The sequence below is a fragment of the Sycon ciliatum genome, chromosome 5 (assembly GCF_964019385.1).
Source record: "Sycon ciliatum chromosome 5, ocSycCili1.1, whole genome shotgun sequence".
Taxonomy (NCBI): Eukaryota; Metazoa; Porifera; class Calcarea; order Leucosolenida; family Sycettidae; genus Sycon; species Sycon ciliatum.
This window is the reverse complement of record NC_088647.1, coordinates 12989137-13230421: the sequence shown is the minus strand read 5'-3', so window position 1 is coordinate 13230421 and position 241285 is coordinate 12989137. Positions and strand designations below refer to the sequence as shown.

At 47.7% G+C, this 241285-nt stretch overlaps 12 protein-coding genes, 4 long non-coding RNA genes and 1 other non-coding gene across 22 annotated transcripts in view; 12 read left to right on the top strand and 5 right to left on the bottom strand.

The window, feature by feature from the left end:
* LOC135817674 (E3 ubiquitin-protein ligase rpm-1-like) overlaps window positions 1-1601 on the top strand; it is a 16874-nt gene extending 15273 nt beyond the window's left edge. The window contains exon 6 of the mRNA XM_065330899.1: window positions 532-1601. Within this exon, the coding sequence (XP_065186971.1) occupies window positions 532-798 (267 nt within the window). The 3' untranslated portion in view covers window positions 799-1601. The remainder of the gene's footprint in view (window positions 1-531) is intronic.
* Window positions 1602-19331: 17730 nt separating this feature from the next.
* LOC135817678 (E3 ubiquitin-protein ligase MYCBP2-like) lies at window positions 19332-26896 on the top strand. Of its 2 annotated transcripts, XM_065330908.1 has the most exons (8): window positions 19332-19640; window positions 21390-21552; window positions 21953-22080; window positions 22523-22861; window positions 23186-23293; window positions 23748-23960; window positions 24475-24579; window positions 25925-26896. In XM_065330908.1, the coding sequence occupies exons 2-8, from the start codon at window positions 21429-21431 to the stop codon at window positions 26201-26203; spliced, it is 1296 nt and encodes a 431-aa protein (XP_065186980.1). In that variant the 5' UTR covers window positions 19332-19640; window positions 21390-21428; the 3' UTR covers window positions 26204-26896. The 2 variants fall into 2 exon arrangements, with proteins under 2 accessions (XP_065186980.1, XP_065186981.1); XM_065330909.1 differs by lacking the exon at window positions 21390-21552.
* A 1005-nt stretch (window positions 26897-27901) lies between these two features.
* LOC135817679 (uncharacterized) lies at window positions 27902-36195 on the top strand. The gene is made up of 4 exons (XR_010553573.1): window positions 27902-28406; window positions 29936-30101; window positions 34265-34392; window positions 34925-36195. It is a non-coding gene; the product is annotated as an uncharacterized LOC135817679 (long non-coding RNA).
* Window positions 36196-39565: 3370 nt separating this feature from the next.
* Window positions 39566-43212, bottom strand: LOC135817672 (uncharacterized). The gene is made up of 2 exons (XR_010553572.1): window positions 41970-43212; window positions 39566-41209 (listed from the first exon to the last, which is right to left on the bottom strand). It is a non-coding gene; the product is annotated as an uncharacterized LOC135817672 (long non-coding RNA).
* A 4942-nt stretch (window positions 43213-48154) lies between these two features.
* On the top strand, window positions 48155-138766 carry LOC135817676 (uncharacterized). Of its 4 annotated transcripts, XM_065330903.1 has the most exons (17): window positions 48155-50423; window positions 51344-51472; window positions 54269-54369; window positions 54939-55190; window positions 62060-62167; window positions 62996-63229; window positions 63911-64156; window positions 72529-72636; window positions 78143-78358; window positions 78882-79127; window positions 132021-132128; window positions 132540-132722; window positions 133424-133669; window positions 134057-134164; window positions 135323-135535; window positions 136700-136804; window positions 138167-138759. In XM_065330903.1, exons 2-17 carry the CDS (start codon window positions 51433-51435, stop codon window positions 138461-138463), a joined length of 2811 nt encoding a protein of 936 aa, XP_065186975.1. In that variant the 5' UTR covers window positions 48155-50423; window positions 51344-51432; the 3' UTR covers window positions 138464-138759. The 4 variants fall into 4 exon arrangements, with proteins under 4 accessions (XP_065186975.1, XP_065186976.1, XP_065186978.1 ...); XM_065330904.1 differs by lacking the exons at window positions 132021-132128; window positions 132540-132722; window positions 133424-133669; ... (2 more) ...; window positions 136700-136804; window positions 138167-138759 and adding exons at window positions 79797-79904; window positions 80361-80573; window positions 81835-81939; window positions 84303-85820 and having other exon boundaries at window positions 48163-50423; XM_065330906.1 differs by lacking the exons at window positions 48155-50423; window positions 51344-51472; window positions 54269-54369; ... (5 more) ...; window positions 78143-78358; window positions 78882-79127 and adding exons at window positions 112036-112431; window positions 117279-117408; window positions 118349-118443; ... (2 more) ...; window positions 122300-122533; window positions 123386-123631 and having other exon boundaries at window positions 138167-138766.
* On the bottom strand, window positions 75588-77524 carry LOC135816617 (uncharacterized). Its single transcript, XR_010553415.1, has 2 exons — window positions 76858-77524; window positions 75588-76316 (listed from the first exon to the last, which is right to left on the bottom strand). It is a non-coding gene; the product is annotated as an uncharacterized LOC135816617 (long non-coding RNA).
* A 7731-nt stretch (window positions 138767-146497) lies between the features above and the next one.
* LOC135817677 (E3 ubiquitin-protein ligase MYCBP2-like) lies at window positions 146498-158510 on the top strand. Its single transcript, XM_065330907.1, has 8 exons — window positions 146498-146754; window positions 147852-148357; window positions 150161-150255; window positions 150689-150889; window positions 151219-151326; window positions 152257-152469; window positions 156422-156535; window positions 157569-158510. Exons 2-8 carry the CDS (start codon window positions 147868-147870, stop codon window positions 157845-157847), a joined length of 1500 nt encoding a protein of 499 aa, XP_065186979.1. The 5' UTR covers window positions 146498-146754; window positions 147852-147867; the 3' UTR covers window positions 157848-158510.
* Window positions 158511-161965: 3455 nt separating this feature from the next.
* On the top strand, window positions 161966-169248 carry LOC135817671 (uncharacterized). Its single transcript, XR_010553571.1, has 4 exons — window positions 161966-162133; window positions 164882-165224; window positions 166819-166885; window positions 168925-169248. It is a non-coding gene; the product is annotated as an uncharacterized LOC135817671 (long non-coding RNA).
* A 300-nt stretch (window positions 169249-169548) lies between these two features.
* LOC135817670 (transmembrane protein 231-like) lies at window positions 169549-194137 on the bottom strand. 2 transcript variants are annotated; one of them, XM_065330897.1, is made up of 7 exons: window positions 193781-194137; window positions 187728-187891; window positions 180127-180255; window positions 178241-178384; window positions 172044-172125; window positions 171166-171496; window positions 169549-170623 (listed from the first exon to the last, which is right to left on the bottom strand). In XM_065330897.1, the coding sequence occupies exons 1-7, from the start codon at window positions 193917-193919 to the stop codon at window positions 170479-170481; spliced, it is 1134 nt and encodes a 377-aa protein (XP_065186969.1). In that variant the 5' UTR covers window positions 193920-194137; the 3' UTR covers window positions 169549-170478. The 2 variants fall into 2 exon arrangements, with proteins under 2 accessions (XP_065186969.1, XP_065186970.1); XM_065330898.1 differs by having other exon boundaries at window positions 171166-171271; window positions 193781-194135.
* On the top strand, window positions 177231-178234 carry LOC135816475 (ataxin-8-like). Its single transcript, XM_065329673.1, has 2 exons — window positions 177231-177254; window positions 177601-178234. The coding sequence occupies exons 1-2, from the start codon at window positions 177231-177233 to the stop codon at window positions 178033-178035; spliced, it is 459 nt and encodes a 152-aa protein (XP_065185745.1). The 3' UTR covers window positions 178036-178234.
* A 338-nt stretch (window positions 194138-194475) lies between the features above and the next one.
* Window positions 194476-200887, top strand: LOC135817669 (ras-related protein Rab-22A-like). Its single transcript, XM_065330896.1, has 7 exons — window positions 194476-194772; window positions 194897-194976; window positions 196453-196534; window positions 197681-197752; window positions 198635-198745; window positions 199386-199491; window positions 199933-200887. Exons 1-7 carry the CDS (start codon window positions 194737-194739, stop codon window positions 200031-200033), a joined length of 588 nt encoding a protein of 195 aa, XP_065186968.1. The 5' UTR covers window positions 194476-194736; the 3' UTR covers window positions 200034-200887.
* A 560-nt stretch (window positions 200888-201447) lies between these two features.
* On the top strand, window positions 201448-204847 carry LOC135817668 (phosphatidylinositol 4,5-bisphosphate 3-kinase catalytic subunit beta isoform-like). Its single transcript, XM_065330895.1, has one exon. It carries the CDS (start codon window positions 201551-201553, stop codon window positions 204653-204655), a length of 3105 nt encoding a protein of 1034 aa, XP_065186967.1. The 5' UTR covers window positions 201448-201550; the 3' UTR covers window positions 204656-204847.
* A 2703-nt stretch (window positions 204848-207550) lies between these two features.
* On the top strand, window positions 207551-210700 carry LOC135817667 (neuferricin-like). The gene is made up of 2 exons (XM_065330894.1): window positions 207551-208578; window positions 210161-210700. The coding sequence occupies exons 1-2, from the start codon at window positions 207668-207670 to the stop codon at window positions 210366-210368; spliced, it is 1119 nt and encodes a 372-aa protein (XP_065186966.1). The 5' UTR covers window positions 207551-207667; the 3' UTR covers window positions 210369-210700.
* A 483-nt stretch (window positions 210701-211183) lies between these two features.
* LOC135817666 (dynein regulatory complex protein 10-like) lies at window positions 211184-215530 on the bottom strand. The gene is made up of 4 exons (XM_065330893.1): window positions 214420-215530; window positions 212784-213011; window positions 211912-211983; window positions 211184-211690 (listed from the first exon to the last, which is right to left on the bottom strand). Exons 1-4 carry the CDS (start codon window positions 215170-215172, stop codon window positions 211370-211372), a joined length of 1374 nt encoding a protein of 457 aa, XP_065186965.1. The 5' UTR covers window positions 215173-215530; the 3' UTR covers window positions 211184-211369.
* Window positions 215531-221534: 6004 nt separating this feature from the next.
* Window positions 221535-223289, top strand: LOC135816801 (uncharacterized). The gene has a single exon (XM_065329901.1). It carries the CDS (start codon window positions 221535-221537, stop codon window positions 223287-223289), a length of 1755 nt encoding a protein of 584 aa, XP_065185973.1.
* A 608-nt stretch (window positions 223290-223897) lies between these two features.
* Window positions 223898-240251, bottom strand: LOC135817665 (uncharacterized). Its single transcript, XM_065330891.1, has 8 exons — window positions 239051-240251; window positions 237658-237749; window positions 236366-236444; window positions 235636-235707; window positions 229338-229527; window positions 226611-226942; window positions 226076-226150; window positions 223898-224959 (listed from the first exon to the last, which is right to left on the bottom strand). The coding sequence occupies exons 1-8, from the start codon at window positions 239873-239875 to the stop codon at window positions 224540-224542; spliced, it is 2085 nt and encodes a 694-aa protein (XP_065186963.1). The 5' UTR covers window positions 239876-240251; the 3' UTR covers window positions 223898-224539.
* Window positions 228148-228220, top strand: Trnar-ccu (transfer RNA arginine (anticodon CCU)). The gene has a single exon. It is a non-coding gene; the product is annotated as a tRNA-Arg (tRNA).
* Window positions 240252-241285: the final 1034 nt, after the last annotated feature.

Below are 241285 nucleotides of genomic sequence, written 5' to 3'. Positions count from 1 at the left end.
AAATTCCTATTCGCTGCGTCCATACTTCCCTCGAGCCAGGCCACGAGTTCCCAATTAACTGTGGGTCACAGGACGACTGGAAAAAATCCCTCCGCTTCCAAGCAGGACTTTTGAGCCTGCCGGTACCCTCTGGACTCTCAACCATGATCTTTCATCATCCCACTATCCCTCAGCGGCCTACCACAGTCCTCGATCATTATTTTTTTTGCCATTTGTTGAATCGTACTGCACCCTGGGACGCTAGTCATAAAGTGATGAAAGCTACCCCCCCCCCCCCCCCTCTCCTCATACACACATAATAATGATGGTCTCTCCGGAAAGACACATAGCAAACACCCGTACATTATGGTAGGCTGATGTAGCTCTGTGGCCTCTCAATAACAGTGACACATTCCGGCGCCTAGAATCATAAGCAATGTCTGTAGAGTATGCCGCACTATAATGGAACTGTTGATGTTGTTCCTGCAGTGACGTGTTCCATTCAGAGCTGCTGCTATCTATTTCATGTTGTCTGCTGGTTGTGTTCTTCAGGAATGTTCTCAACATGGAACAGAGTACATTGGGTACAAATGTCGCTACTGCTGCTCATTGGCCACATACTATTGCTTCGGCACAACGCACTTTTGCGCACAGTGTCATAGCGATTTTTCACGGATTGAAAGAATGAAATCACTCCCTTCTTGTCCCGTCGGACCAACTGCTAAGAAACTGGAAGGCAGTGTGTGTCCCCTTGGAATGGAGCATGCACCCACAGGCGAAGAGTTTCTGATCAGTTGTGGAGCGTGTCTGGGTGCTTAGGTGTGTTGTAGTATGTTATTTTGTGTACGTCGTGTGTACGTGTGATGTTGGTGCATGCGCGTGTTGCTGTGGCGTGAAAAGCAGTCTTCGTCTTGTAATAAACAGTCTTTCGAAATGTAGTTTGATCGTCATCCCATTTGTATAAGTGTGGAGCGGATGACACGGGGCTGAGAGCAGGTGGAGAAAAGTATAGTTACAACAGTTGCACCATGCCAAACTCCTGATTAGTTTAGCGTTCTGGATCAGTAGCCATTCTATTAGTTGTTCTAGAGTTACCATGAGCTCCTGGCATGACGTGTCTGCTCCACACCTTCTTTGTTTGCAATTGTGGCACTCAAAGATATATTTTCATCAGTTTTTAAGTTACTCATGTCAGTGATGACCTTTCGGAAGCTCCTATGATTCTGCCTCCCCCCCCCCCCCCCCCCCTCTCTCTCACGCCTGTTCCTCCCCACTTTCTCTTGCAACTGGACAAACCTGCTTGGCAGTACATGCACGCAGTACTCAAAACTGTATTGCAATCACAGGTAACGGCTGAGCACTAACCAATCCGTTCCCATTTTGTTTATCATTTGAATAGCTTCCCATGATTCCTTTTTGGTGTGTGCTGACTCCTCCATATTAACTTTTACCTGTACATGTGTGATGTGTGATGACCCTGAACCATGTGAACACTCATAACCATTTACATGTAACAGTTATGTACCACAATGCTGAAACCATGACTATGCATAATAATAATTAGATCAGTAGCATAGGTACACGTGGTGTACGTTTCTAGAAGATCGAGCCACATGTTTATACGCGGTAATGTTCTACTACTCGTCATCACCATCAGTATCAGCAAGAGTCCATAACCTCGTTATGGACTCTTGCTATCAGTCATATCCTGCTGCCAGACTGGTGTACGCAGGAGCATGTGACCGCTTGTTCAAGCATGTTCGATTGGGAATAAGGGCCGAACGCTGCATCGCAGCCTTTTCGGACCAAAACCAGTCGACTCAGCGTCCAAAAGACTACAACATATGGGCCAATCGCGGTCATCCATGCTTTTATAAGAACGAAATGGCGCTTTTAGTGACATTTTGCATACAAATCCCCATCTAGTAGGGCACAGCCACCCAGTTTCGGTGGAAGTGCGCGAGTTCGATTGGGATTAAAGTAGGAAGGGAGCGTCTCAGCGAAAGTTGGAGTGGAGAGCAATCAATGGAGAAGCGATCATGTCTTATAGTGCTAAGAAGTGGTGGAGCTCATGAGAGATAAGGTGGCAACTTCAGATGCGGATCGACGATATGCATAATTTCCTGGAAGTTTGACAATGTGCAGACTTTCTTCCATTTTTGTCCCAAACCAAGAGCATTATATCCCTTGCTGAAGCATTATAATCAGAATTATAAGGCAGTATTTGGAGCATTATGGTTAGCTTTATACGAACATTTTGGAGCATTATCCGCTGGACCCTAACCAGAGCCAATGACATTTAGGGAGCGGAGCTGGACAGCATCCAGCATGGCCAGGTGTGAGGTAGCTGATCCCATCCACGCAAGGGGGGCAAATTCCAGCATTGGCCGGACGAATCCTTTGTAGACAGTCACCCTGCCCGCGTGACTGAGGAGGGGTGCTGCCTTCCGCAGGAGGCCCAGCCGCTGCTTCGCACGTGATGCAACTTGCCGAAGGTGGAGTCTGTAGCTCAGTTTAGAATCAAACGTCACTCCGAGCACCTTCACAGATTCATCTGGTGGGGGAGAGGAGTTCCGCCGAATGACAGCTGGGGAGTCGCTGTATCCTTCCGCTGGTGCGATAGAGTGACTGTTTGCGATTTCGATGGCTCAAACGCAATTTTCCATCTCTTGCCCCAGGCGTGAAGCTCATCTAGGCTGCGTTGTAGTGAGGCATTCGAGGCTTGGTCGAGGAGGGAGTACAAAGTCGTATCATCAGCAAAAGTGTTCAGGTTTGTGCCATGCGACAAGCAGCTTAAAATGTCGTTTACGTACACGAGGAACAATGACTTATGTAGGTCCAAGGTTACTACCTTGTGTGACGCCAGACTGGACGGGGTGCACCGATGAACTCTGGCCATGAACAACAACTTTAATGGTGCGACATTGCAGGTAGTGGGTAAGCATTGCAGGTAGTGGGTAAGCATTGCAGGTAGTGGGTAAGCATTGCAGGTAGTGGGTAAGCATTGCAGGTAGTGGGTAAGCCATGACATTGCAGGTAGTGGGTAAGCCATGACATTGCAGGTAGTGGGTAAGCCATGACATTGCAGGTAGTGGGTAAGCCATGACATTGCAAGTAGTGGGTAAGCCATGACATTGCAGGTAGTGGGTAAGCCATGACATTGCAGGTAGTGGGTAAGCCATGACATTGCAGGTAGTGGGTAAGCATTGCAGGTAGTGAACACCCTATCCCCAGCTGGCGGGCCTTGTAAAGCACGCCAGCATTAGACACCTTGTCAAAAGCCCCCGCTATGTCCACGGCAACTGCTTGCATAGCTCCACCTTGTGCCATGGCATTGGCCCACTCATACTGTAGGACAGTCAGGAGGTCTGCAGCTCCGTTGCCACGACGAAAACCGTACTGACGAGTATTCAGCAGACGGTGGCTTTCCAAGAAGAAGCTGGGAGTTGACTATCCTCTCCATTACGTTTCGACAGGATGCTGAGGAGAGACACAGGTCGATAATTCGAAACAATTGACTTGGACTGTTGGAAGACTTCTTGTGAATGGGGGACACATGGGCTAGTTTCCAGGAAGCTGGCTGGACCCCTGCTCTGAAGCAGCAAGAGAACAAGCGAGCACAGGCTCTGCCAGCTCCCTGTGGCATTCCTTGAGGGCTCTCGCTGATATGCAATCGGGGCCAGTGGCCTTGTGCGGATTTAGCGCCGCTAGTTGACGACGGACATTGACTGGACGAAAGTGGATGGCTGTGATCTGAGGTGCCGAGGCATCAATTTCCATAGCAGGGAGCTGATCAGAGGCAGATAAATCGTTGGAGCCGAGGCTGCACTTCATGGCAAAGTATTGGGCAAAGCACTCGGCTTTCTCCCTCGCAGTGGTGTGCTCGTGTCCAGATCTGTCGACCAGAACAGGTATATCGCTTTGGCGGGTAACAACAGCAGCCCGCTTAATAGCTGTCCACCATTGCTTGTCTTGCAAGGAGCCAGATGACAGCTTTCTAGAAGCTCGCTCTTTGCATTGCTGTTGGGCATGTTGCAGAACATGCACATAATGTGTAACGGATGCTAGGAAGGTTTCTTTCTGTTGCAAGCTATCGGGGTCTTGCCTCCAGACTCTCCAGGCTTGTTTCTTTATTATTATTATTATTAGACACAATCTCATAGCATGTGATAAGCATAGCTAATGCAGGGACAGAATCCCCTGAGACAAGGGCGTTGAGCCAGCCACGGCAATAGTAAGCTAGGAAAACAAAGCAAATATGAATTAAAGCAGATTCTCTGCTCCAAATTTGTTTGCACGAGCATCAGCATGCACACCCAGCTCTATCACACACAGCAGCCATTTGAACATGCGGTGAATGCAGACCTGCTGCACAAGACGCACAAAGCATAGCCGGGTTTAGTACCCTATCCATGATAGGAGCAGGAGACTCGGTAGAGGTCGCCGAATACTTTGGCTAGTCACGATGTGCGCTGTCCCCGTCTACACGGTGGCAGTTCGCGTCTCAACGGGCAGATCACTATCCCTCACCAGCAGCCACAGCAGCATCAACAACATGGCACCTGGTGCCCGGCACTTCGGATCCAGGATCCCAGCAGCTTAGCGTAGCACCCGGTGCTACCTGCAGATATAACATACAGCACACAAAGACACGCAGCACTTCCGCAGTAAATGTTCTTATATAAACTTTTGATGGTTGTATTGTATTGTATTCACAATTTATGAAATCAGACGCACAATATGACATCGGTCTAGAACTAGCCACACTGAATTATTATATCAATCAGAGTATGAACTATACAACATAGCTATGTCAAATATTGCTGCACTCCTCGACGTGTTCGTATCCTTCTTACATTGGCCGCCGATTTTGCTGGCCAGCGGCCGTCGGCTGCTGCGTGCACACTCTGACGAAATGCCCTGGCTGCCCACATCTGTGGCACACCGGAGGGGGCCGAAAGTTACCTGGCATATGCTGAATGGGACCTGGATGTGGACGAGGTGGGATCCCCATCCCCTGCCCTGCCTGAACATTAGCATCGACCGAACCTAGGCTACGCACACCTCCGGCCGCTTTCTTTTTCACCCCTTCTGCTTGGATTGCGGCCTGCAGCCGCTTCTGCTTTTTGGAGCCTGTCACCAGGTCCATGAGCAGGTTGCCTCCTTGGAATGCAGTCGCCACCTGGTGGCCATGGTTTTCAGCGACAACAAGCCACTCCTGCCTCTCTCTAAGTACACGCTCACCTTTTTTCGCTGCTCTTCTCCTTTTTCTCTTCGACTTCGACTTCATTGAGGCAATGATGTCCAGCAATTCCTCGTTCAATGCAAACTGTTTTGCATAGCTGGTCGTTTTCCAGTTCAGCTCCGTGGGTGCTCCGGACTTCCCTTTTTTGCCTCGGCGAGCGGGATCTTGATCTCGACTCTGAGGAGGACGAGGACGAGGACGACGATGATCTTGCATCAGGGGAATTTCCCCCTCGTCTTCTTTTCAGCGACCTGCCTCGTTCTGCCAACCTTTCCATGCCTCTTTCCAGCATTCGGATCTTCATGCCCAAGAGCTCTTGCTCGCTCTCGAACTCCGTGGCTGCCTTGGACGCAGCAGCACCAGCCTGTTGAGGAGCTGCAGTTGGGGGTGCCGAGGGCTGGTGTTCCACTGCCGTTTCGTACTCGGACGACGACGACGTGGTTCCGACCCTATCGGAGTCGGGAAACTCAAATACGGCTGAGGCACGAGCGCCTCCTCTCTTGCCTCTACCTCTACCACGACCAGAGTTCACAGTTTTTGCCTTCCGACCACTCATGTTGGCAACAGAAAAGAACAGCACCAGGCCGATCTACACGACGGAGAAAAAATTTTGGGCAGCTGCACACTTGGCAAGAAGAAAAACAATGACCTGCAGAATCACAGCAACAGCACTTTCAACCACAGCACACTGCCCTCGTACCCGTTCCGCACGCACGTGCAAAAAATATTAAAGGGGAAGTTAAGGCAAAAATCAAAATTTCACCAGTTGTAGTCTTCGGGGTGCTGAGTCGAATGGTCTTGGTCCGAGAAAGCTGAGACGCTCCCTTCCTACTTGAATCCCAATCGAACTCGCGCACTTCCACTGAAACTGGGTGACTGCGCCCTACTAGATGGGGATTTGTATGCAAAATGTCACTAAAAGCGCCATTTCGTTCTTATAAAAGCACGGATGACCGCGATTGGCCCATATGTTGTAGTCTTTTGGACGCTGAGTCGACTGGTTTTGGTCCGAAAAGGCTGCGATGCAGCGTTCCTCCTTTATTCCCAATCGAACATGGTTGAAGAAGCGGTCACGTGCTCCTGGGTGCCAAAATCACCTGGTCACCACGCCAGCAGGCGACAACTTTCACACCAAGGTTCAACTCGAGTGACAGGACTGCACCCAAAAAAGGTCAAAACAGGCTGTAAGTTGTACCCTGCAGGCACGGTGACCAGCTGACTGGTGTACGCAGGAGCACGTGACCGCTTGTTCAACCATGTTCGATTGGGAATTAGGGGCGGACGCTGCATCGCAGCCTTTTCGGACCAAAACCAGTCGACTCAGCGTCCAAAAGACTACAACATATGGGCCAATCGCGGTCATCCGTGCTTTTATAAGAACGAAATGGCGCTTTTAGTGACATTTTGCATACAAATCCCCATCTCGTAGGGCGCAGTCACCCAGTTTCGGTGGAAGTGCGCGAGTTCGATTGGGATTCAAGTAGGAAGGGAGCGTCTCAGCTTTCTCGGACCAAGACCATTTGACTCAGCACCCCGAAGACTACAACTAGTGAAATTTTAATTTTTGCCTTAACTTCCCCTTTAACAGAGAACTAGATTTCTCGTTTCTTTCGCTTCGCTCAGCCAACGAGAAATAAACATAAATGAATGGAAAATTGCAAAGAAAAACGATTAACGGAAGTGAGCACTATCAAAATTCGTGCATCACCCAGGTATTCGAGAATGTTCTTCGATGATAATTATTGCGTCTAGTTCAGTTGTGATAGTAGATCTTTAAACTGACCAATAGAAGAACAAGTTTTCAGACCGTATGGTAATGATAACCAATGAGAGTAGCCGGAAAACAAAGGGGACTTTAGATACTGGGCTGACTTAACAAGAGGCAGGATGAGCGCGTTACGGGTTGAGCGTGTCGAAAACCAATTGTACTTCATCATGTGTGAAGGGGTTTTATAAAGAAATTTTTTATGAACCAGTGTACAGAGATGGTGCTTATGACGAACGGAGAGAGGAGAAGTGTGTGCAAGTCGATAAAGGGTTTAGGTGCACCGCTTGTTAGCAGGCAGGTGTCCACCAAACCGGGTCAGTGGCCATTTACTTTAATGGTCTTGGAGGGAATAAACTGAGACATGGCATCACGCACAATTCCTGTGAGGGTTTCACAAGCAGCGTCCGGGTCATTTGATAGGACAGTCGGCCAGTTAATGCGGCTAAGATGTGCGCGCATCCTTCCCCTGTCTGCTCTAGCATACTGCCAGACGGTTCTTAGGGCCGGTTGCTCCTTGCGGGGACGTACGGTCTTGAACTCCGTTAGGATAGTGACATGGTCTGAGCGTCCAAGCGGCGGACCAGTGGTGACAGATGCTGCACCTGGGAGGTCGGATATCTAAGTCCAGTGTGTTGTTCTTGCGGGTTGGTTCGGAGACATGTTGGGTGAGGTAGGGCGAGGCGCACAAGTCCTCTAAGGCTTCCCCAGCAACAGTGGTCTTGGTGCTGCCCAGCCAAGCGGTGTTGTGGACATTGAAGTCACCCGTGATCAGAACGTAGTCACCGAGGTGCCGGACAGCGAGCAAGGTCTCCTCAAGATACTCAATAAGACTGATATCTGACTTACTGGAGCTCCCAGACCGGTAGAGGGCGCAGAATACAATTTTATGATGATCACACGTTTCAATAAGAAGCCAGATGACTTCAAAGTCATGACATGGCACGGTGTCAAGGTGACGAAAGCACAGGCCTGCTTTTAAGTTTTAGCCATACAGCAACACCGCCTCCATGTGCAGTGCGGTCCTTGCGTACTGCAGGGCAGTATCCGGGTATTATTGTTTCAGCTGGAGACATCTTCTCGGCAGTGAGGTTTGTCTCAGTTACTATGGCAATGTCTACAGTCTGGTGACGGAGGGCATGTTGTACTTGTACTAGTTAGTTGTAGCTCACCGAACTAATTATTACTTGGACTGGACTGGAGACCGAATGCATTGGTCAGAAAGATCGATAGACTTGACATATTTGTTTGTGGCTTAGTTGCTTGTAATCGATCGTCTTGTCTTTCCGTCTGCCTGTTTCCATTGCATGTTTACTTTCCTTGCAGCAACGCGTCGCTCGCTCCTGCTGACCTTTGCTCGCGCTCTGTTTGCTGCTGCTGCCTGCTCGATGCTTCTCTTCGCAGCTGCTGGCTATAGTATAGACTTCAGCTGGTATAATTAGCCCGCTGATTCGAGTAGAGTCTGGCAGTTGAGTAGAGTTTTAGAGTAGAGTTTTAGAGTAGAGTTTTAGAGAGAGAATCTGAGAGTGTATTTTAGAGAGTTCAGTACCGCTACTTTTCCTTTGCCATTCTACTTTTACTATACCGGACCTTTGTGCTCAGTCACCCTGATTTCTCTGTGCGTTGGGTCTGAGGTACATCTGAGTGGAATGACCAAGAGGCGCACATATACTTTGTGCCAACGGGCTTGGGATAACTCACACGTAGGGACGATCACTACTACTAGTACAATCATACACAAATAGGAGATCCCCCAGATAGGCGTTAGCCTTTGGGTAATCCTGAAATAAAGATTATTATTATTATTAACCCTTTACTGTCCGATTAAAATGTATACAAGCCCACGCAACCACAAAATCTGAAACTAAAATTAGACGTAACTTTGGTTTGAATTTGACGATTTCCACGATCTTGGGCATCCTGGAAAGGTCTTGACGAGACGAACGCAATGAGCCCACACTCGGCCCCACAGGATGCACTGGTCCAGCGCTGCAAGCCAGGGAACGCGCAAAAGCGCTGACCTCACGCTCGAGATCGATCTCAATCCACCATGTCACCCCTGTTGCTCGTATCGAGCTCAAATATTTTCGTAGAGACTCCCGGGATCCCGGGAACCTACTTTCGAATTTGAATCGGTGTAGCCTTGCCAACAGGTGACGTAAACAGGGAAAATCCCAGCCGTCGACATGCGCGTCGCGCTCTGAACGCACATTTCCCGGGACCAGAATTACGAGTGCGATAACTCAGCAACCGCTCTTCATATCGCTTCGGGAATTGTTCGAGGCGACAGCTGAGCCTTTTCTCTTCGATCTACATATTTCGATCTCTCCAAAAGACCTAGATTTGAGCAAGTTACGATAATTTCAAAATGCCTACCCCATCGATCCCATTGGATCGATGCTTGTATGTACGGACAGTAAAGGGTTAAGAAAGGTTTGCTCCCCACACCGGAGCTCGCGCTATTCCGCCGACTTTACTTGACACTTGACTGACTCACGACTGCCATCCAGAGCACACGAGAAGTCCATCGAACCTTCAACTCGGCAAACCTGCAAGAAAGCACCACTCCCTGCTCAATACACAGTGTTTCGGGGAATTCACCCCTCATCAGTTGAGCTTGAGTAGGCTGAGGAAGATTGTGCCTGAAGAGCACCACTTATATAGTGCTCTCCAGGCACAAACATCACCAGGGATACAAACTTACAGAGACGCTCCGCTTCCAGCGCGACAAACACCTCGTGAACACCAGATAGCAGCGTGAGTCAGTGTCGCTCCTGGACGGTGAGACAGACGTCGAGGACCCTCCGTCATTCGCAACGCTGTCACCTCCAAACCAACTAGTCGCAAGCCCGCGCTGGGCACAACAGTACGAAATAGTGGTTGCGACTTCGGCGATGATTTGTAAGAAAGGTTTGCTCCCCACACCGGAGCTCGCGCTATTCCGCCGACTTTACTTGACACTTGACTGACTCACGACTGCCATCCAGAGGACACGAGAAGTCCATCGAACCTTCAACTCGGCAAACCTGCAAGAAAGCACCACTCCCTGCTCAATACACAGTGTTTCGGGGAATTCACCCCTCATCAGTTGAGCTTGAGTAGGCTGAGGAAGATTGTGCCTGAAGAGCACCACTTATATAGTGCTCTCCAGGCACAAACATCACCAGGGATACAAACTAATAATTACATACAGAGACGCTCCGCTTCCAGCGCGACAAACACCTCGTGAACACCAGATAGCAGCGTGAGTCAGTGTCGCTCCTGGACGGTGAGACAGACGTCGAGGACCCTCCGTCATTCGCAACGCTGTCACCTCCAAACCAACTAGTCGCAAGCCCGCGCTGGGCACAACAGTACGAAATAGTGGTTGCGACTTCGGCGATGATTTGTAAGAAAGGTTTGCTCCCCACACCGGAGCTCGCGCTATTCCGTCGACTTGTCGCGCTGGAAGCGGAGCGTCTCTGTAAGTTTGTATCCCTGGTGATATTTGTGCCTGGAGAGCACTATATAAGTGGTGCTCTTCAGGCACAATCTTCCTCAGCCTACTCAAGCTCAACTGATGAGGGGTGAATTCCCCGAAACACTGTGTATTGAGCAGGGAGTGGTGCTTTCTTGCAGGTTTGCCGAGTTGAAGGTTCGATGGACTTCTCGTGTGCTCTGGATGGCAGTCGTGAGTCAGTCAAGTGTCAAGTAAAGTCGGCGGAATAGCGCGAGCTCCGGTGTGGGGAGCAAACCTTTCTTACAAATCATCGCCGAAGTCGCAACCACTATTTCGTACTGTTGTGCCCAGCGCGGGCTTGCGACTAGTTGGTTTGGAGGTGACAGCGTTGCGAATGACGGAGGGTCCTCGACGTCTGTCTCACCGTCCAGGAGCGACACTGACTCACGCTGCTATCTGGTGTTCACGAGGTGTTTGTCGCGCTGGAAGCGGAGCGTCTCTGTAAGTTTGTATCCCTGGTGATGTTTGTGCCTGGAGAGCACTATATAAGTGGTGCTCTTCAGGCACAATCTTCCTCAGCCTACTCAAGCTCAACTGATGAGGGGTGAATTCCCCGAAACACTGTGTATTGAGCAGGGAGTGGTGCTTTCTTGCAGGTTTGCCGAGTTGAAGGTTCGATGGACTTCTCGTGTGCTCTGGATGGCAGTCGTGAGTCAGTCAAGTGTCAAGTAAAGTCGGCGGAATAGCGCGAGCTCCGGTGTGGGGAGCAAACCTTTCTTACAAATCATCGCCGAAGTCGCAACCACTATTTCGTATTATTATTATTATTATTATTATTAATAACCTACGTGGAGATAATAATTTTATTATAGCTATGAATAGGATGAAGGCCGCAGACATCACGCAACTACGTTACTTGTTTGACATGTATTACTGTGTATTTTATAACAAAAATATTATTGAAAACCCAGAATCGATTTTCTCGTTCCTATCATCAGTGGGAAAAAACGGAACTAAGGATACAACCAAAGAAACTGAAGTTAAGTACTGTAAATAGAAAGGTGTTAGAAATAACATCAAGATACAAATCAAGATCAAGATACAAGTGCAATAAAACCACTAGAGGAAACGCAAGAAAGGTAACAAGATTACATAACCAAAGGCGAGAAGGCACTGAACGAAGTGTCAACCTACGAATACAACTTCAGTGCAACAATGTGCTCTTTCTGCTTACACAAAACAGGCTTATGAATACGTATACAAACTGCCTCTAGGACTTTCAACTGTTGGACATAACGCGCACGACACAGTACAGAAAAATGAGAGTCATCATACACACCAAGACAGTCAGGACGAGATAACAAGTGTAGATACACAGCTGACTTCTTACGATCAACACATTCATCCGCCTCATCTCGCTCCTTCCCACCCGACTCCTCCTCGTCCATCTCCTCGTCCTCTTCCTCGTTCCGCTCGTCATCCTCACGATCATCATCACCACCATCATCTGCCTCGTCCTCTGTCTCCTCACCAACCGTTTCGTCATCCAATTCCTCTTCCATCCTCTGATCATCCGTCCCATCCTCCGTTTCAGTACAGACCACTTGTCTCCCGTTTGCTAGCTGCTCGTCCCGTGAGCGGAGTTGTTCCTCCAGATCCGCTTCACTCACTGACTCATGATACTGCTCGACCCTCCTCCTGTTGGTACTGTCCACAACGCGCGGTCCCTGGCCGTTTCTGGCATAGATCTCTGTGCAGTAGTTTGCTGTTGCCCTCCGAGGTCTCTGGATTAATGTGGGCGGCGTGGCAATTCGTGTGAGAGTTGGTGATGCCAGCGCGAGTGTAGGTGGGTCCACCCCAGCCCCCGCCACAAGAAGAGCCGGTGGCGGTTCTGGTGGTGGCAAGGGCGACGGTGGTGCTGCTGGAGTTGGCACCTTGGGCAGCCTAGCTCTCCCACACGGCACCGCATTCTGTGTTGGCTCAGTCCGTACCACTGGCACAGGGGGTGGGTTCTTGAGCGGTCGGCCACGCTTCGGCCGCTTGGATTTAGCTGCATCCGGTAGAATATGCAGCGGTACATGCTGTTTGATACGTGCGGTCAGGTGTTGAAGGGTCCTACCAACGTACCGGCTACCACAATTCCGGCACTCAAATTGGTAAACCAAATGGCTCAAAAGATGGGATGGTAGGACGTCCTTCCTCACCATGAACGCACGTATCGTCGTGAATACAGGAATGAAATGTGCTGCGAAGTATGTTTTCATTACTAGCGTCTTGACTGCGCGGCACATGGTCAGCGATGTGTTTCCTTTCCAAGGCAAACAAAGATAAATTGGGCATCGAGCAGGACCAACACTCACTTCTTTCGATTTGTCTGCTGTTTTCATTAGTTTATTGAGTACATCTTCAGGGTATCCATTCTTTAGAAACACAGACTTTAAGTATTGTAACTCCTCGCTGAGTTTACTTGGCGAGCAAATGCGCCGTGCCCTGTCAACTAGGTTCCGCACCAAATTCACTTTGTACTGGTAGGAGCAGTACGAATCATACACAATATACTGCCCGGTGAACGTGGGCTTTCTGTATACGGAGGTAATGATATCATCATTCAATTTCTCAACCAATACGTCAAGAAACGAGAGTTTATTGTCGTGCTCATGCTCGCATGTGTATTTTAGAGACGGATGTAAGCTATTCAGATGATGAAGGAAGTGGTCGCACTGCTCCGTGGAATCAAAATACGTAAACGAGTCGTCAACGAACCGGACATACAGCTCAGGCCACAGCGACTCATCAATCAAGGACTCACAGTAACCAACAAAAATGTTTGCGAGCACTGGACCAAGTGGAGAGCCCATGGCTACTCCATCCACCTGTCGATACATAACATCATCAAACGAAAACTCTACGCCCGTCGTGACGAGGGACATGAGTTCACGAAAGGAAGGTTCAGGTATCCATGGTGTGTCAACGTCGCTATTACGATACAGTACATCTGAACATATGTCAATGGTCTCTTCTAAAGGCACATTCGTGAACAAACTCACTACATCGAAGGAACACAAGTATAGTGCGCATTGGAAGGAACTTTGTGGGTGCGTAGGAGATCTACGAACTCGAACACCTTTCTATTTACAGTACTTAAGGTGGCGCTACACCTTTCCGGCACCGTCCCACGCAAGCACACATATCTCAGCAATGGGTCAACAGATTCTTATAAAATTTTCAGCATTTACTCCTTGGATATACCCGTTTCAGAAACAGCAAACATAAAGCCAAAGATGCCATCTATCTACTGTTGGCATACATGTGACGGATCTGTTCGCAAAATCCGCCGAAAGGTTCGCCTGTAACCACAATATAGAAGACCATGCGTCCTATGCAATAAAATGAGTGCCACTGCAGTGTCTCACACACACATGGCAAGACATTGAACCAAAGAAAGGGGACACCAGCAAAACAAGCCGGCAAGTGCAGGAGATTGAAGAAAAAAGAACGATAAGCGCAAAAAATAACAAAAGGTTTGACCTGTGCTATCATGAGCATATGAAGAGCAGCCCTCTGAAACTTCGGTTCAATGTCTAGCTAATGCTTCACAGATTTCAAAAATGTATACTTTGTTGGGTCTGCAGGCCACGGTTATCTCAGTAGCTTGGTTAAGAGTTGCGGGAATAGCCAAAAAAAGGGGAAAAATTGCAGTATAATACATGTATTTACAATCTGTGTCCACCACGCCATCTACTTTTTACAAGGCCCCAGTCTCATAAGTGAGACCTTCGTCATCAACAGTCTGCTCCTCCACACCCTACCTCACTCTGCTTCGCCTCTTCCTTGCACTCTTCACTTCATCTGAGGATTTCCTGGCTGCATTCTTGGCTTGCTCACGGTCCAACTTCTCAAGCGCTGTCCGCGTGTAGTGACCAGCTGTCAGGCCCATCGCTTCAAGAATCTCCTCCAAGGCCTTGTTCTTCTCGTTGAAGCAAGCAGTGGCTATGGCAACAGCTGTCTGGACAGTCCTTGACGAGCAAAAGCCAGTCTTTGGACAAATCTGCCAAATGAGGCCATTGATGCACTCGTTCCGATTCTGAGTAGCGCCACGCAAGCATTTCTCGAGAAGTTGCCTCTCAGTCAGCCGCAAGTACACAGGCTTGATGACTTTGAAGACTGCATCCGGCAGGCTCTTCTGATGTTGGTATTCAGGGCCACCAGCTTGATGACTCTGCCACTTGCACAAACTATGTGGTCCAGGGGGGCAGAACTGATGCTGCGGCTTGTCATCTGTTGAAATACAATGCATGACCGATGCCCATATCGCGCGTGCCATGCCTTGCAGGTCATTGCCATGTCCACGTACGTTGGCAGTATACTGCTCCTTGCTGATCTCATGTTTGCTCAGCTTCCTCTGGAATATTGTGCACTGCTGGCAGTGCCGGGAGAGGACTTTGTAGTCGATGACTTTGCCAGTATCCCACGAGATGGTAAGAAACGCTCCATGTAGCGAGGTAAAGCCGCGTCGCATCCACGTTCCGTCGTAAGTGACGGCAATATCAGGGGAAGACGCCAATTCCTTGGCATTCGCAGCTGCACGCTCATGCTGCTGGTGGCAACAACTCTACTGGCCTTTGCTAGTACCTTGGTGTGCTTCTGGTATGCAGAGACATTCATGGGTGCAGGCATATTCATGACAGTGCAGAATTTCACAAGGGATGCCCACGTCCTATCCATGTCATTGCAGTAGCCGGCTTTCTGTTCACATCAGAGCAGTGCCCAGTCTTCTTGGACATAGCTTCACGGCTTTCAGCCTCGCAGCTGTCACAGGCCAGCGATAGAGTTGAAGCCAATCCTTCACGACGTACTTCACATAGTGTAAGGGTGCCATGGCACGCTGAGCAACAGGCACTATCAGCAAGTAAATTTTGTAAACATTCTAAATAAATAATTCGGCTCCCGGTCGTCAGGTAATCATCACCGGCTCATCTCCAGAGCTGTCGCTGTCACTGTCACTAGATGTCACCAGAATTAGACTGTTGGACTTCGGCATCATCCCTATCTTCTGGCAACACAGAAGAGTCCTCTGCCACGACAATTTTCGTAATATTATTAATTATTTCACTCGACAATTTCATAAATTATTTAGCACATTGATTTCCATGGAATTTGCGCTTCTTTGGACGACCAGGACGGCCTACGTACTGCCTCTTGCCCATAGTGATCAAGGAAGGTTCCACAAAACAGATGAAAGCCAACAAAGCAGCTAAACTGATAAAGAGCTACAGTTTGGAGAATGGAGATTGCTGGTATAAATATATTTACCAAAAAATTTAAGTACGACATGCGCACTGTGTGTGGTGACATGCGCAGTGGCACTGCTGATGCCGATGGTGATGTCAGCTCTGCGTGGGGCGCAGCAAGGTAAAACCAGGGAGATTTTCAGCCTTTCCGCGAAGTTTCATCGCCAAAATGCCAGCGAAATCAAAGTTACACACAAAACATGTGTAATGAAATTCTAATGCGTAAAAATTTGAATTTTTGAATTTACAATTACTATTTTTGACAATAGCGGCCTTTGAAAGTCCATATCTCAAAACCTACTGAAGCAATTCACTTCAAATTTTCGGGATGTGCGGTTGGGACCTACCCAGAGGGTCTGGAAGCGAAAATGGGGCCAAAATCCAAAATTCGATTTTTGACCCTCTGAAAGGTGCCGGAAAGGTGTAGCGCCACCTTAACTTCAGTTTCTTTGGTTGTATCCTTAGTTCCGTTTTTTCCCACTGATGATAGGAACGAGAAAATCGATTTTGGGTTTTCAATAATATTTTTGTTATAAAATACACAGTAATACATGTCAAACAAGTAACGTAGTTGCGTGATGTCTGCGGCCTTCATCCTATTCATAGCTATAATAAAATTTGTAAGAAAGGGTTTGCTCCCCACACCGGAGCTCGCGCTATTCCGCCGACTTTACTTGACACTTGACTGACTCACGACTGCCATCCAGAGCACACGAGAAGTCCATCATTGCTTCGGTGGGGAGCAAACCCTTTCTTACAAATCATCGCCGAAGTCGCAACCACTACTTCGTATATTAAAATTATTATTATTATTATTATTATTCAAAGTATCAGTCGGGGAAGTGAACTGCCTGAAAAGAGAAAAAAACGCCAGACCCACCAGGACTCGAACCTGGGACCCTGCTTGTCATGAGCAATGCTCTAACCACTGAGCTATGGGACCAGACTGAACCTAGAAGGCGCTGACAAGTTTTTCACTCCAAAGGCAGCTCACAACACGTGCCACACATACTGATGGCACTTGGGTCTTTTTCCCTCCCCCAGGGGACCAACCACGGTCAGTTTCTGGAAACTACCAGAGGTGAAAGAAAGTGATTAAATTTGGAAAGGATTGGGAGAACTTCAAATTCAAAGTATCAGTCGGGGAAGTGAACTGCCTGAAAAGAGAAAAAAAAACGCCAGACCCACCAGGACTCGAACCTGGGACCCTGCTTGTCATGAGCAATGCTCTAACCACTGAGCTATGGGACCAGACTGAACCTAGAAGGCGCTGACAATAGTTTCAGTCTGGTCCCATAGCTCAGTGGTTAGAGCATTGCTCATGACAAGCAGGGTCCCAGGTTCGAGTCCTGGTGGGTCTGGCGTTTTTTTCTCTTTTCAGGCAGTTCACTTCCCCGACTGATACTTTGAATTTGAAGTTCTCCCAATCCTTTCCAAATTATTATTATTATTATTATTATCAGCCGACCACGACACATGTACATGTATGCGCCGTGATAAGTCACGTGATAAGTCACGCGGCGACAGGCTTCAATGGGACAGAGAGAGACGTTTTGATCCCCGAGCTTGTGTACATGATATCGTATGTAAATAGTGTTTTACGTCGACCGTGACCATGGTGACGGCTCGATTTGCAGAACGGCTGCTCCGATACGTAACAGAAAAATAGTAATGGCTACAATGCCCAACCATACCACAACGAACTGATCGGCTACATCATTGTATTGCAAAAAGTTTCCATCTGTTCGAATAACGTGCATGGTGGGCTAGGCAAAAAAGCAAAGCGTAGGTCCCTGGGCGAAAGAAATAAACTTTGTCTTTGCATTCGAGGGTAATACGACACCGTCTACCACCTTGATGACCTACAATGTAGGCAAAAAAGCATAGGGATGTTAAAATTTTCATTTCTCCTATTCTTTTTTCAAAACGTAACCTACATGTAGGATTCGAACCCGCACTATCGCCCTGCATGCATTCCCCCGATACACTTCGCAATAGGCCCCGGTGTAATATGCCCGAAACTTTGCCGAAAATGCTTTTGGGAAATTCTCGTAAACCTTGCCGAAAATGCTACCAAACCTTGCCGAAAATGCTCGGAAAATGCTCACTTTTTTGTCATCCTCAGCACACGCCGTCAAAACCAGGGAGTCAGAAAATACTCAATAAGAGACTTGCTCGAGTCTGCCATGGTAAACAATTCATAAACTACTCAACAAGAAGCTAACCCACGGAATGCGGAAGTGACGTTCTTGTTTGGGAAGTTTTTCTTCTCTCAATTTTGATACACAACGGCCAAGTGCTCCGTTTCCCCCAAAATGCTGCATCACGAGCCCAAAGTGCTGGGTTCGCGGATTGTACCGAAAATGCTCAAAAAATTGCCGGCATATTACACGGGGGCCTACTTCGCAAGTACATACTCATTCTTCCAAGTTGCTTCACGTTATGATCTTGCGTGCAGTTGAAAGCCCTACCGGTATTTGAATATTGTGGCCAGCTGTCTTTGATCATGATGATGATGAGTGGTACGGATAAAAATTAATAAGGACTCGGATGGTTTTCCTTTGCTCACCAATAAAATAAGGCTTGGTATTTTTAAACATGAATACTGACGCACTTGCCCCTTCTGTTCATGTCTTGCCCCGCTCTAGTAATGGTTCATGAATCCGCCCGGCCCACATTCCCTCTCCGTTGTTCTTTCCTTCCAGTTGCATCTTCCTTTCTGCTCTGTTTTACTTTCTCTTTTTGTTCGTCCCTCTTGATATTTGTACTTTGTACTGTTGAGGCAACGGTCTGAAGTCATGAATTAAAACCAAACCAAACCGTGCATACCGGCAGTGCTCAGGTGATACTGATAGTACCAAGAGTATAATTATAAGGGGGCTTACACTCGGAGTTACCATGGTTACGAGAAAGATTTTTGGTCTCTGTTGTTCTGCCTTGTGTAGTATGCTCTGACTTTTTTTAAATTTATTTTTAGGTATTGAGCACTATTTTCAGCAAGGACTTCAGACACTTTGTCAGGCTAAGGGGGCTTACTGAGTATATAATTATACTCTTGGTAGTGGATCTACATTTTTGTACATGATTGTATTAGCAAGAGTAGTCTTACTCTAGGTATTCATGGTGTATTAGTAGTATAGTACAGTGTAGTCTCTATTTCAATTTTCTTATAAAGATACCAGTCCTGTTTTCATGGTTTTGGTAGGATGACTCATGCCAGGTACACTGTACTGTAGTATTGTGCACGTATTTAAAAACATGTTGTTGGTTACAAAAGTGGACCACAAAGACATGCATTTTTATTTATTTACTGCCCGGAGCTACGAAGCCTTCGTCGAAGGACATGACCATGATGACAGTGGATCTACACATGCATGGTAGATCTACACTACAGCAGAAGTCATGCATACCAGGTGAACACGTCATCATGCCATGGTCATGGTCGACACTCGACATGTCGACAGTCACGTCAGTACAGCTACGAACTATTTTTGTAGTGCGAAGTGCGATATACGAAGAAGTCGACATAACTGTGATAACAGTCATCGTTCTAGGGATGAATGAACGACTGAAACAGGGACACTGTTAGATGTATAGTACATGTAGTGTTACTTTACAAAATTACAGTTTGTGAGCTTTTCCCTGTTTTGTCTCTTGATGAGTTTGAGAGGTTGAGCGTCACTGCGTGGATGTGCTCGGCTTCCCATGACTCATTCAACATTCATGCTCATCCGCTGGGTAGGGAACAGCACAAGAAATTATTATAAAAATGCGTCGGAACTGCACTCCGCGTTGGCTTTCCAGCGCTTTGGAGAAAGAAACGAGGATTCGAAGTTTGCTGCTCTGGACGAAAGTGAAGCACGCTACATTGCCGAGTTGTGGAGTAAGCCTGCCAGAAGTAGAGGAGCGCAGGAGAGAAAGGTAAGCGCACCTTGGTGCTGGTCCATGATGCGTGCTGGGTATGTTCTATGAGTATGAACGTTATAACTTATAAGTATGAGACGTACATAGACATTGTACAGGCTTCATTGTACAATCATGTACATATAACGTTTTCTGGAGGCTACTGTTGATAAATCTGGTGAGAATGACAAGAGTGTATACCTGTTAAAGGGGAAGTTAAGGCAAAAATTAAAATTTCACCAGTTGTAGTCTTCGGGGTGCTGAGTCGAATGGTCTTGGTCCGAGGAAGCTGAGACGCTCCCTTCCTACTTGAATCCCAATCGAACTCGCGCACTTCCACCGAAACTGGGTGACTGCGCCCTACGAGATGGGGATTTGTATGCAAAATGTCACTAAAAGCGCCATTTCGTTCTTATAAAAGCACGGATGACCGCGATTGGCCCATATGTTGTAGTCTTTTGGACGCTGAGTCGACTGGTTTTGGTCCGAAAAGGCTGCGATGCAGCGTTCCTCCTTTATTCCCAATCGAACATGGTTGAACAAGTGGTCACGTGCTCCTGGGTGCCCAAATCACCTGGTCACCACGCCAGCAGGTGAGAACTTTCACACCAAGGTTCAACTCGAGTTCAACTCGAGTGACAGGACTGCACCCAAAAAAGGTCAAACAGGCTAGTAAGTTGTACCCTGCAGGCACGGTGACCAGGTGACTGGTGTACGCAGGAGCACGTGACCGCTTGTTCAACCATGTTTGATTGGGAATAAAGGCGGAACGCTGCATCGCAGCCTTTTCGGACCAAAACCAGTCGACTCAGCGTCCAAAAGACTACAACATGTGGGCCAATCGCGGTCATCCGTGCTTTTATAAGAACGAAATGGCGCTTTTAGTGACATTTTGCATACAAATCCCCATCTAGTAGGGCGCAGTCACCCAGTTTCGGTGGAAGTGCGCGAGTTCGATTGGGATTCAAGTAGGAAGGGAGCGTCTCAGCTTCCTCGGACCACGACCATTCGACTCAGCACCCCGAAGACTACAACTGGTGAAATTTTAATTTTTGCCTTAACTTCCCCTTTAACTTATACCTTTTGGCAGTGGTAGAGTGTCACGTGAGCTGCAGTGTCTTCACGCCAGTCTTAAGTTGTATTACTATTACTTGAAGTACTATTACTATAGTATTAGGCAGGGGACATGGTGTTTGCAGTGTGAACATAGTATAGGCTAAAGCTCTCCTTCATTGCGATCGGTTCGATCAGTGACTTTGAGCTCCGCTGAGGAGACCTTACAAGGTCGAAACAACAAAGCACCAAGTTGCATTGCACTGCTTCAGGTAGATTCTGTGGTGCTGCTTCTGGCATGTGCAGGGGGCGGGTCAGAAACGCTACAGTCACTGCGGTCACTATGGTCGATATGGTCAATATGGTGTTGACTGTACCGCTTAACGCTTGTCACCGTTAGCGCCCATTATGTAGGGAAATGCAATGAATACCAGCATTAAATTTTGATGTTTCTAAAGGCTTGCCCCGCAAGTAGAACCCTCTGACTGTAGTCCTTTGAGCCACCTTTCTTGTTGACTACACATCTGATCGCGATTGGTACAGCCAGTCATGCTGAACCCCTTTTGATAAGACCTAATAAGGTCAAAGTGACAAGTAGCTGTCCGCACATGGAGCATCAAACCGTGTGTATTTTTTCAATCTTTCTTTGAGAGGAAATGAGGGGATTGTTAAGTTTGAACTTTGAACATCTTTGTCTGTTTATCTTGCGTCCAGTTGTTATCCTGGCAGGTAGAATGTGACTGAACCAGTGCAATGGGCAACAAACTGTGCGTCAGTGCGGGCGATGAGACTTGCATGCGTGTGAAATCATTCCCTCTTGGCTGTCAGTTGCCTGATGTAGAAGTAGGGATTCACCCAGGTCGAATGGGGATGACAGGTAAGTGTACCTAAACTGTGCCAAGGCAGCAATAATAAATAAATAAATGAATTCGCGGTTCATGTGAGGCGCGGTCAAAATAGGAGTATGCAGCAAATGCTGTGTTTCTGCCTGTCTCTGTGTCTGTTTCTCGGTCTGTGTCTGTCTCGCTGTTTGTCTGTACCTGCCTGTGTCAGCCGGTCTCGCTGTCTGTCTCTCCTTCCTTCTTTCTCCCCTTCCATCCCTGGTCCTTCTGCATGAGGTGCAGCACAGTCTCTGAGTTATCTTGTAACGCTACATGAGTGTTGAAAAGAGAGGAAACGAGTGTAGCATGATGTTTTAAAGTGTATTTCGAAGTTACAAGTATCCTTTTGGTCCTGTCTGCTCTACCCCTCTTAAATAACGTGTTATAATTATACAGATCTCCACGTTGAGAGGATACAGATGTGGAACGAGCTTACCACAAGGCAGGCATGTCGGTTTTGCAAGAGCACCGAGCAACGTCTACTCAGCACCCATCGTGATGTCTGTACTAAGAGACAGTGCAAGGTAAGGACTACCAAGTGATGAGGACATGAATGAACATCAGTACTTTTCACTCTTGAGACAATTAGGACTTTACGAGTCAAGATCCAGTTCACAGTTCTGACCAGAGAAATCCGCCCTCATGAAAAAAAAGTAGTGCTGCGCTACAGTGCGCAGAGTGGTGTGTGGGCGTGGTGCTAGGACAGCGTGGCCCTTGGCACTATTATATTCATGAGGTCGGGTTTTTCTGACCAGCGGGACTGTTCTATTCTTCCCTATCTTCGGCTTCCAAGAGAAAAATCATCCAATATTACACCAGCAGAAAATAAGAATGCACCCTTACTAAGTAGAAGGGTAGTTTGAAAATAATTTGATTCTGTTTGGTCCTCTTTGATGACCAAGCCGTTTTTCCTTGGTATGCTCTGCCCTTGCGTATTAATCCTATTTCTTCTTTGTTGCTGAACAGGAGCGCAATGCCTCTGCTTGCTCTAAGCGTCTTCCTTGTGGAGACTGGTGTGGAGGAATTGCTGGAGAGGAGAAGTGCCTGCCATGCCTGCAGAGTCCATGTTGCGGCGACAGCAACCAGGCATCAGCCACTGCCGCTGCCCCTGCCGCCACTTCCACCGCCAACACCACTGTCTGCAGCAGCAGCATCACTGGTAGCAGTACCGATGACAACACCTGTTGCAACAACAACGGTGCTAATGGTGCCGTGATTGAAGTGGCACGAGCAGTTCATTACACTGCCGACGATACATGTGCCATTTGCTATACAGACACGCTAGGCGAGGCTCCAGCTATTCAGGTTAGTACGGGTACAAGCCAGAGTGCGTGTTATTTGATCGGCTGTGGAATGGTGATGTTTCCATTTCCAATGAGCATTTAGAGTTATAAGAAAGAAAACGGACCAAGGAGCTACAAGTGACGCTATATGTTTAGTAACTGCAGTGGTGTTAGTGACTGCAGTGCTAGTGTTAGTAACTGCAGTGGTGTTAGTGGACATTATAGCATAACTTGTAGTTCCTTGGTCCTTTTTCTTTCTTATAAATTAATCCTTAGCTCTCCATCCGAGCATTTAGAGTGTTTGTACTAAAGGCTTGATATCATGACTGTGTGCTTCACTCTCCAGCTTTCCTGTGGACACATCTTTCATAAGCATTGCTGCGACACGCTGCTGGAAAAGCAGTGGAGTGGCCCCAGGATCAGCTTCCAGTTCCTGAAATGTCCCAGCTGCGAGGTATGTTGACGTGTCCACATATTTCCTGCTTGACATCACAGAGTGGTCGGGATGCTTCTACTTTGAAATGCTTTTCTGGAGTGCGTGTTCAATGTTTGTGTGTCTTGAGATACACTAGTTTATGTATTTCAGCAGTAGTAGTATTTCTTGAATTGACTTTTCCAATGGCTGCATGGTGATGTCACTACGCAGTCTAGTGGTTTTGTGAGCAAGATGGTAAAGTATTAGACACGTTGGAGAACGCTTCTGGCGGAATCAATGGGAGGAAATCACGGTGGCCATGACTGTGTGACTGTTACTCCATTCTTGATATGCACCTGGGGGTGGGGATGCTTCAGGACATGGAACAGATCTTGAGTTTTGTCCGTATCTAGCTGATAACCAGTGCAGACTTGCGATAGCCGAACTATGTGTTGTGCCGTTGTTGATGTGCGGGGTTGCATCTCCTCCCTAGGATTGCTTCATGGAGCATCCATCACTGGATACGCGCACTATTCCTATGGTCGGATTGTTCAAGAGGGTGAAGGAGAAAGCACTGCTTCGGTTGGAAGTTGACAAGGAACTGGAAAACGAGGCCATCACCAATCCATGCAGCGAGTTCTACCAGAAGCCGGCTGAGTATGCCATGAAGCGCTATGCGTACTACCTCTGCCACGACTGTGAGAGGGTATGTACACAAGATAGATAGATAAATAGTGGTGCACTGCATTGCCGTATGCTGGTAGACTGTTAGAGTACAGTATTGCCCGACAGATAGACAGGTGCCCAACCCAACAGATATCTGCTCACTAGGATTCTCTTGCATCACCACAGTGAGGGTGTTCGGTCGTATGCACACAATCACTCATGTTCATGAAAGCCACGGTTTTGGGGGTCAGACATGCATTATATCGTTATCCGTAACAGTGTAATTTATTCATAGATGGCACGAGCAACTTCGACCTTCCAGCACCTGTGGTCACGTGACTACTTTCGCAGACTATATGCGTCAGAGGCAGGTGTAAGCGAGTGTGAAGTGGTATATCGTGAGGATAATGTGGTTCCATATAATACTTCTCCTGGGATACTGTGAGTGTGAAGTCCATTTCCAATGGATTCCAAGGTACGAGAAACCCGGCCTGGGTAAGCTATGACGAACAAAGAGCGTTGCAACATTTTTTCCCGTTTGATCTCATCTACAGCCTTACTTCGGCGGTGATGCTCAGTGTGCAGTACAAGTTGTCGGAGCAGAGTTTGACCCACAGGAACTTATGTGTGGCCACTGCTCCAACGTCCGAGGTGTGGAGGTAAGAATGCTATCTCTATGCATGTGACTCCGTGTGAAATTTGAGGAATTCACACTGAAAGGTTTTTTTATTGAATTCTTTATTCTCACGAGGGCACCATCGCCCGTAAGAGGTTGCACTTGACATTGTTTATCGCAAAGAATGGAGCAGATTTTTGAATGTTGCTATGTGTGGAAGATGTGAATGGGGCATATGGGCTTAGGTAGCAGTCTACCCAGAACGGTACCCGCCGTAGGCTATCCAGTATATCTCCAGAACGCATCATTAGAATTGCTTCACATTTTCAACATAGCATCATCATGTTACTAGGCTGATGTTAGAAAAAAATACTGGCAATAAATCAAACTAAAAGTGAGATCCAATACACCACACCACCACATTGCGCTCAAGGCCGGTCCAAACTCTGCACTCACATCACCATCACCACAGCGAGGACAATTCCGGTATATAGATTGATATTGACAATGACCCTCCAGACAGCTGTTTCGCTCCTCCTGAGCTTATCAGTGGAGGCATATGATCAGTGTCTGCTCCAGCGCCGGGTGAGCCGGGTAATCCACCCGGTTGGGCGGCGCTTGGACCCGGTTGAAAATATAGTACCGGGTCACCTGTGACCCGGTTGGTAATTTACACTTTCGAACTTTGAAAGGACTGACTACATGGCTTGTATGTGTCAGATACTTCTTCTTTCGTAATTTTCTAATTCCTGTCCTCTCTTTTCTAAATGCGGCTAAATGCGCTTTCGCATGCGGCTTATCCATTCGCCTTTAGATCATTGGGCCTAGTTCCCGTTTATTGTCCGAATTAAAATAAACCAACCAACCAGTTAGCATGTGACTCGACTGGTGAGACAGCGCCAGGTACATGTGTACCCGGCTCCGACCCGGTTGAAATGGTTGCGCCAGGTACACGTGTACCCGGCTGTCCTACAATCCTAGAGCAGACACTGATCATGTTGAGTGAAAGAATAATAAGAATAGACTGATCTAATATAGGGCTAAATTGGCGCAATTCGCACTTCAATGCATCATATCTTGCAGCAGGCTGGCCCAACGACCGTGGAACTTCACAGGCATGTATTTCAAACTGTTTTCTTTCATTTGAGCCAATTTTCAATGAAATGGACGAACTTTGCTTTTTTCGCATTTTTAGGGTAGTGCATGATGGTGAGGTGTTGACCAACTCATGTACAAATTCAACTGCCAAGAGGAGAGGCAAGAAGTCGAGTCCAGTTGTTTGCATATCTAGGTTCCACTCTAAACGGCGTGAGCTGTGAAAAGGAGGTCAGACATCAACATGTCTATCCAGTGGTTTGTGTCTTGGCTGACTGGTTGTTTTTGTCCAGGTGTGTCCGAAGCATGGAACGGACTTCATAGCGTACAAATGTCGCTACTGCTGCACTCTCGCAGTCTACTTCTGCTGGGGAACAACTCATTTCTGTCCAATATGTCATGACGTGAATGGTGGGGAACTGCGCTACCAAACCAAATTTCCCTCCTGCCCTGTAGGGCCCACGTGTAAGAAGCTGGAAGGAGTGCCGTGTCCGCTTGGAATCAAGCACCCTCCAACGGGCGAGGAGTTTGCCATTGGCTGTGTGGTGTGCTTGGATTTGCCACGATGCTAGGGTCACCCCAGCTCAGTTGTGTGCCTAATCATCAATCCCATCACCAGGCCTACTTGAATACTTCTGTGCACTGTTCTTTAGTCATGTAGACCAGGCTGGACTTGGCTATGGAAAATGCAAAAGGAACGAGAGTAACAAACTACTTTCACACACTTCGTCTTGAATTTCTCTGTATGAGAGTGGCTCATCGTACGGTATACCCCGCTAACAAAGGCTGCACTCTATTCACCCATATGTTTTACGGTCGCAAGTTTTCATTGCCCAGTCTAATGCACTTACATTGCACATCAAGTGGCAACACTTTGCCTCATATTCTCAATAGTTTCTCCTTGCTGCAAGTAATTTTTTGGAGACTCAGTCTTGATAAATTATGCTACTCCACAGAGGAATCCATGCCATGTATTTGCTTACTAGACCATTTTTACTTTACTAGCTTAGCCGGCTGCTGATGCTTTTGCTGCCACCAATGTAGATGCTCAATATTTTCGGCCCTGGTATGAGCTAGGGCAAAGGCCAGGTTAGGTGAACGGAAATTTTAGGAATAGAGAAGCAGTTCAATATTGGATTATGTGTGTTAGGGTTTGTTCGGTGTATTGACATTTTAGGTATGAAAGTAAAATTAGTTTAGTTGAAACAGATGCACCGAAAGTACCGAAAATTTGTGAAATAAAGTAGCAATAGTGGTTGCGACTATTTTATTGTTTCACTATTGTAGCTAGCTGGCGCTGGCGCCACCAGACTAGTGCCGTGGTACTAGTAGTACTAGTAGTCACATCATACATGTAATAAGTGGTACCTTGCTCTGCAAGTCAACATAAATCCTCCCCTCATGCTGATATTTTCTGTTACTTAATAAAAACTAGGGCTGAAGTCATGAAGTTGACTAAGTAATAGTTCTAAGTTCGTAGGGCTAAAGTATTCCTCATTCTTCCTTATTTTGGCAGTGCCTGTACTGATAATTATGATACTTGATAGGCTCATGTTATACTTACAGTCATGTAGCCGCGAAATGCGACGAAGTAGACATTGTTTGGTCCTTCTGACATGTCACAAGACTGTAGCCTAGTGTAGGCACGGAGATGACCAATTATTATAAAATCGCATTGCACCTAGCAGGGCCTAGATGAGGCGATCAAAGCATGCTACAAGAAGTAGAACTCCATAATTATAATATTAAATTTTAGTGGAGCGGGCTTTGATTTTACGATCAAAACCCACTCCACGCACTACGTACTAGGGCTTGATCAAGCCTCTTTTTCTAACTCGACTACAGCAGTACTACATCATGTGTAGTAGGGCTCGAGAAGGTTGAGAGTCGAGCTAGTCGTGCTTTCAAGCTAGATAGGAAGATCGAAGTGCGTGTCATGTTCATGTCAGAAGTCCAATCAAAACAGCCGTGCTCATGTTCTATCAGCCAATCACAGCCCTTCGCGAAGTATTTACAAGTAAACGTTAGTTCGATATGACATTATGAGTTGCAAGCGTGGGTACCCACGCTTGAAACTCATATCGAGTAGGAGTTTTTGATGATTTGTGACATGCACCCGGGTGCATGTCAGTGTCACAAATCATCAAAAACTCCTACTCTTACTCGTGTTCGATCAGCCTACATGTACATCACATGCACAGCCCTTCGCGCTTCGCGCGGCGGGCTGTGATTATGTAGGCGATCTCACACTCGTACAGTCGTAGATCTACTCTTGCTTGATTCCATACTTCTAGCGATGAATGAATGACTGGAATGAGGACACTACATACACTGCTTAGTCACGTCGTTTACTAGGTTTTAGTGTTACTGTAGACTGTAGACTGTGTATGTAGTGTCAGCTGTATTACTTGACAGCTAGCTATCGAGGTTTTTTTTAAAACTAAATTGTCTGTCTTGTTACCCTGTTTGTCTCTTGATGAGTTTGAGAGGTTGAGCGTCGCTGCGTGGATGTGCTCGGCTTCCCATGACTCATTCAACATTCATGCTCATCCGCTGGGCAGAGAACAGCGCAAGAAAGAACAGAGAGAGAGAGAGAACAGCGCAAGAAATTATTATAAAATGATTGTGTCGGAACTGCAGCTGGCTTTCCAGCGCTTTGGAGAAGGAGATGAGGATTCAAAGTTTGCTACTCTGGAGGAAAGACTTGAATGCACGCTACATTGCCGAGTTTTGGAGTAAGCCTGCCACAAATGTAGAGGAGCGCACGAGAGAAAGGTAAGCGCACCTTGGTGCTGGCACTGCTGGTCCATGTTGCATGTCGGGTATACTCCACGTAGTATGCACGTTACGTCGTGTACATGACATAATCATTGACATTGTACAGGCTTCATTGTAACGTTTTCTGGAGGCTACTGTTGTTAAAGCTTACTAGCCTGTTTGACCTTTTTTGGGTGTACTCCTGTCACTCGAGTTGAACCTTGGTGTGAAAGTAATTAGTTGTCGCCTGCTGGCGCATGGCGTGGTGACCAGGTGATTTTGGCACCCAGGAGCACGTGACTGCTTGTTCAACCATGTTCGATTGGGAATAAAGGAGGAACACTGCGTCTCAGCTTTCTCGGACCAAGACCATTCGACTCAGCACCCCGAAGACTACAACTGGTGAAATTTTGATTTTTGCCTTAACTTCCCCTTTAAATCTGGTGAGAATGCGATATGCCAAGATATTGTAGGCTGCCCAATATTCGCGCCCAATATTCGCGTCGCTAATTGAATTTCTCAGAAAAAAACAGCTTGTTTTATACATGGCAAATTCTCGTGAAGCACTGTGGCCACATACATACGCCCACCGTGTTGAAGTTTGATTTCACCCTGGTTTCAATATTCGCTTATGCTCTTCTCCCGAAAATACTAAACATTAAATGTTTGTTCATAGCCTTGCCTAATAGTTTGGGCTATGAACGAAATTGAGTGTGCACTCATTACTCCGACACACAAGGCAAGGGAGGTCAAGACAGGAGTTTTCCAATATCGTTTTCTTGTGACGCATCATCAGTTGGAATTACATCAAGTACATCGAAATGGTGAATACAAGAGGAACTTGTCAATAAATGCAGACTAAATGTGACACAGCTGCCTTAAGTGTGCAATCTGCAACTTCATTGTGCTGTGCCACCTCAGAATTACCAGACGAAATCCATGAGCCATGAGAATGAGCCATCTGAGAATTGCCAGAATGCGCAAGCAATCTGGGAATTCTCAGAATGCGCTCAACATACGTGTATACAGTCATGAACGTGTTATGCCTTTTCGCAATGTTATAGTCATTAGTGCCAGGTGAGCAGTGTCTTCATGCCAGTCTTGTCTTGCCGATATTCCGAAGATCAATGAGTTTTTATTGCTATTTGCATCGCACTATAAAGTCAGTATCATGAAGTAAATTCGCGAGTGATGTTAGGTGATTGGGCTCGCTCATCCACTAGGCCACTGTTTACAGATACATGTCTATGCAAAGAAATGAAGAAAACCTTTCGATTCCCTCTCACAGAAAAAAATGTATTTTTCCAGCTCAGAAAACCAAAGTCAGAGGATACTTGTTCACCACACATCTGATTGCGAGTGGTTCAGCCAGTGATTCTGAGCTCCTCAGATAAGACCTTATCGTAAGGTCGAAGTAGCATGTTGCTGTCCGTACATGGAGTATCAAATTGTGTGCATTTTCGTTCTCAAGTTTCTGTGAGAGTGAATCAGAAGGTTTTCTAGTACATATAGATTTTAACATCTTTGTCTGTTTGTCTTGCGTCCAGTTGTTATCCTGGCAGGTGGAATGCGACTGAACCAGTGCAATGGGCGACACATCGTGCGTCCGGAGGGCGGGCAATGAGACTTGCATCAGCTTGAAATCGCTCACTCTTTTCTGTCAATTGCCCGATGTACCAATAGAGGTTCACACGGGTCAAATGGGGATGACAGGTGGGTGCACCTTAAATATTTCATCGCAAATTGGTCCTGATTCAGATAATGTTAAATCAAAGGGGAATGGTCTTGGTCCGAGGAAGTCTGAGGAAGCTGAGACGCTCCCTTCCTACTTTAATCCCAATCGAACTCGCGCACTTCCACCGAAACTGGGTGACTGCGCCCTACGAGATGGGGATTTGTATGCAAAATGTCACTAAAAGCGCCATTTCGTTCTTATAAAAGCACGGATGACCGCGATTGGCCCATATGTTGTAGTATTTTGGACGCTGAGTCGACTGGTTTTGGTCCGAAAAGGCTGCGAACCAGCGTTCCTCCTTTATTCCCAATCGAGCATGGTTGAACAAGCGGTCATGTTCCTGCGTACACCAGTCACCTGGTCACGGTGCCTGCAGGGTACAACTTACTAGCCTGTTTGACCTTTTTTGGGTGCAGTCCTGTCACTCGAGTTGAACTCGAGTTGAACCTTGGTGTGAAAGTTGTCGCCTGCTGGCGCGGTGACCAGGTGATTTGGGCACCCAGGAGCACGTGACCGCTTGTTCAACCATGTTCGATTGGGAATAAAAGAGGAACGCTGCATCGCAGCCTTTTCGGACCAAAACAAGTCGACTCAGCGTCCAAAAGACTACAACATGGGCCAATCGCGGTCATCCATGCTTTTATAAGAACGAAATGGCGCTTTTAGTGACATTTTGCATACAAATCCCCATCTAGTAGGGCGCAGTCACCCAGTTTCGGTGGAAGTGCGCGAGTTCGATTGGGATTAAAGTAGGAAGGAAGCGTCTCAGCTTCCTCGGACCACGACCATTCGACTCAGCACCCCGAAGACTACAACTGGTGGAATTTTGATCTTAGCCTTAACTTCTCCTTTAACGTTCTTACCCCCTCCCCCCATTCTACAGTACATTATAGATGCATTATGTTTGTCGTGTGCTGGAATTGTACTTCACTCTGTTTTTCTCTTCATATAACAACAAACTTAGAGCCCAGTTTGCTCCCAACAAACGGCTTACGAAGAGTGTTGGATAACTGAATTTCATGTACCCTTCCTTCAAACCAGTGAATTTCATTTTTAAAAGCTTGAGTTAACTTTGATATCTGTTCATGAGAGAAAAAAGAAGGTGGAAGCCTCTTGCAGTTGAAGCAATTAGAACTAAAACTTAAAGCTCTCTATGATGTTTCCACGAGCTTAGCGTCACATGTGGCAATGGGATTGGTAGTTTCTATATACTACAGAAGTGAACGGAGGACTGTGCAGCAAAACGCAAAATATAGCAACTACTTAAAGATTAAAAAATGGGTTGTGAGCAACACTGGCTCACACTCAAATCACTGCTTTTCACCAGAAAAATATTATATTTCAACGTTTCGGTCATGAAATAACCATCATCAGGAATGAAGTGGGCACACCGGTTAGGATGGGTTAATAAATGAGGAGCGCTGCAAACTGATAACAAATCACACCTGCATGCACTATGACGAGAGAGAGAGAGAGAGAGAACAAAAGGACAAAATATCACCAAAAAAAAACAGGTATAGAAATAACGCAATACGCGACAACTCTAAATATGGCACAGGTACAGGCAACAAACAGAATGTACATGTGCACTAGGTGCGTGCAGACATGTAATTGCAGGCGCTAGCAACAACAGTAGTAGTAACAGTGCACTAGTGCAAGGGGTGCAAAACCACCACTATCCAGGAAGAGCGAGTATCAGGGCCAGAAATATGTACAAGGCAGTACTTCACCAGAGACTTCACAGGAGGTCCCACCCTGCGTTATTGTTTATGCTGGGGCTCGTGTCGCGAATTTGTATTGCTTCGCGTATTCTCCTCCTGGCCCGATCCGACTCAGTGGCAAGGACGCGAACCTCTGTGAATGCCGACTCGCCAAGCTGGCTCGTTCATGAGCAGTCGGTTAATGTTGTTGAATTTTAATTATTTCAGATTTGGTGAGAAGGTCTACCACCAGAGGGAAGGCATCGCCATGGGTAACAACCTAGCGCCCCTGTTTGCGATTATCTTCATGCATGACCTCGAAACCTCGCTGTTGCTAAACTCGCCTGGTGCTCCCGTACTCTACAAGCGTTATATTGATGACATCATTATGCTGTGGACACTGGGGGCCGCGCTTCTCCGGCAGCTGATTGCATTCTTCAATACCGCCAATGCGAGCATCAAGTTCACGTATCAATCTTCGGAGGAAACTGGGTCGGTTGACTTTATGGACACGACTATTCATGTCTCCTCCGAGGGCGCAATATCATTCGAGCTGTTCCGCAAAGCTTGCCACAGTGGCCTCGTCTCAGACTTCAACTCGTGCGTTCCGCAACAGCAAAAACTCGCCATCGCGTCTTCGGAATTCCTCCGCGCGGCCCGCCTTTCCTCTGATCCTGCAGCCCGCCAGCGAAGTGAGCAAAAGGTTATTGAAACATTAAAATTCAACAACTTTCCTGACAAAGTTATCGCGACTGCTCATGAACGAGCCAGACGACCTGCTAAACAAAAGAAAGACTATCGATCCACGTTGAAGTTACCATTCAAAACGGATGCCATCCACTACAGGGTCCACCGTCTTCTAAACAAATACAATCTAAATGTACAGATAATCTACAAGAATGCAAGGCTTTCCAACAGCGTCACTAAGTCCAGCCTCACTGGACCTTGCTGCCGTAAGTGGGTGGATCCCGCTTCCCCGAGGCGACGAGGAAGGCCTAAAGCCGCCTGCGTTGCATGCCAATCGAGCGAGGTAGAATGCACAAGACGCAACGTGGTTTATCGTCTGACCTGCAAGTGCTCGGAGAAGTATGTTGGAGAGACTGGCCGTAGTGTAGCAACGCGAACAAAAGAACACAATGATAACTCGCGCAACAAGACGTCTGGAAAAGCCCTGGGCGAGCACTGCCGACTTCACCATGGCGGCGAGGTACTGCCGCTTGGCAGTTCTCTCTCTTTCTCGTCATAGTGCATGCAGGTGTGATTTGTTATCAGTTCACAGCGCTCCTCATTTATTAACCCATCCTAACCGGTGTGCCCACTTCATTCCTGATGATGGTTATTTCATGACCGAAACGTTGAAATATAATATTTTTCTGGTGAAAAGCAGTGATTTGAGTGTGAGCCAGTGTTGCTCACAACCCATTTTTTACTTATGAAGCTGCGTGATGCGTCCTACAAGATTTTATATACTTAAAGATTATTTGAGAGAAGCATGCACAGCTTACAACATGGTACACACTGGTGCAGGTGTTGCATTGAAGGACAGTGCATGTCACGCGCGAAGGAACGCAGAACTTGTGCTAATGGAGCTGTAACAAGGGTATAAGTACGGCTGAAACGATCATTCAATAACTCCTAACGATCAACCAATATCCTTAAAGATCGCTATATTGGTTTTATCGATTCTTGTCGGCTGTATGGAACAACCGTTTTTGAAGAAATTCTATGATGCCTTCGCAACGCTAAAAATTTGTGGCACCGCTCTGTCGACATCTGTAGATATCTAGCTGGTTTCATCAACACGAACTACTCAAGTAGAAAATTTCATGTTGTTTCTAGAGTGAAGGATCTTGTCATCACGCTCTGGCAACTGCTCTCATCTCCGACTTCTCCCACAAATGAACCGAAAAGGCAAAGTCTTCTTTCCCGATCTCTTTCAAAACACAAATCAATTTCACTGCGCTTGAAAGTACATGATTGCACTCGTATCCACTATCGGATGGAGTGCAAGGGCTAGAATACTGTCACTGATATGCATGCAGACAAAATCATTAGCACTCGTTTTGAACACTAACGATTATCGATTGCACTCTTCACGATCGATATGCGAGTTATCGGTATAATTGTTTCAGCCCTATATACAAGGTATTCACTTCGCCTAGAGCCAATACAACCAAAGCCTCATCATCATCATCATCTCGGTCTGACTGTGTTTTTGCGTGTTTCTCTGTCTGTGTATGTCTTGCGGTATTTCTCTCCTTCCTTCCTTTCTTCCCTTCCATCCCTGGTCCTGCTGCCGCGAGGTGCAGCACAGTCTCTGAGTAATCTTATAAGTATAACGCTACAAGAGTGTTAAAAAGAGAGAAAACGAGTGTAGGATGGTGCTAAAGTGTGAACTTTCAAGAATCACTGTTGTCCTCTCTACCATGCCCACCTTATAGACCTCCACATCAAGAGGATACAGATGTGGAACAAACTCACCACATGTCAGGAATGTCGGTTTTGCAAGAGCACGGAGCAACGTCTACTCAGCACCCATCGTGATGTCTGTACTAAGAGGCAATGCAAGGTAAGGACTAAGGAGTGATGAGTATATGAATGAACATCAGTATGTTTTCCATGCGCTTGTCTGTTGCGTGCCTTGACACATATTGTTACATCCTCAACCCGTCACCACCATGCCACGCTCTTAGCCGAACCAATGCACTGAGCATTAAAATATTGGCACGGCAAAGACACTTCCATGGACAGATACTTGTTTACGCCTCCACATTGTAGACAGCTGTTTCGCTCCTTCGAGATCATCAGTTGAGGAGGAGGATGATGATAATGGAGTGTAAAGGAATGGTCATTCTTATACAGCAGAAATGGCACAAGTGTGCGCTTTCCACATGGAACATTGACATATACACGCTGCTAAATATAAGAATAGTGTATTGAGCTATTGTACGCGCTCATTGGTGGAGGAACACACCATACAGGCGACGTAAACCTTACGTGGAAATGACACTACAACTGATTGCAATACAGCGAGAATAATGATGCCACTGGAAAGTATGTTGTGCATAGTGAGATGATGTTGCATTGCCCCGTGTGTGCAGGCGAGGCGAGACTCACCGCCGAGATCTGCTAATGCGACAGGCTCGGTTGCCATTCAAGATTCACACCGCCCTGTCCGCCCGTCGACGGGATCAACAGCGGGATTGATCAAACTGAGCTGCCGATATGAAACGTCCATGTAGAACGTCAACCAAGCAGCCCTGACTGGAGTGAATGCCCCGTCTGGCCTCTCGTTTGTCAGCGACTCACTGACTCACTGATGTGGTGAACTAGCGGCCGCTGTAGCCACTGTACCGTACTGGTTTCCACTCCAATGCACACCCACACACTGCACATACAGTGAAATCTGTCTAAGACGACCGCTCAAGGGACCATCAAAATGTGGTCTCTGTTACCAGGTGGTCTGCCTATCCAGGGTAATTTGACTGGAAGTAGCATCCCTTGGTCCTGGTTGCAGTGGTCTTCTGCGACAGGTGGTCGCCTTATCCGAGTGGTCGCCATGACAGGTTTAACTGTATACATGATTGTACAAGGCATATCCAATGACCTGTTGCTACGGCGCTATGAGTACACCTATTTCTCCTTGTACATAATTATTATTATTTAAAAGGTTTTAAAACTCAGCCAGAGTTGCAGCAAACTACGTTGTGAAGCCTTTACTTGTTTTGGTCCACCGTTGATTGCTGTACATGTGCAGTATCTGTCATGCTTCAAGTGTCATGACTCATGTATTACTAGTATGTACATGTATGTGACTGTAATTATTTATAGAATCAGATTATGAAGCAAAACAAGAGCCTGCGGTGTCGACTGGGCCGACCCAGGACAACTCTTCTCTCAGCTCTTTCCCAGGACTGCCTAGCCCGACTCGGCATTCGCCTGGGTGCGCTCATAGGCCTTAATCAGCTGCGGCAGTTGGCAGAGGATAAGCACGGTGGAATGGCACCCCGCGGCACTCATCTTCCTCTCCCGCATAATATCCACTGCAGGGTGACCATCAATATTAAACAGTCTACCGTCTTTCTGATATTGCCACTCGCACTTGACCATAGAAGCAGCTTTCCAGTGTGCAGTTACATTGAGCCATGGTGTGTGCTTGTTTGTTTTTGTGAATCCTTCCCAGAAGCAAATGCTGGTTTTTATACATCGTTTACTCAGCTTTTAAATATTTGCAATAACTTGGGAATAGCTAAACTAAACAATAATGCTTGGTTTGACCACTACAGTCTACACTGTACATCTACAGTGTACATCTACAGTGTAGACTGTAGATAACTGGTACTAATAGGCGATAGTGCACAGGTGGTGGGATTACCGTGAGACAATCGCATGGGCCGGTGGGGGCATAGCCTAGGCTAGGCTAAGCAAGTGGCAGGCCAGCCACCACCATTACATGTACCACCACCACCACCCGCGCTCGCCCACGCATTCACAGTGGAAAGAAAAAACTGTTTTACAGTAATACTTGATGTAATGCTGAGTGGGATTCCCCAGAGGAGTCCCGGACACTCAGTGGCATACCGGCATGCGATGCGTGATGACAAACTGTTCCAAACTATCCAAAGCCTAAGCGTAACCATGGTAACCCGCTTAGGCAAAGAGTGACATACATGTAGTGGCATTAGTGGGACAGGGTGTCAGGGACACAGGGTCATTTTATTCTACGGACTACCATACACTGCATGAATAGTCAACTCAGGTTTGCATTCTAAGGCCCAGGTAGTTTAGGGAGTCGTGAAGGGCTTTCACGACTCCCGATCCCTGATCTAGCCAGCTGGCCTCGGCTCGGGTTTTGCTTTCGCTTGCTCCGGAATGCTGTCGTCATTGTCGAAAACAGCAGTGATTCTCCGTCTCTTTCACTGCCGCATGCAACCCGTTACCAGGTAACAGGTTACGATACCGACGTGAATCAGAGATTATTCAGAGTGTCACCAGCCAGCGCGCTGTTACTGTGTGTGTTACATGACCACGCGCGTAGATATCTACGCATGCCGATATATCGCGATGAAGTGACGCAACGTCGCAAGGCAAAAGATGACACAGTGACAGACGGTGTCACAGTACTCCACAGCTACCGGATACCATGGATACCTGTCCTTGGGACCGTCACTTAATTTTTGCCGACTACCCGCCAAAAAAATCTTTTCGTTTCGCGTGTCAGACACGTCCGCGCGCGCGAGCGCGTACGACTCGCGCGCGCCCGCGCGCTACCTTTCACGTCAGGCAATCTGTTCACGCCACATGGCCTATATGGCTGGATAGCGCGTACATATGCAAACATGATTGAAGACTTGCAAAATTAATTTTTTCCAAGTCCAGGCGCTAGGCCTAGCTAGGCAGTACTAATGCCTAATGCCCAGGCAGCTGACTTTATTTTCGGAGAAACACTACTCATTGTAGTAAAAAGTAACAATGAATAGCGATATCATCTAGGAAGGATCGCTACCCTAACGCGAAGGAAAGGCCTTGCGCGGCTGCTCTACGAAGTGTTGAAGAAAGACTCATCAAAGTTAGTTGGTGGACGAACAACTCGCTGGCGCCGGAAAACTTGGCCCCCAACGATGGTGTTTGGTGAATCATCAAGCATAATGTCTTGTAGCAGTGTTCACCGAGGAAGGAGAACGCTCTAGCCGCTGCTGTTGTCTGTTTCATCCACGTTGGGCGTTAGCTGCACCGCGCCTATTGTGTTTTAGTATTCCATGGACACACATTAGCATTCAGAGCGATTGTGGAGCCATAATTTACTTCACACAGCGTTGTATTGTCCACGAGCGCAAACTTCATTATCAGCAGTAACTGTTACTCTTCATCCTACATGTAGACTTGGAGTATACACGGCCTTGTCACGACAGCGACAGCTCTACAGAGTGTTCAAGTGAGAAACATTAATTTCTATTGTTGGTGGACGAATAAATGGCTGGTTCCGAAAAAACACGGCCTGCACCAATGGTGTTTGGTGGATCATCAAACAGGGTGACCGGCAGTGTTCACCGAGGAAGGAGAATGCACTCGCCACCACTCCGATTCATCCAAGTGGGCGTTAGCTGCGCCGCGCCTATTGTGTTTTAGTATTCCATGGACGCACACTAGCGTTCTCAGCGATTGTGGAGCCACAACATATCTTCATGCGGCGTTGCACTGTCCAAGAGCAGAAACGTCAGCAGTGACCCATCATCATACATGTAGATTTGGAGTATACACACCATGCGCCAATGGGCCTTGGCACAACAGCGGCAGCTCTACGGAGTGTTCAAGTGAGAAACATTTGTTTCGACTTTTGGTGGACGAACAAATCGTCGGTGCCGAAAAACGTAAACGGAAATATTTTTCCGCCGATACCCGTTACTTCCAGTTCTGTCAAGGGCATAACTGGAATCCATTGCCAGGTGATGACATTTTACTTTATGTGTTATTTTGCTGCCGAGTTGTTCAGAACTTTTCAGCCCCGATCTGTCCATGTCTACATGTCGGCCATCCGCAAACTTCATGTGAAAGTTGGCTTTACCTACCCGTCAGGCCCAATGACTCTCCTCGCAAGGTTCCTGTCGGGCATCAACAGGTCATCATCGACACAGTGTCATCGCCTGCTGATAACCACTCAACTTCTCAGGGAGATTAGCCGGCATGTTGCCTTTCCACGGATGTGGCACCCTCATGACAAGGCTATGCTAAGGGCAAACTGGCTGCTTTATTTTAGCTTTACATTACCGCAGTCAGTCCAGCACAATACGCCAATCGTATTTCACTATTACTCGCGTGTCATAATTGGGGATATGGGCTGCTCCGCCCTATATCCCTGATATGCCTACTAGACGAAAAGTGTGTTCTGAGCCTGTATCGCGTATAATAGGGCTTGAAAGTGATGACGTCAAAATGGCCAGGGAGTAGTAAGTTGACATCAGATTTCTAATTTTGGATCCACTAAGGTGTGACTTTGCTATTGCCTAAGTATGTGGGTGCATAGCAACCCACTCATGTCGCATGCAGGTGTGACTTTTATTTCGCCACCAGTTGTAACCCCGCCCCCAGTAGCCAAATCAGTCAGTTTCACTGGCTACATCACCATGCTGTGGGTTAGACCGCTTGAAATGTGCTTGGGTGCTTGGAACGCTACCCCCCTCTTGAATCATAGCATAGTGGACTCTGCAATGAACAGATTATGAAACTCCCTGCAAATTTACTACGGTCATTTCTGGTGGCTGGTCTTGGGGCACCGTGGAAGCTGTGACTGGTTGCCAAGTTTTGTTTTGTGACTGATCATGGGGCATTTGTGACTACTTCGAAGCACAGCTCTGATTGATCACAGAGTCTTACTGTTGTGAATATTTATATCGATTGAGAAGTCAAGCAGCCACGGGGCGCTGGCCTTGCAGCTGTGAGTATGCATACGGTACATATTCACATGACTCTATTGTATGCTGGACACTGCTGGTCCATTGTTGCAGTGTGTAAGTGAACTGCAGAACCTATTCCGTGATGAAACACCTACTCTTGAAAGACTGAATGTTTGAGCTAAAAGTCTTTTACTTCACTCTCATGCTGCTCATATAATTATACCATACGCCAGAAGACCCTAAGTTAGTTCTAAGATTTTGTGGACCATGTGACCATGTGGTACTTTCACTCTACAGCCAAGTCAACCTCTTCGTCAACACACAGGGTTTTCCTCAGACACAAGCGAATGGTTTACTCCACTCTGGAGAAGAACACAGTTTGCTCTCTCGAACACCAACTGCAGATAACTACGGAATGTACTTCAGAAGTAGGAAGTGCAACAACTGCTAGAATATTGAACTGTCGTCCACACAAAGCAAATAAAGACAACTGAAAACCAAAACACGTGCAACTGCCAACATGCATGTAACAGCAACTGCAAGCCAGAACTACAGACTCCGCGCAGGGAGGAACAGGGGAAACAGAGGTAACGCTTCCGACTCCGAGAGCTTCGAATAGCAGCGGACAAAACAATCCATCAACCTTGCGTGTCACCTTGCGCTACCGCAAACGAACACCTATGGATGCACAGTGCAGCACAGACTCAGTGCATGCACGGTGTAATAACTGGAGTACATGTAAACCGACAACGGTCACCTTGCACCCTATGCAGTAAGTTACATAGGCGGTGCCAACAAAAGAGCAGGGTTCGTGTATCGTGCACACTCCAATGGCACAGCAGAAAATGTTCTCACCAATAGCCACCGCTAGCTGTTTTGTCATCTTGCTGTGCCAAATGATGCTGTATAGACGCGCCAAGCAGAAATGGACTGCTTATGAGCGTGAACAGGCTGGATGGGGTGACTGATGGACTGTCGGAGTTGGCGAACCACAGAAATCGTGTCGCATCTCTGTATGCTGGGTTGGCACTGATTTGTAAAATGGCCTTCTCAGTATCGCAGGTCATGACGATTGGTGGCAGGCAAAATCGTAGAACAATGATGAATTGCCTAATGGCTTGGATGTCAACACAGTCTAGGTCCCACAGATCTGGGATGGTGCAGGAGTCGGAAGTTGCATCAGTTAGAGAAACGGTAGCTGGCATGGCTGCTCCTCAGCGTAGCTGAGTGCTTGGAGTGACGTGTTCGACCAGTCACCACAAAACCGACTGTGGTAGGCAGAAACTGTAGTCCTGGCGGAAGTCCTCTGGTGCTCCCCGTCAAGACTCCCAGAGGAAATCTGCACCGATCAAGACGACTGACTATCTTACGGTCAATGGCGATACTGGTTGATGCTGCACTAGCTGCTGTTGCGCTAGATGCTGGTACCTCGTCAGCCACAGGCTGGTCAGCTACTATGTTGGTACTGCTGTCAGATTTCTGTTGAGGTTCAGGGCAGATCGTGACATGATGGTGACTCTGATTGGTGACCCATGCGAGAACACACATTACACTTGCGGGTGGCCTTGCACTGAGTTGACCGGTGCCCTGTGCGTCAACACACAAAGCAACGCTTCTGTTCAATCAGTTATTCTTTCCGCTGTGCTACTGTTGTGTATTTCGCGCAGCTCTTGTCCAGGTGAGATCTGGCGCAGAATGCACACCCTCTCATACTGCTGGCATTCCAGTTAACATCAGACCGCTTCCTTCTGGTGAACTTGCATGCGCCTGTCACCAGTGCACCTGCAGAATAGTGAGTGACATCTTCTGCTGTAGTACCGCCTGTGTTTGTGCGGTGCAGAAAGGCGTCATGCATGATAACATAACGCTTCAGTGCTGTTCTGAAGTCATTCAGTTTCCATTGTGTCCCTGCATCTGAAAAGCCTCGCGATTCGTCCAGTTGAATCAGCGTTCGGCATGATCCGTATCTTGGTCACAGCACCGTGTGACGATCTGGTGACATCAGACGGATATAATACACAAGAGACAATTGTGATATTTCTACGTTGTGTTTACTTCAGATACATAATCTAAATAAAAGGGGGGTTGTCAACCGACAACCGCTCTATTTAGTTGCTTTCCACTCTTTAGATGAAAATTCTTTTAATTATGTCGAAAAATTATGCGGTTGTCAGTTGACAACCACCCTTTAATTTACACTGCAGTTGCGTGATGTCCACCACTTTCTGTACATAATCTAAGAGTACTAAAACAGCCACTGACTTCCAACTACCAAGGGAAAGCAAGCCCAAGCGCAGGAGAACCGTGCGCGCGCGCGCGCGCGCGGGTACGTGACATATAATATCGTAGTAGAGCTGGCAGGCAAGGCATGATCAGGGGTTCAGGCCCTACCTGTAAACGCTCTGATTGGCTCAAACCCTGGCAACAATCACGTGACATGTCTGAAAGTACAAGTAGTTGCGATTTATGCTGAAGCTCAAACTGACGGAACACGTGCAGCGCTACACCATGAACCGTGTGGAAACAAAAATAAGTAGAGGAGACACGGGATAACAGACATGAACTCAGGGTCAAACTGATAACTGTGAAACGTGAATGCATGCAGTATATGGAGACAAAACAAAGTCACAGAATTCAGTACGTTACAAGTACTACACACTAACCTCGTACATGAGAATGTCACGACACCATTTGAATTAGCTCTTACACCCCATTTATGTTTCAGTCAGTAAGAGTACACATGCGTACTTACGTTGACTCTATTTTATCTGACTTGTCCAACACCATCGCTGTGAGCCTTCGGCACTTGGGAATACACAGGACAGATAAGATAGCAGTAAGAGCATCTCCCCGCTCTGTGAACACAGCTCAGACGCCATGCTTCATGATTGTGTGCCCATGGAATACAAGGACACAATAGACTTGGTGCAGCTAACGAAATGGATGAACGGTCGACGACCTGAGTGTTCTCCTTCCTCGATCAACACTGACAGTCACCACATACCATGCTTGATGTTTCAAGCACCATCGGCGCAGGCCACGTTGTCCGGCACCGATGATTTGTTCGTCCACCAAAAGTCGAAACAAATGTTTCTCACTTGAACACTCCGTAGAGCTGCCGCTGTTGTGCCAAGGCCCATTGGCGCATGGTGTGTATACTCCAAATCTACATGTATGATGATGGGTCACTGCTGACGTTTCTGCTCTTGGACAGTGCAACGCCGCATGAAGATATGTTGTGGCTCCACAATCGCTGAGAACGCTAGTGTGCGTCCATGGAATACTAAAACACAATAGGCGCGGCGCAGCTAACGCCCACTTGGATGAATCGGAGTGGTGGCGAGTGCATTCTCCTTCCTCGGTGAACACTGCCGGTCACCCTGTTTGATGATCCACCAAACACCATTGGTGCAGGCCGTGTTTTTTCGGAACCAGCCATTTATTCGTCCACCAACAATAGAAATTAATGTTTCTCACTTGAACACTCTGTAGAGCTGTCGCTGTCGTGACAAGGCCGTGTATACTCCAAGTCTACATGTAGGATGAAGAGTAACAGTTACTGCTGATAATGAAGTTTGCGCTCGTGGACAATACAACGCTGTGTGAAGTAAATTATGGCTCCACAATCGCTCTGAATGCTAATGTGTGTCCATGGAATACTAAAACACAATAGGCGCGGTGCAGCTAACGCCCAACGTGGATGAAACAGACAACAGCAGCGGCTAGAGCGTTCTCCTTCCTCGGTGAACACTGCTACAAGACATTATGCTTGATGATTCACCAAACACCATCGTTGGGGGCCAAGTTTTCCGGCGCCAGCGAGTTGTTCGTCCACCAACTAACTTTGATGAGTCTTTCTTCAACACTTCGTAGAGCAGCCGCGCAAGGCCTTTCCTTCGCGTTAGGGTAGCGATCCTTCCTAGATGATATCGCTATTCATTGTTACTTTTTACTACAATGAGTAGTGTTTCTCCGAAAATAAAGTCAGCTGCCTGGGCATTAGGCATTAGTACTGCCTAGCTAGGCCTAGCGCCTGGACTTGGAAAAAATTGATTTTGCAAGTCTTCAATCATGTTTGCATATGTACGCGCTATCCAGCCATGTGGCGTGAACAGATTGCCTGACGTGAAAGGTAGCGCGCGGGCGCGCGCGAGTCGTACGCGCTCGCGCGCGCGGACGTGTCTGACACGCGAAACGAAAAGATTTTTTTGGCGGGTAGTCGGCAAAAATTAAGTGACGGTCCCGAACCAGTTACTGAGTAGGTCTACCTAGGCTATTAATATTAATATAACACCAAGACTAAAAGTACATAACCAGGTTGTGGTTATGTACTCTTGCTATTACTACTACTACTAGTACTAGTACTAGTAACGGTAGTAGTATGATAACGTTATACAGACAGTGGGTTGGCTTGTGCGAAGTCCTGTAAATAATTAAAGGGGAAGTGCATCGATTTTTCAAGTAGGGCTCAGATGAAAGACATCGGTTCCGATGGTATATCTCTCGCTTGCGTACGGCAAGGGAAACTTGCCATATCGCCGATTTCCTGATCCCGTTTCCATGGCGACTACAGGTGATGACGCACATTCTGCTTAGCTCCGTGAGAGAGAAGGTCGATCACTGCAGAATTGTGGCATTTTCAGTTGTCTTCTTGTATTCACGAAGTGAAAGAAGTACTGTGTTCAAGGCTGTTAGTGCCGTGAACTGTTTATTAGTAGTCCTCTCCGTTGTGTACTGGGACGTGACACCGACAGGGGAAAGCTGGAGTGCGGAGACGTTAGCTGGCAAACGAAAATCGTGACGAACCAAGTGCTGAAATCTTGGTTGGGACAAATCAAACGTTCAGCATTTACCTCAACCAAGGACCATGCCGTTTGCTCTTTCCACTTCCTGAAGATGGATGCGCTGCCTGCTGGAGACTCTCCTATCTCTCGTAACATCTTCTGAAGCCAGATGAGACGACGAGTAGCGGAGATTAGCGAACGAAATAATGTATGTTTTGAAATTTTTGCTGAACATATCTCAGGAGAGATGGCATGTATGAACTTAGTCCATGTGAACTCAATCAGCCCATGAACTAACCCATGAACAAATGCTTTCCTTGCAGACGTGCATGTGTCTATCCAATCTACACGTAGAGATCATTCCATGCCCTCAGTGAATGGCCTATTTATACAAATAATATATTATATTATTTGTCCATACACTTTATCTGCATGTTGTCTCTATGGAGAAGGGTATTATTCATTTCATATGAAGAAGTTCGGGCAATAGATGCTTTCCTCTGGTACAATTCTGTTCACCTGATGTTCTTTCTAGCTTCATGGGTAGCTTAGGTGAGGTACCATCACCATCATGTTTACATGAGGGTCAAACACTGCACCGTTCTTTGTCGTGACATGACGTAAGTTATTGTAAGTGCTCGCAGACTCCATACGTCCCAGCAACACCTAGCATGGTTTCCCGTGAACGTTGTGGGTGAACAAATTCCTGTCCAACATATTTATACAGACATGCCAGCACACACCATGCACCATACACCATACACACACTTGCCCTGCCCTGTCGAGTCACTGCCACGTGGGCCCGGAGGGGCAGTGGAGAGAGAATGGGAGAACGCCGCCCCATGGCACCCGGGACACAAAAACAAGAGTTTGTCTATGTAGGGAGCAACACACATACATACATACACATGCACACACACACACACACACACACACACACACACACACACACACACACAATGAGAGTTCGGGTCATCTGCCACGGGACTGACGTACGGCCGCGGAGAGCTTCAGCAGCGGTGTCTATTCCTGCCCTGGACCGAACGGAAGCAGCGGTCGCAGGACACACAGTATTCACCACAACACGGCTCCACTGTCGTTGGCGGCTGAGCCACACACTTGTGACGGGCAAGAACGCCATAGCTAAGAAAGCAACGGCCACAGCGATCACACTGGCATGCTCCACGCTGCTCCTGCACACTCTCTCTCGCTCACACACATACACACACGTGAGCACATACTGCAAGAAAGAAAGAGAGCATGAGTGTCACATTCTTGCATAGGAAGTGTTTATCAGCACACACTTCTACATGCACATGCAGGCACTCAACGACCAACTATGCACCATGCCGTATGTTCGTCAAACGTAAGATTGCAATACCAAAGAACAACATTAACAAGATCACTTACTTCGTTCTCCTCCAAGTGTGTCCTCCCCAGCCAGGCCGTCTCCTGCATTTCCCTAGGCGGAATGTAGCCTACGAAATGGTTTCTCTAGACTAGGAGAAGATGCTTGGTATTCGCCATCTCTCCTGAGAAATGTTCAGCAAAAATTTCAAAACATACGACATTATTTCGTTCGCTAATCTCCGCTACTCGTCGTCTCACCTGGCTTCAGAAGATGTTACGAGAGATAGGAGAGTCTTCAGCAGGCAGCGCATCCATCTTCAGGAAGTGGAAAGAGCAAACGGCATGGTCCTTGGTTGAGGTAAATGCTGAACGTTTGATTTGTCCCAACCAAGATTTCAGCACTTGGTTCGTCACGATTTTCGCTTGCCAGCTAACGTCTCCGCACTCCAGCTTTCCCCTGTCGGTGTCACGTCCCAGTACACAACGGAGAGGACTACTGATAAACAGTTCACGGCACTAACAGCATTGAACACAGTACTTCTTTCACTTCGTGAATACAAGAAGACAACTGAAAATGCCACAATTCTGCAGTGATCGACCTTCTCTCTCACGGAGCTTAGCAGAATGTGCGTCATCACCTGTAGTCGCCATGGAAACATATGGCAAGTTTCCCTTGCCGTACGCAAGCGAGAGATATACCATCGGAACCGATATCCAATTGTCTTTCATCTGAGCCCTACTTGAAAAATCGATGCACTTCCCCTTGTAATGTGTTTTACTTTTATCAAGAATGGACTCTTGCTTTTATGGTTGCATCATTCGTAGAAATAGAATGGCGAGATCTGCTGTAAAACGCTGTTTCCGCTTCTGCGACTCCGAGCTACTCAGCAACAGCAGCCTTACCAGGCCACTCGGGATAGCTGGGGTTACGTGACGGAATGGGCGTTAGACCGCTGCACATAAAGACACCAGACTATTTAGGCAATCCCTCTCAGTTCGAACACTAGCGTTGGAAGTTTGTTGATGCCAGTGCAGGGCTACAACCGTGGTTAGGAAGTTCTGGAGCTGAGACAGGTGAGCAAACCAAAGCTAGTGTGTGAAGTATTCAATTTTGGTGAAATGTTTACTACCACCAATGCCAATAATTAATAATTATTATTGTAACTCGGATGTTGAGCCAATAATATAATTATGTAGAAAGGAAAAGGAAATAATATTATAGATACGAGTTGAGAGTAACTCTCCATCACTGTAACCAGATACTATTGTTGAGTTCGAAACAGGACGACTGACGACATATCCAGACATAACAACGGGAACAGGTAGGTTGGGGGAACGACATTTATTAGAGACGACGAGACAAGAGACCAAGACGAACGAAACGACTACATTGAAGAGTGAGAAAAGAGAGAGAGAGATCAAGTCTAAACGGCAAGATAAAGGGCCTGGGTAGCTATGGCAAATATGGGCGCGCAAGTAGCTACCCAGGCCAACGGAGCAAAAGGAGACAAAAGGTGCGTACGCAAGTGCATGCAGGCCAGCTAGAAAAGGTACGGGAGGGGGTACCTAACATACCACCCCTCCATGAAAAAAAATCCCGCGTCCTCGCGGAGAGAAAAAAAGAGAGAAAAAGATTTAAAAAAAATGACTGACGGAGAAAAAAACACACACACACACATACTGCACGCGCGCACGGATCTCACGAAAGTGTGTACTAAATGCACTACAGATTATTCCTGTACTTCTTATAGTGTGTAATAACTATTGGAGTTTGACGAGGAACATGAATTACTAGTATTTTGCACGGCTAATACAGCCTAGTTACACTTTTGCTAAACATCCAAAAATTAGAGCGTGGCTCACCATGATCGGACCCCTAACTTGGTAATGTTTTACGAACACACGCGCGCGCGCACACACTACAAAAAAAATTCACGAAAATAAATTTGACGAAGAAGCATACAAAAAAAAAGAAAGAGAGAAAGGTAGCTGACCTGCATGGCTTGAACGAGAATAGACGAGGTAAGGTTGGCGTAGGAGAGACGAGGTTGATAGAGACGAGACGAGGTTGGCGTAGGAGAGACGAGACTGACATGGACGAGACGAGGTTGACAATTTGACATAGACGAGACGAATGGCGGTTGAGGACGGCTGGGCATGGGATGATCTCAGGGTCGTGGGTCGATCAATAATCGGGCGCCAATGTTGAGTTCGAAACAGGACGACTGACGACATATCCAGACATAACAACGGGAACAGGTAGGTTGGGGGAACGACATTTATTAGAGACGACGAGACAAGAGCCCAAGACGAACGAAACGACTACATTGAAGAGTGAGAAAAGAGAGAGAGAGATCAAGTCTAAACGGCAAGATAAAGGGCCTGGGTAGCTATGGCAAATATGGGCGCGCAAGTAGCTACCCAGGCCAACGGAGCAAAAGGAGACAAAAGGTGCGTACGCAAGTGCATGCAGGCCAGCTAGAAAAGGTACGGGAGGGGGTACCTAACACTATAATTATACAGTCAGAAAGTGCAATAACTAGGCACAAAACTGACAGAGTACTGAGACATTCGACGTCCTGACACCTAGCTTCAACACATCTCCGTAGCGCTAACCGACAGCCTTCCAACTTGTAGTTTTGTGCCTAGTTGCACTTTCTGACTGTATAATTATAGTATCTGGTTACAGTGATGGAGAGTTACTCTTAACTCGTACCTATATTTCCTTTTCCTTTCTACATTAATTATTATTGTTTAATTATTTTAATCAATGGGTATGACATGTTTTGCATGTACATGTACTTACATTGTATATTAATTTTGTTTTTGTTGTATTTGTAGTGGGATCAAAACTGTCGCAAACCTAAAATAAGAGCGACTTCAGTCCAACATTTTAAAATTGGAATTATGCCCAACAAATTACACGACTGGATAGAGGAACCTCTGCAGAACACACACAGAACATTTTATGGGAATATCTTAGCCCCATGCCGGAGTTATGAGGCCACACAGTAGGTATGCAATCGTCGGAGACCATGTAGGTAATTGTATGCAGAGCGATGGCACAAACAACTAAAAGGTTAGTTTCTCCGACCTCATCATCGGAGTATCATGCATCCCACTGTGAATGTATGCGCAATATATGGGATTTGGGTGTTGTTGGAGAGTGGCGGAGAAACCGTCGTAGATGTTGAACGGGATGTGTTCTGCTTCAATGGATTGAAATAATCAGCTCCTGCTCAAGTACCTCCAGAATCTCGACATGAAGGACAGTAGCGGCCATGGATTTACAATGGCAAAGACTCTCAATCTGCAGACAGAATTGTTTCACCCTTTGTGGATTTATCAGTACAGCACAGGTGAACGAGGTTGAAATTGTTACTTGCAAGTGTGTAGCAGCAACAAAAAAATGAAACGAGCTTAGAAGTTGCGACTTCGGCGGTAATAGTCATGAAGTTGATTGTTCCAACTAGGAACACACGCTTCTTGCCGAACTTGACACTTGACTGACTCACGACTGCCATTCGGAGCACGCGTGGAGCACATCGCACCTTCCACTCGGCAAACCTGCAAGAAAGCACCACTCACAGTGTTTCAGGGAATTCACCCCTCATCAGTTGAGCTTGAGTAGGCTGAGGAAGATTGTGCCTGAAAAGCACCACTTATATACTGCTCTCCAGGCCAAACCATCACCAGGAATTGTTCCAACTAGGAACACACGCTTCTTGCCGAACTTGACACTTGACTGACTCACGACTGCCATTCGGAGCACGCGTGGAGCACATCGCACCTTCCACTCGGCAAACCTGCAAGAAAGCACCACTCCCTGCTCAATACACAGTGTTTCAGGGAATTCACCCCTCATCAGTTGAGCTTGAGTAGGCTGAGGAAGATTGTGCCTGAAAAGCACCACTTATATACTGCTCTCCAGGCCAAACCATCACCAGGAATACAAACTTACAGAGACGCTTTGTTTCCAGCGCGACAAACACCTCATGAAGCCCCAGGTAGCAGCGTGAGTCAGAGTCGCTCATGGAGTTGTGCTAAACAGACGTTGAGAGCCAGTATCGCTATTCACAACGCTATCACCTCCAACAACTAGTCGCACGTCCGTGTGAGGGACAACAATACGATAAAATGATAAAAAGTCCGAAAGTGCGATAATAGCGCACACCATGTTTTCTTCTCTTTTTCGAAAATATTCACATAGCAGAGAGAGAGAGACAAGCGAGAACAGACAGAGAAAAAGGATATGTAAAGTGCTGATTCTCATACACATGGAAGCAAAAAAAAGAGTGACGTTTGCACATCCGCCTTACGCCTGGCTATACCATAGTTCTGAGAGTCGCAACCAGCTTCAAAAGATTCGATTGTGCCAGGCCTCCACCATCATCAGGTCTGAGGTGCTACAGAAGACTAGGCAAAACTTGCTAAAGTTACTGAACGTGTCAGTTGGAAGTCTTTATGAACCCAAGAGTATCAAGCCTATGAAAACGGAAAGAGAACACTGTCACTTTCAGGCTGTTACTGGTAGCACATCAGCACGTCTTTGTTAGTTTGGTTCGTTCTTTGTCTATAATTATAATCACGCTGATCCAATCTCTTCACATGTTCACCACTGGTGCAGGCCTGTAGATTTTGCATGTTTCCACGTGTATCTGCGAGAGAATCAACACAGAGCTCTTTTTCTGCGCTAATCCTCCTCCTGCTTATATCACCAATACATTGTTTAAAAGTTATTGTGCTGGTTGGTTTCTTGTTCTGCCTGTATCTACCTGAAGAGAAAGCAGTCGAGGCAATATAGCGAACGGATAGGAAATTGCTTGCAAAGACTCTGAAGCGTGTTCTATTCCTTAGTCTGATACTTCTTCACAAACTCAGAGGCAGATTTTTTTCACCAGAGAGTACTTTGCTACTAGAGTGCTCAAACTGAGAAGCCATTGATTGCACTGCGCATAAACTAGGCTCGGGGCTCCAAGACACTGGAAGCCCACATATGTCCCTGGAGCTAGCCTGGAGCTTGAACAACACCATTGAAGGCTGGAACTAAGAACCAACGGCCGTATCGAAAGGTATCTGAAAACAGGAAGGTAGTCCGGGAAGTGAGCTAGCCACCCTGCAGCTGGTAGTGTTTCTTTGTTGGAAGGGAAGGAGGAGCCTAGTGATAAGTGTGGTGTAGCGTAAACATATTGCTTGACATCGTTGCATTGGGCTATTGCAAGTTATTAGCTCTTGCGCCGATAGAGTAGCAATGGAAGTGATATGAGCACTGGGCAGCCGCGGTGATTGTGATGCGGCCGCAGACTAGACGGTGTAGTGTTAGTATGCAGACTGTGTTGTGCCTGGATCCTCGAGGGCCGCAGTGTGTGTTGTTTCTTCGCACGTGGAAAAGTCAATCTGACCGACTGTGTAATCAAACTGTAAGAGTGAAATGGTAAAAAGAGAAGAAAGCACATGAGAACGAGCTCTTAGTTAAAAAGCGAAATTTGTATATTTATGCAGAAGTTCCCATTTCTAGACAAGATATTATGCAATGCTGCTCAATGAAATCCGAAGGCGTGAATCAGGTTTGCACCCTGCACCAGTTCACATCTCAGTGTTTGCAGGTCTGGGGCTGCACAGCGCTCAGCATGGCATTGGCCCACTGGATTGGATTTCATTGAGCAGCAGTGTATGGTCATGATAAGTTTCCTATCGTGTGCACAATCTTGTAATTGCAGTCTTAAACGTTGTGCAGATTGTCATTGAGGGAGATGAAATGGGAAACGTTGAGTCGATCGGAGGGTAACCCGGATGAGAAAGTGCTGCAACGTTACTCCATTACACTGCTGTACCACGCAACCACAGACCATTGCTATTATATTAAAGATTTATCCTTGCATATTGTGCTCGAAGTTAGGTGGACAGAGCTAGCAATATGACAGGTAAAACTGATACGTGTGAACTTGCCATTCATTCCTCATTGGTGTGATTCTATTGCTGTTGGTACTAGGTCAGTGTACGGGAGCGCTACCACATCACTAAGCAAATATAGGTGGCATTGAAGTGGCTGAGAAATAGTTGGGCAAGACGGCAGAGGAGATGTCCGCCAAGGTGGTTGACATGTCAAACTTTGCAAGCGGTAATGTCACCTCGCTCTCTGTGATGCATGTTTACAAGCATGTGTGCATGTGCGTGAGTGCGTGCATGTGTGTGTGTGTGTGTGTGTGTGTGTGTGTGTGTGTGTGTGTGTGTGTGTGTGTGTGTGTGTGTGTGTGTGTGTATGTGTGTGTGGCTCGGCTGCTTGAAGGTGTAATGTTGTACCTGCCACCTTCGTTGGTTTCAGGTTTCATTATGCTTAAGTATACATATCTGTTAACCATCACTGTGTGTGTGTGTGTGTGTGTGTGTGTGTGTGTGTGTGTGTGTGTGTGTGTGTGTGTGTGTGTGTGTGTGTGTGTGTGTGTGTGTGTGTGTGTGTGTGTGCGAGAGAGAGAGAGAGAGAGAGAGAGAGAGAGAGAGTGAGAGAGAGAGAGAGAGAGAGAGAGAGAGAGAGAGAGAGAGAGAGAGAGAGAGAGAGAGAGAGAGAGAGAGAGAGAGAGAGAGAGAGAGAGAGAGAGACACACACACACAGACACAGACACAGACACAGAGAGAGACACAGAGAGAGACACAGAGAGAGAGAGAGAGAGAGAGAGAGAGAGAGAGAGAGAGAGAGAGAGACAGACAGACAGACAGACAGACAGACAGACAGACAGACAGACAAACGGACAGACAGACAGACAGACAGACAGACAGACAGAGACAGACAGACAGACAGACAGACAGACAGACAGACAGACAGAGACAGACAGACAGACACAGACAGAGACAGACAGAGACAGACAGAGACAGACAGAGACAGACAGAGACAGACAGAGACAGACAGAGACAGACAGACAGAGACAGACAGAGACAGACAGAGACAGACAGAGACAGACAGAGACAGACAGAGACAGACAGAGACAGACAGAGACAGACAGAGACAGACAGACAGAGACAGACAGAGACAGACAGAGACAGAGAGACAGAGAGACAGAGAGACAGAGAGACAGAGACACAGAGAGAGGGAGAGAGAGAGAGAGAGTAAGTTACATTTATAAAGACAGGTAAGTCTAACAAATGAGGACTGAGACCTCTACAACAGGGTTTTTATGCCTGAAAGCAGGTGCATGATTTAACAAGCAGGTTGTCAGTCTAGATTTTATGCGCAGATGGAGAAAAAGCGCAGAATTTTTGTAATGAGATGAAAAGCAGAAATAATAAGAAATAATAAGAAAAGATGAAATGAAAGCCTGCTCACAACCCCGCCCAGCCTTGCGAACTGGGTATGGTGGATTAAGAACCCGGTTCAACGCTCGAGCAAGCGCTCTCCACTCAAGGTGTTCACAGCAACTGATATGAACTCATATGGGGAAATTATAGAAAAGAAATAATAAGATAAAGAGAATAAATTTCAACGCACCTCAATAAACGGAGCCCCACATACAGTACCTCAGAAAAGTGGATCAGTGTTTTTGTTGTTGTTTTTGTTGACGTCGCAACCAGATGATGTAGCTGCTTCGCAGAGACGTCTTACTGCACAAATTACAAACAAATTTTATTCTTCGATTAGAAAACCCAAGCGCTTTCAGAGCCCTCCGAAGAGAGTCCGGGATGAAACCACGCACACCTACCTCAACCGAAAAAGAAACGACCTGCCACCCGTTTGCTCGGCATTGATCGGCCAGATCCGCATACCGCCTGTCCTTCCGCGAGTTACTGACACTGAATCTGTCCTCAGCACAAACTGTCAACTCCATCCAGAATACAATCCTACGACTCGTAGAGTACAGAACTATATAGGAGAGAGAGAGAGAGAGAGAGAGAGAGAGAGAGAGAGAGAGAGAGAGAGAGAGAGAGAGAGAGAGAGAGAGAGAGAGAGAGAGAGAGAGGAGAGGGGGAGGGGAGGGGAGGGGAGAAGAAGGGAGGGGAGGGGGATGGGAGGGGAGAAGAAGGGAGGGGAGGGGGAGGGGAGGGGAGGGGAGGGGAGGGGAGGGGAGGGGAGGGAGGGGGAGGGGAGGGGAGGGGAGGGGAGAGGGAGAGGGAGAGAAAGAAAGAAGGAAAGAAAGATAGAAAGAAAGAGAGAGAGTGAGTGAGTGGCGGTCAATTCATCAGCCTTACAAGCTATTGAAATTTGTAATCCCAGCACAAGTTGTCATGTCGAACATAGCTTGTTCGTTATCATCGCTTCAGCGATGGGCAGGAGTATGTTGTGTGTGTGTGTGTGTGTGTGTGTGTGTGTGCGCGTGTGTGCGTGTGTGTGGGCGTGTGTGTGTGTCTGTGTGTCTGTTGCCTAACATGAGGAATGAGCAATTATACAACAAAACGAAATATAACAGAAGCAGGACGCACAGTAGTTCTTCAATACTAACTTTCAATGCTGTGCAATATGCAACAACAGTCTTTAGAAAGACCGTTCAATGATCTCTGGATTTGTCCAAACCCCCACCGTCATGCTGCTCACCCTGCTCACTAAGCTTTGGAGAGAATTGTATTGCTGTTTCTAGGCAGGCAATATATGGATAAAAAGGAGAAGGGCAAAACGGTACGAGTTATGACCAAAGGTCCACCAATTTAACCAGAGCATATACAGTCAGCGAATGCGACAACAAAGCATAAAGCTGAAAGATAGTACTGAGACATTCAAAGCTGATTGTGTGATGATCTGGCTACTTTGGTGGACAGTTAGTCATAACTCGTACCATTTTTCCTTCTCCCTTTTATCCATGATTGCATTGGCACACCATCTGATTTCGATGATGAATAAATCAGAATCCTTCGAAGTTTATATATTTTTAAATCTGAGTGCACGAGGATTTCATAACTTTCTCGATGCTATTGTATGTATGTGCTGTAGCTGCAGACAAAGATCGGATAGAGCCATGTGCATTCTGTGGCAGTACGGATAGCAAGTCATGCATGGTGCTAGGAAATGTATGCGGCGACACAGCATGTGAGGTGAGTGTGTGCTTGGCATGCCCTGGCTAAGGTATTTCCCAGCTCAATTGTCATAAGACGCAGCAAGTCGGCATCCAGTGAAAAGCCCACATGCGTAACCATACTGTGGAAAGTGAGGAGTGCATGTCACCTGTGCATATCTGTTAGGTTATAAGGTTCCTACACCCCTAGCTTTTTCATTCAGAAACATATACACGGATTGCAACAGAGTAAACACAGGCTGGTCAGTACCGCCGCTCTTAAGGATCAAGTCTATTAGCTGCCCACCATAATAACTTCCCCCTGAGAGTGATCATTGTTCTATTTGAGGTGAAGCGCCTCCCCACACAGTGCCTTTCCCATGACGGGAATCTGACTGAGTGCAACTAGACACGAGATAGTATGACAGTGGTTTGTTGTACGTGTACTCAGTGTACCAGGGGGATTTCCCCGTACAGGTACGTAGAGCACACAGCACATTCAATGTAAATGTAAATGTTGAAGGCCCGGATTCGTGATATGCCCAAGACAGATCTCAAGTATCAACTCGTCAGCTCTTGTTGACTTCTTATCTTGTCTTTGTCTTGCAGGAGCTCTCTCTAGCGCTCTGCAACCGGGTTCTGCCTTGTGGACATCGGTGTGCTGGTCTTCCTGGGGAGGCCTTGTGTCCACCATGCCTGAACAGTCAATGCTACAACCGTATTAAGACATGCTGGTCAGGTAGTGATAGCAGTGCTGAACTAGCATCTGCAACACAATCCACTGCCAGTGAGACCAGTGTGTTTGTGTGTAGTCTGTGCCATGCTGGCCATGATATGTGGCAGGCATCTCCTGTCATCCAGGTAAGTCTGCATCATTGTACATGTTAAGTGATGTAAGCTAGGCCTGAAACGAAGGCGAACGAAACATTCCGAACTGTACGGTTCGTTTGAGGAGCCCACAAACTATTCTAAGAATTATATAAGTACTTGAAGTATATGTTACAGTTCCGATTCAAACTGAAAGGCAAGTTCAAATAATTTGAAACAACCAAGAATGGACAACCAGCAATCACTCTTGCTTAGAATAGCTGCGGTAACGGGGGCCTACCTGGGGCGCGCCACAGGGCGAAGTTGGCTGGCTAGGCCGAGCGCCATGTGCACATTATGTTGCCCATGTTGCAGTACGAACACGGGACTGCATGTACACACGTACCTACGTATGCATAGACAAACCTTGGACACCTTGAAGTAGCGAATCGAATTCTCTTCAACTCCCTTTTAGAGCAAGCCTAGTCGAACGTTCTATTATTCTTTTCACGTCTATTGTAAACACACACACGTACCTTCCTTTCTTCCTTCCACTGCCATGACTGGCTATGTGGCCCCATACGGGGCAGACCAGGAGACGTGTTGTACACTGGGCAGGGAACGCCAGACTCAGCGCGCGCGGGCCGCGCGAACAGCGTTACATTTGTGCCTCGCAATGTCCTGTGGCCGACGAAAACTGCGCGCACAAGTGCCACAGATGAGGGGCTTCGCCACAGGCTCCATGCGGGACTGGACAATAGCACACACGTATACACACACGCACACACACACACACACACACACCTGTCCTGTCCTGTCCTGTAGAGCCACTGCCACAGGGGTCACGCGGGCCCCGGAGGGGCATCAGAGAGGAAGATGGAGCACGCAGCCTGATGACGCCGGAGATGGTGGGGCAAACGGAACCGGCGAGAACACACGCATACATGGCTGAACGAATTACGCTGCTGGGCAGTCGGCCGCGGGCCAGTCCTCGAGCACCGGTGACGACCGCGGCCTTGCACAGACCGAAAGCAGCGGGCACACACAGCACAGTGCGCAGCACAGCAGGCATCCTGCACATAGACTTGCCGGGGCTCGGGAGGCTGAGGCTGAGGTGCGGAACAGCGGTGAACAGCTAGACCACCCTTGCTGCGAAACCAACGCCCACAATCTCCACAGTGGCAAGCCCCTCGCTGCTCAGCAATCGGCTTTGCCCGCTCAACCACACATTTGTGGCGAGCACGATCTCCAGGGCGCGAGAATGACCGATTGCAATCCGCACATACCACTGGGTCAGGCTGAGGCACATTCTCCACAGGCTCGGCGTACATCGTCCGCCAGTCAGCGCGGGACTCACAGGCGATAGGGTACCATTCTTTGGTGAGGCCACGAACTCTTAGGTCGGAGACAACGCAATCCTTCCAGCGCTTGCGAGGGCCATGTGCTGGGCGACGTGTGAGAAGTGAGCCAAACAGGATCTGTCTCGGCATCCGGCTACTGTCCATTCGGGCAACATGGCCCAGCCACTCTAGGCGACGCTGTGCGACCTTCACGCAGATGGTATCAGAGTCACCCCACATCTCCAACAGTTGGGCGTTGGTCGTGTGATTATTCCAGCAATCTCTGCGGGACACACCCAGGATGGAACGGATGCACCGCATATGAAAGACTGACAGACGTTGGAGATCGTGTTGCAATGGTGTCCAACACTCTGACCCATAGAGGAGGAGCGACAGCACACATGCATTAAACACACACCTCTTGATATGCAAATCAAGGTCAGGATTGCTGAAGATGGTTCCTTGCAAGGCGCCACAAGCACGAGAGGCATGCGCAATCCGAGCAGTGATGTCCTGCGTCGACCGGCCACCGCGATGAATGAGAGATCTCAGGTACCGGAACTCCGAAACACACTCGATGACCGTGCCAGCTAGCTCGATTGGAGCGCAGTCCCCAGGCGAAACATCCCTACCTGCAACCAAGAACTGTGTCTTGGTAGCGCTAACTTTAAGCCCAAACTCAGCTGCGGTTGTGTCAAACACTGCAAGTGCCGTCTCCGCCCCTGCACGAGTCGTCGCGAAAAGTGCTGAGTCGTCTGCAAACTGTGACTCAGTGGCAATGGCAACCGGATCCGTCCTGGTAGGCTTGCGGTAAAGGTTATTGTCACCGTCACAATGCCGGAACTCAAAACCAACACCGGGTACATCTCGGACTCGTCGCTGCCACACAGTCACCACCGCCCACATGAAGATGTTAAACAGTACAGGTGCCATGGTGCACCCCTGACGGAGACCATTCGTGACGCGGATAGGGTCAGTTGTCGTGTTCTTTACCCCGAACCACCGCCGACATGTCAGTGTGAAAGGAACGGATCACGGCAAGCATGGGAGCAGGGATACCCGCTCGGGATAAGACTTCCCACAGGCAATCCCGAGGCACGGAATCATAGGCTTTCTTGAGGTCTATAAATACAAAGAAGCCTTTGCAGTCGTGCTCAATGGTCTTCTCGAGGAACTGCCGAACACTGAAAACCATATCTGTACAAGATCGGCCACGCCTGAAGCCACACTGAGACTCTGGGAGAAAATCCGCAGCCACGGACTGGAGACGAGTCTGGATAACGCTCGCCAGAACCTTGCCCACAACATCCAGCAGTGAGATACCCCGCCAAGTATCACAGCGAGATCCCTTTCTTTGGGATGGGGACCACCCACTCCTGCGGGACCACCCCAGCACGCCACACATCGCCAAACAGCTCCACAAGCTTGGCGGTGAGGTCAGGGCCACCCCTCTTCAGCATCTCAGGGAGGATGCCAGAGGCTCCAGCGGACTTGCCGTTCTGTAGGCGGGAGATAGCGCGGCTGACTTCACGGAGAGTCGGCGCCTCAGCAAGATGATCAGCCTCCTGTCGCTGTGGGATGTCGTCCAGGGCATTGCGATTCCATGCACTTGCCACGTTGAGAACACCGTCAAAGTGTCTTCCCCACCGGTGGCTCTGCTCCTCTGGTGAACTACAGATGTTACCGTTCTCATCCAGCACGGCGGAAGTGCGCACAGGGGCGAGGCCCCGGGTACAGTACGGATCGGCTATAGCGTTGGTGTTTGATTTTCGTGAAAATATCACTATAGGCGATATATTACTATAGGCGATATGCATACTTAGGTATGCCTGACAAATGCGTGTATGGTGTCATTCGAATCAGTGCAGCGTGCAGAAGCGTGCTGTGCATGTGACTGTACAATACGCGCAGTGCAGAGCTACTTCCTGTACTGCGGAAACAAAAACTTCGTGACTTTTTGACAGGAGTTTTCAAGGAGTTGCTGTCCTCAACAAATGTGTGTTTTTTGAAGAGAAACACTTCAACACATTCAATCGACATATGAACAATATCTACAGGATCGATAAGTGGAAGTAGAGTCTCAGTCTGGGTCACCATCGCTCAACTTATCACCGCTGAAACCGTTCCAAGTGGCAGGTCGACCGTTCCAAGTGGCAGGTCGAAGCACAGCCAATGCCAAACATTTCGAATTTCCTCCGAAGGATATCATAGTCGTACCAGCGCTTCCTGGCTGCCGCGATCAGATCTCGCCATGTACGATGTATAATTAATTATGATCATCACTATAGCCGATGAAAAATGTATGCAATAAGATCATTTTGACAAAGAAATCGTATCATTATAGCCGATATATTACTATAGCCGATTATTACTATAGCCGATCCGATATGTATAGAAAGGGGTGGTTTACGAAAATGAATTTGAGAATACCATCACTATAAGAGGTATATTACTATAGCCGACAACCCTATAGCCGATCCGCACTGTACAAGACTGGAGGTCATGGATGCACTTCCATACGACCGCTCCATTGAATCTCGACTCTGTGGCCGCCTGTGCCTTTGCCTTTATCCAGTCTACCCTAGCCGAGGATATGGAAGCACGCGCCCTGGATCTAGCCACCTTAAACGCTGTGTAGTGCGTGCAGTCGCAGCCCTGGCCACTACATAGCCAGTCGGTATAGCACCGATTCCGTTCATCTAGGAATGGCTGGATAGCTGACTCTGCCTCCCGAAACCAGTCTGGTTGGCGACGCCGGGAGAAGCCCAAGACAGACGCAGCAGACTTGTCGATAGCCGCCTTGACGTTGGACCATTTCTGATCTATGTCGTGCTGTTCTTGCCATGTATCTACAAGCTCGGTTGCAATGGTAGCTTGGTACCTTTCTGCAGGCGAAGGTGAGTCCGGGTCCGAGGTGCGCACCCGCAGCTGGGCAACATCATAACGGCGGCGACGCACATTTGCCTGGTCGCGCTCCCGAACTAATCGTCCACACGGGAGTGCAAAAGTTAAACAGAGGAGTTGGTGGTCACTTCCACACTCAGCACTGCGCGCGACCGCAGTGTCCATACACCAACGGCGGTCCTCCTGGCGCACTAGAATGTAGTCGATACAGTGCCAGTTCAAAGTGCCTGGGTGCTGCCAAGTCCGCTTGAAGAGGTCTCGCTTGGGGAACCAGGTGTTACAAATACTCAACTGATTGAATGCAGCAAATGATAGCAGGTCAGCTCCTGAAGAGTTCAGTGCACCAAATCCATGCGAACCACGTACAGTGGACCACTCATCACCCTGCTCACTAGATCCAACTCGAGCATTGAAATCGCCAAGCACTACACAACGGTCAGTCTGGAGTACATCGTACAGAGTGCGTTGTAGATCGTCATAAAATAGTTCCTTGCATGCCCGCGACGCAGCAAACGTTGGAGCATAAACGCTGACCAGAGTGAGCCAAACATTCGGTCCATCAGCTGCACAGTACTTCAAACGTACACTCACAATCCGAGAACTCACCGCGTTCCATACGCAGCCGCCAGCCCTCCACGCCGAAGTTGTATCACGATTCAAAACAAGAGCAACTCCCTCACCTCGACGTCGATTATCCTCTTCGCCAGGAGTGGGGCGGCCCGAACAGATCACAGTAAATCCGTTGACAGCGTAGATATTTTGTCCAAACCAGTGGGTTTCCTGCAGGCCTGCCGCCGCCACTTTCAGCCTTTTCAGTTATACACACACACACACACACACACACACACACACACACATGCGCACACATACACAAGCGCACACGCACACACACATACACACACACACACAGACACACACATGCAGACGCACACACACACACACACACACACCACACACACACACACACACACACGCGCGCGCGCGCAGACACACACGCACACACACACACACACACACACACACACACACACACACACACACACCACACCACACACAAACACACACATACATACATTACTATACTAAACTATCAATCCCGGTACCAATTATTTAATATGACCTACTTGCTAGGGTTTACCTGACAATAATATGAGCTACTTGCTAGGGTTTACCTGACAGTAATATGAGCTACTTGGTAGGGTTTACCTGACAGCAATATGAGCTACTTGGTAGGGTTAACCTGACAGTAATATGAGCTACTTGGTAGGGTTTACCTGACATGATAATATGAGCTACTTGCTAGGGTTTACATGACAATAATATGAGCTACTTGGTAGCGTTTACCTGACAAATATTTAATATGACCTACTTGGTAGGGTTTACCTGACCATTATTGCATGGGCAACGGGATCGCGATGCACCAAATCCGTGAACAGTTTCCGTTGCCATTGTACCTCCTGCACTGACTTTTGTTCCATGGAGAAAAGCTGTACGAAAATCTGAACAGCTCCGGGCCAAGGATGCACATTGCTTCGTGGGGCATGCAGTGGTATGCTGTGGTGGCGTGCTGCTGCTGGTGCTGCTGGTGCTGCTGGTGCTGGTGGTGCTGGTGCTAGTGCTGGTGCTGGTGGCCACGGGTGGAGGTGATGGTGATGGTGGGTCCTTTTAAAGGGGAAGTTAAGCCTAAAATCAAATTTTCACCAGTTGTAGTCTTCGGGGTGCTGAGTCGAATGGTCTTGGTCCGAGGAAGCTGAGATGCGTCCTTCCTCCTTTATTCCCAATCGAACTCGCACTTCCACCGAAACTGGGTGACTGCGCCCTACTAGATGGGGATTTGTATGCAAAATGTCACTAAAAGCGCCATTTCGTTCTTATAAAAGCACGGATGACCGCGATTGGCCCATATGTTGTGGTCCGTAGGCTTTTGGGCGCTGACTCGACTACTTTTAGTCCGAAAAGGCTGCGATGTAGCGTTCGTCCCTTATTCCCAATCGAACATGGCTGAACAAGCGGTCACGCACGTGTGCATGCTCGTGCGTACACCAGTCACCTGGTCACCGTGCCTGCAGCTTACAACTTACAGCATGTTTGAGCACGTTTTCTGTCACTCGAGTTCAACATTTGAACATTTGAGTTGAACCTTGGTGTGAAAGTTGTCGCATAAAGCCGATTGGTTTGTAGGTTTGCCTGCGAATCATGAGATTGCGAGTTCAAATCTGCGCTGGTAACAGGGAGTGTGTGTAGTGCTCTCTCAATCGCGGTGCTGCGAGCCAGTACCACTTTACATGTAATGAACTGTGCCGACACCCACGGCGAACTGGGTACTCACTTGCTGGGTGTGAGGGTAACACGCTTGCTGGGTGTGAGGGTAGCAAGGATGCGGTTTATGGGCTTATAGGGCTTTTACACGCCCGCTTGTTGAGAGACTTATCCCCTCTCCCCTGACTCACTTGTGAGGTCTGTATTCAACACTGAGGATATATGGGTGAAGTGGTTCCCCGCTGATGCGAATGTCTTTGCTTGAGGTGTTCTTCAACACGTCAGGTGATGCGGCTGCGAATCCGGCTAACTTTTTTTTCCCCCTTAAAGCTGTATATTGGTAAATGATAAGCTCTGCCGTTCTCGGTCCGCTTATAGTGGGATTACAGTAGGATCGTACTTTCTGTTTCTCCTTGTTAGCTGTATTGCGGGCACATCTTTCACAAGAGTTGCTGTAAAGCCCGGTTCGACAAGCTATGGGGAAACCCGGTGGTGAACCCTGAGGTATTCAAATGTCCTGATTGTGAGGTAAGTCGAATATTCTGCGAGGAGACAATAATTTAATTAAAGCTATCAAAAGTATCTCTTGGCCTGTCAAGCCCTATTTATAGGGTTTTGCACCCACGCATTCTAGCTTGAGCTCACTTGAGAGTTCACTTGGCTGCTATGACAACTAGAAACCTGCACCCATGTACGTGGTACATACAGAAGATTGTGCTGCAAAAAAACCGTTTGCTTTTTGCTGTTGTCTACATTGAGTGAAGCTAGTTTCAGTGCAGCGTTTTCGTGATATTTCGTGACCCTATTACGGTAGAACGACGTGAGTCAGTTGAGACGAACGAACTCTGGGGGTGAAAATGTTCCTGGTGACTTGTTTTTGACTCTGGGTGATAATGTCAATGTTCAGCAGTGTCGGGTGCTCCTCGGCACTGCTATGGGTTGCTAGCTCGGGATCATTACTACACAGTATATTGTGATAAGTGTGCTTACTTCCAAGTACTTTATAGACTTGCGGCTGATGTTTGACACTGGTTGCTAGTAACTTGCTACACCATCCGCCGAAAAGTGTTTTAGCCCTCGGAGGTTGACATTTAGGCATGCAGACTGAGACTTACAGAAACTGCTCCTTTGTGAGCTTGCACACCATAACAAGTTTACAACCCCCCTCCCCTGATATGGCGATTTTGTTAAAGGGTAAAATATTGGCTGTGTGGTGGAAATGAGTTGGCTGATTGTGGTGTAGTTAGGGATAACACGCCTGTTTTAGCCTAGGTTTCCAATCAATTGTACGCTACGCGTTCTGAAACACTCATGTTGACTACATGTGTATGTTGATTGTGCCGCGACTCGTTACAGGACATGTTCATGAGGTATCCGCTGTTTGATAGCAGGGTGAAGGACATGAAGGAACAATCTGAGATTAAGAAGAAGAAAGTAATGGCGCGACTGCTGCGCAAAGGCGTGGACACCGATGCAGTCACCGATGCGCACAGTGGATTTTCCTGGACAGAGCCATGTCGGTTCTGCAGGAGTACGGGAACCCGGTCTCTCTTTGCAGTGACCAGTGTCTGCAATAGCACCGTGTGTGAGGTGAGTGTGTTGGGGTTAAGTAAGTACAGCATGCACTGTGTGTGAGGTGAGTGTGTTGGGGTAATGTATAGTAACTCTGTGTGTGTGTGTGTGTGTGTGCGTGCGTGCGTGCATGCGTGCGTGCGTGCGTGTGTGCGTGTGTGTGCGTTTGTGTGCGTGTGTGCGTTTGTGTGTGCGCGTGTGCGTGTGCGTGTGTGTGGTGAATGGGCTTGGGTAATGTATCGCATACATACTATGTGTGAGGTGGGTGTGTTGGGGCTGTGTATAGCATACATATGGTGTGTGAGGTGAATGGGCTTGGGTAGTGTATAGCATACATACTATGTGTGAGGTGGGTGTGTTGGGGCTGTGTATAGCATGTATATGGTGTGTGAGATGAACGCCGATGTTGGCCTCATGTACAGCATACACTGTGCTGGTCGGCACCTGTAGACCGTGGCAGAAGAAGCATCACCCTCACCTGATGACTTCACTTCGAATAACTGTTAAAGGGCTTCTGAAACTTGGAAACTCTTTGCCATTCCAAGAAATCAAAGACAGAGATTATCACTTAATTTCAATGTCTAGCTCCAGGGCCTATCCGATGTTTCCATCTTATCATCTTCAGGAGAATAATGTCTGGTACGCTAGTTCCCCGAGTAGACGAGACTTGCAATATGCTTTTTATTGTTTGCTTAACAGCAACGGTCTTTGCATGCATGTGCTAAGCGTCTTCCTTGTGGAGACTGGTGTGGTGGTTTTGCTGGAGAAGAGAACTGCCTGCCATGCCTGCAAAGCCAGTGTCGCAAGGGCAACCAGGCGTCATCCAGCACCATCAGCAGTAGCAGTAGAAGCAGCAGTGAAGAGACATCATCAGTTTCGTACACTGCTGACGATATATGTGCTATTTGCTACACGGATACGCTAGGAGAAGCTCCAGCTATACAGGTTAGTTCAATGACTCTGCCACACAGTAGGATTTTTCTGGTCTGGGCTTAGCTAACTCTGTGTACCATTCAAGATAAACACGTACATGTACAGTTTGTTGTAAGTCCGGATATCATTTGAGCCGTCAGATGAGAAAACAGACCTTATCGAAAAACTGTACAGTGCAGAAAAGTGCACTTGAAAGTTGGCGAGTTTACCCACTGGTGCGTCTGGACAACCAAGCTACAAACCGTCGTATTTCAGTCAAATATCGGTCTTTTGGGACAATCCAAGTATGTAAATCGAAGAGAAAACTCCAAGGAATCCAATGCAGCAAGCGCGATCGTGGCACGATGCTGCGTTCCCGAGATGCGAAGCCTGCAAGATACGTCACGGCACTTTGCATTTCTACACGCGAGTCAAACGCTCCAGACCAGGGATTTCCCCCTTTTCAAGCGATCTACGATCTCGGCAACAGGCTCAGACGTCTTGGAAGCTCTCACTGCATCTTCACGAAAAAAATTGGGCGTCCTGGGATAATGGAGATGGAAATGGCGAGCGATTTTCGTGTGACGGCGCAAGTCTAGCGCTGAAGCGATGTCTGTAGCTTGTTGCGCTGGAGCTGTGCTTTATTTGCTATCGGATTTGGGCCCAACGGGTTGCTTTTAGCCAGAGCTTTCCAGAAAGCCCAAGTTTGTGGAAATCGGTCAAAGGAAACAGAAAATATTATCCAAAGTAGGTGAAACAATTGTTGGTATTGCACCCAAAATTGAGGTGCAATTTGTAATGGTCTCCTACTGTCGAGGCTATAACTTTACTTTCCCTGGTCCAAATCAACTCTGGTTTTCTGCATACGATTCCTGGTGCTCCTAGCAATCAGATAGCACCACAAACAAAAATATGACTTTTTTGTGATAAGGTCTGTTTTCTCATCTGACGGCTCATTTCCAAATGAACAGTTTGTTGTGAGTCCGGATATCATTTCCAAATGAACAGTTTGCATACAGGCAGAACCACAGTACTGAGGACCTTTTAACACTTGCCATCAATAACTGGCAGAGAAGCATGGATACCAGACTATACGGCCGTACTGCTGCTCGATATCAGCAAAGCCTTTGACCGCGTCCACCACCAAACGCTAGTAGATGACCTTCACAATCTGAAGATCCGTGGAAATGCTCTTGAGTAGTTCAAGTCGCATCTGTCTCACCGACAGCAACGCGTAGAAGTGAACGGAACAACAAGTGACTGTAGAACCTGCACTAAGGGCATTCCCCAGGGTTCCGTTCTAGGCCCTACCCTCTTCAGTGTCCTATCCTGTATCATGTTATCCTTTCACCCATTCACGGCATAGTCCTTCCCCTGTCTGTCGCCATGTATAGACGGTACGTGACCTCTCACTACCCCCGTGCTACGCATGATACCATGCTCTGCTGGGCATGGCCTCCCTGACTCTTCACTATATCTACACTCATCTGTCTGTAAAATAAAGCACTTCCTTATGTCAGTACATGACACAACATGGTGTCAGAAGTTAGTCAACCAGGTCTACACTTCGAGTAGAAATTGATTTCTCCATTCCAGATGCCTGGCCGGCTTGGAAACGCCAGTTTGCGAGATATCGCCTCGCCTCAGAGCTCAACGCGAAAGACGAGAAAGTGCAAATCTCTACGTTGCTCTACTCGCTGGGCCCAGAGGCCGAAACTGTCTTCGATCAACTGGTATTCGACACCGTTGGAGACGAGGACAAGTATGACAAGGTCATGACGAAGCTGGACGCTTACTTTACGCCAGCACTGAATGTGTTTCACCAGAGGACCATTTTCGAACAGTGCGTCCATCTTCCAGGAGAGTCCGTGGAAGAATTTGTTCGGAAACTTCACGCAGCAGCGAAGTTCTGTGACTTTGGTGACCAGAAGGACAACAGAATTCGAGATCGCCTCGTGGCTCACATTCTGGATCGTCAAGTCGCCAAGGAGCTGCAGCTGATTGAGCCCGCAAAACTCACCCTCACGGACGCAGTTCTCAGGGCCAGGCAGGCTGAGAAAATTTCCGGAGACGTTGCAGCGCAAGCCGCCAGGCCGCAGGTCAATGCTGCATCCCGCTTTGGAGGAAAGCAGCTATATGCAAGGAGTCGCCGCCAGTGCAGCGGCGTTCCGTCGAAGCCTGCACTAACGCCGTCCACGGAGAGGAAGAGCGGCACTGCAGCTTCAACATGTCCGTGGTGTGGCCACGCCGGTTCGCACAAGAGCAACCGTTCTGCGTGTCCTGCGTTTGGTCGCAAGTGTAATTCATGCGGCAAGCAGGGCCACTTCGCCGCCGTCTGTCTTTCCACTCCAGCAACCACGCGTGGTGCCAGAGCTGTCGAAGATGAATCGCTCGCGTCCCCGTCGCCATTCATGGGTGGTGTTGCAGAGCTGTCATCCAACGCCAGTCCTTCCCAGTCCACCGACGCCTGGTCAGTAAGTCTGCCTGTTTGCTCGACAAATTTGATATTCAAGATCGACACAGGTGCAGATGTATCATGTATCACGCACTCCACGTATCAGAATCTCGTACAACGCCCTGTACTCACACCATCCACTACCAAACTCCTTGGTCCATCTGGTGCACCTCTATCCATCAAGGGTCAGTTCACTGCAGACACCATGCACAAGAGTGAACTGTTCTCTATGGAGATCGTAGTTATCGATGGTCCTGGATCTACCAACCTGTTGAGTCGCAGAGACTGCCTCCGACTTCGCCTGATCCAGCGTTTAGATGCAGCAGAATCGTGTACCAGCAAGCCAGCACAGCCCATCGGTTGTATGGTTGGGCCCCCAGCTGATATCAAGCTCGTGGACGACGCCACGCCGTACCACTGTGGTGTTGCCCGCCCCGCCGTGTGCCTCTGCCTCTACAGGACAAGGTCACAGAAGAGCTCGCACGTATGGAGGAAATGGGCATCATCGTCCGGGAAACGGGTCCCTCTGACTGGTGCTCTCCTATGGTGCCGGTTCGTAAACCTAATGGTCGCGTACGGATCTGCGTAGACCTAAAGAAGCTGAACGGCAACGTGAAGCGCGAGCACTTCCCTCTTCCGACAGTTGAGGACACACTGGCTAGGCTCGCCGGATCTACTGTCTTTTCCACGCTGGATGCCAACAGCGGCTTTTGGCAAGTGCCTCTCACGGAGTCTGCATCCTAGCTGACCACGTTCATCACGCCTGTGGGTCGGTTCCGATTCCTCCGGATGCCATTCGGTATAACCTCTGCACCGGAAATCTTCCAGCGACGTCTGCAGGACTTCCTCTCCCACGTCAAAGGTTCCGAGGTATTCATGGACGACGTTCTGGTCCACGCCACTAACGAAGCTGAACACGACCACCGGCTGGACACAACGCGTCAGGTCCTTGCCGACGCAGGCATCACTCTGAACCCCAACAAATGCCACCTCAAGCAGTCGTCAGTCAAGTACCTGGGACACATCGTCAGCGGGTCCGGTGTGAAACCCGACCCCAGCAAAGTCTCCGCCATTGACGACCTCAAGGAGCCTACGAATGTTCCTGAGCTTCGCCGTGCCTTAGGTCTCTTCACCTACGTCGCCAGATTCATCCCGGAATTGGCTACGATCTCAGCGCCCCTCCGTCAGCTCCTGCACACCGACACTGATTGGTTCTGGGACTCCCCGCAGCAGGACGCGTTCCGTCGGCTGAAAGAGCTCGTCGTTTCAGCCCCGTGCTTAGTGCACTATGACCCCAAGCGTCCCATCATGGTCAGTGCAGATGCCAGCAGCTATGGCATTGGTGGTGTTCTGCTCCAGAAGCACGATGGCGACTGGCGCCCAGTAGCCTACGCCTCCCGTTCCCTGACCAAGACGGAACAAGGCTACGCGCAGATCGAAAAGGAATGCCTCGCAGCGGTGTGGACGTGCGAGAGGTTAGACCAGTACCTCTTCGGCGCTCCCAGGTTCATAGTGCAGACGGACCACAAGCCGCTAGTGCCACTGATCAACACCAGAGACCTGGACAAGGTTCCCATCCGATGCCAACGAATGCTGCTCCGCTTCCTCCGGTACGAAGTCCATGCCATACACGTTCCCGGCAAGGATCTGGTGGTGGCTGACACGCTTTCACGAGCGCCAGCATCGGTGTCAGTTGACAACGTTCTGCAAGACGACATCGGCATGGTTTTATCAACCACTGCCGAAGATCTCACGAGTCCATCCGTTCTCGCCGACCTAGCCAAGGCTATGTCTGAAGATCCCGTGTTATCCAGTGTGATGCGCTACGTCATCCATGGCTGGCCTGCTACCGTCCCTGACGACATCAAGCCGTTCCATCGTGAGCGAGGCCAGTTGTCTCACATGCAAGGTGTCTTGTGCCACGGCTTTCGCCTGGTTGTTCCGTCCGTGCTACAGCCTGAGATCCTCCAGAAGCTGCACGATGGTCACCAAGGTGTCACGAAGAGTAAAGCTCGTCGTTGTGGCCAGGTATCTCTGCCGACATCGAGGCGTACGTCGCCAAGTGCACTACCTGTATCAAGCAGCGTCATCAGTCTCCAGAGCCTCTTCAGACAACTCCGTTCCCCGAGCGTCCGTGGCAGCGTATCGCATCGGATCTCTGTGATGTCGACGGCCGCCAGTACCTGATTACCGTCGACTATTTCTCCCGTTACATTGATGTCGCTTGTCTCTCATCGACTACGTCACGGGCCGTCATTACTCATCTGAAGAGCATATTTGCTGTCCACGGCTATCCGGACATCTTCGTCAGCGATAACGGGCCACAGTTCGCTTCCGACGCCTTTGCACAGTTTATGTCGTTGTGCAACATCACGCATCGGACCAGCAGCCCGAAGCATCCTCAAAGCAACGGCGAAGCAGAACGCGCCGTGCAGACTGCCAAACGACTCATCCGTGCGCCAGGTGGTCTACAGCAGTCCCTCTTAGCGTATCGCTCCACACCCCTGTCCAACGGCTATTCGCCCGCCGAACTCTTGTACGGCCGCAGGCTCCGCACCAACCTTCCGTGCCCACCTGATCTCCTGCAACCCTCCTGGCCAGACATCACCGTTCTCCTGCAACCCTCCTGGCCAGACATCACCGTTCTCCTGCAACCCTCCTGGCCAGACATCACCGTTCTCCTGCAACCCTCCTGGCCAGACATCACCGTTCTCCTGCAACCCTCCTGGCCAGACATCACCGTTCTCCTGCAACCCTCCTGGCCAGACATCACCGTTCTCCTGCAACCCTCCTGGCCAGACATCACCGTTCTCCTGCAACCCTCCTGGCCAGACATCACCTGATCTCCTGCAACCCTCCTGGCCAGACATCACCGATCTCCTGCAACCCTCCTGGCCAGACATCACCGTTCTCCGGGCCAAGGAGCAGGAGGCTAAGCATCGTCAAGAAGATCACTTCGATCAACGCTTCGCAGCCAAGTCGCTCTCCCCTCTGCCACTGGGAGCGAAAGTGTGGGTCGACGACAAGCGCGAGGGTACAGTGGTTGAGCAACTCACCGATCGCTCCTACAACATCGCCACCTCATCCGGTCTTCTGCGCCGAAACCGTCGTGCAGTGAAGTTGCTCCAGCCAGTGACTCCTCCCGGACCGGTGCCAGCAGGACCACCGGCCGCGCTAGTCCCGCAACAACAGCTTGTGCCTACGTCACAGCCAACTCTGCGTGCTCGCAACAACATCCAGCCACCGCAGAGATTGATCGCTACCATGTAACTCTCTCTGGCTTCATGCTATTGCTATTGCTCTCCCGCACATTGAATAGTTCTGTTCTATGTGCCCGGCTATGTACAATCCGTACATGTATCTGTCTTGCCTTTGCTCCATAACAGTTTTTTCCCAGCTGTTGTGTTTTTTCTCTCTTCAATTTTTTTTCAAAAAGGGGGAGATGTCCTATCCTGTATCATGTTATCCTTTCACCCATTCACGGCATAGTCCTTCCCCTGTCTGTCGCCATGTATAGACGGTACGTGACCTCTCACTACCCCCGTGCTACGCACGATACCATGCTCTGCTGGGCATGGCCTCCCTGACTCTTCACTATATCTACACTCGTCTGTCTGTAAAATAAAGCACTTCCTTATGTCAGTACATGACACAACATTCAGCATCTACGCTCGACTTGTCCCCACTCTGCCATTGCGTTCTCAATGCCTTCTTCATGCAGACGACACCACCCTGTATGCCTCTGGAAAGTGTCCACGAATTCTCCATGTCTTACTTAGAAGAAGATTTTTCAGTGGTGAAGCAGCACCTCACAGATCGCGGCCTGCTCCTGAACTCCAGCAAGAGCCAAGTGCTACTGATCCACAGCAGACGCGCACATCCTCCACCTAATCTGAGCATTGTCTGTGGTTCGACTGTTATTGCCCCGTCTGACGAAGTTAAGTATCTAGGACTGACTCTCGATTCAACTTTAAGTTTCAGTGCCCACGTTAACTCCCTCAAGGAAGACATCGGAAAGAAACTAGGTGCTTTTCGACGTGGAAGGAGGAACCTTGCTGTCCAGGCCAGAAGGCAGTTCTACTTGTCAGTAGTCCAGAGCAAGCTCGAGTACGCCAGCACTGCCTACGTCCACTGCCTCGCTGACAAAGTGAGAGATCGGCTGCTACACATAAGTAAGAGAGCACTTAGATGCATATTTGAGCATGACACATTCACGCCGACATCATACTTGCTTGAGCGATACCACATAATTAGCTTAGACAAAAGATATCATACTAAGTCCATATTCTTCGTGTTCCGTTGCATCCACAATATCTGCAGTTCACTCCTCTCTGACATGTTCCCCCTTCGCCGTGACTGCGCTCACACAGATAGAGTAACCCGCGGCCAAGTCAATTATTCCCGCTTTCCTTACCCATTGTGCAAGCTCAAGCTGGATACAGATCTATTTCATTCCTTGGTGCTGACCACTTTAATGCGCTTCCCGAATCCCTTCGCACAAATCATATCCCCAATTCATTTCGCCAGGAACTTACCAACTTCATTCATCTTGGGCACCCTGTAAAAAGACCTTAGGCTATAGGGTCTGTTGGGAATGCCCAAGTAAAATAATAAAATACAATACAATACCAAAAATATCATAAACTGAGTCGTGGTGACATTGTCAGATCATGTTCTTTTCGGCCCAAAGTTAAGCCGATGAATTCTATGTCTCCAAGTCGATATCTATTATTATTCGAAATTGTATACTATATTTGGTTTACTGTATTTTCCGGTTGTAAGTCGACCTTTTACGACTAAGAATAGAAAGTGAAAGGGTGGGGGTCGACTTACAACCGGGATTCGACTTATAACCGGGAACTATCAGTATCTAAAAAAATGACCTACACTGCATGCACGAGTGCGCCATGTGTACACAAGTTTATTGGCCTTTCAAGGATTGGGACATTATACCGTCCAATATGGAATGTTTACATGATTTGTTGTGTTAATAGCAGGGAGTAGTTAGTAGTGCTTCGTTGGGTGATAACTTTGAAAAGCAGAATTGAGACCTCCGGATACGGGGTCGACCTATAACCGGGATCGACTTACAACCGGTAAAATACGGTACACTCCGATGCATTATTTTCAACTAGCCTGCAATCTGCAGAGCCCTGTTCCAGACTGTTCCAGACTGTTCCAGACTGTTCCAGACTGTTCCAGACTGTGCCAAATGATGTGATAGGTCAGAGAAAGCCATACATACTACATGTAGCAACTTGTTTGCATGTTTAGCTATGTAGATGTGTAGATGTGTAGATGTGCTGAAGGAGGCGTGTGTGAGTTAGAAGTGTGAGTTACCCGACAAACAACTGACCGTCCCAGTGACTAGCAAGCACTCACTGCTACATTGATTGATCCCTGAGCGGCACCTAGAACTGCACTGTTACTCTCACACTCTGACCGGGAACCATGGTAACCATGGCAAGACAATGGAACTACCTACATGTACAATGTGTGATCCACCGCCTCATCAAGACAATAAGTACAGTTTTTGTTGCGACAACCGTACTCCATGCAGTGAACTTGTAGAAGCTGCAAACAGAAAAGCTGCACATTCCTAGGAGGTGCCAAGGGCAAAGCCTCGGGTCACACATCACGTCATTGGGATGGTAGTTCCAGTGGGAAAGGGCACTTACGTGGTGATGTAATTCAAAGGTCTGCTCTGGCTTCACTAACGCCTAGTGCTTTGGATTATTCTGTGTGTGTGTGTGTGTGTGTGTGTGTGTGTGTGTGTGTGTGTGTGTGTGTGTGTGTGCGTGTGCGTGTGCGTGTCTGTGTGTGTCTGTGTCTGTATCTGTGTGTGTGTCTGTGTGTGTGTGTATCTGTGTGTGTGTGTGTGTCTGTGTGTGTGTGTGTGCACGTGTGTGTGTGTGTGTGTGTGTGTGTGTGTGTTGTTTTGCCTGGTTAGCTGAGGTGTGGGCACATCTACCACATGCATTGCTGTCAAGACAAGCACGCTAAACTATGGGCACACCTCAGGATCAGCTACAAGGAATTCAAATGCCCTGATTGCGAAGTAAGTTGATGTTGTGCAACTCACAAAGCTTCACTTGGCCAAGCTGAGAAATATAGCAGAAAACCTGGCACCGCACCGGGGGTCAGACTAATGTATATTCCAGAAAAAGACTGATATCCACTGCAGTCATGCACTCAGAGCCTGAACTGGACAAGATGATATCATCATAATTGTATGATGCAATGCACATTATTGAGATGTATATCCTGGTATGCATGGTGCTCTCCATTGGATCTGAGCAGCAATGAGAGTTTCCCTGACATGCACCAATCACTTGCTTACTGCGTGAATGCTCCGGAATACAGCCTATTGAGCCACGGTTAAAGGGGCACTCTGGGAATTTTTTCGGTAGTGTGTTCTCTTCATGGGGGCCTTATATGGCCTCCAAGGAATGGGGAATCGCGAAAACTAGACCCAAAAAGTCGATATATGAAGCCAGGGAGGGCCAAGTTTGTCTCCTCCTCGGAGGGTTTTGATGACGTCACATGTGATTAGTATTCAAATTCCCTGCATTCAAAGGTGTTAGTTGTTTGAATTTGCTGGGGATGAAGAACGATGTTTGGTCGGCATTCCCGAGCTTCACAACTGCGGCCATACTCCAAGAAACCTGAAGGGTCTCCTCAGGTGCCCCTGGTAGAAGCGCAGCGTGATGAGGGCCAGGAGATTGGAGCAGACAACTTCACTGGTCGACAAGGAAGAAACGATTGATGTTCCTGCCAGAAATGTGGAGTGATGCAGAGGGCAGTCGATTGCCTTTGCTGTCGAGAGAGCGATGGAGCTGTTAGCATTGACAGCGCTTTGACATGCGTTTCGCATGACCCCGACTTCCCGTCAGCTTGTCTAAACACTTACCAGCTCCTCGTCCGATCCCTTCTCCTGCTCGCGTTTTCGCTTTGAGGTAAAGTGATTCCTTTAGAGATGTTGTTTTCGGTGTGGAACTTGACTTTGCGGACACGCCTGAACTCGAAAATAACGTTGGCACTGCACCATCCACGCGACGAGCTTACGAGGTCGCTTTTGCCTGACTGGCTGCTCATCGCTCCGCTAGCCATAAATTCGCTCATCAGATTGCGCTGAAAGCAGGTCGGTTCAAAGTGGGCTGAACACAAACGATCTCACTTTATTGGATCAAAGAGCTTGTGGGTTTCCCACCGGCGACTCAAGCTGCTCTGCCTATGTTTTGACCCACGGAAGACGCAACTCAGCGTCGTGGGGAAACATAAACCACGTCAAATTTGTGCATGCCTCATCCTTCGAATCGTTCGAACAGCCGGGAGCACAGCAACTCCGCATGACAGACAGGAAATCTGAAGCTGGCACATCGACGACATGAAAGAAACAAACTTGACAACTACCCTGCAACGCTTCACCTCGACAGTTTCAGCAGTGTTCCCATTCGAGCTCCGGGATTGCATTGAGCTCCTAATCATACGTGACGTTATCAAAACCCTCCGTGGAGGAGACAAACTTGGCCCTCCCTGGCTTCATATATCGACTTTTTGGGTCTAGTTTTCGCGAGACCCCATTCCTTGGCTTGGGGGCCATACGAAGCCCCTATGAAGAGAACACACTACTGAAAAAATTCTCGGAGTGCCCCTTTAAAGGGGAAATATACCCTAAAATCAAATTTTCACCAGTTGTAGTCTTCGGGGTGCTGAGTCGAATGGTCTTGGTCCTAGGAAGCTGAGACGCTCCCTTCCTCCTTTATTTCCAATCGAACTCGCGCACTTCCACCGAAACTGGTTGACTGCGCCCTACTAGATAGGGATTTGTATGGAAAAAGTCACTAAAAAGGCCGTTCCGTTCTTATAAAAGCGCGGATGACCGCGATTGGTCCATATGTTGTAGTCTTTTGGCCGCTGAGTCCACTGGTTTTGGTCCGAAAAGGCTGCGATGCAGCGTTCGGCCCTTATGGGGCTGTTAAGTGTGACGTCACGGCCCCTTCGATACGCATAGCAACGGAGAGCACTGGGGACAAACAAAAGTCGCGTCCTCTGGATGGAACCAGTTGTCAAAGGCAACAGCATCTAAATGACTGGAGAGAGAGCAGTTTTTCTTTGCTTTTTCTTCAAGCGATTGTTGTCGCTCTTTACTCCTTGTTCTTTCCTCTACAAATCTCCTGTAGTCGTCGAGGTCCTTCATAATGGCTGTGAAATTGGCTGCCCACTGTAAAACTCCGTGTTTGAGAGTGCTTTGAAGATTCTTCGCGTCCTGATGGATCAAAGTACGAGCGCTCCCTGTGGATTCGATTATATGTAGGTGAGTTGTTCAAGAAATCAGTGTCTTCTTTCTGTCTCTGCCCTCACGCTGGCACAATAATATCAGCCTCTATATCCATGACAGCACGCACCTCCCGTAAACTGCATGACTTAGATATATTCTCGCCCTCCGTGGTGATTGAAGACCCATGGAAGAAGTTATTATGTTCCGAATGATGTCCTGAAAATATAAAATATAATAATTCTAGGGAATTGTTACAGGGTATTTTGGAAGGATGGAGAGAGAGAGAGAGAGAGCACTGAAGTGTTTGTCTCACTGTAATTACTCCAGATTATTGAATAGTGTATGATCTACTCGATATTTTCCACAATGGTTTTCCTGATTTGCGGGATCTCTTCTTTTGCTGTTTGCGTGTTTACAGGAAGTGACTGGTGTATCTGCACCAGATCCTGGGGACATGAAATCAGATGCAGAGGCAGGGTCGTGCAGTGATGCAACACTGCCGTTCTATGTGCAACGTCACCGCTAATTCTCCCGGCGAAAACACAAAAAGACAAACACGTCAAGAGACTCCAGTATTGACCGTTCTGGTGATGAATCGTGACTGCTCGGACAGTCGATAATCGAAACACAGAGCACCAGCATGATTTTGATATTGGGAACCACACACCAGCTCAATTCTCAAGCCCAGAAATTGATGAATACAAAACACAGAGCGACGCAACAAGAGATCATCCGGCAACCAAACCAACCTGGGTCTAATGCACTGAATAGTCCTGAAATACGCAGGCCACACAAAGCAGTGCAAGCACATACTGTTACAAGGTACATGCATTGCAGAACAAAGTGTAACCAAAGATACACGGGGTTATACATGTAGCTGCACACTCGTGCATATGCTCGCTCAGCCCAAGAACACGCATGATGAAAGAAATAATCCGGGGGAAACACGCTAGCACCGAAGTAAGCATCAAGACGTAAATAGTCATCATCACAAGCCCTAAGGCCGTCGGGGCGTCACAGAGCAAGTATGAACAAGCGAGCGCCATAAAAATCGATCGCGTGCAGCAGCGAGCAGGGACTGCACGTCAAGTGCAGTCCATGAAATAATATTATCAAGCCATGACATTCTGGGCCTGCGTCGGCCACAACCTCCAGCAACACAACCCTGAAGAACAGTCAATGACAAACAGCTGGAACGAACAATATGACCAAAAAATTGCAATTTCCTTTTACAAACAGAAACAATAAGTGGGACTTGTTTGTGAATACTATTTATTTCCTCTCTAACAGACACAATCGTCCGTAAATAGTGCAGCTCTGAAAAAGTAAAAAAATACATTGACATGTACATTGGTGTGCCGAGTAGTATCATCCTTGATTACCCATCCAACCAAGACGTTATCAGGTCCCAGACGCCGAGATCGCACGCCGAATGTGAAGTGCATCTAGCCTTGAACCTGTTGCACAAGGCACACACATATGACAAAAATGACATCCACTCCGATTATTTCCAGAGGCCAATCATAACAGAACACAGAAATGAAACCACAGGCTCAACAAAGTACATATGAACGCAAAGGAAATTAGTTAAAATAATCCATGAAGTGCTATTTTAATTCCAGCGCTGACTGCAGTGTGGCGTCGTGGCCCGATACCCGCTGAGCATAGACACAAACTCCATTTGACAGGGGCAAGACATACTATTTTGGAATAAAGTCATAAAGTACAGCATTCCGATGACATGACGGACACCTCGTGCAAATGCGTGGTCTGTTCATCCGGCCAACTCGGCCACGCATGAGAGTGTGTGCATGTACGCGCGCACGCAAGCGCGCGCGTGCACACACACCATGTATTCGGTGCGTATGGCGTACCTGTTGCGGAGATTATGAAGATGGAATCATTATCATGACGTTACATGTACATGTACAGTGTACAGTGTATGTTTGAGTGTAAAGTAAATTTTATTTTATTACACATTTCTTCGACACAACTTACTCCACATCTTCGCATTTCTCATAATCCATCCACCTACACTCCGTCTCAGTTGAGGAAAAACTCTCTCGGGTACAGGTATACACTAGTCACCACAGCCATGTGATGACATTGGGATGGGTCCCAAGCACGATTGCACTCTCCAGTCATTATAGTTTATTTGTCCAGATTATCTGTGAAGACAAAATGCAATGCATAGCGGCAATCGATGGATGAAGAGAGAGTTTGTAAATACACATATCTTTCCACTTGTTCAGGAGCTTACCTTTTGGAGTTCACATCGTTTACACGATCTCTTATGCTGTCTTGCACCTTGGCTTTGTTGACCATGGATGCGCCATCCCAGAAGACATTCTACAGGAGCTACTAATGCAGAGCGTTTTTCACGCTCGACCTCGGCGATCTACCTCGTCACGCCAATAAAATCCTCCGTGACACTGGCTACAGTCACAAGAGACGTCTCAGTAAGGTAATGAGCACGACAACACCGTCGAGATCAAGGACAAAGAGAAAACAAAACACTCACTGAAAACAGCAAAGAAGAAACGAAGAAATGTACACGATTCCTATATGTTGCCACTGACAACTGGTTCGGTGGAGACGACGCTACTTTTGTTTGTCCCCAGTGGGATCGTTGCTATGCGTATCGAAGGAACTGTGACGTCATCACTTAACAGCCCAATTCCCAATCGAACACGGTTGAGTAAGCGGTCACGTGCTCATTTACAGCCTGTTTGGGCCCGTTTATGTCACTCGAGTTGAACCTTTGAACCAGGGAGTCGTAAAAGCCTCTTAAGACTCCCTGCTTTAAACCTTTGAGTTGCAACTTGATGTGAAAATTGTACTCTGCAGGCAGTGCAGGCACGGTGACCAGGCGACTGGTGTACGCATGAGCACGTGACCACTTACTCAACCGTGTTCGATTGGGAATAAGGGCCGAACGCTGCATCGCAGCCTTTTCGGACCAAAACCAGTCGTCTCAGCGGCCAAAAGACTATAACATATGGACCAATCGCGGTTGTCCGCGCTTTTATAAGAACGAAACGGCCGCGGTTTTTAGTGACTTTTTCCATACAAATCCCTATCTAGTAGGGCGCAGTCACCCAGTTTCGGTGGAAGTGTGCGGTCTTTGTGGTCCACTTCACAACAATAACACACACAGAAGTCTCTGCTGTGAGCACGGTGGCTCGGCAATGGCGAAGTAAAATAATTATTAATTGTTAATAGTTCCAGTGATGTTGGAGAGATTCATAACGCTACTTGTTTTTTATTGATATGTCTGTTCTAGGATCAGTTAATAGAGCATCCTTTCTTCCATGATATGGAGGTCCTGAAGGCAAACTATAACATTGAAGTGCAGAAAGTACAGGAGCGACTGGAACGCAGACAGAGTTTAGTGGACACCAGTGCAGTCACCTGGACAGAGCCGTGTCGGTTCTGTAGGAGTACGGGAACCCGATCTCCTTTTGCAGTGACCAGTGTCTGCAATAGCACTGTATGTGAGGTAAGTGTGTTGGGGTTAAAAGAAACTGGCTTTCTATTGATGGCTTGTCCAGCTTTTATTCATTTGGCATGATAAGCCAACCGCTCATTAATATGTTGAGAGAGGTCTGGTTAAACTTGGAAACTCCGCAGGCTCTGGCGTTCCAAGGAATCAAATACAGGTCAGGGGCATCGGAAGGTATTCGACATTGGAGCGGCAATGGATGGGCCGGGGGTACTCCCCTGTGAAAAAGTGTAGGAAAATTGGGCCCAAACTTAGCCCATATTGAATTGTTTCCAAAATCCAGCTGGAATAATTATTATTGGTGTGCCAGCCACACCGGTTCCGACACCCCTCCAGGTCATATGACTTTTAGCATTTAATGTACTGAAATAATCAACAGCTAGTTCCAAGGTAGCCGTTCCGCTGTTTCCATTATGCCATCTTAAGGAGATGATATGTTAACTCGCTGGCAGAGTAGTAGTTTACCCTGATTTCCCCAAGGACTGTATTTACTTTGACATACTTGTTTTGTTTTTTACAGCAATGGTCCCTTCTCGCATGTGCTAAGCGTCTTCCTTGTGGAGACTTGTGTGGTGGTTTTGCTGGAGAAGAGAACTGTCTACCATGCCTGCAAAGCCAGTGTCGCAAGGGCAACCAGGCACCATCCAGCACCCTCAGCAGTAGCAGCGGAAGCAGCAGTGAAGAGACGTCATCAGTTCTGTGCACTGCTGACGATATATGTGCTATTTGCTACACGGATACGCTAGGAGAAGCTCCAGCTATACAGGTTTGTTCAATGACTGCCACACAGTAGGAATATTCTGCCCTTTGCTGAGCTAACTAGGTGTACCATTTGAGATAAATATGTACTTACAGCTTTGTGTGATCACATATCACGGACTGAGTTTTGGTGGCACTAAGAATTGTGTGGACATCACGCAACTGCATTATGAAAGAAGAAAAGGTTGATAACCCCCTTTTGAGTTTTTTTGGCATTGTCAAATGCAGTACTTCTCGGGCCACAGATATCCTGATGAATTTCAAGTCTGTTTCAGTATTGGTCAGCAACTTGTTGGTGATGCTTTGTTGGAGAATGTATGTTGGTACACCAGCTTCTCCGGTTCAGAGATACTAGATGTGTTGGCTCTGTGTGGTGTTTTCACTGCTGTAGCTTTCCTGTGGACACGTGTATCACAAGCATTGCTGTGACACTCAGCTAGCGACACGCTGGAGTGGCCCCAGGAAAGAAAACGCACCAAGGAGCTACAAGTTACGCTATATGTTTAGTAACTGCAGTGGTGTTAGTAACTGCAGTGGTGTTAGTGGACATTATAGCGTAACTTGTAGTTCCTTGGTCCTTTTTCCTTCTTATAGATTGATCTTTGGCTCTCCATCCGAACATTTGGAGTGTTTATACTAAAGGCTTGGTATGATGACTGTGTGCTTCACTCTCCAGCTTTCCTGTGGACATATCTTTCATAAGCATTGCTGCGACACGCTGCTGGAAAAGCAGTGGAGTGGCCCCAGGATCAGCTTCCAGTTCCTGAAATGTCCCAGCTGCGAGGTATGTTGACGTGTCCACATATTCCCTGCTTGACATCACAGAGTGGTCGGGATGCTTCTACTTTGAAATGCTTTTCTGGAGTGCGTGTTCAATGTTTGTGTGTCTTGAGATACACTAGTTTATGTATTTCAGCAGTACTAGTATTTCTTGAATTGACTTTTCCAATGGCTGCATGGTGATGTCACTACGCAGTCTAGTGGCTTTGTGAGCAAGATGGTAAAGCATTAAACATGTTGGAGAACGCTTCTGGCGGAATCAATGGGAGGAAATCACGGTGGCCATGACTGTGTGACTGTTACTCCATTCTTGATATGCACCTGGGGATGGGGATGCTTCAGGACAAGGAACAGATCTTGAGTCAGTTTGTCCGTAGCTAGCTGATAACCAGTGCAGACTTGCGATAGCCGAACTATGTTTGTGCCGCTGTTGATGTGCGGGGTTGCCTCTCCTCCCTAGGATTGCTTCATGGAGCATTCGTCACTGGATACGCGCACTATTCCTATGGTCGGATTGTTCAAGAGGGTGAAGGAGAGAGCACTACTTCGGTTGGAAGTTGACAAGGAGCTGGAAAACGAGGCCATTACCAATCCATGCAGCGAGTTCTACCAGAAGCCGGCTGAGTATGCCATGAAGCGCTATGCGTACTACCTCTGCCATGACTGTGAGAGGGTATGTACACAAGATAGATAGATAGATAGATAGTGGTGCACTGCATTGCCATATGCTGGTAGACTGTTAGAGTACAGTATTGCCAGACAGATAGACAGGTGTCCAACCCAACAGATATGTACTCGCCAGTATTCTCTTACATCACCACAGTGAGGTGTCCAGTCGTATGCACACAATCACACATGTTCAAGTAAGCCATGGTTTTGGGGGTCAGACATGCATTATATCGTTATCCGTAACAGTGTAATTGATTCATGGATGGCACCAGAAATTTCGACCTTCCAGCACCTGTGGTCACGTGACTACTTTCGCAGACTGTATGCGTCAGAGGCAGGTGTAGCATGTAAGCAGTGTGAAGATGGTATACCATGAGGATAATGTGCTTCCATCTAATACTTCTCCTAGGATAATGTGAGTGTGAAGTCCATTTCCAATAGATTCTCCAAGGTACGAGAAACCCGGCCTTTTTTATTTTATTTATTTTTATTTTTTTTACTATTGAACACTCACTGCATGATGAACTAAAATGAGGAGAAGAACTCGACACAATGGTACATATCCAGCAGGACGGAGTGGGTGGGACCTGTGAAGCTCAGCCGACCAAGGGTCTTGGCATCACAGCTGCACATGTGCACCAAAGGAAACAAAATGGGGAGTGGAAGGGCGGGGAGGGGAGCAGGAGAGCAAGAACTCTAAGGGTAGGAAAGAGAGGAGGGGGGGGGGGGGGGGGGGGTAGGAAACCAGGAAACTTGTTATTCCAAGATATGAGTGCAGACAACTACGCAAACAAGTACAAATATAGCAGTATCAAGATCATGATGCTGAGGCGAAAGTAGAGGCTGATTGCCGTGCAGATTTGACGAAAGATTAGAGGAGAGTTAGAGAGAGATAAAGACAGATGGATTGGGAGTTTGATGAGAAGGGAGTGCTCCGAGAACATGAACAGGGTCGTACTGGCAGTAGCCTAGGGGGCGATGTCCGTGGCCAATGACCAACCCGACCGTTTCAGGTAGCGGTAGGTCTGAACCTTGAACTGCTGCATCCCTTTGGCAGACGGTGCATCGCGGAGGAGAGTGGCTGGCAGTTCATTCCAGGCTTCGATGAGGCACTCCGGGAAAGAGCGCAGCGCAACATTGCACGATCTGGCAGGTAGGGCTGTCTGGAGTTGAAGCTCGTGCGCAAGGTTGGCTGCCGAGCGGCGGCCTGGGTAAGCTATTGCGAACAAAGAGCGTTGCAACATTTTTTCCCGTTTGATCTACAGCCTTACTTCGGCGGTGATGCTCAGTGTGCAGTACAAGTTGTCGGAGCAGAGTTTGACCCACAGGAACTTATGTGTGGACACTGCTCCAATGTCCTAGGTGTGGAGGTAAGAATGCTATCTCGATGCATATGACTCCGTGTGAAATTTGAGGAATTTAAAAGGTTTTTTTATTGAATTCTTTACTCTCACGACGGCACCATCGCCAATAAGAGGTTGCAGTTGACATTGTTTATCGCACAGAATGGAGCAGATTTTTGAATGTTGCTATGTGGGGAAGATGTGAACGGGGCATATGGGCTTAAGGTAGCAGTCTACCCAGAATGATACCTGTCATAGGCTATCCAGTATATCTCCAGAACGCATCAGTAGAATTGCTTCAAATTTTCAACATAGCATCATCATGTCACTAGGCCGATGTAGAAAAAAAACTGGCAATAAATCAAACCAAAAGTGAGATGACAGAAAGTTTTGAGAAACTCCTGTACAGAAAATACGGACCGTGAAGTTTATGCAGCATAACTTTAGTTTGTACAACAGAAAGCATTCCAAACTTACTCTCTCTCAAGACCTCATGCATGTGGAAATCCAATTAACCTTTCAAACCAAGAGAGGATAGAAATACTGAGTACTTGGCAACAATCCAAATGAAACCACCCGAACGGTCGTAAACAACACAGACCGCTTCTTCTCGTAAACAACACAGACCGCTTCTTCTCGTAAACAACACAGACCGCTTCTTCTCGTAAACAACACAGACCGCTTCTTCTCGTAAACAACACAGACCGCTTCTTCTCGTAAACAACACAGACCGCTTCTTCTCGTAAACAACACAGACCGCTTCTTCTCGTAAACAACACAGACCGCTTCTTCTCGTAAACAACACAGACCGCTTCTTCTCAGCAGAAAGTCAATGCAGTTTGCAAGAAAGTTACATACTGTAGGTTCATTGGATAGGTAGGAAAATGTAGATGCGAAAAAAGGTAACATTCAACACAATAGCATGAACAGTTCTTGAGTTATGCTGCATCAAGTGAGCCCCGGACAACTAAAAAAGAGACAACATGTAGTAGTCAAAATCACACCCCAAATTCGCCTGCTCCATAAGTACAACCTTCTTTCTCCATAGTAGCGTCAACAAATCCTTTCTTCTTGGCCCTGCGCCTTTTCCTGGCTTTCTTCTCCTCCTCAGCGCTCTTTCTGGTGCAATGGTACTGTTTCTTGCTGTCCAATTCTCCCAGGGCTGCTGATGTGTAGGCGCCGGCAAGCATTGCATTTCTTTAAGCAGACCACCGATCTGCTGGTAGCCACTGTTAAACAGCAGGACAGATAGGTACACTGCTGTCCTCACAGTTTTGGCACTGCATAATAATTCTTTGGGGCAGATGACCATATCATCCTGTTAAACGCCTCGTTTGCATTCTGCGTGGCTCCTCTAGAGCATCGCTCAAAAGTGGCCGGTCAGCAAGACGAGTATACACAGGGCGAATCTCATCCAGTACAGCCTTCGGTATAACATCATGGTGCTCGTACATGCCAGGCCGCCCCGCCCGGATCTGCTGGTATTTGCACCATGACTCCAGCCCCTCCGGACAAAATGGTGCATAAGCTTGTCGTCGGAGGAAGCTCGGTGCCACAACGAAGCCCGTATGGCCTTAGCAACGCGTGTGACATCAGATGGGTGGTTGCGTATCGCCATGCCGTAATAGTTTTGCAGCGAGTCGATCAGGCTATCAGTCAAACGGCCCCTTCCACCAATAGCTTTTCCATTGGCTAGCTTGGTTGACCGCAGGCGCTGTTTGAGATCACGGAGGCCTTTCCCCAGCCGCTTCTGAACGTGTCCTGTGCATTCTTCTTTAGCAATGGGGATATCTCCATACGGCTTCTCAGCACAGACAGCAGTGTATCCCTTGCTAGCACCGTCTCCCAAGTAGGTGGTATATCGAAGCCCACGGTGCTCCAGAGACCACTTCCAGAGGACTTTCACTGCCTCCATTTCCATTGCAGGCGATGAAGCAGTGGTGTTGATCAATCACTAACCACGTTTTGCACAGTACTTTGCCCGCAACTCGCAGAATTACGTAAAATTATTGGAATGCAAATTTCAAATGATATTTTGGTATTCACGGTGCACTTCAATGCATTGTATCTTGCAGCAGGCTGGCCCAATGACCGTGAAACTTCACAGGCATGTATTTCAAACTGTTGGCTTTCATCGAGTTGAGCCAATTTCCAATGAAATGGACGAACTTTGCTTTTTATGCATTTTTAGGGTAGTGCATGATGGTGAGGTGTTGACCAACTCATGTACAAATTCAACTGCCAAGAGGAGAGGCAAGAAGTCGAGTCCAGTTTGTTTGCATATCTAGGTTCCACTCTAAAAGGTGTGAGCTGTGAAAAGGAGGTCAGACATCGAAATGTATATCCAGTGGTTTGTGTCTCAAGTTGGCTGACTGGTTGTTTTTGTCCAGGTGTGTCCGAAGCACGGAACGGACTTCATAGCGTACAAATGTCGCTACTGCTGCACTCTCGCCGTCTACTTCTGCTTCGGAACAACTCATTTCTGTCCAATGTGTCATGACGTGAATTTTAGGGAACTGCGCTGTCGAACCAAATTTCCCTCCTGCCCTGTAGGGCCCACGTGTAAGAAGCTGGAAGGAGTGCTGTGTCCGCTTGGAATCAAGCACCCTCCAACGGGCGAGGAGTTTGCCATTGGCTGCGTGGTGTGCCTGGATTTGCCATGATGTTAGGTCATCCTCAGTTTTGTGCCTAATCATCAATCCCATCACCAGGCCTACTTGAATACTTCTGTGCACTGTTCTTTAGTCATGTAGACCAGGCTGGACTTGGCTATGGAAAATGCAAAAGGAACGAGAGTAACAAACTATTTTCACACACTTCTTTCTTGAATTTCCCTGTATGAGAGTGGCTCGTCAGTATACCTTAACAAAACACTGTACTCTACTCACCCATATGTTTTACGGTCGCAAGTTTTCACTGCCCAGTCAAATGTGTTGCGGATTTCTGTTCAACTATGATTTGCGCATGTTGTTGTATTTGGTTCTTGTCTGGTAGAGTCCAGTGTCTGATGTCATAATTATGGTCTAAGAGTACGCGCGAGTATGGTGTGATGTGTGACGTTTATGGTATGTGGTGCATGCAAGAGTACGCGTTGTCAGAGTGTGAGGATCTGCTTCCGTCTGTGTGAGAGTGACTGTCAAGTGAATGCTGTACATGCGCAGTGCTAGTTTGGTCTGGAAATGAGAGTCATGTGTGATTCGTCCGTGGTCTGGTTGTCTTGTTCTTGGTCATGTGTTCTGTACGTATTAGTCCCTGATTGGTCGTCCCGATTTGTAGTCGGTTTATTACTGCTTGTTCTTTGTTGTTTTCTTTCAGTCTTTTCCCGGGAGTCTTTCCCGTCGTCGTTTTCAGTCTAGTCTTTTTTGTCTCTCTCCTCCTGCGCCCTCGTCATTTGTTGATATAATACAAGTATTGAAGATACAACCAAGAGTTTGCGTTGTTGTGTGGCGGGGGCCAGGGGGAGAACCACTATTTCAAATGCACTCACATTGCTCATCAAGTGGCAACACTTTGCCTCATATTCTCAATAGTTTCTCCTTGCTGCAAGTACTTTTTTGCCGGGAGACTCAAGTCTTGATAAATTATGCTACTCCACAGAGGAGTCCATGCTATGTATTTGCTTACTAGACCTTTTTGCTTTACTAGCTAATAGCCGGCTGCTGATGCTGCTACTGTCGTACGCTATTGCCACTGGTGCTGCAGAAATTTACAATTATTGGATGCAGCCCTTTCCTATTAGAAAATGTACTTTACTAATGTGCAAAAAGCATTGTTGATTATAGTGTCATGTAAGTCTTTTATTATGAGCGCTAGCATGCTCGTGCAAGAATTAGTTAGCAGCCAGCCCAGCGAGCTGGCCCAACTAATACTTTCGCACATCATACGCGAGTCACGCCGGCATGCACCTGTGTACTGTATGGACTGTCAGTGGGTATAAGCATGCATGCAGGCATCCCGGGAGTCGTATAAAGCCTTAAAGGTTTATACTTGTCGCCGTGCGACTACCCTGGTCTAATAATACTCATGCCAGTTGCACTACAAACAATCCACTCATGACATCTTGCTCTAAAAGGCGAGCTGCCTGCAAACTTGGATTCACACAAGAGCCATAAGAACACGAGGTCAATCTTGGTGATCATAAAAAGGAGAGCCTGATTAGGAACGCGCATGCCTAATTTATACGGGTCAAGATCGCGCATGCCTAATATGCGCGCGTACCATACTGCGCATGCCTATAGCCATTCAGAATATGGAAGGAGCGCGGCAAGGTCAGAAAAAACAGGCTCTAGCACTACAAATTTATGTCTAAGTGATAATTATGGAAATTACGATCGCGTTCGCGACATTCCGGCCAGCGAGAAGAAATGAAGAATGATACTCAGTAAACATATCTACACAATGAACTGAATGTCAAGAAAGGAACATGCAATGTAAATAGCTCCGAATACTGTCAGCCTTGAAATTCATGAATACAAATCTGTGCCGAAAATGATCTACGGTACCTAAACGACGCAATGGTGGGAGAGCTGTATCAAACTTGACTCAATGATACCGTTACTATACTGACTGACTGCATGATATATTGACACTAGTTACAACTTCAGATCAACTTACTGTTCATGCATCTGAATACTCATCTTGAAAGTTCACCTTCGGAAATAAGGCAATCTACTTTTAAACTACTTCAATAGAACATGTATGCTGCAGTATATGTAGCAAAGGAGGTTCGCATAAGCAGCATGTTCATCACAAAGATCAGAAGGCAATCGTGATCATGCTGTGTATGTATATACAGTATTTAAGTGTGTGTGTGTGTGTATGTGTGTATGCATGTGTGAGTTTGTGCGTGGGTGTACAAGTGTTCAGACCATCATAGTATAGCTTACTATCCGGTGCACTCATTCTTGTTACTAAACTGCTCCGTCTCGTATAAGCTCACCTAGCTGTTCTTGAAGCCGAGCTGCTGCGTGCCGCTTGGGCCGAGTCGGGCCGGTGGCGTCACTACTGGATGCACTCTCAGTCGCCGATACTGGTTCGGGTTCACTACTCACCTGAGCTGGTGTTGATGGACATTCCAGTGGGTAAAGATGACATAGTGACCGTCTGACTGTCCTACCAGTAGGGAGCTGAATGGTGGCGGATCTTGTCTCACCATCTGAAGATGCGTGCAGTTTCACAATGCGGCCGATTGGCCAGCTAACTCGGGGCAGTGTTTCCTCGCGGATGATGACAACTGTGTCAACTGCTGGCTCGTCATTGGCACGAATACGTCCTTGTCGTAGCTGGTAATCGCCACGCTCTCTCAGTGATGCAAGATACTCGTCTTGCCATAATTGCCAGAAGCGATTCAGCTGCTGCTGACATACATTGAACTTCTGGAGAAGTAAATCACCAGAGGCTTTGACACAGAAATCTGGATCATTCGTATCTAACTGCTCACCCGGCAGTGTTAGAGTGTTGTTGAGGCACAAGAAGTGTGCTGGTGTGAGGATAAACCCATTGAAATCCTCACCCACATACGTGAGAGGTCTACTGTTGAGGATTCCCTCTACTTCTGTCAGCAGTGTGCAAAGTTCTTCGGCCTTTAGAATTCGTTTACCGAGGGATTTCCTGAGCATTCGCTTTACGGACTGGACGAGGCGTTCATACACCCCTCCCATCCATGGTGATAGTTGAACGATGAACCGCCATTCAATACCCATAGTGGCAAGTGTCGAGAATACATCCGCATTGGTATTAATGGATTTCCACAATTGCTCCATGGTGACGTCAGCCAATTTAAACTGTTTAGCATTATCAGACACGATTGTAGCCGGTGTACCGCGGCGAGCGACGAATCGCTTAAACGCCATTAGAAAGCTGTCAGTAGTCATATCTAGTACAAGCTCTAAGTGCAACGCCCGTGTTGCCAGACAAGTGAACAGTACCACCCAAACTTTCTTGTTTTCTCCATTGGCTTTAACAGTCAGGGGCCCAAAGTAATCAATGCCAGTCCTGGCAAAAGGTGCGCTGCGGGTTACCCGTTCTTTGGGGAGAGGTGCGAACTTGGGCATTGCAAAGGGGCCACCCTCAAACCGTTTGCATACCTTGCACTGATTAACTACATTCGTGACCTCTTTTCTACCTCGTGTCACCCAGAAGCGTTTACGTAATTCCACAAGCGTGTGACTAGCGCCGGCGTGGAGAACTCTCTGGTGTACATCGGAAATGATCAATCTCGTCAGCGCACTCTTTCCGCAGAGGAGAATCGGGAATTTAGCATTTGATGGCAGTTCTGCATTCTTCATCCTGCCTCTGCACTTGATTAGGCCATCTTCTTCATCAATAAAGAGACCCAACTTGAACATCAAGTCGCTCTTGGTTTTCTTGTTGTTCTTGATGGCGTCCAGTTCTGCTGGGTAATCAGTGGCTTGCGCATGTTTCAGCCAAAGCATTTCCGCGGTCTGAAGCTCGTCAACCGATAAGTATGGTGATGTTGGACGAGACTTTCTTGCTGACTTTATGAAACGCTGTACCCATGCTGTAACCCTGATTACTTTCGCGAAGGATGATGATTTCTCAATACGAATACCAGCCGGTGGGGGGTTGCTCGCCTGTTGCTCCGCAGGACCCTCCCCCGACAAAGCGGCGTGAACGACTTCTTCTTGACAAGAATCAGTATCCGGTGCCCATTGTACATCCGCCAACCACTCGGGACCTGTCCACCACAGATTACTCTTGAGGAGGGTTGCAGTCGTGGTGCCTCGTGAGAGTTGATCGGCAGGATTGCTTCTTGTGTTCACATAACAGAATTGTACGTCTTCATTGCGGCGGATTTCTGCGACCCTATGTGCTACGAACGTCGGCAGATCCTTGCCCTTCCCTTTCACCCATCCCAGCACACATTGAGAATCTGACCACAAGTACGTAGTGAGCTGAAGAGGGAGTTCTTTCCGTAAGAAGTTGATCATTCGAGCACCTAGCGTGGCTGCGAGTAACTCCAACCTTGGTATTGTTGTTTCCTTTAACGGTGCCACACGAGACTTGGCAAAGAGTAAGCGAACAGATACGTTCGTCGAGATAGTGCGTAGATACGCCACAGCTCCGTAGCCTGCCTTTGATGCGTCACAGAAAACATGGAGCTCATACCTTGGTTCAACGTTGGAAGTGAAACTCGCAAGTCTTGGTATTCTGGTTTGGCTGGCTGCGGATAAGTCATGAGCTATCTCAGGCCACTCTGTAAGAATAGCTGCTGGCAAGACATCGTCCCAATTGCACTTCAGTTTCCAGATCTCCTGAAGTAGAACCTTCGCGCGGAATACGATTGGCGAATAGATTCCCAGTGGATCGTAGAACGATGATAACACGCTCAGCATGTGTCGCTTCGTCTGAACGTTTTTGAGTTCCGCTGGGTTTGGAGTGAGCCCTAGCTCATCCAAGTTTGTGTCCCACTCCATTCCAAGGACCTTGACGAGTTGAGCGATTGCGCGATCGCTCTCGGGGATCTGCTGCTTGAGGGACTCGGAGTTTGTCGCCCACTCCCGTAGATTCATTGATGCATCAGCGAAGATGCCCTTGACTTCTCGATAGTACTCTACTGCGTCTTCTACGCTTTCCGCTCCGCCGAGGACATTGTCGACGTAAGTGTTATTCTCCACAGCCTGCGATTGCGTGTTCTCTGAAGAACTGATGTGGTGTCGTATGGTGGCACCAAGCAAGAACGGACTTGCGATTACGCCAAAGGGGATGCGGCAGAATCTGTAGATGACGATGTTGTCACCTCTGGGAGGCTTGCTGGGGTCTCGAACCCAAAGAAAGCGTGTGACATTGCGGTCACGGACATGTAAGCCGACTTGCAAGAACGCCTTCTCAATATCGCTGCTCATTGCTATGGGATTCAAACGAAAGCGAAGGAGGATGCCGCAAAGGTCTGGCAGCAGCACTGGGCCTCTGTGGATGCACTCGTTAAGTGACTTGTTGCCTTCCTTCGTCTTGGCAGATGCGTCGTACACTACGCGTATCTTCGTCGTCGTGCTGCTCGGCTTGACTACACAGTGGTGTGGTATGTAGTGATGTACGCTGCTCTCTGTGTTGCTGTCAGTGTGACTGCCATTGTTGTTGTCACTGCGTAGTTCGCTGCTAGAGTCGTTGACTTCTTCAATTACACCCATTTCCATTTGTCCCAGTATCGTTTCGTGATACTTCGTGAGTACTTCTGGTGTTTTTTCCATTCTGTGCATGAGAGATTTCAATCTACCTTTGGCCAAATCAAAGTTCTCTGGTAGGCAAGTTTCTGGGTCTAATTTCCATGGCCATGACACTACACAACGACCATTAATGAACTCAACATTTGCATTGAAGTTGTCGTACGCTAGGGTGTCATCTGTGACTCCATTATCTTCATCTATGCCAATCTGCTCTAGCTTCCAGAATTTCTGTAGGTCGAAATCTGGATGTTGTACTTCGCTTTCAACCGACGTGCACATTGCATGGATATCTGGCATTGAATCATGTTGGTCTGCTTTACCCGTCGGGATGAAACCTAGTTTCGTGTCAAGCATTACAATCCCATTTCCCAATTTCAAATGCTCCAGACCCACAAATTCAAAGTACTGGTCGCTCCCAATTAGTATGTCAATCGGAGCCTGGGTGCTTTCGGTGCCAAGGGGCTCAGCTAGTGGCAATTTTGCAATGGCTGGATGTTTCGACAAATCTAACGGAGCCATATTCATTGGACAAGAGATGTGGTCAGTGATATTTGCAGATATCGGTTGGAAGGATCCATCACGTAATTTGACTTGTAACTCTACCCTAGGGTAAGTGCGAGTAGTTCTGGTCTTGGAACCAAACCCGGCTACAGCCAAAACATCTTGACCAACTGGTTTACTGTGTAGTGAGGTAGTGACATTTCTGTGCACAAATGAACGGGACGACCCAGTGTCGAACAAGATGCGTGCGTTGCAAGTGTGGTCACCATTCTGGATTTCTGCCATTGCTGTTTGCATTAGTACCACATTGCTCTGGGAGTAAACTTCATTTGTTGCATGTACGTCAGCCACAGGCGGCACTAGCTCTGCATTGCAAGATTGAACATTGATTGGCTTTGCACTTTTGAATTCTCGTACCTTTGGATCTAGCCTGGATTGTGGATCAAATTTCTTCATGCATAATGACCGGTGATGCCCACGTTTCCCACAATGGTAGCATGTACGTGCACCAGCTCTGCAATCTGCTGCACTATGTCCTTTCCTCAGACATACGAAACATTCATTTGTGATTTTCTCTTTCCGTTTCTCATACGTTGGATATGCTGGGCATTCATCCGTGTAGTGTGACCCTCCACAATACCAACATTTCGGGCCTTTGTGCGTGGTCTGATTCATTAGTAAGGAACTGGTGGCCATACCCTCTTGGTTTGTTTCCCTGTGTACCCGCCCATTAGAAGGTGTGAAGTGTACAGATGCCATGTGATCACTTGCTTCAAGGATATCAATTAATGCACCCAAGACCGTAAGTAGTTTGCCCACAGACCAATTGTCACCGGTTTTTCTTTTCTCCATATCAATGATTATCGCTTTTGGCAGTTTTGACATCAGTAGCGGTACGATTATCTCTTGCTGGATGTCTGAACCAGCTGATTTCAGACACCGCAAGTGCGCCTCTGCTTCATTTTGGAACTTCCGCAACGCTACTGGTGTGTTCACTGGTGGCTTAATGGCAACAAGCTTGTGATACGTCATGTTGGCAATTACTTGTGGCTTTCCAAATCGCTCTTTTAGGAGCCCTAATGCTGCTGCATAATTCTTGCCCGTTAAGGTAATGCCCGTTATGGTATCTAGTGCTGCATCGCTCAGGTGATTTCTCAAGTACACTAATTTTTCCACATTGGACAGCTTGGTATTATTGTGAATAGTGGATTCAAACATGTCAATGAATTCTGGGTACTGCAACACATTGCCATTGAACACAGGTATTTTTAGGACAGGAAGCTTCGTTGAACTTGATACTGTGACTGGAGTGCCATTGGCGGCACCTTGTTCTGAGACAAACTGGTTTAATAGCTTCGCTGTTTCTGCCTGTGTTTTCGTGTTGGCTTCCATGACCTTCGTCAGATCTATGATCTCCACTGGGGATGCTGTTTTCGACTGTGCTGACTTCCCTCGTAACTGTGCCAATAGATCATTGCATTCCGTAATTAATTCCACAACCACATCGACATACTGCTCATCGTGTTTCTTTTTCTCTTTATCACCCTTTTTTGTAGCCTCAAAGTCGTAAACCACATTAGCAAACAGGTCGAACAATTCCTCGCCTTTCTTTATCGTAGAAGCAAATACAGTAATCAGACTACTTATCTCGTCCGGAGTTGGAGTGCTAGACAGCAACGTGTTGGCCTCAGCGGAGCGCTGCTTCAAGAACTTCACGTGCGCGTGCGCCTGCAGCACCTTCCGTTTCGTCTTCGCCTGGGCGTTGACGGAGTCTGGTTCTGCCATATCTGCTCTCGGTCTCACACCATATCCGGCATCAGTATTGGTTTCGGCACCAAAAATGTCGCCGTGCGACTACCCTGATCTAATAATACTCATGCCAGTTGCACTACAAACAATCCACTCATGACATCTTGCTCTAAAAGGCGAGCTGCCTGCAAACTTGGATTCACACAAGAGCCATAAGAATACGAGGTCAATCTTGGTGATCATAAAAAGGAGAGCCTGATTAGGAACGCGCATGCCTAATTTATACGGGTCAAGATCGCGCATGCCTAATATGCGCGCGTACCATACTGCGCATGCCTATAGCCATTCAGAATATGGAAGGAGCGCGGCAAGGTCAGAAAAAACAGGCTCTAGCACTACAAATTTATGTCTAAGTGATAATTATGGAAATTACGATCGCGTTCGCGACAATACTGTAAACCGTGAAATTATTGCCATGGTCTAATTTCTGCGAAATTCGCGACCGCGTGGAAATCGCGAAATTTAGACGGCGCGAAAAGGAGATCCATGAAAGGTTTAGCAAGAATGCCACAGGTTTAGCAAGAATGCCATTCTGCAATCGCAAAATTAAAACCTCGCAAACCTGTCCGGATTCTGAAAACGCGAACTAAAAACGCCACGAAAATTTCACAATTCACAATAGTTATACGACCCCCTGCATGCCAAGCATGAATACAGAATACAGAAAACTCATGCATTACAAGATGAATTCTGGGCGCCATGTTTGTTTAACCATTATAGTTTCGACTACAGCCTTTCGTACCATTACAAGTGGAATACAATGGTGATTAACATGGCCAGCAAGTACTTACTCTAATTAATAATAGTCAGAAATTGTAGGTGCTCAATATTTTCGGCCCCGGTATGAGCTAGGAAAAAAACCAGGTTTAGTTAGTGAACGGAAATTTTAGGTAGAGAAGCAGAATTTTGGATTATGTGTGTTAGTGTTTGTTCGGTGACATTTTAGGTGTGAAAGTTGAAACAGTCACAATAAATTAAAATGTAACAAGTGGTACGCTAGCTCAGCAAGTCGGTACGCTTTCCAACGGCCAAAGAGATTTGGAAAGCTTGTGTGTGTCTTTGTGGGTAACTAATACTTGAACATTCGGGCCATTGCCGAGCCACCGTGCTCACAGCAGAGACGACTGTGTGTGTTATTGTTGTGCGGAAAGTGGACCACAAAGACAACATAAATCCTCCCCTCATGCTGCATGCTGCATACCATTACCAGGTCAGGACTGTTTTGATATTTTCTGTGTTGCCTAAAGTATTCCTCATTCAGACATTCTTCCTTATTTTGGCAGTGCATGACTTTACTGATAATAATGATGTAGGCTCATGTTACAATACACTCATGTACTGTACTATGATGAAGCCGCGCAATGCGAAGAAGTCGACAAATTATGTCAATGTTTGGTTCTTCTAAGTAAGTAACCTACTTTGTAGTTAGTTCTAGGGATGAAAGAATGACTGGAATGAGGACACTGCTTACACAGTCACGTTTATACCGTATTAGAGAGGTTTCGACCCGCGTGATTTGTGCTCTTACGTGAACGTCAATTTTTTGCGCGACGCGAGCTCAGAAAGAGCTTTCGTTTCACGTTGCTTGTGAAGCACGTCGTGTCGCTGACGACAGGAGCGAAAACTGGGAGCGAAAACTTCAAAATGTGAAAAAAGTGATTTTTGGTGAGGCCGAAGTCGCACAAATATTATTTATAGCTAGTTTAGGCAAAATCGACAAATCGAGTCAATAATCCCAACCTGATAGCAAGGCTAAATTTGCAAAAACTCGCGTTCACGTCGAACGTGAGTTGACCTCAGCTCACGTCCTGAACGGGAGTTTCGACGCCAAAATTTGCCACACCGACGTGAAATTTCACGGTGTAGTGCAGAACAACGTGAAGCGAAACCTCTCTATTATCTCTATAATATAAGCACAGTCTCCATTCTCCAATGATACCACGTCTCCAATAATAGAACACCTTGGGGCGGCATTCAAAAAATAAAGTGCTCAGTCTCCATTATAAGCACACTGTGTAAATTCATTATCTGTACCGGCGAAAAACCCCTGAAATGTGTGTGTCTGACATGAATTTGGCATGGCAACATGCCTCTGAAATAACTGAGGTTGAAATAATAATGGAACAGTCTCTCCAACGAGAGAGCTTGGAAGCTCAGGGCCCTACGCTATGCTTTTTTGCCTTCATGACCTAGACAAAAAAGTATAGTGATGTTATAAATTCTTATAAATTTCTCTTTTTTTTAAAGACATAACCTGGGATTCGAACCCGCGTTATCGCCCTGCATGCATCCCCCGATACACATGATCTTGCATTTGAAAGCCCTATTTGAATATGCATTGTGGCCAGCCGTCTTTGATGGTACGGTACAGGACAGGTACGGTACAGGTACGGTCGAGGATAATACGACACTACCGACACTACCCGAATGCCGAGAAAACCGTCCTCAGCGTGAAACCTGAATTCTACGCAGATGCAGTCCAGATCTTTGACGGCACCGGTGTCACCATCAACACCAACGGTTGTCGGTATCTGGGTGCGGCGATTGGCTCCACCGACTTCACCACAGCGTACGCAGACGGCAAGATAGCCACATGGACACAGCAGGTCAAGCGACTGGGGGAGATAGCCACCTCGCAGCCACAGGCAGCGTACTCTGCCTTCACCCGCGGCCTCCAGAGCAAGTGGACATTCCTTTGCCGCACCATGCCCGGTCTCGCTGAGCAGTTAACGCCGCTCGATGATGCAGTCACCAACTGCCTTGTTCCTGCTCTCCTTGGCCGTCAGGTTAACGCCACGGAGAGGGCAATGATCGCCCTACCATGTCGCCACGGCGGTCTGGGCCTGACACCTCCATCGTCAGTTGCCCAACAACACGAGTCTTCAGTTCGGGTCTCTCAGGCGCTGACCGAATGCATTCTACGACAGGACTTTGAGCTGGGCAATGCCATTGCGCGCGTCCGGCAGGCAAAGGCGCAGGCCAGATCCGATACCCGGGATAGTGCTCGAGCTGATGCTTTGCTCCTCCGCCCATCGGTGTCGGCGGACATGCAGAGAACCCTGGATTTGGCAGCGGAAAAAGGCGCCTCCAGCTGGCTCACCTGCAGACCTCTTCGCTGTCACCGCTTCAACCTCACGAAAGGAGAGTTTCGCGACCCTGTGTGCCTGCGGTACAACTGGCTACCTCCCCGACTTCCGACATCCTGTCAATGCGGGAAGGAATTCTCCGTGTCCCATGCCCTGTCATGTTCCCTAGGGGGCTTCCCAACCCTCCCGCATAATGAGATCCGGGACCTAACCGCCAGGACATTGAAGCAAGTCGCCCATCAAGTTGCTGTGGAGCCCCACCTTCAACCACTGACAGGGGAACAGCTACGGTACCGGTCTGCCAACACCGATGACCAAGCCCGGCTAGATGTGGCAGCAAGTGGCATTTGGGGTGGGCGATTCGAGCGCACCTTTGTTGATGTTCGGGTGTTCAACCCACATGCGTCCTCGAATCGCTCCAACTCGATTGCCGCTTGCTATGTCAAACATGAGCGGGAGAAGAAGAGGGCATATGAGCAGCGGGTGCGCAATATCGAACATGCCTCCTTCGTCCCAGCCGTCCTGTCCACCACTGGGGGCATGAGCAGATGCGCCACTGCATTCTACAAGAGAATTGCTAGTCTGCTAGCTGAGAAGACCGCCGAGCCCTACAGCAACGTGATGGCCAACCTCCGCTGCCGCTTGAGCTTTGCATTATTGCGTGCCAGCGTCATGTGCCTCCGTGGGGCTCGCAGCACATTCACAGCTCACCTCACTGCTGATCCTGTCTCTGCTGAGGTTGTTGTTGCAGAAGCTGGCGTTGCCCGTTTTTGATATTATGGGCATGTGTTTCTGTGGAGAAGGCGGAGAGCCGGAACGCAAACAATAATTATTACTTTATCATTTTGGTCATCTTTTGTATTTTCATGACATGATTGTATGGGTTTATTAATTTTGCCCGTACAAGAGGCTTCGTAGCTGGCTGAAAAAAAAAAGGATAATACGACACCGTCTACCGCCTTGATGACCTAGGCAAAAGAGCATAAGGATGTTATAATTTTTTCAATTCTCCTATTTTTTTTAAACGCATAACCTGGGATTCGAACCCCCAATATCGCCCTACATGCATTCCCCCATACACTTCGCATTCATACCTGATGATCCTTCGTGGCGCATTCCCCCTTTGTCCCAGTCGCCTTTCATATCTGTTCCGTTCCGTACAATCACTGTCACTACGTTTCAAGTTCGGAAATATCTGAAGCGCCTGAAATGTGGAAAGTCTCCCGGCTCAGATGGGATCCCGAATGAAGTGCTGCAGTCTCTTGCACCATCAATAGCCTATCCTCTCGCCATTATTTTTAATATGTCATTTCGAACTGGTACATTCCCACAGGATTGGAAATCCGCCATCGTGACACCGCTTTACAAGAATAAAGGCTCCCGTGCTTGCCCGGCAAACTACCGCCCCATCTCTCTGCTGCGCACAGTTTCCAAACTTTATGAGCGTATTGTATTCGATTCCCTCTACCTGCACATCGCTCCGGCTCTCTCACCAGCTCAGTCGGGATTCTGCCGTGGTGACTCAACTCAATACCAGGTGACTCGACTTGTCCAAGACATAGCGACAAAGAGGAACTGTGGGGAGCACGTGGGAATGGTGTTTTTCGACTTGGCTAAGGCATTCGACACCGTTTGGCATCGTGGCTTACTTGCCAAGTTGAAGGTCACCTTCCGGGTGGAGGATGCTGCCTTGCGTTGGATATCCTCGTATCTGTCTGCTCGTTCTCAGGCTGTTCGCTTGTTCTATTTCTTGTCTGATCCCCTCCCTGTAACGTCTGGAGTGCCCCAAGGTTCCATTCTGGGTCCTTTGTTATTCTTGCTTTACGTTAATGACCTACCTTCAGTTGTCCCCGATGTTAGTTTGTATGCGGATGACACTGGCCTTATCTGTTCTGATTCCTCCCCTGCACAATTACTCCTTACCATGCAGCATCGCATCAACAGCACTGTCATGTGGATGCAAACGTGGAAACTCCAGCCCAATTTAGACAAGACAGAAGCCATGTATATTTCTTCATCCCCTCCTGATCAACCATTATTCTTCCCTGACTCGACTATGCCTATCCGTGTTGTTACTCAGCACAAACATCTAGGTGTGATGTTTGACTGCAAACTCTCTTGGGCTGCACATGTCAACTGTGTATGCAAGCGAACCAGTTCAGCCTTAGGGGTACTACAACCACATTGCACTCATTTGCCCATCCAGTGTAAACTATTATTTTATCAGTGCTATATTCTCCCTATATTCGACTATTGCGATACCGCTTGGTGTGGCCTTTCTGACACAACTCTGAGCCAATTAGAAGTCCACCATAGATTTATACTTAAAATTCTTTACAACAAGGATCGATGTTTTCCTTCGGATGCCCTTTATCGACTTGCACACACTTCTCCTCTCTCCGTTCGTCATAAGCACCATCTCTGTACACTGGTTCATAAGATATTTCTTCATAAAACCCCTTCACACATGATGAAGTACAATTGGTTTTCGACAAGCTCAACCCGTAACGCGCTCACCCTGCCTCTTGTTAAGTCAGCCCAGTATCTAAAGTCCCCTTTGTTTTCCGGCTACTCTCATTGGTTATCATTACCATACGGTCTGAAAACTTGTTCTTCTATTGGTCAGTTTAAAGATCTACTATCACAACTGAACTAGACGCAATAATTATCATCGAAGAACATTCTCGAATACCTGGGTGATGCACGAATTTTGATAGTGCTCACTTCCGTTAATCGTTTTTCTTTGTAATTTTCCATTCATTTTCTGCTTTAATTCATATTTGCTTTGTTTTCCTAGCTTACTATTGCCGTGGCTGGCTCAACGCCCTTGTCTCAGGGGATTCTGTCCCTGCATTAGCTATGCTTGTCACATGCTATGAGATTGTGTCTAATAATAATAATAATAATACTCATTCTTCCAAGTTGCTTCATGTTATGATCTTGCGTTTGAAAGCCCTATTTGAATATTGCGGCCAGCTGTATGTGGCTAGCTGTGTTTGATGGTACGGTACGGGACAGATACGGGATAGCGCCAGGCGTGACACAAACACACAAACAAACAAACACACAAATACCAAATTAAAGCTGTGTGGACCCTGGCTAGCGCCAGACGTTACTGAAGTAACGTCTTCTGCATAGCTACGGGAATAAAGGAACATTAATCAGCTGCGGCAGTTGGCAGAGGATAAGTCACGGTGGAATGGCACCCCGCGGTACTCATCTTCCTCTGCCGCTTAATATCCACTGCAGGGTGACCATCAATATTAAACAGTCTACCGTCTTTCTGATATTGCCACTCGCACTTGACAATAGAAGCAGCTTTCCAGTGTGCAGTTACATTGAGCCATGGTGTGTGCTTGTTTGTTTTTGTGAATCCTTCTCAGAAGCAAATGCTGGTTTTTATACATCGTTTACTCAGCTTTTAAATATTTGCAATAAGATTAAGAAAAGCTAAACTGAAACACACGGCGAGGAGACAATAATTTGATAACCGCAATCAATAAAACTAGCTGAACCGACATTTAAATGCAGGAGTCGACTAAAGTCGACTAAAGTTTGTAGTGCAGTCAAGTCTGTTGTTCGTCGAACATACTACGCAGTACACTTCGTGCCAGTCTTTACGACGATGCGTGCGTTTACCATGGTTTACGGTGCGGAAGGATGTCCTACCAGCTAGGGTCCAGCGGATAATGCAGGCATTATATTCGGCAGTATACGACTATCCGAGCATCAGAGCATCATAGAGCATTAGAAAGGAACAAAACGAGCATTATGTGAGGTTTGAGTGGCATAACGAGTTTCATTGTGGATAATATCGGGAAATCTCAGGTTTTTGGCAACAATCGGCTACAATCATGATCATGAGATTTGGTCTGATGATTGGTTTTTGCCATGAAACTCGGAATAACAACGAAACAGCCCTATTTTACTCTTTTTGTGTACCTCTTGCGTACTACGCTCCTCCCATTCCGGGCATTTGACCACTATGCATTGTACCGGCGCATGACTTTGTGATTGTGTAGACACGTAACACCTTTAGCACTAACGCTACATTACTATTGCTACATAAAAACGTTATGATTGTAACGATGAGGTCAGGTAAATGTATACGAGCCATTTGTGAAGCATGCCCAACCGAGGCCGAGGCAGTTCAAGTGGCACAAATCCGGAGAAATTATTTACGAGGTTTCTTTTACTTTTGTAATAATGGAGAGCTATGAAGGAGACATACCCGAAGTGCATATCAAACAGACGAAGAAGAGTTTTTTAGTTGTGCCTGAGGCTCTGGCGATAGCATCTCTAGCGATACTGAAGTAGACACTGATGCATTGCTAAATTTGGACCAGGATGAAGGAGCGGCTATAAACAGAAAGAGCTCGTTCCAAAAGAACTGCCTTTGCTGAGTCCAGCTCAGGAGGCTCGAAAAGAACTAGAATTTCTCATGGACTCAGTACCAAGTCGATTGCTCAGCAGCGCCTGTCTTACTTTCCTGATGAAGCACGTACAGTTAGTTGTGGACGGTTGCAATGCCAGGCCTACAGTCAAATGCTATCAGAAAGGAAGAGTATTGTGGCAAGCCATACGTCTACACACCATCTCAAGGAGAAGATGAGAGCACAAGCAAAGGATGTAGAGTGGCGATCATGTCTTATAGTGCTAAGAAGTGGTGGAGCTCGTGAGAGATAAGGTGGCAACTTCAGATGCAGATCGACGATATGCATAATTTCTTGGAAGTTTGACAATGTGCAGACTTTCTTCCATTTTTGTCCCAAACCAAGAGCATTATATCCCTTGCTGAAGCATTATAATCAGCATTATAAGGCAGTTTTGGAGCATTATGGTTAGCATTATACGAACATTTTCGGAGCATTATCCGCTGGACCCTACTACCAGGCCATCACCTAAGTCATCTTATTTACAACTTTGAATGCCGACAATGCGCTAGTCGGTATGTCGGTATGTTGGTAGGACTGTTCAGCACCTGAACGCACGCATCAAACAACACACACCACGTCACATACTTCCACCTTGCGCACAACAACAAAGACCGAAGCGAGGGCGACCTAGAATACAACCATTTAACCACACAGCCGTTGCCTACACAACCCGCCGATCCTGGCTCACAGACTGTGCTTGCTCCGCCGTCGCTGGTGGCGGTGGTGGAGGAGAATGGGCGTGGTGGCTCATCGGGTCGGCTTGTGTCGCCGCCTTTGCTCCGGTCGTCGCTGGTTCATTCGTCAGTGCCCCCGGCGGCTTTGGCTGAGGCGGTGCCACTTGCGGTCCCGGTCCCACTGCCTCCTCCTGATCCTCCGCCATCGGTTCTTGCGGCGGTGGAGCTTGCCAGTGGCAGACCGCGAGGAATACTGCCAGCTGCATTAACACTACAAATGCCGACTCAAAAAGACCCACCTTGCATATCAGTAGCTCCCACACCAACACCAACAACGCAATCTACAGCAACCACAATTAATCCACCATCTAAGCCCATAATTGAAAGACCAAGACGATCAACAGCCAACTACAGCAGAAGCTACGCACTCAGCGGACACTTGAAGGGCGAAAGGAGGGACGTGACAGCAGGGTGACGGCCGAGTTGAGTTCAATGGACCCGGTCAGGCGGGATGGACGAGACAGAGAGAGTACAGAGGAAGCGGAGGATGGAACGGACGGCGGAGGGAGCAGTGAGTTGGAGAGCAGTGATGGGAGTGATGGTGAGAGTGCCGGTGAGAGTGTTAGTGTTGTGCGTAGGTTTCGTGGTAGCAAGTCTTCAGTGTACAATCATTTGCTAGCTAGTCCTGATTGTTGCAATTCGTATTCCGACTCTTCGTTCACTGTATTGTGCCGTGGTCATCATGGTTATGGACTACAGTTAAAAGTGTTCGAAGCTATCTATCAGCGTCTGTATAAGCCTAATTTGTGTGTACAGAAAGATAGTGTAATTGGGTTGAAATTGTTCAAGTAATGTGTCGTGTTTAGTGCGGCCAAGCTTGGCCGTTAATGTTCTAGGTGTAATGTACTGCTGTTATGTGTTATCAGTATCACGTTGTCCTTCCTTCCTTTCTCCTTTGTTCATTTCTCGCTTTGATTGTTAAAATTCACACTTGTAAATTTCACTGCTGTTGCTCTTAGTGTTATTTCTCTAACTTAGATTTTCTATAATAGTTCAATTTTTGTTTCAGTGTCCTTTAGTACAACGACGATTCCTGATGAGTGTTGTACGAAAACTTGTTTGAATCCATATATTTTTTCTCTACACCATTTCTTCATATTTTCATCGTTTTTTTTGCACATCGTCTCCACCGTTTTTACATTGCATGAATAAAGTACACAAATGTCGGTTCAGCTAGTTGTATTGATTGCGGTTATCAAATAGCTAAACTAAACAATAATGCTTGGTCTGACCACTACAGTCTACACGTACATGTACATGTACATCTACAGTGTACATAGTATAATAGTAATAGGCGATAGTGCACAGGTGGTGGGATTACCGTCAGACAATCGCATGGGCCGGTGGGGGCATAGCCTAGGCTAGGTTAGCAAGTGGCAGGCCAGCCCCCACCATTACATGTACCACCACCACCACCCGCGCTCGCCCCACGCATTCACAGTGGAAAGAAAAAAACTGTTTACAGTAATAATACTTGATGTAATGCTGAGTGGGATTCCCCAGAGGAGTCCCGGGCACTCAGTGGCATACCGGCATGCGCATAGACATACGGGTGATGCGTGATGACAAACTGTTCCAAACTATCCAAAGCCTAACTACCGTATTATCTCTAATATAAGCACGGTCCTTTATTTTTTCAATGTACCTCCGCCCCGTGCTATTAATGGAGACGTTCCTTTATTGGAGACTGTTCCATTATTATTTCAACCTCATTTCAGAGGCATGTTGCCATGCCAAATTCATGTATGACACACACATCTCAGGGTTTTTTTCGCCGGTACAGATAATGAATTTACACAGTGTGCTTATATTGGAGACTGAGCACTTTATTTTTTGAATGCCTCCCCAAGGTGTTCTATTAGTGGAGACGTGCTATTATTGGAGACTGTGCTTATATTAGAGATAATACGGTAAGCCTAAGCCGCTTATAAACTGAGTACTTAGGCAAAGAGTGACATAGTGGGACAGGGTCATTGCATGTCGGAGTTTCCGGTGAGATATAACTATGTCTAGCCCTCGCGATTTACGCGATTTCATGCTCGAACACAGCATTTTTTTTAAGTTCAATATTCTAATGAAGCTGTACTTGATGCAGCTCATCCAAGGCCCTTCAGGCCTTTTTCATGCTCGAACAAGAAGTGCCTTGGATATTTTCCTCTCACTGTCTTAGACTCTTGGCGATGGAGAAGCTTTTAGAGTCTTTGCGTGACGATGATCAGGCGGCTCGCCGCCTTGCCCACGTGCCGGCCGATGCGGTCGAAACCCCCTGAGCCGTGGACATGGTGGATGCGGGCGTGTGATGACACCCCAAGATGGGCCGGGTGCTTTGAAAGTTTGAGTGTTTTGCGTCCACTTGAGTCACGCCGTGACTTTGAGTCGTGTGATGTTTCTGGCGAAGCCAGGACACGAGTGGCTGGTGGCTCCAGCCCGGCACCTTGTCGGGTAAAGGTATAGTTTAGGGTCCCAAATTATTTTAGTGGGTCAGCATGCTCTACAGAGTCCCAGGCATGCACATTACACATAGCCATAGGCCTTGGCCACAACTGACATCGAATACGATATACGATATACGATGTACGATGTGGATGGACAACCACTGGTGTATGCAAAATCACCTTACGATGCGAACGAAGACGGCGCAAAGGACCATGAAAATCGCCTGAGTTTGAAGCTCGGTGATGCCGTGCGTGTCTTGAACATCTCCATGGGCAAGGGATGGTGGTGGGTAGAAGTCGATGGCGAGTCTGGCTACGTTCCACTGATGATCATCATTCCTTGGCACTGAGGATGACCTGCGCGGCGCGGAGGAAGCCTCCTGGCAGAACGACGAATATTTTGACTTCTACCCACCACCTTCCCTTGCCCATGGGGGTGTTCAAGACACGCACGGCATCACCGAGCTTCAAACTCAGGCGATTTTCATGGTCCTTTGCGCCGTCTTCCTTCGCATCGTAAGGTGATTTTGCATACACCAGTGGTTGTCCATCCACATCGTATTCGATGTCAGTTGTGGCCAAGGCCTATGTGTAATGTGCATGCCTGGGACTCTGTACTGTAGAGCATGCTGACCCACTAAAATAATTTGGGACAGTAAACTATACCTTTACCCCTTGTCGGCACCATAGTGCGTCCTTAAATGTGACGAGCACTAACGGCCTAAACGGCCTGAACGGTCTCACGACCTGCTTGGCCTAAGTACAGTGCCTACGAGTCCGGCGGACACTGTTGCCAGTGCCTCCGAGTCGAGTGTGAGTCTGACTGTTTTCAGTCAAAGACCGGCATACTCCGACTCAGATGAGGGTGAGCACTACTCTAAGTCTCTAGACTAGTCTAGTTCTAGTCAGACTCAGAGCTCAGATGCTAGTGCCGACTCGGAGTCCTCACATCAGGACTGTGTTACTTGCCACCACCTCGGGCGTAGCACGCGGGCCAAACGGTCCCAATCACATCCACCTCACAATAGTCACATGTCTGCTGTATTGCTGCTACATATACATTGTTGCCGCAGCGGCATCTTGATGTGATGGTCTAATGTTGTAACAGTGTACCCATTTGCTAGGCCAGCTTGGTGCGTTTCCGTGGAGTTTGCCGGGGCACCATATTTGTAACGGCGATTCTGTTTGCTGTTGCCGTGGCCGTGTTTGTCACAATGTCATGATTGGTGCATTCCCGTTGAAGTTGCCCAGCCGGACACCACGTTTGTCAGTTGTGCCTGTTTGAAGTTGCCAGGCCAGCTTGTATTGGTGCGTTCCCGTTGAGTTTGCCGGGGCACCATGTTTGAAACGGTGTTCCCGTCTGCTGTTGCCGGGGCCGTGTTTGTATTGGTGCATTCCCGTTGAAGTTGCCCAGCGGGGCACCACATAATCATTTGTCAGTTGTGCCGCTTTACAGTTGCCAGGCCAGCTTGCATGGTGCGTTCCCGTTGAGTTTTCCGGGCACCATGTTTATAACGGCTTTCCCGTTCGCTGTTGCCGGGGCCGTGTTTGTATTGGTGCACTCACGCTGAAGTTGCCGAGCGGAGCACCACGTTTGTCAGTTGTGCCTGTTTGAAGCTACCAGGCCAGCTTGTATTAGTGCGCTCCCGTTGAGTTTACCGGGGCACCATATTTGTAACGGCGTTCCCGTTTGCTGATGCCGGGGCTGTGTTTGTTTTGGTGCATTCCCGCTGACGTTGCCCAGCGGAGCACCATGTTTGTCAATTGCGCCTGTTTGAAGTTGCCAGGCCAATCCTGTAACGCGCACCCGTGTGCAGTTGCCGGGTGACATGTTTGTCAATTGTGCTTGTAGCATACTGCCGTGATGTGCGATTAATAACAGGCCGCCGGAGCTGGTCAGGTTATTACCGGACCAACTTTTCAGCCACGAACACGTGTTTCCTGCTGTGGAGGGCAGGTGTACCCGTCATACCCTACACAAAGTATAACGGCCATGATACTACATGTACCGGACCACTCAAACGCTGCATCCGGCGGTCCTGAGTAAGGCGATAATAATTACGAGCCATGCATTGGTTTGTTTTGCCAATGCGGCAATGGCTCTTTGTGCTGTCCCTCCAGGAAATCGCGATTCCACGGACGCAACAAATTTCGCGATTTTGGCCCAAACCCGCGATTTTCTGAAAAATCCGCGATTTCCCACGTTTTTTGTTGTTTTCTGCACTTCTTTTGACATTTTTCTGCACTTTTCACGCAGTATACAGTGCTTTCCATGATCCTGCTCGTAGGTTATTTCCACAGTACGCAAATAGCGATTCTAAGGATACAACAAATTTCGTGATTTGGCCCAAATCCGCAATTTTCTGCCAATAATTCCGCGAGTTCCTGGCAAGTTCCGCACTTTTCGCCGCATTTTTTGTTGGTTTCTGCCGCACTTTCTTGCGCAAGTTTTCGAGGATTTTTTCCGCAAATTCCCGCAGGGACAGTTTGTGGTACAGTCGTCCCTCTCTAATCCGGCACTTTATAATCCAGCACCCTCGATAAACCAGCACAATTTTCAGTAGCCAAAATGTCCTCTTCATGCACATTGCAGCAGTAAATCAGATTTGCTAATCCAGCACCCTCCCTAATCCAGCAGATTTTCGTGGCACAAATGGTGCCGGATTATAGAGGGACCACTGTACACGGCAATTTGCTATCATTCGTGACATTTCACAGAGTGACGAATGTGAGAAGACAAAACAAAAAGAAAAGAAATAATTTTAATAATGGCAAACCCCGGCCCCCACAATTATCAACCTCCGAGCGCTGAACAACTATCTGTAGTATCACCACTTCGCGCTGGAGTCATTGAAGACAGTGCCGGATCACCTGCAGCTAGGGGATGTGCTGATCGGGATAGACTTAAGAGATGCTTATTTCTCCAGTCCAGCGGCTCGATCGTCAGTTTCTCCAGTTTTCAGTGGTCTCAACAGATTTCCCAGTTTAAAGGGGAAGTGCATCGATTTTTCAAGTAGGGCTCAGATGAAAGACAATTGGATATCGGTTCCGATGGTATATCTCTCGCTTGCGTACGGCAAGGGAAACTTGCCATATCACTGATTTCCTGATCCCGTTTCCATGGCGACTACAGGTGATGACGCACATTCTGCTTAGCTCCGTGAGAGAGAAGGTCGATCACTGCAGAATTGTGTCATTTTCAGTTGTCTTCTTGTATTCACGAAGTGAAAGAAGTACTGTGTTCAATGCTGTTAGTGCCGTGAACTGTTTATTAGTAGTCCTATCCGTTGTGTCCTGGGACGTGACACCGACAGGGGAAAGCTGGAGTGCGGAGACGTTAGCTGGCAAGCGAAAATCGTGACGAACCAAGTGCTGAAATCTTGGTTGGGACAAATCAAACGTTCAGCATTTACCTCAACCAAGGACCATGCCGTTTGCTCTTTCCACTTCCTGAAGATGGATGCGCTGCCTGCTGGAAACTCTCCTATCTCTCGTAACATCTTCTGAAGCCAGGTGAGACGACGAGTAGCGGAGATTAGCGAACGAAATAATGTCGTATGTTTTGAAATTTTTGCTGAACATTTCTCAGGAGAGATGGCGAATACCAAGCATCTTCTCCTAGTCTAGAGAAACCATTTCGTAGGCTACATTCCGCCTAGGGAAATGGCTGGGGAGGACACACTTGGAGGAGAACGAAGTGTGTGATCTTGTTTATGTTGTTCTTTGGTATTGCAATCTTATGTTTGACGAACATACGGCATGGTGCATAGTTGGTCGTTGAGTGCCTGCATGTGCATGTATAAGTGTGTGCTGATAAACACTTCCTATGCAAGAATCTGACACGCATGCTCTCTTTCTTTCTTGCAGTATGTGCGCACGTGTGTGCGTGCGTGTGTGTGTGTGTGTGTGTGTGTGTGTGAGAGAGAGAGAGAGTGTGTGTGTGTGTGTGCAGGAGCAGCGTGGAGCATGCCAGTGTGATCGCTGTGGCGTTCTTGCCCGTCACAAGTGTGTGGCTCAGCCCCCAACGACAGTGGAGCCGTGTTGTGGTGAATACTGTGTGTCCCGCGACCGCTGCTTCCGTTCGGTCCAGGGCAGGAATAGACACCGCTGCCGAAGCTCTCCCCGGCCGTACGTCAGTCTCGTGGCAGATGACCCGAACTCTCATTTTGTGTGTGTGTGTGTGTGTGTGTGTGTGTGTGTGGTGTATTTATGTGTGTTGCTCCCTACGTAGCCGGACAAACTCTTGTTTTTGTGTCCCGGGCGCCATGAGGCGGCGTTCTCCCATTCTCTCTCCACTGCCCCTCCGGGCCCACGTGGCTGTGACTCGACAGGGCAGGGCAAGTGTGTGTATCGCGCATGGTGTGTGCTGGCATGTCTGTATAAATATGTTGGACAAGAATTTGTTCACCCACAACGTTGACGGAAAACCATGCTAGGTGTTGCTGGAATGTATGGAGTCTGCGAGCACTTACAATAACTTGCGTCATGTCACAACAAAGAACGGTGCAGTGTTTGACCCTCATGTAAACATGATGGTGATGGTACCTCACCTAAGCTACCCATGAAGCTAGAAAGAACATCAGGTCAACAGAATTGTACCAGAGGAAAGCATCTATTGCCCGAACTTCTTCATATGAAATGAACAATATCCTTCTCCATAGAGACAACATGCAGATGAAGTGTATGGACAAATAATATATAAATAGGCCATTCACTGAGGGCATGGAATGATCTCTACGTGTAGATTGGATAGACACATGCACGTCTGCAAGGAAAGCATTTGTTCATGGGTTAGTTCATGGGCTGATTGAGTTCACATGGACTACAAAAGTTCATAATTATAATGCCATCTCTCCTGAGCAGCAAAATTTCAAAACATACGACATTATTTCGTTCGCTAATCTCCGCTACTCGTCGTCTCACCTAGCTTCAGAAGATGTTACGAGAGATAGGAGAGTCTCCAGCAGGTAGCGCATCCATCTTCAGGAAGTGGAAAGAGCAAACGGCATGGTCCTTGGTTGAGGTAAATGCTGAACGTTTGATTTGTCCCAACCAAGATTTCAGCACTTGGTTTGTCACGATTTTCGCTTGCCAGCTAACGTCTCCGCACTCCAGCTTTCCCCTGTCGGTGTCACGTCCCAGTACACAACGGATAGGACTACTAATAAACAGTTCACGGCACTAACAGCATTGAACACAGTACTTCTTTCACTTCGTGAATACAAGAAGACAACTGAAAATGACACAATTCTGCAGTGATCGACCTTCTCTCTCACGGAGCTAAGCAGAATGTGCGTCATCACCTGTAGTCGCCATGGAAACGGGATCAGGAAATCAGTGATATGGCAAGTTTCCCTTGCCGTACGCAAGCGAGAGATATACCATCGGAACCGATATCCAATTGTCTTTCATCTGAGCCCTACTTGAAAAATCGATGCACTTCCCCTTTAACTGTCTACCGTTTGGCTTGCGCAGTGGTCCCAGAGGCCAGAGTCTTCACCAAGACTAGCTCTGCACCCTGTGGTGAAGATGGTACGTTCGCTCAGCCTACACCTGGTGATTTACCTCGCCGACATATTTATCATGGCACGGACAACGTCCGACCTGTTTCTCCCTGTTGCTACCATTCTTCATCTGCTGATTGGTCTTGGGTTCGACATCAACTGGATGCAGTCGTATCTGATTCCCACCAGGCAGATACAATACCTGGGTATTCAGGTCAACTCCGTCACCATGGAGTTCTCATTGCCAGACTCGAAAGCATCCATGCTTCAACAACAATGTGCGCGTCTGCTGGCTGCTCACACCGTATGTCTTCGGTGTATTGCGTCAATTGTGGGCATGATGGTGTCCACCATGGTTGCCGTGGTTCCTGCATCACTTAACTATCGTCGCTTGCAGTGTTTGAAGACCACGTTCCTACGGCAGGGTCCCTTTTACACTTACCGGCTTACTCTCAGTCATGAGTGCCATGCCGAGATTCATTAGTGGATTCGGCATCTCCAGCTGTGGAGTGGGCGAACTGTACGCCTTTCCGAACCGGGCCTCACCATCCAGTCCGATGCATCCCATGCAGGTCATTCGGGGTGGGGCCCGGTGCATATTGTGCCAATGTCACCACAGGCGGCTGATGGACATCTGCCGAGAAGCAGCTTCACATGAATGTCCCGGAACCGCTCACAGCCCAGTATGCTGTCCAGTCGCTAGCGCCTTCTCTATACCAGGGCAGTATTCTCCTGCACTGCAGCTCGACTACCGTGTGGCTGTTCCCTGTTTGCCCCGCACTGGCAGCCGTTCATCACCGACATTAGACAGGATAGCTGCCACGCTGTGGGAGTGGTGTCAGTCGGCTCAGAGATATCACTTTGATTCCCAATATCTACCTGGTGCAGTGAATACAGTTGCCGATTATCACTCTCGCCATCACACGGATACCGGCGCCTGGATGCTCAACCGGTCAGTTTTCCAGGTTCACCAGATCATGTGACCGAGTGCCTGCGACCTGTTTGCATCTCGCACTAAATTTCGACTGCACATGTACGTCAGTTGGCGCCCATATGCACACAGCCCGCATGCCTTCCGTCTCGACTGGTCCTGCCTGCAAGTCTATGCCTTCCCTCCAATCTATCTGATTGGCAAATGCCCGGCCAGGGTTGTTCTACAGGAAATCCCATCCATAGTCATGGTCACTGCGCTTTGGCCCGGCCAGGCTTGGTTTCCAGCTCTCTTGGCACTAGTGGTGGACATTCCGCGCGTGCTGTCAGCCTCTCCGGTCTTGTTTGCTGGACCAGATCACAAAGTTCACCCGTCAGTACAGTCAGCTCACTTCACCCAGGTCGCATGGAAACTCTCCGGGCTAGCAACAGCCGCAGCGGAGTTTCGGGCGACACTGCCACCCTACTCTTGGCGTCATGGCGTTCCCTCACCGACCGTGTGTATCAGTCGGCATGGAACACATGGTGTGATTGGTGTGCTACACGGCAAATTGATTCCCTGGGTGTTCTCTCCGAGGTCCTCGATTTTCTGACCTCCCAGTTCCGTCTGGCTCGACTGTATCATACGCTAGGGTTGTACCGGTCAGTCATGTCAATGACGCTTCCTCCCATCGATGGCGTTGTGGTTGGCCCGCATCCTCTGGTGTCTCATATGCTCCCCGGTGCATATCAATCCCGTCCTTCTCAGCCGTGCTATGGCAGCATGTGGAATGTACAGGCAGTCCTGGATTGGTTCCGGAACATGTCCTTCACACATGAGTCTCTCAAAGAACTGACTCTCAGGTTGACTATGCTGCTGGCTCTGACGGGTGCCCGGCGTTGCTCTGAGCTGCAGAAGCTCGATGTTCGTTTTATGGACATTATTGTCAACGCTGCTTCATTTGGGATCCCCACTTTTACCCAGAATCAGCGCGTCGGTGATCCAGCCAAGTAGTTTGTCTTCCCTGCTTGCCCTCAGCACCCTCCGTTGTGTGTGGATGCTCTAAGGCAGTATTCTGCTCGCACAGAGAGAGAGAGTTTCCCGCCCGCTGCCGCCGCGTCTGCCAACCCTCTGCTGCTGTCGCTCCGACGTCCTCACAAGCCGGTCTCACCGAGCACCGTTGCCGCTGAGGTGGCTCCTCACTTCCATGTCGGATGCTGGTGTGGACACCATCGTTTTTCTGATGGCACCACCTTCGGTGCGACTGTCCTTGGCTGACAGTCTGTTATTCCGCCGCTCATGATTGCGGCCGATAGGGTCCACGGCTTCAGTCCGCCGTGTTCTTTTCTCCTACACATTTGGGGTTTTCTCAGACCTTTTCCTTTCCAAAGGTCCTGTATATACCTGGTGCACCAGTTTTCCCAGGTGTTCCCACTCTGGAGTTTGCATTGTCCGTTAATTCTGCATAGTTGACAATGCTACGTTGCATTCCATTTTGGTATGATCTACTCCACTCGCCGTTCCGTGCGTAAGTTTTATGATAATTCCATCTGTACTCAGTGATGGTCATTCGGTGGTCTGTACCTGGCATAGTGTGGGCTGATTATGCTTGTTTATCATGCCACGCACCTTACTAGAACTTTCACTAAGTCCTTGTGTGGACAGTGTGATAGTTTCTTGTTTCCGCTCAGGGTGCGGAACCGACTTTAAACAAGACATAGTGATATCTCACCGGAAACTCCGACATGCAATTTCCCATTTCACAAGCAATGGAAAATTGTGTAGTGAAGTGGGAATTTATAAGGAGTTGGAGGTGAGATATAACTATGTCCCACCCACCCACCCTGTTTGGGTTTGTTCTCCATGAAAATAGGCCTGAAGGGCCTTGGATGAGCTGCATCAAGTACAGCTTCATTAGAATATTGAACTTTAAAAAAATGCTGTGTTCGAGCATGAAATCGCGTAAATCGCGAGGGCTAGACATACATGTAGTTATATCTCACCTCCAACTCCTTATACAATTCCCACTTCACTACACAATTTTCCATTGCTTGTGAAATGGGAAATTTTATTCTACAGACTACCATACACTGCATGAATAGTCAACTCAGGTTTGCATCTAAGGGTAGTAGTAAGGCCCAGGTAGTAAGGGAGTCGTGAAGGGCTTTCACGACTCCCGATCCCTGATCTAGCCAGCTGGCCTCGGCTCGGGTTTTGCTTTCGCTTGCTCCGGAATGCTGTCGTCATTGTCGAAAACAGCAGTGCAGCACAGTGATCAGTCTCCGTCTCTTTCACTGCCGCATGCAACCCGGCGTTAGCGTTACGATACGCGACATTCGCGTAGATCTACGCATATGCCGATGAAGTAATAGTTAGTGACGCACGTCGCAAGGCAAAAGATGACACAGACTGTGTGAATGATGAATATCCACGGCTACTGCTTTAGTACTTGTCCTTGAACCAGTTTGGCAGTTACCTATTTATTACTATATTAGTAATAATTTATAATTATAGTATTTACAGTACTGACTTCATGCGTAGACTACTAACGCAGTAACCATCGTAACGGTAGCGAAGTCCGGTACCATTTTATACATTGTAAGGCTGTAGTTTATTACTTTTATCAAGAATGGACTCTTGCTTTTATGGTTGCATCATTCGTAGAAATAGAATGGCGAGATCTGCTGTAAAGCGCTGTTTCCGCTTCTGCGACTCCAAGCCACTCAGATCAGCAGCAGCAGCCTGACCAGGCCACTCGGGATAGCTGGGGTTACGTGACGGAATGGGCGTTAGACCGCTGCACATAAAGACACCAGACTATTTAGGCAATCCCTCTCAGTTCGAACACTAGCGTTGGAAGTTTGTTGATGCCAGTGCAGGGCTACAACCGTGGTTAGGAAGTTCAGGAGCTGAGACAGGTGAGCAAACCAAAGTTAGTGTGTGAAGAATTCAATTTTGGTGCAATGTTTACCATGTACCACCAATCTGTCCCTGCGGGAATTTGCGGAAAAAGTCCTCGAAAACTTGCGCAAGAAATTGCGGCAGAAAACAACAAAAAATGCGGCGAAAAGTGCGGAAAGATGCGGAACTTGCCAGGAACTTGCAGAATTATTGGCAGGAAATTGCGGATTTGGGCCAAATCACGAAATTTGTTGCATCATTAGAATCGCTATTTGCGTACTGTGGAAATAACCTACGCACAGGATCATGGAAAGCACTGTATACTACGTGAAAAGTGCAGAAAACTGTAAAAAGAAGTGCAGAAAACAACAAAACACGCGGGAAATCGCGGACTTTTCAGAAATTCGCGGGTTTTGGCCAAAATCGCGAAATTTGTTGCATCCGTGGAATCGCGATTTCCTGGAGGGACAGACCAATGCCAATTATTATTATCTTTTTTTAAATTATTTTATCAACAGGTATGACGTGTTATGCATATACATGTACATGTACATTGGGCGCTTTCGATTACACGCATTTCGTTCAATTCTAGAATTAGTTATTGTTGATGCACAGTTCGATTACACAAAAAGTGACAAATTCCGTCGTTAGAATTGATTTTATCCAATTCCGTCAAATCCGTCAATTCTGAAGAGAGGGCGGAATTTCTCTTATTCTGGCGCCAGAATTGCACAGTCGGTGTGTTACAGGTCTGGTCATGACTCAAGCGCGCGAAGAGCCTCCCTGGCCGGCATGTGCGCGATGCTGGGTTCACGTGCGCGAGGGTGTACGTGATCTCTTTTTACGATTCATCAATTTTGTTTGTGACATGACATGAATAAAATACGTTGTGAAATGTGAATTCCAGTCGTTCGTTTACAAGGCCAGAATCCGCTCATTCTGGTCATTCCAGAATTTAAAAAACCCGTTCCAGAATTGTGTAAACGTGTAATCGAAAGCGCCTATTGTATATTATTTATTTTGTTTCTGTTGTATTTGTAGTGGGATCAAAACTGTCGTAAACCTAAAATAAGAGCGACTTCAGTCCAAAATTTTAAAATTGGAATTATGGCCGACAAATTACACGACTGGATAGAGGAACCTCTGCAGAACGCACACAGAACATTTTCATGGGAATATCTAGTCCCATACCGGAGTTATGAGGCCAAGTTGGTATGCAATCGTCGGAGATCATGTAGGTAATTGTATGCAGAGCGATGGCACGAACGACTAAAAAGTTAGTTTCTCCGACCTCATCATCGGAGTATCATGCATACACAGTGAATGTATGCGCAATATATGGGATTTGGGTGTTGTTGGAGAGTGGTGGATAAACCGTCGTAGATGTTGGACGGGATGTGTTCTGCTTCAATGGATTGAAATATTCAGCTCCTGCTCAAGTACCGCCAGAATCAGGCTCGACATGAAGGACAGTAGCGGTCATGGATTTACAATGGCAAAGACACTCAATCTGCAGACAGAATTGTTTCACCCTTTGTGGATGTATCAGTACAGCACAGGTGAACGAGGTTGAAATTGTTACTTGCAAGTGTGTAGCAGCAACAAAAAATGAAAATAATTAAAATTCTTTTATAGTCTTCTAGGAGATGGAAAGGCATTACCTACTAGGCCCCAGCGGCAAATGCTAGCACCCAAAGTAGCATAAAAGGGCCTTTTTGTGACTCCACCCGATGCTAGCGTAAACAGCAGTTTTTACCGGCATCCGATACATTTTTGCCAATTTTGGCATTCTGGATGTGGAATTCGGTCTAGATTACACTATGAAACTAGTATTACGGTACTACCACATTGATAATTGCATGCACTACATTCAATTTGTTTGCATTACCTAGTTGTGACCAAGACCCACATTGCCATTGGTACTTCTTGATATTTGCTCTTTTGTATTGCAAATATTTCCATAGCAACATGATGCCAACATCGCACCTTTAAAAACTCTTTTTACATACCTGCTTTGTGAGAATTCATAAATAGCACGGAACACCGTTTTCAACCCAAATGTTTCACCATTACCATTAATAGGTAGCATAATTCGTGTTGTCTAGCATCCAAACTAGCATCTTTCTGAGTTGTCAGCTAGCATCCCAAAAAGCATCTTGGCAACATTTAGCTAGCATCTGCCGCTGGGGCCTATTACCTACTCTTCAGGGTGGATACAGGCAGAAAAGCTAAAACAAATTACTGTAAAACCGGGAATTTTCAGTGCTGTAATATTTTCGGTATTTCCCAAAACCAACGGTTCGACAGAGCGAAAATTCGGTAAACCAGTTTTCCACAGTTTTCCAGATCCGAAAATGCATTTTGCACACTGTGTGGCATCACATGGTTTAAATTTTGGTCGTGTTTTATTTTAGGTAAAAATTCCCTGTACCGAAGTTACCGAAAATAAATCTCCACCGAAATTTTCCGGTTTTCCAGTACCCAGCACAGTGTATAATAAAAAATATTATACAACTTTTTATGTAAAAAATGAGAAGAAAACACATGAGAACGAGTTATGCAGCAACTATCCACGACTGTAACAGGATGATAAACAGTGAGAAAGTGCGATAATAGGGCACCACTTGTTTTCTTCTCTTTTTTACATTCATTACTGGCTCAGTATCCGAGTTACAACTTTTAATGGTAGGTGATATAAACAGCAGGAGGGTGTTGTGTCTTCACAACAACAAGTACTAGTACTCTTCAGTTTCACAAGAAGAAGGACCGTATTTTCATTACGCATTCTCAATATGAGACATGTGAAAGCCTTAGTCGTAATAGTATACTTGAAGAAACTACCCGTGCATAGCCATCGTCCCCGACAAAAGTTGAATGTATATGAAAGAAAGATGTGAAAAATTATGTACAATAACACAGAAAAATCCTCGATGAATAAGGAACCTGAAGGTGTATGTCTAACAAGTGGAGTGTACATTCAAATTTATGCCGTCAGGCATAGAGCGTAATTACCAGGGAATCATGTGGCCTGAAATTGATACAATATGTATGAAAATATGCACATAGCAGAGAGAGACAAGCGAGAACAGACAGAGAAAAAGAATATGTAAAGTGCTGATTCTCATACACATAGAAGCAAAAAAAAGAGTGACGTTTGCACATCCGCCTTACGCCTGGCTATACCGTAGTTCTGAGAGTCGCAACCAGCTTCAAAAGATTCGATTGTGCCAGGCCTCCAGCATCATCAGGTCTGAGATACTACAGAAGACTAGGCAAAACTTGCTTAAGTTACTGAACGTTTCAGTTGGAAGTCTCTATGAACCCAAGAAAACCAAGCCTTTGAAAACGGAAAGAGAACACTGTCTGACTCAGGCTGTTACTGGGGTAGAACATCAGCACTTTGTTAGTTTGGTTCGTTGATTGTCTATTTAATCACGCTGATCCAATCTCTTCACATGTTCACCACTGGTGCAGGCCTGTAGATTTTGCATGTTTCCACGTGTATCTGCGAGAGAATCAACACAGTGCTCTTTTTCTGCGCTAATCCTCCTCCTGCTTATATCACCAATACATTGTTTAAAAGTTATTGTGCTGGTTGGTTTCTTGTTCTGCCTGTATCTACCTGAAGAGAAAGCAGTCGAGGCACTATAGCGAACGCTTAGGAAATTGCTTGCAAAGACTCTGAAGCGTGTTCTATTCCTTAGTCTGATACTTCTTCACTACTCAGAGGCAGAGGCAGACTTGTTAACCAGAGAGTACTTTGCTACGGCTACTAGAGTGCTCAAACTGAGAACTTGCTGAGCCATTGAACTGCGCATAAACTAGGCTCGGGGCTCCAAGACACTGGAAGCCCAGGAATGTTCCTGGAGCTAGCCTGGAGCTTGAACAACACCATTGAAGGCTGGAACTAAGAACCAACGGCCGTATCGAAGGTATCTGAAAACAGGAAGGTAGTCCGGGAAGTGAGCTAGCCACCCTGCAGCTGGTAGGAGCCTAGTGATTAGTGTGGTGTAGCGTAAACATATTGCTTGACATCGTTACATTGGGCTATTGCAAGTTATTGCTCTTGCGCAGATAGAGTAGCAATGGAAGTGATATGAGCACTGGCCAGCGTGATTGTGATGCGGCCTCAGACTAGACTGTAGTGTTAGTATGCAGACTGTGTTGTGCCTGGATCCTCGAGGGCCGCAGTGTGCGTTGTTTCTTCGCACGCGGAAAAGTCAATCTGACCGACACTGTGTCAAACTGTAAAAGCGAAAATTGTGTACTTAATGCAGAAGTTCCCATTTTGAGACACTGAGATATATAATACATTGGTGCTCAATGAAATCTGATAGCGTGGATCAAGTTTGCACCCTGTACCATTACACATCCCAGTGTTTGCAGGTCTGGGGCTGCGGCACAGCGCTCAGCATGGCATTGGCCCACTGCACAGTGCTCAGCATGGCATTGGCCCACTGCACAGCGCTCAGCATGGCATTGGCCCACTGCACAGTGCTCAGCATGGCATTGGCCCACTGGATTGGACTTCATTCAGCAGTGACTGTATGGTCATGATAGGTTTCCTATCACTCAGTGCACAATCTCAGTGCAATTGCAGTTTTGTGGATTGTCATTGAGGGAGATGAAATGGGAAAAAGTTGAGTCGATCGGGGGGTAAACCAGATGAGAGAGTGCTGCAACATCACTCTATTCCACTGCTGTACCGTGCAACCTCAAACCATTGCTATTATATTAAAGATTTACCCTTGCATAGTGTGCTCGAAGTTAGGTGGACGGAGCTAGCAATATGACAGGAAAAACTGATACGTGTGAACTTGCCATTTATTCCTCATTGGTGTGATTCTATTGTTGTTGGGATAAGGTCCAGTGTACGGGAGCGTCACCACATCACTAAGCAAATATAGGTGGCATTGAAGTGGCTGAGAACTTGTTGGGCAAGACGGCAGAGAAGATGTCCGCCAAGATGGTTGACATGTCAAACTTTGCAAGCGGTAATGTCACCTCGCACTCTGTGATGCACGCTTACATGCATGCGTGTGTGTGTGTGTGTCTGTGCGTGCGTGCGTGTGTGTGTGTGTGTGTGTGTGTGTGTGTGTAAGGGGGGGGGGGCATATGCAAATATTCAACATTGTTTGCCCATTTGTGCATATTCAGACGTTTGCGTATGTACTCTCGATGAATACTACAGGATTTTAGTAGTTGACTCCAGCCAGAGGTTTCCGCACCCTCGAATGTTTGTTTGTAGTTGACTAATATAGCAGTAGCACTGTCTATTAGCCTTTACATAGCGACGCGATACAAGCTGGGTACTGTATAACAAAACAAGACCAGTGTAGAGAACAGCCTAACATGAGGAATGAGCAATTATACAACAAAACGAAATACAACAGAAGCAGGACGCACAGTAGTTCTTCGATACTAACTTTCAATGCTGTGCAATATGCAACAACAGTCTTTAGAAAGACCCTTCAATGATCTCTGGATTTGTCCAAACCCCCACCATCATGCTGCTTACCCTGCTCACTAAGCTCTCGAGAGAATTGTATTGCTGTTTCTCGGCAGGTGATTTCTTGTGTTGATAAATATATGGATAAAAAGGAGAAGGGCAAAATGGTACGAGTGATGACCAAAGGTCCACCAATTTAACCAGATCATATACAGTCAGAGAATGCGACAACAAAGCATAAAGCTGACAGATAGTACTGAGACATTCAAAGCTGATTGTGTGATGATCTAGCTACTTTGGTGGACAGTTAGTCATAACTCGTACCATTTTTCCTTCTCCCTTTTATCCATGATTGCATTGGCGCACCATCTGATTTCGATGATAAATAAATCAGAATCCTTCGAAGTTTATATATTTTTAAATCTGAGTGCACGAGGATTTCATAACTTTCTCGATGCTATTGTATGTATGTGCTGTAGCTGCAGACAAAGATCGGATAGAGCCATGTGCATTCTGTGGCAGTACGGACAGCAAGTCATGCATGGTGCTAGGAAATGTATGCGGCGACACAGCATGTGAGGTGAGTGTGTGCTTGGCATGCCCTGGCTAAGGTATTTCTCAGCTCAATTGTCATAAGACGCAGCAAGTCGGTATCCAGTGAAAAGCCCACATGCGTAACCATACTGTGGAAAGTGAGGTGAGCATGTCACCTGTGCATATCTGTTAGGTTATAAGGTTCCTACACCCCTAGCTTTTTCATTCAGAAACATATACACGGATTGCAACAGAGTAAACACAGGCTGGTCAGTACCGCCGCTCTTAAGGATCAAATCTATTAGCTGCCCACCATAATAACTTCCCCCTGAGAGTGGTCATTATTCTAATTGAGGTGAAGCGCCTCCCCACACAGTGCCTTTCCCATGACGGAAATCTGACTGAGTGCAACTAGACACGAGCTAGTATGACAGTGGTTTGTTGTCCGTGTACTCATTGTGCCAGGATTTCCCCGTACAGGTACGTAGAGCACACAGCACATTCAATGTAAATGTTAATGTTGAAGGCCCGGATTCGTGATATGCCCAAGACAGATCTCAAGTATCAACTCGTCAGCTCTTGTTGACTTCTTTCTTGTCTTTGTCTTGCAGGAGCTCTCTCTAGCGCTCTGCCACCAGGTCCTTCCTTGTGGACATCTGTGTGCTGGTCTTCCTGGGGAGGTCTTGTGTCCACCATGCCTGAGCAGTCAATGCTACAACCGTATTAAGACATGCTGGTCAGGTAGTGATAGCAGTGCTGAACTAGCATCTGCAACACGATCCACTGCCAGTGAGACCAGTGCGTTTGTGTGTAGTCTGTGCCATGCTGGCCATGATATGTGGCAGGCATCTCCTGTCATTCAGGTTAGTCTATATTTTTGTATAATTTGATATTAGATAAACCTTGTTTTAGTTTACATAATGTGTTGATAGTTTGATAGCATGAAACAAAGTGATAAAACCAGCTGCAGATATCTACAGGTGTCAACAGTGTGGTGCCACAAATTCTAAATAGCAAAGTCATCATAGAATTTCTTCATAAACTGGTGTTCGATAGAGCCGACAAGAATCGATAAAACCAATATATCGACCGTTAATGATTTTGGTTGTTCGTTAGGAGTTATTGAATGATCATTTCAGCCCAACTATTCTTTATGACTGTCAAGGAGACATCCAGGAGCGTTCGCAGGATACACGCCCTGGCGTTAGGAGAAGTCTATAAAAAAAAACCTAGAATAAAGAGGGTCGGAACCGGGTCTATGACCCATACGGTTGAGATGGTTTCAACAGACCGAGGCTCTACCAACCGTGTGGATGGTGTTAGAAAGGTCACTGTTTCCGAACATGGCGTCCTGCACTTTGTTTCATGCTGTCAAACTATCAACATGTTTGTACATGTAAAAATGTTATTAAAATACACACAGAAACACACACACACACACACACACACAGTCATACACACACAGTCATACACACACACTCACACATACACACACGTACAAATGCACACACTTACACACACACGCACACACACACACACACACACACAGTCGAGTCATACACACGTACTCACACGTACACACACGTGTACACACGCATACACACATTGCGTGCTAAAATACCAGTCCCCGCACAAATTATTGAGCTAGCATTGAGCTAGTAAAGTTGCATGGGCGACGGGACCGTGATGCACCAAATTCATGTACAGTTTCCGTTGCCATTCACGGGTGTTTCGCAGTGGCCACTCGTCAAGATGGCGGCAAATCCGAGAGTACAAACATTTCGACTCTGCCTATGTGCGCGGCTGATGCGAATCTCGCACGTGCATGCAAAATCTAGCCTTCTGCAGAGATGGGTAGAGCAAGTGTGTAGCCAGTGTAGGAACGACGACCTTTTCCGAGAGAGAATGTGGCACTTTTCATCCCAACATTTTACTCGCCACGCTCTCCCTCCCAGCTTATTGATACGAATATGTGCTACCGAGTAGAAGTCTCCATCTTCAGAGTAGGCCAGGCAGAATCGCAAGGTTGAAATACTTGCTCACTTGGTGTTTTGGTCCTTTGAGGTGTTGATGTGATTGTTGTGTACAATTCGAAGTGACAAACTTGAGACCCCCGCGCCACAAAAAACTAAGGCGCGCCACAAAGTTTCGTTTGGCTGTTCAATGAAAGGACGTATGGAAGCAGGGATAAAAACTATCGTGGCTGCCGGCAAAACTCTTAGTAATGTAATAAACGGGGGTGTGACTTTGGTAATTCCAAGGAGAATGTACGCACGGCCATTCCACAACGAAGACGAAACTACGAGCTCAAAAACACTCCGATTTTCAAACAAACGACGCAGGAAAGAAGACATGGCTGCAGTGTTCCCGTGTGGCCTTCACAACACCTAATTTTTCTTCGATAGCGGCTGGTTCAGGGCAAATTCAGGCCCAATTCGACAGCATCGTACCGCTCAGATTCGCCCAAAACACGAGGAAATGTAAGGTAAATTCAAATGCGTACGCATTTTGCGTACGGGGACGACTGGCCAGAGTTCATGCACTGCAAACACCCGTGCATTGTACCTCGTGGACTGACCTTGTGCGCATTGTTGGGAGAAAAGCTGCACTAAAATCTGAACAGTTCCAAAGGATACACATTGCTTCGTAGGGCATGCAGTGGTATGCTGTGGTGGTGGTGGTGATCGTGGGTCCATTTAAAGCTGTATATTGGTACATGATAAGCCCTACTGCCAGTCTTGGTCCGCTTATAGTAGGACTGTACTTTCTGTTTCTCCTTGTTAGCTGTATTGCGGGCACATCTTTCACAAGAGTTGCTGTAAAGCCCGGTTCGACAAGCTATGGGAAAACCCGGTGGTGAACCCCGAGGTATTCAAATGTCCTGATTGTGAGGTAAGTCGAATATTCTGCGAGGAGACAATAATTTAATTAAAGCTATCAAAAGTATCTCTTGGCCTGTCCAGCCCTATTTTTAAGGTTTGCACCCACACGTTCTAGCTTGAGCTCACTTGAGAGTCCATTGGCTGCTATGACAACTAGAAGCATATGCCCATGTACATGTACGTGGCACTAAGAAAAGATTGTGCTGCAAAAAAAACACGTTTGCTTTTTGCTGTTGTCTACATTGAGTGAAGCTAGTTTTAGTGCAGCGTTTTCGTGATATTTCGTGATATTTCGTGATATTTCGTGATATTTCGTGATATTTCGTGATATTTCGTGATATTTCGTGATATTTCGTGATATTTCGTGATATTTCGTGATAACCCTATATGTACATCTAGGGTTTGTTTTTAACGATTTTAAGGTAGAACAACTTGAGTCAGTTGAGACGAACGAACTCTGGCGGTGAAACTGTTCCTGGTGACTTGTTTTCGACTCTGGGTGATAATGTCAATGTTCAGCAGTGTCGGGTGCACCTGGGCACTGCTATGGGTTGCTAGCTCAGGACCATTACTACACAGGCAGTGTATTGTGATAACTGTGCTTCAAGTACTTTATAGACTTGGCTGATGTTTGACACTGGTTGCCATAACATCTGCAGAAAAGTGTTTTAGCCCTCGGAGGCTGACATTTAGACCCGCAGGCTGAGACTTACAGAAACTGCTCCTTTGTGAGCTTGCACACCATAACAAATTAACACCCCCCCCCCCCCTGATATGGTAATTTTTTTAGCAATCGCGTTTTTAAAAGGGTAAAACATTGGCTGTGTGGTGGAAATGATTTGGCTGATTGTGCTGTAGTTTGGGACAACACGCCTGCTTTAGCCTAGGTTTCTAATACATTGTACAGTACGTGTTCTGAAACACTCATGTTGACTACATGTGTATGTATTTTTAGGCGTACAGCAGGGTTTTATAATTCACTATCCGATTGGCTGTTGATTATGCCGCGCCTCGTTACAGGACATGTTCATGAGGCATCGGGTATTCGATGGCATGGTGAAGAACATGAACGAACAATCTGAGATTAAGAAGAAGAAAGTAATGGAGCGACTGCTGCGCAAAGGCGTGGACACCGATGCAGTCACCGATCCGCACAGTGGATTTTCCTGGACAGAGCCATGTCGGTTCTGCAGGAGTACGGGAACCCGGTCTCCCTTTGCAGTGACCAGTGTCTGCAATAGCACTGTTTGTGAGGTGAGTGTGTCGGGGTTAAGAACAGCATATACACTGTGTGTGAGGTGAGTGGGTTGGGGTAATGTATAGCAACTCTGTGTGTGTGTGTGTGTGTTTGTGAGGTGAATGGGCTTGGGTAGTGTATAGCATACATACTATGTGTGAGGTGGGTGTGTTGGGGCTGTGTATAGCATGAGCTACTGAGCTAACTGAGCTAAGGCACGTCAAGATATGTAGGGTATACAAAGAAAAAGAAATGTCATGGTCGTTTCAGCAGCTCACGACAGCCAACACGCTCCATCGTCGGGATTGGAAGTATCCAGCACGGCTGTTCCGAGCGCTGCTGCTCTTGTTATTCTTCTTCTTCAGAAATTCTCCACACCTTGTCGGCCAAAGTACGCGCGCGCGTGCACGGAAAATAGATGCGCTGAGCCGTTTCTTGTTCGATTTTGACAAATAATGGCTTGTTGTTTTGCTCTCGACCTTGGCTATCCTTCTACCGTTCAATATTTTACGGAAACGCAACGGCTCCCCCTGTTTTTTTTAGCCGAACTTTGGCCAAAGTTACTGGAAAACCCGGAACTCGTTTGAAAAAATACGAACGGTGGAAGTCTTGGAACGTCTTTTGTGCGTGTGGATTCAAAAATTCAGGCAGTTTGAGCCAACCGTAATGAATCCCGTAGAGTTGAAAGTGAGTGATATTGATGGGAAAATGCGATTTGAGCACTGACCGATTGTGTGGGCCAGTATATGCACGCGCCTGTCACGTGCATGATGTAGCTGGCGACGCTAGCATGCCAATCCGTGAACCCTAAACTTGATTTCCTCGAGTATACGAGACTTGCAATATGTTTTTTATTGTTTGCTTAACAGCAACGGTCTTTGCATGCATGTGCTAAGCGTCTTCCTTGTGGAGACTGGTGTGGTGGTTTTGCTGGAGAAGAGAACTGTCTGCCATGCCTGCAAAGCCAGTGTCGCAAGGACAAGCAAGCATCATCCAGCACACTCAGCATTGGCAGTGGAAGCAGCAGTGAAGAGGCATCTACAGTTCTGTACACTGCTGACGATACATGTGCAATATGCTACACGGATACGCTAGGAGAAGCTCCAGCTATACAGGTTTGTTCAATGACTCTGCTTTCTGGTAGGAATTTTCTGGTCTGGGCTGAGCTAACTCGGTGTACCATTCAAGATAAACACGTACATGACTTTGTCGTAAGTCCGGATATCATAAAATGTGGGCTTTGCACAGCAAAGCCTAGTTAGCCCATGCACACGCATCCTGGTGGTGGAGTGCTGCGAGTGCGTGTCACGTGACCACCTCGTGACTAAGCCGCATGCGCAGCGTGTGGCCTGGCAAAATTGTATAGACAATCGTGGATGCGGTGTCTAATTATTTGGAGACGTGTTTTGCTGAGCTGTCTTTGTGCGAAGGAGCGTTCTTTGCAGTTTCTGTGTCAAGTCAAAGTTTTTTCCCTCCCTCCCACCCCTTTTGAAGTGGCATTTTGTTTCTCCGGTTGGGGGGGGGGGGGCAAACGGGCCTCCTATTATGTCTGTATGTTGTGACGGCTGATGCCAGGCAGTCGTGTGAGCCCTCGGTGGGCGATTGGCTGGCCTCGGTTGCCGTTTTGGTGGCATTGTCAGATCCTGTTCTCCGCCCAAAGTTAAGCCGATGAATTCCAAGTCAATATCTCAGATTATTATTCGAAATTGTATTTCTTACACTGCGATGCACTATTTTCAACTAGCCCGTACTCTGCAGAGCCCTGTTCCAGACTGTGCCGAGTGATGTGACAAGTCAGAGGAAACCATACATACTAGCAACTTGTTTGCATGTTTAGCTATGTAGATGTGTAGATGTGCTGAAGTAGGCGTGTGTGAGTTAGAAGTGTGAGTTACCCGACAAACAATTGACCGTCCCAGTAACTAGCAAGCACTCACTGCTACATTGATTGATCCCTGAGCGGCACCTAGAACTGCACTGTTACTCTCACACTCTGACCGGGAACCATGGTAACCATGGCAAGACAATGGAACTACCTACATGTACAATGTATGATCCACCGTCTCATCAAGACAATAAGTACAGTTTTTGTTGCGACAACCGTACTCCATGCGGTGAACTTGTAGAAGCTGCAAACAGAAAAGCTGCACATTCCTCGGAGGTGCCAAGGGCAAAGCCTCGGGTCACACATCACGTCATAGGGATCGCAGTTCCATTGGGAAAAGGGCACTTGTGTAGTGATGTTTAAACGTCTGATGTGTGATATGTAAGGATATTCGTCCGAAGACGATCGACCCACGACCATAGAAGACTGTATTAGAATATAATTTATTACTACGACATTGTCACAATGTGGTGACAGGAAACACAACAACTGGACTCTCCAGTCAAAAGGAAAAGAACCACGCCAAAACCGTTCGGCTGCACCCACAAATAAAAGGGATAAAAGACGCGCAAATATGAATGCTCGAAAAGACGCAAACAATCACAATCCGGAGTGGAATAATTACAACTCGTCACATATCTGACACTCCCCCCGATTGACCACAAGTCTAATAACATTATAATTAACAGATTAATCAACGCGATACAACACGTTCAATAAATAATTACATGTCCAGAACATTATGAGCATTGAATGATAGCTGCATAAGCTCATAGCGGTGGTCAATCAGACCTGTGGGGTAACTCATAATTATTCTGACTTCAAATTAGTCCACGGTTTCTTAACTGCATCGGCAACGCAGCCGCTTGTACTGCCGCCGCTCGCTGTGGCCTGACGGATTGCAATGGCTCAGTCTCAGGTGCTTGACGATTCGGAACCGTGACTGCTTCCTCGGCACAGACTTCGAGTGGGTAGAGACGCTGGATGGGCCTCTTCAGGTGCGTAACGCTACCTTTCTTCGGTGTTGCGGTTTTGACCTTCGCTGCACGAGCAATGCCATCATGACCCGGGATTAACTCGACTACTAGGCCAAGAGGCCACTGTTGGCGCCTTGCGTTCTCGTCTTCGATGAGCACCACATCCCCGACGCGAATAGGTGTGGCGTTGGCATTGAATTGTTGGCGGTGGGCATTCCGTAGTTCCAGCAGGTACTCACGACGCCAACGAGTCCAGCTATGTCGTATGAGTTGTTGTAGGTGCTCCGCTCGCTCTCGTACGACTTCAGCTGTGGCTGCACGTGGGATATGCTCCGCATCTGGCATGGACCTAAGTCGACGGCCGAGTAGCAGATGCGATGGCGTCAACGGCTCCGTCCATTCTTCCGTAGAGAGGAAGGTCAATGGCCTGGAGTTAAGGGTACATTCGACCTCTGCCAGCACCGTCACCAGCTCCTCACCAGACACATATGCATTGCCCAACACTTTGCGGAGGCAACGCTTGACGCTTTGCACAAGTCGCTCGAAGAAGCCTCCCCACCAAGGGGCCTTCTCCACATTGAACTGCCACTGAATGTGGTGTTCAGCGGAGAACTGCTGACATTCAGCAGATTGGGCGATACTGCACAGCTCACGCGCTGCTGCCTCGAACGTCTTGCCGTGGTCACTGATGACAAAACACGGGAAACCACGACGTGCCACAAATCGCCGAAAGCATCGCATGAAGGCTTCCGTTGTCAGGTCACTGACCAGCTCCAGGTGGACAGCACGACTCACAGCGCAGGTGAACAGAGCTACATATGCCTTGACTTTGCTGCCGCCTTCATTGACATACAGAGGGCCAGCAAAGTCAACACCCACGTTCCGGAATGCCTCCTCGCCACTTACGCGCTCAGAAGGCAGCTGGGCACTGGTTGATGCAGCGTACGGCTTCGTGTTCACCCTCTTGCAGTGCTGACAGCCACGTACGATGGTGCGCACAAACTGGCGGCCTCTGACAATCCAGTAGGTAGACCGGAGCTCCGTGAGTGTCTCGTTGACACCGCTGTGCAGGACGGCAGCATGACAGCGTCTCACGATCATGGCCGTGATTGGATGGTCGCGTGGCAAAAGTGCTGGATGTTTCTGCGCTGTGGTGAGGGCGGCATTGCGCACGGTGCTGGCAGAGGTCGAATGTACCCTTAACTCCAGGCCATTGACCTTCCTCTCTACGGAAGAATGGACGGGAGTTAAGGGTACATTCGACCTCTGCCAGCACCGTCACCAGCTCCTCACCAGACACATATGCATTGCCCAACACTTTGCGGAGGCAACGCTTGACGCTTTGCACAAGTCGCTCGAAGAAGCCTCCCCACCAAGGGGCCTTCTCCACATTGAACTGCCACTGAATGTGGTGTTCAGCGGAGAACTGCTGACATTCAGCAGATTGGGCGATACTGCACAGCTCACGCGCTGCTGCCTCGAACGTCTTGCCGTGGTCACTGATGACAAAACACGGGAAACCACGACGTGCCACAAATCGCCGAAAGCATCGCATGAAGGCTTCCGTTGTCAGGTCACTGACCAGCTCCAGGTGGACAGCACGACTCACAGCGCAGGTGAACAGAGCTACATATGCCTTGACTTTGCTGCCGCCTTCATTGACATACAGAGGGCCAGCAAAGTCAACACCCACGTTCCGGAATGCCTCCTCGCCACTTACGCGCTCAGAAGGCAGCTGGGCACTGGTTGATGCAGCGTACGGCTTCGTGTTCACCCTCTTGCAGTGCTGACAGCCACGTACGATGGTGCGCACAAACTGGCGGCCTCTGACAATCCAGTAGGTAGACCGGAGCTCCGTGAGTGTCTCGTTGACACCGCTGTGCAGGATGGCAGCATGACAGCGTCTCACGATCATGGCCGTGATTGGATGGTCGCGTGGCAAAAGTGCTGGATGTTTCTGCGCTGTGGTGAGGGCGGCATTGCGCAATCTCCCCCCGCATCTTCGAATACCTTGATCGTCGACGAAGATACCAAACTCGTGTGACAACTTCTCAAAGTTGGAATCAGCAACTAACTGTGCTTGGCAAGCACGAATCCACAGTGCCTCTGCCTCCTTCAGATAAACTGCAGAGATGACAGGCTGGCATGCTGTGTTGGTTCGACGCAGCTGCAAGATGGTGACGAACTTCCGGACATACGCTGTCACTCGGACCAGTCGACTGAATGTGCTGAAGCGTTCGATGTCAATGATTTGATGGATTGAGGGGTGACTGGCTGTGGTGGTCGCAAGTGTGGCTGTTGTTGGCTGCCGCTTCAACTCCTGATGGGCTTCTTGTATCACCACATCATCGTCCCGACTCTCAGTTGCTACCAGCTCCTTTTCAGCCAGCCAAGGAGGACCATTGAGCCACAGCTTCGCATCGAAGCTGGATGGCTGGACTCCCCGCGAGGGTAGATCGGCTGGGTTCAGCGTTCCTGGGCAGTGCGACCACGCTGAGCTGGGTACAAGGGATCGCACTTCCACCACTCTGTTCTGTACAAAGGTCTTCCACTCTCGCGTGTCCCCACGGATCCAGTGTAGAGCGATCATGGAATCTGTCCAGCATGCGATTCGACTGACAGAGACGTAACGTGCCAGTGCCTTGCGAACACGAACAATCAGACGGGCGAGGACGAGCGCAGACAGCAGCTCAAGCCGAGGAATAGTCTGCGATGCAAGTGGAGCCACTCTGCTCTTCGAAGTGACAAACTGGACATGGGTCCCAGACTCGGTGTGGATAGCCAGATAGACAACAGCAGCATAAGCATCGGCGGATGCATCACAGAAGCCGTGCAGCTCCACGGCGTGAATATCACCCTGGACAGCAGCAAAGTAACATCGAGGGATTCGTATTGGTTGGCACGACTGAAGCTCTTGAAGTAAAGACGACCACAGTTCCTGCAATGATGGAGTTAGCTGCTCATCCCAGGCAATCTTGATGCGGTATATCTGTTGGAAGAATTTCTTCAGGGGAAGAACGAGGGGTGAGAGGAAGCCGACAGGGTCGAAGACTTGTGACGCCAATGCAATAACTTGTCTCTTGGTCAGCGGCTTATCAGCTACTTCCTGGAAAACTTGGCTGATGTTGATTACTAGCTCATCTTGCTGACGGTCCCAGGGAATTCCAAGTACCTTATCCAACAACCCAGCTTCTTCAGCTCCCAGTGAAGACTTAGCGTAGGACTGGTCATCTGTTGACACAGGTTCAGCTGCTTGCTCGACTGCTGGTGGTGTTAGCGATTGTAGCGACCGTTCATTTTCATCAATACGCGCGATGAGAGCCGTTGAGTTTGACTGGAACTTTCTTGCATTGAATCCACCGACTGCCAGGCGACTCTTCATCTTGCTGTACAGCAGATAGGCCGTATCATCATCATCAGCTCCGTTGATCAGATCATCAACGTAGGTGTTCTCAAGGAACGAGGCTACGAAGTCGGGATCATCGGTGTACAGGTTGATATGATGGCGGAGCGTAGCGTTCAGCAAGAAGGGACTGCATGTCAGACCGAAAACCACTCTCGTGAAGCGGTACGTCAACACTTGTGGTGATTCGCTGAACGGGTCGTCCACCCACAGAAACCGGACGGCGTTGCGGTCGGACTCAGCAAGCTCGACCATGAGAAATGCCTTCTCAATATCACCAACTACTGCCACCCGATGGTGCCGGAATCTGATGATAATGTCCAGAATGTTTTCGGTCATTGCTGGACCTGAGTACAAACACTCATTCAGGCTTGGCCCCTGACAAGTCTTCGCCGATGCGTCGAATACCACCCGGACCTTTGTGGTCTTCTTGTCGTTCCTAACGACGGGATGATGTGGCAGATAATGAGCCTTTCCCATGGCGTTAGGGTCAGACTGTGCAACAGGCTCGATGATGCCTAAAGTCAGCTGCTCGGCAAAGACTGCTTGGTACGCTGTACATACCAATGGCTCTTTCTTGAGGCGCTCGAGCAGTGACCGCAGCCGACGCTCACTTAGCCGATGGTTGTCAGGTAGAGCTGCATGGCACTCTTTCCACGGCAAATCGACCACATAGCGGGTGTTGGCAAACCGTATGCGCTGCTCAAACTGCTCGTACACGGACAGTTCCTTGGGAAGAATGCCGATCGACTCCAACGTCCAGAACTTCTCTAAGGTCGACGTGAGCTGGGGCGTGTTACTCGGTGTAGTACAGGTTAACACATGAAGATGCATGAGATTCACAGCTGCTGGTGATGGTAGTACTGACATTGGCATGGGCCCTGAGAGCACCCATCCCAGTCTAGTGCTGAGCGCAACAGGCCCGGCATCACCACGGACAACCTTGCCAGACACTACTTGCCAGTAGAAGTCCGCGCCAATCAGGATGTCAACTGTGGCATCACCTGCACAGTCGTCGGCAAGTTCAAGTCCTTTGAACTGAGGAAATGCTGCAGCAGCCTTGCTAGGGTACTGTGTTTGGACTGGTGGGCTGATGTGTGGCACGGAGAGCATTGGGACTGTGAGTTGGCCATCTCTGAGCTTCAGGCAGACCATCACCACGGCACGAACTTGGGGGCTTCCACCTGTGGACCCAAATGGTTGTACTACCACTGTCTCTTGGCACTTGGACTGCAGTTTCAATTGGGTGCAGATGTCTTCTCGAACAAATGACCGTTGACTGCCACTGTCAAGGATCACACGGGCAGTGATGCACTGCTTGGGCTTGTCCGGTCGACAGATAGTGGCCTTAGCAGTTTGCAGCAAGACAACCTGCGTACTATCTCCACAGAAGAGCGCAACATCATGCCTCTCATGGTTCTGTCTGGCACCGCTCGTATCCCTCTGTGAGTCGCAGATGCTGGAGTGGTGCTTGCCCTCACAGAATGTACACCGTGCCTTCGAACTGCATGCACGTGATAAATGGTTTGGCTTAGCGCAATTAAAGCATCGACCCTTACTCTTTAGTAGCTCTTTCCGCCTGCCGGTATCTGTGATGACGTGACAGTTGTTCATGGTGTGATCCTGATTGCAGTATGCACACCGTCCTGGTGTTGCTGCAGTAAACAAGGCCGAAGCAGTGGCTGTACTCTACGATGGACTGCCATGTGTGAACGATGCCGACACTGCTTTCTCCTCCGGACCCTTGTTCGGGAATTTCTCCAGCTGCACACGCTCACGAGCGCGGAGCTCACCATGGATATGGTGCAACAGAATGTCTAACTCCCAGTTCTCCTCCTCGACTTCACGGCTAATAATCAGGCGGAGCTCGTCAGGCAGTCGGCTCATCAGCACTGGTGCGAGCAAGGCTCCGTATGCCTCTGACTTCACGCCCAGAGACCGGAGACTGCGGATGTTCGACTCAAAAGTATCGTATAAACGACGCAGGCGGCGGAGATCGGTTGTACGTACCGGATCAACGTGTAGGAGCAGCTCCATGTGCTTCCTCACGATCCTCTTGGTGTTGCCGAAGCGCGTTGTCAAGATATCCACTGCCTCCTCATAATTGGCGGATGTCAGTGCCAGCCCGCCTATCGACTCGGCAGCCTCGCCACGCACCAACGAGCGGAGATAGTTGAATTTCTCCACCTTAGCCAAGCCGGACTGACTGTGTACTGCGGCCGAGAAGGAATCCCAGAAAGTGGGCCACTGCATAATGTCACCACTAAATTGCGGCAACTCCAGTTTCGGGAGCCTGGTTGTACACAATTGTCCCGGAGTGCTGATCAGTGGTGTACTCGTATTACTCTGAACCTGATCTGAGACACTGAGCTGAGAAGGGCTGGGGGCTACAACCACACCAGATTTCTGCTGCAAGAAATAATCCACTTGTCGGATCACGAGCTTTATGTCCGCCAAGAACGAATCTGCTGTGTCCACTTCTGTCTCTATCTCAGACTCCTCCACCAAATCCAGAATCTGCTCGTCCAGTGTCGCAATTATGGAAACTTTCGCCTTCAGCGTATCCACAAATTGCTGAAGTTCCACGATGGGTTCAGACCCTGCCAGTGTCGATGACTCAGATTTCATTTTTCCAAGGGTTGATAATGCCAGGGTGTTCGTCTTTGTTGCGGACGCTCGGTGGCCACCGCGTTTCCGCTTCAGACGACTCAGCGAAGCGACCTCGCTGACAGGACCAGCGCTGGCATTGGGGTCTGTCATTGTCGCGAATTATAAACTGATTGATGTCCGCGACTACAACCAGCGGCAAAACGACTCGACGGCTCGAAGGACCATGTGTGATATGTAAGAATATTCGTCCGAAGACGATCGACCCACGACCATAGAAGACTGTATTAGAATATAATTTATTACTACGACATTGTCACAATGTGGTGACAGGAAACACAGCAACTGGACTCTCCAGTCAAAAGGAAAAGAACCACGCCAAAACCGTTCGGCTGCACCCACAAATAAAAGGGATAAAAGACGCGCAAATATGAATGCTCGAAAAGACGCAAACAATCACAATCCGGAGTGGAATAATTACAACTCGTCACATATCTGACATCTGATCTGGCTTCACTAACTACTTAGTGCTTTGGATTATTCTGTGTGTGTGTGTGTGTGTGTGTGTGTGTGTTTGTGTGTGTGTGTGTGTGTGTGTGTTTGTGTATGTTTGTGTTGTTTTGCCTGGTTAGCTGAGGTGTGGGCACATCTACCACATGCATTGCTGTCAAGACAAGCACGCTAAACTACGGGCACACCCCAGGATCAGCTACAAGGAATTCAAATGCCCTGATTGCGAAGTAAGTTGATGTTGTGCAACTCACAAAGCTTCACTTGGCCAAGCTGAGAAATATAGCAGAAAACCTGGCACCGCACCGGGGGGGTCAGACTAATGTATATTCCAGAAAAAGACTGATATCCACTGCAGTCATGCACTCAGAGCCTGAACTGGACAAGATGATATCATAATTGTTATGATGCAATATTGAAATGTATGTTCTAGTATGCATGGTGCTCTCCATTGGATCTGAGCAGCAATGAGAGTTTCCCTGACATGCACCAATCACTTGTTTACTTGCGTGAACGCTCCGGAATACAGCCTATTGAGTTAATCCCTGTGAGGTTGATGATTATGATAAATTGTTAATAGTTCCAGTGATGTTGGAGAGATTCATAACGCTACTTGTTTTGTATTGATATGTCTGTTCTAGAATCAGTTTATAGAGCAGAAAGTACAGGAGCGACTGGAACGCAGACAGAGTTTAGTGGACACCAGTGCAGTCACCAATCCGCACAGTGGGTTTTCCTGGACAGAGCCATGTCGGTTCTGCAGGAGTTCGGGAACCCGGTCTCCCTTTGCAGTGACCAGTGTCTGCGATAGCACCGTGTGTGAGGTGAGTGTGTTGGGGTTAAGTAAGTACAGCATATACTGTGTGTGAGGTGAGTGTGTTGGGGTTAAGTAAGTAGAGCATATACTGTGTGTGAGGTGAGTGTGTTGGGGTTAAGTAAGTACAGCATATACTGTGTGCTGGCAGACAGAAGAGAAACCACACTGTCCTGGTGATTTCCCTTCATAATGCATAAGCAAGAGAATGGCTTTCTATTTATGGCTTGTTCAGTTTTTATTCATTTGATATCGGATAAGCCAACCGCTCATTAAAATATGTTGGAAGAGGTCTGGTTAAACTTGGAAACTCTCTGGAGTTCCGAGGAATCAAATACAGGTCAGGGGCGTCGGAAGGTATTCGACATTGGTGCGGGCATGAATGGGTGGAGGGGCCAGGGGTCCTCCCATGGGAAAATGTTTAGGGAAATTGGGCCCAAACTTAGCCCATATTCCATTGTTTCAAAAACCCAAGATGTAATTATTGGTGTGCCTGTCGCACCGGTTTCGACACCCCTGCAGGTCATGTGACGTTTAACATTAAATGTACTGAAGTAATCAACACTGAGCTAGTTCCAAGGTAGCCGTTCCGCTGTTTCCATTATGCCATCTTAAGGAGATGATATGTTAACTCGCTGGCAGAGTAGTAGTTTACCCTGATTTCCCCAAGGACTGTATTTACTTTGACACAATTGTTTTTTTTCTTTACAGCAATGGTCCCTGCACGCATGTGCTAAGCGTCTTCCTTGTGGAGACTGGTGTGGTGGTTTTGCTGGAGAAGAGAACTGTCTGCCATGCCTGAAAAGCCAGTGTCGCAAGGACAAGCAGGCATCATCCAGCACCGTCAGCAGTAGCAGTGGCAGCAGCAGTGAAGAGACGTCATCAGTTCCGTACACTGCTGACGATACATGTACTATTTGCTACACGGATACGCTAGGAGAAGCTCCAGCTATACAGGTTAGTTCAATGACTGCCACATAGTAGGAATATTCTGCCCTTTGCTGAGCTAACTAGGTGTACCATTTGAGATAAATATGTACTTACAGCTTTGTGTGATCACATATCACGGACTGAGTTTTGGTGGCACTAAGAATTGTGTGGATATCACGCAACTGCATTATGAAAGAAAAAAGGTTGATAACCCACCCCCTTTTGAGTTTTGGTGGCATTGTCAAATGCAGTACTTCTCGGGCCACAGATATCCTGATGAATTCCAAGTCTGTTTCAGTATTGGTCAGCAACTTGTTGGTGATGCTTTGTTGGAGAATGTATGTTGGTACACCAGCTTCTCCGGTTCAGAGACACTATAAGTGTTGGCTCTGTGTGGTGTTTTCACTGCTGTAGCTTTCCTGTGGACACATCTATCACAAGCATTGCTGCGACACTCAGCTAGCGACACGCTGGAGTGGCCCCAGGATCACTTTCCAGTTTCTCAAGTGCACTGATTGTGAGGTATGCTCCATCATCTTTAGCCAGAACCTCTTTGTTAGAGATCACACAGTAGCAAGAGTACATCATGTGTACATCCAGAGTATCTAATTCTGCAGCCATGCCATGGTTTGCACTAAGGGTTAAATCGCAGCCTTCTCTGGCCAGTACCATTTGCTTGATTGAGCACCCAGAAGACTGCCAGTTTCAAGAGTATTACTTTCATCCGTGCTTCTAAAGAAGGAAATCATGGTTCAGGGAAATTCCATCCAAATTCCTTTTTTGCAGTGCGCACTCTTCCCAATTTGGTGGTGCATAAATAAGTTGGGAATGGGACAAAGTGAGGGACAGCTTTCTCGAACTGACACCATTGGACCCAGCCCTAAGAAAACTACGTGTGCTGAAATTTTAATTTTAGGCCTTACTTTCCCTTCAATAGTGTTTGTCATGACTTACGGGGGGGGGGGGGGGGGGGGGGGGTGTTAGCCGCACCGGGCCCCGTCCAGAATTCGTATTTTTTGACATTCGGTGTATAAGCCGCATGTCCGACTTTGAGTTTTTTGCAGCCTAACTTAATGGGTATTGATATGTTCACAACGGTTAGCAGACCAGTGGTTAAAAAGAAGTTGAGAAGTACAGCCGAAGGTCTAGCAAAAGTTGCCTAGTTTGTCCTTCACTCGGAACTGGCAACATGTAGAAACATCAGGCTAGTGCAATGATGGATTTCAGTACATGAAAAGTAGTTGAATGATACCATACTTGCATTATATGCCAGTAGTGCCGTAGCGCTGGTAGGTGCGGCAAACACCCCGGAAACTTGATACAGTGGTAGCCCTGTAGATAGTCCTCACTCGATAGCCCTATGGATACAGTCATCTTGGTAGCCCTATGGATTGTCATTACTTGGTAGTCCTATGGATTGTCATCACTTGGTAGCCCTATGGATTGTCATCACTTGGTAGCCCTATGGATTGTCATCACCTGGTAGCCCTATGGATTGACATCACCTGGTAGTCCTATGGATTGTCATCACTTGGTAGCCCTGTGAACAAATCGGTACAGTTATCACGTATGTATGAACATAGTGAACGTTTGTGTTTGAAAATGCAGCGTTATGACATGCACTAAAATTATGTCGTCTACATACTGTGCTTTGGATGCTGCTTATCTATCATACTCCAGGATAGCTTCATGAAGCATCCATCGCTGGAGTCAGTTCTACGGCCTATGAGGCGTCTGTACGAAACAGTGAAGCAGAAATCAATGTTGCGATTGGAACACGATCGGCAGTTGAACTGCGAGGCCATAGTCAATCCATGCAGCGAGTACTACCAGCAGCCGGAGAGATACGCCATGAAGCACTATGCGTACTACCTCTGCCACAAATGTGAATGGGTACGTACAACTGCAATGTATTCAGCATACCAATTGAATAGACTAGATAGGGCCTATTGTAATGACATGGCGTGTAAACTAGTCAACATTGAATCTGTAGATGTATTTGTTGTTGAGTATTTTTAAAAATCAAACGACAGAGCTCCGGGTCAAAAGGATAGGCATGCTGTTGTAAAGAGAGAAAGAGAGTTATCTTTGGACTCCAGTCTTGTTCCTGCTGAGTGGCTCAGCTATCAACCATAGACGGAATGAAAAATACACAGACAATGAAAAAGGGAGACAGAGAAAGAAAGACAGAGAGAGAGAGAGAGAGAGAGAGAGAGAGAGAGAGAGAGAGAGAGAGAGAGAGAGAGAGAGAGAGAGAGAGAGAGAGAGAGAGAGAGAGAGAGAGAGAGGGAGAGGGAGAGGGAGAGGGAGAGGGAGAAGGAGAGGGAGAGGGAGAGGGAGAGGGAGAGGGAGAGGGAGAGGGAGAGGGAGAGAAAAGTAGAGATAAAGATAGAGATAAAGATAGAGATAGATGGATGCATAGTTGGGTGGGTAGATAGATGGATGGATGGATACTTGAAGATAGATGGATATGGACAGACAGACAGACAGACAGACAGACAGACAGACAGACAGACAGACAGACAGACAGACAGACAGAGACCAAGAGAGCATGAGATCTACTTTTTTCTTTGTTTAGCACACTCAACCAATGACTATTACTGTATGGCAGGAAATTTTCGGACGGAAATATTTTCGGACAGGGCCGAATTTCGACCTTTCAAACGGATTTTATTTTCGTACAGTGCTGCATGCTGAATGCACGTGTTCGCAAGCAGTACCCATGTAGAGTGTACATAATTTCACATGAACAAATTTTAGTACGGAATTAATTTTAGTACAAAAGAGGCCGTGTACGAAATCGTACGAAAATAAATTCCGTCCGAAAATTTCCTGCTATACAGTATCTAACTTATCTGTAAGGTAGATTTTACAAATCTGCTCATAGTCTGCTCATAGTCTGCTCATAGTCTGCTCATAGTCTGTAGTCATGGATTGCGTTAAAAGTATCTTTCGTTAGCGCATGGTCCGTACATGGCCGTATTGTGGCCGCACTCTAGCGCACTGTTTCCATGATCTTCTGCTAATATTTCTCCACTGATCTTGCTTGTCATCCAGCCATACTTTGGTGGCGAGGCGCAGTGTGCAGATCAACTAGCGGCAGCTGAGCACGATCCCTCGGAACTGGTGTGTGGCTCATGCTCTAACCCACAGGGAACCAAGGTAAGGCTTTAGCAGTAACTTTACACAGCAGTCTGTATCTCACTGTACATGGGAATGATCAGATGCAGTAGTTTAAAACTATCAACAGCGATGCCGCTGCCACCGTCGATAGCAACACAGCAAAAAAAAAGATTACACGGTGTTTCAGTCAACTCGTCACTCAGTTCACACCAGCCAACACGGTTCAATCCAACAATGGGATTAATCAATACATGCAATAAGAATAAATACAAGGAAAACGGTTCGGGATAATAAATTAGGACACTCAGGATCTGGCCGCCATTCTCGGGCTCTCTCTCTTGATCTCCTCGACCTTGCGCCAGGATCCGTCAATATGTACAATCAGTGAATCACTACAACAAGTATCACGTGCGACCTACGTCGCTGGTAGACTGCATGGTACTACCCAGCGCTAGGGATAGGGCATGCCAAGTATGTGGCGAATGCGTACAGAAGGAACACAGTGCAGGTAGGTCTAGGATGCTTCTAGCATACTATTGTTGTAACTCGCTTTCTCTTCCTGCTCCCAGTTCCGTGCCATCTCCACACTTATACAAAGGGACGACGATAACTACATTTAGAAGACTATATTTGTGACAAGACGACGGAACCACAACTATACATGACGAACTCAAGACGAAGACAGCTTTTCATACCACAGCAACACGCGCATGCACCAACATGACGTACACACGACGTACACAAAATAACGTACTACAACATAACTCCCTCCCAAGAGTAGAATCGTCCTCGATTCTAATAATAAAACAGAGTAAAAAGAGGAAAAGATCACACAAATCACTCAATCATACCACACCAGTCACACCCAGAAATAAAATACCTCTGCCTGCACTGCAGATTACAAAAACTCTGTCCGCCCACCCAGAACACCAGCCACGATCGCTGTCACACGTGTGGGAACTGATAACCTCAAAACTCTAACTAATGCTTTACTCAACACACCACCTCACGATCACGCAAAAATTCTAAAATGTGAGAGCACAAATCATAAGAATAACAAAAAGAACAGAATCCACTGGCTCTGTGGGGGCCTCTAGTTATCCTCATAGAAGAGCAAATCAAAAAACAAACAGAACACACGCGCTGTGCGGGCGCCTCTTTACCCTCGAGGAGAGCAAATAATAAAGAACAAAATGTTGGGAGAACAGAAAATACACAACTCACATTCTCATCACGTTCACAACAACACACGTACCCTCTCACCAACGAAACTCCTCACGCCGTCTGCCATGTCGTCCACCATCTCCAGGAGCGCTGCTCAGCGTCGACATCCTCACTTCTGCAGCCTCTTCTTCTTCTCTTCACCTTCCATCCATCCTTCTTTTTTCTTTTCTTTTTCAGGTTTTCTTCTGGGCACAGTTTTACGTCGTGTCCGGGACCATCAGTGACGACGACTGCCAAGAGACGGGAGAGACGAATGATGAAGGACGAGGACGACGGACGAACTTCTTCAAGAGGGACAAAACTGTGACGATAGGACGACTGGAGATGACATCGGAAACTGGGAGCGAAGGCCACGCAGGACGAATCCAGAAGTTGACGTTTACAAATTTCTACCACCGCTGCCACCAATGTTGTACCTGCCACCAATGTTGCTGTGCATTCCCACCCCGTTGTGCCATTATGCTCCAAGATTAAAATTAAATTTTATGCAAGGAAAACTATGTTAACAATCTAGTGTAATGTATTAAACAAAGCACTTAAAAGTTCCAATTCCTTGAATCTCCACAAGTCCACAAGTCGTGCTCTTCTATCTTGACAGCACTATCCACATTGACCAATTGCAATACAGTACTTCAATTAAATACCAGAACACGGCAGCAGCGATACGGTGGAGGGTTTTATTCATTCAGCAGGACATAAATCACGGTACACAGCAGCACTGACTTAGCCTGTGACTACAACTGTAGTTCCTTCATCAACACCTTGTAGACTTAATCATAGATGATAGCGACTTGCCGCAGAGTAGTCATCATTAGTTAGCGACTTGCACTAGGAGTCATCATTAGATAGCGACTTGCACTAGTAGTCACCGCTGTTGTATATCATCATCTGGTAGCGACTTGCACGAGTGGCCACCGCTGCCACCACTGTTGTAACTCGCTTTCTCTTCCTGCTCCCAGTTCCGTGCCATCTCCACACTTATACAAAGGGACGACGATAACTACATTTAGAAGACTATATTTGTGACAAGACGACGGAACCACAACTATACATGACGAACTCAAGACGAAGACACGATGAACTCAAGACGAAGACAGCTTTTCATACCACAGCAACACGCGCATGCACCAACATGACGTACACACGACGTACACAAAATAACGTACTACAACACTATTACTAGTATCAGCAGATTACTGAAAGCGCATCACTGACAGAGACAAAACATACATTACAACCAGAGTCATGCAACTATCAGCCATAGTTCAGTGGGACTACCACATTTCCCCCCTTTTCAGAAAAAAAGACCAGCGGTCTACCGATAGCGACTTGGCGTTTGAGTCTTACGCTGCGGACGACTAGAAGCTGGTTGAACCGTACTAGGGTTTGCGGTAACGATGGCAGATGGCTGAGCACCGCATTCGTGCAGTTCCTCGTGTACCTCGTCATCATCGTCGTCTGTAGCCACATTATCGCCTGGCCGAAGCTGTACGGGCGGGGTGTGATAACCTCCTCGCAGCAGTAGATCACCCGGACGTTTGCCGGTAGTCGTGTTGACGGCTGACCGAACTGCTCGAAGTGCCAAACGAAGTGCGTCTTCTGTTCGTGTCTCGCCAGATTGTCGCATGTGTTGCTTCAATGTCCGGTGGAGACGCTCAAGTGGATGCTGCTGCGGCGTGTTGGGGACAGTGCACTCGTGACTGATTCCCCATGACTCGAGCTGTTTGCGGAATTCGTCGCTGCAGAACGGTGAACGGTTGTCGGCTATTAGGTGTCGTGGCATGCCAAACAGAGTGAATATTTGGTCCAGTGCCCCGATGAGGTCACTTGTCTTCTCGGCTGGCAAACGTACCACTGCAGGATATCGGCTGTATAAATCCAGAAGGGTTAGGAAAACGCTCTGCTGGTAATACAACACGTCAATAGCGACGGTGTGCCAGGCATGAGGAGGTAGTGATGTTGGGCGCTGAGCACCAGCTGGAACATCAGTGGCTGAAGTCGACATTGCCAGAAGACCTAACTGGATGGAGGCCTGTTCTCCTAATAGCGCGGGCACCGTGCACTGTGTGTCATCGACTACAAAGATAGTCTCAGTGATTTCGCGGCCCTGATAGCTCAGGTTACCATCAAAAACTCCCACGGCTGTTATGCGTTGCGTTCCCACGGGCTGAAGTGGGCATGGCGGCGGTGACAAGACGTACCCCGATGGGAGCGCCGACTTAGGGATAATCGAAACCCTGCTGGCAGAGTCCACTCTTAGCGACAATGTGTGTCGGCTGTCCAATGTTACCTGCCTCAGAGGAAGCGTGAAGGCGGTCTTCTCTGCCTGCACCCCGAAGGTTTCATAGGACTCTGGTGTCTGGGCGGACTGTACGGCTGGTGATGCTGCACCCGTTCGGAGCGACGATACGGCTGGTGCGGTCCGATTCTGTTGCGCTGATGCTGCGTTCGGCAACTGGGTCTGGGCACTGCGGTCCGCTCGACCAAAGTCGGAACGGCACACCGACGAGAAGTGTCCCTTACGTCCACACTTGGCACAGAACATATGGACCGCTGGGCAGTGCGGCTTGCCTGGAGCGTGCTTCTCCCCACAATATCCACAGCCGGATGTTGGCAATGTTGTGTGTCGGCGTTGATGGATAGCGGCATAGCTCACCTCCAGTGCTGGAGCGTTGTTAGCACAGTCCTCTGCTAACACGACTGCCTGCGCCTTGGCTGCGGCGGAGCTCAAGTCCTGCGCATCGTGCTCCAAGACACTCTTTCGGGCACTGGCCGAGCTGAGCCCCCGTGCAAACAGGTGGACTCCCACAACTCCCAGTAGTTCCTCGGCAGTACGAGTGCTGGTCAGGTTGCAAACCCTCATGTCCTTTTGCACCCGCAGCCGAAAGGCCTGTACAGTCTCCCCAGGACGTTGCTCGACTGCAAACAATTCCGCCAAACGGGACGCTGCGCTCTGTTTCGAGCCGAAATATTCTTGGAACAATTTGATAAGATCGTTGTAGGGATTAGTTGCCGTAGTTGGCACTGTCGGGTAGCTCTGCCATAAGTAGTGACTTGCTGACTCGCCTAAATTGGCAGCTGCTGCCAAATACTGCTTCGACTGATCCTTCACTTCGTGGAGTGCAAAGCCAATCTCCAACTGACTACGCCAAGTAAGGAAATGATCGTTTCCCAGCTCGTGGTCCAGGTCAAGACGGACGCCGACTTTTACTTTTTCTGCCATTTCCCACGTGCGTGGTGAAAACTACAAACTTCAACGAGTGACTTACTAAGAAAAGAATCCTGTTCACTGCGCCAATGTTTCAGTCAACTCGTCACTCAGTTCACACCAGCCAACACGGTTCAATCCAACAATGGGATTAATCAATACATGCAATAAGAATAAATACAAGGAAAACGGTTCGGGATAATAAATTAGGACACTCAGGATCTGGCCGCCATTCTCGGGCTCTCTCTCTTGATCTCCTCGACCTTGCGCCAGGATCCGTCAATATGTACAATCAGTGAATCACTACAACAAGTATCACGTGCGACCTACGTCGCTGGTAGACTGCATGGTACTACCCAGCGCTAGGGATAGGGCATGCCAAGTATGTGGCGAATGCGTACAGAAGGAACACAGTGCAGGTAGGTCTAGGATGCTTCTAGCATACTATTACTAGTATCAGCAGATTACTGAAAGCGCATCACTGACAGAGACAAAACATACATTACAACCAGAGTCATGCAACTATCAGCCATAGTTCAGTGGGACTACCACACACGGTCTGTTGATCGGTCGGCTCTGACCGAGGTGACTGTATTTTTTAATTTCATCTGAAAGGGACATTACCAGCCTTATGACAAGTCCTGAGAGCGAAGGACGGTGACGAAATAACATTTACCCGTAAGGGTGGCTGCCAATCAAGCAGCTGTGCAGGTCAAGTGCGCTGCGGCAACCCCGGCCAGATAGAGTCCCAGGTTCATAGCCACCACCCATGCTGCAAACACACACACACACACACACACACACACACACACACACACACATACACACACATACACACACACACACACACACACACACACACACACACACACACACACACACACTATAAAGAAGTGTAAGAAAACCGAAAGTGAAAGGGTACTAGTATGCGAGGGCCCGGTCACTCGGTTTGAGCCATACTGGGAGTAGAAAGCCGTACTCTCTCTCTCTCTCTCTCTCTCTCTCTCTCTCTCTCTCTCTCTCTCTCTCTCTCTCTCTCTCTCTCTCTCTCTCTCTCTCTATCTCTCTCTCTCTCTCTCTCTATCTATCTATAGTTTTCTCTATCTATCTCTCTCTCTCTCTCTCTCTCTCTCTCCAGGCGCGTGCTCGGCGATGGGCACGGGGGGCACGTGCACCCCCCAAAAATTTTCAATCTGGGTAATTGCAATTGTAATGTATGCAAATATGCTCTAAAATTCAAGAAAGGTTGCAAACAAATTGCAGAAAATTGCCGGGGGGGGCTCCCCTCGGCTCCCGTGCACCCCCCTAGTTGGGGGGCCGAGCACGCCCCTGCTCTCTAATTATTTTTCTCTCCCTTTGTCTTTGTGGATTTAACCCACTGGGGCATCTTTGAGTTTACCCACTGGGACATTTTTGATCCAGTCTTTCTAGGGACTCGGAGCAAAACGACCCCAGAAAATACAGTATTCCTCCTCCCCTCCCCCCTTGATTGTTGTTTTGCGCCCCTGCTGATTTGCTCTTGCCGATTCTAATTAACTAGATAAGAGCGAAGTGCATTGGTACCCAGTTGACACGTGAATATGTATACAATCATGACTTGATGGTACAGCATCTATCTTTGGTCTTCTTGTCCTGCAGGGGTGTGCTCAGCACGGAACAGAGTTCATCGCCTACAAGTGCCGCTACTGTTGCTCGGTTGCTGTATTTTTCTGCTTCGGAAAATCACACTTCTGCGCGCACTGCCACCATGTGTATTACAATTACAGCCAGCGGAAAATCTTCCCATCGTGTCCAGTTGGACCCCGTTGCGAGCCATTGCCAGAAGGTGCGTGCCCTCTGAATATGAAGCATCCGCCAACCGGCGAAGAGTTTGCAATTGGCTGTACCGTGTGCCTGGGCATGCAGTTCTAAAACAATCCGCTCAGAACCAATAAGCCGAAAGCATGCATGGTTGAGATGTGTCTTATCGTGTCAGCTCTCGCCTACACCATGTGATTCTACTTGAAACATGTTCTAAGAAAGATTTCAATAGTATGATCTTATTATTATTTTAATACAGTGTGTATAGACTGACATCGCGGGATGTACTCGAATCTTATGCTCTGGTCCCTCTCCTGAAGCACGTTTTTTGTGGCATGTCAGTGATATGTATTTTGTGCACATGTATTACTTCCCTCTTACAATCTCTTCACTGCTACCCTGTTATATTTGGATGTTGACTCGATCCCTATCATAATAATTTAGAAAATATTTCAATTTGATCGATTATAGTATAGCAATCAAGGGTACAATCGATGCAGACATGGCCACACAACATAACGACGTTGGAGAGTTTAATGATTATTATTGTACGAATAAACCGATCTTGCAATTTCAAATTTTGGACTTCACGGAGAATTTCAAAGTATTAGGACATTATCAAGTGTTGAGTTTCGGAGAGAAAAGAGCAGTACGTGGCATGTGGCCTCTAATTTCCTAAACCGATCTTGTGTAAACAAAAGAAGAACTATTTGTTCATCTTTTTTTTAAGTTGTTTGTAAACATAGATCAGTAGTTCTCAGTGTTGTATATTGCACCTCCTTGAAGTTGTTAACCTGAACCGCACTGCAGCACTTCACACTATTCCAAGGATCTGTCTGGCTCTGGGAAAGATATTTCAAAATACCTACTATGATAAGACTAAACTGTTTGTGACTGGTGGCGGCGAGGTTCTCTCCCAAGAAGGAAGTTGTCAGAGTGATCCCCTGGCCATGGCCTAGTATGCTGTAGCAACCGTACCGATAGTTCAGAGGTTGCAGGAGGCAAACCCCAATGTCGACCAGGAGTTTGCCAGCTACTGGAAAGATGTTATCGTACCTGAGAATGGATACAATCCCTATCCCACGAAGACCACTCTCCTGCCACAGTGAAGCCTCAGTACCTGGACCGGGCGGAAGTGTTCCAGGGGACGGGAGTCTGCGTCACGGCGGCGGGTCACCAATATCTCGGCGGGATCATTGGCTGTGAGGAATGTCGCCATCGTGCCGGAGACAGGTACGTTAACAACTGGCAACGGAAGCTGATGCCATCATGACTCTCGCTGCAATGGCCGAAATGCAACCCCAGACCGCCTACGCTGTGCTCACAAAGGGCTTGTCGTCCAAATGGTCCTACCGGTTGAGAGCATCATCCATAAACTCCGTCACCCTGCCCCTCTAGATGAGGCATTGGATTATCAGTTTCTCCTTGCCCTTTTGGGCCGGGGAATGGCAGCTGACAGCTCCCAGAGACAGCTTCTGTCCCTCCTGACACGATTCGGGGGCTTGGCAATCCTATAGTATAGTAGCAAAGTCTGCAGAGGCAGAGCATCAGGCATCACTTGCCATCACGGCGTCAATGGTGAACTTAATCGACGCCCACCGTAACGAGAGCGTCCGAGACTCTCCAGCCATCAGTCCGGACCAAAACACGCAGAGCATCTTGAGCATCGTGGAGGGCATGGCCAATCCTGTTCTAGAAGCCGTTGGCGAGGCACGAGGCATCGCCCGACAAAAGCGCCAGGAAAAAAATCGGTGGGTGCCGGCAGCTGCAGACAGAGCTTGCTGCGGGGCTTTCGCCGGTCCAGCGGCAGCTGCTCGCAGTTTTTTTTTATTTTTATTTTTTTGTTGGGAACACAGCCCTACAAAGAGACATGTGGAGACAAACACAAGACAAGACACAGGGGATGTAGGGACGACGTACCGATGTACAGGGAGCAACTCGACCGACCAGGGGTCTCGGCGTTAGCGGATGAGAAGGGCGTGTCAACATGGTTACCAGCACAACCTTCCTGGAAAAACCGCACCATGCTGAAAAAGTCGGACTTTAGAGATGGGCTATGCATACGATATGGTCTCCCGCTGGACGGTGCAAGTGATCATTGTATCTGTGGGAAGTCCATGACCACCCACCACGTCCTCACGTGCCCGACCGGCGGCTATCCGTCAGATTGCCGTAACGAGCTTCGAGACCTCCTGGCCGGCGTACTGCAGGAGGTACTGCCCGATGTGGAGGTTGAGCCGCGTTTGCTCCCACTACACGGTGAGGACATCTCTGCCGCCTCGGCTAATCGTCAGCCAGAGGCACACCTGGACATATGCGCTGGGGGTTGCTGGTCGCGGCAGCAGGACGCCTTTTCTGATGTAAGGGTCGCTGACCTTGGGCCGTCCTCAGTTGCTGTCTCGTCCGGAAATCCTTAGCTACCTGAGAACGCACAAGAGAATGAAGAAGGCGGCGTATGGTGCCAGAGTTAACCAGGTGGAGAGAGCATCATTCACCCCACTGGCACTGGTGTTTTCGACCTCGGGTGTGGCGGGCAAAGAAACGGTTAACCACTATATTTCTGAAGTCACTAGCTGCCCTGGTTGTAGACAAAAACAAAGACTTGGTAAAGTTGGTATATTCTGCCGGGTTTTTTTTTGTATTTATTTTGATTCGCAAGTTCAAACGGGCATAGAACCCAACAACATGAAAGCGAAAGCGTGATGGGCGATTTACGCACCCGGGTTTCGTTTTGCCTGCTGCGATGGGCAGTCACGTGCTTTAGGGGCTGCAGGGCCTCTTACATTCGCCGCAAGGTCAGGAGCCCCTTTGCAGCACATTGCCGCCGGCTGTTCTGATACGGGCAGAGGCGTGACTTCGCCTTTGCATGCCGGTGGGCAATCTTATTAGGTAGCGATTTCTTGTGAAGCTTTTGTGTTCATTTTATATTTCAATTGAGCGTTCCATTTATTTCCGAAATTGGGTTGTCTTTTTTGCTTTGACTCTCATGGTTTCACGCGATTGGCTGGGGGGGGGGGGGGAGGGGAGGGGGAGGGGAGGGGGAGGGGGTGTTGTGAATAAAACCGTTCTCAAGTACATGTACTGATGTATATGTAGTAATAATGACTATTGGACTGTAGTTGTAGTGCACAGCCCAGTACTAGTAGTACAGCAGCTAGCTGTTCGGACTGACAAGACTAGTGACTTGGCACATGATGGCATTCAGTGATTGTCATTATTTTTTGATGACTGTGTTCCCTTGAAGTCGATGACATCACGATGTGTCATGGTCGACCGGTCATGCATCTGGTAATGACTAATGCCAGTACTAATGGTATGGCCTGACAAGTCTATACGACTCCCTGCTTACAAGTAACTAAGTACAATGATGTGCGCGTGCGCCTGGCAGTCTTGCTCTAATCTCTGCCCAGTCTGGCTCTTGCGCTTGCAAAAATGCAAGCTTGGTTGCATCATGCTGTGAAAACGCAGAAAGACTACCGTAAATAGTTCCTTACATGACTTCACTTATGTTTTCGCTGCTGCGAGGTATTCGAGCGCGTGAGGTGATCATGGTTGACGCGGACCTACTGGGCACGGGAAGCGCAGGTAGCAGTGCTATAAAATTGCTACAGGCGCTGCTCTCTGCTGAGAAGTTGGAAAAGATGCGTTTGTGAAAATTTAATATTTTGGGTGGAGCTGCATGAAGGAGCGGGGATTCGTAGGTATCATGTGCTTGTGATAGCGTGCGAAAGAAGTCTATGGTGAAATAGGCACGAAGGTGAGCAAATAATTATGTGACTGGTATGTCTCTAGTCCTACAGTAGATCCTTGCTTGCAGAGTCAAGTCTCAAGATTGTGATCATGCAAAAGTCTATCACGCGTTGTTGAATATGTTAGTTTTTTTGTTTGTTTAACCACTAGCTTGACATGTCAGTAGCCCTATATAGGCCTAGCGCTCTTGTCAGCTAGTGCGGGGTGGATGCTAATAGTAACTGTTTCATTTTCATTTTGAATGCAGCTACATGATTGTAGAGTGCTGCTCAATGAAATCCAGTCGTATCGCTCAAGTTTGTTTGGGTTTTTGATCATTTCGCAGCCCAGTGTTCGCAGGTGTATGGCTGCGCAACGCCGGCGCGCGCTTGAGTGATGCGACTGGATTTCATTGATACCATGCACATCAACTAACACTTCTTAGTTCTTACACACATGCTTGCAACCATGTACTGTAGTGCTGGTGGGGTATTACTATTATTAGATTTCAAAGAGAACTGTGAAATCCGTGCAAAATGGCTGCACAAAAAAACTTGCAACTGTGAGAGTAGTTTTGATCAGCTGACCTGTACTGTCTCCCTATCTCATTGACCTGTTCTTCACTAACTTGCAGTGGTCTTTGGAATGTGCACATCCATGCAAACTCGGAGTTCGATTGCAGAAGTTTCAGAACATAGGACCAATGAGAGAAATTCACTTTTTCTTTCTTCCGAGTGCTCGGATCACTACAGGCCATTGAGCCCTGATCCCCGCCCCTCATCCCAGTCAGATGGAAGCCGGCTAAACTGAATATCAATCCCGACCAAGGAACTACAAGTTACACTATAATGTCCACTAACACCACCAGTTACTAAACAATCACTCTGAGCTCATGCGACAACATTGCACGACACTGACCGACGGTACTGACGTTCTACAACTAACGGTCAGTGTCGTGCAATGTTATCGCATGAGCTGATTGTTTAGTAACTGGTGGTGTTAGGGGACATTATTGTGTAACTTGTAGTTCCTTGGTCCTTTTTACTTTTTATAAATTAATCCTTGGCTCTGCATCCGAGCCCTTTCTTTCTGTTTCCCTCTTGTTGACATTTCGTTCATCTGCAGGTACATGTATGGGTGAATGATGGGCAACATACTTAGCAGCATGATAAATAGTGTCTGGGACATCGGTAACATGTTGGCCAAGAGAATGGACTTGCCGAACAACAGGTTGGTTGACGAGGCGATGGACAAGATGGCAGACAATATGGCTGATACGGGGGTGGCTGACGAAGCCACTGCGAGTGTGGCCAAGCAGAATGTGGCTAGCGACACTGTCGGTGAGGTTGAGAATACAGCTGGCGAAGCTGAGAGCTCCGCGAGTGAGGCTGAGAACTCCGCTAGCGAGGCTGAGAACTCCGCTAGCGAGGCTGAGAACTCTGCTAGCGAGGTTGACAATGGAGTTGGTGAGGCTGACAGTAAAGTTGGTGAGGTTGGCAACGCAGTTGTTGCACTGGTTGACAATGCCATGGGGGAGGTTGCCAATACAGTCGGTGAGATGGCCAATGAAGAAGTGAAGCAGGTGATGAACATGGCTGGAGACTCGATGGATGAGTCTAATGGCGAAATAGGTAATGTCTAAGATGCCACTGGCCCTTGATTAAAGGGGAAGTTAAGGCAAAAATTAAAATTTCACCAGTTGTAGTCTTCGGGGTGCTGAGTCGAATGGTCTTGGTCCGAGAAAGCTGAGACGCTCCCTTCCTACTTGAATCCCAATCGAACTCGCGCACTTCCACCGAAACTGGGTGACTGCGCCCTACTAGATGGGGATTTGTATGCAAAATGTCACTAAAAGCGCCATTTCGTTCTTATAAAAGCACGGATGACCGCGATTGGCCCATATGTTGTAGTCTTTTGGACGCTGAGTCGACTGGTTTTGGTCCGAAAAGGCTGCGATGCAGCGTTCCTCCTTTATTCCCAATCGAACATGGTTGAACAAGCGGTCACGTGCTCGTGGGTGCCCAAATCACCTGGTCACCACGCCAGCAGGCGACAAATTTCACACCAAGGTTCAACTCGAGTTCAACTCGAGTGACAGGAGTGCACCCAAAAAAGGTCAAACAGGCTAGTAAGTTGTACCCTGCAGGCACGGTGACCAGGTGACTGGTGTACGCAGGAGCACGTGACCGCTTGTTCAAGCATGTTCGATTGGGAATAAAGGAGGAACGCTGCATCGCAGCCTTTTCGGACCAAAACCAGTCGACTCAGCGTCCAAAGGACTACAACATATGGGCCAATCGCGGTCATCCGTGCTTTTATAAGAACGAAATGGCGCTTTTAGTGACATTTTGCATACAAATCTCCATCTAGTAGGGCGAGTCACCCAGTTTCGGTGGAAGTGCGCGAGTTCGATTGGGATTCAAGTAGGAAGGGAGCGTCTCAGCTTTCTCGGACCAAGACCATTCGACTCAGCACCCCGAAGACTACAACTGGTGAAATTTTAATTTTTGCCTTAACTTCCCCTTTAATATAGCATACTCGCCTCTCTTGGGATTGAGTACACTGGTCATGTATGTATACCATAATGATTTTAGGTGTGCAAAATGTTGGTGTCAGAGACCTGGCGGGTTTCAAGTGTAATGCATTCCCTTCACATAGGTGCATACTCTAGTGCCTTTTAGGTGTAGTGTTAAATCCGAATTAAATTATTTTAAACAATCGACGAGGAGACAATAGTCGTAAAATGGCAATAAATAAGATAAATTGTGCACTCATAACAACAGCAAAAAAATTGAAGAAAGTTAAGTTCCATAACGTTTTCTTGTGACTGTCATCAGTGGAACGCCGTCACATAAAAATGTAATAACTAAAACACACACTTATATACATGTAGCTAATATGGTTTCAGGTAGAAATACAGCAGCCAGCAAGTACAAAAAGCGAAGTTTGCACCTTTGCAATGTGTGAATATAGTGTTTGTGAGAAAGGTAGTGGCAGATGAATGGATACTGTGTGAATGAATGTAATGGTGCGTGTGTATTACATATATAAAATAGGTGCCAGGATTTCTCTACCGAAATTACCGAAATTGAAAGTTACGCCGAAATTATGATGTTATAGAGTACGGTTTGAGAACAGCATGGTTTGGATGCTGCTTACTTGCCCAATATATCGGTATGATAGCAAATTTTAGGCATGATGGTGACATGCACTTGAGCAAACACCTATTTGCATTCACAACGTCACTTGGCTAAAGAAGAACTGTGGAAGGAACGATCGCTTTCAGAAAGCAGCACTTTGCATGTCTAACTGTGTATAAATATTGCAGACAGCAGGAGTTGCCAAAAACTGCAACAGAAAGCATGTGCGCATTTCAGTGCACTTCCAAGAAACAGAACCGATTGCCATCTATTTTTTTAATCTTGTATCTGCAGACTTCAATACGATACATCCATGCGTCTTTTGTCAGAGTACAGAGAGCAGGTCTGCGTTTGCTGTTGGCAGCGTTTGCAGCAGTGCTGAGTGTGAGGTAAGACCTTGGGACTATGAAAACATTGACTTATTCTGACATACCGGCACCCCGCCATTGGTGTATGACGTATAGACCATATGAGTACATCACCCATGCGGGGATGTATTGTGTACTGTAACTGGCCTATGTGTGTGTGTGTGTGTGTGTGTGTGTGTGTGTGTGTGTGTGTGTGTGTGTGTGTGTGTGTGTGTGTGTGTGTGTGTGTGTGTGTGTGTGTGTGTGTGTGTGTGTGTGTGTGTGTGTGTGTGTGTGTGTGTGTGTGTGTGTGTGTGTGTGTGTGTGTGTGTGTGTGTGTGTGTGCGTGCGTGCTATTTCTACTTCAAGCATAATGTACTCTGGACGCTTTACTATGAAAATGCTTGGCGCTCTGTGCAATCTGGTGATTGACAACAACCGTATCATGATTGCAACTGAATGTTTATCTGCACAGGAACGCTCACTCAAGGAGTGCACAGCGGTGTTGCCGTGTGGACATAGCTGTGGAGGAATTGCTAGAGAGAGTGAATGCCTGCCGTGCCTACAAAGTCCATGCTGTGACAGTAGTCAAAGGACATCGTCAGTACGTTACACTGCAAGCGATGAATGTGCTATTTGCTACACGGACACGCTGGGTGATGCTCCAGCTATTCAGGTTGGTTCAGAATAATGTGTGTATGGCAGACATAGAAGCATACGGGTACCACATTATTCACAGTTCTGAATTTTGACAAGTACTGTCAGCTTCCGGCCTTCCGCTCACCATTTTAATCACGGTCCTCGAATCTTGAAGTGAAGTTGTAGGGCTCCTCTAGGAGACTTCTAATTGACAAGTTATCGAAAAATCTGACTTAAGGAAACAAGAATCCTGAAAATACCACACAGTGAATTCTCTCAGATGATTTGATGGAGATTGCAACAGAAGTTTGAATTCTACAAGTAAGTCTGTGTTAACTGGCTCCTCGTTTGTCTTCACTGTTGTAGCTTTCCTGTGGACACATCTATCACAAGCATTGCTGCGACGCTCAGCTAGCAACACGCTGGAGTGGCCCCAGGATTAGTTTCCAGTTTCTGAATTGCCCCGGATGTGAGGTATGTGTAGACCATACCATCAGGACTCTCAACTACAGGGCCTGTAAAGTGAGATAGAAAACTGTTCACTGACATGGCCTGAGTGTGTCAGCTTTGAAACATATCAACTACTGGATTCTTCTTTTAGTCGAAATCATGTAATTAGGCAAATTTGCCTGTTTGTTCTTCGACTCTAAATAAACAAACAACAACAACAACAACAACTGGAGGCCGATATGCACATAGGAGGGTGTATCCGATGTGGATCACGTAATATCAGTGATTTCTGCATGCACACTGTAGAATAATAGACATAATACCTAATGTTTCGAAATTGCACAGAATCAGTAACTTCTGTCGCCTTGCCGTTTATTTAAATATAAAATATACCTGAATTGATATTGGGATACCCGCATTGGAGAAGCAAGCAGAGGCTGAAGTACATCAGGGTACAATATACTCCAGACAAGTGTCCAACTGAACATACATATGAATTGTGCCCAAAAGTGCACCCAGCTACTATAATTATGCTGTAGTGTGAAAAAGCTCTGCACCTCTGTCTCATTATCGACCTCGTTCACCACACCAGCAACATGACTTTAAGTTGTGGTACATGTACATCCATGGACCCGAATATTTGCTCCATCCCCAAATGCCAGCCTTCAAAGCAAGTATGTGCGTCATCAGGGTACAATATACTCCAGACAAGTGTCCAACTGAACATACATATGAATTGTGCCCAAAAGTGCACCCAGCTACTATAATTATGCTGTAGTGTGAAAAAGCTCTGCACCTCTGTCTCATTATCGACCTCGTTCACCACACCAGCAACATGACTTTAAGTTGTGGTACATGTACATCCATGGACCCGAATATTTGCTCCATCCCCAAATGCCAGCCTTCAAAGCAAGTATGTGCGTATTATTTGTTTGCCATGTATTTCTGTGGTAGAATCAAGTCATGGATCATCCATCATTGAGATCTGCTCTCAAACCCATGAAAGAGCTACAGTCACTTGTGAAGCGGAAAGCTATGCTACGACTGGAACATGAGAAGGAAATGGACAATGAAGCAATCGCCAATCCATGCAGTGAATACTACCAGAAACCTGAGAAATATGCGGTGAAGCGCTATGCATACTATGCGTGTTATGAGTGTGAGCGGGTGAGCATTGAACCTTAAAGGGGCACTCCGGCTTCATTTTCGACGCCGAGTTTTCGATGCCAAGACGAAGGTAGGTGAAAGAGAAGACACCTCGAACAAGAACGAGTCTCCAGAAGCGATCGAGTCGAGCAGGAAGACGACTTTTGAATTTCGGCCGAGCGAGCGCTGATGACGTAATGAGGGATTAGCTTGCCAGTGGAAATGCATCTGCGCACATACATTTCACACACTTTTTGGCCAATTTCCAATCGAAGAAGAGGTTGTTTGCTATGTTCTCCCAACGCCGTGAGCGATCCCGTCTTCTATACCCTTCCAGGTACCCTGAAGGTCCTCCAGAGGAGAATTTATCTCCATCAAAGCGTTGTTGATCCGCTAAATTCGTCTCGAGACATATTCACCCAGTGCAGTGCTGATAAATGTAGAATGTTGAATCTGTGATAATTGTCGACGATGGAGAGAGAGGCTGATAGCCGCTGTCGCAGGGAGAGTGAAGCTGCTGGAAGTAACAACAGGGAGCCCGTTTGTATCACCTGAACAACCAGACTTCAAAGCAGCTTGACCAAATCGGAGGGTGCCTCGTTGCTTATCGTGAATATTACACCGACATGAATTACTACAAGTATACTGGTGAGTTTTTATCTTGTTTTGTTCGTATGCTAGTACCCTGGCCTGGAGTTCTCGTTAGCAAATTCCTATTCCCTGGCGTTTTCTAAACATTCCGTGTAACTGAATACGTGATCAAGTATTCCGATTTGGGTAAATGTGGAATTTGGACATGTATTTTATTAAAAAAAATCTTTTCCAAATAGAGCGTTTGTAGAGAAATGGTTGCCCAAATACAACAAAATTTATTCTGCAGTTCTACAACTAACTTGTACTGAAATCCAGTCGAAGTAAAATTGATTCTTCATGACAGTTGGGGTCAATGAAATCTGATCCAGGCATAATGAATGGTGACGCCTGCCACCCCGGGAACGAATGCCCATTTGGTGGGGGATACCAAAGTACTCGAAAGTAGTGCGTGTTTCAATGTGGCATGGAAGTTTTATATGATCTCTGGTCAATGCAACATACAATAGCCATCATGAATTGCAGGCCTCGAACGCAACTCCGACCAGAATTGGCAGTTCCCTAAGTTAGATGCTTCATAATTCCATGGCCCCAGCTGTAGTTATAGAGGGCTTTTTGCACATTATTCTTATAGTCGATAGGTTTATACTGATGGCCACAAACAACGGCAGTTCAAACTTCACTGATGTGTTCATGAGCTGAGAGATTTCTCTCCACTATTTCTGTTGTGCACACAGGTTTGTCCAATATGCATTGACCGTATTGGGTATGGTACCTGCTCTGAGAAGGGAATCGCTGGAGCCACAGTCCAACTATACAGGCTTTCAAGAAACAGAGAGGAGCCATCTTTGCAAGCTGATACCTGATGTGTACCGACAGAATTCTCACGAGATACCTTACAGACTACGCCTGGTGTATACTTCATAGTACTCCTTCGACTACTGTCTAGAATCAAGTCGACTGAAGCAAGTTCAAACAACTCTGGCTTCAAACGAGCCGTCGATTAGACAAACAAAACATTCTCTCATATACTAGAGCACTCTGACAACTCACGACCTATTCCTAACGATTGCCACCGCTTATAAATATGTAGAGTACTGATTGGAATGTGCTCACAATCTCAACAATCCAGTGCTATAATTATTTGAACTATGTGTTCCTTCCATAAATGTTGTATCCACATATAATCCACAGTGCTGCAAAGTTTCAGAGTTCTCAGGGTATCAAACCCAATTTCGTTCAAATACAGTGAAATAGTTCGTGGACATTATAGCGTAACTTGTAGTTCCCTGGTCCTTTTCGTTGCTATAAATTAATCCTTTGCTCTCTAGCCACCGGCGAGTTCAACAGTGAAATTGTTAGTTCATATTTATGTGGGTATGTGGAGGGGGGGGGGGGGTGAACATATTTCTATATAAGGGACCTGCAACTGTAATACCACAGTACAGTAGATAGCAAATATGTAGAAAACAGAAATGCATGTTACCATCATTGTACATGGACGGGCGCAGCAGGCCGAAGCTGCATAAATCCTGTTCTGGCTGATGCCAGAACAGGATTTATAATCGCCTAGAGATACTTGAGCTATTCCAGTATTCTCCGTGAGCTGTCCCATTCCACAATGGTTCATGCCACCATTATTTCTGGTAGTATCCATGTGCATAATTCCAAGAACATCTCGGATTCTTCAACAATTTGTGCCACGGCAAAAGACAACGCTTGACTCGGTCACTGGGGCTGTCAAACTTCACATCACAAATGAACTTCAATTTCTCATCTGGTTCAAGTATATGTACTGCCATGACTTGACCATGCTTCATCCACAGCTGGGCGAAGATTTTGGCGTTGAATTCCATAGCGCACCTTCTTGCTGCCATGCAGGAATATGTTGAGAGAAGTGAACATATTTTTACTAAAAAAACAACAGCCACTGAAGAGGATAGCATTAGCAATAGCCTTGGGTGAATTTCCTGCAGGTACACGTTGTTGGTAGGTCTACTGGTCGGTCTCCGTATCGTCAAGTTCAGAAATCACCTGTACTACACATCTTGTAGAAGGGATCCTGATCGAATAATTTTCTGATTATAAAATTCACTAAACTGAGGGCGAGACAAATAGTCAGTACTCCCCGATTCCGTCTAGCTGCTTTGATCAAGTGATGCTAACAAGCTCCCCGTTGTTACTTCCAGCAGCTTCACTTTCCTGCGACAGCGGCTATCAGCCTCTCTCTCCATCGTCGACAATTATCACAGATTCAACATTCCACATTTGTCAGCACTGCACTGGGTGAATATGTCTCGAGACGAATTTAGCGGATCAACAACGCTTTGCTGGAGATAAATTCTCCTCTGGAGGACCTTCAGGGTACCTGGAAGGGTATAGAAGACGGGATCACTCACGACGTTGAGAGAACATGGAAAACAACCTCCTCTTCAATTGAAAATTGGCCAAAAAGTATGTGAAATGTATGTGCGCAGATACATTTCCACTGGCAAGCTAATCCCTCATTACGTCATCAGCGCTCGCTCGGCCGAAATTCAAAAGTCGTCTTCCTGCTCGACTCGATCGCTTCTGGAGATTCGTTCTTGTTCGAGGGGTCTTCTCTTTCACCAACCTTCGTCTTGGCATCGAAAACTCGGCGTCGAAAATGAAGCCGGAGTGCCCCTTTAACTGTCATCATTGTTTTGTAGTGATCTTGTGCTGCCCTAAGGGAACGATAGTACAGGTGGAATCCTGATAATGCGAATATGGCTTATTCGAACATACCGCTTAATTAGAAGTTTTTCCAGGACCGATTTCTGTCAATACGATTCCCACATAAAAAATTCTGATAATTCGAACCTCGAACCGGACATGTCCGATTAATTCAAAGTTCCACGGATTCCACAGAAAATGTGTGGGATTTGTGCTGATAATTCGAAGTTAGCAAAGTGTAATTCGAAGTTCACTGTACACTGTACTGATCAGTTCAGTTTGCATGAGCAGGCTGTGCTGGTCAGTTCAGTATCCGTGAAATCTGTGTCTAAGGTCCATAGCGCAACTCTGCGTGACCATAGGAGCATTTCGACATACATATTGTGTTGTGGGGTCATGTTTGGATAATTAGAATGTCCGGATAATTAGAAGTTTTTTCCTGGCATTTGGAGGGCTAATTCTCAGGATTCCACTTGTACAGTAAAACCTGTGCTGAGCAGCGGCTATCATGAACAATCTACTGTCAGCGGGCAGCAGCAGATCTCTATCACTCAAGTTATCACTTGATACAGAAATAATTGTTTTGCAAAAAAAACTTTGTTGCCATACGATTGTGATTGGTGCAGATTGACCCGTAATTTGCCTCTTTTATGCTGACAGAGTATGTTGGTGTTGTTGCCCAATGTAGCCCTATTTCGGCGGTGAAGCACAATGTGCAGATCAACTGGCTGCAGCAGATTTCAATCCCGAGGAACTGATCTGCCCGTGGTGTGCCACTGCGACGGGATCCAGAGGTGTTAAGGTAAGAGCTTGGATTGAGCTTGGAGGCAACACAGAGTGGTCTGTCGGTCTAACTCATAATAATTTAATGTCAATACCATGCCAGCTCTTATCAACCCGTACCCAGAGAAGTTGCAGGTGCTAAAAGGCGGAAAGTGTAGAAGGTCACCTTACTTGTGCTGCATCTACCGTAAAGTACCGCGAGAGCGCCCCATCATATCGTCCTTTCGTGGTCGTATCGTGGAGGTGATTTCCTGTCTGTAGGCCATACGATCCGAACCTTGTACACACATTGCACGTTGAGCAGTCAATCCGTACTCAATTAATTATTTTACCTCCGAGCGGACACGAGCTCCACACAAGAATGTGCAATAGTTTGGCCTTAGTACACCATGGTTCTACAACGTACCGTAATTCCGCGCATATATGCCCATGGGCCTATATCCGCATATAAGCCCATGGGCCTATATCCGCATATAAGCCCACCTCCGTTTATAAGCCCATGGGCCTATATCCGGATATAAGCCCACCTCCGTTTATAAGCCCATGGGCTAATGAACAGACACAAATGCAACTCACGTGTTAAGCAGATTTTTTTCACAAAATGGACTCTTCCTACCATGGTACAGCAGGTCAGTGCAGTTTACCAGTAGAGTATGGTAGACTGACCATGAGCATGGACTTGTACTTTTTCGTGAACCTTCAAAATTCGAATATTGGCCCATGGGCTAAAAAACGAATATGTTTTACTGGATATTTTATCCCCAAACTGCATTGTTTCACATATAAGCCCATGGGCTTATATGCGCGGATTTACGGTACAAACTTCGTTGCACTCTGCCATACGATTTTCCTTTCCCTGGCTGTAAAATCAAGGCGGGGGGGGGGGGGGGGAGGCGGATCAACGGTACGTGACACATGTACCATGTACCATGTACATGGTACAGACGTGCCGAAACCCATACCAGCTATTCTCTTCATCTGGTTGGAATTTACTTGTTGCAACTGTAGTTGTAATTGTTGCTTTGAACCTGTGCTGGTTTGTTTTCCACCAGGAGTGTCCAACCCATGGGAAAGAGTACATCGGCTTCAAATGCCGCTACTGCTGCTCATTCGCCGTTTTCTTCTGCTTCGGACACACTCACTTCTGCCCACGCTGCCATACTGACTTCTCGAGACTTATGGCTATGAAAAAGTTCCCATCTTGCCCGGTCGGCCCAGCTTGCAGACAGCTGCAGAGTGACGAATGCCCTCTGAACATCAGACATCCTCCTACTGGTGAAGAGTTTGCGATCGGGTGTGTGTTGTGCTTGGATCATCAGTCAGATTTTTAGGCCCTAGAATCAACCAGTGTTTACTGACCTTCTATCATGAAGCTATTTTTTTACTTTACTCCTTGTTTTCTATGCTATCATGTTTACTGCTAAAGTGGTGCGCATTTCAGGAAGGTTTCAGGAAGTACTCCCTCCCGCTTTGACCTTGACGTTTTGTCTTTTGTTTCTGTTCGTCTTTTTTTGTTTTGGACTTCCATTGCACAAGTGGATGTTACTTGATGGGTGTGATCGGTGTACTTGGTGCTATTGGGCACATCATCCCTTCTATTTGAACCCGAGTACAAATGAAATCTATATAATGCTCCACACTGATAATCTGAGTTCGTATGTTTTAAAATATAGGAATATAAATGCAACACGTTTAATATACCAGCAAATGAACTCTGAAAATAAAATGTTATAAGATTATTGCGATATGTTTGCTGTCCTGTACAAGAAATCACTACACACGTGGCCAAAGTAACGCCTGGCGTTAGTTTTGGGTGTTTCCTTGTGTAACCATGGTAACACTGTTTTTATTTGACATTCTCTTTCTTTACTGAGTTGTTGATGCTGTTGATTTGCTACTCTTTTGTTTTCCCTTCCCTTACTCCTATTTTTCGCCGGTGTTTCCACCGAAGCTTGAGATGATTGTAATAAATAAATAAATAACATGCATACATACTCTATGTTGCACAATCATGTACATGTACATGACACTGTACACTAGTGTACAGTGTACAGTGTCATGTAGTATTGTTCTGTCGTGGTAATGACTAATGATTATGTAGATCAAGTACAACACGCGATACATGTTACCATGGTTACTGCATGAGCATGGTACGGACTGGGCCGGTCCTGTGCCTGTGCATGTGGTAGGGTGTGGTCAGCTCTGACCTGCACTAAGCCTCTCTAAGCCTAAGGCCGTACTCTGCAGGTTGTCCTATTCAGTGACCATGGTGACACATCGGATAGAACTTAGTACTAGTAGCAGGGAGTCGTAAAATAGTATTTTACGACTCCCTGACTAGTAGTAGTAGTACTAGTACTAGAAGACTGTCTGAAGTTCAAGTGCCAGGTCACCATGGTCACAGCCAGCCGGCCTGGACTGGCTGGAGTCATGACAATGCTGACTTCTAGTTCTGGACCCATACATGCACCATTTACACGTCACGTGTCGTTGCCGTTCCATACACACGCAGTGCTGCCAAACCGTCCGATTTTTCGGACAGTGTCCGATTTTTGAAGGCTCTTCCGAAAACCGGTCCGAAAAGGGAAACGTCCGAAAAGCAGCCAAAATGTCGGAGATCATTACCATGATTACTTTCCTATGCAGAAGTCCTGTACTTCACTTTTCAGCGCAACTGAAGGCACTAATCACTGTACATTTGCTTCTAAAAAGGCTAGCGCTTGGCTGTGGAAGTGCAAAGTAACATGCCTGGATCAGGCTGGATGGCATGTACACTGACAGTCTATACAGAGTCAGTGTGCGACCACACTCATCATTACAAAATTCATGACAACTCTGGGGTTACCATGGCAACGAAGCGAATTTTCATGGTGTTTTAGGCAATATTTTGAATTCTCTGTAAAAAATTTGCCGAGGAGAAAAATTCGCACAATGTGGCCAGCGTTGGCGCGCCGCCGGCGGTGAAGGGTGTCCGATTTTGGGCGAAAATTATTTGGCAGCACTGCACACGTGCAGTTGTCTGGAATAATGGCTTTTCCAGTGACCACAGTGTTCCTAAAATTGAAAAGTACCACTGGTCCAGTCCTGGTACATGGTACATGGTACATGGTACATCATGGTACATGGTACATGGTACATGGTACATGGTACATGGTATATAAACAAATGGGTGGGTGGGGGTTGAGTACAGTATAGAGAAAGGACCAATAATTTACTTGAAGACTGAGTTACAAGTTAGTTATGACTACCAGACCGCGGCTTCTATCGGTTTGGATAACAAACACGTATGATAATGACCTTGGTAAAGAGTCTTGATCATACCACTGATAACCGCTCTATTCAGCATTTCCATCCATTTTGTTTACTGGGAATAGCAAGTGATAGAGCGGTTATCTTGGTTATCAGTTGACACCCCCCCCCCCCCCCGTTTCTTCACAATGCAGCCGTGTGATGTCCACAGCTTTCTTGGTTTGTTTATTTTGCCCGTAAAAAGAGGCTTGAGCTGAAGTTGAGGAAGACTGAGCTGGCTGGCAGCTATCTCGTCGAAAATTCGCACCTCGTATCGAACATGGTAGCGATACTCGGTAACTCCGATTGCGCGGCATGGCACCTCACCTGTCAACTACATCAGTACATGTACTTACTTACTTCAGTTCAGTCCGGATGTTCGTTCACACTTCTTTCTGTCTTTGCAGTAACCTGGTAACAACGCCAACGGTGTGGAGAGCGCGCAGTTGAGCCCGTGCTAGTGGAGCGGACACCAGTAGGCAGTACTGACACTTGTCGACAAATGCGCGCAAAACATGGAGCATTGTTCCTGCTAAACTAAAACAGTAAAAGGAGCCAGTCCAGTTCAGTCGACGACTGTTTCGTGCTCGCAGAGTTGTATTGCTTCCACGTCGGTACTCACAAGTGAAGTACTGTGACATGTTAGGTCGTCTTTGGACTACTATGTGATGGGAAGGCTTTGTGACGTTTGTCTTTGTTGAAAGCGCTTGGTCTGGATGGAGCAAGGTACATGTAGTCCTAGACAAGGTATAGGATAGGCCGGGTCTTCACACTCACTCTTACCAAGAGCACGAGCGGACGGAGCTATCACTGGGATGTCTGAGGCAACCAGGCAGGCTGTCCTGTTCACAAAGCTGCAAACTTCAGAGCTCAGCACCCAGACCCTCGGCTCTGGCTCTCTGTCGTATTCTTGTACAGTCGACCTACCCTTATAACGATATTTCCGTCACACCAAGAAATATTGTTATAAGGGTAATATTGTTATAGGGGTAACTGGTTCATTTCATACACATACGTCATAATGCATGAATTCTGTTCATTTTTACACTCTTCATAGCATAATAAACTGACGTACATGCTCATTATGGGCACAGCAAGGTGCCCACTGGTGCCCCCATTGCATTTCGTCATGTCCCAGCGACTTATCAAGTGAAGCTTGCCCTACCTGGATAGTGGGCTCTACATGTTGCTTGCTAGATACAGTCGACCTACCCTTATAACGATAACCTCTATAACGATATTACCCTTATAACGATATTTTTCTGCCAAACCAAATCACTCCATTGACTTGTGTATACAGTGCCTTACCTCTATAACAATATTGTTATAACGATATTACCCCTATAACGATATAAAATGGGCTGACCAATCGACATTTTCCATTTTATAACAATATCTAGCAAGCAACATGTAGAGCCCACTATCCAGGTAGGGCAAGCTTCACTTGATAAGTCGCTGGGACATGACGAAATGCAATGGGGGCACCAGTGGGCACCTTGCTGTGCCCATAATGAGCATGTACGTCAGTTTTTTATGCTATGAAGAGTGTAAAAATGAACAGAATTCATGCATTATGACGTATGTGTATGAAATGAACCAGTTACCCCTATAACAATATTACCCTTATAACAATATTTCTTGGTGTGACGGAAATATCGTTATAAGGGTAGGTCGACTGTATTGTTATAAAATGGAAAATGTCGATTGGTCAGCCCATTTTATATCGTTATAGGGGTAATATCGTTATAACAATATTGTTATAGAGGTAAGGCACTGTATACACAAGTCAATGGAGTGATTTGGTTTGGCAGAAAAATATCGTTATAAGGGTAATATCGTTATAGAGGTTATCGTTATAAGGGTAGGTCGACTGTATTTGTAAGTAGTATTAGTTCACTATCGTCTCAGCAGCAATGCCGACTTCTCGACTTCTCGAAAGTTTTCAAACGTCGTTTCCGTCCTTCTGTTTGCTTTCTGGTTCCATTGCTTCTTCCTGACCAGCGGCAGTTGTGGCTCACATCCGCGGCAGCCATGAGCTTTGCCAAGTCACTTAGTGACCATGGTGACTTGCAGGCCAGGACGTACATGAACTACCAATGACCATGATGACCACCGGTACTACAATCTACATTTTCAGTTGCGCAGATTGAGTACATTTCAGTTGCGCAGATTGAGTACATTTCAGTTGATGTGGGTCTTCGGCCGGAATCATTCACTTCGGTGGTTTCTAAAGTCCACCTGTCGAAAGCGACAGTCCAGCAAGCGGTGCAAGCAGCGCAAGCAGTCCCCTTCGGAGTGCATACCCCAACTGTCCTTGCTGCTGGCTCTGGTAAGTCCGTAACAGACTCAGTAATTTTTATTATCATTAGTTTAGTCCGCTCGCGGGTAGATCTACGAAGTACTAGTATGTGTATTGTGTGTTCTGCGTTACGGGCAATTCCTAGTTACGGGCAGTACTCCGTCCCAACCAAGGTACTACAGTCCATTCAGAAAAAGATGATATCCTAGCTTTTGGGCATAAACGGGTCAAATTTTGAGTTTTTGTCACAATTGTTTTGGCAATCCCCCATGGAATGCTCTTCCAATTGTGTTTTTGAAGTCTATTTCTCCAAAGAGCAAGCCATAACAAGAATAGGATTTCGGCCAGGTTTTGCCCCTAAAGCACTGAATTGGGGAAAAACCATGAAAATCGAGGCCGTTCACTCCACTTGCATAACAGTACATTTGCGGTTCAAACCCCAGCTGAGGTACCTTTTTTTGGACCTTTTTCAAGTTTCGAATCTCGCGGCACTGCACAGTGTACCACAAAATCGCCAAATACGGGAGCTCTCCAGAGCCAGCGCTCATCGGCTTTTTCTGAATGGACTGTAGCAAGAGTACATGAAAAGGTTTTCATGTACTCTTTGACTGTAGTAGTTTTCCTGTACTAACTGTTTACCTGTTGATAAGTGGACTGCGTCTGGCTAACTCTTGTGTAATACATGGTGCTAGTGAAGCATATACCCTATACTCGGATCAAGTCTGATTTCACCGACACTGGTATCTAGCAGTACATGTACATGCACCTTCACTGGGACAGGGGTAACTGCAGTTGGATCCCGGGACAGATGCTTTAATGCCGTCAATCCATTTCCTGCACCTTGTCCTCACCCACTTACTGAGGTGGGTGAGCCCATACTGTAGTGTCGCGTATAGAAGCATGACCTGTATAGAAGCATGACTCGAATAGAAGCCGATTTTCCAAAGCGCGCAGAAGCATGGTTTGAATAGAAGCACATGTACAGTTGCGCTCGGTGAAATCCGGCCCGAAGTGCAAAGCCGGCGCCGCGAAGCCAGCTCCCATTACATCACTGGCGATTTGTGGGTATGAACTCAACTGTACGCACCTCGTGTAAAAGTTCGGAGTGCACGTGTTGCATGCTAAAAACAGTTCAAAATTTGCGTATGAGTACAGCACATATACATGCACAGTTCATGCGGCTCACGTGCACACTAGCACTAAGTCTTGTACAACTTTGAGGGCGTCAAGGGCCGCATCAGTACTGGGCGCCAGTTATGCACTTCGGGCCGGATTTCACCGAGCGCAACTGTACTTGCACACTACACGTGTGACAATGTACACTGTACAGTGTAGACTGAAGATGTTGACATGTAGAACTGCATGTTTTGAATAGAAGCATAACTTGAATAGAAGCACGGTTTGAACCCCGGCTCATACGGCCGTATGCACCTGCTTATATACGCGACATTACGGTAAGTTGAATTGTTTCAAAGTCCACCCCAAGCTGGGGGCATACAGGACAACCCTCCCGGTTTTCCCGGGAAAATCCAGCGAAGTCAACAATACTCCCAGGATCCCGGGATTTCAAGCAAACCCCCGGAAAAGTCACATTTTTGTCTGATCCAGGTTTTCCCTGAACAACCTCCAGGTAGGCTTTCCCCAAATCGGCTGGGCAAAAAAATTCACCAAAAATGAGACTTATCGAAAATCGCTAAGCTTTTCGCCAATTTTGGAGGGTTCCTTTGAGAATCGCCGAAAATCTACCAAATAAGTAAAAGTGGGGAGGCTTCCTGCAGTTTCATAAACAGTTAAGAGTAGAGCCCGCACGCTCTCTCCCATTAACACAACTCATTTCACAATAATTATTCCAACGTTTCGGCAAATTGCCTTCATCAGGTTCACAATGATGTGCAAGCTCCCAAACCAGCATTGGTTAAGGCCAACTCCCCTGTCAGTAAGAGGGTGTGAGAAGCAGCGCGAAAAGAGTCCAGCTAATAGTGCTAACATCAACTATCAGTGGAGGGGACTACAGCTGAGGTAAAACAAAAAACACATTATCCAGCGCCGAATGTCATGATAATCAGGCAATAAGCAAGTGGCAATATAAATTACAGCAATGACCACCCAGCGTTAGTGTTTATCTTTGGAGCCAAATTTCTGATCTCCACAGCCTCCTTCAACTTCCTGCTAGCTCTGTCGCCTTCTCGAGCGAGGACTGATACTGCTGTGAAGGCGCTATCTCGCAGTCTCAATCTCCTACGCGAGTGCTTGTTTCTCATGTGGTCACCCCAAGGCTTGTCACGAGTCCTTCGACGTGCTTCTCCATTATGTTCCTTTAGACGGGTCTCTAGTGATCGTTCTGTCTCTCCAACGTAATATCCGTACACCATTTGCAATCTATTCTGTATACTACATTCTTTTTCATGCAAACCTTCTCCCCACCGGATTGACAAGTAAGACATGGCTCAAGCGGGCGGCCTCGTCTTTTGTTGCGTAATATTCGGCTCCTTGACACACTGGGGTGGAGACTGTGCTGAACGACATAATTGATTGCGGAGACTGCCCGAGTGCTCCTAAACTACTCTTACCGGCAGTTTGTACTTGTGAATGGCCCTGTTTACCCTTTGGTCTACTTGATCCGACTTAAACGGTAGTTACGTCGACGCAGAGGAAACCCACGCTGTGGGTTTCCTCTGCGTCGACGTCTAGGCTTCCTTGCCTCTTCCCTTGCCTCGATGATGTTTTCTGGATAATGGTTCAGGAGTAGTTGTTGGTGTATCTTATGTTCACTTTCAGCCCGCATCTGAGCATTGGATGAGAGTCGCTGTGCCCTCAAGAATTGCGACTGTGCGACGGCCAACTTGACATGAGTAGGAACTGAAGATGCGTAGTCAACTAACAGACTACTGCTGCACGGCTTCTGAAATAGTCTATATGACAATTCGCTTGACTGTTGAACAGCGATGGTGACATCCGTATAGTCTAGGCAGCCTCTGTCGCAGCTCAGATCATAGGTGAACTTGATTCGAGGGTGGACGTTGTTGAATCGGTCAATCAGCTCCATAAGTCGCTGTTTTCCATGGATCCAGAGGATAATGATATCATCAATATACCTTCTATACAGAATAAGGCGCAAGGGGTGAGTCCTGGAGAATACGTGTTTCTATGGTGTGCATAAACAAGATCACAAATGGCGGTGCAAGATTATTGCCCATAGCTACCCCGTTAAGCTGGTGGTAAATTTGGCGACCGAATCTGAAGTAATTGTGAGTAAGAACGAATCTGAGTTAGCTTTTGGCTTGGCAGACATCGAGGCCAAACATGTCCAAATGTTGTTGCAAAGTGCGTTTACGAACAAATGATGTTGCTGCAAGCATGACCGCTCGATAGGCTTTCCCCCAATCGGCGGGCCAAAACATCTGAAAACGAGACTTATCAAAAAATGGTAACATGGAAATTGTGGGCACAAGTTATGCGATCGAGTCCACCAACTAAACCAGATTTTGAACAGTCAGGCGTGCACAATCTAGCACAAAACTGACAAGGAGTACTGAGACATTCACGACATTCTGACTGTTCAAAATCTGGTTTAGTTGGTGGACTCGATCGCATAACTTGTGCCCACAATTTCCATGTTACAATTTTTCCTTGGCTCACCATCTGATTTATCCAAAAATTGCTTTTCGCCGATTTTGTGGATGGTTTCTTTGAGAATCGCCAAAATCTATAAAAATAGGTTGTTGCAAATTATGGAAATTGTGGGCACAAGTTATTCGAGTCCACCAACTAAACCAGATTTTGAACAGTCAGGCGTGCACAATCTAGCACAAAACTGACAAGGAGTACTGAGACATTCACGACATTCTGACTGTTCAAAATCTGGTTTAGTTGGTGGACTCAATCGCATAACTTGTGCCCACAATTTCCATGTTACAATTTTTTCCTTGGCTCACCATCTGATATATCCAAAAATTGCTTTTCGCCGATTTTGTGGATGGTTCCTTTGAGAATCGCCAAAATCTATAAAAAAAGGTTGTTGCAAATATGCCAACACTTCTTTTAGCCGATTTTCCAATATATTCCAATTTTGCAGCCGATTTTCGAACAATCAGTTGATTCTGCAGCCGAATCTGATGTATTTTTGAGCCTAGCGAAAAGCCGATCGATTTGGGGAAAGCCTAACTCCAGGGACTCGCCTTCGATGTCCCGAGTTTTCAAAAATATGTACGGTACGCACTTGCACTTCAAACTGTGCAGTGTGCACCTAACCTGCATGAATGATCTGCACCGACAGGCGCGCATTGACTGATCGAACTGCCCCGCAGGTCGAACTGGGCTGTACGTTGCGTCCAGTCAGTGAAATGCGGATCAGGGCGCACGCACTGTATCATTCGTCCGGTGCCATTGAAACGTTTTTTTTGGCGGGAAAAGCTCTTTTCACGTGTTTTTGAACCGGCTTTTCGTGCTATCGATTTTGTGAGAAATCCCGGGATTCTGCATGTCTTGTCAAGGGATTGAGATTTTTGTAGTTGGTCAGCATGCTGGGGATTTCAGGGGGTATCAGCTAGGGGTAAGCAGATTATGCTCGGAAAATGACCAGATTATGCTCTAGCGGATGCTCGAGAAAACAGCCAATTATGCTTTTATATTTTCACCAAAAAGACCAAAAGAACAGATAATCGTCGAGTGCCAAGCGACTTTTGACATGGATCTCTTCACCGTTGTCTTGACAGATATGAAAATAGGAGTGCGCATCATGTGGCAATGATTCGGACCGCGGACTGCTATGTTTGCCAACAGGTTAGTGTTTTCCAGATCCCTGCTCCAAAATACACGTAGCAGTAGTAGTAGTGGTAGTGATAGTCAGACTACAATGTAGGTATTTACGTTGCCGGTAAATCACACTGCAACAGTGTAGTACTGGTACACTTCATTTCTGAGAGCCATTCTCCGCCATTTTGCCAAAAGCTGAAAGCCTACAGTAGAGTCGCGCGCTTAAGAACGTGGAGCCCAAGAACGTCCAGCCTGAAATTCTAAGAACGCCACAGCCTTAAGCTAAGAACGGCGGTGTTGGTTTTCTGGCAGCTTGTGGGATACATATTATGATCCAGTGCGGATTGTTTCTTAAGAACGTGCTGTAAGAACGCAGGCAGATTGCAGAAAAATAAGAACGTCCCAGGCTAACCCCTTGGAAACAACGTTCTTGGGCGCGCGGCTCTTCTGTATTGCAAGACTGCCACGTTCATACAAGTGACTCCTGTCCAAGCTGCATGTGTGAGCACAGTTGTTCTGAATCTCTAATACACACCAGTGTTTGACTGTACAGCGCTCTACAGTCCGTTTCAAAACTATAGACGCGTACCTAGGCAAAAAACCGTTATGCCAGCATCTATACCACATAAAATCTGTGATCACTTTGTGCATAATTTTTTCCAAATTGGGCGTCTGTTATCCAATCGTTTAGAAGCGATATTGTGGAGCGGACCTGAGCAATATTCCGAAAACTATTCTCAAAAAGTTCCAGCCAAATTTGAAATATTTCAAAAACATTGCGCATCTATAGGTTTGAAATGGACTGTAGTCTACAGTACAGTGTGTGTTGGTCAGGAACTAGACATTATGTAGCCCGATTTTGCTGGCAATTCTGCGAGCAAAATATTGAAGAATTTTTCTAAGAGGATTTGCTGGCAAAACGGAGCGAAATATCGGTACGTTCGCTGTAAATAATAACGAGAGAGCTTGGAAGCTCAGGGCCCTACGCTATGCTTTAATGACCTAGACAAAAAAAGCATAGGGATGTTATAAATTCTTATAAGTTTCTACTTTTGTTTTTAGACATAACCTGGGATTCGAACCCGCACTATCGCCCTGCATGCATCCCCGATACACTTCGCATACATACTAATTCTTCCAACTTGCTTCACGTTATGATCTTGTATTTGAAAGCCCTATTTGAATATGCATTGTGGCCAACCGTCTTTGATTGTATGGTACGGTACGGGACAGGTACGGGACAGGTACGGTCGAGGGTAATACGACACCATCTACCGCCTTGATGAGGGCAAAAAAAGAATAGGGATGTTATAAATTTTTCAATTTTCCTATTTTTTTCAGGCATTACCTGGGATTCGAACCCGCACTATCGCCCTACATGCATTCCCTCATACACTTCGCATTCATACTCATTCTTCCAAGTTGCTTCACGTTATGATCTTGCGTTTGAAAGCCCTATTTGAATAGTGCGGCCAGTGGCCAGTTGTGTTTGATGGTACGGTACGGTACGGGACAGATACGGGATAGCGCCAGGCGTGACACAAACACACAAACACCAAATTAAAGCTGTGTGGACCCTGGCTAGCGCCAGACGTTACTGAAGTAACGTCTTCTGCATAGCTACGGGAATTAATTTATATTATGGTGCACGTGACTCATTTTCGCACATTTTTGCAAACACATGACTCACTTTTTCTCATTTTTTGCAAACACATGACCCACTTTCCTTCAGATTTCCCACACATGACACAAATTTGGGAGCAAAAAGTGATCAAAATATCGAGTGGCCTGGCAAAATGAAAGCAAAATATCGACGATGAGCCAGCAAAATATCGAAGCTTCACTGGCACAATCGGGCTTGGCCTATCAGGAACAGCATTGGCAGTAGTGTCATATGCTGCTAAACCACAGGACGGGGTGAAACAGCTACTCTTTAAAAAGGGAACTCAGCACTGTGGGTCAGCTAGGCATTGTTTGATGATGCCTGCTGTCGTAGTGAGATGTACTAACTGTGCTCATTTGCTGCATGCTGTCTCTGACTCCGTTTCCCGCGACATGCACTGCAGGTGTGTCCAGCCTACAACACTATGTTGCATTCACAAGTCACTAATGATGAAGGAGGATAATACAAACGAGTTGTTGGGCGTGCCTGCACCCTTGAACCCGGACCCCGTCAAGCTCTCTATGACTTGCTCCCCTTGAACTCGAACTCCGTCCAGCGCTCTATTACTCCCCTCGACTCCCCTTGAACTCCGACCCTGTCAAGCGCTCTATGACTTGCTCCCAGTGAACTCGGACCCCGTCAAGCGCTCTATGACTTCGTTATCATTCTAGCGTTGCTCCTGTAACTACGCTGTTCCCTCACATGTCGTCACATTCTTGGCGTCCAATTTGGGACAATTGGCGTCCAATCGCTTTGCACATAGCCTGGCATATGACACGGCGAAGAATGCAAAACTCGTCGACAGGTACTCCTGCTTCCCGTGATGACAGTTACCAAAAATCGACTACTTCGCCTGTGTAGCCGAGACCCGCACTGGTTTGTCTGCAGAATAAATACAGAGCTAAGCTTTCATGCATGTCTGTGTGTGGCGGCGAACTGCAGCTACATGTAGGAAAGAAAAAGCTGGCCGACCAACCGGGCCTATTGCTGCTGAGTGAAGTGATCCTAAACACATCAATTCTAGAACTATAATTTAAAAAATTCGTTCCGGGAAAATTATCGAAAATGCCGGATGGGCCCTGATCATATTATGATATGATAATGCATCGAATCACATACATTAGATGTTTCTGTTTCTGTCCAACCTTTATTCTAATTTATTCCTTTATTGCATTGCTTCGTGTTTCGCGTGCCGCCCTAGGCAATTCTTCTAGCTCCTGTTATTAAAGTAATTAGTTAATGCTTTTCTTCCTTGAATGAGTGTAATTCGCAGCTGTAGTGAGGAGAAACATTTTCAGATTAAAATTATATCCAATAATTATAATTTTCAAATTTCTTGAAAATTTTGTAGTGTGAATTTGTATAATATTCAGTCTAGAGAAAACGAAAACGATCGCTGTTTTTGTCGGTATTTTTCTGGGGAGGGTGCTCTCGTGCAGCTCTCTCCAGCTACCCGGCACGTGGGCCGGTGGCTGGTTTACTTGACCAGGACCAGAATAGGGCATGCTAAACACCATATGGGATGGCTCGGGTAAGCAGCGCTAGAATGCACCAGGCGGCCAAGCCCTTTTAGAAGGGTGGAATGGCTCGGGTGCCCCAGGGATTTGATCCAGGTGACATAATCCATCCCAGAATCTGTGGAAATGACTTGAGCATGACTGACTTCCAGCTCCGCATGAGAGAGACTATCAAGTTGGGGCGCGGTGCCAAGCATGTTCACACTGGCAGATTACAGTTGGCAGATGCGGTTGACCAACACAGAATGCGACAATGCGAGCCTCCTCTTCCATCTGCACCATCTGCATATGTTTGGCCAGCCTCTCGGTGTGACAAGTCCCAAGAGCAAGCCAAGGTAGCAGTAGTTCATCAGCACACGTTGCACCTTGAGGCACGCCACTGAGACAATACCGTGCCTCGAACCAGCGCCGTAGCTCGCCATGGTATGCCATTATTGTACTCAGGCATCCTTGCGTGCTGTTAGTATGATACCATTGGAGAAGATAAAGCGCTTGACACCGTCGAGCAACCAAGCGAAGACCAGGAACACACACAGGTACTGGATCCAGGCAAACTTGATCAGCTCCCAAAATCCGGCACGATATCTACGACCACGGCAGCTAGTCAAGGACAATCAATGGCACTGACAACACCCATCAGAAAACTACAAATCGATCCCTGGCCTGTGGGTGGTGGAGTTCCTACGCACGTGGAGAGTTCAGTCTGGTTGACTTTCACACAAACCGTGATGTGTTATCCTATTGGTGTGGTCGATAAGGTCTGTATTAACCTGATTAGGACACTGCACTCGTGGTAGCCATGACTACTTGGTAGCCATGACTACAAGATACTCATTGTAACTACCAACTAGCCCTTGGCGGATAATGGTTGTAAAATTGGCAGATTCCATTTGAAACGCAGTGAGATTGGCAGAACCATACAAACCTTATTTGCAAGCACTCCCTCGAATTCTGCTCCATTTCTTTATCCACACACCAACATGCATGGAACATTCCAGAAAAACTCAGCTGAAAAATTACCAAAAAAATGAAAAATTACCACATTCTGCCAATCTTTCTGCCGGCATTATCCACCAAGGACTAATTGTAACACAGTCATCAACACAACCATGTGATCAAGAGGATACGTGAAGGTCTGTTCAGGAAAACGGATGTACGCTTGCACAGTGAACGCTAGCTGGTCACTGGGATTGGGTGTCCAGATGTGGTGCGTATTGCGGAGGTGCGTTGTCTCTATGTCGGGAACGTTCACAAGCGTGTACGGAACGTTCACAAGCGTGTACATCACGTCCATACCAAGATATGCATACACACATGCACATACACATACACACACGCACACACTGGTACTGGTAATGCAGTTGCACTCGGTGAAATCCGGCCCAAAATACGTATTTGACACCCTCAAGTTGCACGGCCCACGACGTTCTGCTGGCAGTGATACAAATGCGACTGGACCTGCACGTGTACAAACGCAGCGACGTAATCAGAATTGGTCCAGGGCGCCAGCTTTGCACTTTGGTTCGGATTTCACTGAGCACAACTGTATAGATATAAACGCACACAAGCATCTCCGCAATTCACTCACGGCCCTCACTAAACTGAACCTTTGATAGTCTTGATTGTGCTACACAAGCAAGCTGAGCAGCATTGCATGTCAACAGTGATGCGGGCACAGGGAACCATATATGTTATCATGGGTATAGTCCTTGAACTAGCCACCGTGGAGAATGATACATGCACCATACGTTCAAATCAGCATGTACACTTCCGTGTGTCTACAACATCCGTAAAATCAACATGTACACTTTTGTGTATCTGCAACATTCGTCAAATCCGCATGCGCACTTTTGCATGTCTGCAACATTCGATAGCGACTACATGCACAATGCACAGAAATCCCACTATCTGCATGCCGCACTGTGGGTTATGTTGTGCCATGCTGCCAAGCTTGTCCACACAGCTTTCACAAGCAAAACAAAATCGTCGCCATAGGTATCCTTACCATTTCTCTGTGCATACGTGTGCAGGATGTTGAGAGTACTGTAGTCATGAGCAAGTAGACTATCAGTATTCACGATTGAAGACTGCGCACAACACAACCACCACCAGTGTGAGTGCAAAAATACACACACACACACACACACAAGCGGAGAAAGCGTCAAACATGTGACACGGAATAGAAAAGAGCCAGAATCTGCATCTCCGGATGCCAAAAGGCGATACGTGTATTTAGCACCATCACACCGAGCACTCTCTTCTAAAATCCTATACGCAGGTCTGAAGGATTTTCATTTTCTTTCCACAAGTAGTCCACTCTAGGACCGTTACTTTTTCTGGCCTTCGTCAACGACCTCCCTGTCCTCAACCCTGGCGTGTCTCTGTTTGCAGACGACACTTGTATGCTGCGCAGTAGTCCCTCTGTTTCCCATCTTTTATCGGACCTCCAAGCTGGTATCACGGATATCACCTCCTGGATGGCATTGTGGAAGCTAAAACCTAACGTCGGGAAGACCAAGGTAATGATCATTCCCCCTCTGTCTACTACTCTCTACTACCTTCTCCCTCCCCTAGTATTCCATTTCTCCACCACTCCCATAGAATATGTAGATCATCACAGACATCTTGGTGTAATTTTTCACACCAATCTCTCCTGGACCCACCATGTTGCCCACATATGTAAGAAGACTAGTCAAGCCATAGGTATAATATACTCACACCGCGCCCATCTTCCTGACAGCTGTCGTGCTCTTTTTTATAATGCATATATCTTGCCGCATTCCGACTACTGCTGTACTGCCTGGACAAATCTATCTATTGCCCAACAGCAGAAACTGGAAATTCACAATCGTTCCCTCCTTTTAAGATTCTTTATCATATGCCCAAGTCCCTTTCTAGTGTCGCTCTCTATATGTTATCCTCGACCAGACCTCTCCTAGAAAGACGACGAATCATGATGTGCTGTCTTATTCATCGTATTCGACTTTCCACAATACCCCCGCATCTTAAACCATTTGACTGGTTCCGACGGGATAGCTCCACTAGGAACCAACTCTCCCTTCCTCTAGCCCGCTCTTCTGCATTGCTACACTCCCCCCTTTTCAATGGCTATTTGCATTGGCTTAAGCTGCACCAGGAGACAAAGGGCCTTTCTACTTTAACAGCATTCAGGAACGCCTTGCTTTACCAGTAGACCACAATTTCAGTCCACATTTGCTTCTTTCTTCTTTCCCTTTTCTTTTTGACATCTTACTCTTTTCCTTGATAGCCGTGGTTGGCTATAAAAACCCTGCAATCGCCACGAAAGTGGTCATTGCCTACCCCAGCCATGTATTGCTTGGAATAAAAAATAAAATAAAAACGAGAGAGCTTGGAAGCTCAGGGCCCTACGCTATGCTTTTTTGCCTTGATGACCTAGACAAAAAAAGCATAGGGATGTTATAAATTCTTTAAAAAAATCCTATTTTTAAGACATAACCTGGGATTCGAATTCGCACTATCGCGCGCCCTGCATGCATCCCCCGATACACTTCGCATACATACTAATTCTTCCAAGTTGTTTCACATTGTGATCTTGCATTTGAAAGCCCTATTTGAATATGCATTGTGGCCAGCCGTCTTTGATGGTACGGTACGGTAGGGGATAGGTACGGGGACAGGTACGATCGAGGGTAATACGACACCGTCTCCCGTACCGTACCATCAAACACAGCTGGCCACATACAGCTGCCCGCAATATTCAAATAGGGCTTTCAAACGCAAGATAATAACGTGAAGCAACTTGAAAGAATGGGTATGAATGCGAAGTGTATGGGGGAATGCATGTAGGGCGATAGTGCGGGTTCGAATCCCAGGATATGCCTGAAAAAAATAGAATTGAAAAATTTATAATATCCTATGCTTTTTTGCCGTCAGATACGGATAGCGCCAGGCGTGATACAAACAAACAAACACACAAATACCAAACGAGAGAGCTTGGAAGCTCAGGGCCCTACGCTATGCTTTTTTGCCTTGATGACTTAGACAAAAAAAGCATAGGGATGTTATAAATTCTTATAAATTTCTACTTTTTGTTTTTAGACATAACCTGGGATTCGAACCCGCACTATCGCCCTGCATGCATCCCCCGATACACTTCGCATACATACTAATTCTTCCAAGTTGCTTTACGTTATGATCTTGTATTTGAAAGCCCGATTTGAAGATGCATTGTGGCCAGCCGTCTTTGATCGTACGGTATGGTACGGGACAGTTACGGGACAGGTACGGGACAGGTACGCGACAGGTACGGTAGAGGGAAGTACAACACCATCTACCGCCTTGATGACGGCAAAAAAAGAATAGGGATGTTATAAATTTTTCAATTCTCCTATTTTTTCAGGCATTACCTGGGATTCGAACCCGCACTATCGCCCTACATGCATTCCCCAATACGCTTCGCATTCATACTCATTCTTCCAAGTTGCTTCACGTTATGATCTTGCGTTTGAAAGCCCTATTTGAATAGTGCGGCCAGCTGTATGTGGCCAGCTGTGTTTGATGGTACGGTACGGTACGGGACAGATACGGGAAAGCGCCAGGCGTGACACAAACACACAAACACCAAATTAAAGCTGTGTGGACCCTGGCTAGCGCCAGACGTTACTGAAGTAACGTCTTCTGCATAGCTACGGGAATTAAAGCTGTGTGGACCCTGGCTAGCGCCAGACGTTACTGAAGTAACGTCTTCTGCATAGCTACGGGAATAAGTAACTCTTGCCCAAGATAAGTTGTTCGGTTTCTAACTATGCTTTGAGAACGAGTTTATTCACAAAGCCATGAAGTGAGAACCAAAGCAAAAAACACAGCCCATACTTATGTCATGTAGGATTTTAGTACTTCAAGTATTTGAACAGGCGACGTGGAGACAACAATCTTAATACAAGTAAAGCAATGAATAAAACTATTATATGTGCGCACTCATATTACAATTGAATGGTTCCAGAACGTTTTCTTGTCACAATTATTATCAATGGAAACTCGTGACTGAAAAAATTCACGGTTCGCGTGAGTTTTCTGCATCCGCAGGACCGCCACCACCCTCTAGGAGCTAGGACTAAAGGCAATATCAAAATAGTAATAGGATTTAATAGTTTATACACTTGGAGTGACAAAAACAATATGATATTACCTTCAGTCATGAGTTTCCATTGATAATTGTGGCAAGAAAACATTCCGGAACCCTTCAATTGTTCCTAAGATTGTGATATGAGTGCACACATAGTTGTATTCATTGCTTTATTCATTGCTTTATTAGGATTTTAGTGTTCTACATTGTTGCGCTATGATGCAGTTAATGGAACACATAGAGAATGTAATATAGAAGCGCTAGATACAGTGGAATCTACTTTTCACTGCCTAGCACTAGATTATGTCCACCCCCAGGAGACCCATCTGGGACTGGGTACCTGACTTCAGTTGGGGAGGCAAAAGCGACGAGGGAGAGGAGATGAGCACCACCCTCACTATATTGAGCTCACTGAAATAGGGAGCGGGTCTCTAACACCTCTTGCCCCTACGGTCAGAAATGACTACAGACCACCTTTACCTTTACCTTTTTACTGTGCTAGCAGATTCCCCAGAAGTATCCACCACTGGTACCAGTACACATTATGGTAGTTCTGTACTGCAGCGCATCATGGCTGCCTTTTTCTTCTCTCCTTTTTGGTTTTCTATGTCCTTCCCCAACTGGCTTTCCTTTAGTCGGGCAAGGACTCCCCTTGAGAATCACTGTACTTGTCTCCTCTGGGATCTAGTGGCCTGGGGTCATGAAACCGTTCCAAAACATGGCGTGTTGCCTCATTTCCCCACACAGGGTGACCCCAAAGAAGCACGTCCATCCTTAGTTTGCAGCGCACTCCTCGAATTGACGCTCGGAGTGTTTCTTGTTGAAGGCCTGTTGCAATGTAACGAGTACTACTAGTACTCACAGCATTGACCGTAATCAGCATGGACGGTAATCAGCATGGACGGTAATCAGCATGGACGGTAATCCCAGCGACAAAGCTCGCTGTGTTTCTCGCAGTTAGGGACTCTGACGTTGATGCTTTGAGCCGTTTAAACGTGTTTTCCTATCCACTACATGTAGACTTCTTTGTGATCGGCTCAGCCAGTCATTCTCAGCTCTGCCAATGAGACCTAACAAGATTGAAAAAGCTAGTTGTCTGGGAATTGACCGTACATGTAAATTGATGATGTAACCATAACGGAAATAGTGATGCTACGCTTTAGGGCACGTTCATCCAGCACTCACCCGGATTGTTTCCTAAACCTTCCATTGTTATGACCATTGATGTACATGTACCATTCGGAAAAGGCAATCACTGAGATATTCCACAAGAAAAGACAGTTCCCAATCGGTAATTGCACCATTTAACCGACAGCCAGTCGCCATTGTACACGGGCCACCATTGTATACCGGCATTCAGTGATCTTGGCATAGTGGTTATTAGACAACCGAGCACTGTCGGATCGGTACCGGTTTGCGTGGGGTTCAGGTCATTATCATCACAGCATCTCCCTATACATGTAATACACTCTACACCAACGGATTCGAGAGACAGAAACAGAGAGCAGGGGGGGGGGGGGGGGGGGGGGGAGGGGGGTCAATCAGAAACCAACTCATCTTATATCAGTGGGTACATTATGCTCTGTTTTTACAGACGGCCATCACCACAACCATTGGCACACAAGTACTGTAAGTCAACAAATATTCGGTGCATATTTATTTTCGGCTATTTTCAGCCTGGTCATATTTGGCCAAAAATTTGGTGCGGCCGAAATTTTGTTTTGCAAGGTTCAGTGTGACAGTGTATACATGCGGCAGCAGTACAGGCCGAAAATGTGATGCGGCCGAAATGGGTTTTAGCCCTGGGATTATTATAAACGAAGACTTCTTCAAAGCCAGGCAAACTGATTGTGGTGGCGGCGGCGTGGTGACGGGGGTGGCGAGACACAGTACAAATTTCGCAGCTGAGAGCAGGGATAGCTATTGTCAGAAGCACGTCTATCGGAATTTTGAAGACCAACTAATCGCGACTACACACTGATCCTGGTGTGGCGTGACACACCAACCTAAGCGACATCCCAATACTGAGCAAAGATTGCATGTGCATTCACGTCCTGGAAGCAACCACCGCAGCTGTCAATGACCATGCGACACAGTGCTACATACAGTGTACGACCTGGCATCACAAGTCTACCACCAACGATTACGAAATGCAACAAGACCGCAAACAAGACCGTAACTATGAAGACTCGACGAGTGGGAAATTTTCAAAACATTTCGTGAAGACTGACATTGCTCGGAGTACATGCTCACATCACGCTGCCTATCAGGCTACAGTAAGATCGGGCGCCGAAGAACACTTAAGCTGGAGAAGGGCACAAATTTAAGAACAATTCAGGCTAGAGTTGCAGATTTGAGAATGCATGTACTGTTTTCTACATGTGGTGTAATTACATCATAATGCTCTCCATGATTATGGAAAAAGAACAAAACGACTAATATTTGAACATTTTAGAACAATGCTAGGCCGCGGCTTGACCCCCTGCGTTCTTTGGCGCCCAATCTTACTGTATTTTCACAGCAGCAGCGGCGGTGGCAACAACAACAGCAGCAGCAGCAGCAGCAGCAGCAGCAGCAGCAGCAGCAACAACAACAACAACAACAACAACAACAACAACAACAACAACAACAACAACAACAACAACAACAACAACAACAGCAACAGCAACAGCAACAGCAACAACAACAACAACAACAACAACAACAGCAGCAGCCGCAGCAGCAGCAACAACAACAAAAACAACAACTGTACAAGTCCCTAGAATACTACAATGCCCTCCCTGCTAGCATTCGTGACGTCTCCTCCCGACCTGCTTTCAAACAAGAAATCTGCTCACTGCTGATTAACTCAATCTGCTCCTGCAGCGCTCACCCTCTCCCATACTTGTAAAGTTCAAAGTGATGTAAATCACTTTCCAACTGTTTAACCCACAATCTCACCTTCTCATAAATATATCTCTTATTGGCGATGGTGCCATCGTGAGAATAAAGAATTCAACAACAACAACAACAACAACAACAACTCTCTCTCTCTCTCTCTCTCTTATTGGCCACTGGCTATCGTGAGAATAAAGATTTCAAACAACAACACTCACATTAGATGTGGTAACAATGCCTGTCCATGGCAAGGGATTGCGCTGTAACAGCAGAAGGTCTCCGCCAATGTCAAGCCGAGCGCCCGGAAACGGTGACACGTGGTCAACATAAGCCATTCCTTGCGCTTGCAGACGAGCAAAAGACTGCACCAAGAAAAATACATCAACACAAAATAGCTCCACTGTCAGTCGACACCCACAGCAGACGACTGAACTCTCTTGCTATGCCGCAAAACGCATTCAAATTGCTAGAACACTTCGAATCTTCCCAGCAGCCACCTGTCTCCGTGCAGCATACTAGACCGTGCACTATAATGATGCGCATCGACTACAGCACTTGTAAACAGGCAGTAGCAGTGACAGCAACCCCAGCAGCAGTAGTGGCAATAGTAGTGGCTGCTGCTGCCGCAAGAGAAGCAGCAGCAGCATCAGTACAGGACTAGTGTTTCACCAAGAGGATCCAGCTAGGCTCCGATGTGATCAGATTAGAGCATATTGGCAAGAGGTCACGAGACAACTTCTCTAACAGGTCATTTACAGCAGGTCAGCATGGCTGTAGGCCGACTGGTTCGTGGCATGCCTGGCAACCAGATAGTTCTGTTCATTCCAATGCAAAACACGGTGCTGCACTACTGTGTTCTATTACTATGGGCGAATATCAAGGACATAGAGTCCACATAGCGGGTAGCTACTTCAAATACAACCCAGGCTATGCCCCTGTAAGTTAATATATGTATTGGAGAACGGAAGCTGGAAGCACCCAGAAGAGCAACTCTCAAGATAAATATCACTGCTAGGTAAACATTGATCGTAATGACTTCTGGTGGGCAATGCAGGGGCCTCTATGAAAGCAAGCTGAGAAAGTCCGCACACAAGCTCAAGGTGCGGATCAACACCTAACAACCAAAGCCGCAAATTGTTGATGGGAATAGTGTGGTGCAGAGGTGGGGAACATTACAACGGTGATACTTTCAGACTCTCACTATCGCTTCTACACATGCAGCCCCCCCCCCCCCAATACACACGTTTAGAAAGACTTTACGTAGGAATTTCAATCGACAGTGGTCAAGCCGCGAGCATGATGAGCAAAGACATTTCACCATCACTGACACACCTAGGCTACAACCCGTACAAGTATCTAACTCTTACAGCAATTTAGCGCCAGGTACCGGTAGACGTGACAGCACCCCGAGTTGTGACCATGTTGCACAGTAAGAATTCGTATGAAGCAGATGCAGAACTTGGTTGGAATTTCCACATGCATGCCCTCAATGAACAGGTCATACAAGCAACTGCCAAAGTCATAGTCTTCAAGTCTGTCATTTACTGTTTGAACATGCGTTCTATGTTCAATATTGATATTTCTGACTGTTTTGAACTGGCTCTAGACAAGAAAAAATGGCTGATGCTTGTGGAAAAATGTGCTGCGCTTGCGTAGTTGTTCTTACTGCGATACGTTCTATCAATAATGAGATGCCTTTTGTCGGCTCTTCTGCCTGGATTTCGTTGACAGATGCGTTAAGCCCATGGATCCTTCCATGAGTGACATGCGAACTGTAACTATATATATATGCATTCTATGACGTTGACACCAGTTCGACTGTTGCTTGACCGTTCCGGGCACCCTCAGAACTCCACGAAGTACACAACATGCTTGCAACGCTAGTGAAGAAAGACCTACATAATTGTACAGTCCTGCGCAATGAAATCCGGTCGTGTGACTTGAGTACACGCCGAGCACTGCGTTGCTCTAGACCTGTGAACACTAGGATTCTCACTGGTAGATCTACAGGGTGCAAAGCTGACTCGCTCCATCAGATTTCATTGAGCAGAACTGTACTCAGCACATACATGTACATACAGCTATATTGCATTGCTTTGCTTACACTCAAATGATAGGAGAAGAAGAGCATGAGTTGAACTTGCTGGATTCTCTCTCCACTACTCAGAGGCATCTCTACAGTGATATTGAACGCGTCCGGTTTGCCATCAAAATTGTTGTCTACTGCATAGGACTGGCATAGAAACAAAAGAGAGACAGACGTACAGATGGTACACACCATCACACGCATGAACACACGCAGGAACACATACGCGTACTGTACTGTACTGTACTGTACTTGCTCACTGCCAAAACTGGTCACGTGGGTCTCCCCGGGAGATGGGAGAGGGAGACTCAAAAGGAATCTTGGAAAGATGACTCAATTGGCTATTGAACCGCCCAACTGCGGACACCCCCTGAAATCCCCAAACTAAGGTGGACTTGAAATGATCCCACGTATGGGCTGACCACACCTCAGTAAGTGGGTGAGGACAAGGTGCAGAAAAAGGATTGAACGCACCAGGGTATCCGTCCCGGGATCCAACTGCAGTTACCCCTGCCCCCAGTGAAGGTAATACTTGGTTCTATGTAGTGTGGGTGGCTAAATCAGCGTGTCTGGGAGTATGACTCCTTTTAGTTTCTCTACACATGTATAGTGGCACACACACGTATCACTGTGGTGGTGATGGCACTACACGTATCACTGTGTGGTGGTGACGGCACTACACGTACCACTGTGTGGTGGTGACGGCACTACACGTATCACTGTGTGGTGGTGATGGCACTACACGTATCACTGTGTGGTGGTGATGGCACTACACGTATCACTGTGTGGTGGTGATGGCACTACACGTATCACTGTGTGGTGGTGACGGCACTACACGTATCACTGTGTGGTGGTGACGGCACTACACGTACCACTGTGTGGTGGTGACGGCACTACACGTATCACTGTGTGGTGGTGATGGCACTACACGTATCACTGTGTGGTGGTGATGGCACTACACGTATCACTGTGTGGTGGTGACGGCACTACACGTACCACTGTGTGGTGGTGACGGCACTACACGTATCACTGTGTGGTGGTGATGGCACTACACGTATCACTGTGTGGTGGTGACGGCACTACACGTATCACTGTGTGGTGGTGACGGCACTACACGTATCACTGTGTGGTGGTGACGGCACTACACGTATCACTGTGTGGTGGTGATGGCACTACACGTATCACTGTGTGGTGGTGATGGCACTACACGTATCACTGTGTGGTGGTGATGGCACTACACGTATCACTGTGTGGTGGTGATGGAACTACACGTATCACTGTGTGGTGGTGACGGCACTACACGTATCACTGTGTGGTGGTGACGGCACTACACGTATCACTGTGTGGTGGTGATGGCACTACACGTATCACTGTGTGGTGGTGACGGCACTACACGTATCACTGTGTGGTGGTGACGGCACTACACGTATCACTGTGTGGTGGTGATGGCACTACACGTATCACTGTGTGGTGGTGACGGCACTACACGTATCACTGTGTGGTGGTGACGGCACTACACGTATCACTGTGTGGTGGTGACGGCACTACACGTATCACTGTGTGGTGGTGACGGCACTACACGTATCACTGTGTGGTGGTGACGGCACTACACGCATCACTGTGTGGTGGTGATGGCACTACACGTATCACTGTGTGGTGACGGCACTACACGTATCACTGTGGTCGTGACGGCACTACACGTATCACTGTGTGGTGGTGATGGCACTACACGTATCACTGTGTGGTCGTGACGGCACTACACGTATCACTGTGGTCGTGACGGCACTACACGTATCACTGTGTGGTGGTGATGGCACTACACGTATCACTGTGTGGTGGTGATGGCACTACACGTATCACTGTGTGGTGGTGATGGCACTACACGTATCACTGTGTGGTGGTGACGGCACTACACGTATCACTGTGTGGTCGTGACGGCACTACACGTATCACTGTGTGGTCGTGACGGCACTACACGTATCACTGTGTGGTGGTGACGGCACTACACGTATCACTGTGTGGTGGTGACGGCACTACACGTATCACTGTGTGGTGGTGATGGCACTACACGTATCACTGTGTGGTGGTGATGGCACTACACGTATCACTGTGTGGTGGTGATGGCACTACACGTATCACTGTGTGGTGGTGACGGCACTACACGTATCACTGTGTGGTCGTGACGGCACTACACGTATCACTGTGTGGTCGTGACGGCACTACACGTATCACTGTGTGGTGGTGACGGCACTACACGTATCACTGTGTGGTCGTGACGGCACTACACGTATCACTGTGTGGTGGTGATGGCACTACACGTATCACTGTGTGGTGGTGATGGTACTACACGTATCACTGTGTGGTGGTGACGGCACTACACGTATCACTGTGTGGTCGTGACGGCACTACACGTATCACTGTGTGGTGGTGACAGCACTACACGTATCACTGTGTGGTGGTGACGGCACTACACGTATCACTGTGTGGTGGTGACGGCACTACACGTATCACTGTGTGGTGGTGATGGCACTACACGTATGACTGTGTGGTGGTGATGGCACTACACGTATCACTGTGTGGTGGTGACGGCACCACACGTATCACTGTGTGGTGGTGACGGCACTACACGTATCACTGTGTGGTGGTGATGGCACTACACGTATCACTGTGTGGTGGTGACGGCACTACACGTATCACTGTGTGGTGGTGACGGCACTACACGTATCACTGTGGTCGTGACGGCACTACACGTATCACTGTGTGGTGGTGACGGCACTACACGTATCACTGTGTGGTGACGGCACTACACGTATCACTGTGTGGTGGTGATGGCACTACACGTATCACTGTGTGGTGGTGACGGCACTACACGTATCACTGTGTGGTGGTGACGGCACTACACGTATCACTGTGTGGTGGTGACGGCACTACACGTATCACTGTGTGGTGACGGCACTACACGTATCACTGTGTGGTGGTGACGGCACTACACGTATCACTGTGGTCGTGACGGCACTACACGTATCACTGTGTGGTGGTGATGGCACTACACGTATCACTGTGTGGTGACGGCACTACACGTATCACTGTGTGGTGGTGATGGCACTACACGTATCACTGTGGTCGTGACGGCACTACACGTATCACTGTGTGGTGGTGACGGCACTACACGTATCACTGTGTGGTGGTGACGGCACTACACGTATCACTGTGTGGTGACGGCACTACACGTATCACTGTGTGGTGGTGACGGCACTACACGTATCACTGTGTGGTGGTGACGGCACTACACGTATCACTGTGGTCGTGACGGCACTACACGTATCACTGTGTGGTGGTGATGGCACTACACGTATCACTGTGTGGTGGTGATGGCACTACACGTATCACTGTGTGGTGGTGACGGCACTACACGTATCACTGTGTGGTGGTGACGGCACTACACGTATCACTGTGTGGTGACGGCACTACACGTATCACTGTGTGGTGGTGATGGCACTACACGTATCACTGTGTGGTGGTGATGGCACTACACGTATCACTGTGTGGTGGTGACGGCACTAAACGTATCACTGTGTGGTCGTGACGGCACTACACGTATCACTGTGTGGTGGTGACGGCACTACACGTATCACTATGTGGTGGTGATGGCACTACACGTATCACTGTGTGGTGGTGACGGCACTACACGTATCACTGTGTGGTGGTGATGGCACTACACGTATCACTGTGGTCGTGACGGCACTACACGTATCACTGTGTGGTGGTGACGGCACTACACGTATCACTGTGTGGTGGTGACGGCACTACAAGTATCACTGTGTGGTGACGGCACTACACGTATCACTGTGTGGTGGTGACGGCACTACACGTATCACTGTGTGGTGGTGACGGCACTACACGTATCACTGTGGTCGTGACGGCACTACACGTATCACTGTGTGGTGGTGATGGCACTACACGTATCACTGTGTGGTGGTGATGGCACTACACGTATCACTGTGTGGTGGTGACGGCACTACACGTATCACTGTGTGGTGGTGACGGCACTACACGTATCACTGTGTGGTGACGGCACTACACGTATCACTGTGTGGTGGTGACGGCACTACACGTATCACTGTGTGGTGGTGATGGCACTACACGTATCACTGTGTGGTGGTGATGGCACTACACGTATCACTGTGTGGTGGTGACGGCACTACACGTATCACTGTGGTCGTGACGGCACTACACGTATCACTGTGTGGTGGTGATGGCACTACACGTATCACTGTGTGGTGGTGACGGCACTACACGTATCACTGTGTGGTGGTGATGGCACTACACGTATCACTGTGTGGTGGTGATGGCACTACACGTATCACTGTGTGGTGGTGACGGCACTGCACGTATCACTGTGGTCGTGACGGCACTACACGTATCACTGTGTGGTGGTGATGGCACTACACGTATCACTGTGTGGTGGTGACGGCACTACACGTATCACTGTGTGGTGACGGCACTACACGTATCACTGTGTGGTGGTGACGGCACTACACGTATCACTGTGGTCGTGACGGCACTACACGTATCACTGTGTGGTGGTGATGGCACTACACGTATCACTGTGTGGTGGTGATGGCACTACACGTATCACTGTGTGGTGGTGACGGCACTACACGTATCACTGTGTGGTCGTGACGGCACTACACGTATCACTGTGTGGTGGTGACGGCACTACACGTATCACTGTGTGGTGGTGACGGCACTACACGTATCACTGTGTGGTGGTGATGGCACTACACGTATCACTGTGTGGTGGTGACGGCATTACACGTATCACTGTGTGGTGGTGACGGCACTACACGTATCACTGTGTGGTGGTGACGGCACTACACGTATCACTGTGTGGTGGTGACGGCACTACACGTATCACTGTGTGGTGGTGACGGCACTACACGTATCACTGTGTGGTGGTGATGGCACTACACGTATCACTGTGTGGTGGTGACGGCACTACACGTATCACTGTGTGGTGACGGCACTACACGTATCACTGTGTGGTGGTGACGGCACTACACGTATCACTGTGTGGTGGTGATGGCACTACACGTATCACTGTGTGGTGGTGACGGCACTACACGTATCACTGTGTGGTCGTGACGGCACTACACGTATCACTGTGTGGTGGTGACGGCACTACACGTATCACTGTGTGGTGGTGATGGCACTACACGTATCACTGTGTGGTGGTGACGGCATTACACGTATCACTGTGTGGTGGTGACGGCACTACACGTATCACTGTGTGGTGGTGACGGCACTACACGTATCACTGTGTGGTGGTGATGGCACTACACGTATCACTGTGTGGTGGTGATGGCACTACACGTATCACTGTGTGGTGGTGATGGCACTACACGTATCACTGTGTGGTGGTGACGGCACTACACGTATCACTGTGTGGTGGTGACGGCACTACACGTATCACTGTGTGGTGGTGATGGCACTACACGTATCACTGTGTGGTGGTGACGGCACTACACGTATCACTGTGTGGTGGTGACGGCACTACACGTATCACTGTGTGGTGGTGACGGCACTACACGTATCACTGTGTGGTGGTGATGGCACTACACGTATCACCGTGTGGTGGTGACGGCACTACACGTATCACTGTGTGGTGACGGCACTACACGTATCACTGTGTGGTGGTGACGGCACTACACGTATCACTGTGTGGTGGTGACGGCACTACACGTATCACTGTGGTCGTGACGGCACTACACGTATCACTGTGTGGTGGTGATGGCACTACACGTATCACTGTGTGGTCGTGACGGCACTACACGTATCACTGTGTGGTGGTGATGGCACTACACGTATCACTGTGTGGTGGTGATGGCACTACACGTATCACTGTGTGGTCGTGACGGCACTACACGTATCACTGTGTGGTGGTGATGGCACTACACGTATCACTGTGGTCGTGACGGCACTACACGTATCACTGTGTGGTGGTGATGGCACTACACGTATCACTGTGTGGTGGTGATGGCACTACACGTATCACTGTGTGGTGGTGACGGCACTACACGTACCACTGTGTGGTGGTGACGGCACTACACGTATCACTGTGTGGTGGTGATGGCACTACACGTATCACTGTGTGGTGGTGACGGCACTACACGTATCACTGTGTGGTGGTGATGGCACTACACGTATCACTGTGTGGTGGTGACGGCACTACACGTATCACTGTGTGGTGGTGACGGCACTACACGTATCACTGTGTGGTGGTGACGGCACTACACGTATCACTGTGGTCGTGACGGCACTACACGTATCACTGTGTGGTGGTGACGGCACTACACGTACCACTGTGTGGTGGTGACGGCACTACACGTATCACTGTGTGGTGGTGATGGCACTACACGTATCACTGTGTGGTGGTGACGGCACTACACGTATCACTGTGTGGTGGTGACGGCACTACACGTATCACTGTGTGGTGGTGATGGCACTACACGTATCACTGTGTGGTGGTGACGGCACTACACGTATCACTGTGTGGTGGTGACGGCACTACACGTATCACTGTGTGGTGGTGACGGCACTACACGTATCACTGTGTGGTGGTGACGGCACTACACGTATCACTGTGTGGTGGTGATGGCACTACACGTATCACTGTGTGGTGGTGACGGCATTACACGTATCACTGTGTGGTGGTGACGGCACTACACGTATCACTGTGTGGTGGTGACGGCACTACACGTATCACTGTGTGGTGGTGATGGCACTACACGTATCACTGTGTGGTGGTGACGGCACTACACGTATCACTGTGTGGTGGTGATGGCACTACACGTATCACCGTGTGGTGGTGATGGCACTACACGTATCACCGTGTGGTGGTGACGGCACTACACGTATCACTGTGTGGTGGTGATGGCACTACACGTATCACTGTGTGGTGGTGATGGCACTACACGTATCACTGTGTGGTGGTGATGGCACTACACGTATCACTGTGGTCGTGACGGCACTACGCGTATCACTGTGGTCGTGACGGCACTACACGTATCACTGTGTGGTGGTGACGGCACTACACGTATCACTGTGTGGTCGTGACGGCACTACACGTATCACTGTGTGGTGGTGATGGCACTACACGTATCACTGTGTGGTCGTGACGGCACTACACGTATCACTGTGTGGTGGTGACGGCACTACACGTATCACTGTGTGGTGGTGATGGCACTACACGTATCACTGTGTGGTGGTGATGGCACTACACGTATCACTGTGTGGTGGTGACGGCACTACACGTATCACTGTGTGGTGGTGACGGCACTACACGTATCACTGTGTGGTGGTGACGGCACTACACACTAAACACACTCCCCGTTACAAGTCCAGGTCTCGAATTCGGGACTCTGTGATCCATGTGCCGGCCACGAGGAACCATTCGGCCGTGTTGGTTTCTCGGCAATAAATGAAGCCCTGATACGTGCCACTAACCGCGTTTAACACCGGAACTCATACAAGCTACAATGACAAGTTGGATGAGCATGATTGATTCCCCGAAAACTCTAAAAGACTGCCAAGCAAGACTGGCATAACAATGCACTCACCGTGACAAGAGGTATTCGCAGCTTGGCCGTCGCTAGCCGATTGTAATTCCCCATCGTGCTCCAGGTGGCTACCTGCTCTGCTGCCGACGACATAGAGACGATCAGGTGATGCTGGTACTGCACATGTGCTTGCTCGCGATACTCACTGTACTTCTGCCAGAAACCTATAGACAATCCAAAAACCAGCACAGACTCTCAGCAAAGTAAGATGATGCGACCATTTCTAAAAAAATGCCAAAAAAGTAGAAGAAAGGACTAAAGGTTTACAAGTTACCCGTAGTTGTCCAACACTGCCATGTATAAGCTTGATATTGATGAGTCATAACGTGCAACAGTTAGCACAATAATGACTGCTGTGGTACAGACTTTCAACGACCTGACAACTATGGGTAACTTGTAAACCTTTGGTCCTTTTTTCTTAATTTTAATCCTGGCTCTCCCTCCGGAGTTTAAAACAGTAGAACCTCTCTTTTCCGGAGACCTCAGGACTAGTGTCGACTATCTGCAACTCGGAAATAAACTACAACCACAATGGATATGACACGCCACTGTCTTCAGCTGGGCTCACGGAACTAAGATTGATACCATTGACAAGCATAGTACACAATATGAACCGAGGGTTAAGACCTAATATGCGGTGAACACTTCAGCTGATCGCCGCAAGATGGTTGGTGTAGTGTGGCGAGGCCTTTCGTCCACGTACAGTAATCCCTTTCAAGGGGGCCGCCTGTAGAGTGGACCACTTGCCACGGTGACCACTTGCCACAGTGACTAGCTGTACAGTGGACAACCTGTCAAGGAGGCCACTCTAGTGAGCTCTCCACTGGGCCTCCAGCTAGCCTAAAGGACCAGCAAAACCTGGACCAAAGGCGGTCATTTCCAGTCAAATGACCCTGGATGAGGAGACCACCAGTACACGAGTCAGCTACATGTTTGGGTCCCTTGCGCGGTCGGCTTAGCAGTGACTGCACATGTGTGTGTGTGTGTGTACTTCGAAGTACAGCGCTGCTCACTGAAATCCAGTCACGTCACTCAAGTGCGCGCCGGCCGATGCACAGCCCTAGACCTGCGAACACTGGGCTGCGAAATGGTGCGAGGCGCAAACGTGAGTGATGCGACTGGATTTCATTGGGAAGTACTGTAGCTCCAGCCAGGGCTGGCCCACAGCATCATAGACGGGAAGTCTGGCTCGCCTGCATCCCCGGGACCTTGGGCGCGTACGCAAACAAGTTGAAGACGCACTGTGCATTTACATGCTGAGCGGGCTGGCCCGGGTCACCGGAATCCTGGCCCGAGCAACCAGCTGCTTGGTTGGAACTGCACATGAAGTCAGTGACTCACCTCCAGTCCTAGTAAACAAGGCTTCACAGGCATACAGTACTGTCGGTCGACGAAGAACTGGGGCCCAGGGATCAGCCTCCTAGCCTAGACCCTTCTTATTTTATATGTACTACAGTCTGTGCACAGTTGGAGTCACTGTGTCTACATTGGCACGCTGTGCTTGGTGAAATTCTAGGCTGTTGGCTCTTTAGCGCCTCTTTCTTCGGCGCCCGACAGTACTGCATTGTTGCAGATTAAGCAGGACACAAGCAGATTAAGCAGGACACAAAACTAAGGCTGGCACCAGTCCAACCACACAGCTAGCAGGCATAGCCATGTGAATATTCGTGTTACAACACCGCATACACTGTACACCTAGTATCAATACAGCGAACTGTGACGTTGATAAATAAATGGCCTGCACACTCATCTACACATTAAATGATTTGCTCAGGTGGCCCGTAGCATAACTGGACTACAGAGCCCAAAGGTTGGTGTATGTGCTGTATATCGCCCTGGCTCCTGTGCAGACAATGACGTACGGCTGTTCTCCCATCTCGATGCTGGGATTGATGCTGCACGTCGCTCCTGCTCTCGCGTCATTGTAGCTGGTGATTTTAATGTACACAATACAAATTGGCTCGGCAGTAGGCGCACCACACTGGCGGGAGAAACAGCCGAAGATTTATGCTACCAACACAGCCTCACCCAACACATCCACGAAGCTACTCGTGGGCGAAATACCCTCGACCTCGTCATGTCAGACGTACCTGGTAATATCATCAGTACACTGTACCCACCCCTGGGACAGTCGGACCATGCTGTAGTGATCACGGACTTCGAGCGGACACCACACCGGGACAGACCAACTGCGAGTACAGTATGGCGATATCAGCATGCCGACTGGGATCGTCTGAGAGCCTTCTACCGTGACACCGACTGGACTGAGATCATCACTGATGAGCCTGATACATCATGCAATCTTGTAACCCAGAGGATCATCAAAGGAATGACCAGATTCATCCCATCGAAAGTTCTCAAGACGAAGCCCACTGATCCTGTCTGGTGGACCCCCGAGTGCTCTGCTGCTGTCGCTGCCAAACGCCATGTATGGAGATCACTTCGTCGCAGCCAGGCCAACCCTGCACTACAGGAGCAATATCGCCTTGCCCGCGTGACCTCATTGACTTGCCTTTCTAGAGCCAAAGAACATCACCTCCAGAGAATACGTAATAAACTGCTCTCGGGAAACATCCAGAACAAGGAGTGGTGGTCCGTGGTTAAGCGTGCAGGTGGAAGTGGTCGCGACAGCACTATGCCAGTGCCTGCTCTAGACATTCAACACAGCCCGGTCAGAGTGTACCTGGCGCATGCAGGCCAGCCGGGTCAAGCCGGGTCAGATCATCCGGCAGAAAAACAACCAAAAAGCCTGCTCAAAACGCAGGAAACAGAAAGGCGAATTTATTACCGGAAATCGGAAATTTTAGAGAACAAGGCGAACTATCAAAGTCCGCAAACGTAAAAGGTAAACGACATTACGTGAAGAATGCAAAGCAGTTCCATTGGATTCTGATTTAACAATTTGAAAAAAAGGAATTCTGTTTTCTAATTATTGCTAGTAGCAGGACGAACGACCAAATCCATCGCCGCTCATCTTCCTTTGGAAATGCGTCTTGCACAAAGCGCATGACATGGATAGACTAGCATGGTCGTAGTCCAGCCAGGGTCGACCTTTCTTCCAAGAGTCTTGGAAAGGTGAGATATTTTTCTCTTCGCTGCGGGCTCCATCATCCAAATCACCAGTCGGCTGAAAAATTGCAACTGTGTCAAAGTAACGCTTTTGACTGCCTGCCCCATCGACTTTGTATGTCCTGACTTCCTGCTCGCCGCTAACTGGCCAGATCGTGCTCGAACCAGTTGACGTGACCGCAGTTGACCCTAGCCGAGTTTCTGTCGCTTGTAGACTGTAGTGTGTACGGTTGCGCTAGACTTGCAAGAGATGGGGTCCGCTAGTCGTAAAATACCGGAATTTTATGAATCCATTGTCAGTTTGAGACATTTTTCAGCCGGGTCAGACTGGACCCGGTGTTATCTGTTCAGCCAGGTCGTGCAGTTCCCCAGCCGGGCGCGTGACCCGGCTGACCCGGCTCTCCAGCAGGCCCTGCTATGCCTGTTCTTATTGACTCTGATGGACAGGAGCACACACAGAATCGTGACAAAGCCGAGATTATGGGAAGCTACTTTGCTGGAAAATGCAGTCTAGAGACTGACTTCAGTGATGTTGCTACCGCCTTTCCTGATGTCAAACAGCGTTCACTACACAGAATAACAACAGTGCACTTTCGCCAATCTATTGTGAGGCGTGTGCTTAAAGCCATCAACCCGTCAAAAGCAACTGGCCCTGACTCTGTCCCCTCTCGGGTGCTTAAGATGTGTGCAGATTCTCTTGTACGCCCGCTCGCTCATCTGTTCTCTCTCTGCTTCCAACAAGGCCACCAGCCATCTGCCTGGAAGGTGGCACACGTTGTCCCGGTCCACAAGAAGGGCTCAAGATCTTGTGTGAAGAATTACCGTCCAATATCCCTTCTCTCCATTATCTCCAAATGTATGGAAACCATAATCAACCGGAGCATTACAAACTTTCCCGACAGCAACTCTATTCTCTCTGCTCGCCAATTTGGCTTCCGCTCTGGACTTGGCGCAACCGACCTCCTCCTAGCTCTTCAACACGAATGGAGCCGAGTTGCCAACAGTGGAGGACTTGTGCGCGTCCTGGAAGTGGATATTGCTGGGGCGTTCGACAAAGTGTCGCACCCGGGTGTCCTGTACAAAGCTGAGCGGTACGGGCTCCAGGGACATCTTCTTGCCTGGCTCAGAAGCTACCTCACCAACCGCATGCTCCAGGCTGTAGTGAGCGGACAGTCCTCCTCTGCTTACCCCATCATGTCAGGCGTCCCCCAGGGTAGCATCTTGGGCCCGACTTTATTCCTTCTCTATACGAATGATGCTGAGGATCATCTACCTACTGGGGCCCAGCTTGCTGCATATGCTGATGACACCACGCTGTACAAGTGCATATCGACCAATACTGCCGTATCCGAAGATGTTACCACACTCCAGCTTGCTGTAAATGCGCTGGCAGACTGGGGAATGGCCTGGCACATTAGGTTTGAACCTACAAAGTCTCAGTCCCTCCTGATTTCTCACCATCGCAACACAGTCGTCGTCCCACCGATTGTATTCCAGGGCACAGTTGTTCCGGAAGTCGACCAGCTGAAGCTGCTGGGTGTGCTGTTTGACCAACACCTGCCCTTCACAGCTCATATCAGGCAATTGGCTATTCGAGGCTCGCAGTGTCTCGGCTTCCTCCGGAAAGCCTCACGAGTGCTGGACTCCAGGTGCCGTGGAGTGATCTACAAGGGCTTTGTCCGCCCGGTTTTGGAGTACGGCATGCTCGTGTGGATGAGCGCTGCACCCACCACTCTGGCTCGCCTCACTGCCATCCAACGCCGTGGCCTTCACCTAATCGGTGATGGAGCCTACCTCCCTAGCTTGGGCATCCGCAGAATGGTCGGAGCACTCTGCTTTCTGTACAAGCTCCACTTTTCAACTGGCCCAGACATGCTTCTCACCCTTCTTCCACCCCAAGCGACCAACACATCACGCCATAGCCGACGCACACAAAAGCATCCCTTACACCAGTTTCAGCTCACTTCCACTCTTCCGCCCAGAGCACAGAATGATGTACTTCGGTCCTTCCCTGATGCTGTTGTGGAGGTCTGGAACCAGCTCCCGCAGTGCGTTCTGCTGAACCAGCCAACAAGGAAAGGACTGCAGACGTTCAAAGAAAAGGTCAACGCCCACCTGCGCCTTACCCGCTGGGAGTGGGCAATGGACAGGCTATGAATCAAAGAGAAAAGACGAAAGAAAGCTCTAACTCTGTTCCCTCCTCCATTCACTTCGTTGACTCTGATAACGTTTTATTGTGCATACTTTTCCCCGTAATCCCCAGTTATCTACACCCCCCCCCCCCCCCCCCCGAGTATTTTCTGTAATCTCTTGTTTTTGTGGAGCGCTTGGGTTGCAATGAAGCCGAGACCCTATGGTCGGTCGAGCTGCCCCTGCCTCTCCCCCACTCCTGCCATTCCATATGTCTCATCGCTGCCTTGCTGCTTTGTGCCGCCCAATGGTGTGTGTGTTTTTTGTAAAAAAAAAAATTTAAAAATCACAAGCACGCCACTGCTTGGGCACCACACACACTCACTCACTCACTCACTCACACACACACACACACATAATACACACACACACACATAATACACACACACACACACACACACACATACACACACACCACACACACACACACACACACCACGCACACCACACACACACCACGCACACAGTCATTATTATTATACATGTAGTCAGAGAGAATGTTGAACGGTCTCTGCTGGGATGACGGCTATACTAAGCTCAGTGGTTAGAGCATCGCTGGCTACAAGCGAGGGTCCCTGGTTCCAGTCCTGGTGGTGACAGTCGATTTTTTCTTCAGACTTTTCCCGTTTGCATCTTTCCCTCAAAACAGTAAATATAGACATGTATACACACACACGCGCGCGCTTGCGCACACGTCACGCACACACACACGCACACACACACACACACACACACGCGCACACGCACACACACACACACACACACACACACACACACATGTATTCAGCAAGTACCTGGAATATTGAAAGCGATGATAAGAGGAAGGATCACATTCATCATCCATAGCACCACTTGAAGCAAACTTGCCAACGAACACACCTGTGCTGTATACCAACGACGAACTGGCTCAGAGTACACAGCGATGCGAGCCATTTTGCCAGAAATTAGCACATACAGCAACCAGCAAGGGACAGTTGCTTGCCCCTACAGCAGCCACTGGAAGCACAGGAACTCTCTGGGAGAAAAACTTTTTGAAGCGCTCGGTGGCTACAAGTCTAGATCAATCATCATTATCTCTTGATAAATGGAAGAAAATAAGAGAAGGCTTCAAAATAGTTGACATGATTGTAAAGATGATGAAGGCAGGATAGTCGTCAAAATACGAAACCTGTAGAATCTACTCGTCGCGCGTGCATGTGCGCGTCACTACGCATCTCCAACGCAACAGTTCGAAACAACTGCTACTTCGCGCGTAGGGAAAGCCCCTCCTCTGCCGCCTTCAAACTACTGTCCTACTGAGTACAGTACGAGTACGTGATGCTTTTCACACATTCAGCATGACCTCATGTCGCTCATCATCGATCAGATTCACACATCACGATCACACAGCTCACACTGTCAGTGCAGTGCCAGTACTGTGACTTGAAATCAGCAACACTGCTTGAAATGTGCATGCATGAGATCGAGGGGGAGTGAAAATCACGCAGTCAAAGCTTGGCTGGGAATGAAACCAAACCTGCTGCCACACGCCACTGACTGTTGGAGAGGCGAGAACACCAGTTGTCCACGCACGGTCGTCACTCCTGTTGTTCTTGATCAAGTTCGCTTATCCTGTGGACGGGAAGTTGTTGTGCATGATCTGATGGCACATTCAAGCTAATCTCGATTTGCCTTTGCTAGGATGCCTTGAGAGATACTCAGTGGTGCTTCACGACCGTTGCAGACATCCGTTGTTCATCTCGCTGCAGCCATGTCATTGAGAGAAATCAAGCTTTGCTTGCTTGGGGTGAGTTATCCACCCAATCGGAATTGCAGGGAATCCTTCCGCTACGCCAATCAAAAGTTGCTGATCTGTCAATCATGAGTATTTCTGTACATTTGTTCCTGTGCGTATCCACACTGATGTTCAGGATGCTGGTGTTGGCAAATCCAGTCTAGTTCTTCGCTTTGTGTCTGATACATTCAACACAAATTCAGAGAGCACAATTGGGTGAGTTTTGATACTTGTGATCGTCACTATTGTCAACTATTACTTTCACCTGTACGTTAGTTTTGATCCCTGCCATATACGCATCAAGGCGTTTAAATTTTAGTTAGTACATGTGCGTAGAACATTGTTCGTTTCGAAATTGGAACGAACTTGGACCCAACCCTGCGTGAGAAAGGAGCGAAACACAGCATAAGGCCAAACTAAAGAAGGTGTGTGGTTCGACTCACCCGACCGACCGTACAATTTCAGCCCGACCGTAACTTTTTTTCGGCGGGCTGTCGTGTGACTGACGTACGTGGACTGAACACGTCCACGTCTACGTGCTGTGCGGCGTGAGTCTGCGGACGCAGGCGGCTCCTTTTGGACTTGACTTGTAGTTGTACTGCAGTGCAGTGCAGTGAGTGGTACGACTGCTGCCTTGTGCTGGTAGTAGAGTCTTCTCGATACGCGTATACAGTGTATTTACATGTACTAAAAATATATATTAAAAAAAAAAAAATCCGCCCGCCCGCCCGTTAAAAAAATGTCCATGTTAGTCGAACCACACACCTTCTTTAGTTTGGCCTAATCACTATTTTCTACTGTACATGTATCAGCATTGATTCTTGCTTTGAGGAAACCGAAGGTGTGACGTTCAGTGTCATGATGATCACGCAAGCAGATTGGATCAGTCATTTTATTTTGTCTGGTGCACCGGTGACGATCTCACATACCCTTCTCTATCCACAGTGTACAGACTTAGTTGCACAATGATTACTAGTAGTAGTAGTATGTCATGTATACTAGCAGGAATACATACTAGTAACCAAAACAAAAGTGTGCAACTCCTATCCAGCTGTGATGGGTTCACCCATGGCAGAATTTTTTATTGCATCATTTCTTTAGCAGAAGGATGATCCAGTGCGTATGCATGCTTTCCCGCGCTCGTCTTGTATAATACAGTGTCAGTTCATCTCATTGACAAATTTCTTAGGCCGCATCCACACTACGTAAAAATCACAGTACAAATGTTCATGCATATCTCAGTACAAGTCGGTACGCAACCACACTACACTTTTCGATCTGCATAGATGACGTTTTCACGCGACCAGCACGTGACGTTGTCGTACCAAAGCGTGTGCCATGAGCTGGAAAAGACCGGGAAATTCAAAAACAATGCTGATGCTATGTACGATGACCAGGTACAAAAACAAGTTGTACACAGGAGAAGGAGCGCGAAAACGACAAACATGGCTTTCTTCAGGGGTGCGCCAGTTGCTGAAAACCTACAAAGCGAATTTTGCATTTCGCACACGTCGGCATGACGATTTCTACTGTAATGCCGTTTGTACGTGATTTTGTACCTAGTGTGGTTGCAGCCTTAGTGACATGATTATAAAAAAGTGCATAATTGTGTTGTGAATTGGTAATGTCAGCTACCAGTACATGTGAACCAGCCACAAACCGGCGGACTGTTGGCATACATGTTCTTTGCAGGGCGTCGTTTATGTCAAAAGTATTGGAGGTCAATGATCAAGCATACAAGTATCAAATCTGGGACACTGCTGGCCAAGAAAAGGTAATGAAATTGACTACTGTGCTTGTAATCAGTGTTCTGCTCAAACAAGATCTGATTACATCAAGATGGGACAGTGTTAGGGAGATTGTGCCCAACGCAAATTCGCAAGACTTGGATTCCACAGCCTTTACTATCGAATAACGACAGTTCCAATGAACTGTCGGCAACTTTGAACAAACAAAGTGGTTGTGTCGGTATATGGGATCTTTTTCATGAGCTGTACCAGTTGAATACTGCTGGTTTTTATGGTGAATTTCATCTTCCTTCTTTCCACGACAGGCTTAGTGACTTTGTAGTGATCATGCAGTGGGGCGGTTTTGCACCACTCATAGCACGTCCATTTCGCAGGGTATGCAACTAGGAGTCCTGCATGCATATGTGACGGGCATGGGGAGCATTGGCGAAGTATGTCTTGTGAAAATGTTGTTTTTTTTTAAGACGGACTTGGCAGAAATAAAAGCCTCGAGTAGCTCACACCGTGTGCTTCGGGGTGTTTTCCCAGACGATCGGCAAGCATGCGTAAGATGTAGTTCTACATGTTATCCAGGTGTTGTTTCCAAGGTCAATGACAGTCATGAATGCATAGCTTTTCGAAAATTTTAGTCTTCTCCTAATAGTCTACTCCTTTTGGGGATTTCTGGAAGCCCTTGGGCTAGTCGTCGCTGTACGATTTCTACTCGTATATCCTGAGCATTGTGGTAGTTTCGAGCTGATAAACCACAGTGTTTTGGGTTTTGATACCTCTGTTGCACAGGGCGTGGTATGTCTGATACACTGCGAAATGTGTGTGTGTGTGGGGGGGGGGGGGGCATTTGAATTCTGGTTTGGCAGTATGCTAGATCTCCCATGCAGGTTTACGTGCATAAGGCTGTTGACTTGCACTATGCCGAATCTTGACCACATCCGTGCACGGCTGGGTTCAACACCAACTGGTGGAAGTCCACCTAAACTGACACTTCACCGGTTTGTCGCTGTTGGGTACTTCCCATGCACGTGTTGCTGTTGCTGTTTTGAGAACTGGTAGTACAGCTCTGCGTGATTACTGTTTGACAGGCTCTTATTACATCCTACCCGTTAAAGATCTGACCTACATGCTATGTTGCTACCAGTTCTGCTGTGTGTCTTTCTTGTGTTGTTGGATGGCAGTACCGCGGCTTAGCACCAATGTACTATCGTGGAGCAGCTGCAGCTATTGTCGTCTATGACATCACAAGCAAGGTTAGTACACTGTCTACCTCACCCCACCACAACACAGGAGTATTCTATGCGTAGCTACTCTTCGTCTTCCTTTCACATGTGCTCTGCATTGGGGGAAATTCCCACATGGTTACGAATTCTTACGATCTCACTTGGAATCACTTCATAGTATCAAGAGTACATAACCCCCCAGAGTGTGCAACGCCTGATCCAGCTCTGCATAGGGTCTTGGTCGAGCAGAATCGGATCTTTGCGTCATAATACCGTACGCATCTGAGGGGAACCCGGGGAGTCGCGGGTACTCTTGGATCAAAAACAATGGTGCCCTGCCTCGAGACCGGCCTTGCGCTGGTGTGGAGTGTACGCATGACATCAGAAGATCCGATTCCGCTCGACCAAGACCCTATGCAGAGCTGGATCGGCGTTGCACACTCTGGGGGGGGGGGGGGGGGGGGGGGGGAGGTTATGTACTCTTGATAGTATGCGTACTGTTTTTTCTGTTTCCAGAAGCCTTTCCAGGGGATTCCTCAGTTTTGTTTAGCTCTGACTGTATTCACAGCTCGTAGTTGTTGTTAACTCAATGTAGTTTGAAGATATCAAACCCAACAGAGTTATCAATTAAAATTGGGTACTGCACTATCAGAAAATAATGTTGAGCACGCCTCCCAGCCTCTCTATAAGCTGCAAGAAACATTCAAACGCACCAAGGAAATTTGCACTCTCCCACCACCACCACTACCAGTTCTTGCACTGCATCTTACTCGATGAGTGGATGATGAAAGGAAACTCAATGACTAAATCAAAGTAAGTCTGTTCTGACCGATACCGTGTTGTTTGCTGCTGTTTGTTGTTGTTGTTGGTGGTGGTGGTGGTGGTGTTGTGATTTGTGAATGTAAATTGCAGGAAAGCTTTCAAAAGCTGCAAGACTGGATGAGAGAGCTGCAGCACCTTGGGCCACCCGAGATTGTTCTTGCGATAGCTGGCAACAAGTGTGACTTATCCGAGAAGAGAGAAGTAAGAACACATGTAGTTCTAAGTTGGTCGCGTGCGTGAATGCGTGTTCGTGTGTGTGCTGTGCACTGTGTGGTGTAGACCAGGCTGAATAGTGGCGGTCAATTCTTCAGCCTTGCAAGCTGTTGAATGGTGCAATCCCAGCACAAGTTGCTATGGCTTCTGCTGTAGCATCGCTATCATCGCCTCCGGCGATGGGCGTCAAATGATCACATGGTGTGGAATCTGGTTGGTTGTCTTTCCATTCTCTCTCTCCCCCACTTAACCAGTTTCTGGCTGTTTGCAAGTACAAAATGTGTCCCTTGTCGATGGTTCTGGAAAGTGGGACCATTACGATGTTGTCATCTTCTTGTTTATGTACTTTTACGGTGAAAAAAGTGTGGAAACACTGTACTAGTATACAGTTGTACATAGTAATTATGCTGTGCCAACTGCCAAGTCCATATGGCATCACTGCTGTCTTGTATGGCTGTCATTGAGTGACCGGGCGCCTGCTTGCAGTCATGTGTAGATGTGAAGTGGCATGACTGTGCTACAGAAGTAGTAGCACATGACACGCATATAGCCACATAAGGAAGAACCTCTATGGATTCTGTTCACATCGCTTTCCTCCTTCCTCTTTGTCTGTGCCTGCCACTGCTAGGTTGCGTTTGAAGACGCCAAGAACTATGCTGAGCAGATGAATGCAATCTTTGCTGAAACTAGTGCACTACAAGCGACCAACGTCCATGCGCTATTTGAAGCGATAAGTAAGAACTGACCCTTGTCTTCCTTGCCAATCCATATTCTCATCAGGCACTGATTCGCTAATGTTAACATGCCTTGTACTTGTAGAGACTCAATTGAACATTGTAAGATTTTTAACTAATTCACTAAGCAGTACTCGGAGATAGTCATTAGGTGTCTTTTCTTCAGCATCTATGCATCACCTACTTACAATCAACGTTATGGGTAGGGATCCCCAGCTCTGTGTGCCGTGCCATGGGACTAGCAGTTAGTTGATCTGCTTCACTGTTTACTCAATCAGGAAACCATCCGGCCGTGTGTGTGTCTGTCTGTGTGTACGTCTGTGTCATCCTTGCGGACTCCTCAGTCTATCCTTGAGAAATGATGTCTCACTTATCTATGCTGTCTGTTCTTGTTTGCTATTTTTTTCTTGCCTGTGTGCCGTGACATGTGTTGGTGATCAGGCAAGAAGTTACCACAAGAAGTGGTTATGCCTAACACACTGCCCCAGACAATAACACTCTCCAGCGCACCGCCGGAGAAGGAAAAGAAAACCTGCTGCTAGTAACAGGGGAACGGGCTGCCATTGAAGCTCGCATGAACCGTTGACTTTGCTTGTACATGTCGCATCCCTTGGCTGGATTCTAAAATACAAGTAGACTTTGCTATCTTGGCTTGTTTGTACTTCTAATATAAACACTACTTTTTGCAATATAAACAGTAATTGTTATAACGACATGTATATTTTGTTGTACTATAGTGTAGGTTTCTTCCATACAACACATGCTAGATTGAGTCGCTGCTACCTGTATATGCCTTATATTCTGCTCATTGTACCCTTGCACCTGGGCTTCCGTTCTTCTGCCCAATCAGGTGCGTCACTGAATCGCAAGGTGTGTGACCCTGCCCTTAGTCCCCTGTCTTGACGTAATACCGCGGCTGAAGTTGGCTCCATGCATGTGTGCAAACAAACGCAGAATGTCGTATTTCTGCACAGACGTGTCTTTTGCTTACTACTGGCCAGCAATGCTGCCCCATTGGTGTATAGTGTTGGCAGAATGTTTCCAGCCAGACTCACTGTTGCTTTCTTAAACTCACTTGCAATGGTACTAACTGCTTCAGTTGAGATTTGGTGTGTTTTAATGTATTTTGACTTATCTGTTGTTTATGATATTGTGGATGCTGATAACTTTCACTGAATGATATTGATAGGGCCCAGCTACACATGCCTTAGTGCAGTGGTAGTGTCCTTTTATAATGTACTCTCTCTCCCCTCCTGTTTTTATCCATAACATTCTACGATCAGTTTTTTATGTTTCTTACTTGAAGTACTCTTTGGCATTTCATAGCTTCTCCTTGTGGTAACTACAAAGCTACTGCACACCACATACAAATACTTTCAAAGGTTTTGGCATTGGAGCGTTTTGTCTGGATGGTGTGTCGGGGTGGAAGCGCAAGGAAGCACCTGCAATCCAAGTTGACCCTCCTTTCTCTTTCTCCTCTCTCTCTCTCTCTCCCGTTTCACCCTGGGTTTTACTTGCACTGATATGTTTGCAATTTTGTATTTTTGTTACCATGTTACAGCACAATGTGCACAGGAAACCTGTGCGTTTTCACTTGTGGAGAGAATCTTATTTCTCCGGGACATCCACGATGTTATGTCGTCCCAGCGCCCTACTGTGTGAGTGGACTGTCTCGACGCCGTACTGTCCCAGCGCCCTCTCTTCGCCTTTTTGTCTCGAGATCTCGCGCCACGACACGTCTCTGCGGGCGCCAGTCGGCTGTACAACGCGCGCACGAATAGTCGGAATACTGGACTGGGCAATGAAGTAGTAAAATACCTACTCTCTGACAGGCTTTTCGTGCGGACTCGACGGCGGATATCGCAACATCAGGATCTGGTCGCGGTCGACAAATCTCCAATCGGATGATCAGCTTTGCTCGATCGAGCGGGCACGTGAATGGTACGAAAGGTGGTTCATTTTTTCAACCCTTCTTGTGGTGGCAGAAGTTTGTGGCTGGCCCTTCCTTGTCTCTTTCACCCTTGGCATGTAGCATCCCATGGTGTTGGTTTAGTGGACAATGTACGGCTTCATCGGCCAGGAGGAGGAGGATCCGGCTGAAGTTTATGCCGCCCTCTCCCAGCCCATCGATGTCGACTGTTTGTTGCCCACCGGAGTTTTGGTGCCTTTGAGATGCAGACCCGATGGAACTCTGCAAAAGATCAAGAGTCGACTTTGGCATGAGGCCCAAAAGTACCCTTTGTTCAATCAATTGAAACCTGAATCTTGCTATGTATTTGTTGGTGTCAATACCAGTGCGGAACGAGAGGAGTTCGTGGATGAGAAAAAGAGGTTTTGTGATCTGAACCTATTTCACCCGCTGTTGAAAGTCCAAGAGCGTATTGGTGACCAAGAGGAGAAGCTTCTCAATGCCGAGATCGGCAACCTGATTGGAAAGCGTCTCCATGAGTTCGATGTTCTGGGAGCCGAAGTACAGGACTTCCGCCATGGCATCCAGTCTTACTGCGAGGGAATCGTGCAGAACAGAAATGCTGAGCAAAGTGAACTGTTATTCTGGGCCTACCCTCCTGATTTGGAAGCATCGCCGGAGCTCGGTCGTAGTTTGCAGTCGAAGCTCCAGAATGGTGGTTTCGCTGTAGAAGTTGTGTTACCTGGAGGTGGAACGTCACCCCCTCTACGTGCTGAGCCACAGTGGACTATTGAGGACCTGTTGCAAGAGATTCAGAAGCAAGTGTCAGTGTACTCACGAGAATCTTCATATGATTTATGTGTGAAGGTGTGTGGATCATCTGACTATATGCTGGACAGAACTGCACCTCTGTCACAGTACAGATATTTCCGCAAATGCATTGCAAGAGGCGTGGAAGCCAGAATAGTTCTGCACCGCAAATCTAACCTGCTCAGCACAGCACTCCAGGGACAGCAGGGCTACCAGATGCCCATTACGCTACGAGCGCGGAACCCGTCGCCGCCCAGTGACAATGCGGTCAGCTTGTGGCAGGTCACATCGAATCTGAAGGTGTTTGCTGTCAAGGCAACCAACGTCAACGCTGAGAGCATTCTGCTGCGCTCAGGCGTGTATCACGGAGGTGAGCCATTGTCGGATATTCGCAGTACCAAGCTGAAGAGTGTCAGTGGCAATGAGGCCATCATCCAGGATGTGCTAGCTTTTGATCTTCCTCACCGTGACTTGCCACGCAGCTCACGCCTCTGTTTTGTAATATATGGTACATCAAGTGGCGACACAGCTAGTGGCAAGAAGGCAAAATCATCTGGACTCTTCTCAGGTCGGAAACGGGAGCATGTACCCCTGGCCTGGGTCAACATCAACCTGTTCGACTACAATGGCAAGATGCGCACAGGTACACAGGAACTGAACTGCTGGCTCGTGGACGGAGCACTCGATGACACATTGAACTTCATTGGTACAACGGTGGAGAATCCGGACAAGGAATCAGCCTTGGTGCTACACATTGAGTTGGAGCGCCATCAGCAGCCTATTGTCTACCCATCTTTCAGTGAGATGCCACCGGAGCTGCCTATTCTACCCAAGCCTATGCCGCCCAACGTCACACAACAGCTCATGAAGATCATTGAGTTGGATCCACTGGCTGAGCTAGAGGATCAAGACCTTGAGTTGGTATGGAATCACCGCAGTCAGCTGGCAGCGTATCCGCATTCACTTCCCAAGCTACTCAAGGCAGTTAAGTGGAACAACCGAGAGCATGTGTCCCGCATGCTAGTGCTGCTCCAGTCCTGGAAGAAAATCAAGCCCGAGGCTGCACTTGAGCTTCTCGATTACCAGTACGCCGAACAGTCAGTGCGCATGTATGCTGTGAGCTCGCTCAGTGACTTCACAGATAACCAGCTCCTTCACTTCCTCCTACAGCTTACCCAAGTCCTGAAGTACGAGTCCTACCTCGACTGTCCGCTGGGCAAGTTCTTGCTGGCTAGAGCACTGCGCAACCAGAAGATTGGCCATTACCTCTTCTGGAACTTGCGTGCAGAGATGCACGACCCGGCTGTTGCTGTCAGGTTTGGCTTGCTACTGGAAGCATACTGCAGAGGAGCCATCAGTCACATGCGAACGCTTGCTGTCCAGGTGGAGGCACTCAACAGATTGCGCGCCGTGAGCGAGGTACTGCAGAGCAAGACGTTAAAGGAACGACCCAAGGGCATGAGGAAGATGCGTGAAACCCTGGAGAGCCCTGCCTATGTTGAAGCCCTGTCCAACTTGGTCGATCCACTTCATCCACAGTTCCACTTTGCCTGTGTCAAGTTAGACAAGTGCAAGTTCATGGATTCGAAGATGAAGCCACTCTGGATGGTGTATGAGAATGCTGACCCTGAAGGCGCCGATGTCTACCAGATCTACAAGAACGGTGACGATCTGCGACAGGACATGCTGACGCTGCAGATCATTGGCATCATGGACAGCATCTGGCAAGCTGATGGCCTTGACATGCGCATGATCCCGTACGGCTGTCTCTCCACTGGTAATCAAGTCGGTCTGATCGAAGTCGTCCTCCAGGCCAACACTGTCGCAAAGATCCAGAAAGAGATGGGTGGTGGCTCACGTGGTGCATTCGACAAGAGTACGCTGTACCGGTGGCTGGCCGAGAAGAACAAGGACAAGCAAGCTCTGGAAAGAGCTTTGGAAGCCTTCACCTATTCTTGCGCTGGCTACTGTGTCGCCACGTATGTCCTCGGCATTGGTGATCGTCACTCCGATAACATCATGTTGAAGGAGACTGGACAGCTGTTCCACATCGATTTCGGCCATTTCTTGGGCAACTTCAAGAGCAAGTTTGGTGTCAAGCGTGAGCGCGTGCCATTCGTTCTCACTGATGACTTCATCTATGTTGTCACTCACGGTAAAGATGACGCAGCCAAGGTCGACAAGTTCAGACGGCTGTGTGAGGAGGCCTTCCTGCTGCTACGAAAGAAGGGCTCTCTCCTGATCAACTTGTTTGCCATGATGTTGTCTACTGGTATTCCTGAGCTACGGTCACTCGACGACATCAACTATGTCCGAGATGCCTTGGTGTTGGGCGCATCCGATGAGGAAGCCCTGCAGAGCTTCCGCAAGAAGTTCAGTGAAGCGCAGAAGAATTCATGGAGTGTATCGTGGAATTGGTACATCCACAATGTTGTCAGAAGCTGAGGTGATTTAGTGTTCAGTCTGACCAGCTACAGTTTATCTCTTGCACTCGTGAGCACGGTGAGAGAATTGTAGCACTTGTGTTTTTTCTTATTCATGTAGATTTACATGATAGTGTGTGTGAGGTGACACACACTGTGTTATTGCACACCCACCTTACACTGTTGAGTATGAAGGAAGTGTGGAATCACGCGACTTTGTCTCTTGGTCTGAGTGTGGAGCATGAGAGGTGTCAGCAGTATGATCTGCCAGAAACTTGGATACTGAAGGACTGGGTAGTAGTGGGTACATGGGTGATGTTTGCGCTTTCAGCCTATACCCACCCCATTGCACATTTAGATCTTCTCAAACTTAAAGTGATGTTATGATAACTAATCTCAGATGTGTTCAAAACTTCAATCGCAACATAGTCTCAGTTCCTAGCACGCTCCGTGCACTGATATCTTGTCGCAAACCGTGTGTGCCTATGCATAGATTGAGATGATAGAGTGGCAAGCGGTGTGCTTGAATAATATGCATTGCTCAAAGGGGGGGGGGGGGGTTATCGGCGGAAATGCCAACCGGCAGTCCGGCGCGGCATGTTTTCTTTGCGGTGCATGCACCTGACCTGGGCTCTTCGAGTGTTACAATACTGCTGTGGGTATGGTTACCGTGCATACTCGCGGCACTGAGCTGCCAACGCATGTTTGGGTCCGCTTCTCTCTAATCTTCACACGGATCTAGATCCTGGACTAAAATAAGCTGGGACATTGCATACCAGTACATGTTGAATTCTAGCGAAAAGAGTTTCGCCCGGCAAGGTTACTCTAATTTCAGAAATATTCGGTGCTCAATATTTTCGGTATGAGGGCAACAGGCTAGGTTAGGTGAACAGAAATTTTCGGTACAGAGAAGCAGTTCCCTATGGGATTATGTGTGTTAGTGTTTGTTCGGCGTATTGAAATTTTAGGTGGGATCGGGAAACAGACGCACCGAAAGTACCGAAAATAAAAGTACATGTACACCGAAAACTTGTGAAATTACAGTAGAGGCCAAGGAATCGGTATTACATTTTGACCACTCCCTGATTTTTTTAGGCTAATCTGAGTCATCTCACCCGTGCCCAGGATGCCAGAAAGAAGACATTGTTATTGCACTACTGAGTACTGTTCTATCAAAAGCCCATGATCAGATTATGGTTACCGGTACATGTTCATGTATGGACTTTCGGATCTTGATCAATACAATGACTGAGAGTGTACTCCCATGATCCCAGTGCAAAATGCGTGCAGCGCTAGCGTGGTTCATTCTGTGACTGGCATGGCACTGACTGCCTGACATGATCAGTGCAGCACATGCATGCAGTCACGTCACAAAGAAAGTACCAGCGCAGCAGTACATGTACATGATGTAGTTGAAAAAAAGTACATGTAGAGGGGACGGTTTCAAATACTAGGACACCGGTTGCAAACCGGAACGGACTCAATATTCACTTTCTCTCTTGGTATTTTGATTAGAAAACATATGTCACAGTGAGACTGCGATGTGTTATACTCCGAGCCAAAATTTCATGGCTCTGCGATGACCAGAAGCGCCATATCAAGCAGGTGAGTTTTTGACGTGTTGCTTCGCACTGCGACTTGAGTTTTACGACTTTCGAAAAATCAACTTCTTGTCGCAGGTAAACAGCAGCTCGCCTCTCGCCAATAAAGCACCGCATACCAATCAAAACTAATGGAAGCACACACAAGGCTTATTGTTACTCTGTACTGGCCGTCGTGGAGCGATAGCAATTACCTAATTTCAGACCCAGAGTGAATTTGACGTGCACTCTAAAACGTGTCCGGTTTGGAGCCACCTCTGATTTGAACTTTTTTGAAGCGAAAAATTGGGCAACTTGGAGGCAATGGGTCAACACAAAGGAGTGGCTCAGTTCGATTGACTCTGGCCCCAGAGTAAAAATCAACATGCCAGTTTCCTTCCACAAACATATTTCGAGTGAAAAATCAACGCTGACGATCGGTTTGGGTCTATACAAATTTGGCTGTCAAAACGTCCCGGTATCGAGCCGTCCCCTCTACGAGGTGAATTGGTATTTCTGGACATTGTACATTTCTGGACATTTCGAGTAAAATAATTTTTTGTCGCGTGTAGAGTCAAGTCAATCAGGTTGATGAAGTTTTTTCTTTGTTGTAGTTGACAGCTGGGCTGTTGTAGTTTCTCCTCGTGTCGGTGCCTTGTTGATAGCCTTTTCTTGGGAGGCATTTCAACGAGTTTTGTGGTACTATGTCGCATGAGAATTTTGAATTTTGAGTAAAATAAGAAGTAATGGACGAATCGTTGGCTTCCCCATGTGCACTCCACTTCAGACGCTATAGTCTTGGACCTGTTGGCTGGAAGTGTGAAGAGGCCAACTTAACTGCAGTCCACCAATAGAAAAAATAACAAAAATGGTGCAGTATAGGATGCCTATTGACGCTATTTTACTTTCATGTCCAGAATTCCATACACTGAAATTTAGGCCAAAAAATTGGCCTGTCGAAAACAACCTGCTATAAAGTCTCTGGGATCACAGCATGAGCAATTGTCACATATTTGGAAAGATGAAGGATTAGGCCATACAATAGATACAAAAAGATATGAAAAATGTAAAACACACAGCCAGTGGGCCTCTATTTTATTTTCATGTCCAGAAATTGCGATTCACCTCGCAGCTCGTACATATGTATGCAGATTTTCCCTGCGCAAAATTTGATGCGAAAAATGAATGCGCGCGCGCGAAGAACTATAATAAACACTTTGTTTTACGACTTTTACGTCACGACTTGTGTCCACGTGGCACAATGAGCGGCCGCGCGGCGCGCGGCGCCGATCAGCTGATCATTCAAACAAAAGCACTTTTCAGTTTTTGAAATCAAGCAAGAAAGCATTGGCACTCTTGACAGTCTTGTGGATTCGCTGGATGCAAGGATACATCTGTGCTGTGAGATCGTTCATGTCGGATCTCTGCTATTTAGTGCTCACCCACGCGTGACAATGGCGACTCGACGACGGCAAGGCGGATCTGGGAAGTCCGGAAGTCTACCATTGCCATCTGGTGGATCGAAAAGTGATAAAAAGCATGGATCATCAATGTTTGGCATTGTTGTGGCATTGCTACTCGTGTCTGCAATTGGGGCTGGCATCTTTCTATTCCGGAACGAGATACTATTAGCTGTTAATGACCCTCAATATCAAGAGCATTCTGAGCCAGCTGCACAGTCTGAAGAAGCTTATGCTGAGAAGAATGATCTTGATGAACGTATCGAGCCAGTGGGGGCGCAGGAACAGATCCCTGAGCCTGATGTGGCGAGTAACGCTGCTGATAGGAATCAACAGGAAGAAAGGGAGGAAAGAGCAGTACTGGATCAATCTGATGCTGGTACAGTCGTTCAGGATACTGCTGCGGACACCCCAAGCCAGGAGAACAACGATCGGTTGTTCACAGTGCAAGAGCTTAAACAGTACGATGGCAGTGATAGCTCAAAACCTATATATCTGGCCCTCGTTGGTCAAGTGTTTGATGTCACCAAGGGAAAGCAGTACTATGGCAAGGACGGCGGCTATGGATTTTTCTCAGGCCGTGATGGCACACGCGCATTCGTCTCCGGTGACTTCACGGAAGTTGGTCTGACTGACAACGTCACTGGCCTGGACAATGCAAACATCATCGGCATCGAAGACTGGCTTTCTTTCTACCATAAAGACTATACTTATGCAGGCAAGCTTGTTGGAACGTACTATGATGAACACGGTCAACCTACAGCCAGATTGGAAGAGTACAATCAAATGTTGGAGGTGGCTCAAGGTGCCAGCCTGCAAGCGGAGGAGTTTCGTCGCTTGTTTCCACCGTGCAATTCTCACTGGGCGCAGGGAAAGGGAGGCACAGTCTGGTGCAGCAAGGAAAGGTAAGCGAGTGAGACGTCATTGTGCGTGTGTGTGGCGTGTGTGTGTGGTGTATGTGTGCATGCACATGTGTGTGTGCGTACGCGCGCTCGCCCGTGTGTACAAGTACGTTTGTTTATGTTTTCTCCTGCAGTAATTCTTGGATTATCTCACTTTCCGGGCCAGGGATGATTTTTCTGTAGTTTAATTGACAGCAGTTGTTGGCATTGCAACAAAAGCACATAAACCAGAGTGTGCAACACTGCTACTGGACATTTTCAGAACTCATCACGCACGTTGCACAAAGCACGCGTAAAGCATGCTCTGGGTGCCGAACCTTCATCATAAGTTGTTTTTTGCCATTTTCGAACGGATCTCTTGAAAAGTTCTCCAGCTGCTGTAGCTTTTTATCGTAATGCGAGTTTAGCAGACACGACACCTGACCAATTTCACGTGACCACGGACTCGTAGTGCACACCTCGTATGGCATGACTTGTGATCTACAGAAAGGTTGGCGTCAACAAAACATTCCCCTCATGGCCAAACCAAGTGGATTTAATTTCACTCTCTGGTTTATGTACTCTTGGTAGCAAGCATCCAGCTACATAGCAATTAGCAATGCATAGAGTTGCTGGCTATATGCATTTTCACCAGACTGTGCATGTGTTGCCCGAACACACAGGCGCCTAGGTGATGCAGCACAGTTTTATCTGAGTACAGATCTACTCTCCATATAACGTAATCTCTGGGACCATGCAAAAATTATGTTATATCGAGAGTTATGTTATGTAGAAAACCGTGTGTAAAATGCAAGATGTACCTCAAAATGAAGGGTATTACAAGGGGGGTTCAACCGTGCAAACATATACACACTGTACCACCATCGACATCAGATACCATCAATGCTGCAGAATTATGCACAATAGGACTAAACTGGCTAGCTACGACTACAGCTTGATTGTACCACGCACGTGAATCTATGTTGTATCAAGAGTGCGCACGCCGGGGACCGCGCCGTAGGGTGCGTTATGCCGAGGTTTACGTTATGTAGGACTAACTGGCCTAATCTGCCTAGCTACAGCTTGATCGTACCGTGCACGTGAATTTACGTTGTATCGAGAGTGCGCACGTTGGGGACCGCGCCGCACGTGTGTTATGTCGAGGTTTATGTTATGTAGGATTATGTTGTGTAGAACAAAATTTGTATGGGAGTGATGCTGTTTCGGCACGGGATTTGATTTTTTTACGTACTAGCGAGGTTTATGTACAAGTGAGAGTTGTTATATCGAGAGCAGACCTGTATGTTGATTTTTTGAGCAGCACTCAATTGATTTTCGTTACAGCAGATACTGTTTGTGTTACTGTGCGTCCATGCATGTGGTCGATTCACATGGCTTCACCAGTTGTGTGTGGATTAGGCAGTTATCTGGCACTAGCCTTGATCTGTTTCGTTCAGATCTTGTCCGCTGTCATTGCTATAAGAGAAGATCCGTAGGTGCACCTCCAGTGCTTTTGCAGATTTGCGTGCTTCTCTCGCGACGGGGCGTATACATGGTACATGTTTTACTCATGGTTGTGTTGTGTGCGTGCATGTGTTGTCGACAGTGGTGGTATCAAGCGTGACTGGGTCGGTGTGCCGCGCAAGTTCTACAAGGCCGGCGGGACAAACTATCAATGCGTGTGCGTCCGCACGACCGGTTCGCCGAGCTTGGGAGAGGACGATCAGCGCAACATTGGCGATCTTGGTAATCCAAACATGCGAGCCTACGATTATTGTCACCCCGACTCTGCTACCTGTGCTATCAAAGACTAAGTCAATTCAGTTTAGTTGAAACACCACACATCGGGGAGGACACCCATAGTGTTGCATTCAACCTTGCATGTGTTTTTTTGCAGACATATGAACTCAATGTGCCATAACTTCTTTGGCCCATTCATTTTTTAGTTTTACCCAGGAAAGGCTGGTCCTGCGTCCTTCTAGTCTGCATGTTATATTTGTAGGTAGATGGCCTCTTTTTTGAAGCATTTTTGTTAGGAAACTGTATTTTCTATTTCTGCTTTAACTAAAATGGGTCCTTCATCAACTTTTGGTTGCTTTCTGTTTTCGTCTAGCACCAGATGAAATGTTTCATACTTTAATATTGAGACACACGTTTGGATCGGTTGTGTACAAGACACGTGTGTGCGTGTGTGTATGTTTCTGGCTAGAGTAACTCTTGTGTAATCAACGGTGCTAGTGAAGCTTATATCAGATCCACTCTGATTTAGCCACCCACACTAGTACCAAGTATTACCTTCACTGGGGGCAGGGGTACCTGCAGTTGGATCCCGGGACGATGCCCTGATGCCGTCAATCCTTTTTCTGCACCTTGTCCTCACCCACTTAGTGAGGTGTGGTGAGCCCATAAGTGGGATCATTTCAAATCCACCCTAGTTTGAGGATTTCAGGGGGTGTCGGCCGTTGGGTGGTTCAATGGCCAATTGAGTCATCTTTCCAAGATTCCTTTTGAGTCTCTCTCTCCTCTCCCGGGGAGACCCACGTGACCAGTTTTGGCAGTGAGCCAGTACAAGTGTATGTTTGTTTGTGCATGCGTACGTACGTGAATGGTATTGTTTGAAATTAGCAACTATGTGGCACACGCTGTATTGTAAGTACATGTATTGAGTATGAGCACAATATGCGTAAACGGTTTCAAAAGGGGCGCACTAGCTTGCATGATATAGATTATGTCCTCAATACAAAAAATCTCTCAACATTACTTTTCGAGACAAATGTTCTCCGGTCAAGTTTACGTACAAAACATGCGAAAGGCATCACTTCTTCTTCTTGCCACTGCCCTTTTTCTTGCCGCTTCCTTTGCCTTTCTTTCCCTTCTTGCCACTGCGCTTGCCCTTCCTGCTCTTCTTGGAGAGGGCTCTTCTCGTGCGGAACTTCCTCCACATGTACTGGATCTTGAGGGCTGCTGACAGCTGCAGGTGCATCTCTCGTTCTTCCTGCGCCCGTTTCTCCGCCGCCAGCCTTCTCTCTTCCAAGATGACGTCACGCTTAAAGGATAGGCCCTTGAAGCGCACCGTCAACTCATCCAGCTGTGCCTTCTCAGTGTTGTGAGCCGCGTCCAGTTCATCAAAGCGAGCCTGCCACACACACACAGGACACAATGGCACTCAACGCTCAAAGCCTGCCCAGACATTCATTACGATCTTGTTTTGCTAGATAGAGCGTCTAGTTGTAACACTGGTTGTCAAGCCAACGCCATGGCAACAGTTGCACAGTGCAGGCATTATGTACTGTGCAAGAACAGCAGCTAGGGACAGATTGCAAAATAGCATGATTGTTATGCCCTAGCAACACTTACCTGCTTCTCGCCCATATCATCATCGTATTTACGTATCCAGGTGTCTACTTCATTCTCTACGCGAAAGTTTCTCTACATGGACAGGACAAAAGTCACAGAAACACATGCAAGTCATGTAGAAGTCAGTCCCACGGATTGAATTGATACAGCGTGACTGCGGCCAGGCGCACAATGAAAATTAGGGTGGTAGCGAGTACTCGACCGGAAAATAAATCGACGGCATGAAGTAGCCTCACGCCTAGCATGTGTGTGTGTGTGTGTGGGTGTGTGTGTCCCATATGGTGCAGTGGTATGTGCAGCGATTTCCAATCGATAGATTGCGGGTTCGATTCCCGACGATTATGGTCACACACGTCTTTCTTCTCTTTCTCAGACTCTTCCTGACTTTTCTTTCATTCTCCTGGGTGGTTACCAACAGCCAGTGCATGCCGGAGTATGTGGTGTGATGTGTGTGCGGGAAAAAAAAAAGAAAAAAAAGAAAAAAAAGGAAAAGACCAAAAATAGGGATTCACTGGCCAGAAAATGTCACTCCAAATAGCTGTATGGTGTAGACCAGGCTGAATAGTGACGGTCAATTCTTCAGCCTTGCAAGCTGTTGAATGGTGTAATCCCAGCACAAGTTGCTATGGCTTCTGCCGTAGCATTGCTATCATCGCCTCCGGCGATGGGCGTCAAAGGTCAAAGGTCAAGGTGTGTGTGTGTGTCTGTGTGTGTGTGTATGTACTAAGACATGCTAGTGCTCACCTACAAGTGGGTTGAGAAGTTTTACCGGTTGGAATTGGGCCTAGGTACTGCAAAGGCAAGGCGTGCAGTGACAGTGATTCAACGTGATATGCACACAATGTCACAAGATGATGCGACTGCATCCGTACCTTGCGTTGCTCACTCTGGACTCCCCTCTGCTTCTGTATCTGCTCATCCAGCCGTGCTCGACTCTCCGTCAGTTGAGTTTTCAATTGCTTGATGATGTCGGTTCTATCTCCCTCCTGTATGGTAGCATCAGCTTGCTCTTTCATCTTTCTGCCAAAGATCTTGGTTGCCTGATCAAGTTCTGCAGCCTTCATGGCAAGTTTGTTTAGCACTTCACCCCTCTCTGCCACCTGTGTCGCAACAGTCCGTGCACAACAAACGCAATAGCCAGTATGTACTTGGCATGACAGAACAACACACACGAGCTGCTTTACTCAGATAAATATGTAATGTGCAGTCGGGACTCTTGAATGTAGCAATGCTGATGTCCAGGATGGGACTCGTCGACCCCGTTTCTAGTGCTGCCCATACTCTACCCAGTACACTACTTCGAAGTACTTACCCAGGCCACTCAGGTACACATGCAATCGGGTTTTAACAGAATTGGAACATAGCATTGAGGCGTGATTATTGTGGATAACGTCACCAGCGGTATATGTAAAGGTCAAGCTAAATGTGGTCCGTGATCCATTCTGACGAAGGGGCAGCGGGTGTTAGGGACCTCTTGTCTCACTGCGCAAGGCGAGGCGGAAGACAGTGCTCCTCTCGTCTCCGTCATCGCATTCGGTGCTTACTAACTGATGTCAGTAGTGACAACGGTAAAAACAGGAAGTTTGAAAACGGTGAAGCGATGATGATTCTCAAAAAGAGGAGAAGAAAAATGAAAATACTACCGGTTGGAGTAGTGGCCGACTGGCCGGCCACATGAGCTATAGTGCGTTACAAAAGTCCAGACCTCTGGTTTCAAAAAACCGTTCGGCCAGCATCTATACCACATAAAATCTGTGATCACTTTGTGCATAAAATTTTCGAAATTGGGCATCTGTTATCCAATCGCTTAGAAATGTATATGAGAAAAATTGTGTGAGCTGCCTGAGCAATATTCCAAAGAAATTTCTCAAAAAGCTCAAACCAAATTTGAATTATTCGAAAAAGTCTAGAGGTCTATACTTTTGAAATGCACTATAGAGGTTTCGATTCCATCCTCATTTGAGATGCTTTGTATTGAAGGGCAAAGACCTAGCACCGGTTTCCGTTCCATAGAACTCCATACAAAGGACATGCAATGATCTCAACCGCAGAACCTCTATAACTTATCTTCAGTGTGTTACATGCACTCTCCATAAAGCTGCTGCACAATCCATTATAGTCCAGCATTGCTGCTATATACACACAGTAGCAGTATGGATTGACTATGCCAGACCGGTATACGCACATTGCCACACTGTGACATCCATGACCCAAGGAAACTTAGCCTGGTAATGCCAATGGCTTTTTCAGTTCTTCATAAGTTGCTTGATGCATGCCTTTGCTTTGGGCTCAGCTTGTGTCTTCACCTAACTTGTGTTTCTAATACCCACAAGGACCTTGTTTCTGATAGCAATGGGACGGGTCAAGAGGAACATTTTCTGCTGTTATGCCATGGCTTTGTATGTTGAGACTCGGTCCAATTGCTATCGATACCACCATGTACCTTAAGCTAATTCCTGGGCAATGACTATTGACTATTCACTGCTGCCCGCTAATCATCTACCATACCTTTCCAGTTAGAACCTGCTTCTGTTTGGCGATTTCCTTCTCCAACTCCCTGGTCTGCGTTTCACGCTTGGATTGGATCTCGCGCAGGCTGGCAATGCTCTGCTCCCGCACGACCTCGTCATGTCGGCTCTCGGAGATGTGCACGTGAGTCTCGCGCCGATAGTCCTGGAGTAGCTGGATGAGCAGCCTGCCGGCCTGGTTCTCCAGTGCCACCGCCGGGTCTATCATGCTGAACACGGGCGCGATCTCCGGGTTTTTGGACACGGCACGCAGGATGGTACGCACCGACGTCTGTAACGTTCCACTGGTGATACCAGCGATGTACTGCTCCTCCACGTCAGCAGCCGCACTCGTAGTCTCGACAAGGGACTTGCTCAATCCGACATGCTGCTCCATAGCTCTACACAGGTCTTCTCCCAGCTGAACAGAATATCGTCCAAGAAATGCTTCACTATCGCCGCAGATCGAAGGCAGGACTAGGCAAATCTCAGCCTGACGAACAACTTCATCGTACACTAACAACAGCCTCTGGCTCTCCACTGACGTTAGTTTCTTCCTTCTCTTTTTCGCATGCAGTAGCGTTAGCAGGATGTCATCAGAGGAACGCGGAGTTTTCTCCGCCCGACTTGCCATTCTGGCAGCCCCTTTTAGCGGCGTCAGGGTATTGTGTCTCTCGACATTTTTAATCGAGTACTGTTCCACTATGTCCAAATGCGCCGAGAGCTGCTGTTGAAAGCCTTGCGTGGTGGCCATTTTTCAGTGCAGAGCGTTTGAGACTTTGGCACTGATCAGTCGACACCACAGCGATAGGCACCCGTGGAAGTTGTCCTGCAGCAAGACTGAGCTCTCTAAGCAATTTTCGCTACGTCCCGAGGGTAGTCCGACGGCATAATTTCCTCGTGCATTCAGTCCGCTAGTTGCCACAACTCACTCTATCACACTAGCTGTTACTTGGTGACAGAGCCTCCAGTCAGAGGCGATGCAGATGTTCGCTAGAAGTGGTAAAGCGAGGACGCGGCTTTACTTGATAACTCTTTACTGTCTGCAATATTATTGTCTTTGCCACTGTCAAGCCATTTCGCATTTGCCTTCCCTTGCTTGCAATCAGCAATATTCTTTCTTTTGCCGTGGCGTTGGCCCGATCGACCTGTCGAACAGGGTCGGATGACTCGGATCTAGATTTGCCTGCGCGTCACACAGTCTCGCAGAATTGACCGATCGATCATGGACACCATAGCAACACAGGATGCTGCGCGACGTGCAGAGTGCTAGTACTATTATAGTATAGTGCAGACGCGCCTCTTACTGTTAGTGTTACCATCGTTACTGGCTACGTGAAGTCTGTACATCAGTCATGCATTACTGCCATTAGTCATCATCACTGCACGATCATCACTGACATCAGGGCAAAAATGAAAATTTAATGTTATGAGACATGATCTGGCTGAATCAGTGCATGACCGCATGCATGTCGTGTAAGTACACAAAACTGCCACCCCTCTTTTCCAACAATGTTATTTTTTGGATTCGTTTGTCTACACCCGATCCAGTCATCATGGTAATCATGAATTCATGGTCATATCGCACACAAAAGCGGATTGGACACGAATTCAGAGAGAGACAGAAAGAGAGAGAGAGAGAGAGAGAGAGAGAGAGAGAGAGAGAGAGAGAGAGAGACAGACAGACAGACAGACAGACAGACAGACAGACAGACAGACAGACAGACAGACAGACAGACAGACAGACAGACAGACAGACAGAGGGAGGAAGGGAGGGAGGAAGGGAGGGAGGGAGGAAGGGAGGGAGGGAGGGAGAGAGAGAGAGAGGGAGGGAGGGAGGGAGGGAGGGAGAGAGAGAGAGAGAGAGAGAGAGAGAGAGAGAGAGAGAGAGAGAGAGAGAGAGAGAGAGAGAGAGAGAGAGAGAGAGAGAGAGAGAGGGAGCGAGGGAGAGAGGGAGGGGGAGAGAGAGGGAGAGAGGGAGAGAGGAAGAGAGGAAGAGAGGGAGGGAGAGGGAGGGGGAGAGGGAGAGGGAGAGGGAGAGAGAGAGAGAGAGAGAGAGAGAGAGAGATAGAGAGAGAGAGAGAGAGAGAGAGAGAGAGAGAGGAGAGAGAGAGAGAGAGAGAGAGAGAGAGAGAGAGAGAGAGAGAGAGAGAGAGAGAGAGAGAGAGAGAGAGAGAGAGAGAGAGAGAGAGAGAGAGAGAGAGAGAGAGAGAGAGAGAGAGAGAGAGAGAGAGAGAGAGAGAGAGAGAGAGAGAGAGAGACGGAGAGAGATAGAGAGAGGACTAGAAATACAGCAGCTTTTAAAGGGATAGAATTTGTTAGTGTAAGTGTTATGTCCCGGTTTCGCTCAGTCAGCAGAGCACGAGGGTACAGTAATGGATAATGGTTATCATACAGAATTGCACACTTATTCAGAGAGAGAGAGAAAGAGTTCTCAGGTAATACACTGTAGTCTAGCATGAAACTAATCCCGTACTAGTCCGTAGGAAACTAGAAAGGCAGCAGCTTTTATAGGGTGAGTAAGTAAGTTAGCCTATGGTCAGGGGATACGTAGAGCAGAGAGAAGTAAGAAGAAAGGTCAAACTACAAGGTACATGATTGTGTGGGCAGAAGAATGGGAAAGGTCGGGACATGGCACCTGTGCAAGAGGAATACGTTGTAGAGGAAGAACTGAATAGAAGGGTGTACAATACATCGTATACATGTAGGCGTGCAATAATACCAGGAGGACAACTGTTGAAAGGGGCATTAGGATGTATGGACAGCTGTTAGTGTAGATAACTAAAAGTGCGGCTGAAAGTGAAATGCATCAAAAGGTCTCCAGTGTGCTATCTAAGGTCAACCTCGAAAGTGAGTGGGAACAATACATGAATACAGCGCATAGTATAGTATTAGTAGTGCATGTAAAAGAGGATAGAAGGTGAGGCTGGTGTAACAAGTCAAGTACATGTGCATGTCATAATAATGTATGTATTCCTATCTAACATAGCCCTCCCCTTTGCGGGCGCATGTCCTCATGCGAAGAAAAGTAAGAGGGGACATGTACATGTACATGCATTGCAGCAAACAGAAAAGTACAAGGCAGTACTAGCAGTATAACTATAAGACAATGGCATGAAGAAAGAAAAAGAATGAGTAGCGGGCGGGGGTGGGGTACTTCATAGGGAGTGGGTGTGATGAGGAATGATGAGTGTGTGTAGAAGAGCTGGATTGTTGTAAGGAACTGGCCGTATGATTGTATTGTACTTTGTAGCTGTGGAGTGTGGCGCGGGCGGATGTGATCATGGATTCGTGTAATGTAATTTGTAATCATGGATTGTCATGTGTGGCAGGACAGTATGGCTTGGTAGACTGAGAATAAAGTAGGGACCCTGGGTGTAAAATGTAAATGTGTGAAGGACCTGTCTCTCTGAGGAGCGGTAAAATGTATGTTCACGTCTCAATTTGGACGGTTGAAAAGGGATGTGTAAAATATCGCGTCACTGTGGACGGTAACAGTTCTTAAAATAATCTCGTCTCTCTGGGACGGTAAAACTGGGAAAGTATACTCGCTCATCATGTGGCGGTATATCATGTTACATGGATTTGTGAGCTGAGTGCGTGCGTGCAGGGTATACAGTATTTTGCGTCTGTTCAAGGGCAGGGACTGGTGACTGCTGATCCAGCAAACTGATTGCATGGTCTGTATGTGGTTGACATGGTCTGTATGGGTAATGAAGATGCTAGGAAGCTGTGTTGTCAGAAACTTGAGAAAGCTGTTGTGCTTGAGTGTGGCCATTGTAACATGTTGAGTGATCCAGAACTACAATCGTCATGTAGGTACAGTACTGTGTACTGAGTCTGTATGCATCTGTATGTAGAGAGAGTTTTGAACTTTTGATAGAATGGTGGGCTGGGAGTGGGATGGGGTGAATGATGCGACGTGAGAGTGTGAAAATAGGACTGAAACAACTACATTCTATGCCTATGATAGCGGAAAGACAGCGAATAAACGAGCGAGGGATAGCGTAGTTTGTATGATATGGTTGGCACAGTGAAACGACTTACAAGATATTTCCGTAGATGTGGTTGAAGAGTTTCTCGTAGTAGGTTCAGGAAGGAGAATCAACGTTGACAGACACTGCGTGCGATTGGTCAGACATAGCGCTATGAGGTAGGGGATTGTCCACGTACTCAGCATAAGCCTTCATATCATCTTGCGAATCTTCTTGCCTACGTGCTTGGCATGACACAGCATTGTTGACAGCCAGACATACCACTAGAGTGACGAAGAAGACTGGGACGAACTTCATCTTGACGAATAGGATTAGGAGGAGAAAGACTTGTGCAATAAAATACTCGCTACGATTGAATACGGAAATCTCAGGTCGTCGTGGGTTCGGAACCGCTGTTGGGGCCAAATGTTATGTCCCGGTTTCGCTCAGTCAGCAGAGCACGAGGGTACAGTAATGGATAATGGTTATCATACCGAATTGCACCCGGCTAGCTCAGTCGGTAGAGCATGAGACTCTTAATCTCAGGGTCGTGGGTTCGAGCCCCACGTTGGGCGCCAAATGTTATGTCCCGGTTTCGCTCAGTCAGCAGAGCACGAGGGTACAGTAATGGATAATGGTTATCATACAGAATTGCACACTTATTCAGAGAGAGAGAGAAAGAGTTCTCAGGTAATACACTGTAGTCTAGCATGAAACTAATCCCGTACTAGTCCGTAGGAAACTAGAAAGGCAGCAGCTTTTATAGGGTGAGTAAGTAAGTTAGCCTATGGTCAGGGGATACGTAGAGCAGAGAGAAGTAAGAAGAAAGGTCAAACTACAAGGTACATGATTGTGTGGGCAGAAGAATGGGAAAGGTCGGGACATGGCACCTGTGCAAGAGGAATACGTTGTAGAGGAAGAACTGAATAGAAGGGTGTACAATACATCGTATACATGTAGGCGTGCAATAATACCAGGAGGACAACTGTTGAAAGGGGCATTAGGATGTATGGACAGCTGTTAGTGTAGATAACTAAAAGTGCGGCTGAAAGTGAAATGCATCAAAAGGTCTCCAGTGTGCTATCTAAGGTCAACCTCGAAAGTGAGTGGGAACAATACATGAATACAGCGCATAGTATAGTATTAGTAGTGCATGTAAAAGAGGATAGAAGGTGAGGCTGGTGTAACAAGTCAAGTACATGTGCATGTCATAATAATGTATGTATTCCTATCTAACATAAGTATGCTAGCGACTATGGCCAGGGGATACATGTACGTAGATCAGAGAGAAGTAAGAAGAAAGGTCAAAACTAGGTACATGTGTGGGCAGAAGAATAGGAAAGGACGGGACATGGCACCTGTGCAAGAGGAATACATCAACCGACTCCCTTGTGTAATGAGGGTCAGAATCAGGGCTAGTACCCATACGGTTCAAATGGTCGCAAAACCTGGGCTCTGCCAACCGTGGATGGGTGTAGTAAGGTCACTGTTTCCGAACACAGTGGTCCTCCGCCTTGTAACATGCTGTCAACCATTGCCCGCATTGGTCAACCAACAACATAACGTTAGTACAGCCATGTACTGTGCATGTGCGTCTATCTCAATACATGGACCATGAGGCATGAATGATAGCGACCCGATCGAAATGATAATACCGGTACATGTACTTTGTACATGATTGTACAAAGACGAACGGTCAAGGGACCTTCAAAACGTGATCTCGGTAACCAGGTGGCCTCCTAAGTCCTTATCCAGGTACATTTGACTGGGCAGCATATCCCTTTGCGATGGCCTTCTTGGACAGGTGGTCGCCTTGACAGGTTTTACTGTAGATTTACATGACCATCCGAGTCGGCTGTCAAGACTGTATTAAAACCATGACATTATTGTACTAAAACTACGTAGATAGAGTGTTTGATCCGATCGTCGATCGGGTGGGGCCGGCCGCACGTGACGGTAGCACGCATCGATCTATCGGTATCCATATCCAGTGAGTTTCTACAATCCATGCCAGTTACTGTTTGTCATAGATCTACTTGAGTCATCATGGTCATCATGGTCATGGTCATACTCTACTGCACTGAAAAGTAAAAGTAAACCCATACCACTACAATGACTTGTACATATTAGGCGCTAGTGGCGTAGTGCACTACCAGCTCGATCGTCTGTACTGTAGATCTAGTCAAATCGGACATTTGTACGAGTCATTGCCATGTATTCGATCAAGTCATGTCATGTAACTAAACTTACTTATTTTGCGAAGAAGAAGGACGACTTCCAGCAATCTAGGCCAGGGTAGACTGTGTAGTGTAAAGACATCAGTACCAGTGAGACAGAGTTACCGTAGACTTGGAGCTGAAAGTAATAATTATTCGAACGTGATCAAACCGGATCGTCAGGACGCGGGAAGGGACAAGTAAGCCCTGTTTGGACGCAGCTGTGCAGTGACACTGGCGGAGTTTGCAAATCGGAACATCAACGACTACGTACCTCCTTGTCATCAGCAAGCAAAAGAAGGGCAGAAAGTGCAGCTGCCACGTGCGCCAGTGCAGTGTTCATTATTTTTGTGTTACAGTCTCGACGCGGGAGTTTACCACGTGTTGTGTTGTAACGGTGGCCTAAGCTAAGTCGTTCTAGGGGCAGGGTTTGTTACAAGCAAGCGCTTCCCAGAGCGACATCAGGCCGAGACCGATGCCAAGCTTATCGCTTGACTTGGACTTCATTGCTGTGCAGCGATGAGATTGCTGAGAGCCGAATGAAAACGCTGCAATCGTGAATGACAGGGACTAGTCTAAAGACTTGGCTGTGTGACAGTCACTGACAGTATCCATTCGCAACGACCCCTCTCTCACGTCTCAGCTCAGCAGGGTCTCTCTGGCACGGCGCGGAGCGAGATCCTGTGCGTTCACTTCAGGCCAACATACATATTATGCGCACCCACTGGTAGTCGACGAGCATAGGACGCTAACTGCCTAGACCAAGAATGCTGCACTGTATCGCCTGACATAGGCACCATGCCACACTGATGCTGAAACAAGACACAGCTCCGGTGCATGACAGCTGGAGAGAACGTGGCAGATCAGTCTGCCCAATGGGCGCAATGTGATGCGTTTGAGAGAATTATTTGAGCAGAGTGTGGATGATGCTCCATGCACTGAAGCCAGTTGTACCCACCACAGCTCCAGCATGTAATGCCTTGCTGCTACTGGTGTCACTGAGTCACACTATCCTCTGCTGGTCATTACTAGTGGTTGGTACAGTGTCACTGGGAGCAGCAGCAGCAACAGATGCTGGCTACACTGTGAAGAGCAATGCGTTTGTTGGTCTGGACGTTCAGCAGGCAAGCGTGACGACAACGCTGCCCTGGTATCGTGGATTCACGTCGGACTGGTGGCGGTCCAACGAGCGCACGCAGCGATGCGACAACGGTGCCAAGTGGGGCCACTCCGGGCTGTTGACGGCAGACCTGCAGAATGCTCGCTTGCGCTACCTAGCTACACGCTTGTCGCCAGCGGTGTGGCGAATAGGAGGTACACCGCAAGACGAGATAGTCTACGTTATTGGCAACCCACCAGAGTGTGCTAGCAGTAAATCAGTACAGGAATCTCTTGCAGCCCCTGGCCCCCTTTGCTTGACAATGGGCAGGTGGAAAGAGATCGTTGAATTCGCCGACAGCTGCGGGCTAAAGCTCGTCATGGGTCTGAACGGGATGTACGCGCGCACGCGGCAAGACGAGCCGTTTAACATCACCAACACCCGCGAGTTTCTGCGCTTCACCGCCGAATCTGGTCTGAGTGTGTTTGCCTTTGAGCTGAGCAACGAGCGGCTGAGGAGGGCCGGCGGTGCCACACCCAAGGTACTTGCTCAGGACTTTACACGCGTCAGGCAGTTGATCGTGCAATTCTGGCCAGACAAGACTACCAGACCAATGCTACTAGGGCCTGATTCGTCGGAGAAACAGCTAAAGCATGTCCGGTGGTTTGCTAAGCAGATTGACGGCGGTGTGCTGGATGGCCTGAGCTATCACAGTTATTGTTCAGGAGTATGTCGCTGTGGTGCACCCATGACTCAGCCTGCGGCTTTACACACCTGCCTCAACTCTGCCAAGTACTTTCTTCAGCTGGCACGGACAACTAACCCAGCAACGCTGCGTGTCTGGGCTAGTGAAGTCGGACCGCATCATTGCGGTGGGCTCACCAATTGCTCGGACAGATTTATGACCAGCTTCTGGTACCTGCATCATCTAGGCAGTCTAGCACGCATGGGCATTGAGGTGTTTGCACGCTCCACGCTAATGGGCGCTGATTATGGACTGCTGGATAAGGCGTCCTTTCACCCGCGTCCCGACTACTTTGCTGCCCTGCTGTGGGGCAGGCTTATGTGCAGACACCACTATCACGATGTCACTGTTGGAAGCATGGACGGCAATAGCGTTGAGTCGCAGGACGCATTGAAGCTGCTGGCTTTTGCATGTCGATCTGCTGCGGAAACACAAGCTTCGAACCACATCACGCTTTTGTTGATCAACTTGAGCCCAGAAGAAGTTCTCACTGTCTATGTCAAGCTGCTTGGTTGGAAGCCAAGTGGCAAAAGGCTTGAATACCATGTCTCTGCAAGCAGTCAACTTGCTCCTGAAGCCAGGATGAAAACTCAGAATGGCGACTGGATACCATTGCGATTGTCTGCGGATGATAAGCTGCCCGACATGGCACCAATCGTCAGTAAATACTCAGACCCGGTCATAATGTCGCGTTCGTCCTATGCGTTCATACGCATCGATGGACACTACGAAGACGCACGATACACACTCTACTTCACGTATCACATTGTGATTGCAGCACTGTTGGCGCTGCTACTGTTGTATGTCAGACCACGGCGCAGGTGGCTATTACGTTGATTCGCCACTGCGGTCACCTGATGGCTTACACTCAATGGTTCTGAGCGTGTGCTATTGCAACTTATGTGCTCTGCAGGATTTTGCTATCGGACAACATACTCACACACACCTTGTTCTTGTGAACTTTCTGAGGTACCCGCTCCGGGATCGTACGTGCAACACGCCCAAGCCAGCATAGATGGTGCACACATACACACACACGGCACACACACACACACACACACACACTATTTATGACCGTGCTTAGTGGCAACGAAAATAACAATGTGTGACGTCCTGATGCCTTATAGAGAGTTCCAATATTAAGTTTGAGTTTCCGTTATAGCCGGATATGACCGTGACTGTGTTCGGATGCCTTATAGAGAGTTCCAATATTAAGTTTGAGTTTCCGTTATAGCCGGATATGATCGTGACTGTGTTCGCAGATAGCTATTTCTACCCCCACCATGCAGTGAGAACCTTGAAATATTGAAATATCCTAGTGTCAAACTTGAAATTGTGGTTCTACTGATTCTGCTGGATTAATGTGTTGAGTCGAAACATGATGTTTGAGGAAATTGAATTTTCCATTTAACTTGTGACTCATACGCATTTTGTGTGTGTGTGTGTGTGTGTGTGTGTGAGAGAGAGTGTGTGTGTCTGTGTGCATCTGTGTGTAGCGGCCAAACATCCTAGTGAAGAAGCAACGCAATACAATAATGAAGATAGTGCATCTACCATTAACTATCTTGATAGCAACGGCAGCAATGCAATAAGTACTCTCCAAATCATTCGCTTTTGGTGCACATCTCCCTATGCTCCAAGAGTGAATGAACACTTGATTTACATGGTTTCTTGCATAATATTGAACCTCACAGAACAGCACACGTTAGGGTGCACGAAATAACTAAATATTGTACCAAACTAAAGTTTTTTTTCTGAACGTTCGGGGTGACAGACCTCGACCAAAAACGAAATTTAGTACGTAACGAACCTGCTGGTGGAGTGATCTAATGAAAGATTTCGTGAACGAAAATTTGTACTTATAAAGTAGATTGTAGCTGGCAATAAGTTATGATGATAGCATCTGTACTGTAGCGAGTCACAACCGGACCCAAACAGAGAATATTTCAGAATTACAAGAATCAGAATTCATCCCTGGGAAGTATTGCACTTCCTGGCATGTGCAGAGATAGAGCAAGATAGCCAGGTAAGGCAAAGTGCAGGTGACCCAAAGTGTGTATGAGCGCAGACATCTGTGCATTAGTGAATCAAGCATCCGTCTCGGTTACAGGTTGCAGCCACGCCATAGCTTTGGTAAGCCAGTGAGATGATGCAGGCACACTTCTGCTAGGGCTGTCAAACACATCTTTTTCTCCACTGGACTGCTGCTGCTCTTCATCATGTGAATGTGCCGCTGGCAGAGCAGTGATGGGTAAAGCCATGCTGACCGATGTCAGGCTTGATGAGCGTCTCAGGGCGTGCTTTTCAGGCTGAGTGTGCAGGGTGCACGTCAGTGATTCCAAACTGTCATGTATATTGGGCATGCTAGAGCTGGTCACTGAGTCATATCCAATGGGAAGTTTACCCCCGGCTTGTGGAGAAGAGGTCAACAACTGAGCAGCCCTGCCACAACTGCATGAGTCCTTGATCGATGGCTGCCGAAGTCTACGAACTTCTGCTTCTTGTTTCTAATAACATAAAGAGGAAGGGAGAGACAACACAAGATGGACTCTCTCTCTCTCTCTCTCTCTCTCTCTCTCTCTCTCTCTCTCTCTCTCTCTTCCATGGCTCAATAGATTGGTTTCACATATTTGTCATATGACTAAAGTTGTGTGGAAAGTGCAAAAGGCATGATGTCAGTCACAGTGGAACCAGCATGACTGACATCATGTGACCCGTAGATGCCAGTGCTTGGACTGGAGTTGGAACCAGCATGGCACGGTCCTGTGCGGTCATGTGATAGATGTGAAACCCACTCTGTAGTACCGCCATGTCACCGCGGCTGTTCTCCATCACATAAAGTGTGCAGAACAGCTTAACACAACCCACCACAGTTATCAGACACAACCCACCACAGTTATCAGACACAACCCACCACAGTTATCAGACACAACCCACCACAGTTATCAGACACAACCCACCACAGTTATCAGACACAACCCACCAGTTATCAGACACAACCCACCACAGTTATCAGACACAACCTACAGCGCTGACCAAAGAAACCCAACCTCATGAATAAAATAGCGTTGCCCGGGACGCTACACAGCTCTAGCACTACACATACAGGTCTGTGCACTCGACACCGACGCTACTTTATTCATGCGGTTGTAGTTCCCCGGCCAGCACTGTGCTTTACCGGTTTTTTTTTATAGTGTTGTAGAGTGCCACCAGAGCAACCCGGCCGTCATGATTTACAGCCTGCCGGGCCGGAAAGGAGGTCCGCATGGCCGAGTGAAACCAAGGCTGTACAGTTTACGGACCTGCTCGCACTAGGATTGCACATGGCTCTACTGCATGCACCCGTGACTACACTGCATGCTCTTGCACAACAGCTTCTGCTACTCGTATGTGAAAGAGTACAGAGTGAATGTACACTGCACAGTGTTTGTGCAACGTCGATGTTAGTGTCATCTAACTCACACTAACAAGACATACATACCCCCTCCCCCTTCTCCTCCAAAATACGACCATTAAAGGATCCAGGTGGCGGGGCCCCTCACGGCACTTTATAGCACATATATACGACAATACATTGACCTTGTTAACATCAGTTACTACGAACATACGAACATGGGGTTTACCTCGATAACTCTCAGCAGCTGCACAATCTGCCGTGACATGTTGTTCTCCATACGTTCAAATTCGGTCGCATGTTCCTGTAGATAAAGAAGATGAATACCGGGATCAGATAGAGTGTCATGATGTGCTGTACAGGACATCCATCAAGATGCACCGCTGACCAGCACTGGGGACTTTAACATTGCGTACATACGTGGGGCTTACTGGGGATCCAAGAACATACGATCAAAGTGAAACCTCTGTCAGGCTCTCCATGAAATCTGTGTCCGTAAAATTGTTCTATTAGACTTTCTTCACCTGCTACCAGCCCCGTGCGATCTCCACACTCAGACATTCATGATGATTGGACGACGAGATAACTACTAGCACATTTGAATGACTATGCTTTGTGACAAGACGACGGAAGCACAACTAGACATGACGAACTCAAAACGGAGACCGCTTTTCACGCCACAGCAACACGCGCATGCACCAACACCACGTACGAGCACAAACTACGTACACAAAATAACGTACTACAACATAATGATTGTGTACCTGTTGAATCTCTCGGACGTGTCTCTTGTTAGTCTCGTGCTCCTCGCACAGGATACGCATCATTTCGATGACAACAGAGAATAAACTGGCCGTGTAGCGACGCTCATCGTTGATAATGGGCATCAAGCGAGACATCACGTCCAGCACAATTCTCTCGCTCTTATCAGTGGTGTGTCTTGCCGGTTGACAGGATGCATCTAAAAGATTGTCAAGTGACAGGTCAGGCGGATTATGATACAAGCGGCGGTGACAATGGTCCAGTACCTCTTCGAGATCAGCTGACGTCAAGTTAGCAGGCTCTGCCGCCACACAAGAGCAGTCTTGAAGAGATTCTACAGACGTGCAAACGGAACACACAGTACAATTGTGAGTATGTGCCTGCGACCGCTTTACAGATTGCTCACACCCCTTGCCTTGGGGTGCAGGGGCATCTCCAGAGTAATAGGATGAGTAGAATGTTCAGATATGGGAGCCTGTGCACATCCATCCCAAAAACATGCATTCCTTCGTTAACACAATCTCTTGCTATTTTTAGACAGAGCACCACAGGAATAACACACTCCATCCCCTCGCAATTTCTCATTGGGATATAATTTTAACGACATGTACACTGCTGTCATGTATGTTGCAAACCAGGCCTATGCAGTGTTGCAAACCAGGCCTATGCAGTGTTGCAAACCAGGCCTATGCAGTGTTGCAAACCAGGCCTATGCAGTGTTGCAAACCAGGCCTATGCAGTGTTGCAAACCAGGCCTATGCAGTGTTGCAAACCAGGCCTATGCAGTGTTGCAAACCAGGCCTATGCAGTGTTGCAAACCAGGCCTATGCAGTGTTGCAAACCAGGCCTATGCAGTGTTGCAAACCAGGCCTATGCAGTGTTGCAAACCAGGCCTATGCAGTGTTGCAAACCAGGCCTATGCAGTGTTGCACGTGGCAAACACAGCAAATACTCATTTTCTTCTAACATTCAGTGAAGCCAGGCGCTTCAGATCGTCAACCATTCAGATGATCAACGGCCGGATAATCGCATTCTACTGTAAAGGCCGATTCACAATACAACTTTCTGCGACGCGACACGCGATTTGCGACAGTTGCGACAAGAAACTCCCTTTCGCGAGCTGTCGCAAGCCGTCGCAAGCTGTCGCAAGGCACCTGTCGCAGAAGTTGAAGAAAGTTCAACTTTTGCGACATGCGACACGCGACATGCGCAAATGGAGTCGAGTACAGTTTCGACCCTGGGTGCATGTGCATAGTACCAAGAGTACATAACCTGGTTAACTGGTTATGTACTCTTGATAGTACTACCATGCTAGTGCATAATGACGTCGCAAACATGAAAAAGATTGTGAACCGTGTGTCGCTGTCGCAGCTCGTCGCAGGTGTCACATGTCGCGTCGCAAGAAGTTGTATTGCGAATCGGCCTTAACAGGTCAAATGCTAGTTCTATCGAAATCGATATGATTTCAAAACAGATCCATCCACATAGCATGCGTGTTAGCGCGGTTTGGAGGTAGGTGCACCAGTACAATAATGTGAAGCCTCCGTAGCCTAATGGATATGGCATCGGCCTCCTAAGCCGGGGGTTGCGGGTTCGAATCCCGTCGGAGGTGCATTTTTTTCTTCAACAGATGACTGGAATAGGAACATGGTTTTTTTAAACATGTATCCACCAGACGGCAATGTCATGCGCTAAACACGCATTGATGCACAGAGCAGCAACAACTGATGCCAATACATGTATTCGTTTTGCTCATTTTGCCACTAATTTGTACAGTGCTGCTCAATGAAATGCGATCACGTGGGTGAGCTTTACGACCCGCGCCAGTTCACCATCCCATTGTTTGCAGGTCTAGGGCTGCACAGCGATCGCCGAGCGGCGTGGCACCGACTCCCTTGATCCGGGATTTCACTGAACAGCTCTGCAGGTAGAGCTGCTCCTGCATGTAACCAGCATTTCACCAATGCACTAGTGCAGTTAGTATCAAGCTTTCTTTTCCCGTATTTTCTTTTCATCTGTCTCCTTGCCGAGTTTTCCCATTCCTGGGTTACTTGGACCTCATTCGCTTCCTTGTCATTGGACATGTTCAGTCCGTTTGGTTTGCGAATTCAAATAAACACAACCAACCAACCAAAGCAGATATCGACAAGCAAACCCAATAGGGGACCCGAGTGGAAAGTCTACAGCAGCCAAGAGCTTCAAGTGCGTAAAAGAACAGTGGGCGCTGAAGAACACGTCACTGCATCATCCAGGTTGGAAATGGCTCGACTATTATAAATAAATTCACAGTTTGCGTGGGACTCGCCGAGTTTTCTGCATCCGTAGGAACACCACCACCCTCTATCGTAAGAATGCGCCAAAAATTTGTATTTTGAGAATAACGATGTTGCCTCATTGTAAATCAGTGCGGGCACACTAAGTGAATGTAAAGGCACAAAACAAGAACAATGGAGGGGGACTTGAAAAATCAGAGAGTATTGTTAGCCTGGAAAGGAGCCGGACTACACATTCTCTGGCATTCGGTGCTACTGTACCTTGGTGTGGAGCAGTGTAACATTGACAGGCAGTGTATGCCTAATGCTTTGGAGTAAATGGTTGCAGGTTCAAACCCGGTGCCATGATAAGGGTTTTCACTGCATTGGTCCATGTAAGAAGGAAGCTAGAGCCTGTGCAGTACCCAGCACTAACAAGTAAATCAACCTGCCTTCGCGTCATTTATTGATACATACCAATATCGAGGATGAAAGGTGGAAGTTCTACGGGCTCATCATCATCATCAACATCAGAACACACACTCCCTGGAGTACATGTACGTGGGGTGATAGTACCAGGCATTAGGGATAGTCCGTCAGCCTCATCCACCACAGCGTGTCGTGCTACTGGCAGCCTGCACAGCTGTTGGTGGTACTTTGTGACCATCTGCAACATGCAAGAAAAACAAGAGAGGACAACAATATAATTATACGGTGACATCCTAAACTGATGAGCAAAAACAAGAGACTTGAAGAGAGCTTGTGCTCATGGCGTCCAGCTTTGCCGGCCATGTCCACGCACATACTCGTCTAATCTCAACACTGGGGACACTTGTTAATCTCAACCGGATGTGCACGATGTATGGGATACAGAAGTCAGCCATCGTCTGCCACAATGTAATCAAGTAGTGACTACTGTTAGGTTCGGTAGACAAGAGACAAGTAGTTTATTGGTTAGAATATACGAAGTAGAAAAACTGACAAGATTCAATCTGTAAACGACAGAGAAGACCTTCAAAGATATGCGTGCGTGCATACACAGTAGAGCTAAAGTTGTACGGCATTACGTCATAACATAACACGCCCCTTCGAAGATAAAATTCCATGGGTGTCAACCGGACACAAAATAACAAACACAGTAACATAATTATTATACTCTCACGCCCCTTCTGAGATAAAACCTGGTTTTGTCTCAACAAAAATAAATAAATAAAGTCATAACAGACGAGATGAAATGACATAGGCATGATGTCAAGATGAGACCAAATGCTACAGACAAACATTGTCACACATATGACTGTCCAGACGTAGATGTAATGGTGAGACGATCAGGTGTCTTGCGAATACGAGTGCTACGACGAACAGGCTGGGTAGCGGCGTCAGTAGGTACACGTACTGATGAAGTTGGGGAAGGGGTATGACTAGCGGAGTCAACACACGGGGGAACATACGGACGGAGAAAGCGGCGATTACGCCAGAGGACACGGCCACTGGGCATCTTGACGAAGTAGTCGCGCCGACTGCCAATTGCTACAATGACGCCACGCATGGACCACAGCTTGGTCTGGTGGTGCTGAACATCAACATGGGTGCCAATCCGTAGAGAATGGAGAGAGCGTGCCGATTTGTCATAATGTGTTTTCGGATCTACAGAGTCCACAGCTTCAGCAGACGCAATCCAGTGTCGATCAAAGCTGGCACGGTGGGCGAACACAAACGACTGGAGGGACTGACCGAACAACACTTGGGCGGGGCTGCTGCCATTAGGGCGGGGAGTATTGCGCCACTCCAACAGGCCGCGTTGGAAGGAGTCTACATCCAGATCTCCATTCCGGGTCGTCTTCTCAATGAGCAGTTTCACTGCTTTCACTGCTGATTCCGCGTGGCCATTGGATTGAGGGTAGTGTGGGGTGGAAAAGCACTGTTCCACACCCCAACGCTCACAGAACTCACGTACACGGGAAGCGGCAAACTGCGGGCCTCCATCAGTGAATATCTTGCGCGGTACGCCAACATCTGCGAACCAACGGCGGAAGTGACAAATGATGTCATGGGAGGTAGCGGTACGGCCAATTCGAGCTACACACGGCCAGCCGGACAGACGGTCAGAATATACCAGGAACTGCCAGCCTTGACAGGAGAAGAGATCTGCGCTGGCATACTCGAATGGAAATGTCGGCTGTGGCTCGCGCATCAATGGCTCCTTCTGCTGCGAACGTTGGAGCTCACGACAGACAGGGCAGGCACGGATCAGGGCTGTGATGTCATCACTCATCCTCGGCCAGTAAACCACTTGACGCGCACGACGCTTGGTACGTTCCAGGCCCTGGTGAGACGAATGCAGGTCAGTCAGTACACGGCGTTGTAGAGACTGGGGCACAACAAGACGAGAGCCACGGAGGACAATGCCGTTATCCAGGGTGAGGTGCTCACGGCCATTCCAATACGGAGCGAGAGCAGGTGGCATGTGACGTCTGGCAGAAGGGAAGCCGTCACGAATATATGAGACTAACTGCACGTAATCAACGTCAGACTGAGCGGCATCGCGGAGCTCGTGGAACGGAAGACCAAATAGTGCTGATCCGGAGTCATCCTGCTGAAGGCATGCACGGATGGCTTGTCCAGATAGCGAGTCGGCTTCTCCCAGGAGATCATCGGCAACCGGGTTCTGCACTGGAGCACGCGACAAGGCGTCAGCAAAGGCATGCTCAGAGCCCTTGCGCCACGAGACGTCGAATTGATAGAGTTGTACCTTGGTCATCAGACGTTGGAGCCGAGGATTCTCAACCTGGTCCAGTGTGTAGGTGTTCAATATTGGAACAAGGGGCTGATGGTCAACAACTACATGAAACGACATGCCAGCAAGATAGGTGTGGCATTTTCGGATGGCCCAGGCGACACCCAACATCTCCAGTTCGATCATTGCGTACCGGGATTCGGTGTCGGTGATGAATCTGCTGCCGCACTGAATGAGGCGCCACGAATTATTCTGGTACTGCCAGAGGCCAAATCCGAGACCCTTGGTCCTAGCGGCGTCACACTCGAGACGTGTCTGTGCTGACGGGTCGAAGAATGCCAATAACGGTGGGTCAACAAGTGCTTGCTTCACAGCGTCCATAGCGACTGTGTGCTCGGGTAGCCAGAGAAACTCATTCTTGGCTTTCAGCAGACCGCGGAGAGGCGCTGCGTGTTCGGCGATGGTTGAGCTGAAATCACTGCACTGGTTGACGAGACCCATGAATGATCGCAAGTCAGTGCGATTGGCAGGGATCTCGAAGTCGGTGATAGCGCGGGTCTTTTCCTGGTCTGTCTTCCAGCCGGACTTGTTTATCACGTAGCCGCAGAAATTGATCTCGGTCTCGGCGAAAGCAAACTTCTTGGCTGACAGGGTGATACCATACCGACGAGCGCGTTGAAGAACTTCCCGAGTTCGTTCCAGGTGCTGCTCAAAGGAATCAGTGAAGACCAGGCAGTCATCAACGACCTTGGAGAATTGCTCAATACCAGCGAATGCTGCATCGGTCCGCTGGTTGAATTCGTCGCCAGCAGAAATCAGACCTTGTGGGTTCCGCAGGTACTGATATCTGCCCCACTGTGTGATAAATGTGGTCAAGCTTCTGGACTCCTCGTCCAAGGGGACCTGCCAGTAGCCGTGGCGAGCATCCAGCTTGGTAAAATACTGGGCATTACCAAGGTTAGAAACAACATCGCGAGGTGCGCGCATGGGATGCGCGGGCCGGGCGACTTGCTTGTTAAGCTTAGTGAAATCCACCGTCATCCGGACTTCTGCAGTGCCTTTCTTTTCGGCTATGACGATGGGGTGACACCACTCCGTTGGCTCTGAGACCGGTGCGATGATGCCATCTGCGACCATCTTGTCCAGCTGGAGTTTCACCTGGTCACGATAGGCGTAAGGTAACCAACGGGCATTGTTCAACTTGAACGGCTGGGCGTCAGGCGCGAGTTGGATGTGCATCGGCTGACCGTCCATGGGTCGGAGCGTGTCCTCTGCAAATACGTCAGCGAACTCGTCGAGGAGGTCCTGGCGGATACGTACACGCTGGTCTGGTGTAGGGTTGCTGTGCTCTGCAGAACGGGATGTCCCTTGTGTCACTGAAGCGATCTGTGGCCAGTTAGGCGGCAAGAAACCTAACGCCTTGAGCGAGGAGCGCGACAGCAATGCGCTACTGAGTTCGTCATACACATGTAGACGAGTGGTGTGCGTGACATCACGAGCGACAACCCTGGCGGGAACAGTTCCCAAGCTGGTCAATGGCTGACCGTTCACGGCGACAACCTGGTCGGGGTCAGGTTCCAGATCAGCTACACTGCCACCAAGTCTGCGGAGATGACTAGCACCAATAGCATCAACATCCGAGCCAGTATCTGGCAACCACTCTAACGTGCACGACCGGTCGTTGTCGTCAAGACGTGTTGACAGCATCACTTTGTCACCAGCCTGCACTGCGTGAATGGTGAGGCATGCGATGGTCTTGCGGCACATTGCCGCGAAGTGATCCCTGCCCTTACACTTACGGCACTCTTTGCCCTTGGCAGGACACATTGACTTCGTGTGCTGGGATCGTCCGCACTGCGAGCACTTCGCCGGCTTGTCAGCTGCAGCAGATTTCGGCTTACTAACCAAAGCGGATTTGCTGCGTTGATACGATGACCTTGTTGCGGCATTCACGGATGCCGGTACCATGCCGTCACCGGTCTGCTGTGCGGCTTCTTCAGCCCTGCAGATCTTGGCCGCGGTTTCCAAGGTGAGGGACGGAGCTGCCAGGAGCTTATGGCGCGTGTCGTCGTTGGCTATGCCAACTACGATGCGGTCTCGCATCATGTCGTCCGTCACCTTGCGGAGGCTCTGGGGACAAGTACTGCATAGCTGAGGTGTACACGTACTGCACAGCTCCATATCAGGGAAATCGCACTGTGCAAACAGCTCCCTCATTGCAGTAAAGAAGGAGTCAAATGACTCATTGCGCTGCTGCTTTCTATCGTAAAACGCAATTCGATCTAGGAGGGGGTTCCGTTGGCGTCGGATGTACGCTTTTACTGCTATGATGATCTCCGGAGCATCGGCACTGTGGGAGATGACAATCACATCTTCGCGCATGAAACGACGAATGTCGGCATCGAACGCCTGGCGAAGAGCGGACACCCGAGTCTCACGACTTTGGCTGGCGAGGTGCTGGCACACAGCATAATCTCTCCAAGCCTCCTCCCATGCCGTGAAATCGGCCATGGTTGCAGTGCTGAGCAACACCGGTCGCTCGACAGAAATCGGCTTCTGACTGCAGGATGTCGAAGTGCTGGGTGGTGCCTGGTTGTCGCGCGTTGCGTTTTCGACCAGTGTGGTGAGGCGAGTCTCGCGTGCCTCAGCCGCTTTCATCTGCTGCTGCATCAAGGCGAGCAGGGATACGATTTCAGCACTGATTGGGGAAATTCCAGGTTCCGCCATCACGACAATTCTACAAATTCTACAACTACAAGACACTTCTGCTACACGATCGATCGTTTGAAGATAAAAGGCTACAGAATTCACGGACAACTACAGGCTGTCAAGTATTCCGTACTCAGGTTACTAGTAGTTCACTGCGCCATGTTAGGTTCGGTAGACAAGAGACAAGTAGTTTATTGGTTAGAATATACGAAGTAGAAAAACTGACAAGATTCAATCTGTAAACGACAGAGAAGACCTTCAAAGATATGCGTGCGTGCATACACAGTAGAGCTAAAGTTGTACGGCATTACGTCATAACATAACAACTACGTGTGCGTGTAATGCAAGCCTACAGTGTAGCACTCTATGCGTGCAGTAAATGCATTGCAGAATAAGCATCTTGATAGAGGCATTACTAGTCATGTATGCGCCAGCCGCTCTCCTTTCATTATCTGGTCGCATTATGTGAACATATCCCTCCTCCTGCCCGTCCGTACATACGCATTAATATAGGCTGCAGGACCTTGGCTTCTCTAGACCTACTTCATCACTCGGTAAGGCCATGGCTCTAAGCTTGAAATTAATATTTTGAAAATAGAGGGCAATACGCCCGTAACACTTTTTGCAAGTCACTGGCACCCGGTAAGTGATATAATTTGCAAATCGATTTTTTTTTCAGGCTACTAGACGCACTGGTACACGACACGTGACAGCAGAGCCCAGTAATATACCTGTACTGCAGCACCAGCAATCAGTGTACTTCAGAGAAAGGCTTGGTAAGCAAAACGTAGCTTGGTCGCCGTGATAATTGCGCAAACTCGTGATTGTGAAGCAGTGCACTCATATACACCAGGGGACGGTAGCGTCTAGGTACACGACGCGGCCATAGTACCCAAAACAGTGCGAATTTTGTCCCCAGATTCGGAAGTCCAACATGATCCATGATCTCAGGGAACTCACGATTGCGATTGCGACCCTCACTTGCTGGCCCCAAACATGGCCCAGGCATGATACACAAGTGTGCTTGAATCGGCTCAGTCCCAACAAGGGCGACTGGAATGAGCATGCATATACATGTACCCAGGGGCATCGGAAGGCAATTTAGGGTGACACGGTCAGCCATATGAGGTATAATTTACTTGTTGAGCAGTGGCTCCGCTGAAATGTTTTGAAATTTAGAGCCCAAATCAGTCCTTTTGATTCACGGAGGGGGTGCCTGGGGTAAAGAGTGACGGTACAGCTAATGCTGTGGTGACCGTAGTGTGTCCGACGCTCCTGATGCCATCAGCATTAAGTTCATGTCACGGGGCATAGCTGAGAGGAGCTTACCTTGGATGCCAGTTGAGAGTTCCTAGGCAATGCCACAGACACAGGGTGAGGTAGCATGGATTGAGACATTTCCTGCCAATGATGAGGAAATACACATGATACATTGTACAGAACTAGAGTTTAGTCCACAAGATCGTGCTGCTCTAGACTGTCAGGTACAAACCCTAGACCAGATAGGCTCAGTTTTGAATACAGCCTTGATATCTTTAACTTCTGCATTCATCATGGAAGTTGGTTTCTTCCCACACTGGAGCTCGCACTTTTCCACCGACTTGGCTAACTCGTTACTACCATCCAGAGCACACGGGAAGTTCCGGCACTGTCTGCTTGCCCCAGGCAGCCATTCTGGAGTTACAGCAGCTGGACGTTCTTGAAAAATTTAGTCAATGTACTGACATCATGATGATGTCATACCTTGCCAAGAATAGGTCACGGATATGTGACATCACAGAGATAAACTTTGTATGGGAGGAGGTAGAGGCATTCAGTTCTCCACTGTCACAAGGAAGTTGGATGTCTGTGCAGCAAAACGTCTAGAACGTACTTCCAAGGGCACTACAAATAGGCGGGGGGGGGGGGGGGGTGAGGGACTACTACACAGAAGATACTGACATCACCAGTGCAGTGATTCAATCCATGTACTTTCTAGTGAGGGCTAGTCTGAGTCAGGATTCTTGTGGGCATTATGATTGGTGACTCGGACTGCATAATCCAACAACTGAGTCCTTACCACCTTCTTTGCAGCAATCTTTCCCTGCAAATCCATCACATCCTCCAGCAATGAAGTCATCATGTTTAGCTGCCCACGGCTGCAGAGGCAGAACGGATAATGAAGTACAGTTGTCGCCACAAAATCCGGCCAAGTGCTATGCTAGCTGTAGGAGTCGTACGGTACATCATGGGCTGCATGCACTACCACTACTAGCCACTACGACCGGTAGTACACGCTACATGCAATCACTATGCCCTCAGTACTGCAGGGCCTGCCTGCATGAAAACTCAGTACAGTGCTCGACTGCAGACTGTTTAGTGCTGTGCTGGTACTGTCAGTCAGTGAACACATGCATGCCACCATGGCACCATGAAGCATGCCGTGCTGGTCAGTGAATGCAGGCATGCTACCATGAAGCATGCTAGCACCGCCGGTGAACACGCTTACCACATCGCTGTATCCATGGTATCGGCATTGGCCGGATTTTTTTTGGCGACGACAGTAGGTTAGCCTGGGTTAGCTCTAAACACTAATCTCTGTTCAAAACCATTGAACGGGGGTGAAGTGCTGCACGCTTCATCAAGGATATGTTCTACAAGAATACAGTACTGTTGGACGCTGAAGGACAGAGTGCCCAAGAGCGGCCAGGCTAGAATTTCGCCAATTTTTAAGAATGGTCTAGGTTGGATTTTTTTGCAGATAAGAACGGAAACTCTAATTTATACACAGGAGTATAACTCTGCACAATTCGGATGATACATTTTCCGTAGTACGGCTAATTCATGGTGAGTCACAACATGTGAACTGGCCGGTGTGCATACGAGCATGTATGCGTCACCATGCAACAGTCATGTACAAGGATGCATGTATGGACGGTCCACGCGTAAACGTTCGTGCGTACAATGACATGTACATGACTGTAAGACTGCACCATCAAATTAGAACGAAACGGCTGTGTTCACAAAATATAAGTACGGGCTAGGCTAGAACCCTGCCCCCTCCCCTCCCCCCCCCCCCCCCCCCCCTGTTCTTTGGCGCCCAACAGTACTGTAAGGATAACTTGACTGAAACGGTTGCTGCTACTTCAAGTTTCATGCAAAAACAATTGTCAGGCAGTGTTTGATTTAAGAAAAACATTGACACAGTGGCCAGCATACCTGTGTGTACGCGGAGGGGGCAAAGGGGTATGAGGAGAAATTACAAAATAAGGTTTAGAAAACATTGGTTCTCATTGAGGGTCCCTTGTTGCAAAATGGCTGATCCGGCAGCAGCCGAATTGATCTGAGCAAACGCAAGGCAATCCCACTTACTTCTCTGAAAGATTTGCCTTGCGCTCAACAAGCAGATCATTAACATGTTGATGAAAAGATTTCAAAGCTTGCTCCAAGCCAACCACAGGAAGCTGTTCAGTCACACACAAAAGATAGTGGTAATTACTATACATTTATACATTTATATACATTTATAGTAAGCTCTGGGCACTTTGCCAATAACACATGTGACCAATTACAAAGTAGAGGTAGCGACTTTGGCGACAATAGATGAATTGTGTGTTGCTCCTCACGTGGGAGTTACTGCTTTTCCTGCAAACGTGACTTGACACTTGACTGACTCGCGGACACTGTGCATTGAGCATGGAGTGGTGCTTTCTTGCACGAGTTGGCCGAGTCGAAGGTTTGATGGACTTCTCCTGTGCCCTGGATGGCAGACGCGAGTCAGTCAAATGCCAAGTCAAGTCGGCAGGAAAATCGCGAGCTCCCACGTACGGACACACAACTCCACTACAGTGAAAGTAGTTGACTACGATCCCGTCATAAGTGAAATACAATCGGCCAAGAGAATGGATCACCAATCAGCACTGCAGCAGGGCATTTATCTCATGAGCAGTGACCATGGTAACCGTGTACGGTGCAGGAATCCAGCACTACACACATACACATGTGCAATGGTGGAGATTACGCACATGTGACTATTACGCTCCATCGCCTCGGCTTGGTCGAGCAAGTAGAGGGATTTGAAGACTCCAGTGAAGCTTCATAAAATTTAACCATAATGATGGTTAAAGCACACCTGCTTGGTTCGGCACCCTTTCTTGTTAGCGTCAATGTTACTCCCCCCCCGGGCAAAGCTCGCTGTGTTTCTCACACAGAGCACTCTCACATTGATGCGTTGAGCCAGTTTAAAAGGCTTTGTTGCTCATTACTTCATTGCGAACAGTTCGGCAGGTCACTCTGACCGCCGCTGAGGAGACTTTAACAGCTAGCTATCCTGAGATTGAGTGCACATAGATTACAATTCGTACACAATTCTTTCCCTGAAATAGACCTCTCCACTTGTTGTCAAATGGTCCCTGCCCGGTTGACTATTTGAGCACAGTCCTCTTTTTGTTTTTCTTCGACCTAGACAGTTTCGAAAATGAACATACTCTGTGTAGAGCTTAATGTTCGACAAGTATGATATGCAGGTATTGGTACTACAACGCTATGCCGCTAGTCTGCAACTAACTTGGCCAAAGCACTTCAACTGATGATGTAATCGCATAACCTCTACACAAAAGTCAAAACATTTATTTTTTTCCAGAGACCACTGGAGACAGTTCATATTGTGAATCTACAGACAAGCCAGTGATTACAATAAACGAATATTGACTACGTAACGCTGTGCAGGCTACAAGACTTTAGAAGTTTAGTGTAGTGCACGTACCGGTAAAGATGCAGCCTCAACATAGCCAGAATCCAGCATGGAATCGGCCACAGCAGGATACCCGACCACGTCCTTCATACCCACTCCACGACGATTCATGGGCGCTGCCCCAGCGGCAACACCATCATCATCATCGGCACTACTCAGCATGATCGGCACAGCAGCTGCACGATGGCGACGACTGCTAGGGCTAGTACTAGTACTAGTAGTAGTAGTTCTCCGCTCCACACCTGTCATTGGCTCACAACTATCGCCTGTCTCGGACGCCGGCGATTCCAAAGACTCCGCAGCTATCGGAGTGGGCAACAGATCTCTCAGAAGTTGTGAAGTCAGCGGCAAGGAGGTGTCCACAGCGCCAGAATTAGGAGGATGTTGTCTGCCAAATGTAAAACCACGCGGCTCCTGTCGATCACCTCCGCCGCTATGCCGGAAACCTGCAGGTGCTGCAGCAGCAGCACTAGTAGACGGAATAGTCACCGGTACATCATGGCACTTTGGCGATGCTTGATTCCGGAGTTGACGAACGCCTGCCGTCGTCGCCTTCAGAAGAGTTTCGTGGGGCGAGTCAGGCCAACTGGCCTTATCAACAACATGTTTTACTTGGTTCCTTGGCTGCGCCACCGCTGCTACTGCTGCCGCTTCATCGGCTTGGAGAAACTGTGGGATGGCGCTTCCTAGCGAAGCGCCTCCAGCTCCGATTGTAAAATTTAATGACGAGGATGATGAGGTCTTCGGTCTGTGAACATGGTGAAGGGCTTGAAGGCCAGCAGGGTGGTCTGTTGTATCTGTACAAGCTGCTGAATGCGCTTCTTCCGACCGCGACATTACGGCAAAAGCTTGTCACACGAAATAATAATACCCTTATCGTAGGCCAACACAACTCAGGACTCGGGAGTCAGGATCAATGGAAAGATGACCACTTCTACTACACTAGTACCAGTTTCTACATCCGTCTTGTTGTCAACAGTTCGAAAAGAGATGGAAGAGCTCGAACAACGGCTGAAGTAAATGTTTGGGTTTCTGGTGCACTCGATTCTTGCAGAACGGACTCATGACCTGTGTCTGTGAAGTATGAGGCTAACTGTTATGTACAGACACAGGTTACTCATATCACGACACAAGCGTTGCTAGCTACCGCGCTAGCTACCGCTAGCTACCGCGCGCGCACTACCACTCTCGTCTCCAGCTTGCACGATAGCAAAAGGCATGACTGTAGATCTACTGATCGTCAGTGTGGATCTACAAAATACCTACTCTGTCATGTCATGACAAATCCTTGGCGCGGGGACCTTTCTGAAGACTACTACTACTAGTAGTATTACACGTAGGCCAGGTAACTACGTTAGTTAGGGGCCGTTCTTCATCAACTATTCGAGCAAATAATAATTTAGTTGAAGTGTACATGTGATCGTGACGTCTGTCCCGAACGGTTTCTACCATTTTAGAGTTTTTCAGTGGAATTGACATGGCGATAATGACGTCCGATCAGATCGACCATCTCGACGTACACATGACGTACCTGTACCTGTACCTGACCATCTCTCCCATCGGATGAGGTAGTGGAGCTTCGAGGAGTTTCGTTTTTCTGAAGAGGCCAATAAGTCCACCTCTTCAGAAAAACGAAACTCCTCGAAAAGTCAAAGAGTGACAATTCGAACGCGCCCTTACTCAGGCCTTAGCATCGTAAATCGTAGTATCAGCTCAACTCGCGATCGATCGCGGCCACTGGTGAGAACCTTTTTTATTTTTTATTTCACCGTCCAATGGCAGAAGCCAAATGCAAAGGAGGGGGCGTTAGCCAGCCATGGCAAGAGAAGAAAAAAATGAAGGAAAGAAGATTGCTTTTGAGTTGCACACCTTTCGACCTTTGTCGGGTCACTCCGCGACCCGCCAAGTCTCATCTGAGACAATCTGCTACCGGCACGTGTCTACATGTACATGACAGTGTATGACAGTGTACATGTACGTGCGGTACCGGTACCGGTAGCATGCTTGCTAGCAGCTAGCAGACCATCTCAGACTCCTGGCGCTGGTTCGCGGAGTGACCGGGAAAAGGTCGAAAGGTCAAAGCACAGCTCTGACTGTCTGTGAAGTCCATTCAAGGTTCTCACCAGTGGCCGCGGGTTGAGCTGACATTGCATTCCATGGCTGTAAGCTCATTGGTTGCTATGGTGTTACCAAGACACGTGGCAGAGAGCTGATTGGCTAAAGAGCTTAGAGTTCCTGGAAGCAGTA

Bases quoted from the DNA above. Each gene is read 5' to 3' on its own strand.
- LOC135816801 (XM_065329901.1), top strand. From the start codon at position 221,535: ATGCTCCATGCACTGAAGCCAGTTGTACCCACCACAGCTCCAGCATGT.
- LOC135817667 (XM_065330894.1), top strand. From the start codon at position 207,668: ATGGCGACTCGACGACGGCAAGGCGGATCTGGGAAGTCCGGAAGTCTA. The intron at 208,579-210,160 runs GTAAGCGAGTGA...TGTTGTCGACAG, and splicing joins GTCTGGTGCAGCAAGGAAAG to TGGTGGTATCAAGCGTGACT.
- LOC135817677 (XM_065330907.1), top strand. From the start codon at position 147,868: ATGATGGGCAACATACTTAGCAGCATGATAAATAGTGTCTGGGACATC. The intron at 151,327-152,256 runs GTATGTGTAGAC...TTTCTGTGGTAG, and splicing joins TGAATTGCCCCGGATGTGAG to AATCAAGTCATGGATCATCC. The intron at 156,536-157,568 runs GTAAGAGCTTGG...GTTTTCCACCAG, and splicing joins CGGGATCCAGAGGTGTTAAG to GAGTGTCCAACCCATGGGAA.
- LOC135817665 (XM_065330891.1), bottom strand. From the start codon at position 239,875: ATGTCGCGGTCGGAAGAAGCGCATTCAGCAGCTTGTACAGATACAACA. The intron at 226,943-229,337 runs GTATGTATCAAT...GCACGTCTGTAG, and splicing joins ACCTTTCATCCTCGATATTG to AATCTCTTCAAGACTGCTCT. The intron at 224,960-226,075 runs GTAAACCCCATG...TTATGTTATTAG, and splicing joins AGCTGCTGAGAGTTATCGAG to AAACAAGAAGCAGAAGTTCG.
- LOC135817676 (XM_065330903.1), top strand. From the start codon at position 51,433: ATGTCCGCCAAGGTGGTTGACATGTCAAACTTTGCAAGCG. The intron at 133,670-134,056 runs GTTAGTTCAATG...TCACTGCTGTAG, and splicing joins GAGAAGCTCCAGCTATACAG to CTTTCCTGTGGACACATCTA. The intron at 136,805-138,166 runs GTAAGGCTTTAG...TTTCTTTTTCAG, and splicing joins CTAACCCACAGGGAACCAAG to GTTTTCTTCTGGGCACAGTT.
- LOC135817678 (XM_065330908.1), top strand. From the start codon at position 21,429: ATGGGCAACAAACTGTGCGTCAGTGCGGGCGATGAGACTTGCATGCGT. The intron at 21,553-21,952 runs GTAAGTGTACCT...ATAATTATACAG, and splicing joins AGGTCGAATGGGGATGACAG to ATCTCCACGTTGAGAGGATA. The intron at 22,081-22,522 runs GTAAGGACTACC...GTTGCTGAACAG, and splicing joins GTACTAAGAGACAGTGCAAG to GAGCGCAATGCCTCTGCTTG.
- LOC135817666 (XM_065330893.1), bottom strand. From the start codon at position 215,172: ATGGCCACCACGCAAGGCTTTCAACAGCAGCTCTCGGCGCATTTGGAC. The intron at 211,984-212,783 runs GTACGGATGCAG...CTGTCCATGTAG, and splicing joins TCCAGAGTGAGCAACGCAAG to AGAAACTTTCGCGTAGAGAA. The intron at 211,691-211,911 runs GTAAGTGTTGCT...TGTGTGTGGCAG, and splicing joins ATGATATGGGCGAGAAGCAG to GCTCGCTTTGATGAACTGGA.
- LOC135816475 (XM_065329673.1), top strand. From the start codon at position 177,231: ATGCGACACAGTGCTACATACAGT. The intron at 177,255-177,600 runs GTACGACCTGGC...TGAACATTTTAG, and splicing joins GACACAGTGCTACATACAGT to AACAATGCTAGGCCGCGGCT.
- LOC135817669 (XM_065330896.1), top strand. From the start codon at position 194,737: ATGTCATTGAGAGAAATCAAGCTTTGCTTGCTTGGG. The intron at 197,753-198,634 runs GTTAGTACACTG...TGTAAATTGCAG, and splicing joins TCTATGACATCACAAGCAAG to GAAAGCTTTCAAAAGCTGCA. The intron at 198,746-199,385 runs GTAAGAACACAT...TGCCACTGCTAG, and splicing joins ACTTATCCGAGAAGAGAGAA to GTTGCGTTTGAAGACGCCAA.
- LOC135817668 (XM_065330895.1), top strand. From the start codon at position 201,551: ATGTACGGCTTCATCGGCCAGGAGGAGGAGGATCCGGCTGAAGTTTAT.
- LOC135817670 (XM_065330897.1), bottom strand. From the start codon at position 193,919: ATGGCTCGCATCGCTGTGTACTCTGAGCCAGTTCGTCGTTGGTATACA. The intron at 187,892-193,780 runs GTACTTGCTGAA...GATTGTCTATAG, and splicing joins CATCGCTTTCAATATTCCAG to GTTTCTGGCAGAAGTACAGT. The intron at 180,256-187,727 runs GTGAGTGCATTG...TTTCTATGCCAG, and splicing joins TGCGAATACCTCTTGTCACG to TCCTATGCAGTAGACAACAA.